Here is a 243,793-nt window from a genome sequence, read left to right on the forward strand (position 1 = left end):
AACCGAGTTACAACATATATACATGGTTTACCACACTATGCCTCCCCACTTCTGGATATGATCATCTGACGCTCCTCAGACTCTGCAATTATTCCTGCCGGTTCAAAGGCAGCAAATTTACTTATTTAGAGATTCTGTGCAGGACAGGCTGTTCGAGGCGTGCCACCCAGCAGTCCCCTTATTTAACCCTGGCCTAATCACAGGGCAATTTACAATGATTAATTAACCTACCAACCGGTAGGTCTTTGGACTGTGAGAGAAAATCGGAACACCCGGAGGAAACCCATGCGATCACAGGGAGAACATACAATAGAGGGGAGTCTGCTTTCTGTGATGTGCTGAGCTGTGTCCACAACTCTCTGCAGTTTCTTGTGGTCACATGCAGAATGGTTGACGCACCAAGCTCGTGTGCATCCAGACAAGATGCCCTCTTTGGTGCTTCAATAAAAATTGACAGAGGTTGACAGGGACATGCAGAATTTATTCAGCCTCCAGAGGAAGTAGAGGAGCTGGTGAGCTTTCTTGATGTAACAGTGCGCATACATAGTTCCTGAACCCAACCTGCTATTTTGCATGCAATGCCCATCAAGCTCAAAATGGGCACTCAAATACCTAAAGATCATTGTTAACTGTAGACCGTACAGACCTCTGGTCAGGCTCATTCAACCAAGTCCACAAAGCCATAAACATGAGAGGACTCTGTAGATGCTGGATATCTAAGCAACACACATAAAATCCTGGCCTACTCAGCAGGCCAGGTGGCTTCTTTGGAAAAGAGTAAACAATCTATGTTTCAGGCCAAGACTCTTCATCAGGTTGACTGTTTACTCTTTTCCATAGATGCTGGCTGGCCTGCTGAGCTCCTCCAGCATTTTGTCTGTGTCACAAAGCTACTAGCAGGATTATGGCAGTTCCCCTGCAACTTGTGGAGATGTATTTAAAATGAACTTTTCAACTGTGTATGTAATCAAGTGCATTGCTTGCAACGCTTCGTTGCTCTTGTTAAGACAGTGACCCAACTATGAGCTTTCTGGCCCAAAATATTATCACACTCATTGCAAGAGACACCACAAAATGAAAGCAAATGTTTACCTTTAAAGCCATGTTGGCAGGGGAGGCATTTTAGACATATTTACACAGCAGCAGACCTGCAGGACAAAGCATTAAACACATTCCAATAGTCCAGTGATTAAGATTTAATGGATTTATGGTTATTAATTAGGGCAACTTGTTTGACTCTAACTACCCTCTGAAATGACCTTGCACCCCACTTTGCTGGACTATAACTGCCCCGCTGAAACAGAAAACAGATAAGAGTAGCAGGGACTCTATGACTAAAAGACAGAAATAACAGAAGTAGACCATTCAGCCCATCTAGTGCGATCTGCCATGGCTGATTTATTGTCCAGCTCAACCCCGTTCTCCTGGCTTGCCCCCCCACCCGTCCAGAACCTTTTACACTCTTCCTAATCAAGTACCCATCAAACTCCACTTCAAATGTACCCAATGACTTGGCCTCCACAGCTGTCTGTGACAATGAATTCCACAGATTCACCACACTCTGGCTAAAGAAATTCCTCCTCACCTCTGTTCTAAAGGGACACCTTTCTATTCTGAGGCTGTGCCCTCTCGTCCTAGGCTCACTCACTATTGGAATCATCTTCTCCATTTTCCCCTTTGTCTAGACTTTGAGTATGAAACATATTTGTTCTGTTTTAATGCGATCTCCCAGTTGTTCCATGGCCTATCAACTGAAGAGATCCCTTCAGAAACACCTGGGGTCTGGAGTTTAAAATGAGAAAGCCACCTCACAGACTAGTCAGGCAACAGCCTGCAGTATCTTATCTGACAGACCACACACCACACTCCTCTGTACCGCCAATACGAGAGCTTTCAGGCAGGAAGTACTTAAATTGATAGAGCTGGTATCTTTTATTCACAACAATATATAACATACCCAATTTTAAATGTGAAATTAGTTAAGCAACAAAACTAGATATCACATAGAAACTAATGTAACATACAGTATATATCTAGTTTTGAAAGGTACAGCATGAGAAGTGATGTAGCAATGAAAAAGAGGTTCAGAGTTTTGCAGCACAGACACCTTTCTAATCCATGCTCCTGTCAAGTTGTAATTGTACCCACCTTGACCACGTTGTTTGAAGCTCAATCCATTCCCTCTATCTGTCTATTATGCTGCTGGCGATTAGGGCAGCAATGGAAGTCCTCCATCTCTGGCGGGATTCAGGGCTTCCTTCATCATCTCTGTAGCTTTCTCTCGGTTTTCACCGTCAGTCACACAAATCCCAAGTGGAGATTTAGGAATACTATTGCACTCAGAAGTAGAAGGATTCTTCATTGCCATTTCTGTAACAATTTCTTGACTAGTCAGGGTTGTTAGCCTTGAGCTGAACCCCTGAACCTGGAGGACTGGTGGACCACTCCAAGTCTGGCCTCCATCCTTTGATCTGTTCGGCATGGGTGATCCTACCAACAGTCAAAGCATAAAGTCCTGACTCCAGCCAGCATAGCTCTCTGGGTTATTGAGGCACGCAACCCTCCAAGCCCAGCGACAAGGTTGTGGTCCACTTGGAGGCCATACCCTCCATGCTCTGTGCAAATCTTGCCCATCAGATCCCCTTAGAAGCTTTCCCCCTTATTACCTTGAGAAAAAGACTATTATCATCCTCTTTATCCACACTCATCACTTTATAAACATTTGTAAACTCATCCCTCAGCCTCCAGGGAAAACAGACCCAACTTTTCCAATCTCTCCTTATAACTCAATTCATCCGGACCTGGAAACATCCTTGTGAATCTTTCCACCACCCTCTCTAGCATAACACATTCTTGTTATAGTAACGCAACTAGAACTAGAATAAGCCCATCTGCAATCTCACCAACCTCTGGTAACATGATGTCCCAGCTCAAACTCAATGTCCTGGCTGATGAAGGCAAACTGATGCACACTTTCTTCACCACCCTGTCTACCTGTGTTGCCACTTTAAACTAGGTACTTGTACCCCTGGGTCTCTCTGTTCTGCAACATTCCCTAGGGCCCTGCCATTCACTGAGCAAGTCGTTTTCATTTGCCATTCCTTGTCCACTTTCCAAATTTATCTAGATCCTGTTGCAACTTTAGACAATAAACTTCACTGGCCGTCATAAACCATCCAGAACACCTTTTCCCAAAACATTCCAGTAGTTATCCCAGATGTACAATCTCTTAAAACCAACTTATTGATCAAAGCAACATGCACAAAATACTGGAGGAAATCAGCAGGCCAGGCAGTATATATGGAAAAGAGTAAATAAAGTTTTCTGGCAGAGCCCTTTCATCAGGACTCAGTTCTGAACTTCCTCAGGGTAGGCACTCCAGGAGGAGGCTTTGCAGTGTAGTAGTAATGCTATAATTTCTTGTCTTATTAGTCAAATCTTCTGTCACCTTCCTTCAAACATCCAACAGAAGTTCAGTGTTGGCTCCTTTCTCATTGTAATTGGTTATTGTTTCTACATAATCAACATCATAAAGGTACAAGTTATCTTGATGGTTCATTCTCATGAACGTTCTATGGATTCTCACCAAAGCCAGCACATCTTCTATGGATTCTCATCAAAGCCACACATAAGGGGCCCAAAACTGCAAACAATACTCCAAGTGCAGTCTGACCAATGCCTATAAACCCTTAGCCCACAAGTCAATCAGCAACGCAGGCAGAATCACTGAGCCACACTTAAACCTCCTTGTATCGATAGTCTTTCTTTTCATCAAATCAACTGTATTGGCTGAACGTTGTACATATTTGGGACGTGAAAGCAGCAAGAATAGATACCCTGAAATGCACTTGTTCTCTCCATGTTTTCTTGCTTTAAGCACTAACATTTAGGCTCCAAATTCAGAATAATACTTTACTGTACTCAACAAGCTCAGCATAAATTATACTAAATGCACCAGCTATCACACAGAGTTCTCCAAATGATCTGAATTCCCAATTTGTTCCGAACTGCAGGCTGATCGATGTTCACGAGCTAAGCTGACTAGGAACCAGTTCAGATGCCCCAGAAGAGCATAGAACCAATGGTTCCACTTAATATCAGACAATGTATACAATATACAACCTTAAATTCCTGTTCTTCACAGACACTCACAAAAACAGAAGAGTGCCTCACGGAATTAGTGACAGATAAAACGTCAGAACCCCAAAGCTCCCCACCGTCACTCCAACCTGCTACTGTGTACAAGCTTCAGCAAAGCATCGACCTTCCCCCTCCCTCACTTACTTCAGCATATAAGCATCAACACCCTCCACCCACCAAGCAAGCAATAGCAAAGCTCCAAGCAGGCAACTCATTGGGCTCAGCTAGATTTAAGTACGGACCTCAGATGGGGAAAAAAGGCAGTTGAGAAATTGTGCAGTTTCTCTCTCACACACATACAAAAAAAGGGCTATTTTAAAAACTATTCAACATTCCTTATTTATTATTCAACATACCTGCTGCCTACACGATCAGATCTACAACCAAGTTATTATATATGGCAGTAAAGCTGAAACAATTAATGCCTATTTAGTAATAAATTCATTCCTTTCTTTAAAAGATAAATTTCTTTGTAATTTATAATGGAATATTAACCTATTGTCTTTTTATACTGGAGGAAATCTTGAGTTAGAAAGTGATTTCAACAAAATAAAAGCATGTGAAACTACAGCAATTGAGTGTTAACAGAGAGCTACTTAGCACTTACAAAGACAGTCTCTGGACAAAACTACACAAAGTGGCATGGTATCTATCTGTACATGAAGACGGAGTTTTATTTTTGATGTCTGTATTAATTACAAGTATTTTATGTCATTTGAATTAAGCATTAATGCAGGCTTTCAAATGAAGCAATCACATTATAAAAGGCAGATTTATTTCATTATTTTCTCAAGCTACCAACTTATTTCAGCGTGGAAATGCTAAAAATTCAGCTACGAAGAATTCAGAGCTCAGAGGAAAAGGAGCAGTTGTGGAACTTTCTCCCGACACCTCTTACACTATTTGGCACACAAACGCATTTTGTTATAAAAACACACATAATTCAAAACTCTAGTTATACCCTCAGTGGCCACTTTATTAGGTACACTTGTATGTCTGCTTGTTAATGCAAATGATCTAATCAGCCAATCGTGGGACAGCAATGCAATGCATAAAAGCATGCAGACATGGTCAAGAGATTCACTTGTTGTTCAGATCAAATATCCGCATGGGAAAGAAATGTGATCTAAGCATCTTTGACTGTGGAATGTTTGTTGCTGCTAGACAGGATGCTACGCTGATCTCCTAGGACTGTTCATGCACGATGGTCTCTAGAGTTAATAGAGAATGGTGCAAAAAGCAGAAATAATCCAGTGATTGGCAGTTTTGTGGGAGAAAATGTGTGCATAATGAGAGGTCAGAGAAGAAAGGCCAGACTGCTTCAAGCTGACAGGAAGGCGACAGTAACTCGAATAACCACACATTACAGCAGCGGTGTGCAGCAAAGCATCTCTGAATGCACGACACGTTGAACCTTGGAGTGGATGGGCTACAGCAGCAGAAGGCCACACCAAGTTCCACTCTCGTAGCTAATAAAGTGGCCACTGACTGCATAGTTCTTTTGCTGGTATTTTGCATGAACCTATGTCCCACCCTATTCTGAACCTTCCCCAGTACAAGTTTCAGAAATACTCAACAGAATGGCATTATGAAGGCATGAAAGTCACAAAGCCATAAACATTCCAGTCTCCTATGAGTGCCTCAGTGACAATGATCTTACAACTAAAATCTGCTCTCATTAATAACTAGATTTAATAAGGTTTTTAAAAAATGTTAAATGTTCACTGGAACCTGCAATACCTTACACACTTTTGGGAAAGGAATGTAACGAAGAGATCCCAATCAATAATATACATCAATACACAACTATGACAGCAGCTCCTACTGGTAAGAAATATTAAAGTTTACATTTGTCTTAGGATCTCCACAACCAAAAATACCCAGGGAGCAAAACAGAAGTCTTATACTCTGAACATTAAAAATCCATCACACACCATGCTATTAAAAACAGTACCAAATAAAGTAATATAAAAAGTGATTAAGTAGTTTCCTTTTCTGTGAGTGAACAAGTACATTTCAGTAAAATGTATGATTACAATCCGCCCTTGATACTTCAAATGTTAAAATACAGACCATAAACCAATGCTGAGATGTTTGGCTTTCGCTTGTAAACCTACCCAACTTAACTCATTACACTTTATTTGTTAAAAATAGTTATAACAAATCATTAAAATGTCAATATTCAAGGCTGATTTCATCAGTACACACACTTAGCTTGGCTACTACCATAATAAACTCCATTTAACAGTGAGCACATTACTAAGATTTACCACAGTTACTGTTCACATGCATCATTCCATAAAATCCTCCATTTGGAATGCAGTTACAATGCCTCAGACTTGGAAATTATTACAAAAAGATTGGCACAATATGAATGCTCAGCAACATTTAACTTCAAGCCCATAATAATGTTTTTTTTCCCTTTTAATTTTTTATTAGTACTTGTCAGGTTGAGGGATGTCGGTGCTGTGATCTGGAACATTTTCTACTTTGGCACCCGTCTAACTCTAGAATCAAAGCTCAATTCGTCTTCCTTTACATTATCTTTGCCAAACAAAAACACAGCTCTCCATAAACCTTACTCCAAAGGCACTGAAGTGAACTCCAAGGGAATGGTCACTATAGGCTGGTTATTTAAAGAGGGGCCCACAATGATTTACCTCACATTTCGATTAAAATTATCCACAAAACCTGACTGTCAATAATAAAAGCTTTCTTCATTAATCCCAACACATTCCTCAAATAAAAAAAATCAATTCAGCTGAGCATACAAGGATCCTACTCGTTCATTCCATCTTCAACAGAGGATAATATGCTGATAATTAGATTCAAGCTGGTTTTATGCCATTTCTAGTACACAAGTATAAAGGAGAACAGAATAATTCCCACTCCGGATATGATGCAACACAAAAAAACATAATATGGAACACAATAAATATAAATACACAAGATAGCTATATCTTATAGTATATAGATTGATTGTATGTTCATAAAGTGATGCTAGGCACAGGAGTGTCTGTAGATAAGATAACTAACAGAAAATGATACTCTCCTCAGAAAGAAGATGCACAGATCAGCTTCCTAATCATGTATGATGTGATCCACGACCACGAGAACTTATATATGTTCACTCCCAGAAATTTTAAAGTGATTATAAAATTATAAAAATTAAAACAAAAATTTGCAACATGTAGTGAAATCAGTCATACACAAGATTTACTTCAATCCCTGAGTACAAAGCTTAAAGTAAATTTATTACTGAAGTATGTACATATACTATCCTGAGATTTGTGTTCTTGCAGGAACAAAGTAGTACAACAACATCAGTGAGAAAGCACACACATTGACTGACCAATGTCCCAAGACAACATGTGAAAATACAAAAAACTAAGTAAATACTGAGAATGCAGAGTCCTTGAAAGTGAACCCAGTTTGCAGAGATACAAGAAATAACATATGGTCCTTCTTGTCATTCAATGCTAATATGCACCTATATTCGGACCATAAGATATAGGACCAGAATCAGGCCATTTGGCCCATCGAGTCTGCTCCGCCATTTCATCATAGCTGATCCAATTTTCCTCTCAGCCCCACTTTACTGCCTTCTCCATCCTGTATTGTTTCATTCCCTGAATAATCAAGAATCTATCACTTTTTAAAAATATACAGTATCTCTGCTTTTGCACGTTTTTAAAAAATCTATTCAACATATGTAATTGATTTACTTGTTTATTTATTATGTTTAATTTTATTTATTATTTTTTTTTCTGTTAGATTATGCATTGTATTGAACTGCTGCTGCTAAGTTAACAAATTTTGCGTCACATGCTGGTGATAATAAACCCGATTCTGATTCTGAACTTTTGCCTTAAATATACAAAAAGACTTGGCCTCCACAGCTGCCTGTGGCAATGACTTTAGATGCTTCTGCATGATTATTATGAGTTACCTTTTCTCAAGAAAACGTTATTGCATTGACATAATTACAAAGAATTGTAAAGCACTGAAACAAGACCGTTGAGCCCACCTCATTCATGCCAATGGCCATCCAAGCTCACCCCTTTCGCAGGCATTAGGACCACATCCCTCTATCTCCTTCCTCTCCAAATGTCTCTGTAACATTGTAATTATTTCTGCCTCTGCAACCTTCTCTTGCTGCTCATGCCGTGTAACCATCACCTTGTGTTAGAAATTGTACCCCTCAGATCTCCTTCACACTCCTTTCCTCTCACCTCAATCCCGTACCCTCCAGTTTTAGACTTCCTGGTACTGGGAAAAAACACTTTTTGACCGTGTATTCCATCAATGCCTCCATAATGTGATAAACCATTGCAAGGGTACTGCTCTGCCTCCTACGATCCCATGAGAATAAACCCAAACTTTCCATACAATGTCGAGAAAACTTCACTCACCTCAACCATAAGCTCATTCCACAACGCACTGACTCACTTTCAAAGGCTCTTCAATTCATGTTCTCAGTATTATTCATATACATTTTAAAAAATTATTTGCACAATTTTTCTTCTTTCGCACATTGGTTGTTTGTCAGTCTTTATTTATTTAGTGAGACAGCACGGTGGAGGCCTTTCTGCCCCTTTGAACCATGCTGCCCCAGCAATCCAGCAAGCCTAAATCACCCTAATCTAACCATGGGACAGCTTAGTCATAGTCATACTTTATTGATCCCGGGGGAAATTGGTTTTCGTTACAGTTGCACCATAAATAATAAATAGTAATAGAACCATAAATAGTTAAATAGTAATATGTAAATTATGCCAGGAAATTATGAAATAAGTCCAGGACCAGCCTATTGGCTCAGGGTGTCTGACCCTCCAAGGGAGGAGTTGTAAAGTTTGATGGCCACAGGCAGGAATGACTTCCTATGACGCTCAGTGTTGCATCTCAGAGGAACGAGCCTCTGGCTGAATGTACTCCTGTGCCCAACCAGTCCATTATGTAGTGGATGGGAGACATTGTCCAAGATAGCATGCAACTTGGACAGCATCCTCTTTTTAGACACCACCGTGAGAGAGTCCAGTTCCATCCCCACAACATCACTGGCCTTACAGATGAGTTTGTTGATTCTGTTGGTTTCTGCTACCCTCAGTCTGCTGCCCCAGCACACAACAGCAAACATGATAGTACTGGCCACAAACTCGACCAGTTGAAGATTTGGTACATCTTTTGGACCGTGGTAGGAAACTGGAGCAGCTAGGGGAAACCCACACATTCCACGGGGAAGGACGTACAGATATTCCTTACAGAATGGCGCCAGATTGAACTCCTTAGTGCCCCGAGCTGTAATAACATCTCGTCCACCGCTACACTACCATGGCATCCATGTATAAACTATAATTTTTTTTTTATTTTCTTGTAAATGCCTGCAAGAAAATGAATCTCAAGGTAGCATATGGTGACACATGCTTACTTTGACAATAAATTTACTTTGAATTGTAACCCTTCATTCCAGGCAATGTCTCGGAGATTCTCTTCTGCACTCTATCTAATTGCTCCGATATCCTTCCTGCAGTGTGGTGATAATACTCCAGACACAATGTTTTGTACAACTGCAACATGCCATGGCCAATGAAGGCAAACATAACAATGACCATTTTTATTGCCTTATTCAGTGGTGTACCCCGAAGTCCCTCTACACATCAAAGCTCATAAGGTCTCTGCCAACTTATCTACATGTCCAAATGGAACTTGACCATCCATTTACCATGCACATCTGGATTACATTCCATCTGGCACCACTCTGCCCAATGTTCCAGCTGATCGGTGTTCTGTTGTATCCTTAGACAACCTTCTTTGTTATCTGTGGATTCCAGCAGTTCTTGTGTCATCTGCAAACTCGATCATCAGACCCCTACATTCTCATACAAGTCAATTACATAAATGTTATAAACGGCAAAAGTTCCGGCACTGATTCCTCAGGTATTACAGATCAATAGAAAAGCACCCACCCACCACTACCTTCTGCCTCCTCCTCCAGGGCAATTCTGGATCCAGTTTAAACACTATGAATCCCTTGTGTCTTACCCTTCTGGACCAATCTGCAATGTGGGACCTTGTCAACAGCCTTGCTCATGTCCATGCCAGTAATATTTATCACCCTGTCTTCAATCTCGTTTCTTTCCTCAAAAAAAAAAATTCGGGTCAGATGTGAGACACATTCCAGCCCACATCCTGGAAAATCTCTTCTGCAATCATTCTATTGCTACCACATGCTTCCTGAAACATGACATATCAACTCTGACACCTATAAAGTCAAACAGACCAAAAGCCTTTTGCACCAGCCTATCCACCAATTAACTGATGAGTCTGGAGAAGATAGTTCTTGTGTTAAACAATCCTTCGTGCTAAAACATATTCCTCAACTTCACCTTGATATGACTTAATTTTAAAACTTTATTTTGCCCTTCATTTCTTTAACAAATTCTTTGGCCCATACAGGCACAGAAACAGGCCCATCTTGTTCATGCTGAACTGGTCTTCTGCCTAGTCCCACCTAACCACACCCAGACCAGATACCTCAAAACCCTTCCTATCCATGTACCAATCCGAACTTCTCTTCAGTGTTACCATTAAATCTGCATAGAGCTGCACTGGTTCTGACAGGAACACGGTGCCACACAAAAAAACACTTCCAAATGACTCAGCATCAGTGAGCAATTGAAGCATATGGGACAGAGAAGTTTACCAGGGTGCTTCAATCGCCTTGGCTCCCCTATGAATTAATGAACTGGGCAGAGAGGAGGGAATTATCAGCCAGGGATTCAGCTCAATGTCCAGGAAGTGCTGATGTGCTGTGCTGCAGACACTTAAGTCTGATTTATACTTGTGCGTACTAGCTTACGCCACAGCCTATGCAAGTGGGCTACGCCGTTGTGAACATTTACACTTGTGCGTTGGTGTGTCTGCGTCGCTCTGCAATTCACCGCCAAAACGTTGGTTGGCGGTGGGGTTTCTGTGCCACTGTGTTGAAACTCAAACTTCAAACAATGGTGACTGAAACTGAAGGAGGGTGAATTTTTTGTGCTTGTCCGGCCAGTGAGAGACATGGACGAGGAAATGCATTTCAAATATTTTCGGATGTCGGCAGGTAGATTTGACGATTTGGTTCGTCGTCTCCAACCACTTATTTCGCATCAGTGTACGCACAGTATACTCAGAGACTGGCAATCACCATTCGAATTTTAGCTTCAGGTGGAAGTCAACAGGCTGTAGCAGCTAGCTACAAACTGGCGTCAAGCACAGGGTACTCCATAATTTCGGAGGTCTGTAAAGCTTTATGGAAAGCATTGCAGCCAGAGTTCCTTCCCTGCCCTTCAGTCGCCCGATGGGAAGCTACTGCAGTGTAGGAGGAAATGCGATGCTACCAAGCGGACTAATCACAGTTGTTGCAGTCTGCACTGGCGCGACATGTAGTTACATTTTTGGAGGTGTGCGTCAGGGTATGGCGTAGGGTACACGGCTACGCCGTACCTACGTCAATTTGACGCACAAGTATAAATTGGCCTTTAGTGAACAGTCACCGCCCATCTCAGGACTTCCAGCAACATGCGAGTCAGTGGCTCCAAGGTGGGAAATGGAAGTTACAGATGTTGAACAGAACACAGCCCACAATGTTGGGCTGAATTAATTAAGTTAGCAACACCAAATTCCTCATGCCTGCACATGGTCCACATCCCAAAGATTAAAAAGAACATCATTTTTCTGATCAAACACTCCACACTTCGCTGAAGCATTGCTTAAAACAACTCTCCTGAATCAGAGTCATTGATGTATTTGTCAACCCAGAGTCAAACAACCATCTCTTAGCTTAGCTTTACAGGTAAATCTTCAACCCGTGTGAATTAGGTACTGATGATTGCAATTACTTGTGATAAAGTGATTTGTGCTTCACTAAATCAGAAATAAAATTCCACTTACATTTTGAACATCTAACCGTTTAGATTCATGGAGCAGGACAGCATGGATACAGGCCCTTCAGCCCATCTAGTTCATGCTCACCACGTTAGTCTCGATTTCCTGTGTTCAGCCTATATCCCTCTGAGTTCTACCTCTCCGTTCACCCATCCAAGTGTTTGTTAAATAATACCATCTTACCCGCCTCAACCACTCAACCACTTCCCCCCGGAAGCTCATGGCACATACTCTCCACCCTGTGTGAGAAAAGTTGCCCCTTGGGCCCTTTTCAAATCTTTCCACTCTCACCTTAAACCTATCAACCCCACTAGCCTTGGATTCCCCTCCCCTGTGAAAAAGACTTTTGAGCCACCTTATTTCTCCCATAATTCCCTTAACCGCACCCCCCCCCCCAACAATTCTCCTCTGCTAAAGACCTTGCCAGGCCAACCTTTGTGCACAAGAACAAAGTTTTTTCCCTGCTGGTTTTAAAGATCTGAGTACTGACCCAATCACTGCGAGCAATGGCAGAGAGTCACTGAACCAAGCGAAGCCAAGGAGCTGATAAATGAAACTGAGGTGACGAGTGAACTGCAGCATCCCAAGTTAATGTCAATTCTTAAGATGATCATTTAATTTCATCAGAAGGTTGCCCTTCTGCCTGCTCACAGTGCTGATGTTTGGGGCTGGAGAAGAAGGAATATTAAAGTTATTCTGAAATTTTCATAAGCACTTTATTGGAAATAACCCTCTCCCTGATTCACATGAATGATATTTTGAATTTTATCATTTAAGGACTCTACAAATCATGTTCTCGATATTTATTGCTTATTTATTATTATTCTTTTTGCATTTGAACAGTTCGTGGTCTTTCATACACTGGTTGTTGCCCATCTCTGTCCTGTGGGGTTTTTCATTGATTTCTTCCCATTTACTGTGAACGCCCACAAGAAAATGAATCACAGGGCCGTATATGGTGACATACATGTACTCTGACCACAAATTTACTTCAAACTTTTGAATATTTCAATCAATTACCCCTAAAGTTAATATATTATGACTCTTCAGCTGAAGAGAAAGCGGGCTTCATCCCGTGTTCAGTGCCTGATATTCAGTCTGCACAAATACTCACAATATATTCAACCTAATTGCCCTCATCAAGTTGCTGTTTTAATCGATTTAGTGAGCAGGTTCTCTTGTCTCAGGGTTGTGCAAAGTAGAGACCAAGTAGGGAAACAGAGCAGATCGCAGGTTTCAAGATAAACTCTGTGTGAGGCAGTACTATTGCAAAGTCAGCAGCTCCAGATGCTAACTGCTCCTTTCTCCAACAACTCTACCTGGCCTGCTGAATATGTTCAGCAATTTCTATTTCAGTTCATTTTTAAGACAAATTATCTCATTATTAATTAATCAAAATAACATTAGAACAAATACAATGCAGTTTTCAAGGGAAATATAACCCAAAGCTGTGCGATTAGCGTGACTTCCAAAGCTTTTGAGGTAATTCTATTCAAGGACAGAGCCTTTTTGTTTGCTTGGTCAAGTGATTCGACTGCCAGCTTTTCAAAGCCTGAGAAGTAACCGAGCAGAAATGGGTCTAGCAACATCTTTTGAGCGACACCACAAGCCCGATTTCATTCGCAGCTCTCGGAGGTGGTTCTAAAAATCAGCAAAACTGAATGATGTGCCGACCGCTGTCTGAAACCAAACAGTGTATTTCCAACAGCAAAAACACGTCCAAGGCTGCAGAGATAGTGATCGCGGAGACCCTCCGCCTTCCAATCATATTTCAAGTACAACAGTAATTTCGTAATAGAGACGTTACGGACGAGATTAAATAAAAACAGGGAAGTTGAAACACTGACCGTGTTGAAGTGCCCTTCCTGACATCACACATACTGCATTTGAAAGCCTCTGCGCTGTTCCTGTACGTACAAACGCTACAATCCCAGTATCCCTCGTCCGTGGAAGGCTTCGGCTGCCTTTTGGGTCTGTTTTGGAAAACAAAAGAACGGAGAGGAATGCGGTGGGGGGGGGGAGAAGAAAGATACATAGGTACACGGGCTTATCCTGCGAACAGTTTGCCCTTTTCCTTTCCTCTCTCTGGCTGATCCCAACCCCCCCTCCCCTTTCATTCCCTCACTCCCTCCCCCGCCACTTCTCCTCCTCCTCCAAAAGACCTTCGCGGCAATCGGCGCCGATCAAAAGAAAGAGGGCCAGATCCTTTGAGCGAGACTGCATCTTCCTATGTCAATTTCCCACGCACGCACGCAAACTGGCTACAGTAACCAGCTCGTCCGCCATGGCTGCTACATTGTATCGAGTTGCCCGACATTCAGCTCCCATCCTACCGCCGCTCCGTCCCCGCAACGAAAACATTTAAAGGGAGCCCCGCTTCCCCTCTCCCTCCCTCCTCCCCCGAAGACGGTGAGGGAGCGGCGGGTCCGGAAAAAGTACTCTACCTGGTGGGACTCTTCTTGTCTCCCATAACAGCGTTAAGTCCTCCGGGTTTTGGTTTTATTATTTATTATTGAAACCAGTCCGAATGGCTCAGGGCTCCTCTGTTAGCGCCTGGATTTCCCCCTCCCACCCCCCCGCCGCCCCCAGCTGTCCGGTGACTCGCCTCACGTGGCGCGCCGGGGGCCAACCAGCTCGCGAGGATCCTGGTGAAACGGCCGCCCGCCGCACAAGGCGGTAGGTTTGCACGGCGTCCGTTTTCGCAACCGTGTCGCCGGCTTTAAACACACACACACACCACCCACCCCCGGCGCCGGGAACGGGGGCCAGCCGGCAGGGGTGAGGGCGAGGAACGGCGGCGGCGTGAGACCAGCCCCGCTCCTGTTAGCAGATCGCTTGGAACGGGCTGCTTTTTTTCTCTCCCCCCGTCGAGAAGGAAGCGGGGTCCCGCCAGCAGCTCGCACCTCCCCTCCTTCTAATGAAATGTAATGACATCAGCCGCCCGACGGCAGGATATCAGAGGGCGGCGGTGAATGAATGGGGCCGCGGGAACGGGTGCTACGCTGGCGGCTTGGGCCGCTGCGCCCTCGAACAAAGGCGCTGGAGAACTCTTTCGCAGTGGTTTCAGTAGTTTGGCAAACTTTGGGTCTGAATTTTACTTTTGAAGTAGGGTACCCGTTAAAAAGTTAACGTGCGTGGCAGCATCGGGCGGAGTGACGTTAACGTTATTCGTGCTTTCGGATCCACAGACGGTGGGAGGGTGTTGCAGGTACTGTATTCCCGAAATTTAGCCGCGAATGAAATGCTTTTGGCTGTTTTTGCATGTAGACCACGTGGTTTCTTATGCTGAGGTTTTGACTCCACCCCCAACTCCCGTCCCGATACAGAGGCGTGCGCTCTTAAAGCCCCGGTGTATTTGCCTAGTGGTGGCCAAGTGACGGTGCGCAGGGCTCAGATATGATTATTAATTCCAACGGCTGCCTTTGAACCCTCTAATCACGTCTTTCTGCGGGGCCCAGCAAGCAATTTAACGACTCCAGCCTGCACTATGTGTCCGCCCTTAAACCGGTATCCCCTCCCCACCACGTTACACCAGATGTTGCTGGAAGTCTCATCTGCTAACCTGAATTGTTAACTCTGCTTGATTTTCCACAGAAGTGGCCTGACTTTTCTGCTTCTGTAACTGGTGGAAGGTGTGCTGTCAAGTGGCACTCAGTGATGCCGTGTTTTAGTTTTCTAGGACTGTTTGACACTTATCTCATCAAACCCTTTTACTGCGGGCTCCCTGGTAAAACAGAGGTCAAGGGGCATCAAAAGGAAAACACTCTAGAGATCAGAGATACAAGTTTCCACAGTGGAGGATGGAAGAAGTTTTTGCAGAGTTCATCTGTTCCCAGGACATCCCTGAAGGGTTCCTCACATCTGTCCTTCAGGCCCAGTCATCTTCAGCTGCTTCATCATAGACCTCCCTTGCAGTGGGGATGACAATGTGTGTATAGTGCTCAGTTCCTCAGCTAACGAAGATGGCATACTTATGCTTACTTATACTTTAATGTCACCGAACAATTGATGCTAGAGCGTATAATCATCACAGCGATATTTGATTCTGCGCTTCCCGCTCCCTGGAGTACAAATTGATAGTAAATATTAAAAATTTAAATTATAAATCATAAATAGAAAAGGGAAAGTAAGGTAGTGCAAAAAAACTGAGAGGCAGGCCGGATATTTGGAGGGTACAGCCCAGATCTGGGTCAGTTTTATCACAGTTGGAAAGAAGCTGTTCCCAAATCTGGCCGTACGAGTCTTCAAGCTCCTGAGCCTTCTCCCGGAGGGAAGAGGGACATGCAGAAACCTCGGGTGTCATTAAGACACAGACTGATAAATGGCAGGGAACATTCTTACTGTGAAAGGACTAGACATTGATCAGTATGAGAGGGTTTAGTCCAGGGGTGGCGAATTTAGAGCATGCAAAAAAAAACTGTTGCTATGCAGCCTGCAGTGCTGCCCCTCAGTTCTCTGAACCAAGCCCCACCCACAATTTTAAAAAAAAAGATAAATAATGATTCTTGTGATCATGAAGATAGATTTTAGGGAGCTAGGTAGAAAGCTGAAAAGTAGAACCTCCAGGGTGGTAATCTCTGGATTGCTGCCTGTGCCATGTGCCAGTGAGGGTAAGAATAGGGTGACTTGGCAGGTAAATGTGAAGCTGAGGAACTGGTGCTGGGGGGGGGGGGGCAGGGTTTCAGATTTCTGGATCATTGGGAGCTCTTCTGGGGGAAGGTGTGACTGGTACAAAAGGTACGGGTTACACCTGAACCCTAGGGGGACCAATATCCTTGTGACCTTGTGAGCAGGTTTGCCGGAATTATTGGGGAGGGTTTAAATTCATTTGGCGGGGGTGGGTGGGAAACAGTGACAGGGCATTTGGTGTACAAGCAGAGGCAGTGTGTAGTGAGACTGTCAGGAAGGACAGGCAGATGACGGAAAAATTGCAGTCAGTGGGATGAGTTGTAGTGTAACAGGACAAAATCGAAAAGTATGATGAATACAGGACTGATGGTGTATCTGAATGCACGCAGTATGAGGAATAAGGTAGCACAGTTAGAAATTGGCAGGTATGACGTGGGCATCAATGAGTCACGGCTGAAAGGAGATTATAATTAGAAAGTTGACATCCAAGGATACACATTGTGCTTGGACTATTTCAGTTTGACATTGGGAGTGGTCTGAGGGCTTAAGCATAAACTGCCCAACAGCAGGGATAGACGGGGTCCTGGGTGGTGAAAGAGCAGTGAGTCTCTAATGATGTGGTGTGTGTCGAGTTTCTGCGAGCCTCATCGTGGGAGCTGCACTGACTGTGTGCAAGGACAGGGATGACATACAGAAGGGAAGTGGAGTTAGTTAACAGATGCATGGGCAATGTCATCTCCTAGTCCAGCCCAGTATGAGTTGCTGAGATGAGGGAGTTGAATGATGTTCCATCTTCTCCTGACTCAGGTTCTTCAGAGAGATTAGATCATTACAATAGGAAATTCCAAGTAAATTTATTGTCAAAGTGCATGTATGTTACCATGTTCTATCCTGAGATTAATTTTCTTGAAGGCATTTACAGGAAAGTAAAGAAATACAATAGAATTTACAAAAAACTATACATAAAGACTGACCAGTAATGTGCAAAAGAAGACAAACTGCAAATAAAAATAATACTGAGAACATGAGTTGTAAAGAGTCCTTGAAAGTGAGCCTGATGTTGTTTGGGTATTAACTGTTCCTGAACCTGGTGGTGTGGGACCTAAGACATCCATGCCTTCAGCTCAGTAGGGGTAGCGAGAACAGAGCATGGCCTGGATGATGGGTGTCCTTGACAATAGGTGTTGCTGTTTTGCATGCAGTATAAAGAATAAAAATAGATGATCTTCTAGTGCAGTTAGAGACTGGCAGGTATGACATTGTGGGCATCACTGAGTTGCAGCTGAAAGAAGATTATAGTTGGGAGCTGAACATCCAAGGATACATATTGTAATGAAAGGAAAAGCAAGAAGGCATGGGGGTGGCATGGCTGTGTTGGTAAAAGTGAAATCAAATCCTCTAAAAAGAGGTGATCAAGGATCAGAAGATATAGAATTGTTGTGGGTAGAGTTAAGGAACTGCAAGAGTTAAAAGACCTTTATGGGAGATACAAAATGCACGTCAAAAAGGCAATATTATGGTAGTCCTGGGGGATTTCAACATGCAGGGAAATTGGGGGAAATCATGTGGTGCTGGATCCCAAGACAGAATTTGTAGAATGCCTATGAGGTGGCTTTTTAGAACAGCTTTTAATTGAGCCCACCAGGGGATCAGCTATTCAGGATTGGGTGTTGTGTAATAAACTGGATTTGATTAGGGAGTTTAAGGTAATGGAACACTTAGGAGACAGTGATCATAATATGATAGAATTCACTTTGGAATTTGAGAAGGAGAAGCTAAGATCAGCTGTATCAGTATTACAGTGGAATAAATGAAATTACAGAGGCATGAGAGAGGAGCTGGCCAAAGATGATTGGAAGGGGACACCAGCAGCGAAGACAACAGAGCAGCAATGGCTGGAGTTTCCTGGGACAACTCGGAAGGTGCAAGATAGATACATCCCAAAGAAAAAGTAATATTTTTAAGGCAGGATAACGCAACCGTGGCTGAGAAGGGAAGTCAAAGCCAACATAAAGGTGAGAGCATATAATAGAGTAAAAATTAGTGGGAAGTTAGAAGATTGGAAAGCTTTTTATAAAAATGACAGAAAACAACTAAAAAAACCATATGGAGGGAACAGATGAATAGGAAGGTAAGCTAGCCAATAATATCAAAGAGAGTACCAAAAGATTTTTTTCGGATATATAAAGCATAAAAGAGAGGTGAGAGTGGATATTGGACCATTGGAAAATGGCACTGGAAAGATAGAAATGGGGGACAAGGAAATGGCAGATAAACCAAGTAAGTATTTTGTGTTCGTTTTCACTCTGGAAGACACCAGCAGTATGCCAGAAGTTTGACAGTTTCGGGCAGAAGTAAGTGTAGTTGCTATTTCTAGAGAGAAGGTTCTTGGGACACTGAAAGGTCTGAAGGTAGGTAAGTCACCTGGACCAGATAGACTATACCTCATGGTTCTGAAAGAGGTAGCAGAAGAGATTGTAGAGGCATTAGTTATGATCTTCCAAGAATCACTTGGTTCTGGAGGGCTGGGAAATTTCAGATGCCACTCCACTCTTTGAGAAGGGTGGTGGGGGGGGGGCGCAGGTAGAAGAAAGGAAATTAAGGATGAGGTTTTGTGGTGGTTGGAGACACATGATAAAATAGGCTAAAGTCAGCATGGTTTCCTTAAAGGGAAAATCTTGCCTGACAAATCTGTTGTAATTCTTTGAAGAAATAACAAGCAGAATAGACAAAGGAGAATAAGTGGTTATTGTGTACTGGGATTCTTAGAAGGCAGTTGACAAGGTGCCGCAGATAAGGCTGCATAGCAGGGTAAGTGCCCATGGTATTATAGGAAAGATACTAGCATGGATAGGGCATTGGCTGATTGGCGAGAGGCAAAGAGTGGGAAGAAAGAGAGCTTCTTCTGATTGGCTGCGGGTGACTAGTGGTATTCTGCAGGGATCAGTGTTGGGACCGCTTTTTAAGTTATATGTTAATGATTTGGATGATGCTTTCCTGGTGTCATGGATTCTTGATTACCTGACTGGTAGACCACAGTACGTGTGCTTGCAACACTGTGTGTCCGACAGAGTGATCAGCAGCACTGGAGCTCCACAGGGAACTCATAAGGCCAGTGATGTTGTGGGGATGGAACTGGACTCTCTCACGGTGGTGTCTGAAAAGAGGATGCTGTCCAAGTTGCATGCCATCTTGGATGATGTCTCCCATCCACTACATAATGTACTTGTTGGGCACAGGAGTACATTCAGCCAGAGACTCATTCCACCGAGATGCAACACAGAGCATCATAGGAAGTCATTCCTGCCTGTGGCCATCAAACTTTACAACTCCTCCCTTGGAGGGTCAGACACCCTGAGCCAATAGGCTGGTCCTGGACTTATTTCCTGGCATAATTTACATATTACTATTTAACTATTTATGGTTTTATTACTATTTATTATTTATGGTGCAACTGTAACGAAAACCAATTTCCCCCGGGATCAATAAAGTATGACTACGACTATGACTATGAATTGATGGTTTTGTAGACAAGCTTGCAGACGATACGAAGATAGATGCAGGAGCAGGAAGTGATAAGGATGAAGGGAGGCTGCAGAAGGGCTTAGACAGATTGGGAGAATGGGAAAGTAAGTGGCAGATGGCTGTGTACATACATCTACCGATGCCTCTGGACACATCTTCAGTGATGTTCCTGAAATCATCGGGTGTTTTGGGTCTTTCAACATTATACACCCTCCTCCGGGCTGATCAGACCCTGGAATACAGTGTTGGGAAGTGTATGGCTGTGCATTCTGGTAGAAGGAATAAAAGTGTTTTCTAAATGGAAAGAAAATTTAAAAATCTGAGGTGCAAAGGGATGTAGGAGTCTTTGTGTAGGATTCCCTGAAGGATAACTTGCAGGTTGAGTGGTGATGAGGAAGGGAAATGTAGCAGTAGCATTCATTTTGAGAGGATTAGAACAGATAAACAAAGGTATAATACTGAGGCTTTATAAGACACTGGTGAGGCCTACTTAGAGTGTTGAGGGCAGCTTTAGACCCCTTATCTAAGAAGGGATGTGCTGGCATTGGAGAGGGTTCAAAGGAGGTTCATAAGGATGATTCTGGGAATGAAAGGCTTATCATATGTGGAATGTTTAATAGCTCTGGGCCTGAACTTGCTAGAATTCAGAAGGATGAGGAGGGAATCCCATTGAAACCTATCAAATGTTGAATGGCCTATATAGAGTGGATGTGGAGAGCATGTTTCCTACGGTGGGGGAATGCAGGACCAGAGGGCATAGCCTCAGAATAGAGGGATGTTTATTTAGAATGGAAATAAGGAGGAATTTCTGTAGCCAGAGGGTGGTGAATCTGTGGAATTCATTGCCTCAGGTGACTGTGGAGGCCAGATGATTGGGTGTATACAAGTCAAAGGTTGATAGATTCTTGATAAGTCAGGGCACGAAAGGTTATGAGGAGAAAGCAGGAGATAGAGATTTTGAGAGTGAACTGGAGCAGCCATGATCAAATGGCAGAGAAACTCGAGGGGCTGAATGGCCTAATTCTGTTCCTTTGTCTTATGGTCTTATTATCTTTACTGCCAAATTAGATTAGATTCAAGTTTATTGTCATTGTGCCGAGTACAGATACAAAGCCAATGAAATGCAGTTAAAATCTAACCAGAAGTGCGAAGAATAGTGTTATTTACAGAATAACTGCGATTAAAAGTAAGTGCTACAGCACACAAAGGTAGAAGTACTGAGACAGTACAATACGGGTGCAATACTGCTTAGCGCTGTGATGTGAGGTTCAGCAGGGTCACAGCCTCAGGGAAGAAGCTCTTCCTGTGCCTGCTGGTGCGGGAGCGGAGGCTCCTGTAGTGCCTACCGGATGGGAGGAGAGTAAAAAGTCCATTGTTAGGGTGAGATGCATCCTTGATAATGCTTTTCGCCCTGCCCAGGCAGCGTTTATGGTAGTTGTTCTCAATGGTGGGCAATTGGGTGCCGATAATGCGCTGGGCAGTTTTCACCACACGCTGGAGTGCTTTGCGGTCCGATACGGGACAATTGCCATAGCACACTGAGATGCAGTTGGTGAGTATGCTGTCAATGGTACAGCAGTAAAAGTCCGTCAGTATCCTGGGACAGAGGTGAGCTTTCTTCATGCTCCACTGGAAATAAAGGTGGTATTGTGTTTTGAAATCCTCGCTGATTATGTGTTAACTAGGATGCCGTGCACAATCCTGATTTGATGGAGACAGCCGTGAGAGCACGGAGGAACACCTGGAGAAACTTCTGAATGCCCACTTCGCTGCCGCTGCTACTGTGCGATCGAGAATCCTCGGCTTTGCCTATTGCCTGTTGCCGGGGCCGGGGTCGAAACGCTCGGCAGAGATGGTGCTCGGTGTCAGAGGGCTGGTCGGAGACTCAGAGTTTTCGGACGGACTTGGAGTCGGACTGTGATCAGATGCTTCCGGGATGCTGCATCAGCAAGTTTGCGGCGCTGGAGGTTTACCGTCTGCATGAGATGATGGGACTTTCGAGAGACTTTTGAGACTTTTACTATGCCCGTGGTCTGTTCTTATCAAATTACGGTTTTGCTTTTTACTGTTGTAACTATATGTTATAATTATGTGGTTTTTGTCAGTTTTTCAGTCTTAATTGTCTTGTGTTTCTGTGATATCATTCTGGAAAAACATTGTATCATTTCTTAATGCATGCATTACTAAATGACAATAAAGGAGGACTGTGTGTCCTTATAATCTAATCTAATAACAGTACATAACAGTATTTGGACAAAAAACACTTGGGCCAAATGGCATTAGCTTTGCTCTGCTTTTTTTTTACCTTCTGTTGTTCGTGAGTGAACTCTGGATAGCCAGTGATAATAATGGTAGCAAATCGATGAATATTTATTTTTCAATTGTCTTTGAAAAATTAATATTCATTTTGAACAGGTTGTCTAAAATGCTTCATTTATTTCAATCTGTCTGTTATACTTTTATTAATAAAATGTATAGTGTGGAGTATAAAAGTTGCATTAATAACAATGAATTCACAAATAAAGAGTAGGGCGCAAGATAAGCGCATGGATGATAGAAAATGGAAGATTATGTAGGAGGGAAGGACGGATTGAATTTAGAGTGGGCTGCAGAGTCGGCACATTGTGGGCTACCAATAGCAGTGCCTGTACTGTGCTGTTAATCCTTTTTTCGTCAATGCCGTAATTATTGTTACTAATTTATCAATGATAATCTCTGCTCAAAATTACCATGGCATGTTGGGACTTATTTTTATTGCCAATTTGGGCACAAGCTTGCAAAGTTTGCCATCCCTGGTCTAGTCTATCTTAACGTTGCAATGCCATACTGAGCGAGCCCCGAAGCATTATAATCCGGAGAGTCATCTTTGTCCAGAAATTGTGGCTGCAGAAATGGGTATCGTGCAACACTGACTCAATTCTTTCCATTTGTAAAATAGGTCTGTAGTGATTCTAATGGATTTATTAAGTGTGCCTGCAAGAAAATTAATCTCGTGATTATATATGGTGACATATATGTGCCTTGATAGTAAATTTGCTTTGAACTTAGAAGGAATATTCCCCATTTGTCTGCATGAATACAACATTAGCTCCTGTCAGCGATTCAAGACAGTCACCCACTTGGTTGGCACCCCACCCTGAATGTACTATACATTCCCCCCACACTAGTGCACTGTGACACCACTGCGCGTGCCGTCTACAGAACACACTGTAGTTACTTGTCCAAGCTCTTCCAATAGTACATCCAAGCTTGCATCCTCTATTGCTAAGGACAAGGGGATCACCACCACCTGCAGGTTGCCCTCAAAGTATCAAACCCTTTGACTTGGAAATATATCACCGTCATTGTCCCTGTGTAAGAGTCCTGGGATTGCTACCAACAGCAGTGTGGAAGCACCTTCATCAGTAAGACTGTAGCCTTCATGCAAGCAGCCTACCCTCACCTACACTGTGCAATTAAGGGCATTGATGGCTTTGTAAACAGTGTCCTAATCCCCCCCCCGCAAAAAAAAATGTTTACTTATTTTCCCCTGTTTCAATTAGATCAAAATTCCAGAAGTTAGAAGTCCTTAACAGGTCAGGCAGCAGCTGTGGAGAGAAAATCAGACAAAATATTTCAGATTTATGACATAATACTTTTTTTTCTGCAGCTGACTTTTGGTATTGCCTGAACCAGCGCTGCAAGATCCCTCTGTGCAACAGTTGCTGATATTTCACTGTAATTATGGTTTTATTTCTGCCAAATGCACAGCCTCACATTTTTCTACCCCCGATTCCATCTGCCACTTTCCTGACCACTCACTTCACTTATCCATATCGCCTTGCAAACATTTTTCATCTTCCTCACATCTCTTGTCCCAATTTAGCTTGTATCATCACAGTCCTCCATCTGTCATTAATATAAAATGTGTAGAGTTGAGAGCTCAGTACTGATCAGACTCATTTTATTCCAAATCTCTGATCCTGTTTTCTGTGCTTCTGTTACCTTAACAGTGTGAACTTTTATCTTACGTAGTAATCCTTTATCTGTGCCCTTCTATATGTTCAATCCAGTGGTTCTCCCATATCTACCCTGATTAACTGCATCCTCAGAATACAACTGGATTTGTCCAACACTGGTAATAAAATTGATTCAAAAGGTAAAATGTTCAAAGAACACACTGGCTGATTTTTTTTTCTTTATCGAGTTGACACATAAAGGCCAAAAATTGTGTCACTACGTCACACTTGTCTGGATTAAATTCCATCTGCCTCCTTCCTGTCCAGATTAACGTCCTGCAGTATCTTTAGATAATCTTCTTTGCTATCTGTGACCACAATTTTTGTGTTGTTGGTAAGCTCACTATCAGAGTTTCTACAGGTTATTTATGTGTAGTATATTTCAAATGACAAAGGCCCCTCCACTGACCCCTGCAGTCTGCCAATTGTTCCACCCTTCTACTACCTACTGCCTCCTATTCAATAGGTACATTTAATGCCAGAAAAATGTATACAATGTACATCCTGAAATTATTTTTCTTTGCAAACATCCATAAAAAAAGAGTGCCCCAAAGAATGAATGACAGTTAAATGTTAGAATCCCAAAGCCCCCCCCACCAACTCCCCCCTCCCATGCACAAGCAGCAGCAAGGCAACGACCACCCCCCCCCCCCACCAGCAACAAAAATGTATCGACACCCTCCACTGAGCACTCAAGTGTGCAGCAAAGCATCAATAAAGACACAGGCTTGCAGTATGCCAAACATTACTCGTTCACCTGGTAATTTGGCATACCACAGTGTCTGTGTATGTGTGTGTCTCTCTCTCCCCCCTCCCCCTACCCCTCCCTCTCTCTCTCTCCCTCTCCCTCCCTCCCTCCCTCTCCCCCTCTCTCCCCCCCCTCAGTAGGGAAAAAAGAGATGTCCCCGTTTCACAGCGAGAGAGGAGACATAACAAAACAACTCGCAGATTTATGGTGTTAAAAGTCCGTTGCATCGCTTTTTCTGAGCTCTGTGCCACTGGGCACACCGCCAACAGCAATCAGATCCAGTTTGCCAACAATCCTCAGCTCTCTTGTGCCGTAACCTTCTGGACCAGCCTACTTGTGGGTCCTTAAGTTCATGTGAACCAGCATTGCTGTTCTGCTTGCCTCAATACTCAGAGTTACTCAGAATGGTCAGAGCCTCAGATATTGTAGATCTGCAAATGTCCTGGAGGTTTATCCACCCTACTGTGTTGCAATATCTTCAGCACTTCCTCCTTCCTGATACAGACGTGCTCCTGAACATCAGCATAGCCCTTCTTTAACTCACTGGCTTCCACATCCTTCTCCCAAGGAGATAATAATGAGAAGTATTCAGTGAGGGCCTCCTTCACATCTCTTGGCTTAAAATATGGATTGTCCCTTTGGTGCCTGAGGAGACCAACTCTCTGCTCTTAGATATTCCTCTTGTTTCTCGCAAAAAAGCTTTAGGATTCTCCTTAATCCTACTTACCAATGTCATTTCCTGGCACCGTTTTGTCTTCTTAGTTCTTTCCTAAGTTGTCTTTTGTACTATTTATTTATTTTACATTGTACTGCTGCTGGAAAAAAAAAACACAACATATATAGAACATAGAATAGTACAGCACAGTACAGGCCCTTCAGCCCACAATGTTGTGCTGACCCTCAAACCCTGCCTCCCATATAAGCCCCCACCTTAGATTCCTCCATATACCTGTCTAGTAGTCTCTTAAACCTCACTAGTGTATCTGCCTCCACCACTGACTCAGGCAGTGCATTCCACGCACCAACCACTCTCTGAGTAAAAAACCTTCCTCTAATATCCCCCTTGAACTTCCCACCCCTTGCCTTACAGCCATGTCCTCTTGTATTGAGCAGTGGTGCCCTGGGGAAGAGACGTTGGCTATCCACTCTATCTATTCCTCTTATTATCTTGTACACCTCTATCATGTCTCCTTTCATCCTCCTTCTCTCCAAAGAGTAAAGCCCTAGCTCCCTTAATCTCTGATCATAATGCATACTTTCTAAACCAGGCAGCATCCTGGTAAATCTCCTCTGTACCCTTTCCAATGCTTCCACATCCTTCTTATAGTGAGGTGACCAGAACTGGACACAATACTCCAAGTGTGGCCTAACCAGAGTTTTATAGAGCTGCATCATTACATCGCGACTCTTAAACTCTATCCCTTGACTTATGAAAGCTAACACCCCATAAGCTTTCTTAACTACCCTATCCACCTGTGAGTCAACTTTCAGGGATCTGTGGACATGTAACCTGAGATCCCTCTGCTCCTCCACACTACCAAGTATCCTGCCATTTATCAGCGATAATAAACCAGAGTCTGATTTCCATAAGACCATAAGAGATAGGGTCATAATTAGGCCATTTGGCCTATTGAGTCTGCTCTGGCATTTGATCATGGCTGATTTATTTTCCATCTCAACTCCATTTTCCTGCATTCTCCCCGTAACCTTTGATGCCCTTACTAATTGAACACCTATCAACCTCTGCTTTAACTATACCCAATAACTTGGCCTCCACACCATCTGTGGCAATGAATTCCACAGATTCACCACCCTCTGGCAAAAGAAATTCCTCCCTATCTCTGTTCCATTTCCTCTCATCTCTGAGGCTTCTTTCTTAAAGATCTCTAGAAGAAACAGGAGATGTTCAACAATCACAAATACTTAAAAAAAATAAAAGGCAATATGTTCAGGTGACAATATGCTGCACAAAAAGCATTTGTGGCATTAGTAGATAGGAATATATTTGGAAGGGGTCAAGTGTGGGAAATGTCGGGAGGGCGTAAAGGTTTCATCATGAAAATCGTAGAAATAAAAGAGTCAAAAGTTAGAAATGAGACTGGAAGTTTTTGCAGAAAAAAACATGCAGAAAATTCGGGTTTTATTGTAGTTAGAAGATTTGAAGTATTAACTCTACATACTCCTTGTGCTGCCTTTTATTTTTGAAAACTCTGAATAGTATTAATAACAATATTTATTGAGTATCTCCAAATATTAGATCCATGGGGCATTTTTTTCTTTTTTGCAGTACCTGGTGATCCCATTTGGCTTGTGGATAGTCAAAGACAATTTACAGTGGGAATTGATTGCAGGAAGTAACTGTGACATTTAGAAGCCTTTCGACAAAGATATTTACTAATACGATGGGTAAAAATGACGGGCAGAGTTTGATCAACAGATCGATCCCAAATTTGCCCCAGCGTCATATTGACCCATAACAATCTACCCTATAGCAATTCATTTTGGAAAATGGCATAAAAAAGAACATTTCTGTGATTCCCTTGGGCAATCATGAGCATTACAGAAGGTCCAATTAATTAAGGCCTACCTTAATTATTACTCCATTTATCAACGTGGTGCAATGTCACTCAACAAAGAATACGGTGAAGCTCTATTTTTGAAGCAGGCAGAGCTGAATCCATCTGTTTCCTGGGAAAAAGACTGCAACATACAGCAATCTCTTCCCTTGCTTTCCTTGGCATCCTGGGAGAGATCTCCTGAGGTCCTGTGGATTTATCCACCCTAATGTGTTACAATATTTGTAGCACTTCCTCCTTCCTGATACAGACAGAATGAGATCAGAATCAGGTTTAATATCACTGGTGTATGTCGCGAAGTTTGTTAACTTTGTGGCAGCAGTACAATGCAATACCTGAAAAATATAGGGAAAAACCTGAAGTACAGTAACTATATATATATATATTAAATAGTTTAGTAGCGCAAAAAAATAAATTTAAAAGTAGTGAGGTTTTGTTCATGGGTTCAATGTCCATTCAGAAATCAGATGGCAGAAGCTGTTTTTGAATCACTGAGTGTGTGCCTTCAGGCTTCTGGACCTCCTTCCTGATGGTAATAATGACAAGAGGGCATGTCCTGGGTGATGGGGGTCCTTGATGATGGAAGCTGCTTTTTTGAGGCACCGCTCCCTGAAGATGTCTTGGATACTACGAAGGTTAATACCCGTGATGGAACTGACTAATTTTACAGCCTTCTGCAGTTTGCTACTATCTTGTGGAGTAGCCCCTCCACCCCCAGTGTACCAGATGGTGATGTAAGCAGTCAGAATGCTCTCCAGGGTACATCTGTAGAACTTTTCAAGTGTTTTAGGTGACAAACCAAATCTTATCAAACTGGCTCCTGCGCATTAGTGTACTCAAAGATGTATAACTTCTTGTTTTTAGCAAGAGAGATCTAAGTTGATCACCTAAAAACCATTCTTCCGGCTCTCCTTTGTGCCTTTTTAGCATCCGTAATATAAGAAGGATAATAGGCCGATAAGAAGACAGTGCTTAAAATGAAACCTCTATAAAGCATCTCTAGATTTTCAGGATGATTCGCTCTATAAAACGCTCATTGCTTTCGCTACAGCATCTCTGCATCAATAATTAATCTTCTGTGACCTGTGCACAGCATTTGCATCCTATTCTCTGACAGACACTTTCTACAAATGATACGCATATTTTGTGTTGGTTGAAACTATGTGCAATATGCTATAATTTACTAGTGACAAGATGTTTTTACAAAAGATTACACTCCTCTGTTGTTTAAACTATTGACAAATGTTTATATAATCTTCAGCCTCAGTAATATATCTCCAATTATTATTGTTTGAGGAGATTTGGTATGTCACCAAAGACTAGCAAATTTCTACAGATGTACTGTGGAGAGCATTCGGACTGGTTGCATCACTCTCTGGTATGGACAAACCACTGCACAGGATTGTAAGAAGCTGCAGAAGTTTGTAGGCTCAGCCAGCTCCATCATGGGCACTAACCTCCCACCATTGAGGACCTCTTCAAAAGCGATGTCTCAGAAAGCTGGCATTCATCAGTAAGGACCTCCACCACCCGGGACATGCCCTCTTCCTGTTTACTCCTGTCAGTGAGGAGGAACAGGAGACTGCAGGCACACGCTGAACACTTCAGGAACAGCCTCCCCCCACCAGATTTCTGAACACACAATGAACCCATGAACTCTACTGCAAAACAACAAATTTCACAAATTCTATCAGTGATAATACACCCGAGTCTGACTCAATGTCACTCACTGTGGAGATTATACATGAAGGTTGACATTTTACCCAACAATGATCCTATCTGTGTACCTGCCCAACTGTCCTTTAAATGTGGTTATTGTATGTGCCTCAACGACTTCCTCATCAATTCATTCCATATATGTATCACCCTCTGGTTTCTATTAAATCTCTCCGCTTTGACCTTAAACCAAAGCTGCCTTATCTTGTTTCCCCATCCTTGGGAAGAGGATTGTGCATATTCACCCTATCTATGACCCTCATAAGGCCTCCACTGATTCTCTTACACTCCAATGAACAACTCCAGGACAATTCGCAGCTGATGATCACAACTTTTGGATTGCTGGAATGAAATTAATTTACAATCCGGCATATTGATACGATGACATTCTATCAAGACACCTTACCAAATGGATTCTAATAACCCTAGAATGAAATATGAATGAGATCAGCCTTACTGTTAACTGATTACCTAATAAAGTTTGTAAGACTTTCTTCTGCCTTGGAACAGTTACTAAAATGGCTTGCCCTGGTTCCTTGATTTGAAGTTCATATAATGAAATGTGGTGTAAGAAAATACTCTGAAGTTGTTTTTACCCAAGTGTTGGTGAAATGGTCAACACCAAGCTACGTCAGGAGATACCAGAGAAGATTACCAAATGACTGTCCCAAACACTGTTTTTTGAGGAGCACAATAGATATCAAGGGGAACTAGACTGATTGAGGAAGGGAATATCAGAACTTCGGACTCATTCAGTAAAGAATGGCCACAAAAACCTCAAAAGTCAAGAACTGAAGGAGAAATGACCAAGTGAGAAAAGGAATCGAAATCCTTTACAACATGGTGAGTACCGAGAATCTAAGCTGCACAGCCAGGGAGAATGGTGGAGGCAGTTTCTAAACAGCTGGATAAATACTGAAAAAAAAACTGCAGAGTTGCTGGATTGCTCTTCCATCAAGAGGATTCAACTCTGGGCCAAATGGTCTCCTTATGCAGTAACCTCTCAGGAACTGATATTCTGCCATGTGCAAGAAGCTAGAACTGGACTACTGGAGGTTGTTTACAGAGACTGCACTGCTGGAGGTGGTTTACAGTGACTGCACTGCTGGAGGTGGTTTACAGTGACCGCACTGCTGGAGGTGGTTTACAGAGACTGCACTGCTGGAAGTGGTTTACAGAGACTGCACTGCTGGAGGTGGTTTACAGAGACTGCACTGCTGGAGGTGGTTTACAGAGACTGCACTGCTGGAGGTGGTTTACAGTGACTGCACTGCTGGAGGGGGTGGTTTACAGTGACTGCACTGCTGGAGGGGGTTTACAGTGACTGCACTGCTGGAGGGGGTTTACAGTGACTGCACTGCTGGAGGTGGTTTACAGAGACCGCACTGCGGGAGGTAGTTTACAGAGACTGCACTGCTGGAGGTGGTTTACAGAGACTGCACTGCTGGAGGGGGTGGTTTACAGTGACTGCACTGCTGGAGGGGGTTTACAGTGACTGCACTGCTGGAGGGGGTTTACAGTGACTGCACTGCTGGAGGTGGTTTACAGAGACTGCACTGCGGGAGGTAGTTTACAGAGACTGCACTGCTGGAGGGGGTAGTTTACAGTGACTGCACTGCTGGAGGGGGTGGTTTACAGTGACTGCACTGCTGGAGGGGGTGGTTTACAGAGACTGCACTGCTGGAGGGGGTGGTTTACAGAGACTGCAACGCTGGAGGGGGTTTACAGTGACTGCACTGCCGGAGGGGGTTTTCAGAGACCGCACTGCCGGAGGTGGTTTACAGTGACTGCACTGCGGGAGGCGTTTTACAGAGACTGCACTGCCAGATGTGGTTTACAGAGACCGCACTGCTGGAGGTGGTTTACAGTGACTGCACTGCCGGAGGGGGTTTACAGAGACCGCACTGCCGGAGGTGGTTTACAGTGACTGCACTGCTGGAGGTGGTTTACAGAGACCGCACTGCTGGAGGTGGTTTACAGTGACTGCACTGCTGGAGGTGGTTTACAGTGACTGCACTGCGGGAGGCGTTTTACAGAGACTGCACGGCCGGATGTGGTTTACAGAGACCGCACTGCTGGAGGTGGTTTACAGTGACTGCACTGCCGGAGGGGGTTTACAGAGACCGCACTGCTGGAGGGGGTTTACAGTGACTGCACTGCCGGAGGGGGTTTACAGAGACTGCAACACTGGAGGTGGTTTACAGTGACTGCACTGCTGGAGGTGGTTTACAGTGACCGCACTGCTGGAGGGGGTTTACAGTGACTGCACTGCTGGAGGTGGTTTACAGAGACTGCACTGCTGGAGGTGGTTTACTGTGACTGTGCTGCTGGAGGTGGTTTACAGTGACTGCACTGCTGGAGGGGGTTTACAGAGACTGCGCTGCCGGAGGGGGTTTACAGAGACCGCGCTGCCGGAGGTGGTTTACAGTGACCGCACTGCCGGAGGTGGTTTACAGTGACCGCACTGCCGGAGGTGGTTTACAGTGACTGCACTGCCGGAGGTGGTTTACAGAGACTGCACTGCTGGAGGTGGTTTCCAGTGACTGCAACGCTGGAGGGGGTTTACAGTGACTGCACTTCCGGAGGTGGTTTCCAGTGACTGCACTGCTGGGGGTGGTTTACAGAGACTGCACTGCCGGAGGTGGTTTACAGACTGCACTGCCGGAGGTGGTTCACAGCGACTGCAACGCTGGAGGTGGTTCACAGTGACTGCACTGCTGGAGGTGGTTTCCAGTGACTGCACTGCTGGGGGTGGTTTACAGGGACTGCACTGCTGGGGGTGGTTTACAGTGACTGCACTGCTGGGGGTGGTTTACAGAGACTGCACTGCTGGAGGTGGTTTACAGTGACTGCACTGCTGGAGGTGGTTTACAGAGACCGCACTGCGGGAGGTGGTTTACAGAGACCGCACTGCGGGAGGGGGTGGTTTACAGTGACTGCACTGCGGGAGGTGGTTTACAGAGACCGCACTGCGGGAGGTGGTTTACAGTGACTGCACTGCTGGAGGTGGTTTACAGAGACTGCACTGCTGGAGGGGGTTTACAGAGACTGCACTGCTGGAAGTGGTTTACAGTGACTGCACTGCCGGAGGTGGTTTACAGAGACTGCACTGCTGGAGGTGGTTTACAGAGACTGCAACGCTGGAGGTGGTTTACAGTGACTGCACTGCTGGAGGGGGTGGTTTACAGTGACTGCAACGTTGGAGGTGGTTTACAGTGACTGCACTGCTGGAGGTGGTTTACAGTGACTGCAACGCTGGAGGTGGTTTACAGTGACTGCACTGCTGGAGGTGGTTTACAGAGACTGCACTGCGGGAGGTGGTTTACAGTGACTGCACTGCTGGAAGTGGTTTACAGCGACTGCAACGCTGGAGGTGGTTTACAGAGACTGCAACGCTGGAGGTGGTTTACAGTGACTGCACTGCTGGAGGTGGTTTTCAGAGAGTGCACTGATGGAGGTGGTTTACAGTGACTGCACTGCTGGGGGTGGTTTACAGAGACCGCACTGCCGGAGGTGGTTTACCGAGACCGCAGTGCCGGAGGTGGTTTACAGAGACCGCACTGCCGGAGGTGGTTTACAGTGACCGCACTGCGGGAGGTGGTTTACAGTGACCACACTGCTGGAGGTGGTTTACAGAGAGTGCACTGCGCGAGGTGGTTTACAGAGACCGCACTGCGGGAGGTGGTTTACAGTGACCGCACTGCCGGAGGTGGTTTACAGTGACCGCACTGCGGGAGGTGGTTTACAGTGACCACACTGCTGGAGGTGGTTTACAGAGAGTGCACTGCGCGAGGTGGTTTACAGAGACCGCACTGCGGGAGGTGGTTTACAGTGACCGCACTGCCGGAGGTGGTTTACAGTGACGCACTGCTGGAGGTGGTTTACAGAGACTGCACTGCTGGAGGTGGTTTACAGTGACCGCACTGCTGGAGGTGGTTTACAGAGACTGTACTGCTGGAGGTGGTTTACAGAGACTGCACTGCGGGAGGTGGTTTACAGAGACTGCACTGCGGGAGGTGGTTCACAGTGACTGCACTGCTGGAGGTGGTTACTGCTGGAGGTGGTTTACAGTCGGATGGAGACAGAGAGGCATGTAAGGATGACCTTTGAAATGTATATGGATTGGACAAGGGATTTAACAAAACTAACATGTAAGAACAGTAGCAATTAAGGGCTGTTAGAAGAGTATTACAATAAAAGTGGAAGCAGAGGCATGGTTAAGGATTTCAGTTGGACATGAGATGAAACAAAGTCAAAATTAACAAAGTTATCGTGGAAGAAATAAAGGATCCTGCGAGGTGGAAGAGGCAGTGGTCAGGAGCCTATTTCTGGCTGAAGCAAACACAATACTGTATCAAAATTGTGAATTATCTGCTTGGCCTTTAGGGAAGTTCAAAGTAAATATTATTGAAGAGCATATGTGTTCTGCAGCCCTGAGATTCATTTTCTTGCATTATAATGGAATAATAACGATAACAGAATTGATGAAAGACCACATCAACTTAGGCGTTGAACCTGTGTGCAAAAGAAAACAAACTGCAAATACGTGAGAAAGAAATAATAATAGCAAATAAATAAGTAATAAATATCGAGAACATGAGATGAAGAATCCTTGAAAGTGAGTCCAGAGGTTGTGGGAACATTTCAATAATGGGGAAAGTGAAGTTATCCCCACTGGTTCAAGAGCCAGATGGTTGAGAGTAATAACTGTTTCTGACCCTGGTGCTGTGAGTCTTGAGGCTCCTGCACCTTCTTCCTGAAGGCAGCGGTGAGAAGAGAACATGACCTGGGTGGTGGGGATCCCTGATGAGGGATGCTGCCTTCCTATGATAACACTTCGTGTAGATGTGCTCAATGGGCGGGAGGGCTTTACCTGGGATGGACTAGGCCATATCAAAGGCATTGTTGTTTTCATACCAGGCCATGAAGCAGCCAGTCAATTTACTCTACGTCACACATATATAGAAGTTTGTTGAAGTTTTAAATGTCGTGCTAAATCTCCCCAAGCTCCTAAGGAAATAGAGTTGCTGCCGTGCTCTCTTTGTAATTGAAGGAGGAGCTTCGGAGAATTAATGGCATCTAATGGTGACTCCTTTGCTCGCATCTTCAGAAACAGCTCTATTTCTCTATCTAATATCTCTATTTTTCCCTTTTCAGGGTTGTTTTGAAGACCCTGATCTGGAGTTATACGCTGACTACGGTTCTTTGTGAGAATGGAACCCGCTCTCGGGGTTTCACGACTGGCCATTATTCGGCACGCCAAGGACGCAGCCTAAGAGCTTCATTCGCCTTCGGAGGTCCCAGATTTCGTGGCTCTGGAGACGGTGGGGGCGGAGGGGGATCGGGGTTCGGTGTCTGGGCAGGAGATCGTTATGTCTTTGGAGTCGGAAGATCTAAGGTTGTGTGCCCAGAGACCTGAGATCTTTGGGCACAGAGCTCGGAAAAAGCAACAGACTTTTAACATCATAAACCAATGAGTTATTTGTTATGTCTCCCCTGTCGCTGTGAAACGGAGACACCTTTTTCTCCCTTGTTAGAGCCTGTGGTATGTGGAATACTGAGTGAACGAGTAGTCTATGGAGTACTGTAAGTCTGTGTCTTTGCTGCATGCTTGAGTGCTCGGTGGTGGGTGCTGATGGTTTTTTTTACTGATGGGAGGAGGGAGGGTCATTGCTTGCTCCCGCTTACGCGCGGGGTGGGGGGGACTGAGAGCCGGGAGGGACTTTAGGGTTCTAACATTTATCTGTCATTCATTCTTTGAGGGCACTTCTCTTTTGTGGATGGTTGCAAAGAAAAAGCATCTCAGGAGGTATATTGTATACACTTCTCTGACATTAAATGTACCTTTGAAGCTTAATTGCAGTTACATGCTGGGCCCAGGACAGGTCCTCTGAAATGATAACACTGAGGAAGTTAAAGATGCTGACTCTCTTCAGTCCTGATGAGGACTGGCTCGTGGACCTCTGGTTTCCTCCTCCTGAAGTCAATGATCAGCTCCTCGTTCTGGCTGACACTGAGTATACAACCCTGAGATTTGTCTTCCCCACAGACAACCATGAAACAAAGAAAACCATGGAACCCGTTCAAAGAAAAACATCAAACCCCCACGTGCAAAAAAACAGATCGCACAATGGGCAACAAGAACCCCCACCCGCCCATGTGTGAAAAACAAATCGCGCAAACACCAGCAAGAAAGAACGTGGAAAAACACTGAATACAAAATTAAGAGTGCAATTGAACTACAGTCCAATCCACAAACTGCAGGCCCACAACTTTGGCACCATCCTCCGACAGCATCGAGGGAGAGAGACAATTCGAACACAGGGACCTTCCCTCAGGATCAGTGAGGGAGAGAGAGACGGTCACACGCAGACACCTTCCTCCTGCAGCAGTGAGTGAGAGGCTGGTAGACGGCACTAAGCACTCGCTCACCTTCCGCACTGGCTTTGATGTTTTAATCTTCCTTGAAGCTTTGATCAGTGAGGGCTGGAGTTGATCATTGGCTTGCGTTCCATCTCTAAGCTGCTTGGCCTTGAGGCTGCTTGCCTCCGGGAACCTCGTCAGAGACAGCAAAGTACCAGGTTGCTCAATCAGCATGAAAACATACCATCAAACTGTAGATCACAGGCTCCAACAGTACCAGAACCAAAAGAAGATGTAAAAAGAAATGAAAAGAACGGTTTTGTGGACCATCTGGAAGATGTCACCTGAGGTAGCGTTGTTTGTTGGCGCCATCTTCACCCTGCTGTAGGAAAGATGCCACTAAGCTGGAAAGTGTGCAGAAAAGATTTGCGAGGATGTTAGCAGAACTTGAGGAACTGAATTATAAAAACAGGTTCTGTAAGTTAGGACTTTATTTGTTGGAGTGTAGGAGAATCAGGGTTGATCTTGTGTATAAAATCATGAGGGGCATACTGTCTTTTTCCCAGGGTTGGGGAAACAAAAACTGGAAGGCACAGGTTTAAGGCCAAACAGGGGAAACGTAATAAAAACCTGAGGGTACATATATGGACTGAACTGCCAGAGGAAGTGGTCAAAGCACATACAATAACAGCATTTAAAAGACAGTTGGACAGGTACATGGACAGGAAAGATTTGGAGAGACATGGGCTAAATGCAGGCAAATGCTCATCCTGGTCAGTATGGACTAGTTTAAACAAAGAACCTAGTTTCGATGCCATATGAGTCTAATAAGATTGAATGTCAAAGAAAAATGGTCCAACCCCCTTGGAGGAAATGGTTGAAAGGTAAACTGCTGTAGAATATCCTATGCCAGTATCCAAAAATTTTAAAAAAAGCTGGAGATATGAACTAAAAGCAGAGATGTTTTTTGCTTAAAATGCTAGGAACAATTTGTGTCTCTTGCTACAGGTACTGCCTGGCCTCCTTGGTTAATATTTCGGGTCTAGGGCTCTTCATCGGAACTGTGAAAACACGTTAATTTTAAGTTGTTGAGAGAGTGGGAGTGTGGAATGAATCTAGCAAAAGGTATCTCTGATAGGTTGGGAGCTGGGTTACCAAAGCATTTCCAATAACTCCGGTGGTTTGGTCAATAGGTTAATGAGGACAATTAGGGAAAACATACCGAGGGACGTGCTAAAGGTATGAAAAGTTGACTGGAGATGTTGTTGAATGTGGATTTGAAAGGAGATGTGCTGGGAATGCCCATCAGATCAGGCAGCGTCCATGGAGGGAGAAAATTTAAGATTACATCACAAATGGATAATTTTACAGCAAACCTGGCCAGTTCTAATACAAACAGAAATTTCTGGATATTTGATAGAGGTCCAAGGGTTATAATGAAAGATGAGGTGATCCAACGAGGTCTAAGTTTATAGGGGAACAGTGCAGGAAGCCGCAGACAGAGAGTTGGAGTAGGAGTGGGATGAAGAATTAAAATGGCAGTGAACAGGAAGGTTAGGGTCCTCACTGCAGCCTGAATGGAAACACTCTGCAATTAGTGTTTGGTTTCTTTAATGCTGAATATTGAAAAGTTATGGGCACTGAATACAGTACACTGAAATGGAAGAAGTGCAAATGATACACTGCTTCACCTACAACAACTGTTTGTGTGCCTGATGGTGGAAAAAGAAGAGGGTGTTGAATCTCTGTGGTTGTAATGGGAAGTGCTGTGAGGAGAGTGGTTGGTAGACATAGAATAGTATACCAGGGCGTCACAGAGGGTATGTCCCTGAAGAAAATGGTGAAGTAATAGAAAGCAGAGAGGTTCCATAAATGGATCTTTAAATGGCAAAATGTAATATGTGTGGTTAACAGAGATGGGCCTCAACTTGTTTATACAAATGGAGGCACTGAAGGTATGTTGGTTCTATTTGCTGAGGTGTCAAAGGTGGACAGGAAAGTAAGTCTTGTAGAGGGCATGAGAAGTCTACATGGAAAATATAGATGAGCTAAGATGACAGCAAAGGCCAAGAAAGTGAAGAAATGTGATAAAGTGTGAATTTTCTTTCCTTTTGGAAAGTAAACATGAAGCCATGTTGTATAAACAGAGAGAAATTGCAGAGGGATTTAAGTGTCCTATTGTATGATTGGTTAAAGCCTGGTATGAAGTTAGGTCAGATAATTAGCAAATCTATGTTATTAGATGTAACGTTATTGCTTTTTACAAGGGGAACTGAACACAGAAGTAGGGAGGTTATGTCACAGTTATATAGAGGTTTTATTTGATTACATCTGGAGTTTTGTGCAGAATCTTGGTTTCTTAATTAAAGGAAGGGTGTTCTTTCATTGGAAACAGTTCAGAAAAGTTTTACCTGATCATTCCTGGAATGCTCAGTGTTAGAGAGTCAGTCATACAGTAGAGGAACAGCCCTTTGGACTACCCTTTCCAAGATGACCAACAATGAACTAGCCATACCAATCCTATTTGCCAGCACTTAGTAATGCAGAATAAAGAGTAAAAGCTATCAAAAAATTACAGTACAGGTGACAATAAAGTGGAAGATCATGGGGAAGTAGATTGTGAGGCCAATAGTCCTTATTGTACACAAGGTATGTTCACGAGTCTGATAACAATGGGTTTGAAACTGTCCTTGCGCTTGGTGTAGGTACTTAGTGAATAGAGCTGAGAAGTATTCATTCAAAATCCCTCTATGTCCTCTACCTCCATACATAATCTCTTTTCTAAGGAGGGCAGCAGACACAGGGAGGGGGATTGCAGAGTTCTGGAACAAATGACCAAAATATCACAAACAAGAGAAAATCTGCAGATGCTGGAGGAACTCAGTGTGCCAGGCAGCAACTATGGAAAAGATTTTGTTGTTTTCTTTCCCGCTTCATCACCCGTCCTGATGAAGGGTCTCAGCCTGAAATATCGACTGTACTCTTTTCCATAGATGCTGCCTGGCCTGCTGGGTTCCTCCAACATTTTGTGTGTGTTTATTGTATGGCTTGGTAGGGCTTAGAGGTGGATAAATCCCCAGGGCCTGATGATGTGTCCCAGGTGTTTATAGAGGAAAGGGAAGAGAATGATGGGGTTTTGATAGAAATACAAAGCATCTCTGGCCACAGAAGAAGATCCAGGAGACTGGAGAACAATGAATGTAGCTCCTTTATTTAAGAAAGGCCAAAGAGAATAAACCAGGTTGTCTAGCCAGAAAGTTATTGGAAAAAAATCTGCATGGCAGGATTTCCTTGCACTTGGAGAGATAGGGATTGTTAAGGGATAGTTTTTATAAATAGTAGTCGTGGCTGACCATGTTAACTGAAGTTTGAAGAAATGACTTCATACATTGGTGAAGATAGCACCATTGGTATAGTCCACATGGAGGTTAGTAAGGCTTTTGACAAGGATTCAATTTGGAGACTGGTTCAAAGGTCAAAAGCCTGTAAGATCCAGGGTAACTTGGAAACTTGGTTGTGAAATTTGGAAACAAAGTGCTGGAGGAACTCAGTGGGTCATTGTGTAGGCAGAAGGATAGTTAATGGTTTGGTTTGAATCTCAACATCAGGACAGGATCTGTCCTTGACCTGAAATGCTGACCACAGCTCTGCCTCCACAGATGCTGCATGGTTTCCTGGTTTCCTTCAGCAGTATTTTCCGCTCCAGGTTCCAGCAACTATAGTCATTTTTATCTCTGGATCTGAAATTAGCTTGGAGGTAGGAGGTAAGAGGCAAAGTGAGACAGTTGACTTTTTTCAATTGGAAGCCTGAGACTAGCAGAGTATCTCAGGGATTGGTGCTTGAACACTTATTGTTATGTAATTACCTGGATACCAATTTAGGAGGTGTGATCAGTAAGTTTGCCGATGACACAAAGATGTTGATAGTCTTAAACAACAGAATTAATATTGATCAGTTAGAAAGATGGGCAGGGAAATGCTAGAAGGAGCTTAATTCTAAAAAAGAGAGGTCATTCACTTTAGAACTACAATTGAGGCTAGGATGTACACATGATTAGTAGGATAATAGGAAATACCAAGGAACAGAGGTATCATTTAAATATTGGTTAGGCTCAGATGACATACCGTGAGCAGTGCTGGTCACTACATTACAGGAAGAATGTAATTACTATGGGGGAGGCAGCCTGAACAATGGTGTAAAGGTAAAACGATAATGTAACAACGTGTAAGTGTTTTTGACATTGTTAAAATATCACTGATTTAATTTACACACATAAAGGTTGCTGGTGAACGCAGCAGGCCAGGCAGCATCTCTAGGAAGAGGGACAGTCGACGTTTCGGGCCGAGACCCTTCATCAGGACTAACTGAAAGAAGAGCTAGTAAGAGATTTGAAAGTGGGAGGGGGAGGGGAGATCCGAAATGATAGGAGAAGACAGGAGGGGGAGGGATGGAGCCAAGAGCTGGACAGGTGATCGGCAAAAGGAATATGAGAGGATCATGGGACAGGAGGCCTAGGGAGAAAGGAAAGGGGGAGGGGGGAAAAACCCAGAGGATGGGCAAGGGGTGTAGTGCGGGGGACAGAGGGAGAAAAAGGAGAGAAAGAAAAAGAATGTGTGTATAAAAATAAATAATGGATGGGGTACGAGGGGGAGGTGGGGCATTAGCTCAAGTTTGAGAAGTCAATGTTCATGCCATCAGACACCTGCTGCGTTCACCAGCAACTTTTATGTGTGTTGCTTGAAATTCCAGCATCTGCAGATTTCCTCGTGCTTACTGACTTAATTTGGTTACTTATGATCTAAAAGCATTATGTATCTGGAAAAAATGTTTCAGGTATATGTAGCTCTACATTTTCATTTGGGTTAATTCATCTCAACTCAAACCTGGCTGTTATTCTTGGATGAATTTGGGCTTAAATAACAAAACCAGATCCACTGATTAATGTAACTGTTACAAACTTCAGAATGCTAGCAAGACATTCAAAGGATGCTGGAAAATACAATCTTACTAGACCAACATATATAGACTCTACACAAATGTAAATTTACTCACAAACATTACTCAAAAGCATAATGTTCTTTCCACTAGTAAATAACATTATGTTTCCTTAGATTCAAATACACTCTTCAACAAATCAAATTAATTATTTTTTGCATTTGGTACCAAAAACCATACGCGGGCCAAACTTCATTACTAGAGCTATCAGTAGTGAGAACTAGATTAATGATATCCTGAGAATTTCCTTGAAATGGCAAAGTTAACATACTTTTACATCTAGACAGGCAACGATCAACGAATGGCCTTATGAGTTCAAAGTTCGAAGTAAATTTATTATCAAAATATGTATGTTACTATCTTGAGGTTCATTTTCTTGCAGACATTTACAGGTAAAAATCAATACAATAGAATTCTATGAAAAACTATACAAAGACTGACAAATGACCAACGTACAAAAGAAGTCAAACTGTCCAAATAAAAATAATACTGAGAACATAGGTAGTAAAGAGTCCTTGAAAGTGAGTCTGTAGGTTAAAGAATCAGATGAGAGTAGTGGTGAATGAAGTTATCCATGTTGGTTCAGGAGCATGGTTGTAGTGTTCCTGAACATGATGGTATGGGATCTAAGGCTTCTGTACCTCCTGCCTGATGGTAGTGGGAAGAAGAGAGCGTGGCCTGGATGGCGGGGGATGGCGGGGACTGATGCTGCTTTCTTGTGGCAGAGTTCCATGTACTGTTAATGTACTCAATAATGGATTAATTATCTTTTACCACTTCATTCCTGTTGAGTGTATCCATAACTGATCAGAACTAAACATCCTTCTGGTAAGAAGATGCATTTGTAAATATTTTATCACACTTTTAGAGCTTTCCTGACCCCACATCAGGGAAAACCAACAAGACATCAAATGTAGTCAAGGAAACTAACCTGACAATGCAGAAACCCCAGTGGAAGCATTTATCAGGTGGCACCAAAACGTAAAATAGACAAATGGCTGGTTTGCTGGCTCTTAGTGTAGGATGTGATGTCTGGCAGATGAGCCCTGTTGCTGTGCATTGCACTGGGGAATCTGCATCACTGATTTATATCAGTCGGACTTAGCGTGGCTCAGACCTCCCAGTGATCTGGGCAGAAATAACTAGCCTTTAGCTCAGGAGTAAAATATTGGTTCATTTCAATTTTATTTAATTTTCTTAGTATTTTAATACGATTATTTAATTACAGATTTTTTTTTTAGATGCCTCTGAATACAACTGGCAATAACCAGTCAAACTGCAGTGCCTGAGTTTATTCACCACTGAAGCTTAGTTGTGCGTCACTGGAGTAATCCTGGGCCAGTTTGATTCACTCTTTGCACCTAGCCCAAGCAAGTAGGACTGAGTAAGCAGTGTCCAAGCAACAGACCATTTCAGCTTGATTCTGCCCCAGAAAAACAAGCAACCACTTCCTTATTCTGGATATTAAGGATGCCCATCTCCTGGGAGACAGCTCCACAATCAGGAGAATAGAAGTTGATGTCGATCTTTTGCAGTTCCATCAAAGTAATTCCAAACGCAAAGTAGGCAGCATGCAAGCACGCTTTAACATTCAGTCAAACTAGGTGAAACCTCCCTTGAACACCGATCAAAAAGATGACAAGGTGAGTATCGTGACAATTAAGAGGGAGTGGAAAAAAACAAATCAATAGAAAATTCCTCAAAATTATAAAAAGTTGACTTGTACTCAAGGCACTGGACCGAATGAAGAAGGCTTCCTACCTTCATCTGCCTATCACCCCTCTTTACATGGATCCATCCCACCCCTGCATCTTTTTAATTGTGTATCTATCCATGCACGACTGGTCTTGACCTGAAGCGCCAACTATTCACTTCTGTCTTAGAGTTGCTGCCTGACCTGCTGAGCTCCCCCAGCCTCTTGTTTTTTTTAAAATGCTTTACATCATAGCATCTGCAGTCAATTGGACCTAATTGTGCTCACCTTTGCCTATTTGTCGCATTAAGGATTGTTGGGTATTAGATACTGGGATATCTGGTTTTCTCCTCCACACTGGGCTCATCATGAAGTGTTGAAAAGAGGGGCACCGAGGCTGGTCCCTCCCCACTGGTATGTCATTCAGCATGGGCAAATCAGCAATTGCACTTCTCTTGCAAAGGCTCATTCTGGAAGAAGTAAAATGATTGTATTTTTATACTTCATGTGGGTTGATATTTTAATTCATTTATTTGAGTGTAATCACATTTTAACTTAGCTATTTATTTGAAGCAGTTACATATATTTAGGAGTTTTTAAAGCATCTCTACCAGAGAATTTTACAAAAACTTGCAGACTTATCAGTGTCAAAGACTTTTCAAGGCCATAAGGGCAACCAGGGGTTCATTGCAATGCACTAGTTGAGGTTGCCTCACTTCTCTGAACCTGCCTCTTGGGATACTTCTTGGGTTCAGAAGGTCAGTTTCTTCCTCCTTTGCATCCCAGAACACAAGGCTTGAGGGTCAGAGGGGATAGGGGCATGGAGAAGAACTCCATTGTCATTGTGTCTGGGCAGTAGATAATATTCAAGTTTGGATAAATAAAAGGAGTAATCTTGAAAGACAGTCACTGTAGACCCAAAGTTCACAAGCTGTGAAAAGAATATTAATTTTGTGTGTTTTTAATTAATGTATAGGAATCCTTTTTGGCTTCTACATATTTGACTGCTGTGTGAGGAGCACTGATTTGTTGATCACACATCATTCTACAGAACAATTTGCATTAGTTTTGACAGAGATTTTTGTTTTTAAATAGCATTCACAGTGTGGAAGAGCTGACAGCTTACTTGCTGAATTACATAATAAATCAGAGATTTTGCCCAGAGCAAAATGGCAGCTGGCAATTCAGAGATATGACTTAAATAATAATTCAGTGCTTCTATTCAGAAGTCTGTTCTCCACAGAAATGAAACTAAATATATGTATAATGGTTTAAAATGCAGTACGAAACAGGCTGTCAAATCAGATTTACAAATGCCAATATGTCACTGCATGAACAAATAGTAAAACCTTTTTTATTAATTTATGGTAACATAAAAACATTGCTGGCAACTAAATATTGCACTAGAAAACTGGTCAGGATTGATGGGAAAATGAATGCTGCTCAATATAAAGAGACCTTGGATAAAAACTCTGGGATAGCCTCTGCCAGAAAGTGTAAATTGGAAATACCCAGAGCATCCACACTCACCCCATCTTCCCACCACATTAACCGTGATAGAGTTCCTCTTGTCCTTACCTACACCCCATGAGCCTCTACATCCAACACATCATTCTCCGCAGCTTCCACCATCGCCAAAGGGATCCTACCACTAAACATATCTTCACCTCCCTCCCCTCTCTGCTTTCCATGAGGACCGCTCCCTCCACGATTTCCTTGACCATTTCTTCCTTCCTGCTAATCTCTCTCCCGGCACTTATCCCTGCAAGCAGCCTAAGCATTACACCTGCCCATTCACTTCCGCCCTCACCTCCATTCAAGGCCCCAAACAGTCCCTTGAGGTGAGGCAACACTTGGCCTGCAAGTCTGCTGGGATCATCTGTTGTGTCTGGTGCTCTCAGTACAGCCTCCTCTACATTGGTGAGACCCAACATACATTGGGGGACCACAGTGTTGAGCACCTTTGCTCCATCCACCAAAAGTGCAACTTCCCGGTAGCCAAACATCTTAATTCTGATTCCCATTCTGGCACGTTGGTCCATAGCCTCCTCTTGTGTCAAGCTGAGGCCACACTCAGGGTGGAGGAGCAACACCTTCTGTCTGGGTAGTCTCCAACCTGATGGCATGAATATCAATTTCTCCTTCTGGTAAAAAAAAATTCCACCTCCCCCTTCCCTCTTCTGTTACACACTCTTGCCTCTTCTTATCTGCCTTTCACCTCCCCCCGGGTCCTCTTCTTCCCTTTCCTCTATGGTCCACTCTTCTCTCCTATTAGATCCCTTCTTCTCCTGCTGCTTACCTTTCCAGCCCACCCGGCTTCACCTATCACTTTCTAGCTATTCTCCTTCCCCTTCCCCCACCATTTTGTTCTGGCATCTTCCCACTTCTTTTCCAGTCCTGAAGAAGTGTCTCGGCCCAAAACATCGACTTACTTATTTCCATATATGCTGCCTGAACTGCTGAGTTCCTCCAGGCGGACAATGGCCCAAAGCACACCGCCAGAGCAACCGTGGAGTGGCTTCAAATGAAGAAAATTGATGTTCTTGAGTGGCCCAGTCAGAGTCCTGACCTTAACCTGATCAAACATCTCTGTCAAGGTCTCAAGAATGCTGTCCACCACTGCTCCCCAACTAACCTGATATAGCTCGAGTAATTTAGCCAGGAGGAATGGGCAAATTTTGCTCTATCTTGTGCAAAGCTAATGGAGACTTATCCAAGAAGACTACTGGCTGTAAAAGCTGCGCGAGGTGGTTCAACTAAGTACTGAGCAAAAGGGGATGAATACTTTTGAACTGCTAACATTTCAATTTTTGAATTTTTTAGTTTGTTATAGAAACATAGAAAACATTCAGCACAATACAGGCCCTTCAGCCCACAAAGCTGTGCTGAACATGTCCCTACCTTAGAACTACCTGGGCTTTACCCATAGCCCTCTATTTTTCTAAGCTCCATGTAGCCATCCAGGAGTCTCTTAAAAGACCCCATCGCTTCTGCCTCCACCACTGCCGTCGGCAGCCCATTCCACACACTCACCACTCTCTGCGTTAAATACTTACCCCTGCCATCTCCTCTGTACCTGCTTCCAAGCACCTTAAAACTATGCACTCTCGTGCTAGCCAATTCAGCCCTGGGGAAAAGTCTTTGACTATCCACATGATCAATGCCTCTCATTATATATAGCTGTGTGGAACGAGCTTCCAGCAGAAGTGGTTGAGGCAGGTTCGGTGTTGTCATTTAAAGTTAAATTGGACTGCTATATGGGCAGGAAAGGAATGGAGGGTTATGGGCTGAGTGCAGGTCGGTGGGACTAGGTGAGAGTAAGAGTTCGGCACAGACTAGAAGGGCCGAGATGGCCTGTTTCCTTGCTGTAATTGTTATATTTGTTTATATATATAATCTCGTACATCTCTATCAGGTCACCTCTCATCCTCTATCAAAGTTGCTAGTGAACGCAGCAGGCCAGGCAGCATCTCTAGGAAGAGGTACATTCAATGTTTCGAGCTGAGACCCTTTGTCAGGACGAAGGGTCTCGGCCGGAAACGTCGACCGTACCTCTTCCTAGAGATGCTGCCTGGCCTGCTGCGTTCACCAGCAACTTTGAGGTGTGTTGCTTGAATTCCCAGCATCTGCAGAATTCCTCGTGTTTACCTCTCATCCTCCGTTGCTCCAAGAAGAAAAGGACGAGTTCCCTCAACCTATTCTCATAAGGCATGCTCCCCAATCCAGGCAACATCCTTGTAAATCTCCTCTGCACCCTTTCTATGGTTTTCATGTTCTTCCTGTAGTGAGGGGACCAGAACTGAGCACAGTACTCCAAGTGGGGTCTGGCCAGTGTCCTATATAGCTGCAACATTACCTCTCAGCTCCTAAACTCAATCCCACGATTGATGAGGACCAATGCACCGTATGCCTTCTTAACCATAGAGTCAACCTGCGTAGCAGCTTTGAGTGTCCTATGGACTCGAACCCCAAGATCCCTCTGATCCTCTACACTGCCAAGAGTCTTACCATTATTGCTATATTCTGCCATCATATTTGACCTACCAAAATGAACCACCTCGCACTTATCTGGGTTGAACTCCATCTGCCACTTCTCAGGCCAGTTTTACATCCTATCAATGTCCCGTTGTAATCTCGGACAGCCCTCCACACTATCCACAACACCTCCAACCTTTGTGTCATCAGCAAATTTACTAACCCATCCCTCCACTTCCTCATCCAGGTCATTTATAAAAATCATAAAGAGTAAGGGTCCCAGAACAGATCCCTGAGGCACACCACTGGTCACCGGCCTGCATGCAGAATATGACCCATCTACAACCACTCTTTGCCTTCCGTGGGCAAGCCAGTTCTGGATCCATAAAGCAACGTCCCCTTAGATCCCATGCCTCCTTACTTTCTCAATAAGCCTTGCATGGGATACCTTATAAAATGGCTTGCTAAAATTCATATACACTACATCTACTGCTCTACCTTCATTGACGTGTTTAGTCACATCTTCAAAAAACTCAATCAGACTCGTAAGGCACGACCTGCCTTTGACAAAGCTATGCTGACTATTCCTAATCATATTATGCCTCTCTAAATGTTCATAAATCCTGCCTCTCAGGATCTTCTCCATCAGCTTACCAACCACTGAAGTAAGACTCACTGGCCTATAACTTTCTGGGCTATCCCTACTCCCTTTCTTGAATAAGGGAACAACATCTGCAACCCTCCAATCCTCCAGAACCTCTCCCATCCTCATTGATGATGTGAGGATCATTGCCAGAGGCTCAGCAATCTCCTCCCTTGCTTCCCATTGTAGCCTTGGGTATATCCCATCCGGTCCCAGAGACATCCAACTTGATGCTTTCCAAGAGCTCCAGCACATCCTCTTTCTTAATATTTACATTCTCAAGCTTTTCAGTCCACTACAAGTCATCCCTACAATCGCCAAGATCCTTTTCCGTAGTGAATACTGAAGCAAAGTATTTATTAAGTACCTCAGCTATCTCCTCCGGTTCCATACACACTTTTCCACTGTCACACTTGATTGGTCCTATTCTCTCACGTCTTATCCTCTTGCTCTTCACATACTTGTAGAGTGCTTTGAGGTTTTCCTTAATCCTGTCCGCCAAGGCCTTCTCATGGCCCCTTCTGGCTCTCCTAATTTCATTCTTAAGGTCCTTCCTGCTAGCGTTATAATCTTCTAGATTCTTATCATTACCTAGTTCTTGAACCTTTTGTAAGCTCTTCTTTTCTTCTTGACTAGATTTACAACAGCCTTTGTGCACCACGAATCTTGTACCCTACCATTCTTTGCATGTCTTATTGGCACGTACCTACTCAGAACCCCACACAAACATCCCCTGAACATTTGCCACATTTCTTCCATACGTTTCCCTGAGAACATCTGTTTCCAATATATACTTCCAAGTTCCTGCCTGATAGCCTCATATTTCCCCTTACTCCAATTAAACATTTCTCTAACTTGTTTGTTCCTACCCCTCTTCAATGCTATGGCAAAGAAGATAGAATCGTGATCATTATCTCCAAAATGCTCTCCCACCGAGAGACCTGACACCTGACCAGGTTCATTTCCCAATACCAGATCAAGTACAGCCTCTTCTCTTGAAGGCTTATCTACATATTGTGTCAAGAAACCTTCCTGAACACACCTAACAAACTTAACCCCATCTAAGCCCCTCACTCTAGGGAGATGCCAATCAGTATTTTGGAAATTAAAATCTCCCACAATAATCCTGTTATTATTACTCCTTTCCAGAATCTGTCTCCCTATCTGCTGCTCGATGTCTCTGTTACTATTGGGTGGTCTATAAAACACACCCAGTAGAGTTAATGACCCCTTCCTGTTCCTAACTTCCACCCACAGAGACTCTGTAGACAACCCCTCCATGACTTCCTCCTTTTCTGCAGCTGTGACACTATCTCTGATCAACAGTGCCACACCTCCCTCCCTATCCTTTCTGAAACATCTAAAGCCTGGCACTTGAGTAGCCATTCCTGCCCCTGCACCATCCAAGTCTCTGTAATGGCCACAACATCATAGCTCCAAGTGCTGATCCACGCTCTAAGTTCATCCGCTTTATTGTTGATACTCCTTGCATTAAAATAGACACATCTCAAACTATTGGACTGAGCGCGTCCCTTCTCTATCACCTGCCTATCCTCCCTTTCCCACTGTCTCCAAGCTTTCTTGTGAGCCAACCTCCCTTTCCTCCATCACTTCAGTTCAGTTCCCACACTCCCCACCCCCAGCAATTCTCGTTTAAACTCTTCCCAATAGCCTTAGCAAATCTTCCTGCCAGGATATTGGTCCCCCTCGGATTCAAGTGCAACCCATCCTTTTTATACAGGTCACACCTGCCCCAGAAGAGGTCCCAATTCCCTGCCCCCTGCTCCAATCCCTCAGCCATGCATTTATCCTCCACCTCATTCTATTCCTATAGTCACTGTCATGTGGCACAGGCACAGCTTTGCAATTTTCTGTTTTTGGGCTCTGTGAAAAAAAGGTGCATGTGATTCACAAATAAAAATTCTCAGTTAATTTGATCAACATCGCTGGTTGTAATACTCACTTATGTGAACAAGTTATTGGGATTGAATACTTTTTCAAGGCACTGTATACAGTGCATTCATGTTAACTGGGCCATTCGGCCAAATCAACTGCAATAAATCTGAGGCTATGCCGATGTCAAAATTGTGTTATTCAAATTCAGTATCTCAGTTTAATTTCAGATGGGTGCCAGTTGGAATGAAGTATCTAGGGGTCAAACTCAGTCAGAATTTGGATGAAATAATTACTTTAAGTTATGATCCATTATTGAGTAGGATAAGAAATAATCTGGATAAGTTGGGGGGGCACTGAGACTGTCACTCTGGGGTAAAGTCAATGGAGTTAAAATGGTCGTAGCACCTCAGTTTAACTATCTTTCTATGATGCTTTCTTTAACTATTTCAGATTTGATTTACAAGCCACTCATTTTAATTCCACATCCCATTCCCATTCTGATATGTCTATCCACGGCCTCCTCTACTGTAAAGATGAAGCCACACTCAGGTTGGAGGAACAACACCTTATATTCCGTCTGGGTAGCCTCCAACCTGATAGCATGAACATTGACTTCTCAAACTTCTGCTAATGCCCCACCTCCTCCTCGTACCCCATCCGCTATTTATTTATATACACATATTCTTTTTTTCTCTCTCTCCTTTTTCTCCCTCTGTCCCCCTCACTATACCCCTTGCCATCCTCTGTTCCCCCCCCCCTTTTCTTTCTCCCTAGGCCTCCTGTCCCATGATCTTCTCATATCCCTTTTGCGAATCACCTGTCCAGCTCTTGGCTCCATCCCTTCCGCTCCTGTCTTCTCCTATCATTTTGGATCTCCCCCTCCCACTTTCAAATTTCTTACTAGCTCTTCTTTCAGTTAGTCCTGATGGCCCGAAACGTCGACTGTACCTCTTCCTAGAGATGCTGCTTGGCCTGCTGCATTCACCAGCAACTTTTATGTGTGTTGCAACAAAATTATCAGTGATTTTCTATGGGATAAGAAGAAGCCCAGAAATAAAATAAGTAAGATGTGTATGTCCAGGAACATGGGTGGGTTCAGTCTACCAGACTTCGGGGCATATAAATTATCCTTTGAAATGACCAAATTAGCTAAACATTGGGCTGATGTTGATTTAGATTGGCTAATTATAGAACGGAGCCTGGCTGCATCACATTCTCCCCTTAACATCCTCTCACAACATGTGGAAAACAAGACTAATCTAAATCCTATACTATTTCACTCAAGGAGTGTGTGGAGTACAATTCATAAAGCTTGTAGAATGTCACATATAAATCAGTTATACTCCTCGCTCTGGAATAACCGAGATATGCATTGGGAAAAGAATGGTGCACTGGAAAGAATGGAAGATTAAATGTGTAAATACAGTAGGTGATCTGTATGAGAATGGAATTTTTATCTCATATATGGATTTGCAGAGGAAATATAACTTTGTAGATAAAGGGAATTTTTGGAAGTATTTACAAATAAGACATTGCGTTAGTGGCATATTCAAGAACGGTGACCCACAAAGAAACCCTTTAACTGAATTCTTTACATTACCACAGGAAGTTCATAAAGCATCAGTGTTTTATAAAATGTTCAAGCACTCTGTGGGTAAATCGTGTAACAATCTCAAAGCAGGATGGCAGAAGGATCTTGGAAGTGATACGTATTGAAGATAATAAGTGGTCAAATATTTTATCAAATGTGGGTAGATATATTAGGGAAGTGAGAGTGAAATTTATTCAGTATAAGATAGTACACAGATTACTGGACTACCAACTAGACTCTACAAAATGGGGATTATTGATAATAATTTCTGCTGGAAATGTAAAAATGAGGTGGGCACATATTTTCACATGATTTGGGAGTGTTTCATGGTTCATCTATTTTGCTGTAAAGTTCTTGATTTGTTGGGGAATTGGTTGGGTTCCACACTACCCTTGTGCCCACGGCTTTGTCTCTTGGGTGATAGGACAATGATACCTAATGTAAACAATGACAAATTTACTATTTTAAAGGTGGGTCTCATCACAGCTGCAAGAATTATATTGCAAAACTGGAAAAAAAATGTCCCACTGTGAAGGAATGGGCTGAGGAAATGATTACGATTTCATCATATGAACATATGTTGAGAAGAATTAACAGTGACGGAAAAGTGCAAGATGTGTGGGACCAGTTTTGGTTGTACGTTAATTTAAACTTAATTTAGAACTTATTTCTGTTTCTAAGTTTTATTTGTTTTCCTGTCATGGGATGGCTGTGTAAATATGCTTTACTGTATCTACTCTGTGATCTGCTGTGCTGCTTTGTAAAATAAGAATAAATAATAATAAAAATTTGAATTACAAAAATAAATATTTTGACTTTATACAGGAAGGCATTGAAGGCAGTCCATTATCTGCATTAGGTGTCTCTGTACTGATTTTGTTCAGTCAATCAAAAGAACAGGGGAGTGTCCAATGGATGAATTCCTCCATCGATAACTATCAGGACATAATACACAGTTTTATAATACTGTATCAGTATTGATACTGTTATAATTTGTTATTTATTTTATTTAAATGCTTAATTTAAATGGTAGTTACCTATTTAAATGATTGTTTTTATTTATGCCTACATTCTATTTTATTTATGGGCTACTGCACAGGATCGAAGTTAGTTGCAGAAAGTTGTATAATTAATCATCTGCATCATAGAAACATAGAAAATAGGTGCAGGAGTAGGCCATTCGGCCCTTCGAGCCTGCACCGCCATTTACTATGATCATGGCTGATCATCCAACTCAGAACCCCGCCCCAGCCTTCCCTCCATACCCCCTGATCCCCATAGCCACAAGGGCCATATCTAACTCCCTCTTAAATATAGCCAATAAACTGGCCTCAACTGTTTCCTGTGGCAGAGAATTCCACAGATTCACCACTCTCTGTGTGAAGAAGTGAATAATCATGGGGTATTATCCTCCATGGTATCCAAGACGGCTTCAAGGAATGGTGACTCAGGAAGGCGGTGTACATCATTACGGACCTCCAGCACCCAGAACAAGCCCTCTTCTCATTGTTACCACCAGGAAGGAAGTACAAGAGCAAGGAACAGTTCTTCTCCTCTGCTATCTGATTTCTAAATGGACATTGAACCCATAATCACTACCTCACTTTTTTTTTAAACCTATTTTAATTTAATTTAATATACATATATAATTACAGTCATTCAGTTTTTTTCTATATTTATTTTGTACTGCATTGTACTGCTGCTGCAAAGTGAACAAATTTCACGACATATGGTGGGGATGAAATTACAGGGAATGGAGTATTGCAACGTGTGCAGGACCAGGGGTTACAATCCAAGTACAAAGGTAAGCCAAAAACACAAGAGAGTGCAGATGATGGAATCTCTGGAGAAACATCTTCTCCCAGTGAACCAGTGGAAACCTTTGCAATGAAAAGTAGTGAAAGAAAATTAAAAGTCACACACAACAGAAAAAAAAATTATAATGACAAAGAATACGGAAAGAAGATGCCAAACAAAAATGACAAAGCGTAGCCACAAAATTAAATGATCACAGAATATAAAACAGAAACTACTAACATATGGTAGAGACATACACATCAAAAGAATGATAGCTTGATGATAGTAAACAATGGAATATACTTTATTAAACTGCATATTGGGAGAAATATGAAGAAATGTTCAAAACTTTATTGATTGGGCCCACTGCCTTCCTCAGGCTGTACATATCTGGTGTGGGCATGGTCTTGCTGGCTTGAATTGTCCAGGATTACGCAAGTGTGCCCTGTGTGACAGCAGACTACTGGTTAGAATTGTTGTGTAATTTCAGCAAACCAGAGTTCCACTGTTATGAACAAGCTGTAGTAAGTTTGGTACTTCAATGTTTGACAATATATTCAGAGGTTCAGTGCTCATTTCAATTTAGAAGCAACTTAGTTTTCTTGGTATGTGACAAGAAGACCATAATGGTGGATCTAAGATTAATTGAAATCAAAAAGATATGGATGCTATCCATGCATTTTAGAATTAGGCAAGACACTGCACAGAAGGTATTACATAAATAAAAATTAAATGGAGAAGGGAACCTTAGAGGAATGGCAAGCAACTTGAATGCCATTTTTAAAAGGGTCTTGAATAAGAAAATTTTCCTAACATCCTGAAGGCTTTGTGTGTCAATGCAAGGAGCATTCGTAATAAGGTGGATGAATTGAAAGTGCAGATTGTTATTAATGATTATGATATAGTTGGGATCACAGAGACATGGCTCCAGGGTGACCAGGGATGGGAGCTCAACGTTCAAGAAAATTCAATATTCAGGAGGGATAGACATGAAGGAAGGGGAGGTGGGGTGGCGTTGCTGGTTAAAGAAGAGATTAACACAATAGAAAGGAAAGCCATAAGCTGGGAAGATGTGGAATCGATATGGGTAGAGCTGCGTAACACTAAGGGGCAGAAGACGCCGGTGGGAGTTGTGTATAGGCCACCTAACAGTAGTAGTGAGGTCAGAGATGGCATTAAACAGGAAATTAGAAATGTATGCAATAAAGGAACAGCAGTTATAATAGGTGACTTCAATCTACATGTAGATTGGGCGAACCAAATTGGTAAAGGTGCTGAGGAAGAATATTTCTTGGAATGTATGCGGGATAGTTTTTTGAACCAACATGTCGAGGAACCAACTAGAGAGCAGGCTATTCTGGACTGGGTTTTGAGCAATGAGGAAGGGTTAATTAGCAATCTTGTCGTGAGAGGCCCCTTGGGTAAGAGTGACCATAATATGGTGGAATTCTTCATTAAGATGGAGAGTGACATAGTTAATTCAGAAACAAAGGTTCTGAACTTAAAGAGGGGTAACTTTGAAGGTATGAGACATGAATTAGCTAAGATAGACTGGCAAATGACACTTAAAGGATTGACGGTGGATTTGTAATGGCAAGCATTTAAAGGTTGCATGGATGAACTACAACAATTGTTCATCCCAGTTTGGCAAAAGAATAAATCAAGGAAGGTAGTGCACCCGTGGCTGACAAGAGAAATTAGGGATAGTATCAATTCCAAAGAAGAAGCATACAAATTAGCCAGAAAAAGTGGCTCACCTGAGGACTGGGAGAAATTCAGAGTTCAGCAGAGGAGGACAAAGGGCTTAATTAGGAAGGGGAAAAAAGATTATGAGAGAAAACTGGCAGGGAACATAAAAACTGACTGTAAAAGCTTTTATAGATATGTAAAAAGGAAAAGACTGGTAAAGACAAATGTAGGTCCCCTGCAGACAGAAACAGGTGAATTGATTATGGGGAGCAAGGACATGGCAGACCAATTGAATAATTACTTTGGTTCTGTCTTCACTAAGGAGGACATAAATAATCTTCCAGAAATAGTAGGGGACAGAGGGTCCAGTGAGATGGAGGAACTGAGCGAAATGCATGTTAGTAGGGAAGTGGTGTTAGGTAAATTGAAGGGATTGAAGGCAGATAAATCCTCAGGGCCAGATGGTCTGCATCCTAGAGTGCTTAAGGAAGTAGCCCAAGAAATAGTGGATGAGATTCTGGACTAGTTCCTGAGGATTGGAGGGTGGCTAATGTAACTCCACTTTTTAAAAAAGGAGGGAGAGAGAAACTGGGGAATTATAGACCGGTTAGCCTAACGTCGGTGGTGGGGAAACTGCTGGAGTCAGTTATCAAGGATGTGATAACAGCACATTTGGAAAGCGGTGAAATGATCGGACAAAGTCAGCATGGATTTGTGAAAGGAAAATCATGTCTGACGAATCTCATAGAATTTTTTGAGGATGTAACTAGTAGAGTGGATAGGGGAGAACCAGTGGATGTGGTATATTTGGATTTTCAAAAGGCTTTTGACAAGGTCCCACACAGGAGATTAGTGTGCAAACTTAAAGCACACGGTATTGGGGGTAAGGTATTGGTGTGGGTGGAGAATTGGTTAGCAGACCGGAAGCAAAGAGTGGGAATAAATGGGACCTTTTCAGAATGGCAGGCAGTGACTAGTGGGGTACCGCAAGGCTCAGTGCTGGGACCCCAGTTGTTTACAATATATATTAATGACTTGGATGAGGGAATTAAATGCAGCATCTCCAAGTTTGCGGATGACACGAAGCTGGGTGGCAGTGTTAGCTGTGAGGAGGATGCTAAGAGGATGCAGGGTGACTTGGATAGGTTGGGTGAGTGGGCAAATTCATGGCAGATGCAATTTAATGTGGATAAATGTGAAGTTGTCCACTTTGGTGGCAAAAATAGGAAAACAGATTATTATCTGAATGGTGGCCGATTAGGAAAAGGGGAGGTGCAACGAGACCTGGGTGTCATTATACACCAGTCATTGAAAGTGGGTATGCAGGTACAGCAGGCGGTGAAAAAGGTGAATGGTATGCTGGCATTTATAGCGAGAGGATTCGAGTACAGGAGCAGGGAGGTACTACTGCAGTTGTACAAGGCCTTGGTGATACCACACCTGGAGTATTGTGTGCAGTTTTGGTCCCCTAATCTGAGGAAAGACATCCTTGCCATAGAGGGACTACAAAGAAGGTTCACCAGATTGATTCCTGGGATGGCAGGACTTTCATATGAAGAAAGACTGGATGAACTGGGCTTGTACTCGTTGGAATTTAGAAGATTGAGGGGGGATCTGATTGAAACGTATAAGATCCTAAAGGGATTGGACAGGCTAAATGCAGGAAGATTGTTCCCAATGTTGGGGAAGTCCAGAACGAGGGGTCACAGTTTGAGGATAGAGGGGAAGCCTTTTAGGACCGAGATTAGGAAAAACTTCTTCACACAGAGAGTGGTGAATCTGTGGAATTCTCTGCCACAGGAAACAGTTGAGGCCAGTTCATTGGCTATATTTAAGAGGGAGTTAGATATGGCCCTTGTGGCTACGGGGGTCAGGGGGTATGGAGGGAAGGCTGGGGCGGGGTTCTGAGTTGGATGATCAGCCATGATCATAATAAATGGCGGTACAGGCTCGAAGGGCCGAATGGCCTACTCCTGCACCTATTTTCTATGTTTCTATCTGGGGCAGAAAAAAATGCAGTCTTCACTTAAATGCAAAAACTTTCAAGAAAATAGCACAATTTCAGATTTCAGAGGGGCAGATCACACTTAATAAATGTACAGATAACACTCTGTACAATATTTTATTTTAAAAAGCCATTGATAGAGAGAACACATTTGACACATGATGAAGGTCAGAATACATGGAAAGGATAGGAAAAAGACTTGATAAAACAGAAAAGGGGATTAGGGATTAAAGGTTGTTAAACTAGCTGAAGATGTAAAGTGATCTTCCACATGCATTAGTGTTGTCCCACCACTGTTCATAAACAACAAAGTTTAAACTTGTGAAACAGAAAACACCATGTCAAAATTTGCCGACTATTTCAAACAGAGGTGTTGGGTGGTTTAGAGTACAAGAGTTCTGCACCAAAACAGAAAGATATTGATAAACCTGATTAAACTTTGACTTTTTATTCCTCTCCATAGATGCTTCTGAATTCCTCCAGCATTTTGTGTGGTTACTCTGGATATCCAACATCTGCAAGATCTGTTGTGTTTATGATAAACTTGCAGAATGCCTTTGTGAACTTCACAAAGCTAAGTGAGAGGTGGTACATTTAGGCAGGAAGAAACAGAAAATTACTTTTAAATGTTTAAACGATCGATAAGCATGGGGTAGGGTGTGGGCTGGTTACTGGTTCAGAAATCATTTGAAACAGTGAAGCACAAAGACTATGAAATGAAGGCACTGATGCTTGTTACTAGTGGGATACAATTGAAATTATATTAGAACAGATCTGAGTTTCATTTTTATGGAAAAATGACTGGAGAAGATGCAATTCACATCTTTTAAGAGACTTTTGGATAGGTACATGGAGCTTAGAAAAATAGAGGGCTATTGGTAAGCCTACTAATTTCTAAGGTAGGGACATGTTCGGCACAACTTTGTGGGCCGAAGGACCTGTATTGTGCTGTAGCATTTCTATGTTTCTATGATGCCACCACATCAAAACTAAACCTAAAAAAAAAACAACATATTGAAGGTGTCACCTCTACAAAAAAAGGAAAAGAGGCGATCTGATGTTACAATTGAGTTTGATAGAGGTAAATTTAGGGATCTATTTTAATTTTCAGGAGAGATCAGAACTAAAGAACAAGAATATAATTGATCTAAACAATGCTTAGAAGTAGAAATTGCTGCCTTAAAATGTATATGAATGGAGAAGGAAAAAAAACAAAAAAGTAAACTATTGTAAGAACTCAGTAGGACGAGCAGCATCTCATGAGGCAAAGTGATGATTAATATTTTGGATCAGGCCCTACGTCAGAAGGGACAAGGCAGCCAGTATATAGAAGTGAGAAAGAGGGGTGAGACATGACATAAGAATAAGTAGGCAAATGGAGCTAAGTGAGTGAAGGATTGGGGTTAGGTAATAGGTAGGTAAGAGAAGGCAAATGGAACCAGGTGGTGGAGAGTGATGACTCCAGGCCAGGAGTTTCCAAGCTTTTTTATGCCATGGACCAATACCATTAAGCATGGGTCCGTGGGCCCCAGGCTGGAGACCCCTGCTCTAGGATGTGCTAAATTACATGTGGAGTAGGGAACGTAGGGAGTGAACAAAGGGAGAAAGCTATATGGATTGGTGTGAGTAAGCAAGGAACATAGGTGAATGGATTACTTGAAATCTGAAAATCTAATTTTCAAAACATTGGGTTGTAGGCTAGCCAAATGGTATAATATGTGTTGTTCATCTGGTTTGTGTTTGGCCTCACAGTGGTAGTGGAGAAAGCCAAGGACAGACAGATTGGTATGGGAATGGGAAAGAAAGCTGAAATGACATGCAACCAGAGGCGATGTGTGGGAAAGACATGGCTGGTAGTGGGATCCCAATGGAGCTGGCAGAGGTGGTGAAATATGATATGCTGGATGTGGAGGCAGATGGGATGAAAGGGTGAGAATCAAGGAAACTCTCTCCATCTCTGTTCAGAGTCAGCATAGGAGAGTACAAGAACATTTGTATGGTACTGGAAGAAACATATGTGAAAGTCTTGTCAACTACGGCAGAGGGAAAGCCATATTTTCCTGTGAAGGAGCATTGATCTCATGGGTCAGATGGCAGCTTCTGTCAATATTATGTATATCCAAGATACTTGGGTATAGCCAGATCATGAAGATTGATGTCAGGCTTCTTCAATCTTTTCTACTCTAAATGAGGGACAAAAGAGGCACTTAATACTGTATGTGGGTAAAAGATGATGAGAGAATTACTGTCCAATTCCTTATCCAAATTCTGACCAGCCACAGCAATCTGGACATTGTCCACGACTCATTCATAAACAGCAGGTAGTTCAGTAAAACAGGAAACAAAATGCTCAAAACACACCATTTTAGGATTTTATCCACAAGTGCACAATGTTTTTCAAGTACTCATGCGTCTTGCATATAAATATGATAAATGTATTCACACACTCAACAAAGACATCTTCTATTCATTTTTAATTCATGAATTAGATAAAGTATCTAGGAACTTGCTACATCAGCTGATTTATTGGGCACACATACTTGGGCTCATCTGGAGTAAAATTAAAATCGTCCGGTTCAGAACACCAGGTGAAGACGAGAACAGAAGCTTTAAAAAGTCAGTGGAATTTAGGGTAGGTGCTGAAAGCAGTTGAGGAGATCAAGTTCAGAGCCCATCTGCTGTGAGGATAAAGGTGTGAGTTGGACCTTGAAGACAAATACATAGTTAAGTTCAAGAATATCAAATAGTAAATTTTGTATCTTATTGGTCCTTGCTAAATACATAATAAAAATTATGAAAAGATAGATGTCATTAGTCACAGTTGCATGAGAAAATGTATTACTTAAAATGACCAATAGATAAAATGATGGAAGGTCATTTACCAATTCCTTATTTATTCATTATCAAAAATACTCATTGATCTTCCAATTCAATGTTCTTGGGAACCTGCATGGTGCACTGTTTAACAATGACAGAATCATTATGTTAAGTAGCTTGTGATTTTGTGCTTCTGAGATGTTAAAATGCACAACAGATCATAGTAGGAATCTTGTGAAGTTGAAATTACTAATATAATTAATTAGTATACATATTTAGCTTCAGATAAAATGGCTGTTGTAGGTAAAGTAACAACAAACATTTTGTTTTGAAAAATTAAGCCCTCGAAATTAATATAGGAAAAAACAGTAAATAAAAAATATGCAGGTAAGAGCTGGGATTTTAGAGGCAACCTATTATGAGGGCGTGCAAGGTCAATACACAGTTAATCAACACCACAGTTGAGACTATAAGACTCAATTGCTCTCAGACAGAGATTAGAATTTAATGACCAATGGAGATCAAATACATATACATTCCAGAACAAGACAGAATAAACTTTCTTTTGCAATTCTAGTTAAAATTAAAGGTCCAAAGCTTTACAGATAGATAGAGAGGGAGAGAGATTGTGTGTGTGTGTGTGTGTGTGTGTTTGTATATGTATGTATGTATATTGTGACGGGGTCCTGAATTACCCCTATGAACTGTGCTTTTGAAAAAAGAGAGAGCGAGATTTAACATTGACATCTTGTTTTTAAGAGAGGGAGAGAGGCGAAGACTGCTCACAGCATGTTTACATTTCTACAAGGACGCTGCCTGCTTGGAAATTCTTTCAGACAAGAGAAGGGAGGACCTGTTTGAGTGACAGTTGGTATTCAGCACGGTGAGATAAATAGAAGGTCAGATGATAAACGGATACACATGGTTTTGGACACTGAATGAGCTTTGTTGTGCCCATAGGATCGATCAGTGGCTCTCGCAGTGTGAAAAGGGAGTGACCGGTGGGGAGTTGTTTGTGTGTCCAACCCTTGCCTGGGTTTATAATTCCACTATAGAATGGTCCCCTTTGTTGTGGTCACAGTCGGTGACTTCTAAAGGAATTCGGAGGACAACGGGAAGATCGATGGCGTCAGCTCACCTGAAGACTCAAATCTCTCCCTTTCTCCCTCTCCGTCACTACTCAACTCAATACCACGAACTGAACTGAACTTCACTCATCATCGTAAGACTATTTACCCCTAGGCTTGAAGAAGCTTGATTTTCATATATTTCCACACTTATATATACATATTCATTGCTGACCTGTTTTATATATCTGCATTTATATTACTGTATTGCATAGTTACTAATAAATACCATTAGTTACTAGCAATACTGGACTCCAAAGTGTTTTCCATTTCTGCTGGTTCTTTAAGCTGTCAAGGGGTATGTGACAATATATATACACACACATATATCTATCTGCAAAGAAAGGAAAAACATTCTATACCCTGAGATTTGGAATTCACCATGTGGATTTTTAATAAAAATTTATAATAAGCTCAGACATTAGAGTTAATAATAACAACTACACACCAGAGTTGAACTATTCACATAATTTATATCGGAAGTAGATTTGAAGATGCTTTTAACCATCCCATTTATATATCGACAATGAAACAAACAAAATCTTTAGCTAATATACCATCTTCGAGCAAAAATATTTTTCTGCAGTCTTTAAAAAAAAGTCTAAGCAACTGCCATTTTGAACGTTGAATTCATTCCAGCTTTTATTCTGAAGTCAGAATAGTGCATCTGAAACAACTGTATTTCATTCACACAGGAAGAATTTGGTCAAGTGTTTTCTTTGAGGGAATACACGACGATTTTGAATTAGACAGCAACAAAGGTTTCCATGATTGTGATCTTCACAATAAGATTGAACTCATGAAAGTGGAATATTAAAGTTTGGGTACCATATGCAAAAATGTGCTGGGAAGTGCTGCAATAAGGAAGCTGTTGGTAAACTTCATAATAATCCTTCCACTATAAATGTCGGAAGCATTAAAACGAAAAATAAAATCACATATTCCAAAAGGTATTAAAATATTCAGTCCATCTGTAATGGTTGCGAGCATCCATGAAACCTTGAATTCTAGTTTAATTAACCTGGACCATTTAAATGTCCTTTCTCTATTTAAATACATGTTGAAAAACAATCTAGTCACTCAGCTCCTCTTCATCGCTGAAGTATGCACTTTTTTTAATCCGTGGGCGCTTCGACAGTTCAGATGTTGAACATTCATTTGCATCATCAGCTGTCTGTTTACGTCTAAGTTCTTCTTCCTCAATCTTTGCTTGCTGTTGAGAACAAGTATAAATTATTAAGATAATGACATTATTCACTAATTTTGCAATTTTGCATGACACAGTTATGTTCTAATTCAAGAAAACTATATTGCAAGCAGAGAACAAATTATTACATCCTTATCTCACAGTAAACAAACATCAATTAAAAAATGGCCAAAATTTCTACCCAAGAACCATAGCAACTTTGTAAAAGTGAATGATTGAACTGGATTGTCCAGGGACCAGCTCTGTGAATGGATTTTCCAATGCTTGAAACCTGCCTGAACTTAATTTTGCAACAGCTAATGAGCTGATCCACTGTATCTAACAGTAAGGTTCTGACAGCAGATCTCAAGTCCCACCTCTCATTAGAAGCTGTTATGAAGAGATTAAAATCAATAAAAGGGGATTTAAATAATTTAAAAGTATATTAATTTAAAATTCTAAGCAAACAATTGAAAACAAATTAATAAGTCATACACAATTTTTCCAGAGGCCAGATTAAGAATGTGGGGGAGGCATACAAGCTAGGTGGAAAAAGTAAATGGCTGTTATGTTCATCTTGTAAAAGCCCTTCATAATCTTATTTGGATTGCAACCCTTTCTCTCTTTTAAACTCCAAGACAGTATATAAAAAACTTTTCCTCAAAAGACAGCAGCCCAAATTGTTGGTTCAATAAACCTCCTCTGAAATGCTTCCATTGCATGAACATCCATTCTCAAATAAGGAAACTAATAAACTGCACAAGATCTCAGCTGAGATCTCACCAATGCCTAATAGGAATAAATCAGCATTAAACAATAACTTTCTCAATGCAGGAAAAGGACTTGGTTTATTTAAAGTGGAAGTGGGAAAAGAGCTTTGGGACCTGTAAGGTATCAGCAGTGGTGGGGGGGGGGGGGCGGGGGGGGAGAGAAGTATGGTGAGGTTCACACGATAATAAGGAAGAAGAGAGGGAAAGGCACAAGAAACAAAGACACGAGAGGCAGGAGCAGCGCGAGAGATGAATGAATGAAAAGATCTCTCTATTTGTTCCTGTCCTAAATCTTAGCCAACTGTGACTTAGTGATAGAGAAGGAGCCAGATGACGACCTTAACTCAACAGACTGTGGCTAAGTTCAATTCATATTTTAACAGAACTTCAGTTAACATTTAATTTCCTTATCAATCTTTTATAAAGAACAAACCACTACATAAGTAGGATTGTATTAGCTTTGCGGCATACAACATTGTATTTTCGCTACAACTATCTTTGGAAATACACCCAATTAATCTTGCATCATAGCACTATGGGAATCAATACTGCATCTTGAACAAAAAGAGATCAATAACAATATAATTCAATTACAAACAGTGGCAGAACAATTGTGCTCCAAGAGCTTTTATAGCAAGCTGAAAAATGTAAACGTACTCACTAAAAATGGAAAAAAAAATGTTTACAAACAAATTTTAGGAGCCAATGCACATTTTCTAATTTGAGTGAATTCTCGAATGTAATACCTGGACAGCAATAGCTTGGCTTAAGCTATCAAGAGCAGGATCTTCCCCCTCATCTTCACTTTCTTCCTCTTCTTCCTCTTCACTGAAATGTAGAAATATCCTTTGAGGCTGTCATCTTTAAACCAGTTTTTTTTTTCAGAAGCAGGTTAATAATGTGAAATACGTACATTTCTTCCGGTTCACTGATTTTTTTCTTTTTCTTCTTCTCTTTCTTTTTGGGGGGCTCTCGGTCTCCAAGCATATTTTTTGGACAAGCGTAGCTCAAATGACCATATTCCTGTAATTAGAAAAGTCTAAATTTCAAGAGTCATGGCAACCACTTGACTCTATAGACCCTACAGTTCAATACTTAGTGAAGAAAACTTGGCTTCTGTCTTTCTTTGTTCAATCTTTTTATTGATTTTAAAAAAAGTGTATACAAACAGGAGGAGAATAACTCTGGTATGTATTTCAATAACAGTATGTACAGAATGTAAAATAAACAATATCAGAATCACACAATGTTGATCTACAAAGTATAAATTTGATATAGAATGTATAATACAGAAAAAAAGAATGTAATTCATTTTCCTCTTATCAATTTATGAAGAAAGGAAAGACCATTAGAAATTTTACTATTAAAAAAAAGAAAAAAAACACTATTCTAAACAGAAAAATAAGGACTGGGCAGTCCATCCTGAGAGAAAAACCAAGAGAAGAGAGACTCTCTGATCAAATCCAAGGTTCTGAAAAAATAGCTGGAAGAGAATCAGTACAAAAATCAGATCATATGAAAATAATGAATAAAGGGTTGTCAGATTTCTTCAAATTTAAAGGATGTATCCAATATCCGACTTATTTTCTCTACACTTAAACAGGACATGATAGAGGAAAGCCAATAAAAGGCAGTAGGAGGGTTAGGGTCCTTCCACTTAAGTAAAATGGCTTTCCTAGCCAATAAGGTTGAAAAGGCTATCATTCGCTGAGCGGAAGCAGGAGTATATCCTGCTTCCGATAGAATAATCCCGAAAATAGCTGCAGATAAGTTTGGTTGTAAAGCCAGATCCAGCACCTTTGATAAGGTTTTAAAAACATCTTTCCAAAGATTCTCCAACTTTATGCAAGACCAAAACATGTGAGTTAAAGAGGCCACATCTATCACAAACAGGATTAATATTGGGAAAAATACGGGCTAATTTATCCCTTGACATATGTGCCTGATGCACTACCCTGAACTGTATTAAGGAATGACAGGCACAAATCGTTGAAGTATTTACCAGATGAAAAATTTTACTCTATTGATGATCTGAAAGTAATTCTTGAAATTCCAATTCCCAGGCAGCTTTAATTTTATCATTAGATATCATTCGTAAATTCAATAACCATTTATAAATTGTAGCTATTAATCCTTTTTGGAGTGGTTTAACCTGGAAGAGGGTATCTATTATATTAGATGGATAAGTGGAGGGATAATTTGGAAGCAAAGTACGTAAAAAATTCCTAATTTTTAAATAGCTAAAGAAAATGTACATTGGAGGCTTATTACTTCTCATTGCCACAAGATCAAAGCTACATTGCATAATTCTCTGCACAATGGCAACTCATTTCGGTTATAAACAGATTTTACTGCTAATATTTTAGATATTTGAGATAGCTAAATTAAAAAGTACAGTACATTTTAATACATAGTGTCTTATGGTCTAATTAAATTTGCTACTTTTGTTGAGACTCTAGTTGATCTGGTAAATAAGAATGCCTATCTCTCTACAAAAGGAAGATACTATAAGAGTGTAGCTGTTGAGGGAAGATCAGGATCAAGCACAATATATGTAAATCATAATGAATATGCGGGGGGGGGGGGTCAATCAGCTAAAATTTTACATTAATTTACCCTCCAACCCAAAGCCCAAACCTTTCCATGATTTGTTTTCAACGTTCAAATGATTGAACTAATCACAAGAAAAGCTAACCAGAAATGTTCAAATGATCCAAGCTGAAACATTAAAAAGTGAAAAACTTGCTATATGTCTCATTCAATAGTTACCAAGCAAAACCAAAAGTACTTTATTCTGATGAAAACACTCAAAGGGCGACAAATTTAGAGGGGAAAAATTTGATGGAAGATGCAAGTAGTCCAGGCTGGAATAGGTTAGGTGTTCACATTGTGCATGAAAATAAGGCAGCAGTTTTCAGGTGCAGTTCTAATTTGCTCAGTTTCTCCTGACCTTTACTTTACTAGTACCTGGGTGTTAACTGGCATTAAGACACATTAAAAGGTACATATTTGCAATTTTATCTACTATTTATGTACCGAACAGACATTAAGATCTACACATTTAAGTGCAGATGAATATTCAAGTTCTGTGATGATTCTCAATTACTCCTGAACAACATCAATGGATGTGTATTTTTAAGTGGATTCTCAATTGTAAAGAATTCAATTATCTTCAAACTCTATTTTTTAGCTTTCATTATATTACATCAAATAGTTAACATATCCTCATTTAAACAATAAAAAACATTCATTGTGACTTCACCTGCTTGAAGTGATGCAGATCTCCTACATAGATATACTGTAAAATGTGAATCAAAAGCCCACAATAAGTCTGTTGGACTCTGCTGCATAAAAGTTGGGGCCCATACATTTGTTAGAACAGGACACTATAGCTACTTCATGTCACATTTGGTTTCTGTGCCTTTCTCTCTGCCCCTCTGTGGAACCACACAATCCTCCACTCACAATTATAAACATTGAAACAAAAACTTTATTATTGTGCCTTTCCTTAATTTTATCATTGACAAAATTGATCCCCCTACACACACACACACACACACACACACACACACTCACACCCACCCCCAGAGCAGTTGCCCAGGAGATTGGAACACCAGGATTTATGTTTGAAACAAATTCTTAAACTGACAAATAGAAATAACATTATGATTATTGCCATCATGAGCAGAATTAGTAAACTTAATTTTTAAAAAAATTAATTATTGAGATATAATGTGGAATGGGCACACCTGGCCCTTTGCTCTGCTCAGCATTCCCCCAATTTAATCCTAGCCTAATCATGGGACAATTTAAAATGACTAATTAAACTACCAACTACGGACCATCTGGAGGAAGCCCATGTGGTCACGGGGAGAATGTCAAAACTCCTTACAGACAGCAGCGGGACTCGAGGGTGGATTTTTTTTCCCCCCAATTCAAGAAAATTTTAAAATGTTCTCCAAAAGTAAAACTATTTACCATCAAGAAATGCTATGTTATCGCTTCATTCTCTTATTACTTGTTTATCACAATCCAAATATGCTTGCCCTTTGAATTTTTGATGGCAAGTACCCTTGGACTACTTGGCATGGACAGAGATCATGCACAGTTGCTGCACTACAAGATGTACATTATTTATTTTATCTCTAAATTTCAGAGTGAAGCTGGAACTGTTTTTGCTTTAGGAACAGATTATTATGCTAGCAATCGGTTTGGGTTTTGGGTTTCTCAGTAGGATTGTGCCTGTAAGATGGATTTATCAATCATTTAATAAAAGCTTTTAATTGAAGTAATTTTTTTATAATGACAAATTTAGGTAATTTAATTGCTTTTATCAAAGGCTTTTTCTGGTGATATGTCAGGAATAATAACACTTATTGCACATTTTTCATTTAATAAACTTTGTACTTACTCCACATTCATAACATCTGGATTTGTCAGTATAATTGCGCCTTCTGATGAATTCAGATGCTCTGCCATTGTCAACTGCAATACTTGCCTTCACTGTTCTACCAAACAACTGCAGTCCAACAATAGAAAAAGCAACATTTGGAGAGTTGAAGACAAGAAAATTATTGTTCATTGAAAATTAAATGAAAAAAGAATTGATTGATAACTCACTTGCTTGTTGTTCAGTGCCCTGGTACAGTTATGTGCTGATTCTCTATCGAGGAACAGGACAAATGCCACACCTTTACTTTTCCTGGAATCCTTGTCCCTCAATACTGTAACCCTGCACAATAAACAGTAGTTGTCAACCTGCATAAAATTTAAAACGCCTGCCTCTAAATTTGACGATTCTTCGCGGGGGCTATATAAATAGTGAAAATGTTTCACAGTGGGCACAAGCAAAACTAACATTTAACTACATTCCTGGAAGGCCTAAGTGGCAATGTTAAGTCATTTTATTTTGAAGTATTTCAGAGAAAAGAATTCAACCTTTGTTAGGTAAGAAGTTACCATAAGAGAGGTTTAGAGGGTTATAGGCCAAACACGGGCAGATGGGACAGGTTCGCTGGGCAACACAGTCGGCATGGACAAGTTGAGCTGAAGAGCCTATTTCCATGCTATATGACTCTATGTTCCAAGATTTGTATGTACCGACAAGGAAAATGTCAATTGCCTTCACAGTGGGTGCAGGTTTGTGAAATACAGTTAAGGTAGCTCTGCTGAGCAAGTGCTCTGTATTTTGTCAAGCACAAAATCTGCAGCCACAGAACACTGGTGGCGAAGGAATGAGGTTTAGGATGGTGGATGAGTTATACAGAGTAATTTGTCCAACATTCTGTCAGGCTTCAAATTATTAAGGCACATTTATCTTGACAAGTGGAGGGTTTCCATCACGTTCCCGTCATGTCTTGTAGAAAGCTGAAAAAAGGTGGAGTGCCAGGAGATGAGTCACTCACTGCACTACACCCAGCTTCTGACCTGCTCTTAATGCTGTCCCATTTGTGTGGCTTGTCAAGTTGACCAGGTCTCTTTTCTGGTCAATAACAAATCCCAGGATGCAGCCAGCAGGGGACTTGTCAAGGGAGGTGACAAAACCTCTGTTTAAATGGTGATGGATAATTAAACAGCCAACAGGAGGTGGTGGATCCAACAGCTTCCACCTACTGACGGGACGGTACAAGGACCAAAGACACAGCTGAAGCATTCACAACTGCTATCAGCCAAAAGTAGATTTGACTTCCTAATGTCCCCACCATTAGTTTAGCCAATTTGATTCAGTACTTGTGACTGAGAAATGTCTGAGCACAGAACACAGCAAAAGCTATAGGACCATGCATTAATTTGAACAAGCTTTCCTAAACAGCTGGCATTAAACCACCAATGGGGAAAACTGTCCAAATATTCCCTGTAAACAAAAAGACATAAGTTCAATCAAACTTCTGAATCATCGGGATGATCGAATGTGTCAACAACTGTGCTCCTGAGTAGCGCTTACCAATACTTCGCATGTTTTTTTGCTAGTACTATACAGTTAGCAACATCAAATGTTAGACAGCTCTTAATCTATTGTGGCAGGTATAGCACAAGCACACCCTTTACCTCAGGAGAGCTGTATTAATATGACATAGAGTATATTTAATTCATAAATCTACAACTACTAACTTCTGTGCAGATTTAAAATCTCATCTGTTATGTATATTTAACTTCTCACAAGGTGGACCCAGTAATTTCACATACTGTGCAGGAGAATTATTCAGCTGAGAGGAGATCAAAAGTGCTTCATGGTCTCTCCTCTCTCTTACCACAGTATCAGGCCAAGAGTTTGGCAGAATATCCTTGTTAGTTCTTCATCTGCTATTTTAGGTATGAAGTTGATTTAATACCGTCATAAATACAATGGACAGTATTACTTCTCCATAGCCCCAGGAAGCTGCTCAATCATCCTAATGTTCTTGTGGACTCCAGCTCCAAAAGTTTCACCTACCATGTTTCCTGTTGGATAACCAGAGTTGTGATTTTCTGCAGATGCTGTCATGAGGACATAACAGCTTGAAATAGTTTGCATTCGAATTGGCAAGGTCATCAATATGTAATGTTAACCCATCTTTCCCTCCACAGATGTTTCCTGTGCTGCTGAATATTTTCAATATTCTCTTTTACTTTGGATTCCCAGCAACCTTGTTGTTATATTTCCAGCATTGTTTCTTTTCTGTGCTCAGTTCTCATTCATCTTCTATTTACACATCCAGACAGATGGGTTGCAAATTAACAAGCCTCTCTCAGCCGCACCATTCAATCTCACTGTCTCCCTCCATGCAAACATCTTTTGTTCACTGCACCCTCCTCCTTTTCTTACAGCTTCTCCATTTCTGTTAAAGCTACTCTTATGAGATTTTCCACTCTGGTGCCTCTGAGATGCCTTCTTCCTTAACCTCAGCCATAATTGGCAGGGCTCTCAACCTCAACAACTCTAACGTCCTGAATTTCTGTTCTCAAATCCTCCCCTTCCACTCAGAACAATGATGGGGTTTGCCCTAGACCATCACTTCCACTTCATTAGCCTTCGCAGTCACTGAATTATCCTGCATATTTTCAAGACACCACCAAAAGAATTCCATCACCAGATATGCGATGCAGAGTTTTGACCTGAAATATTGACAATTCCTTTTGATGGAGACAAGGAAGATTTGTTTCCCCTTCAGAGAGTCTAGGATCTTTAGAAAACTCAGCCTTAGAGATCAGTGGAAGCTACAATCACCAATTTATTTTCAAGGCCAAGAGCTACAGATTGTTCACCTACTAAGGAGCCAAGGAATATGGGATCAGGCTGGAAAGTGGCAATAAGGAAAAATTTAGATCAGCCATGATTTTATAGAAAGGTGGAGCAGGCTCAAGAGACCATATGCCAACTTCTGCTTCTATTTCTTATTTCACGTTCTCATCCAAAAGTACATTTGCCTGAGAATATAGGTTGAAGCTTCACTTTTGACACTGCATTGCTGCGTAATAGATTGCTTTACAGTTTATTCAAAATTAGAAAAGAATTGTGGACTAAATCCTCAATAACCTGGATAACACATTCACTCAAATACAAACAGAAGCTTATGTAGGGTGTAGATTATTTGGCTAATCAAATCATGACACGCAAGAAAAAGTCTTTTTTAATTAATATAACACTTTAAACAACCCCACAGTATTTGACAGATAGAGTACTCTAGATGATAGAACTTGCGATGCATTTTAGGTTAACAGTGGTAATTAAAAAAAAGTGTAAGAAAGTCCAATGCCCTTTTGCCAAGTCATACCATTTAACAACTGAAAGGAAACCACAATCCAAACTCAAGTCAACTGATACATGATAGTGGTGTCAGAGAACAGCCCAGTGCATAAGTGTTGCCACATTGGTTCCAAGTCCATGGACCAAAAGTTCAATGGAACATAATCTGTTTCCTACGTTGCCAAAAAGTCTCAGCCTGTTCACCCTCGTAGCTCTTTCTGTGCACCATCCATGACTTGCCTTCTCTGGACTAGGGACAGAATTCTCCCAGTGGTTTATGGGAATGCTGAACTCTATGTTAGATTTCATCACTATATTAAACACAATAAAAACAAAACCAAACAGACCACTGGGCACCAACCTCAGCAACAGATTCAGATTTGGCAAAGCTGGGCTCAACCAGGTCAACCACATGGTCCTTTCTGGCAGAACAAATCAAGTAGTAGTCATGCCAATTATATATCAAACATACTGATATATTTTGTTTCAATGAAATGGCACTGAAATGGGGCAGTCACACATATTTGAAGTGGAAATGGTACTGGGATTCTTCAGCTTTGTGGACTGTGGACTGAAGGCTCATGCTGCAGATCTAACACTGACAAGTGATCCTCCTTCTGATTAACAGCAACAACTATTCATCAGCTGACAACTCAGCATTCCTACATGGCCACACCCAAGATGCAGGCAGCAGATAGATGGGTGACCACTGCGCAATCAGAGGAAGCAGGATTGCCCAGTGGCCATTCCATTTGAATACTCCAAGGCCTATTAGGGAAGGGTGAAGTGAGGCAGCGCAATCGTGATAAGGGACTTGCTAGTTAGGGGAACAGTCATAAGATTCTGTGGCCACAAAAGAGATGTCAAGATGATGTGTAGCCTCCTAGGAGCCAGGGTCATGTATACCTTGGAGTGGCTGTAGAACATTCTCAAGGGAGAAGGGAACCAGGCAAATGTCATGGTGCACCAACAACTTTGGTAGAATTGGGGATGTGATCCTGTGCAGTGAGTATACAGACTGGGCTGAAAATCAGGACCTCAAAAGATAGTAATCTCTGAATTACTCCATATGTCAAGTGCAGGAATAGAAGGATGGAACAAATGAATTTGTTGCTGAGGAGTTGGTGCAGGTGCAGGGACAGGATTTCAGGTTCTTGCATCATTGGAACCTCTTCCTGATCAGGTACATAAGGGACATGTTGCACCTTAACTGGAGTAGAACTATTATTCTGGTCAGGAGGTTTGCTTGTGCTTCTCAGGTGGGTTTAAACTAATTTAGTAGGGGGATGGGAATGAGGTCAGAAAATGGAAGGATTAAGAGGAAGCTTCTGCTGTAAGGAAGGACAGGCTGAAGCAAGGTAAGGAACACAATGCGAAAGATGGATTGACGTGTGTCTATTTTGATGCTAAGAGTATTAAGGGTAAGGGTGATGAACTTACAGCTGGATCAGTACATGGAACTATGTTGTTTTTTTCATTCTAGAGACTTGGTTGAGACAGGAACAGGATTGGATGCTTAATGTTCCAGGGAGTCAAAATTTTGGAAAAAGATAGGATAAGGGAAGGAGGGGGGGTGTGGTGGCAGGAGTTGCTCTATTATATGGGACAAAATACTGCACATCTGCCCTCAGAGGGGACATAATGGAGGACTCATCTACTGAGTCATATGGGTAGAGAGACATGCTGCAGCCTTCAATTCTGCTCACCACATTTTAGGAACAATGTGAAGCCTTTGGAGGTTGTGTAGGAAAGGTTATGCAGGATACTGCCTGGATTAGAACCAGGTTAGATACTGCCAGGCACTATTAGCAGAGGCTGAAATGAAACCTGATAGAAGTTAGTATGGTTCTGAGAGTCACATATTTGTGTACGCAGCTGATATCTTTTTGCCAGAGTTGAAATGGCTAATACTAGAGGGCATGCATTTAAGGTGAAAGAGGATAAGTTCAAAGGAAATATGTGGATCAAGTTTTCTCCCCCTCCCACCCACACAAACAAAATGGAGCAAACATGATAGAGGCATTTACGAGGCTCTTAGGTAAGCACATGAATATGTACAGGATAGAGGAATATGGACTATGTTTAAGGAGGATTAGTTTAATTACAAGATTAATTAGTTCACATTGTGGATCTGAAAAGCCCTTGGAAGCAAACAAGGAAACAAGGTCAAAACAAACATTTTGGCAGGGAGACTTCTGTGTCCATCACCAAGACTACCTCTGTATTATTGCTGCTGACCAAAGCCCAAAGGACATTATTAGATCAAGCCAAGAACCAACACAAGGGATCTGACTACTTCATCTCATTCTCATCAATCTAACTGTGATGGGTGCATCTGTGAATGATAGTGTCAGAAGTAGTCAGCCTTACTCTTGAAGGATTCAAATCTTTACAATGAATACAGCCACTGTTGTATTTTGAAACTCTATCATTGTGTGAAATCAGATTCTAACAGCTCAAAACTGGACATCTTGATGGGTTGTGGGCAGCATAGTTCTTTTCCAACACAATGTTACCTCTTGGCCCAGCACATTCTTCATTCTACAATTACCATCAAATCTGGAAACTAATACCCCATGGGCAAAGACATTTTCTCAGTGCAAATTTTATTTCCTTTTTATGGAGCCTTAGAATGAAATCAACTTTGTCTCCCCAAATGTTATAATCTAATTTTTCATAAAGCCATCAATGATGAACACCTGCAGGCTACATGCAAATCGGCAGTGGTCTGCTAACGATAGCAGCCTACACTGGTTATGTGCCACTTTTGAGAAAGTTAGCAATATGGGTTCACGATATACAGTAGATTCTGGTTAACTGGGACACATTGGGGCTAGTACATGTTGGCCTAAATAAGTAGTTGGTCCAATTAAGCAGTTTGGTTAATTAACTGAAGCTTCATGAAATATTTAAAAAGGTATAAAAAAGAAACTGAGTAACAAATTATGTAAATAAATTAAATACAAGACAAATTAGAACACTAATACTACAACACTACAATAAAACTGTGTATTAGTTCCTCATAGCTTTCGACGGAGGAACTCATCCAGTGTATGCTGGCATTTTCTTTGATTGTAAATGAAAAAAATCAGCGCAGACACTTAGTGTAGATAATGGATCGCTTTCATACAATGCTTTCGATGATGCTTCCTCCAAATCCTCATTTTCATTGTAACATTCAAAATGATTGTCGATACCAAATTCTTCATAGTTCCTAACTTTAAAATAGTGAAATAATTTCATTTTCACTCCTGGCATTTCTGACATCTCCAAGCTTAAGTGCCTGAAACTGCAGTGAGCAAAACAGTTTCCAATTGTCTTACTGCTCATTTCTCACAAACTATCAGTGACAAAAAAAATTACTGCTCTTTGAACTCAAACACATACCTGACACTATTTATAAACTCTTTGCCCCAAGCATGGCGTAATGTCTAATGGCCACACAAGTGCATGTGACAGATGCTAGTTAGAAACTTTCAGCAACAGTCTCCTGTCCCAATTAAGTGGCATAGTGTCCCAAATAAAAGAAGGGAATCCTGGCTATTTTCTTGATTAGTTTTTGTTCTTTAAGAGTTGTCCCAAATAAGCAGCTGCCCTGATTAATCAGTAGCCCAAGTAACTGGAATCTACTGTATTTGTGGTGAATCTGCCCAAATAGATATAAAGATTGGTATAGTATTTTTGGGTTATACATTTATCCCAATGAAACAATGAATAAAACCTTTAGACATCACATTTAACAAAAGTTTGAAATTTAGGTTATTCTGGAGGATCGCTCAAAGTGTTGAGTGGATTTGGTGAGATCAAGAATAGCTTTCGGGCTGGGCATCCCAAGTGTTTTGTGGTGCTGGGGTTGATAGACTGGAAGCCCAAGTGTCGGGAACAGAGGCGAGGGTCGGGCTGATGTTCACTAGCTCTCCCATGAATATTCATTCCTTTCTCCACAGCACCTAGGCTGTGAACTGATCTGGCTGCTGTGCGTTTTTGCCCTGCTGGTGTGATGAACTGGGACTGAGGTTAGGGTCTACTCCAGCTGTTCTGGGAGCAGATCTAGGAACTCATTCTGGTTTGGAATGCTGCTGGTTTGCTTCTATTGTTTACGTGATCTGTGTTCCCCCCCCCCCCTTTCTCTGCGCAGTGGTTTTTAGCATTTTTGAAAAAATTGGGTTATTTGGGTTTCTTGCTTTGTGGCTGCCCGTAAGCAAACACATCTTAAGGTGTATAATTTGTACATTCTTTGACAATAAATGTGCTTCAATTCTTGGATCTTTAAAAACAAAAAAAAAAACAAATTCCAGCATTTTTTCAGTTTTATTTTAGATTTGAATCAGAGTCAGGTTTATATTCACCAGCATGTGCCATGAAATTTGTTAACTTAGCAGCAGCAGCAGTTCAATGCAATACATAATAAAGAAGAATAAAAATAATAAGTAAATCAATTATAGTATACATATAATGAATAGATTAAAAATCATGCAAAAACAAATAATATATATTAAAAAGTGAGGTAGTGTTCATGGAATCAATGTCTATCTAGGAATCAGATGGCAGAGGGGAAGAAGCTGTTCCTGAATCGCTGAGTGTGTGCCTTCAGGCCTCTGTATTTCCTACCTGATGGCAGCAGTGATAAAAGGGCATGCCCTGGGTGCTGGAGGTCCTTAATAATGGCCACTGCCTTTCTGAGACACCGCTCCTTGAAGATGTCCTGGGTATTCTGTAGGCCAGTACCCAAAATGGAGCCGACTAAACTTATAATCCTCTGCAGCTTCTTCTTTCGGTCCTGCGCAGTAGCCTCCCCATACCAAATAGTGATGCAGCCTGTCAGAATGCTCTCCACGGTACATTTACAGAAGTTTTTGAGTGTTTTTGTTGATGTACCAAATCTCTTCAAACTCCTAATGAAGTATAGATGCTGTCTTGCCTTCTTTGTAGCTACATTGATATACTGGGACCAGGTTAGGTCCTCAGCGATCTTGACACCTTGGAACTTAAAACTCCTCACTCTCTCCACTTCTGATCCCTCTATGAGGGTTGGTATGTGTTCCTTTGTGTTACCCTTCCTGAAGTACACAATCAGCTCTTTTGTCTTACGGACTTTGAGTGCACGGTTGTTGCTGCAACACCACTCCACTAGTTGACATATCTCACTTCTGTACTCTGAGCACATTTTCTTTTTTAATTCTTAGTTACTTCAAATGTTTGTTATTTTATGTTCTTAGTTAACATATATGCCTCTACCAGGCTTTCAAAGAACAAGTTGTAATGCTCCTTGCCCATCGTGAACCTCGTGAAAAATATTATTCCTCAGTTACTGTAAAGTCTCCCACTTCAAATTTATGTTTCCTACTTACTGAAATCTCTGTTAAGGAAAACATGTCTTTTCTGCTCATTGCTGTAAGGTGACTCAATTTTAGATAGAGGAATTGAATTTTTCTTCAGCCTTCTAAACGATCATTCTTCATAAATAAATTTTTCAACCTTGGCAACCTTTATTGTCCTTTTCTGTGAATTCTCTGAAGGGCTATCATGTTCTCTCCCACGTGGTGACCAGAACTGCATCCAGGAGGCTAACTGTGCCCATTGAACTTAATATAACTATTGTATCATGTCCTCCATGAAATTAGTCAATGCCTTGGCCAAAAAAAAAGGCAAGTAATACGAGTAGTATGAAGATGTCCCTGGACATGCACTCATACGTTTCTCTACTCTTCTGCACTTCTCAATATCCTATTGTGCATTTCTTTCCTTGTCTGTTGTCCTTGCATATATCACGCCAGCCTAATTGGTCAATTATTCTGTTAATATTGATAAAATTTGTAAACTTCTTAATGATGACTGATACAGAAATTCAAGCCATTGATGTATACTGCAAACGGCAAGGGATTCATTGAATTAATTAATTGTTGTCATGAAGCAGAAGGGCTTCCAGTACTGACATTTCATTAGCTTTGTTTAGTACTGGAATGTCATACTTAAAATTGGAACAACTGAAAGTATGCTAAATGTGCATTTGCAATGATTTATACTGAGTATAGTACTCAGGATAACAATAAACACCAGAGATTCTGCAGATGCTGTAAATTCAGAGCAACACACACAAAATGCCGGAAGAACTTAGCAGGTCAAGCAGCGTCTATGGAGGGGAATAAACAGTCTGTGTTTCAGGCCAGCATTTTCTGTGCGTTATTCAGGATAGTAACTTTGTATCTAAAGGTATGAACATCAGATTCCACTTAAATAACAGAAACTAATTTCCAAATGTCAGATCGCTCTCTTATTAGTTAATTTCAGTTCAAAATGCCAGGAAATACATTTTCTGAATGTCAACGCCAAGCTTACAAACTGAAATTTTCAGAATTTTGGTATTTGCAAATTTCTTTTGATCTTTAATTGAAAACTAAAACTTATTGCATAAGAATTTCAACAAAAATAGGTTCACTTACTTTACAACTGTACCATACTTGGAAAAAATCTGAAAGGAAAGGAGTCATGAATTAAAATTGGATACACAGAGCATTTGCTGAAGATGGCGCTGGAGAGTGGTGAGTCATTGCAAGCTGCTCCCTGCAAATCCACTCATAACTTCTATTATAATCAATGCGCTTTATAAAATCTAAATTTGCTGTCTCTGAGAATTGTTGTTTTACCTTATTCTACCTCAGTGTACCCTGTAATAATTTGATCTGCAAAAACAGTATACAAGATATGCTTTTCATGGTATCCTGGGACATGAGACAATAATAAATCAATACTAACCAAAAGTTGTGTACAGTTGTGCAGGTCTAATAATGATGCTAATGAAGAATTAAAGCATTTTTTCATGATGGTCACAGTTTTCATCTGATTGGAACAAGTAAAGCATACAAATGTAATTTTTGGCACCCTGGCAACTATAAACACACAATTCACAGGAAAATTGGGGAACAATAATAAATGCCAATCCAGTTAATGGCCAAGAACATGCAGGAAATTCTGAATAAATGTAAACTTCATTGTGTAGCAACGCCCCTTTAGGAGTCTCATCTGGTCACAACTTAATAAATTAAACAAAGGCTCTAAACCCCTGTGTGTAATCATCTTATGTCAAGTCACATCAATACAAAACAATTTTGATCAATGAAAACCACTTAAATAACACAGTTGTATAAGGCCTGCTCTCTGTCGGCTTCACTGATTCAGAATAGCCCAGCGATTATTACCAGAGAGCAATGAATGGACTTCAGGCTAGAGCAACTTCAAATTCAGTTCTTTTTTTCTCCCATGACTGAATAATCTACTCTCATGTGAACAAATTTGTGTATGTCTAATGTCTTTCATGACCTCAGGATAATCGAAAGTAAAATACAATGAGGTTCTACAGTAGTGTTGACTCTTCTGTAATATAGGAAATGCAGCAATGTGCACAGACCAAACTTCTCTTACTAGTAATGTAATACAGAACAGGAAATCTTTTTTACTAATCCTGATTGAGACACAAGAATTGGTTTAAATTCTCCTAATTTTTCCTGTAGAAATGTTATGTGTTCTTAATGGGAAATTATCGAGACATCCTAATTGAAAGACCATGACTTGAATAATGAAGTGCTTTTTCAGTATCACATTTGGATTCATCCTCGAGTTTGTACTCATATTTCAGAGTGGAAAAAAATCCATAAGGCGCTCTCAGATTCTTAGCAGATATCCCATTTGACAACTGCAGTCCCTCATAAATACATGTTTAGAAATGACAGAAAACTGGCAACTGTTATCCCTTTGTGTCGCAGTTCTTGCTCCTCATTATTTCTCCAACTGCTGCACCACTGACTGCACAGCAACAATAAAAGCTGAACCAAAGCAAACAGATAGATAGAAGCATGAACCAAACAAATCTACTGCCAGTAGGACTTCTATGCCAAATCAAAACATGAATATTCAATCTTGGATGATGTATTCCGGGATGTTAGATATGGGATGAATTTGAACTGACTATTTCTTACATCCTTCACATATATGCGTAAAAATCTTTACGTTACATCTCCATCTAAATGTTCAATGTACAATCATAGTAATTTATAATAAATAGAACGGTCAATGTAATACAGAAATACACTGAAATCAGCGTGAGTTAATCAGTCTAATAGCCTGATGTAAGAAGCTGTCCTGGAGCCTGTTTGTCCTAGCTTTTATGCTGTGGTATCGATTTCTGCTCGGTAGCAGCTGGAATGATTATGGTTGGGGTGACTTGGGTCCCCAATGATCTTTCGGGCCCTTTTTAAGACACCTGCCTTTGTAAATGTCCTGAATCATGGGAAGTTCACAACTACAGATGCGCTGGGCTGTCCACACCACTCTCTGGAGAATCCTGTGATTAAGGGAGGTACAGTTCCTATACCAGGCAGTGATGTAGCCAGTTAAGATGCTCTCAATTGTGCCCCTGCAGAAAGTTCTTATAATTGCCGGAAGGTGGTAAGAGTGGGCTCCCTCACCTCCACCCCTCTGACTCTCAACACAGGAGCCCCTCAGGGTTGTGTCCCAAGTCTGATGTAGGCTTCAGGTGAAAAAAATACAAAACACGGGGAAGAATTGATTCAAAGTGCATTGACAGAGTCATCTTTTATAAATTCCTATATGTACATTACAATGCAAACTGATTAAATAGCAGCTAAATGGACTCAGGCTTGGTTGAAAAAACAGATTCTCTTGGGGCGCTAGATGGAGGAGGTTGCATTTTGGCTTTGCTCCGTTCATTTTTCAATCATTTTACTACTCTCTTACCATCTATATCAAAGTGTTTGTAACACTTTTATATGCTTGAATTTTGATTTTTAAATCGATGGAAATGACCACCAGAGGAAAAAAGGCATTAGTTGAAGGCAAGGAAGCTGGTAATGAAAAAGGAAAGAAAGAAAGGTGTTTTTGAACAGCCTAAACTTACTTTGGAGGCTATCTCAAAGCTCCTGGATGATAAATGCAATAAAAGGTTTGCTACTTTGGAAGTATTGTTAAAGGAGATCAAAGGTAGATTGGCAGTACTTAAGTGGAAGAGCGAAAAACAACAACAAATTTCCAAACTCATTGAAACTGGGAGACAGAGAGATACCAGACTGGATCTACTGGAAAAAAAATTAACTTTGACCACTCAAACACCGGAACAGTATAAAGTCAAGACTATTGACTTGGAGAGTCGTAGTCGGAGACAGAATTTGCGAATAATAGGACTCAGTGAAGACGCTGAGAGCAGTGACCTTACTAAATTTTTTTCTCGATTTTTTAAATGGAGGTGTTCGGTTCTGATGTTTTCTCTTCTCCCCCTATACTCAATCGCGCCCACCGGTCTTTAAGAGTTAAACCCGCTAAGGAGTTGAAACCCCAACCTGTGATACTGCGATTTCATTATGTGCATACTAAGGAACATTTGATTCGAATTGCTTGTTGGAAAGGGGTTATTGTGCATGGAGATCTCAAGTTTCATCTGGTTGAAGACTACAGTTCTGAGGTAATGCAAGAACGATCGCTTTTTAAACCGGTGATGTCCGAGTTATATCAAAGAAATTTCCAACCAGCTCTATTTCCAGCTCGCCTAAGGATTGTTCTGCCTGGTAAATCGCGTAAATGGTTTAAATCCATGGACGAAGCACATCAATTTCTTGAGGATCAAAGTTCGAGCTCAGCTGCCTAATAAACTTACTGGTTTTTCTTGTCTGTATTCATTTGTTTATAAGTTAATAACCAGTTCATAGATTTGGACTTTTAAAGTTTGAAGAATTTTGCCCTTGGTTTGATAATGCTCGTACTTTGTTTTGGAGTATGGATATTTATCATGCTTTTATGTTAAAGTTCCTTTTTCTTTCTTTCCCTTTATTATTTTATTCTATTATTTTCAATTGTTTGTTTTTGAAAATAATTAAGAATCTGATTTGGTGATTGATTTTCTTTCTTGAAATATTAATAAGATTGAATTCTGTTTCACTTTCCAAGATCTTGCCTTTCAAAATGTTTTGCAAATGGCTGTTTTTTTTTAAAACATTTGTTTGGTGTTTTTTTTTAAAATGGCATTCTCTTTTCAATGTTTTGACTGTGGGTGGTGTTTTGCATTCCTTTTTCATTGGAGACTTGCCTTCAAGAGAGATGGGGGTAGGGAAGTGTCTAGCTTTCTGGCTGTCTATTGACCAGTTTTCGGGCTTTCTTTTGTGGGGGGGTGGGACTATTTTTAGTTTAGTTTTTATTTTCCCTCTGGGCTGATCTGAAACTACAAATATGTCTGAATTGTCTTAACTTCCGGTTCCTCTTTAAACCTTTTTCCCTTTTCCTGATTCATGAGTTTCCTATGCAGTAAGGTTAACCTTTACATACCACATGGTTTATTCAAGTACAATGGATAATATTATTAACTTTGTTTCATGGAATACGAATGGTTTGAATCATCCGATTAAACGGAAGAAGATTTCTGAAGATTTCTAAAGATTTTCATAGATTGAATGCTCAGATTATCTTTGCCAGGAGACTCATGTAAGGAAGGAGGATAATCAGCATTTTCTTTAGGTTTTGGAAAAGCCAACTATTTCACACTAATTCACAGGCTATGGTGAAAGGACTCTCTATTTTTATAGATTCCTCGATTTCATTTGTTCATTATAAAACAACTTCCGACCCGAATGGTACTTTACTTTATAACTAAAAAGTTGTTATGGTTAATACCTACGCACCAAATATCGATTATCCTGAATTCTTTAAGCATTTATTTGCATCACTTCCTAATTTAAATGAATATACGTTAATACTGGTTGGAGATTTTAACTGTTGCCTGAATCCCTCGATGGGCAGGTCTGCGCCCAGTCAGGTACTTCCAAACAAATCCGCTATTTTTATCAATTCCTTTTTAGAATTTTAGAAGTTTGGAGGCTTTTACATGGTAATGATAAAGAGTTCTCATTCTTTTCTCATGTATATCATAATTACACCAGAATTGATTACTTTTCCCATTGACCCTCGATTAGTTTCATCTGTTACTGCCTGTGAGTACGATGCAATTGCCGTCTCTGATCATGCGCCCCTGAAACTATCAATTAAATTAACTGATGTAACTTTTAGTGCTAGACAATGGCGGTTCAATTCTACTCTGCTTCAGGACTTAAATTTTTTTTTAACTTTATTAAAGAACAGATTGTCTTTTTCTTCTCAACTAATTTTATGGAAGAAATTTCCAGTGGGATATTATGGGGCACTTTTAAAGTATATATCCATGGGCAAATTATTTCATATTCTGCTGGATTGAGAAAACGAATTAATAACGAAATACATACATTGGTTGATAAGATTGAAGAAATTGATAAAAAATATTCTGTTGCTCCTAATTTGGAACTTTACAAAAAGAGAGTTGAACTTCAGATGCAACACAGTTATTAACATCCCCAATTGAAAATCAATTACTTAAATCTAAGAGTCAAATTTATATACATGGTGATAAACCAGGTAAATTACTGGCCAACCAATTGAAAGCTGCTTTGGCTAAATGTCAGATTATTGAAGTTCGTAAATGGGATGGTACTTTGACGATTGATCACGATGAAATCAATAAATCTTTTCAAGAATTCTATTCCTCTTTATACCAATCAGAATTTCCTGATGATTCTACCATAATGCATGAATTTCTAAGAAAATTGAATATTCTGAAATTACCATTTAATGAATATTTAACATTAGATGCATCCATTACGGAAGAAATAAAGCAATTTCTTTGATGAAGCACTGGTAAAGCACCCGGTCTGGATGGATATACAGTAGAATTTTAAATATCTTTTTCAAGTCTACTTTCTCCTTGGTTATGTAGAATTTTTAAGGATGCCTTATTTGTAGGTACATTACCATGATCTTTTTATGAAGAATCTATTTCTTTAATTCCTAAAAAAGATAAAGACCCCACTGACTGTGCACCATATAGATCTATATCCTTGTTAAATATGGACTCCAAAATTTTTTCCAAAATAGTAGAAATTAGATTGGAAAATGTATTGCCACAAATTGTTTCTGACAACCAGACAGGATTTATTAAAAATCGTTATTCGTATTTTAATGTTAGGAGGTTGATGAACATTGTATATAATTTATCTAAAACTCCAGAATGTGTTATTTAACTTGACGCCGAGAAGGCGTTTAATAGAGTTGAATGGGAATATTTATTTAACATCCTTCAGAAATTTAATTTTAGCCCAAAATTCATATCTTGGATTAAAATGATATATCATATACTTTTGGCTTCTGTACTTACTAACAATCAGAGATCCCCCTTTTTTAGGCCTTCTTGAGGTACTAGACAGGGCTGTCCTTTAAGCTCTTTACTATTTGATATTGCCTTGGAACACTTGGCAATCGCTTTTCATGATTCACCCAGTATATTTGGTATTATTTGTGGGAATGAGACGCATAATTTATTATATGCAGATGATCTGTTACTATACATCTCTAATCCAGAGAAATCCATCCCTGCAGTAATATTATTACCTGCTCAGTTTAGTAGCTTTTCTGGTTATAAATTGAATCTTAATAAGGGTGAGCTTTTTCCATTAAGTATGCAAGTTCCAATCTATAGACAATTACCATTTACTCTGCCGTTGATCTCGCCGGCTCCAACACCTCAGGGCATATTCAAAACCCGGACTCCAGCAACGACCATGGACACATTCAAAGCAATTGCGCAACCACCAACTGTGACTCCAGCCTTGAACTCCAGGCCGGGTCTTTATGTGCTGCTGTTGTGACTCCCATCTCCCCTTCCCCCACCACCAGTCCGCAGCCCCGTCTCCCTCAGATCCCACCGTCAGCTCCTGGGCCCTCAGAGGCTCCATCTTCCTCTCACCCCAACCCTCCCCTCTCCATTGACAACAACCTCCCTCCCCCCTCTGATCCCAGCTCTCATCCATGCCGGATCCTTACCATCCCCTCCGACCTTCAACTGTCGGAGGCAGAGTGCTCTGTCCTCAGTATGGGCCTCACCTTTGTCCCCCTTCGCCCACACCTCAGCGAGTTTCGTGTTCGCCATGATGCGGAACTTTTCTTCCGCCGTCTCCGTCTCCGAGCCTACTTCTTTGGCAAGGACTCTTCCACCCCCACCGATGACCCCTTCTCCCGTCTTCAACCCTCCTCTTCTTCATGGACACCCCGCTCTGGTCCTCTTTATTGCTAACTGCCGACGGGACATCAACCGTCTCGACTTCACCGCACCTTGTCCCCATTCCAACCTCACTCCTTCGGAACGCTCTGCTCTCCACTCCCTCCGCACTAATCCTAACCTTATTATTAAACCCACCGATAAGGGGGGTGCTGTTGTAGTCTGGCATACTGACCCCTACCTTGCTGAGGCACAGCGACAACTCGTGGATACCTCCTCTTATTTACCCCTCGATCATGACCCCAGTAAGGAGCACCAGGCCACAGTCTCCCACACCATCACCAACTTTATCCGCTTAGGGGATCTCCCATCCACTGCCACCAACCTTATAGTTCCCACACCTCGCACTTCCCGTTTCTACCTCTTACCCAAGATCCACAAATCGGCCTGTCCTGGCAGACCTATTGTCTCAGCTTGCTCCTGCCCCACCGAACTCATTTCTGCATACCTTGACATGGTTTTATCCCCCCTTGTTCAATCCCTTCCTACCTATGTTCGTGACACTTCTCACGCTCTTAAACTTTTCGATGATTTTAAGTTCCCTGGCCCCCACCGCTTTATTTTCACCATGGATGTCCAGTCCCTATATACTTCCATCCCCCATCAGCAAGGTCTCAAAGCTCTACGCTTCTTTTTGGATTCCAGACCTAATCAGTTCCCCTCTACCACCACTCTGCTCCGTGTAGCGGAATTAGTCCTTACTCTTAATAATTTCTCCTTTGGCTCCTCCCACTTCCTCCAAACTAAAGGTGTAGCTATGGGCACCCGTATGGGTCCTAGCTATGCCTGCCTTTTTGTTGGCTTTCTGGAACAACCTATGTTCCGTGCCTATTCTGGTATCTGTCCCCCACTTTTCCTTCGCTACATCGACGACTGCATTGGCGCTGCTTCCTGCACACATGCAGAGCTCGTTGACTTCATTAACTTTGCCTCCAACTTTCACCCTGCCCTCAAGTTTACCTGGTCCATTTCCGACACCTCCCTCCCCTTTCTAGATCTTTCTGTCTCTGTCTCTGGAGACAGCTTATCCACTGATGTCTACTATAAGCCTACTGACTCTCACAGCTATCTGGACTATTCCTCTTCTCACCCTGTCTCTTGCAAAAACGCCATCCCCTTCTCGCAATTCCTCCGTCTCCGCCGCATCTGCTCTCAGGATGAGGCTTTTCATTCTAGGACAAGGGAAAAAGAAAGGGCGTCCCTTCCTCCACTATCAACTCTGCTCTTAAACGCATCTCCCTCATTTCACGTACATCTGCTCTCACTCCATCCTCTCGCCACCCCACTAGGAATAGGGTTCCCCTGGTCCTCACCTACCACCCCACCAGCCTCCGGGTCCAACATATTATTCTCAGTAACTTCTGCCACCTCCAACGGGATCCCACCACTAAGCACATCTTTCCCTCCCCTCCCTCTCTCTGCATTCCGCAGGGATCGCTCCCTACGCAACTCCCTTGTCCATTCGTCCCCCCCATCCCTCCCCACTGATCTCCCTCCTGGCACTTATCCGTGTAAGTGGAACAAGTGCTACACATGCCCTTACACTTCCTCCTTTACCACCATTCAGGGCCCCAAACAGTCCTTCCAGGTGAGGCAACACTTCACCTGTGAGTCAACTGGGGTGATATACTGCGTCTGGTGCTCCCGATGTGGCCTTTTATATATTGGCGAGACCCGATGCAGACTGGGAGACCGCTTTGCTGAACACCTACGCTCTGTTCGCCAGAGAAAGCAGGATCTCCCAGTGGCCACACATTTTAATTCCACATCCCATTCCCATTCTGACATGTCTATCCACGGCCTCCTCTACTGTAAAGATGAAGCCACTCTCAGGTTGGAGGAACAACACCTTATATTCCGTCTGGGTAGCCTCCAAACCTGATGGCATGAACATCGACTTCTCTAACTTCCGCTAATGCCCCACCTCCCCCTCGTACCCCATCTGTTACTTATTTTTATGCACACATTCTTTCTCTCACTCTCCTTTTTCTCCCTCTGTCACTCTGAATATATCCCTTGCCCATCCTCTGGCCGCCCCCCCTACCTCCTTGTCTTTCTTCCCGGACCTCCTGTCCCATGATCCTCTCGTATCCCTTTTGCCTATCACCTGTCCAGCTCTTGGCTCCATCCCTCCCCCTCCTGTCTTCTCCTATCATTTTGGATCTCCCCCTCCCACTTTCAAATCCCTTACTCACTCTTCCTTCAGTTAGTCCTGACGAAGGGTCTCGGCCTGAAACGTCAACTGCACCTCTTCCTAGAGATGCTGCCTGGCCTGCTGCGTTCACCAGCAACTTTTATGTGTGTTGCTTGAATTTCCAGCATCTGCAGAATTCCTGTTGTTTACAATTACCATTTAGACTGGTTACTCATTAATTTACTTATTTGGGTGTTAAAATTACTAGGAAGCACAAGGATCTATTTAAAATTAACTTTTTACCCTTAATTGAACAACTGCTTACTAAATGGTCCTCATTGTCTCCATCATTGATTGGTCGAATCAATGCTATTAAGATGATTATTTTACCTAAATTTCTGTATCTATTTCAGGCGGTACCAATCTTCATCTCTAAATCCTTTTTTGATATTATTGATGCTAAAATTTCTTCATATATATGGCAGAATAAAAATCCTAGATCAAGTAAGAAGTATTTACAGAAATCAAAAAAGGATGGCGGTTTGGCATCGCCGAACTTTAGGTTCCATTATCGGGCAATTAATATTCCATATGTTCTGGACCCAACATTTGGATGAAATTCAATGTCCATGATGGATGAACCTCGAGTGTGAGTCTGTACAGGGGTTCTCATTGGTTTCTATTTTAGGGGCTTTCCTTCCCTTTGCACTTACTAAACTGAACAAACAAATGATTAATCCAATAATTAAACATACAATATGAATATGGTTTCAATTTCGTAAATTTTTTGGATTGAATAAATTTATCCTGTCAAATCCTATTATATCCAATTTTTTCTTCCAACCATCCAGAACTGATCAAGCTTTTCTTTTATGGAAAACAAAAGGGAATAATATGTTTTCGTGATTTATTCATGGATAATTGTCTCATGTCCTTTGAACAGTTGTCTAATAAATATAACTTGCCTAGGTCACATTTTTTTCCAGATATTTACAGATCAGAAACTTCTTGAAGGTTATTTTACCTACTTTTCCGATATCACATCAAACTGAAATTACAGAAAATTTTTTAGGTTTAAACCCCTATCAGAAGAGTTTAACAGCAATTGTTTATGATTTAATTACGAAAATACCTTTAGGTATGTCTGATAAAATTAAGAATGAATGGGAAAGAGAACTTTAGGTATCTTTACCTATATAAAAATGGGAGAAAATTCTCCAACTAGTTAACACTTCTTCAATGTGTGCTAGACACGCTTTGATACAATTTGAGGTGGCTTATAGGGCCCATATGTCTAAGGATAAGTTAGCTCGTTTTTATGATCATATAAATCCTGTCTGTGACAGATGTAATTCTGAGGTAGCTTCCTTGATGCATATGTTCTGGTCTTGCTCTCCTTTGGAAAAAATATTGGAAAGACATTTTTGATATTATTTCAGTAGTTTTACGTATTGATTTACAATCTCATCCTATTACTGCAATTTTTGGATTACCAATGATAGACTTTAGTCACTTATCTCCTTCAGCTTGTCGTTTGATTGCATTTGTTACATTAATAGCCAGAAGATCCATTTTATTTAAATGGAAAGATTCTAATCCCCCTACAACATTTCAATGGTTTGCCCCAACTATAACATGTTTAAATTTGGAAAGAATTAGGAGTGGTACCACTGATCCTTCGGTTAAATTTGAAGAAACTTGGAGGCCATTTATTCAACGTTCTCATATGATGTAAGTTGACCTTTTCCAAATCCTTTTTAATAACTTTTTGTTTTTGTATAGAGGAGCAGAGTTAATGACAAATAATAATCTTAACCGATGAAATATGGCAGCCCAGTTTTTGTATTGTTTTGCTTTTTTTAGTGTAGAGGGTAAAACTTTTTTCTGAATCTTTTTCATGTTCAGTTATTAAGAAATTGGGAGGTTTAAATTAAATATGTTACTCAGAGTCTGTGTCTGTACATGTTAACTGTTATTAATGTAATCCTGATCTCTTTGTATCATTATCATTGTTATGTTTATCAATTTGAAACTCAATAAAAAAGATAGAAAAAAAAAGAAAGAAAAAAACAATATGAAATAAGAGCAGAACTAAACCGATCATTTGCTGAGTGGCAGGCTAGGATCACTGGAAAGGTTCAGTGATCAGTGTTTGAGATTTGCTAAAGTCCTTCCCAGCTTTCATTCTTGAGAACTGCTCGTAACCCATACAGTTCACAAACCAGAAATATGGCCACCCAGAAATGTATATAACTAAATGCATGGGCCAAACAAAGGGGGTGTATGATTAAACCAGGGCATTCACTCAGCTATTCAGTCATTACTGCAAACTGAGTTCTCAAACAGCAGAAGATACCTGCAGTTCTGCAGCAACTGGCAAAATAATACTGCTACAGGCACAGGGCCTTGGTGATCTGCAATCTGGAGTTACATGTGCAGCTTTGGTCTCCTTATTTAAGGAAAGATGTTCCTACCATTGAAGAAGTGCAAAAAATGTTAACTAAGCTGATGCTATAATAAATGTATGAGAAGAGATTGGGGTTTATTGGGTCAACAGTCTCTACAGTTTAAAAGGATGAAAGGGGATCTTGTAGAAACTCATGAAATTCTAAATGTGATACGAGAAGGATAGTCTGATGTCTGAAGTCCAAGATCTGGGATGACAGTCTCTGGATAAGCCAAGTGTCATTCTCAAACTTAGAAATGATTAGAAAGTTCAGAGAGTTTATTTTACCTGGAGTACGGTTAACCTACAGAGTTTTCTACCACAGAAGGCAATGGAGACCAAGTCACTAAATATATGGTGCCTTGAAAAAGTATTCAACCACACAACTATTTTTACATTGTCTCATTTTCTAAATTTAAAATATATTGAAGGAATTTTGAGCTAATCTACAAAACATTGTGTATCATGTCAAATCAACAAAAAATTCCAAAACCTGTCAACAATATACTAAAAATTGAAAAACAAAGTTGTGAGGCTGAAAATGTATTGATTCCCTTCGTAATTACTATATTAACTGTAATAATTTTTTGTATAAAATTGGCAGATCACCTACTCTCAATGAATTCATAAGAATAAATACCTCCCTCTCTAAAGTCCAACAGTACGGCAGATTTTCAACAGACAAATGAAGACAAAAGAGTATTCAAGACGAGGCATGGAAATGATAATAGGGAAGCACAAATCTGGGAAGGGTGCAAGGCCATCTCAAAGGCAGTGAACATACCACGGAGCTCAGTGCAGTCCACTGTAAAAAGTGGAAAAAATATGAAACCACAGCCACACTGCCCAAGTCAAGCCGCCTCTCTAAACGTAGTTGCTGGAGAAGAATGGCTACTGTGACACCAACAGTCACTCTGAGTGACTGCAACTGGAGATGAAGAACATGGCTCCACAATTTCTAAAACCTTGCAAAAAAAAAAAAAGTCCTTTATGGAAGTATGGCAAAAAAGTGGCTGAAAAAAAATCATATCCTTGCCCGTAAATACTTTGCAAAGTGTGCCATTTAGAAGATACTGTAAAGAGGGTATTGTAGTCTGATGAGACCGAAGTGGAACATTTTGGCCTCACCACTAAGCAGTATATGGGGTGCAAATCTAAAACTCTGCGGGGGGGGGGGTCAACCAGGTAACATCATCCCTACTGTAAAGTATGGTGGAGGTAGCATCATGCCATGGGGATACTTTTCAGCAGCAGGCACCGGAAATCTGGTCAGGTTTGATGGGAAGATTAATGCTGCTAAGTACACAGAGATCCTAGATAAAAACCTGTTAGCCTTTGCTGGAAAACCTACAGTGGGAAGGAAGTTTGTCTTTCAGCAGGACAATGAACCAAAGCACACTGCCAGAGCAACCATGGATTGGCTTCAAATTAAGAAAATTGATGTCCTTGAGTGACCCAGACAGAATGCTGATCTTAACCCAATTGAATATCTCTGGCAAGACCTCAAGATTGCACTCCTCAACTAACCTGGCACAGCTTGTGCAATTTTGCAAGGAGGAATAGGCAAATATTGCTCCATCACTTTGTGCAAATCGACTAAGAGAACTTTACAGAAAGACTACTGGCTGTAATAGCTGTGAGATTATTTAACCTAGTACTGAGCAAAGGGGAATGAATACTTTTGAACTGCTGACATTTCAGTTTTAATTGTTAGTTTTTCACGCTTTACAATTTTCCCTGTTTTTTGGGCTCTGCTGTGAAAAAAAGGAGTATGTGATTCACAAATAAAAATTCTCAGTTAAATTAATCAAAATTCCTGGTTGTAGTAATGATTTATGTGAACAAAGGAATGGGGGGGGGGAATATTTTTTCAAGGCTTGCATTCAAATTGGAGAGAATTCTTAATGTTAAGGAGACCTAAACAAATGGGAGGAAGGTGGAACAGGTTACTGAAGTAGATGATTAGCCATGATATTGGTGAAGGTCTGGAGGGCCAATGATTTACCCCTCATTTTTTTTTACATTTCAACTTCTGACTCTGGTAGCAATTGAGCAACTCCACTGGAAATAGTTTGAATTATAGCAGGATATCTTCCATATGCTAACTTCTATGAGAAATGTGTTTCTAGCTCTTTATATCTGGCTAGAAAGCCATTGCAATAGTGAAGTATATTCACTGGTCCAGCTACTTCTGTCATTTTAAGCAGGTTGTTTATGAAAATAATCATTCCGTTTATCAAAAAAAAGCTTAAGTGCTGATGACTTCCATTTCTACCACTGGCATGCAATCTAATTGAAGTGATGCAAACTTGGCCTCAGATTCAGGATAGCATGTTCAAGCACTTGCTATTGTTTCTTAATTATTATTATTTTTTTTTTAACAAACATTTGATACAGAAAATTCATTATCACAAAATTAAGATTCCTAACCCTTAATCTTAATTTTGTTTTAAATACAGGCATTCCTTGACGAAAGTCCTGAAATTTATTGTTTTGTGGGAATAGAACAGTGCTATATATACAGTTGAAGTCAGAAGTTTACATACACCTTAGTCAAATACATTTAAACTCAGTTTTTCACAATTCCTGACATTTAATACTAGAAAGCGCTCCCTGTCTTAGGTCAGTTAGGATCACTACTTTATTTTAAGAATGTGAAATGTCAGAATAATAGTAGAGAGAATGATATATTTCAGATTTCTTTCATCACTTTCCCAGTGGGTCAGAAGTTTACATACACTTTTTTAGTATTTGGTAACATTGCCTTTAAATTGTTTAACTTGAGTCAAATGTTTTGGGTGGTCTTCCACAGGCTTCTCACAGTAAGTTGCTGGACTTCTGTTCTATTCCTCCAGACAGAACTGGTGTAACTGAGTCAGGTTTGTAGGCCTCCTTGCTCGCACACGCTTTTTCAGTTCTGCCCACAAATTTTCTATCGGATTGAGGCCAGAAAATGATGTCATGTCTGGCTCATCCTTGGGAGCAATCTCCAAACTCCTGAAGGTACCACATTCATCTGTACAAACAACAGTACGCAAGTATAAACACCATGGGACCATGCAGCCGTCATACTGCTCAGGAAGGAGACGCATTCTGTCTCCTAGAGATGAACGTACTTTGGCGCGAAAAGTGCAAATCAATCCCAGAACAACAGCAAAGGACCTTGTGAAGATGCTGGAGGAAACAGGTAGACAAGTATCTATAGCCACAGTAAAACGAGTCCTATATCATCATAACCTGAAAGGCTGCTCAGCAAGTGAAGCCACTGCTCCAAAACCACCATAAATAAGCCAGGCTACAGTTTGCAAATGCACATGGGGACAAAGATCTTACTTTTTGGAGAAATGTCCTCTGGTCTGATGAAACAAAAATTGAACTGCTTGGCCATAATGACCATCGTTATGTTTGGAGGAAAAAGGGTGAGGCTTGCAAGCCGAAGAACACCATCCCAACCGTGAAGCATGGGGGTGGCAGCATCATGTTGTGGGGGTGCTTTGCTGCAGGAAGGACTGGTGCACTTCACAAAATAGATGGCATCATGAGGAAGGAAAATTATGTGGATATATTGAAGCAACATTTCAAGACATCAGCCAGGAAGTTAAAGCTCAGTTACAAATGGGCCTTCCAAATGGACAATGACCCCAAGCATACCTCCAAAGTTGTGGCAAAATTGCTTAAGGACAACAAAGTCAAGGTATTGGAGTGGCCATCACAAAGCCCTGACCTCAAGCCGATAGAAAATTTGTGGGCAGAACTGAAAAAGTGTGTGCGAGCAAGGAGGTCTATAAACCTGACTCAGTTACACCAGTTCTGTCTGGAGGAATGGAACAAAATTCCAGCTACTTGCTGTGAAAAGCTTGTGGAAGGCTACCCAAAATGTCTGACCCAAGTTAAACAATTTAAAGGCAATGTTACCAAATAATAACAAAGTGTATGTAAACTTCTGACCCACTGGGAAAGTGACGGAAGAAAGAAATGCTGAAATAAATCATTCTCTCTACTATTATTCTGACATTTCACATTCTTAAAATAAAGTAGTGATCCTAACTAACCTCAGACAGGGAACGTTTTCTAGGACTAAATGTCAGGAATTGTGAAAAACTGAGTTTAAATGTATTTAGCTAAGGTGTATGTAAACTTCTGACTTCAACTGTATGTAAAAGTCAGTAATCAAATAATCTGACTGGGATACAGTGAAAACTGTAATACAGCAATTTATATAGAGTACTACAAATTAGCAATTCATCATAGAACGAAATAGATTTTTAATACTAAAGTGCACATGCTGGAAAACTTCTCTCTCCACAAATGCTACTTAAGCCATGTTTTTCCAGTATTTTGTTTTTATTGCCTGCAAGTAGTTCAGCAAAGCACAGTTGCAGTAGAGTGCCTTCAGCCCATTCCTATTTAAATCAAAATGACAATATAGTTTTAAAATAAGAGTTATCTGAACTATTTGATGGTTATGTTCACTGAAATATACAAATCTCTTTAGCCTGGTTTTTTAAAAAATGTTCCCAGACCACATATCATCTGATATGGTTTCAAGTCAGAATTCTGATCAACATGTAAATTGTGCTGATGCACTTTGGTGAAAGTTTGTTTATGTTCAGAGCTTAAGTCAAATATGAATAAGAGAAGTAGGTATATTACCCAAAATATTAGACATGATCCGATTCTAGATATTTTTGATTAGTATTTCTGCCACTGAACAATATTCTCTTCACCACTAGTGCATGATGATTGCACAAAGTATTACAGGATTTAAGTAGTATAATTCTTTTGGTACTTAAGAAAATATTCCTGAAATGAAGATTTCAGTATACAACAACACTTCCCAATACATCCATTCAGCAGTAATAACAGGTTTTACCTTGTGCAAATCACTGTTTGTCAGTGAAAATGGCAAATTTGATACATATACTGTGCTTTTGCTTGGTGCCAGACCCCCACTCATTTTCTTTTCATTTGAAATTCTTTCTTGACTTGCAACTATAAGAGATAGAAACATCACAACAGAAGATATAAATTTGATTATGTTTGATCTAATGGCAGTAGCTACACAATACAAAAGAAATGTTCAAGTGCATGCATCTATAAATACAAAGCTTAATATAATTAGAAGTTAATGAAGTTTTTTTTATATTAATAGTACCGAAAACAATGAAAACCATCAGCAGACATGCAAAACTTGCACAATAATGAGGCAAAGTTTAGGACTGGAGCTCATACAGAAATCATCTTTGTTTATTGAATGTAGAAATGAAATATTTTCAAATAGAAATAAATTTGTATCACAAAATTGTATTAACTAGATTTTATGGATAAAACTATCATTCTTATTTCCTTGTTCTCTCATCTGAATTAAAAATGATCAAAAGTCACAAACAGTTTGAACTACAGCATTAGTAAAGATAAAACTTCTGCACAAACATTTCACGTTCTTGATATTTCACTGTAGCACAATGAAGTAAATTGTCAATATTTTGGATTACCCTCAAAATCTTACTTTCATTCATAAGGTTAAGAATAACCAGAATATTAGCTTTCTGAATTGTGACTTGTTAGGCTTAAAATGGTTAAAAAAAAAGTTTGAGTGATTGAGCAGAATAGAGCGAATTGCTCTGAGATCTGATAGAGACTGAACAGGCCTTTTTCTATCATTAGCAAAACTAGCAAAGTAGGTGCATCAAGCACATTACATCTCTGCTTTCCAAACCAAACAAAAAATTAACAAGAAACTGATCACTGTCAGTACAAGCAACATTTATTCAAGAGCTTGAGTGGCAGTTCTCAACCATACACTTTCAGAAAACAATCTAAAGTTTAGTCAAGAAATTCTCTACTCTTCTGCCTTAAACTCTTTTCAATATATGAAAATTAAAGTATCCTATTAAATCAAAGACATTTTTGTTGCAAGTCTTCCTAATCACTAAATTATTGGAAACAAGAGAAAACCTGTAGATGCTTAAAATCTAAGCAACACACACAAAATGCTGGAGGAACTCAGCAGACCAGGCAGCATCTATGGAAAAAGAGTATAATCGACATTTCAGGCTGAGACCCTTCCGCAGGAATTATTGGGATAGCTTTGATTTACTGTCAGTTATCACATTTCAAATAGATTTTCTTTCACTTCAGTTAAAAACCCTTTTAAGATATTCCTTGATCCAATGTAAGGCACTTCACATTTCTCTGCACTAAACTTGATTTGCAGGTAAATTTCCAAATATCTACATCTATCCTGTAGTTGAACTTCTTTTCAATAAGATTTTGATACAATTTTGTACATTATGCACATCAATCAATCTCACAAAGTACAAGATATAACAGTGAGTACAGTAGCAGCATGGACAGAAAATTGGCTACATGTCATGAATCAAATAAAAGCTTTACAAAAATCAGCATAGAGAAGTAGAGAGTGTGTCTACCAGAGTTTACCACTTCTATTAATATACATTATTGAATCAAGTTCAAGTTTATTGTCATTCAACCATACACATGTACACAGCAAAATGAAACAACATTTCCCTGGGATCAAGATGCAACACACAGCACGGAAATTACATATAGCATAATAATATTAACAGATAATAAAAAGAATCAATTCTAACAATGGTTTCAAATTTTCAGATAACACAGAATTTTAAATCAAATGAACTACAAGGAGGATAGTAATACTCATACAGCATAAAAACAGGCCATTCAGCCCAGCACATCCATGCCATCCAGTGCTTTGATCATGAGGGCAGTACAGTAGATATGGTTTACATGGACCTCAACAAGGCCTGTGACAAGGTCTTCCTTGTTCAAAATGTTAGGGGCCATGGGATCCAGAGCAATTAGATGATTTTAATGCTCATCTAGACACTTCTTAAACACTGTCATTGCCTCTGCCTCTACAAATTTCTCCAGCAGTGTATTCTAGTGCACACCATTCCCTAGGGGGAAAAAGTCCCTCTCAGTTTCCTGTAAATCAGTTTATCCTCACCAGCATTGTCACATCATTAAGAAGGCATATGGTGTATTGGCCTTAAATCAATCGTGGGATGAGTTGAAGAGCCGAGAGATAATGTTGCAGCTATTTAGGACCCTGGTCAGACCCCACTTGGAGTACTGTGCTCAATTCTTGTCGCCTCACTACAGGAAGGATGTAGAAACCATAGAAAGGATGCAGAGGAGACTTACAAGGATGTTGCCTGGATTGGGGAGCATGCCTTATGAGAATAGGTTGAGCACTCGGCCTTTTCTCCTTGGAGCGACGGAGGATGAGAGGTGACCTGATAGAGATGTACAAGATAATGAGAGGCGTTGATCCTGTCGATAGTCTGAAGCTTTTCCCCTGGGCTTAAATGGCTAGCACAACAGGGCATAGTTTCAAGGCGCTTGGAAGTAAGTATAAAGGAGATACCGGGGTAAGTTTTTTATGCAGAGAGTGGGCTGCTGGCGGCAGCAGAAGCGATAAGGTCTTTTAAGAGACTCCTGGATGGCGACATGGAGCTTAGAAAAATAGAGGGCTATGGGTAAAGCTACCTAGTTCGAAGGGAGGGACAAGTTCGGCACAGCTTTGTGGGCCAAAGGACCTGTACTGTGCTGTAGGTTTTCTATGTTTCTATCTTTCCTATAATGTAGTATCAGAATTGTACATTATTATAATCACATGAAGCAAACCTTCCTGTTATTGTACTTAGTGCCTCGACTACTGAAGGACAACTTCTTATATGCCTTTTTAACCATGCTATCTACCTATTAGAGTGGCAGGTGGAGATACGTCTCTACCAAAGGAGGTGCAAGGTGCTCCTTCCCTTCGTTAGCCTGCAGGTCACCCTTGGGAAAGGTGTAGCACCTGCTTAGCACCCTCCATCAGAGTCATATGAAGTCATGTGACAGATGGTCATAAGAGCAGCTGGCACATATTACAAGTCCTGGATATGTGACCACTGATGCCAGATAATCTCTGAAGGATATTGAAAATGGCTGGGGTCTCGCATCCTGTAAAGACCCTGCCAAGAAGACGGCAATGGCAAACCACTCTACAGAAAGAATTGCTAAGAACAGTCATGGTCAGGGCAATGACCACCCACATCATATGACATGGCACATAATGATAATGATCTAGCTATGCTGCCACCTTCAAGGATCATTGGACTTGTACATTAAGATCTCTCTGTTCCTCAATACTCCTTTGGACAATAACATGCATGGTCCAAGTCCTAAAATGCATCACCTCACAGTTCCTAGATTAAACTCCAACTGCTATTTCTCAGCCCATTTTAACTATTGATACCACCTTGCAGCCCAAACCCACCCTTCCCACTCTAATTCCACCAAAATCCATCAAAACTGCAAAGCGGTAAAAGTTATCGATCATGCCTTTAACATCCACATCTGTTACAAACAAGGATCCCAGTGCCAATCTGTGAGAAACACCATTAAGCAGAGGCATTCAATCACAAAAACAGCACTCTATTATCACACTCTGCTTCCAATTGCCAAACCATTATTGATCCAATTTACCAATTTGCCCTAGATCCCATGGCCCCTAATGTTTTGAACCAGTCTCCCAATCAAGACCTTGTCACAGGCCTTAATGAAGTCCGTGTGAACCACATCTACTGCACTACCTTCATCAATACACCATGTTACCAATTCAGAAAATTCAATCAGATTGATTAGACAAGACATACCTTTTACTTCCATGCTGGTTGGTCCCTACCTTTCCAAGTGATCAGTAATCCTGTCCCTCAATATATTTTTATCCAGTAATTTCCCTACTACTGATGTTAAACTCAAAGCAAACAACAGGAATTCTGCAGATGCTGGAAATTCAAGCAACACACATAAAAGTTGCTGGTGAACGCAGCAGGCCAGGCAGCATCTCTAGGAAGAGGTGCAGTCGACATTTCAGGCTGAGACCCTTCGTCAGGACTAACTGAAGGAAGAGTGAGTAAGGGATTTGAAAGTTGGAGGGGGAGGGGGAGATCCAAAATTATAGGAGAAGACAGGAGGGGGAGGGATGGAGCCAAGAGCTGGACAGGTGATAGGCAAAAGGGATACGAGAGGATCATGGGACAGGAGGTCCGGGAAGAAAGACAAGGAGGTGGGGGAGAGGAACCCAGAGGATGGGCAAGGGGTATATTCAGAGGGACAGAGGGAGAAAAAGGAGAGTGAGAGAAAGTAAGTGTGTATAAAAATAAGTAACAGATGGGGTACGAGGGGGAGGTGGGGCATTAGAGGAAGTTAGAGAAGTCGATGTTATGCCATCAGGTTGGCATTAGCGGAAGTTAGAGAAGTCGATGTTCATGCCATCAGGTTGGCATTAGCAGAAGGTAGAGAAGTCCAGACCTAATCAGTTCCCTTCTACCACCACTCTGCTCCATCTAGTGGAATTAGTCCTTACTATTAATAATTTCTCCTTTGGCTCCTCCCACTTCCTCCAAACTAACGGTGTAGCTATGGGCACCCGTATGGGTCCTAGCTATGCCTGTCTTTTTGTTGGGTTTGTGAAACAATCTATGTTCCGTGCCTATTCTGGTATCTGTCCCCAACTTTTCCTTCGCTACATCGACGACTGCATTGGCGCTGCTTCCTGCACGCATGCAGAGCTCGTTGACTTTGTCAACTTTGCCTCCAACTTTCACCGTGCCCTCAAGTTTACCTGGTCCATTTCCGACACCTCCCTCCCCTTTCTAGATCTTTCTGTCTCTGTCTCTGGAGACAGCTTATCCACTGATGTCTACTATAAGCCTACTGACTCTCACAGCTATCTGGACTATTCCTCTTCTTACCCTGTCTCTTGCAAAAACGCCATCCCCTTCTCGCAATTCCTCCATCTCTGCCTCATCTGCTCTCAGGATGAGGCTTTTCATTCTAGGACGAGGGAGAGAGATGTCCTCCTTTTTTAAAGAAAGGGGCTTTCCTTCCTCCACTATCAACTCTGCTCTTAAACGCATCTCCCCCATTTCACGTACATCTGCTCTCACTCCATCCTCCCGCCACCCCACTAGGAATAGGGTTCCCCTGGTCCTCACCTACCACCCCACCAGCCTCCGGGTCCAACATATTATTCTCCGTAACTTCCGCCACCTCCAACAGGATCCCACCACTAAGCACATCTTCCCCCCCCCCCCTGCATTCCGCAGGGATCGCTCCCTACGCGACTCCCTTGTCCATTCGTCCCCCCCATCCCTCTCCACTGATCTCCCTCCTGGCACTTATCCGTGTAAGTGGAACAAGTGCTACACATGCCCTTACACTTCCTCCCTTACCACCATCCAGGGCCCCAAACAGTCCTTCCAGGTGAGGCAACACTTCACCTGTGAGTCATCTGGGGTGATATACTGCGTCCAGTGCTCCCGATGTGGCCTTTTATATATTGGCGAGACCCGACGCAGACTGGGAGACCGCTTTGCTGAACACCTACGCTCTGTCCGCCAGAGAAAGCAGGATCTCCCAGTGGCCACACATTTTAATTCCACATCCCATTCCCATTCTGACATGTCTATCCACGGCCTCCTCTACTGTAAAGATGAAGCCACACTCAGGTTGGAGGAACAACACCTTATATTCTGTCTGGGTAGCCTCCAACCTGATGACATGAACATCGACTTCTCTAACTTCCGCTAATGCCCCACCTCCCCCTCGTACCCCATCTGTTACTTATTTTTATACACACATTCTTTCTCTCACTCTCCTTTTTCTCCCTCTGTCCCTCTGAATATACCCCTTGCTCATTCTCTGGGTCCCCCCCCCTTGTCTTTCTTCCCGGACCTCCTGTCCCATGATCCTCTCGTATCCCTTTTGCCTATCACCTGTCCAGCTCTTGGCTCCATCCCTCCCGCTCCTGTCTTCTCCTATCATTTTGGATCTCCCCCTCCAACTTTCAAATCTCTTACTCACTCTTCCTTCAGTTAGCCCTGACGAAGGGTCTCGGTCTGAAACGTCGACTGCACCTCTTCCTAGAGATGCTGCCTGGCCTGCTGCGTTCACCAGCAACTTTTATGTGTGTTGCTTAAACTCAAAGCAGTTCTGTTATACAATGCTTTTCCCTGCTATTCTTCTTAAAAGGGGAACCATGTGATCTGATATTGTGGCCAAATTAAAAAATCTCAGTTCTCTTCCCTTTGCATCCTAGTGACAGATCAATAAGGTCTACAAGCTGGTCAAATGAATGAATGCATAGCAGAGCATATAATGCTGAAAACGGTGAACATTTTATTTGGAAGAATTTCTACAGACAGAATTCTAAATGGGATAAGTTCCAGTGATAAATCTTCAAGTGACAAAGCAGTTTGGGAAACCATGTTAAGAAGAAAGTATATGGGACCCCAGAGTACTTGAGCAAAAGTCATAAAATACTGTTTTGACTTCACACAAATTGTTATAATCACAAGGAAAGAATTGTGTTCCAACTGAAATGCTTAGAACTCATGTAGAAGACACTTACATGCATGATTCTAGACACAAGAAACTTCAGCTGCATGAACAGACTGAAAGAAGTGACAAAGTCTTAAATGAGTACTTTGCATCAGTATTTACCAAGAATATGGAGGACAGCAAAATCAATGTGGAACCCACTAAAAAACTAGTACATTTTGAGATAAAGCAAGAGGTGGTATTCAGTCTCTTGGAGCAATAAGGTGGTTAAGTCCCCAAGGCTTGATGTGATATACTCAGGTTACTGAGAGACAACAGATGAGATTGCTGGGGACTTGACTTAGACCATCTTGTCCCCTCTAGCCACACTGGAGGTCCTGATGTACTGCCAAATAGTTAATATAGTTCCTTTGTTCTAAAAGCAAAATAGGCATAATCCTACAAACTATACACCAGTGAGTCTCATGTCAGTGGTAGGAAAGCTATTGAAGCTGAGCCTTAGCAACAGGATTTATCAGCATTTCAAAAACCATGACCTTAGTGTGGGGCAGGTCATATCTTAATAGTTTTGAGCTTTTCGGGATGACAAAGATGATCAATAAATGTAGCAGCAATGGACATTGTAAACTGATACATTGGTTTATTGTTGCCACATTTACCAAGACTTGTCTTGCATAATGTTCACACAGATCAATTCATGACAACAGTACATTGAGACAGTAAAAGATAAAACAATGTCAGCACAGAATAAAGTGTTAACTTTGCAGAGAAAGGGCAGTGCAGGAAGACATAGCAATGTAGACCATGGCATCAAGATTCCATTTATCACACTAAGGAACCATTGAATCAGGGCAGAAGCTGTCCTAGTGCGTGGTGACGTGCTTTCAGGCCTTTTTTAAAACCTTCTGCCCAGTGGGAAAGCGAAGAGAATGCCTGGGGTGGATCGGGTCTTTGACTATGCAATCCCTTCTAAGGCTATGCTTCTCCAAATGCTCAAATTATGTCCTTAAGAATCCTTTCTAATAGCTTGCCCACCACTAATGTAAGAATCACTGGTCTATAATTCCCAAGGTTATCCCTATTACCTTCCTTGAACAACAGACTAACATTTGCCATTATCTACCTGGAAAAGTGGATTTATGGATCTTGGGTAGGAAATAGAAACGGGAGGTGTGGGGTGTGGAACCATGAGGTTGGTGGTGGGAATGGGAGATCCCCAGTTTATAATGTTGGTGATGGTGTGGGAGACACTGGCCTGGTGTTCCTTAATGTGGTCCTCTTCACGGGGTAAGTAAAAGGTGTCTGAGAGTGACACTGGGCCTCAGCAAGGTAGAGTTCAGTAAGCCAGACTGCAAACGCACCTCCTGTGTCTACCTGCCAGCCAAGATCCACAAACCCACTTGTCCAGGTAGACCTATTGTTTCAGCTTGTTCCTGCCCCTCTGAACTCATATCTGCATACTTCTACTCTGTTTTATCCCCCCTTTGTTCAGTCCCTTCATACCTACTCTGTGACACTTCACACACTCTGAATCTTTTCAATGACTTCAGGTTCCCTGGCCCCCATCATCTTATTTTCACTATGGATGCCCAGTCCCTATACACCTCCATCCCCCACCAGGAAGGCCTCAAGGCTCTTGTTTTTCCTTTCTGGACACCAGACTTAACCAGTTCCCCTCCACCACCACTCTTCTCCATCTCACAGAACTTGTCCTCACTCTCAATAATAACTCCCTTGGTTGATATTAGTCCCTAGGCCTGAGTCGACATAGTAGTAGTAGTAGGTTCCTCTCACTTCCTTCAAACAAAAGCTACTGCCATGGGCACTGCATGGGTCCAAGTTATGCCTGCCTGTTTGTCGGCTATGTGGAACAGTCTATGTTCCAAGCCTACACTGGTGACTGTCCCACACTTTTCCTAGGCTACATCAACAACTGCATTGGTGTTGTTTCCTTCACCCATGCTGAACTCATTGACTTTATCCACTTTGCCTCCAGCTTCCACTCTGCCCTCAAAGTTACCTGGTCCATTTTTGATACCTTCCTCCAGTTTCTGGATCTCACCATCTCTATCTCCAGAAACAGTTTATCCACTGGTGTCTATTATAAACACAGGCTCTCACAGCTACCTAGATTATACCTCTTCCCACCCTGTTATTTGTAAAAATGCCATCCCCTTCTCTAAATTTCTCCATCTCCACCGCATCTGCTCTCAGGATGGGACTTTTCATTCTAGAACGAAGGAGATGTCATCCTTTTTCAAAGAAAGGGGCTTCCCTTCCTCCACCATCAATGCTGCCCTCAACCACATCTTTTCCAATTCATGCACATCTGTTCTTACCCCATCCTCCTGCCACATTACCAGGGATAGGGTTCCACCTGTTCACACCTACCACCCCACCAGCCTCCATGTCCAGCACATAATTCTCCAAAACTTCCGCCATCTCCAATGGGATCCCACCACCAAGCACATCGCCCCCCCACCCCAACCACTTCCTGCAGGGATCGCTCCTTATGCAACTCCCTTGTTCATTCGTCCTTCCCCACTGATCTCCCTCCTGGCATTTATCCTTGCAAGCAGAACAAGTATACACCTGCCCCTACACCTCCTCCCTCACTACCATTCAGGGCTCCAAACAGTCCTTCTGGTAGGGCCAGGGAAATGGCATTGGTCACAGACCTTTTTTGGTGGTAGGTGAACTGCAGTGGTTTGTGGTTGTCTGTCTGAGAGACTGAGGTTAACATAAGCCATGACAAGTTTCTTGAAGCACTCATGAAGATAGTCGTCATTAAGGCACATTACGTTGTTTTTCTTAGGTATTGGGATGATTGTGGTCTTCTCAAAGCAGGTGGAAATTTCAGATTGAAGCAGGGAGAGGTTAAAACTATCTGCAAATAACCCCACCAGCTGATCTGCGTAGGACTAAAGGATGTGGCCAGGAACCTTATCCCAGCTAAAGGTAGGATGTCTATGTAGATTTTAGTGGGTATTCAACAAGGTCTCTCACAGGAAACTCATCCACAAGCATAAGATGCAGAGGATCCACGGTGACTTGCCTGTTTTGATTCAGAACTGACTTGACGAGAAATCTGAAGGTCGTGGACAATGGGTTTTATTGTGGATGGAGGTCTTTGACTAGTGGTGTACTGGAAGTATCTGTACTGGGTCCTTCTGATCAACATAAATGACTTGGATGAAAACATAGGTAAGTTAGTAAGTTTGCAAATGACACAAAGGTTGTCAAGGTATACAGGTGAAGAAATGACACAGAGTTTAATCTGGACTAGTGTAAGGTGATGCACTTCTGGAGCTCAACTGGAAGAACACAGCTAATAGCAATGTCAATGAATAGAGGAATCTTGAAATCCAATTTAATAACTCCCTGAAAATAGCAGTACAATTTAATAGCGTTGTAAAGAAGGCTTATGGCATGCTTGCCTTTATTAGTTGATGCACTGAGTTCAAAAGTAGGAAATTATTACATCTTTATAACACTGGTTAATTTGATTTACATTTGATGCCCAATAAGAATAGTGCTGTCTTTCAACATTACTTTTTGAAATCCCCCTCAGAACTTAAAAGGTTTTTAAGCACTCAGTCATTTGCTATCTTGTTTTATGCCCAATCGATACCCTTCATTCCTTGCTCAACAAATTGGAAGCAACATTTAAACAGAACCTTTCAAACTTGATTGGATTCAACACCAAAACCAAAGCTGTATCTCACTTCTATTTGGCAAGAGAGGGTTCATGTTTGCCACCTATCCCCTGCAATCCACATCACTCAGCTGTGAGATTCCCTGCCATGGTTTAAATTAGGCTATTGTATTTTCACACAAAAAAAATAGAACTGGATGAATCAAATCGCATACAAGCAATTCATGTTCCATTTGTGAGGAACTTGCAAAATGAAAGCTACCAGCTTCATAGAAAAATCTAAATGAACTATTCAAGCACACCCAATCAACATCATAGAAATCTCATCAACCGCACACGATTATCCACTCCCACTATATTTGAAAAACAAAATACAGTAAAAACATCAGGTCTGCAGCATCTGTGAAAATAGAAGCAAAGTTGATTTCAAAGTGAAGACATCAGAACCAGGAAAGTAAGAAAATGTGTAAATTTTAAGCTGTAGAGGAGATGGAACATGGACATTGTGCAAGGGCAGAGAATGGCTAAAATGAAGGGAATATTCTTGTAAGTAGGGTTTGGGTTACTCAAGAGAATCCTTTTAATGCAATGCAGTTACAGCAGCAAACAAAATGACATGTAAAGCTGAGAAGTGCAAGTTGGAGGTGTTGCTGAAACCCAAAACCAAAGGAGAATGGTGGAAAGGCAGCATCTGGGTTAATAATACAGATGGTTAACTTTACAGCGAACTAGCAAGTTCTGACACAAACAAGAGTTATCTTAAAACATTGAGTTCAAAATTGAGTAGTGATAACTACAACGCGACTACAGAGCTAAACTTTAAATTGGGTTCCATAGTCCTGAAGTTGGAATGTACCAGTTATGAATTGCCCACAACAGCGAGCCTGCCTCTGAGTGCTTATGTTAGATAAGCTGGTGTAAGTGTGACAGGGGGCCTTGAAACAGAGCTAATAATCATATGTGAATCAACTGCCTGGATCTAGACTGTCCCATTTCCCTTGTTGTATACGATGGAAGATGCCAAGTCTATCTCTTTTGTTGCACAGCTCACACAGCCCAGAGATTTAGCTGTGTGAACAAACTCAAAGGACAATAACCATCAAAAACACACCTCCTATTGGATGCATGTACTTTTGCATATCCAGACTTAAACATCTAAAGTTCAGAGTATTGTGTTTAGTTCTAGTTTTCCCATTCCAGGAAGGATACGGAAGCTTTGGAGAGGGGATAGAAAAGATTTACCAGGATGCTGCCTGAATTAGAATATTAGCAGGGGAATACAGTGTTGGGAAGTGTACAGTCATGCACCTTGTTAGAAGAAATTAAAGGGTGACTATTTTCTAAATGGAGAGAAAATACATAAAAACTGAGGTGCAAAGGAACTTGTGAGTCCTTGTGAAAGATTCCCTAAAGGTTAATTTGCAGGTTGCGTTATTTCAAGAGGACTAGAATATTAAAACAAGGATGTAGTGTTGAGTATTGGTGAGGCCTCACAGTTTTATGCACCTCATCTTAGAAAAGATATGCTGAAACTGCAGAGGGTTCAAAGAAGGTTCACGAAAGTGATTCTAGGATTGAATGGCTTGTCATATGATGAGCATTTGATGGCTCTGGGTCTGTATTTGCTGGAATTCAGAAGAATGAGGGGTGACCTCATTGAAAACTATCGAATGGTGAAAGGCCTTGATAGAGCTGATGTTTCCTATAGTGGGAGAGTCCAAGACCAGAGGACGCAACCTCAGAATAGAAGGGCGTCCTTTTAGAATGAGCTGAGGAGGAACTTATTGAGCCAGAGAATGGTGAATCTGTGGAATTTTTTGCCACAGGCAGCTGTAAATGCCAAGTCTTTATGTATATTTAAGGCAGAGGTTGATAGATTCTTGATTGGTAAGGTCATGAGGGGATAAGGGGAGAAGCCAGGAGATTGGGGCTGAAAGGAAAATTGGATCAGCCATGATGAAATGATGGAGCAGAATCAATGGGACAAATGGCCTAATCTGCTCCTATATCTTATGGTCTTATTAGCTATAAGGAGGGGTTGAACAGATTGTGTTCTCGAGAGTGTCTGAGGTGGAGGAGAGACTTTACAAAAGTTCATGAAACGAGTGACAACCTCTTTGCCTTGTCAATTACTTTAAGTATGCGACCTTCTTTCATGAAACTAAATTGTTAGTCAATTGGACATTAACTGTCTTTAATGAACCTATGCCTTTTATAAACTATTTATGCCATCTCCAACCTTAAAATACCTTTCTCATGACTAGACTTACTGACTTGTAGTTGTGTTGGCTTTTCCATTTTAAAGAGTGTTTAACGTATCAGGAATATTCCAGTCCTCCATGTCTTTAGCGAAACCACTAGTTGGAGCGTACAATATTTTGTTGTTGCTTCTTTTAAACCTTGGGGTCATTAAGCTTAATTTTATGCATCCATCTGAATATTTTGTGGGTTTCCTCTAAAGTTCCAAAAATGTGTAGGTTGGGAATTTAGTTGGCCACCATAAATTGACACTCGTTGAAATAACTGAGTGGAAGAATGGGGGGGGGGGGTAAAATTTATCAGAGGCAAGCAGAATAAAATGGGAGAAGTGGAGATTAACCTGAACTGCGGTTGAAAGTTCAGCGAACCATAAACACAAGAGATTCTGCGGTTCCCCACACCCCCCGTTTCTACCTCCTACTCAAGATCCACAAACCTGCCTGTCCTGGCAGACCTATTGTCTCAGCTTGCTCCTGCCCCACCGAACTCATTTCTGCATACCTTGACACGGTTTTATCCCCCCTTGTTCAATCCCTTCCTATCTATGTTCGTGACACTTCTCACGCTCTTAAACTTTTTGATGATTTTAAGTTCCTTGGCCCCCACTGCTTTATTTTCACCATGGATGTCCAGTCCCTATATACTTCCATCCCCCATCAGGAAGGTCTCAAAGCTCTCCGCTTCTTTTTGGATTCCAGACCTAACCAGTTCCCCTCTACCACCACTCTGCTCCATCTAGCAGAATTAGTCCTTACTCTTAATAATTTCTCCTTTGACTCCTCCCACTTCCTTCAAACTAAAGGTGTAGCTATGGGCACCCGTATGGGTCCTAGCTATGCCTGCCTTTTTGTTGGCTTTCTGGAACAATCTATGTTCTGTGCCTATTCTGGTATCTGTCCCCCACTTTTCCTTCGCTACATCGACGACTGCATTGGCACTGCTTCCTGCACGCATGCTGAGCTCGTTGACTTCATTAACTTTGCCTCCAACTTTCACCCTGCCCTCAAGTTTACCTGGTCCATTTCCGACACCTCCCTCCCCTTTCTAGATCTTTCTGTCTCTATCTCTGGAGACAGCTTATCTACTGATGTCTACTATAAGCCTACTGACTCTCACAGCTATCTGGACTATTCCTCTTCTCACCCTCTCTCTTGCAAAAACGCCATCCACTTCTCGCAATTCCTCCGTCTCCGCCGCATCTGCTCTCAGGATGAGGATTTTCATTCTAGGACGAGGGACATGTCCTCCTTTTTTAAAGAAAAGGGGCTTCCCTTCCTCCACCATCAACTCTGCTCTCAAATGCATCTCCCCCATTTCACGAACATCTGCTCTCACTCCATCCTCTCGCCACCCCACTAGGAATAGAGTTCCCCTTGTCCTCACCTACCACCCCACTAGCATCCGGGTCCAACATATTATTCTCAGTAACTTCCGCCACCTCCAACGGGATCCCACCACTAAGCACATCTTTCCCTCCTCCCCACCGCTTTCCGCAGGGATCGCTCCCTACGCGACTCCCTTATTCATTCGTCCCCCCATCCTTCCCCACTGATCTCCCTCCTGGCACTTATCCTTGTAAGCGGAACAAGTGCTACACATGCCCTTACACTTCCTCCCTTACCACCATTCAGGGCCCCAGACAGTCCTTCCAGGTGAGGCGACACTTCACCTGAGAGTCAGCTGGGGTGATATACTGCGTCAGGTGCTCCCGATGTGGCCTTCTATATATTGGCGAGACCCGACGCAGACTGGGAGATCGTTCCGCTGAACACCTACGCTCTGTCCAAGAAAGCAGGATCTCCCAGTGTCCACACATTTTAATTCCACATCCCATTCCCATTCTGATATGTCTATCCACGGCCTCCTCTACTGTAAAGATGAAGCCACATTCAGGTTGGAGGAACAACACCTTATATTCCGTCTGGGTAGCCTCCAACCTGATGGCATGAACATTGACTTCTCAAACTTCCGCTAATGCCCCACCTCCCCCTCGTACCCCATCTGTTATTTATTTATATACACACATTCATTCTTTCTTTCTCTCTCTCTCCTTTTTCTCCCTCTGTCCCTCTCACTATACCCCTTGCCCATCCTCTGGGTCCCCCCCCCTTTTCTTTCTCCCTGGGCCTCCTGTCCCGTGATCCTCTCATATCCCTTTTGCCAATCACCTGTCCAGCTCTTGGCTCCATCCCTCCCCCTCCTGTCTTCTCCTATCATTTTGGATCTCTCCCCTCCCCCTCTCAAATCTCTTACTAGCTCTTCTTTCAGATAGTTCTGACGAAGGGTCTCGGCCTGAAACATCGACTGTACCTCTTCCTAGAGATGCTGCCTGGCCTGCTGCGTTCACCAGCAACTTTGATGTGTGTTGCTTGACATTCCAGCATCTGCAGAATTTCTCGTGTTTGAGATTCTGCAGTTGCTGGAAAACCAAAGTAAGACATAAAATGCTGGTGGAACTCAGGTCAGGCAGCTTTTCGGAAATGAATAAACAGTTGGCGTTTTGGGCCGAAACCCTTCTTCAGGATGGTTGCTGGGGTCCCTGCGGGCCTAACCTACTATGAGCCTCTGCTTTATAAAGCATTTTCTCCAGATTCCTGTGCAGTTATAAATCTGGCATAAAGATCATGCAACCTATTCTCTGTCACACATGTCCATCAACATCCCTGTGATTCTTTCTGTTATTAAGCAGTGTTTCACAATGATCGACTAGCCTACTCATAGTTTTGGAACATGAGCACAATTAGAACAAACAGGAAATCCATATGTTCTTGGAGGGAAAATGCAAACTCTACCCCAGTGATGCGATACCTGAGCTCAGACTGAACACAGGGCCCTAAAACTGAGCGAAAGTAACACCAATTGCTACACCATTGCGCCATCCTACCAATCTGTCCTGTAATACAAATAGCATAATAGCAAATATAATTACTGTACACCATGAATCCATTTTCCCAGTGTCAACTTCTGACTCAATAAATATATGACGATAACTTAATCTTTATGTTGCTAGATTACCTAAAATGCTGGAAAAAGCAAGACGTGAAGCATACACAAAGGGAGAGAAACAGGATTAACGTTTCAGGTTGGTACTCTATCAGAACTATATTGATTTTAAAATCTCTTTCTCTCCCTCGAGACGATGCTCCACCTGCTGAATATCTCCAGTATTTTCTGCTTTTTATTTCATAATTTGTTCTTTTGACATGTAATATTTTGACTTCCCTTTTAAATTGCATGTCAATATCCCGACTTGGATAATACATATATATTCTGAGGAGTTTTTTCCCCTCTTAAAGAGGTATGCATTTTTTAAAGTCTCTTCCCCCCTTTCCTTATCAGCCTCACTCGGAATGGAAGGATATCGAGCAAATCAGCAAGGTATTCTACAGAGAGGTACAAACTTCAGACTCTTTACCTGATCCCCAACGTCCTTCGGCTCTCTTCCGACATTAACTGACTCCACACATCGCCAGCGCCACCAGACCCATCAGAACTGCTCGGCCACCATGTTGCTATGAGTTTCCCGCCCCGCCCCACCCCGCGAGATTTGACGTTGGCTTGGTAACCGCGTCAGGAATGAAGGGGGGCGTGTGCTCGGATAACTTCAAAGGATCTATGAAGTGCCGTTTATATTCTCACACCTATATTTAAATGCACTATATTTAAACACACACCGCGTCAGAGCGATTTAATTTTCCATGTTCTAACTTCAGCCAAGGACAACATTTCAGCCGGAGCTATCACACCGAAGCCAGTGCCACCAATCTTCTAGGAACGGGGATTAAACAACACAGTACAGGCTCAAAATGATTCACTACTCCAAGATCAATCAAACACACAACCACCACAGAGCACCGCATTTTCCCTTCACCCAAAAGAAAAGGCTGACGGAAAACCGAAACTGCGCCCCTCAGTCCGTCCCGCCTTCTCCCACAGCGAGAGAGATGATTGGTCAGACGCTCAGAGTGGGCGGGGTTACGACATCTCGCGAGGTTTCGGTCAGAGTCTCCCCGCTCCGGGTCGCTCGCCGTGCGGGGCCCGCGGAACACGGGGAATCGTTTCGAAAGGAGATTCGCGCAACAGCTCCGGCTGCCCGGAACCCTCCTTTCTCTATGCAAGGTACGGGGGGCGGGTTGGGGTGGGGAAGGAGTGTGGTTTCCCTAGCAACGGGCGGACTGAGCTCATGTGGCGGTCGGTGAATCGTGAGGCCCTGTAAAATGTCTGGCCACCGTGCAGGGCTGCTGGAGGCGATTTGGCGCTCTGGTTGGACCGGGTGATTCCGTTTGCCGCCTTGTTCCTTGGATGCGGTGCGGTGCTTGGGGGAGAAGGGTGATGGTGACGGCGATTTAGGTAAAGGGTCCGTTCCTGGACAGAGTGTTGGTGTCTGGGTGTCCCTGGATTATTGTTTCGAGGCCGTGTTTCGCCTTGTTCGGGTTGTCATCCAGTGTTTATACCAGTGCAATAATTAAAGGTAGGCTTGCACTCGATCACTGGTGCCCCGTGCTCCTTCTTTTCCCCATTCCATGTTTCCTTCTAACGTGTTCCGACTGTTACAAACCACGTCAAGTTTATTGTCATATTGTCATATGCCTGCAGCAGCACCGAGAGTTATCAAACTCTTTGTAAGTGAGGCATTCGAAGCAGGGAAGTAAAGTTTGACACTGCCGGCAGTTAATGCTCAGCTGTCTGGAAGATCACTGGACAAGGTGCAAAGTGGAAAGAAGACAGCACGTTACGGATCTTGAAAACAGTCGGGACGTTAACGAATAAAATTGGATTGACGGAAAATTGAAATACTTGGCTCAGTCAATAAGCTGCTGGAGGATTTCAGCATCGTTGTGGAGGCGGAAGGGTCATCAACGTTTTGGGTCACGATCCTACATCATGACTGAGAATTGGGAAGGAAGATGGTTGTTTTAGCATGGCTGAGGAATTATTTGACAGAACAAGTGTGGATTCAATATTCAGGTTTATTGTCATTCGTTAACACACGTTAACACAAATTATTGTTATGATGCAGCATGAGAGCACAATAAATATAAGTACACAAGATTAGTTCATATATAGTGATTGTACATACAGAGACATTAGGTTCAGGAATATCTGAACGTAAGGTGACTGATAGGGAATGATAAAGCAGCTGTGGGACGGGTTAGTGGATGGAGGTGGGGAACGTAACTGTTTTTGATTCTGGTGATCTTGGCAAGGATGCTGCCCTGATGGGAACCGAATTAAATAGGACTATTTATTAACTTTGATCCTTTGGGAGATCTGTCTGGCTGTTGGCCCTCCCTAGGAATTCTGTTTGTATCTTAAGTTTGATTAGATTGGCAGGGCAGGTAGTGTTGCAAGGTCTGAGTGTTCTTGTAGCTGTGATCTCTGGAAAAAGAAAGGACTGCTAATTCTTTGGAGGGTCATGCGTGCTTTCTGTTATGAATTCTAGAGTATTGTTTGAAGGCAAATTAACGGGTGGTCTTGCTCCCCAGTGGTACAAGATGCTGTCAACCACTGGGGATGGGTTGAAGATGGCCAGTGAACCTACCTAGGATAAATCAGTGCTAGTGAGGGTTGGGTTGTGACTTTGTTTACTTGTGCTAATTGATTTTTGTGTTGAGGTACAATGTTTTCATCTATGAAATCATTATTGTGAATTTGACTTAAGAGAGTAAGATTGCCAGCTACTTGTAGACCATTTAGTAGTGGAGGTTTGTGATTTCCAGTGTAGTTGACCTGAGAGGATTGGTTAAGGGAATCACGTGAACTTTTCTTTACAGTCTTGTCTATGCTTTAAGTTAAATTTAGACATCCCTGTATTGTGTTTGTAACTTATCTCATATAATGGTGATATTACGTGGTGTATGTTTGTGCTGAATTTGTTTTTAACTGAATTTTCATAGGTATTGGATATGTAAAGCAATGCAAATCCCATAACTTGGATGTGAAAGCAAAATAGTAAGACTTTTAATTGAGATATAAACTTCAAAGTGGAAGTTGGACAAAATAGGCAAAATAAGTAGAAAAACTCGACAAGATAGATGAAATAAGTAAAAGAAAACACAATATTTAATGTTAAGTGTGCTAACTGGCTAGTGTGTTTTAGGAATATGCCCAAATTCAAGGAATGGCTGGGTGGAGCGTGTGTCCGAAGAATAACTGAAGGGAAGGTTACAATAGTTTGCTTGATGGCTTTCTGAATTGTGGGATTAGTAGGTTGGGTGATATAATCCTTTGCAATTTCCATAGTATTGCAATTTAATAAAGATAAATTAATAATGTTCAACAGTCAACTTTCCAGTTTGCATTATATGAGAATTCAGCATAATCTTCCAGCAATAAAAATGAAACATGAAATAACGTTTGTGAATCATTCAATTCGTGCCACTCATGACCTATTTCTTTTTGCAGATAAGTATCGCATAGAAGAGGATATGTGGTCCGAGTCACGTTCACAGTATGGTGGGTCCGAGTCGCGATCACATTATGGTGAAATTCAGCGAGGCCGTTTACAATCTGGAAGACCACGCAGCGCAGTATGTTTAATTATGATTAGGCTGCCTTTTTCACCTATCTATTTTAGGCAAGGCTGTGCTAATTATTAAGATTTAGTAAATATTGATGCAAGTATTTCACCTGAGGCATCAATTAAGTCATAGTAAATTCATATGTGATAATTTGGCACATTGTGCACATGCTAGTTGAAAGAGTACTTCCTAGTCTCATCCCACCTGGGACTTTGCAAGTACCCTTCTAAATTCGATGAGGGCTTCTACTTTTACCACCTTTTTGGGCAGTAAAAATCCTTTCAATGAAAGTGTTTTCCTTATTTACCCTTTTAATCCTTCTACCAGTGGATTTAAACCTATGCTCATTATGTGTCTGCTGAGGGAAATGGGTCCTCTTTCATTATTCTTTCTCGAGTCCTCATTATTTTAGTTGCGAGGGGATACTAATTTAAGTCTTCCATCCATCATACTCTTAAAAACTCAACTGCAGGAAACTTGTCCACATCTACTCTTCCTTTCTTGCATTTCCCAAGATGCATATCTGATACTTGTTTGGATTATGCCCCATTTGCTTGTATATGTATTATACTTTCTGCATCCGGATCATCCACATTGTCTTCTGGTGTAAAGCTTTTCTCCTCACTGTCATGGACAATGTTAGTAAAGGGAGATTGCTGACCTTGACCCTAGATGACTATTCTTACTGACAACTGTTTTGTCACTGAAAAGCTCTTGGCCGTGTGTTACCTCGTGCTTCATTCTTGGATATTCACACTTTTCCCAGTTGTATCACTGTCTTAAATTGGCCATCTTCTGATTCAGGAGTCAGCATGTTCTCGTATAACCATGTTCTCAGAACAGTTAGAGAAAGACAATAAATACCAGCCTTGTCAATGATGCTCACTTTCAGATGCTGTTACTTTTTTTGAAAACGATATTAAAGGAAAGCTGCCTTGAGTTTTATAATACTTGGCTAATAAATTATTATTATTATAGGTGCTGTTGATTTCAAGGGTAATCTTATTTTTGCTAATTCTGCCCCCTGCGTGGCACTTGATAGAGGTGTACGAGATGGTAAGATGTATAGATCGAGTAGATAATCAGAGCTTTTTTTTCCCAGGGTGGAAATGGCTAATATGAGGGGGCATAGTTTTAAGGTGATTGGAGGAAAGTATAGGGGGTATGTCAGAGGTAATTTCTTTACATAGAGAGTGGTGGGTGTGTGGAATATGCTGCCATGGGTGGTGGTAGAGGCAAATACATTAGGGCCATTTAAGAAACTCTTAGATTGGTACATAGATGATAGGAAAATGGAGGGCTATGTAGGAGGGAAGGGATAGATTGATTTTAAAGTAAGTTAAAAGGTCGGCATAACATTATGGGCCTGTAATTTTCTTTGTTCTAATATGAACCTCTCCAGATCATTGTACGCTTAAAGGTTATATTCTTAAGGTATAACATAATTCTTCTTTGAAAATTAATTGGTGGTGCTGTTTCCTGTTGCCGAATTATACTTCGAGAAGAAGAAACTGGAATTGGAAGTGTCTAGTGAGCAAATCCTTTGCATACATCATGAATAGAATGCAAGAAGGGCCAAGATCTAAGGGATGGAAATGGACAAGAGATTGAAGTTTTAGGTGTTTAATTGATAAAAGTGAAAATTTATTACTAGAATCAAAAGTCATTTTATTTCTTGTAGGAGTATCTAAGTTTGAATGTGAGCAATTTGATACTAATTGAGTTGCAGAGAAATCATTAACAAGTTGAGTGTTAATGAATCCATAGTGTTCACTCATTCTGGTAGTTTTTGTCTATGTGAGAGAAATGCTGGTTTGTTTCCAGCATGCTTACTCTTTCTCTTCTCCCACTACCCTAGTCCCTCTCCCCTAACTTCTAGATTCAGCATTGCCTGACTTTATAGTTTATTTACTGAAAAGGGAAGACCAAGGTTTATCATTAGGTTAGATAAATCCTTAACATGCCTATCCAGCTGGAACATAGATGATTGTATCTTGCAACCTCCCTCTTAGCTTGGGAGCCTCCTGTGTTCAGGTTCCAGGAATAATTTTTTGAAAGAGTTTGCACTGCCCTTTCCAGAGCCATGGTAACATTAATATTTCCGCCTGGCACCAGATTGCAACCAAAAGTGCAGGGAAATGTTTAAAAAGAACTCTATTCCCAATAAGCCATAAACGTTTAACACTCTTTTCAATTTATCTGGTTATATATCTATTCAATATTACTTGTGTAAATAGACTGATGGTTTTTCAGAAATTAGTCACCAATGACCTGATTGACCATTCTGTATATAGTGAGGAAGGTTGTCTAAGTCTGTGGTGGGATGTAGAACAGTTGGTTGGAACATTGGTGCATGGAATTTAGTCTTGACACGTGTGAGGCAATACATTTTGGGAAGGAGGATATGTATAGTAAACGGTAGGGCACTAACGAACATTGTTGATCAAAGATCTAGGGTCTAAGTCTATTGTCCTCCCAAAGTAGAGCAATGAACATAGAAAATTTCAGCATATTACAGGCTCTTCAGCCACCAATGTGCTGACCTTGCAACCTACTCTAGAGAGTGCCTAGAATTTCCCTAGCGCAGAGCCCTCTATTCTTCTAAGCTCTATGTACCTATCTAAGAGGCTCTTAAAAGATCCTATTTTTCCACCACTGCCACCAGCAGTGTGTTCCATGCATCCACCACTCTGTGTGGAAAAACTTATCCCTGACTTCCCATGGTACCTATTTCCAAGCACCTTAAAATTATGCCCCCTCGTGTTAGCTATTTCAGACCTGGGAAAAGGCCTCTGGCTATCCACACGATCTAGGTTGATATTTAAAGTTTTAGGCTGAGAAGGAGTTTTACAGGAGATCTAGGGAAGATTTTCATACAGGGAATGGTTGATACGTGGAACATACTGCTAGAGGAGTTTGTAGAATCAGACACAATCACTAGGTTTGAGACATTTAAATATACGAGGCATAGAAGGATAGAGTCCTAATACAGACAACTGGAATGGGTGATTATGAACAAAAAGTGTTGGAATTGATGTGGTTGGAAGTGTCCATTTCTGTGCTATGCTATTCTGACTCCATGCAGAATAACAAAGATCTTTTTTCAATCTGTATTATGTACTTGACTTGAGGATTGTTTGGTAGAGAAAATAAAACAGAAATCTGTTTCTAAAACCAAGATTTTGCAGGTGCTGAAAGGGTCTTGGCCTGAAATGCCAACATTTATTCCTCTCCATAGATGTTGCCTGACACGTTAAGTTCTGCCTGCATCTTGTGAGAAATCTGTTTCTGATTGCTGACCAGTAACTGAGCAGGAATTGATGCAGCACCATCCTCTGTGGAATAGTTTGCCAGCAGTAAATATTATTTTAAATCTTTATTCATCCCATTTATTCATAGCAAAGCTGTTTAATTAATCACTCTTTATGAGATATTGAAATATCTTTAATAAAAAAGACACAACTTAAGAATATTTTGGTATTCTGGCAGGATTTTCACAGAACAGTGCAAATAATGCAGAGGAGGCCAGATTATGACCGAGGAGGAGGTGCCATCAGCCGCGATTATAGTTGTTATGCTCATTCTGAAGATTATCGAGGATATTCTGACGTTCGTGAATTTGGACATGGTCGAGTATTTGGTCCGCCCCTCAAAACTGGCTCATGGGTAAAGATAACCTTTTTTCAAACAAATAAAAATCTGTGCTTAAAATGAAAGAATATTAAGTCTATGGTTTATGGTATCTAGAATATTAGTAATATGAAATGAGATCCTTTTGACCCCTTGTGTCTATATTGCCTATTGAAGAGCCACCCAGCTGAATACCATAGTCCTGTACAAGCTGTACCCTGACTTTTACTATTCCATGTTAGTTTTTTACACCTTACTTTGACTGCATACCCTTTAGTATTTATACAACCCATTCAGCATGTAGTCCTGCCTGCTCTGATCACCTGGACATCTAACATTCCCCTTCGCCAGTTAGGTTATAATTTAGTATTGGACGAGCCCTCCAGCAAATCCCAACCAAATGCAGCAGTGATGCTGACTCTTATCAATAACATACCTCCCCCACCCTTTAACTTCTTTCTGTATTGTTTCTAAAATGTCAAAACCATGGCACATTAAGCATCCAGTCCTGTTCCGCTCTCAGCCTTGCCTTAATCACTTTCACTTCCCTGGCCCTGATTGCCTCATTTTCATTATGGATGCCCAGTCCCTATACTCCTATCCCTCGCTATATGTGATTAGAATTACAAATGTAGTTCCAATCACAATCCTAAGTGTTTTGTTTTATACACACACAAATGTTTCCACAGTTGACTGTGCTTACATGAAGACCAGAATACAGAAGACAGTTACCAGGGCCCACTATTCAAGATTATTGTGCCTGATTTATGCTAGCCTCAACTCCTGTGCCAATTCCTCGATCCTGTGCAAATATCCACAAGAACACAACAAAATAGGAGCAGTATGTTCCTGTCCCTGAAATCTTGGAGAGCATGGTTCATTGGATAGCACTTCTGTAAAATGATAATTCATTGTTCTAATGGTAGAACTCCCTATTATTATAACTTGCCTTTTCTCAACTATTAGACCTGATTAATTTTCTTCATTGCTCTATTCCTATCCCTTATCTTTGTTTATGTTTGTGTTTACCCCTTGAAAAAGAAGGGAACTGTTGTTGATTTAGTTTATCATTGTCGCATATACCAATTCAGTTCGACATCCCATTCTCATTCTGACATGTTGATCCATGGCCTCCCCTACTGCCACGATGAGGCCCCTTTCATATTGGAGGAGCAACACGTCATAATCCATCTGGGTAGCTGCCAATCTGATGGCATTAATGTCAATTTCTCTAATTTCTGGTAATTTCTCTTTTTCCATTACCCATTCTGGCTCCCCTCTTGCTCCTTCTCTTCTCACCTGCTCATCACCTCCCTCTGGTGGCCCTCTCACTTCTCCCTTGGTTCACGAGTTTAGCAGGACTGAGAGGGGTGTAGTCACTCCAGTGTGATTGTGATGTAGACCCTCCAATAACTATGGGGACATTGAGGAACAACTAGACAGGAAAATTAGAGAAAAGTGCCAAAACAAAGAGGACATTTTTTGTGGAGCTGCAGGAAATGGGCAAGGTCCTTAATGAACATTTCTCCTCTGTTTTCATGTGGAAAAAGACATGAAGACTTCTGAACTTGGGAAGATAGATGGGGAGGTCTTGCGGATAGTCCACATTACAATAAAGGAGATGCTGGATTTCTTGGAATTTATTAAGGTAGACAGATCTCTAGGGCTTGGGCAGGTATATCCAAAAACCCTTTGGAAACCCTAGGAAAGAAATTGTGAGAGTCTGACTGTGAGCCATGGGTGAGATACCGTTAGACTGGAGGGTTGTGAATGTTGTGCCTTTATTTAAAAAGGGCAGCAAAGAAAAACCTGAGAACTATAGATTAGTAAGTCTGACATCTGTGAATACTACAGGCAATTTTGAGGGAAAAGATATTTGGAAAGTCTGTTTGATTAGGGGTAGTCAACATAGTTTTGTGCATAAAAGTCATGTCTTGTGACTTGCTTGAGGTTTTGATGATGTGACCAAGAAAAAGCAGGGTGGTAGATGTGGTGTATGTTGACTTCAGTAAGGTTCCATGTGGTGTACTGCTCTGAAATGTTAGATGGCATAAAATCCAGGGAAAGCTGGCTAATTGGATAAATACAGTAGTTGGCTTGATAGTGGAAAGCAGAGGGTGATGGTGGGTTATGAAGTAGGCTATCAACGATTGCAGGGGGATCTTGATCAGCTAAGTAAGTGAGCTGAGTTATTTAATTCAGTTAGGTGTGAGAAAGATAAATCCAAGTAGAATTTTCACAGTGAATGGCAAGGCCCTGAGGAGTGTTGTAGAACAGAGGGACCTTGGTGCATAAGTACATGATTCACTGAAAGTGGGGTCACAGGTAGACAGATAGTAAAGGAGGCTTTTGGCACACTTGACTTCATAAGTCACGGCATTGAGTATAAAAGTTGGGATGTACAGGATATTGGTAAGGTTGCACTTGGAGTGTCGTGTTCAGTTTTGGTTGCACTACCACAGGAAAAGTTATTTAACTGGCGAAAGATCTACGAGGATGTCACCAACATGAGGGACTGAGTTATAGGAACAGGTTAGACAGGCTAGGGTGTTATTTCTTGGAGATTAGAAGATAGGTGACTTAATAGAGGTGTAGAAAATCATGAGGGGCATATATAGTGTAGATACACTCTCTTTTTCCCAAAGTTGTGGAATCAAGAACTAGAGGGCATAGGTTTAATGTAAGATTTAATATGAGCTGAGGGACAATTTTTTTTTACACAGAAGATGATAAGCATGTCGAATGAGTTGCCAAAGGAAGTGTTTGAGGCAGATAAAATAACAGCTTTTAAAAAGCAGTTGGACAGGAACATAAATTGGAAGTCTTGGGTTATGGGGACAAATGCTAGCAAATGGGACTAGCTTGGATTGGGCATCTTGGTTGGCATGGAACAGTTGCAGCATAGGACTGGTTTCTGTGCGGTATGATTCTAAGAACTATTCGTAATTTTAGTACTTTGGTGTTATCCCTCTAACTAAGGAGGATTTGAAAAATTTTAGCAGATCTTCCAGCTAGACCTTAACAATTTCAGGGGAATCCTGTCTGTTTAGGTACCTTATGTGCAAGATTAGTTACTGGTTATTCATTTTTATCTTGTGCAGTATCACAGGAGTTCCTTTACTTATAATAGTCGAGCATTCTGCTGCCTCAATGAGATCTCCATTTTGGTTCCTGACCTGACCTGTTTTGCCACTCTCCTGACTAGTCATTTGCAATTTATAGGTTTGTAGAAGATGGTTGCTGATCTATTCTCTTACTATCTTGTTGCCTTTTGTTTGTCTTTTCACTTGTTTGTGCCTGAAATTGGGAAATAGTTCCTCCCTTTATGATTATGCATATATCTGTCATTCCATTCCTTTTTATATTTCATCTTGCTCTCTTATTGTTCCTTCTCCAGAAACTCTGGCTTTGGCTTTCATCTGTTTCCGTAGTGAGAGACTATAGTTGGATTGATCACAGTTCCGAAATCCAATTTGCCTAATTCTAGTTGGAGATCCTCTCCAGTAGTTTCCCTACTATTAATATGAAGCTCACTTATGTATATTGCTAGATTATCTCTATTGTCCTAAGATGAACAAAATTGTGTTCTCTTCAGTTCTCTGAACCTCACTTGTAGCTAGAGGGGATGGAGAGATCTCTGTCAAAATCCCAGCAATGGCCTCTATTGCTTCACTCAGTAACATGAGATATATTCCATTAGCCCTGGGAGAATTATCCACCTTAATGTTCTTCAATAGACTCAGCACCACTTTCTTGATAATATTTTGTGTGGAATATTAACATATTCCACACTAATCTCACTGTCTTCCATGTCCTTCACCTTACTCTACCTACAGGCATAAATTCCCTCCTTTGTTTTTGATTGACCGCCCTCTCCTGAGTTACCATTTTGTTTTTAATATGTATAAAACAAGTTTTGTTTTTTTTCCCTCTTAATCCTACTTGCCAAGTACATTTCATATTCCTCATTAGCCTTCCTGATTCTGTTTTGAATTCTTTCTTGCTTTCTTTGTATTTCTTTAGCTTCCTAAACCTTGTGTATATATTTTTTTCTCCCTTTGACTACAGTTACAGCATCTCTCATCATCTGAGGTTCCTGAACCTTCCCATATTTGCCTTACTCATCAGAACATACTGGTTCTGACTTCTGATCAGCTAGTCTTTAAATGACTCCCATATGTCAAATGGACCCAGTGACAACTGCTCCCAACTACTCCCCTAATTTAGCATTTTCCTTTGCGATCTAGACTTGTCCTTTTCCATAAATATCTTAAAACTTAAGGAGTTATTCCCAAAATACTTTGCTACTGACCTTGCATTCACCTGGTCAGGCTCATTTCCCAATATAAAGTTCAGTATGGCACCTTCCCTGTTGGACTACCTGCATACTGTTTCAAGAATCTTTGTTGGATCCTACTAACAGATTTTGCCCATCTAAATCTCTTGTACCAAGGAAGATCCAGTCAATATTGGGGAAATTAAAGTTGTCCACTGTTTTGCTTTTACATTTTATCCGTAATCTGCTTGCGTATCTATTCTTCTATTTCCTGCTGGATACTTGGAGATTTATAGTATCATGCCATCATAGTGATGGCATATTTATTATTTCTATCCATATGCCTCAGTAAATAAGCCCTCCAGTTGTCTTATCTGATTGCAGTTGATCAGTAATGCATCTCTGCCACTTCTATTATTCCTCTAGCACACCTGGTACATCGAAACCTTAGAATGTCTGTAATAGCCACAGCATCATAGTCTGTGTACTAATCCCAGCTCTAAGTTCATGTACCTCACTGTAATACTCTCTGTATTGAAATAAACACACTCCCACGCATCTCCTTTCTTGGCACTTATCCCTGCGAGAGGGGCAAGTGGTACATCTGACCCGACATCTCCTCCCTCACTACCATTCAGGGCCCCAAACAGTCCTTCCAGGTGAGGAAGCTCTTCACCTGTGAGTCTTTTGGGGGTCAGTTACTATATCCCACGCTCCTGGTGTGGCCTTCTCTACATTGGTGTAGATCGGGGGAATATCTTGTTGAGCATCTTCACTTCTTCTGTCACAAAAGGGTGCTGTGGTAGCTTAGCAGTTAGAGTGACGTTGTTACAGTCCAAAGAGCACCAATTGGTAGGTTAATTGGCTATTGTAAAATGTTCCATGATTTTGCTAGGGTTGAATTGGGAGTTGCTGGGGTGGTGCGGCTTAAAGGACCAGTAGGGCTTATTCCGTACTGTTTCTCTAAATCCGGGGTGGCCAACCTTTTACATTCCATGTGTCAATTTTTTCACGCACGAGTTCAGATGCGCCATACAACTCTTGTACCCCCACAATCCTTGTAAAAATATGTTAATATAGAACTTGTGCATGAAAAAATCGCATTTGAACTTGTGCGTGAAAAAATTGACGCATGGAATGTAAAAGGTTGGCCACCCCTGCTCTAAGTAAATAAAACGCCACCCATTTCAATTTAATTTTCTATTTCCTTTTCAAAATGTCTGTCCGTGGCCTCCTCTCCTGTCGCTCTTGGGTTAGAGAGCAACACCTCATATTCTGTTTGGTTAGCCTCCAACCTGATGACGTGAACATAAATTTCTATAGCTTACTGTTATTTCTTCCCCCTTTCCCTTTTCTTTCTTTTCATTCTCTCCTTGCCTCCCTCTGATGTTCCTCCTCCTTCCCTTTTTCCCATGGTGCACCGTACTCTACTGTTGTTTTTTTCCTTTAACCATTTATTTCTTCTATCATCCTGCTGGCTTGTGTTCCTTCCCCTCTCCCCTCCTCGTTCTGGCTTCTTCCCTCTCCCTAATGAAGAGTTGCAGCCCAAAATGTCAAATGTTTATTCCTCTCCATGGATGCTGCCTGATCTGCTGAGTTGCCTCAGCATTTTGTATGTGCTGCTTTTACCTTCAGAAGTGGTGAATGCTATATCTATTATTTACAAATATTCTTTAGATTTAGCAAAAGGTTCGTTATTATTGACCCATGGCACTACTGGTGTTTCTGCTCTGCAGGAAAGTGAACATCTTTTGCCTATCCCTCTAGATTGAGAATCTTTCCATTGATGAATCACATTACCTCATAACAAGACTTAGTCAATGAATAATGTTAGCAATGAGTGAGACGTACTGGATCATCTCATTTATAGTCTTGCTGTGGCCCAAGAAACGTATTTTCACTGGAATCACCTAATGATTCTTTAATATCTGAGTCAAATTTATTGTATAATGAATCCTAGAGGCACTTTCCTATGTAGATGTCTGTTTAGTGTTGCAATGTCCAATGCCAATTGTCTGCTAATAAGATGCTCAAGAGATTCCTTTTCTCAAGTTTATTCTTTCTGTAAATATAAAAGTGATCAGTTAAGACAACCAATCTACTTACTGAATACAGCAGTAAAACAGTAAATGGTATGTTGACATGTGTAAAGATCTAGACGAAGTCCTTTGCAATTACCCTTGCTAGTTGAAGCACCAGGCTATGTCACTGAGCCCCATCCCAAGCAGATCAGAGGGAAAACTGCAAACTGATCAAGTTCGTGTGACAGTATTACTCTTTTCCATCTCACTTTTCTAACACCTCCATGTATCCCATTTAACCTGTTGCTCTCTCAGCAGTACAAGACCGAACAGCTCTTTCTACAACAATGGCTCGCCCTTTAAGATCGAACCCTTGGGATACCTGCTGCATGGTTCAATGAATGCAGTCATAGAAAATACCATGATCTGGGTTGCTTTGCTTGTAATATTACCAAGGTGAAATGCAATGTTGTATTAGAATCTTAATCTAAAACATTAACTCATTGACCTGATCCTACTGCATCAGGAAAATTGCACATGTGAAAGACTGGTTGTTTAATAACTGGGAACAGAAACTTTTTTTTAACCAAAAGCTGTATTTATAAACATTTTTCTTCTATTGAAGACCCTGTGGTTCTATTTTAGAGATAGTAGTTTCATTATTTTTGAGTTATTAATGTATAACGGAGGGTGGTTATGCTTCTGGGCTTAAAAAAACATGATCAGACATTTTAAAATCAATGGCATTGAACCATAATATGTAAGTGGTCCCACCGCCCACTAATATATTCTTGATGGTTCTTCACGAGTTATGCATAAAATGATTGGCCATTCAGCTGCTGAATTTGAGGACTAAGTACCTGTCAGTTAATAGCATTTTTTCCTTATGCAACCTCTGGGAGAGAGAAAGCAAATGTTTTGTTTGCTTGCAATCATTGTTTTTTAAAAAAAAGGCTTCTGAACATTTCCAAATGTGGCCCTGCTGCCATAAAACATTTAAATTTGTGTTCTTAAATTAAAGGATAAATTGTGGACCTTGGTGTTTCTGCATGTTTGTTGCACCGTCAGTTTATTAATTCTTACCGTCTAATTTTAGGCCTGTATTGAGAAACTGCAAGTTTTGTTTTACTCTTTTCTCTTACCTGTTTAATGGCATAGGCCGAATATTTTTAAAATCTGTCCCTAGGTGTACTCAACCAGACTGACAGGCTGGAAGGCTGCCAGGTGGTAAGCCTGTTGTACCAAATCGTAGTGTTCTCATGATAGAGGAAAGAGAAACTGATTGGAATTTCACAGATAGTTGGTGGATTAGCCTAATTATGATAGAGAATAATGAAAGGCTGAGATATTCCATATATTTCAAAAAATATGAACCATTTATAAATATTCAGTAGAAAGAAATGGGTAATTATTATTTAAGAGATGGTCACACAAGTGATATGTCACTGGGCTGAGGAAGATGTCAGATTACCAAAGTGGTTTGCTGGTAGAGTCTGACTGTCTGATGAAGGCTCTGATGTTGTGAGGAAGCTTACCATCTGCTGGGTGGAAGAAAAACAATCTTGGGGCCGTGGTATCATAGAAATATTTCAGTGAGAAATCATCTATCTGTGAGTGTGATGGTTTGGACTCTGGCTTGAAAATCTTGACGTTGTTTTGTTGAAAGTACTTTTTTTGGGATGTTCTACGTGTACCCAGCTGGTATCACTCCAGAACTTTTACTTTAAGTCTGGTGTAGAATTCTAGATTTTTTTAAAAAATTATTTTTTCTTCATAATATTTATTCAGGGTGATGAAAATTCCAGATGGCCCAGAGATGAATATTCAGGAAGTAGGCAAGCTGATTACAGGTAGGTCAATTAAAGCAGTCAACAGCAGAGGAATACTTTGCTGCTTTGACTGTAAATGTCAGTACTTGTTTCTGTAAGCATAAAATTGGTTTTGTAAGGTTCTCTTTGACAATTTGATAGCTGTGGAAATTTTTGTGAACAAAATATGCACTTTGTTGAAAATAAAATATCATTTTGTTAGTAAGTGGGGAAAAACAGGTATTTCTGATGGTAACTCTTAGAAATCTAAAAAGTATTCAAGATCACTGAACAGCACCTAAATACTACAAATAACTGAAAAAAGGCACTGTTTCTAAAATTTTCAGTTGCTGATTGTTTTTGACTTTGTTTTCTTGGATAAGATGGGTGTCATGAATGAAATTGTACAAATAACTGAGTAATTCTGTGAATTTCCTGTGTTAACGTTGAGCTGCTGGTTGACTGAAACATCACATTTACCGCACATTTTCAACTTGAACTTGTTTTGTCACAGTACTTGGAGGAAACCCATGGGGACATCGCATAAACTCTTTACAGATGGCATGAGAATTGAACTCCAAACTCCGTTGCCCCTAGCTGTAATAGTGTCTCACTAACTGCTACACGACCATGGTGCCCCTTATATGTTACATGGTAGTCTAATTGTGTTTTTTAGATCTGTTCCAAATATTGACCAAAATCCTGTTCTTTAAATATATGAACATTTGGATGCCAGTAACTGGATGTTAATGGGTGATTTTTGTCCCACATGTCAATGAAATTGCCCTTCAATGGGGATGATGTGCAATTAGAATATACTAACAGCAGTAGATACTTACCATATATGTGTTTTATCACCTAGGCTTCGTCTCACTATTATAAACCCTTAATACTCTAAACATAAGAGCCCAACGTGGTCTTTTGCTGTTTAATTCAATTGAAACTGTTCTCCATTTGTTTTCCCTGTAAATTGTTGATACATTTTTTGGAATTATGAAAGCAGGTCATTTTATAAAATCTCTGTTCAATCTTCCTTTAATTTTATTTCGAGGTTCAAAGTAAAATTTATTATCAGAGTACATACATGTCACCACATACAATCCTGATATTCTTTTTTTCCCTCTATGGGCATACTTAGCAAACCTATAGAACAGTAATGGTAGACAGGATCTGTAAACTGTAAACAAATTGTGCAAATGCAGATAATAAATAAATAGCAATACATAACAAGCATGAAGTAACAAGATAAAAGTGTCCTTAAGTAAATGTTGTTATCCCCCTTTGTTCAAGAGCCTGATGGTTGAGATGTAGTAACTGTTCTTGAACCTATTGGTGCAAGTCCTCAGGTACTTGAACCCTCCACCTGATGGCTCAGCAAGAAAAGAGCATGTCCTGAGTGGTGAGGATTTTTGATGATGGTTGCTGCTTTTCTACGGTGGTTGGTGGGGGTTTTACCCATAATGTGCTGGGCCAAATCCACTACCTTCTGAAGGATTTTCCACTCAAGGTCATTGGTGTTTCCATCCCAGGCTGTAATGCAGCCAGTCAGCACACTTTCCACCACACATCTATAGAAGTTTGCAAAGGTTTTTGATGACATGCTGTATCTCCTCAGACTCCAGAGGAAGTAGAGGTGCTGTCGTGCTTTCTTCGCAGTTATATGATGGGTCCGGGACAGGTCCTCTGAGATGGTGACACCCAGGTCTGTTACTGACCCTCTCTACCTTTGATCTTCTGATGATTACTGGCTCATGGACCTCTGGTTTCCCAGAGGTAGGAAAAGCCTACATTATCTTTTTTAGATTATGAGGAAACTCAGTCTTTGTTTATTGTCATTTAGAAATGCATGCATTAAAAAATGATACAACGTTCCTCCAGATTGATATCACAAAAAAACACAGGGCAAACCAAGACTAAAACTGACAAAACCACATAATTATAACATATAGTTACAACAGTGCAAAACAATACCATAATTTGATGAAGAACAGACCATGGGCACAGTTAAAAAAAAAGTCTCAAAGTCCTGATAGACTCATCATCCCACACAGGCAGCAGAAGGGAAGAACTGTCCCCGCCATGAACCTCCAAGCGCCGCCAACTTGCCGATGCAGCACCAGGAAGCACCCAACCACAGCCGACACTGAGTCCATCCGAAAATTTCAAACCTCTGACACCGAGCACCATCTTTGCCGAGTGCTTCGACTGCGCCCCGGCTGCCGAGCGACAAGCAAAGCAGAGGACTTGGGCCTTCCCCTCCGCCGGAGATTCTGGACCACACAGTAGCAGCAGCAGCGAAGCAGGCATTTCAGAAGTTTCACCAGATGTTCCTCTGTGATCTCACGTCCGCCTCCATCAAATCAGGATTGTGCATGGCACCCTCCTTGACAAATAACAGACATCACTACCGGAGTGGCTGCTGCGAGCTGCATTGCGCCGCCATCTTTTCTCCCCATTTAACTGAATTGCCTGACCCCTGGTATTATTTCATTAACTGTTGGGTCTAACTTTTATTAAGTGAATCTAAGAATCTGGAGATTTGGAAATTCAATGCAGAGCAGCCTTGAAAGGGGGCATGCTATCTTTTCCTATTCCTTGTTTTCTTAGAACCATTTGACAATTGTCAGAGCATTAACTATATGGTGGCTTTTTTGTGTCACAATTGTCAGCTTCATGAGGGCTTTAGTAAGATTCAGCACGTGATACTTTGTAAAATTAGAGGATGGCTCTTAGAGGATGGGGTAATCTAGTGGAATAGATGGTTGATTGGTTAAAGAAAATTTTGATTTGAATGAGGTCAAGCTGCTGAGGATACCAAATTATTCAAATCTGTAATTTATTCTTCAGGGACTCGAGGCCAGGCTTTGAACAGGCAAGAATATAGCAAATAGAAGAAAGTATAGATAAAACGTTGTTCCAGATTCCAGTGTCTGAAGCTTCTTGTGTCTCCATTATAATCATTTTCTTTAATTTAATGCATTCTTTAACATCCTCTTGATTTCCGCATTTGGACTATGCCTGTTAGTTTTTGTCATAAAGGAATGTCTGCTATTGCTGGTTTACAATCATGACTTTTAATGCAGTTTGCCATTGCCAGCTTTCACCTCATGCCTCTGAAATTTGCTTTATTCAGGTTTAAGACCTGGTTTTGGATTGAAATAAAGCACTACCGATCTCTGTTAAATTTTTTTTGATCTTACCCCTTAACTGCCAGATTAACATTACTGTACAATAGTAGAACAGTTTCCTCATTGTAAGCACAAGAGACCTCGTAGACGCTGGAAATCTTGAACACACACTAAGTGCTGGAGGAACTCAGCAGGTCAGGCAGCACCTATGGTAATAAATGATTTTCTCATTAGTTCTTCAACATCCAGTTTGAGAAAACTTTTATATTATCCTTAAATTTATCCTCTACACCATTACTCTTTCTTTGGAGGATGCAGAAAGTACCAAGTGTTTCCTTATCTGGATATCTTATTGCCCAATGATTGCCTCTTTTATTAATATTATACAGCATGTTGGCCACACTGGTTTTTTTCCCTGTATCTAAGCAAGTATGACGTGTTGCACTTTGGGAGAACAAATCAGGGTACGACTTGCACAGTGAGCTGTAGAACAGAGAGGACTGGGATTACAGATCCATCGTTCCTTGAAAGTGACATCATATGTAGATAGGATCATAAAGAGCACTTTCGGCACATTGGCCTTCATAAATCAAGTATTGAGTACAGAAGTTGGGTTGTTGTGTTGAAGTTGTATAAGACATCGTTGAGGCCTAATTGGGAGTATTGTGTGTAGTTCTGGTCACCTACCTAGAGGAAGGATATTAATAATGTTGAAAACATGCAGAGAAAATTTACAAGGTTATTGCCAGGCCTTTATGACCTGAGTTTATAGGGAAAGGTTGAATAGGTTACAAATTTATTCTCCAGGACGTAGGAGAATGATGTGAGATTTGAAAGACGTATACAAAATTGTAAGGGCTATAGATGGGGTAAATGCAAGCAGGCTTTTTCAACTAAGGTTTGGGTGAGACTAGAACTAGAGGTCATGGGTTAAGAGTGAAAGTGATAGGGAAGTGTTAGGGATCTCCTACGTCCTGGAGAATAAATTTGTAACCTATTCAACCTTTCCCTATAACTCAGGTCATAAAGGCCTGGCAATAACCTTGTAAATTTTCTCTGCATGTTTTCAATAGTGATGAAACATCAGCAGGTCCTTCTTCACTTGGGGTGCTGAGACTGTGGAACGAGCTGCTGGAAGAAGTGGTGGATACAGATTTGATTTCAACATCTAAGAGGAATTTAGATGTTTGAGATGTGGAGTGCTCTGGTCCAGGTGCAGTTCGATGGGAGTAGACAGATTAATTGTTTGACATGGACTAAATGGGCCAAAGGGCCTATTTCTGTGCTGTGGTGTTCTATGACTATGTTCTAAAACATAGAGTCAATCGAAAAGACATTCACTGGGCAAATTCCTGGGGTGATAGGATTGTCCTGTCAAGAGGAAAAAAAAGCACTTTGGTTCTGTATCCTCAGAATCATTCAGATTTAATATCACTGGCATATGTGGTGAAATTTGTTGTGTTGTGACAGCAGTATATTGCAATACATAAGCGGATCTGGGGCTCAGTCTGGTTTGCTTTTACTGATTGCACAATGTGTTTTCTCTCTCTGCACAGTGAATTTTGTATTTTTTAAAATTAAGTCATTCAATTTTTTTTCTTTGTGACTGCCTAGAAGCAGTCAAATTTCAAGGTGTATAATTTATACATTCTTTGTTAATATGCTTTGAATCTTTGAATATTATTGCAAAAAGAGAGAAAAATGTATTTAAAATAGTGAGCTAGTGTAGATGTAATCAATAAACATCATCTTGATGTAGGTATTGGTGTTGTCCAGGTGAGCCAAGGCCAAGTGGCTCATGGACCTCTGGTTTCCTCCTCCTGGACTCAATAATCAACTCCTTGTTCTTGCTGACATTGCGTATGAGGTTGTTGTTATGCCACCACTCAGCCAGATTTTCAATTTGTCACGCACCTGGGCTGATGGAGATTGTGCAAGCAATGTTTTTGCCAATCTGAACTTACTGAGGTCTGCAAGTGAGGAAATCAAGGATCTAATTTCCACAAGGAGGTATTGAGGCCAAAGACTTGAAGCTAACTTATTAGTTTGGAGGCGATGATGGTATTGAATGCAAAGCAATAGTTGATAAAGAACGTAAACATGAGGAATTCTGCAGATGCTGGAAATTCAAGCAACACACATCAAAGTTGCTGGTGAACGCAGCAGGCCAGGCAGCATCTCTAGGAAGAGGTACAGTCGACGTTTTGGGCCGAGACCCTTCGTTAGGTTAGTCCTAACAACTTGGATCTGCAAATTGGAGCAGATCCAAGTCACTTCTCAGGCAGGGATTGATGTGTTTCATCACCAGCCTCTCAAAACACTCATCACTGTGGATGTAAGTGGCACCAGACTCCAGTCGTTGAGCCAGGTTACCACATTCGCCTTAGGCAGTGGTATAATTGAAGCCTGCTTAAAGGTACTTCAGATCACTGAGGCGAGAGGTTAAATATCTCAGTGAACACTCTTGCCAGTTGATCAGCACGGGTCTTTGGTACGAGCTTTTCGAGGGTTCAACCTCCTGAAGGCTGCTCGCACGATGTCCTCAGAGACTGAAATCACAGGATTATCAGGGGCTGTGGGAGTTTGTGATGGTTCCTCCATGTTTTGATGGTCAAAACGAACATGGAAGGCATTGAGCTGATCTGGAAGCGAAGCCCTGTGTTGCTTATGTGGCTTGATTAGATTTAGATTTAGATTATGAGGACACTCAGTCTTCGTTTACTGTCATTTAGAAATGCATGCATTAAAAAATGATACAATATTCCTCCAGAAAGATATCACAGAAACACAGGACAAACCAAGACTAAACTGACAAAGCCATGAAATTGTAACATATAGTTACAACAGTGCAAAGCAATACCGTAATTTGATGAAGAGCAGACCATGGGCACGGTAAAAATGTCTCAAGTCCCGATAGCCCCATCATCTCACGCAGACGGTAGAAGGGAGAAACTCTCGCTGCCATGAACCTCCAGCGCCGCAAACTTGCTGATGCAGCACCAGGAAGCACCCAACCACAGCCGACACTGAGTCCATCCGAAAATTTCAAACCTCTGACACCGAGCACCATCTTTGCCGAGCGCTTCAACCGCGCCCCAGCCACCGAGCGACAAGCAAAGCCGAGGACTCGGGGCCTTCCCCTCCGGAGATTCTGGATCACACAGTAGTAGCAGCAGCAGCGAAACAGGCATTTCAGAAGTTTCGCCAGATGTTCCTCCGTGCTCTCACGTCTGTATCCATCAAATCAGGATTGTGCACGGCACCCTACTTGACAGATAACAGATATTCATCACCAGAGTGGCCGCTGCGCGCTGTGTCGCGCCGCCATCTTCTCCTCTCCTCTTAAACTTTGTAAGAGGTGATGGCACTCAAGCCCTTTCACAACTTTTGGGCATCCTTCATTGATTAACTGTAGTCTGGAATTGCCACTTTGCCCAGGAGATGGCTTTCTGGGGATTGTACCTGGACCTTTTGTAAATTTCTTGGTCACCAGACTTAAATGCCTCTGATCTGGCCCTCTGCAAATTGTGGATCTCATGTTTCATCCAGAGCTTCTGGTTGGGAAAGACTTTGAATGGCTTTGTGGAGACACACTTGTCTACAACTGTTTTAATAAAGTCCGTGACAACCATGGTGTATTCATTCAGATCTACAGATGAGTTCTTGAACACAACCCAGTCCATTGACTTGAAGCAATCCTGTACTTGCTCTTCTGCTTCCCAAAGCAACCACTTTGTTGTCCTAATCTCTGGAGCTTTGCTGTCTACCCTCTGCCTATAGATAGGTAGGAGAAGGACAGCCAAGTGATCAGATTTATATTTCTTACTGCAACTTATGTAATTTTTATGTATTGTACTGTACTGCTGCAAAACAACAAAGTTCATGATATGCAGTATATCGATTATTATAAATGTGATTCTGAAAACTATTTAAAATAGAGTAGTCTAATCACAAACGAGAAAATCTGCAGAATCTGCAAATTTAAGCAACACACGCATCGTGATGAAAGGTCTCAGCCCGAAATGTTGATAATACTCTTTTCTATAGATGCAGACTGGCCTGCTGAGTTCCTCTAGCATTTTGTGCTTAAAATAGCTTAGATCACTTTTTAAAAGATTGGGAGATTGATGGATGTAGGGATTGGCACAGACCCTGAGGTAGATCAACTGTGATCATATTTAATGACAGGGCAGATTTGAGAAAAAGAGAGACACCATATTAGCAAACTGATTACTGCTATTCACTGGCTGTTGACTTTGGTTCTAGAGATACTTTGGGCAGATGCATGACAGATGCAGTTTAATGTGGATAAATGTGAGGTTATCCACTTCGGTGGTATGAACAGGAAGGCAGATTATTATCTAAATGGAGTCAAGTTAGGAAAAGGGGAAGTTCAACAAGATCTAGGTGTTCTTGTACATCAGTCACTGAAAGCAAGCATGCAAGTACAGCAGGCAGTGAAGAAAGCTAATGGCATGCTGGCCTTCATAACAAGGGGAATTGAGTATAAGAGCAAAGAGGTCCTTCTGCAGCTGTACAGGGCCCTGGTGAGACCACACCTGGAGTACTGTGTGCAGTTTTGGTCTCCAGATTTGAGGAAGGACATTCTTGCTATTGAGGGAGTGCAGGATAGATTCACAAGGTTAATTCCCAGGATGGTGGGACTGTCATATGTCGAAAGATTGGAGCGACTGGGCTTGCATACTCTGGAATTTAGAAGGCTGAGAGGGGATCTGATTGAAACATATAAGATAATTAAGGGATTGGACACGCTAAAAGGAAAGATGTTCCCGATGTTGGGGGAGTCCAGAACCAGAGGCCACAGTTTAAGAATAAGGGGTAGGCCATTTAGAATGGAGTTGAGGAAAAACTTTTTCACCCAGAGTGGTGGATATGTGGAATACTCTGCCCCAGAAGGCAGTGGAGGCCAAGTCTCTGGATGCTTTCAAGAAAGAGATGGATAGAGCGCTTAATTGACAAATTGACATATTTCGACAATAAACTGGACTGGTCAAAGAACACTGAGGCTATCTACAAGAAGGGTCAGAGCCGTCTCTATTTCCTGAGGAGACTGAGGTCCTTTAATAGCTGCCGGACGATGCTGAGGATTTTCTACGAGTCTGTGGTGGCCAGTGCGATCATGTTTGCTGTTGTGTGCTGGGACACCAGGCTGAGGGTAGCAGACACCAACAGAATCAACAAACTCATTCGTAAGGCCAGTGATGTTGTGGGGATGGAACTGGACTCTCTGACGGTGGTGTCTGAAAAGAGGATGCTGTCCAAGTTGCATGCCATACATAATGTACTGGGTGGACACAGGAGTACATTCAGCCAGAGACTCATTCCACCGAGATGCAACACAGAGCGTCATAGGAGGTCATTCCTGCCTGTGGCCATCAAACTTTGTAACTCCTCCCTTGGAGGGTCAGACACCCTGACCCAATAGGCTGGTCCTGGACTTATTTCCTGGCATAATTTACATATTACTATTTAACTATTTATGGTTTTATTACTATTTATGGTTTTATTACTATTTATTATTTATGGTGCAACTGTAACGAAAACCATTTTCCGCCGGGATCAATAAAGTATGACTATGACTGTAAGATAGCGGAATCAAAGGTTGTGGGGATAAGGTAGGAACTGGATACTGATCATGGATGATCAGCCACGATCACAGTGAATGGCGGTGCTGGCTCGAAGGGCCGAATGGCCTACTCCTGCACCTATTGTCTATTGTTTACTTTCTACTTTCTGTTGTTCCTGTCAAGATGGCACCTGCAACAATGCTCCTTCAATCAGCATTTTCTGGATAGATCATGAAACCATGTATTTCACTTCTTTTACGTATTTTATGTTTGTTTTTTGTTTTGTATGTAATTATGGAATTGTTGGAGCCTATGATTTGCAGTTGGGAGATGGTTTGAGTGTTTCAGTGCTCTGCAGTCTTCAAGGGGATTCCGGGAGGCAGAGGCAGCATGCGGGAGCCTCATGGCGAGAAGGTTGTGAGCCAATGTTTGACTCTATTTTGCCAATTAAAGTTTCCAGTGTTCGCCAATTAAAGCGACGAGGGAGATTGAAACACCAGCTACCTGCCGGTGAAATCGCTCTGCTACAGAGGGGGAGACTGCCTTTTTATCGCTGCTGGAGATCACTCTGCTATGGGAAAGGAGAGTGTTGCCCAGGTTTTCTGTGTTTTTGATATGGACTTGGACTGTGAACTTTCTATGCTTTTTATATTCTGTGTTTTTCGCCCAATCTTTCTCATTTCTTTGTGTGTGGGGGAGGGGGATTTGGGTGTCGATATGTCTGTTCTGTTTTTGTTTGTTTTTTGTGCAAGGAGGAGGAATTTCAGGGTTGATCATGCTGCTGTTCTTTCTTGGTTTCGTGGCTATCTGGAGAAGAAAAAATTCAGAGTTATATACTTTGATAATAAATGAACCTTTGAACTTTAGTTGTGCATGTGGTTTCTTTTAAGTAGAATTAACCTAACTGGAAAAGGAAAAGGACCATGAAACTTTGAATGCTTCTACATTTTCCTTTCTTCAAGTGTCTATTTGGGGAACTTTTTCCTCAAAAACGTCCACTAAATAGGTTTGATTGTTCATATTTTATGGAAATATATTTTATGGACTAATGTAATTTGAACAGAATGGGTAAGATTGCAATGCAGTCTGGCAAAATATGTAGTGCATCTGGTGAAGGCAAATAAGACACAACTAACTGTTTTTGGAGGAATAGCACGCACAACCGTAGATCTCTGAAGCTCATAAGAGAAGATAAAGTGTTTGAAAATGATAAATGGGACTCGCTCTTTCATTTCAGCTATTAAGTTGGTGTTCCATGTCCTTTCTGTTGTGTTGTGTTGGCAAATTAGAGGATTATATTGTTACAGCTCACAAGCTTCCTTCCATCACTGCTTCTGCATTAATGATAAATTCCATTAAGTTGTAACTTTTCAGATCTGCAGTTTTTCATATTCTAAAGCATAAAAATGTGAAGTTACTTTGAGCATAACGATTATACTTTTCTTCACACTGGCCTGTTTTGCATTCGCTTTGGAGCTCCCAACTCCTCTTCCTTCATTCCGTAAATCTTGATCACTTTTTATAACTTGAGTTGAGATATTAGTTACATTAGGACAGATGTGATATTTCAACATTAGTACCATCTTCCACCAGTCATCAAGTTTATACACAAAATGTTATTTTCAATTGCATTAAATTTTGCATTAAATTATTGTAAGTGCTGTTGCAAATTATATCTGTGTACAAAATAGCAATTGCAATGTCTTATTACTTGGTTGGATATTTGTTTACAAAATGCAAATTATGTAAACCGTACAAACGTTTTTTCAAGGGATGGCGTCAGGGGCAGATACATTAGGGACATGTAAGAGGCTGTTAGTCTCTTACACATGGATGAAAGAAAAATGGAGGGCTCTGTGGAAGGGAAGTGTTAGATTGATCTTGGGGTAGATGATAAGGTCAGCACAACATTGTAGGTCAAAGGGCACTGTGCTGTACAGTTCTGTGTTCCAAGTCAGTATTTTTAAACTGTCTACTGTTTTAATAATAGTCATTTATTTTGGCCAGGGTGGGGAAAGAACCTTCAGACACACAGTTATAAATTAATATATCATGCATATAATCCTCTTAACAGAGGCATTATAAATGAATAAAATAGATTTTTTGCATGTCATAAATGCCAATGAATACAAAGTTTGGCTTTTTAATTTACCGTTAGTGATGTTAACTTTGTGTGTATTTGAGATAAGCTAATTTCTTAAAATAGTATCACTAGGTTTGCCCTATGTTTATTCACTTCAGCACAGATAAGATCTGTTTCAGTAGTAATCCTGTTTTATTCATTGACAAACTGGCATTTATTGACATTGCAGTTGCTATTTTGTACACAGATATAATTTGCATCAGCACTTACAATAATTTAATGCAATTGAAAATAACGTTTTGTGTATAAACTTGATGACTAGTGGAAGATGGTACTAACTAGCTCACCATAATCATAATGATCTAGAGAACCCTAGAACTGTTGAGGCCCTCCTTGTGAAGGTAATCCCACCATGCTGCTTTGGTCAGGATTGAGACTGATAGGTGATGATCCACCCAAGTCAGGTATATGCAGACAAACATTAGGTGGTTGTGTTCCATTATACCTGCCCGCTGTGCTTAATTGTAAAGGTAGCATGAGTTAGAGAGATTATTGGAAAATCTGTTTGCACCATAGTTATGTCTTCATGTGTGATTGAAGAACTGAATGCTTACAATGATCGACTGCTTAACCTGCATCATGTTTGGGTATTTTTACAGTTGCACTTCCCCAGATAAGTGGCTGGTAAAAATAAATTGTGAAGAGAAAGCTCACCAAGGTTGGTTCCGGAGATTGAGTTGCCTGGGGCCAAGCTTGCTGGAACTATATATAGCTAGGGCCTAAGACATTTACACAGTACGGTATTTGTTAATGTGAAATGGAGAGCGAGTTTGTAAATCTGTTAGGAACGGCTAGGGTGGTGTGCTGTGGGAGGGGTATGGGACAGGTGGCAGTAAAGTCGTACCAGGGACACGGGGGGGGGGGGGGTGTGGTGCACGTGTTTAGACACACCTAGTTTTGAGACATCAGGCAAGGTTATTTGATTCCAAACAATTGGTTTATCGATCATTACGGGACGCCCCTCTTTACAGTTACAGATCATTACAGTTACTTCTCACTCCTTACCCTTTTCCCAAACATGGCTCTCCTCTCCCTACCTCCTTCCCACTCTCGGTCCACAATAGAGACCCATATCGGAATCGGGTTTCTCGGCACTCACATATGTCATGCAATTTTTTTTGCGACAGGAGTACAATGCAATACATAAAGTTACTACACTACTGTGCAAAAGTCTTAGGTAACCTAGCTATATATACGTGCCTAAGAATTTTGCACAGTATTATATGTTTAAGATGGATGTGAGGGTGGGCTAGGTGGGCCAGATGTTCTACTCCTGTTTCTATTTTCTTAACGTCCTTGTATGTCTGGTGTTTGGAGAGTCAGGAGGTGATCCACTCAGTGAAAAGTGCCCACAAATTTATGTAATCAATGGGATTAATTTATTTTTTCAGTGGGGTTCCTTAGGTTGTTGATATGGCAGATGTCTCTGATATGGCTATTTAACACCATAGCAAATGAATGGCATACAAGTTTGTGTCACCTGAAAAGGAGATGCTAGTTGTATCCCATTTTACAGCACTCAGTCCATGTCTCTGCAAGTCATGCCTTTTCAGTTACGTGTCTAGATACTGTCTTATGTGTCATGTTTTTTTGGCTCTGCCATCCTGAGATAATGGTACATGGTGTCAAGTAGATATTACCTTATGATTAACATCACCACCTATGAAAGCATAAAATCGAAGAACTTTCCTACTTATCTATTTAAGTTTAAAGCTGCTGCATGCATGGAAGCCACTTGGTTTAATTTGCTTCTGAGGACATTTATTTCTGCACCCAATTCCTCAACATTTGTGTTTCTTTAGAATCTGGTGTTAAGACTCACATCTGAAAAAATTGCTATGTGGACAAATTATTAAGAATGTTTGGAAGTAAAGGAGGTTTTGAGATGTGTAGAATTTTAAAAGTGGCCACGGCAATAGTTGATGTTTTGATTTTAATTTTTTAAAGCTGTGAATGTCATTCCTTTATTCAAAGTGGGAGCAGAGCAGAAACTGTGAAACTAGAGACCACAGTCTTGATATCAGTCATAAGAAAAATGTTGGAAGCTGCTATTAAAATCATTATGGCAGGGCACTTAGTCATAGTCATAATCATACTTATTGATCCCGGGGGAAATTGGTTTTCGTTACAGTTGCACCATAAATAATAGTAATAAAACCATAAATAGTAATAGAACCATAAATAGTTAAATAGTAATATGTAAATTATGCCAGGAAATAAGTCCAGGACCAGCCTATTGGCTCAGGGTGTCTGACCCTCCAAGGGAGGAGTTACAAAGTTTGATGGCCACAGGCAGGAATGACCTCCTGTGACGTTCTGTGTTGCATCTCGGTGGAATGAGTCTCTGGCTGAATGTACTCCTGTGTCCACCCAGTACATTATGTATGACATGCAACTTGGACAGCATCCTCTTTTCAGACACCACCGTCAGAGAGTCCAGTTCCATCCCCACAACATCACTGGCCTTAGGAATGAGTTTGTTGATTCTGTTGGTGTCTGCTACCCTCAGCCTGGTGTCCCAGCACACAACAGCAAACATGATAGCACTGGCCACCACAGACTCGTAGAACATCCTCAGCATCGTCTGGCAGATGTTAAAGGACCTCAGTCTCCTCAGGAAATAGAGACGGCTCTGACCCTTCTTGTAGACAGCCTCAGTGTTCTTAGACCAGTCCAGTTTATTGTCAATTCGTATCCCCAGGTATTTGTAATCCTCCACCATGTCCACACTGACCCCCTGGATGGAAACAGGGGTCACCGGTACCTTAACTCTCCTCAGGTCTACCACCAGCTCCTTAGTCTTTTTCACATTAAGCTGCAGATAATTCTACTCACACCATGTGACAAAGTTTCCTACCGTAGCCCTGTACTTGGATAGATACATGGCAAACAGGAAGAGTCATGATTTTAAAAAGGGAAATCACATTGACCCTACTAGTTGTAGTTCTTTGAAGAAGTCATGTATGTGGCTGTAGCAGAACCAGCAGGCAATTGAATAGATGCTGTGGCAAAGGTTCTTGTGAAAAATAAAATGTCATGTTTTAGCATGTAACCAGCTGATGTGGGTTGAAGATTGGGGAAATAAGTAGGCATAAATGGGTCTTCATTGGCGAGATGTAATATGTTACAACCAACAACCACAGCAATTAGTGCTGAGACTAATATTTTATCCTTGATCTAACAGACTTAATTAGCAAATCTTCAGTATTTTGATTATATAGTGCTAGTTATAAGTCGGCTATAGTAGGTGATGTGTGTGGGCAAAGATCCAGAAAATTGAATTTAATGTGGGGGAAGTGATTTTTTTTCCTGTCAAACTGAAAAGGTTAAGAAGCTTCGCACAAAATGCTGGAGGAACTCAGCAGGTCAGGCAGCATCTATGGAAGAGTACAGTCGATGTTTTGGGCCGAGACCCTTCTTCAGGACTGAAGCTTGTCTCTAAAATTGATGCAAAGTCATCTGGATGTTCTTGATTCACAAAAGGAAAGTAGACTAAGTGAGAAGGTTATTCTGGTTTATCATGAGGAATATAGGATACAGAAGGAGGGAGGTTCTGCTACAATTACATGGATAGTATCTTGGTGACATCACCTTTATAGTAACTGTAGTGTTGGTCTCAATGTATTGGAGAAATTTTACTAGACTATGGCTAGAAAGGCATAGTTGCCTTATGAAAAGAGTTGGGTTGGCTAGACCTGTATTTGCTGGAGTACAGAAGAGATGAAGGGAACTTGATTGAAACATGTGTTTCTGAAAAAAGTCGCCCTCTTAGGATAAAACAAAAGTTTGGTTCTCTGTCTTTGGAATGTACTTTGGAGGGTGATGGATGCATTCTTTGAATGTTTTTATGGCAAGTCAGATAGAAAGTTAGGGGGCAGGTAAAAGGTCACTGTGGTTGTGATGTGAATGTTTATCAGAAATTACAATCCGACTGGCTGTGATTTTATGTGGTTACAGAGTAGGCTCAATCAAGCTGAGTGAGGTTTTCCTGTTCCTTGTCACATGTTCATTTTACAAATATAAAACCTTCATATGTATTCTTTGTTGCTTTCTCTGTTTAAGTAAAAAAGCTCAAACAGCAATTTCCAGTTGATTTAAAGAGAAATTATAGATGTCAGATTCCCTGTTGAAACTCTGAGATCAAAGAGTTCCTGGATGTATTCCTGTCTATTTTGCACAGTGGGACCCACAAGCTTTCCTAACTTGACTTGACTTGGCCTCCATCCTAGAGATGAAATAGCAGGATTTATGAAGAAGTTATTTTCACAAGATACCACCACTGGGGAGTGGTGACAATCTAGTCACCACCCCCCAGATGCATTTCCAGGAAAAGAAGCAATCAAGCATTAGAGAGAGTTGAGTTGATGTACATAAATGCATCTCAGTCCCCTTTTTAAAGTTTAACATTCTGTCTTCTATTTCTTTAATGAGTATTGGACAGATCCTATCAATTCTTATTTCTGTTATACTTCCTGGTATTACAGTGCTCTGTTATGAAAAGTCACAAAAAGGAAATAAAAAATGACAAAGTGCTTGAACATTTGCAATATTATACCTTAATATAATATTAAACAGAAGAAAACAATATTGGCTATAAATTCACTTGTAATGACTTGTTTTTGCACTGGTGCACGTGATTATTTTTTTTAATTTCCCTGGAGTAAAGCAGAAAAGTGACCATATCTGGGTTTTTTACACTGGTCATTCAACATGTTTCATTCCAGATATTTTACCAGAATATTTTGGAGTACTCGGCCTTGTGTCACTGATTTTTTTTTTTCATGATAGGACTATTTGAAATAACTGCACTTTTTTTTGAAATAAGGAATTTTGATTTGGAACATTGTGGGACATCGGAGGGCAAATTTTCCCAATTTTCTTTTTGCATTCTAAGGATAAATAGGTTTTCTTAACGCACCATTGGATGTGTATTGTTTGATATGTTCTTTATTTGCACCCTTCTGCCTCGCATCCCAAGAAAATCCTGTTTGTCCATCCTAGCTCTGATCTCCCAAAACTCTGTTGACATGTCCATCTACGGCTGAAATTTGGATCCTCCAAGACCAGTAGCCTTATAATCTTCCATTCTCTGATATTTTAGAATACCAGTGGAGACTTTGATCTCTAGGATCCTTTCCTGCCCCATCATTGCTTGTCTTTGGACCTTTTTCCTTGGATGCAGTCCCGGCCCCTTCTGACTGATCCAAGACTGAGATCCTCTTCTCTCCTGAGCACAGCAGGACAGGCTATCTCAGGAGTTTCTCCCATCCCTCCCAAACCATGTTCTGTTCCCAGTTTCTGCAAATCCAGCTTTTGTTAGTGCAATTGAAGGAATTTATAGTGTTAATACTATATTTAATTTTTAATTTAGAACATAGATCAGTACATGGAATTTTAAATTTGCATAATATAGGATTATTTTCTGCTTGTAACTTCAGCTTTTTTGTTGAGAGCTAATCACATTAATGAGCTTTCTGTATGTGAATTTTAGAAATATTTTAATATCGATTTTAAAGAAAATATTCTGAGAGCTTTTCTTGATGTGCTTTAAAATAATTGGCTGCATCTTTTGGAGCTGAAATGTAACTAAGTATTGCTGCCTTTCCAATTGGAGGTTTGGCATTCCAACTTGGGTGCCAATCTTGTAAATTGATGGACTTCAGTGATGGAGACCATAGCTCAGTGTGCCTGTCAATATTTGTTCACTACAAGCCCACCCTTGTTGAGGTCAAATTTTCTTGTGTTGTCTGAATATATGAATGGGAGAGCAGTTTCCCCTGTTGGCCCATGTGAAAGTTTATTTTACCAAAGATTTCGACAAGTGTCACTGACTTGGAAAAGGATCTGAATCCTGCAGATTTATGATATTACTGCATTCACCATTTTAGCTGTTTCCAGCAAAGGCTTCAATTTCACTTGGAGGTAAAACAGTTGATCACTTGCTGTTGGGGTACACAAACAGCAATCTGGTCTGCGGTCTAGAAGTTAGTGTAATTGGCTGGGGCTTGTGAATTGAGCCTTGTTTTCTTCATGTCAACATTTGTAAAGAGCAGAAATAATACACAAGTTTTGGGTGATTGAAACAAAAGTTCATTCTTAAAGGTGAGTGCCTGCTGCCTGTAAAACAGAATGCCACACTATATTTCACCATAGTACAACGAAGGGTTTTGAATTGCCAGCACCTGTGACAGCTTTGAAACTTGGTAAACTGCTGGCTGTCAAAGCAATTGCATTTATCCCATTCCTCTGCTTATTTCCCCTGCAACATATTCTCTCAAATTAAGACTTCCATCATTTTCTTCCCAACAGTAGACTTGGTAAGTTTTGCAGTAGCTCACTAACCTAACAATTGGTGTGTGTTTGGCGTGCAGGAAATTAGAGCACCCACCAGAAACCCATTTAGTCAGAAAGAAGTGGTGCAAACTCCACATGAACAGTGCTAGAGGTATCAGCATATCTGCAGCTGATTGTGAAGGCCATCAATTAAGAATTGATATCCTCTTCGAAGATTATTTTGCACTGGTAGAAGTCAAGTCCAAGGGTTCTAGCACATGCTTTTATTTTTCAAGTTGCTTGTGGTTACTCTGTAAAATGTAGGACCCGAATTCACCATTGGAGGGCACTGAGAACCTGGAAAATAAACTGGATTGCACGTGTAAAGCCTTTGATACTGATCCAAGGTTTAGTGCAACTTAATTTGCTTCACTTCAAATGTGTGTTAATTATATAAATCTATGAAACTGAAATGAACGGTGGCTTTATTTTGATATATTTATGTATTATGATAAATGCGTTTCGGTTACCTGTCCACCATAATCCCTTTGAAAAATTTTAGGAAGCCTCTGTGGCAGCCCATGCTATTCTGTGAGGCTGTATCGGTTGAAATGGCCAAAAGCAATTTGATAATCTCCATCCCCTGCAATTTGCTAAAGATGCTCACTTTTTTGGTTCAATCAGACATTAGCTACTCAGTGCTTGCATGTATCTTTTCTCAGTTACTTTGTTTAGCTGTAGCTAGCATACATATACAGGGTTTCCCCCACCATCTGAAGGTAGAGTGCTCCTATGAAACGGTTCATAAGCTGGAATGTCATAAAGCGAAGAGGCAATTACCATTTATTTATATGGGAAAAATTTGTGAGCGTTCGCAAATCCAAAAAATAACCTACCAAATCATGTCAAATAACACATAAAACCTAAAATAACAGTAACATATAGTAAAAACAGGAATGATATGATAAATACGCAGCCTATATAAAGTAGAAATACTTTTCCACAATCATTGCTGCACTGTTCTCTGTAGCGAAAATCTCACACAAGCGCTCTCAGCAGAAACACTCTCTCCAGTAACCTTTAAGCTGTGAAACTGCCAAATCATACCAAATAACGCATAAAAATGCACAGCCTGTATAAAGTATAAATAATATATGTACAGTGTGGTATCACTTACCGGAATTGGGAAAACAGCGCCGAGCACACTGATGATGGTGTGTTAGGCTGAGTCGTCGGAGGTTGGGGTGGTACAATGGTCCCCAACCTCCGGGCAGTGAACCGATACTGATCCGCGGAGAATGCAGCAGTACAGCGGTAGCCGGGATGCACCCAACACATCTTTAAGAAAAAAGCCAAAATAAACAAGCTAATTAATTAGGTGCTGCGCAGCACGTAAATGTTGGCCCAGATCAGAGGCGACACAATCAGCAATCAGCCGGGCGGCACCTAATTAATTAGCTTGTTTATTTCGGCTTTTTTCTTAAAGATGTGTTGGGTGCGTCCCGGCTACCGCTGGACCCCTGCGTGCTACGCGGCAATGTATCGGAACGCAGCCCAGGGGTTGGGGTGGTGGGACACTGGGGTATCACCTCATCGTCTGTTTCCATCAGGGCAGGCAGGTCATCTTCACGTTCAGCTCCTGGACAACATCACTTTTGGTCTGTTCGCTACTGCATACGGTTTCGATTGTTATCCTTTCCTCTTCCAATTGCATCAGCTCTTCATCTATCAGTTCTTGGTCATGGGATGCCAAAACCTCTTCAACATCATCTTCGTCAACTTCCACAAGCCAAACTCACTTTGTCCTTACTTTGTTCACCACGATCAAAATGCTTAAGGGTGTAACACCCTTATGAGCTCTTTTAGGCTTTTTCGATACCGTAGAACTCATCTTGCTAACGGCTGCTCACAGGCACATGTTTAAGCAATGCCAGCTAGAATGCAGTTCCGGGGGAGGAGCTTGGCTGCTCGGGGCGCGCGCTACTTTTTTCACACGCTGCCTTTTTTCATAACGGTGAAAACACCTGTTTAGCGAAAATAGGGAACTAATGTAGGTCTTTCGTAAAAGCGAACGTTTGAAAAGCGGGGGAACCTGTTCTTGTAACCACTGTAGTACGGATGGAACCCTGAGTAGATTGGGATATCCTGCTTAGATTATGTAGAAACATAGAAAATAACATGAATAGTCCAATTGGTCCTTTTGATTCTCTTCCCTCATTCAATATAGCATTGATTTCAATTTTTTTCTCAAAATTAAAAGCTATTACTTCAAGGTATTTACCCTTTGTTTCAGCATAGGTTGATTTTTTTTTTCTCTTTCTATTGAGTTTGTAGACCATTAGTTCTGAAATATGAAGCAAAGTTCGCATCTGACATTAAGGGTATATAAGAAGTGACCAGATTTATTTCTGAGATGTCCTGTAATGAGAGATTGTCTTGGATTGAGTTATAATTACTGAAAGAATGAGAATTGAACTCATCAAATTAAACTCCTTTAGGATCTTGCCCACATCTTCTTCCTCTGAGTACATGTTTCCATTGTTTCTTAGTATGTATAGAATGCCTTGGGATTCTCTTTAATCCAATAAGGCAATGACTTTTCATTGTCTCGCCTGTCTCTGTTAATTCCCTTGTGTTCTTTTCAGGTTAAAGTTCAAGTTTATTGTCATCTTAACTGTACATATGAAACAATATTCCTCCGAACCACAGTGCACCCACAGTACGTATATCACACACAGCACACAACAGAAAATATTACCATAAATAAGTTGATAAAATATAGTTCAAAATGTATGTATATTATGCAGCACAGGTAAACAGTAAACAGCTCTGTCCTAGTGACGATACCTCGGTGGTAGCAGGGTACTTATTTGTCTCAAGGCCTAGGGGAGAGAGCTCTTACCCAGTCTGGCAGTTGTAGTTCTGATGCTCTTGTACCTCCTTCCTGACAGTAGTGGGTCAAAGAGATTGTGGGATGGGTGATAAGGGCCCTCAACAATGCTTTGGGCCCTTCATATACAATACTCCTGGTAAATGTCACAAATAGGGTGGAGGGAGACCCCAATGATCCTCTTGGCAGTTTTCACTTTTGTCTGCAGGGTCTTGCAGTCTGATGCCTTGCAGCTTCCGAAACACACAATAATGATGCAGCCAGACAGGATGTTCCTGTAGAAAGTTGTTAGAATGGCGGTGGGAGTCTTGTATGCCTCAATCTTCTGGAATGCGAAACTCCATTTGGAAAGGCAGCAAATGCTCACAGTTATAGGTCAGCTCCAAAAGATACAGTCAATTATTTTAAAGCATGCCAGGAAGAGCTCTCAGAATATTTTCTTTGGAAAGTTGTGGGTCCAGGTTAGACTGTCCATTATATGCCCACCAAGGAACTTCATGCTCGCCATTCTCTCCACAGCAGAGGCATTGATGTGCAATGGAGAATGATTGACCTGTGCTTTCCTTATGTCCACAATCATCTCTTTTGTCTTGTTCACTTTGAGGCTCGTGTTATTCTCACACCATTTGATCGACCTCTCCAGCTTCTAGCTTCTTTATAATCCTTGGGTCCTCTGTTTGACTTTAACTTCCTAAACTTTACGTGTGTTCCCTTTTTCTCTGACTAAATTCACCACTTCTCTCGCCATCCAAGACTCCCTTACCTTGTCATTCTTGTCCTTTCTTCATTACTGGAACACAGGTCCTATAGTCTGTGCAATCGGTTTTTAGATATCCTCCACATGTCAGCTGCAGACATGTCCAAAAACAAATGTTTCCTATCAATTCTTCCTAGTTCCTGCCCAATACTCTTGCAATTTGCCCTGCTCCCAATTTAATATTGTCCAGCAAGGTCCATAGTTACCCTTATTTAAATTTAGAGAAGTCATTCAAGTTTATTTTGAACTCCCATTTCCCAACGAAAGGTTAGTTACCTGGCCAGGATCATTTCCCAGTATCAGATGCAGCATGTCCCCTCCTGTAGTTGGACAGCCTACATAGTGATTTAAGAAATCATTTGATTCACCGCCTGCCCTGTCTAAACATTTTGCTCTAAGGAAGTCCATATCAATGCTGAGAAACATGGTTACCCATGAAAACAACTATTGTTTTTGCTCCTTTCCCTTCTGGTTGCTGTGGGGTATTATCCCATCAGAGTGATTGCATCTTTTTTATTGTTCCCTCTACACATTTGAGTTCTACCTTGCTCAGTGGATAAGCCTTCCATTACATCCCTATCTTAGTGTAGCTGTGATATTGTCACTAGTCAATTGTAATTCTCCTAACTTCCTCCTCCTTTTACCTCTCTTTGTCTTTTAAAATATTGAAACCCTGGAACATTAAGCATCCAGTCTTCTCACTATCTCAACCAAATCTCTGTTATGGCCACATCATCATAATTCCATTTACTGATATATGACAACAAACAAGAGGAATTCTGCAGATGCTGGAAATTCAAGCAACACACATCAAAGTTGCTGGTGAACGCAGAAGGCCAGGCAGCATCTCTAGGAAGAGGGACAGTCAACGTTTCAGGCTGAGACCCTTCGTCAGGACTGGTTTTTCTGTAGTGTAAAGAGTAGCCAGGCTTACTTTATTTCTCCTGGTACAGCAATCCTGACATATCGGATCTACTCTGAGACTTCACTGCATTCTTTGTTTTTTTTTAAAAAAAAGGGTGTTTTCTTTAAATAAATAGACAAAAATATAGACAGTACTCTGGGTTGAGGTCTCACAAAAGTCCCCATGTCATTTATGTATTACTCTGCCATTGCTGACATTTGTCAGACTTGCCCTTTCAGCTTAATTTTGCAATCTAAAATTGTTAATAGTGGGAACTTTAACATTGTGTGCTTTCCACAGATTATAAGCTATCAGTTTGAAGGTTGAAATGAACAACAGTTTCTAAACCAGGTAGTGAAAGTCGGAATAAAGGAATTCAGTTTCAAATTGGGTAGAGATACAAAATAAAAAGTAAAAAATAAAGATTGGATTTACAAGAGATAATGTTTTAAAAAGGCATTAAAAGATATTTTGTAAAGTCAGTAATTTATTTTTGAAGTAATGATACCCCTTGTCTGTAGAAGCTAGTTTTCAATGCCAGAAGTTGTTCTGCTATGAAGACTTATCACACTTCTTTAAAATCGAAGAGTAGATTGAAATTGTCAAACCATGAATAGGTGAATGAGAGTCGAGTCAAATCAAATGCAGACTGAGAAATAAAGCTAGGGAATGAGTGGATTATGAGTGAGAGACAACTGGGACAAAAGCAAAAGTAGTTTTAAAAATATTATATACCTCTGCAGAGGATAATTTATTGCTGGCAGAATTGAGACCCCACACCTCAATTTAGGGACAGATTGACTTTATTAACAATGAAGAAAACAGCAGCTACAGTCTCTTGGCCTGTCATTCGCCTCCATTTAGTTAAGTGCTTTGGGTACGGATTCACTTCACTTTTCTGTCTGTCTGTCTGTATCTTGTTTTACGGTGGTTGGCATCCAGCTTAATGGTGCATTACCGCCACCCTCTGCTCCAGAATGTGCACTAGACATACATTCTAAATGCCTTCACCCGATCTCACACACACACACACACACACAAACCTACACTTCATCCTCCCATCTTTGACCATCCTAGTATCCTATTACTGTTTATTCGTCATATTCTATAAAAAACCCCTGTACCCCTTAAAAACGCTAAAAGTACCCGGACTTGTGCTCTCTCACCCATGCCCAGCAACCCTTTTAATGTGAATTCCTGCATCCCCAACTCCCTTAATTTATTTCTCATCATCTCTCTCTGTATCCCATACTTCCTGCAACACAAAACTACATGTTCTACTGACTCCTCTTCCTGACATTCCTCACACAATCCTGTCTGGTGTTTCCCTATCATTTTCAATGTTTTGTTTAATGCACAAACCCACTAGCTACAGACCAATTGCATTAACATCAAGTATATGTAAGATAATGGAAAGGATGATAACAGAAAGGTTATCATATGAGCTTGAGAAAAGGGGAATGCTGGCAAGTTATCAGAGTGGTTTTAGAAAGGGAAGGAATTCCATGGACTCAGTGATTATGTTAGAGACTGAAATAAGGACCAGGCAAATAGAGAGTCAGTAGTGGCAGTGTTCTTTGACATTGAAAAGGCCTATGATATGATGTGGAAGGAAGGATTATTAATTAAACTGCACAAGATGGGGGTTGGTGGGAGAGTTTTTAATTGGATTAAAGATTTTTTGTTTGGTAGAAAAATTCAAGTTCGGATTGGATCAGAATTATCAAATCAGTACATAGTGGAAAATGGCACACCTCAAGGTAGTGTGATTAGCCCGTTACTTTTCATGATTATGATCAATGATGTCTTCACAAAGGTACCAGTGGATATAGGTGGGTCACTGTTTGCGGATGATGGGGCCTTGTGGAAAAGAGGCAGGAACATGGACCATATAATCAGGAAACTACAAGAAGCAATTGATGAAGTGGTGGAGTGGGGTTATGATTGGAGATGTAGTTTTTCAGTAGATAAAACTCAAACTGTATTTTTTACCAGGAAAAGGGTTGAGGTAGGGAAGAAGTTAACGATGTATGGGGTTGAATTAGAAACGGTTGCATCATTTAAATTTCTGGAAGTTATATTTGATTCACGATTAACATGGGCAGACCATATCAGGAAAGTTGAGGAGAAATGTAAACAAGTAATAAATGTGATGAGATGTTTGACTGGTAGGAAATAGGGAGCAAGTTGTTCAGCTTTGAAGAGAATGTATGTGGCTTTAGTGAGATCTGTATTGGATTATGGAAATATAGTATATGGATCAGCAGCTAGTTCTCTTATAAGGAAACTGGATGTGATTCAGGCTCAGGCCTTGAGAGTGTGCAGTGGGGCTTTTAAAACGTCACCAGTGTCAGCCCTACAGGTAGAAACTAAGAAGGCCTTTGGAACTAAGAAGGATGCAACTGATGGCAAACTACTGGGCTAACTTGCAGGGGCACAATGATTCTCACCCTACTAAAGGAGTGTTGCAGGAGTGCTGGGAAAATGGGAGGTTTCAGAGGGATACCTTTAGTCGGGTAGGGAATGATATCGCGAAAGAATGTGGAGTATTTGATCTGAGGATAAGTCCTTCAGTAGTTTATCCGGTTGTAGCTCCATGGAAGCTTGTATGGCCTGACATAGACTGGCATTTGTTAGAGGTAAAAAGGAAAGAAAGATATAAAACAGATTTGGTAAATGCATTTAACTGTCATGTGATGGAAAAGTATAGTGATTATACTCACATTTATACGGATGGTGCAAAGGAACCTGAAACAGGAGTGACAGGGTTTCGGGTGGTAATACCAGCAAAAGAAATTGGAATCAGCAGAAGAACATCTAATAAGTTAGGGGTGTTTACAGTGGAGATGCTGGCAGTGTTGGTTGCGTTGCAATGGGTGCAGAAAGCCAGACAAGCCAAAGCAATGATATGTTCAGATTCATCCTCAGTTCTAGCAAGTTTAAGGTCTTTTCACACAAACAGTCGGCAAGATGTACTTTATGAAGTCCTTCAGTTAGTTACAAGAATTGCAAATCAGGGAGGTCAGGTAAAATTTCTATGGGTTCCAGCACATGTAGGGGTGAAGGGGAATGAGAGGGTGGATGAGTTGGCAAAGAGGGTGTTAAAGAAAGAAACTGTGGAAATGCACATTAGTATCAGTAAAGCAGAGGTTAAGTGTGTAATCTGGGAAAAAGTCAACCGAATGTGACAAGAAAGATGGGACAGGGAGGGGAAAGGGAGGCATTTATATCAAATACAAAAGAGTGTTGCAGTTACTAGGGTAGGTAATGGAAACAGAAGAGAGGAAATTGTGTGGACTTCACTTTTCTTCACAACATTTGTGAATATAAATTAATTACCTAACAATTCAAATCATCTTGCGGCTTATAAACATTCCTTCTTAAGCTGCTTGTCACTTATTGCTGGTATCAAGATGTAACGTGAAGCACATGCAAGCTGGTCTTCATTTAATTTTATGAGAACCCATTACTCTAAATGAGAGTACCTTCAACAACAGTTCCAATTTCATAGTCATCTGAATGGCCTTCAGAAGTAAACTGTTGATTTAGTACAGTTCGTGAATTGAATCAGTCTTGTCTAGTGAATTGAATTATTGCATAAGAGCTTCCTGCTGGTAGCAGCTTGCTTCTGATGCATTATCGTTAAGTTTAAACATGGGTATTAGAGTTCAAAGGTTAGTATCCCAGCCATTAGTATGCTGCCCATCCTTCAGAGCCTTTTGTCCACTGAGCGCGTGCGCGATGTTCGGGCTGGACATGCACTTCTCTGCCCCTGCGTACTTGATTCACTGTTTACTGACTTTGACTCAAGCTTTCCCAGTAAAGCCATTTCTGGTGACTGACAAACAAGAGAAATTCTGCAGATGCTGGAAATCCAAGCAACTTGCACAAAATGCTGGAGGAACTCAGCAGGCCAGGCACCATCTGTGGAAAAAAAGTACAGTCGACGTTTTGGGCCGAAACCCTTCCCCCATGGACGTGCTGAACCTGCTGAGTTCCTCCAGAAATAAATAGTATTCACTTTTTTAGTAAAATTAATTATTGCCAGTCTATTCATATTACTAGTATTTTCTGGATATTACAAATCTTTTATAGAAAGTACAGTCGGCCCTCCTTATCTATGGGGGATTGGTTCCGGGACCCCCCCCCCCCCCCCCGCAGATACCAAAAAATGCGGATGCTCAAGTCCATTATATAAAATGGCGTAGTATTTGCATATAACCTACGCACATCCTCCCGTATACTTTAAATCATCTCTAGATTACTTATAATACCTAATACAATGTAAATGCTATGTAAAATAGTTGTTATACTGCATTGTTTAGGGAATAATGACAAGAAAAAATGCTCAAACGACGAGTGCTGGAGAGAGAACTTCCAGGTTTTCCCGATCCGCGGTTGGTTGAATCCGTGCATGCAGAACCCGCGGATAAGGAGGGCTGACTGTAAACAGTTTTGAGAATTTATTTATTTGAACTGTATTTCTTATCATGGCAATCAAGGAATCAAGGCAAGGATATGTGCTGATGGTGGTTACAGGTAGCATGCGGAAATTGTAATTTTAAAAGTTCTCTCCATAGTCATCAACTTCAACAGCAAATGTGAGAAATGTGTCACTCAGACCATTTAATTATTTGTGTCTGTTAGTTACCCTTGTGTTATTATTGCTCACCTTTCTCTAGTATCCTTTCTATTTTTTCTCTTCCCACAACCCAAAGTCCACTAAACTGATGACAGTCTTCTTTTCAACATTTTGTTGGTTAGCTGATAAGTGTTAAATCACTTTCCTCAAGCTTTGGCCATTCCTCTTGAAATCTTGTGTCATCAGTTCTGCTAAATTAATTACCCCTTGACATCATTCTTGCAAGTTATTTCCAATGTCCCTTTCTGATCCAAAGTCCTTTTATGTGCTGTTACCTCTCAAATCTTTAGCTTCCTTTCTTTTCCATTAATTTTCCATCCTGTTAGAGTGCCAGAATTGTCTGTGCCATGGTAAATTGCTGTGATAGCTGCCTTTGAACAGATTCTGAGTGATTGTAATATAAATACCTCTTGTAACACACACAAAATGCTAGAGGAACTCAGCAGGCCAGGCAGCATCTATGGAAAAGAGTAAATAGTCGACATTTCGGGCCAAGACCTTTCATCGGAACTGGGAAAAAAAGATGAGAAGTTTGAGCAAGAAAGTGGGAGGAGGGAAGGAAGAAGGACAAGGTGGTAGGTGATAGGTAAAACCGTGAGGGGGGTGATGAGGTAAAGAGCTGGGAAATTGATTGGTGAAAGAGGTAAAGGGCTAGAGAAGGGGGAATCTGATAAGAGAGGGTAGAAGGCCACAGAAGAAAGGGAAGGAGGAGGAACACCAGAGGGAGGTGATAGGCAGGTAAGGAGATGAGGTGAAAGAGGGAAATTGGAATGGTGAAGGTGGGAGACTCTTTGACCATGTGTCTATAATCTCTGCTGTCCTCTGACTCTTCGACTGTGTTCTCACCCAAGCCTGCTACCACGACCATGTACTTCCGTAATTGCCCTCACACCTTCACCATTCCCATTCCTGTTTTTCGCCCTGTAACCTTATCTCCTTACCTACTCACCACCTCTTTTGCTCCTCCCCTTCCTTTCTTCCATGGTCTTCTACCCGCTCCGATCAGATTCCCCCTTCTCCGCCCCTTTATCTCGTTCACTAATCAACTTCCCAGCTCTTTACTTCATCCCTCCCCCTCTCCCGGTTTCACCTATCACCTACTGCCTTGTACTTCTTACTCCCTCCACCTTCTTGCTCGAGCTTCTCACCTTTTTTCCCAGTTCTGATGAAGGGTCTTGGCCCAAAGCGTCGACTGTACTTTTTTCCATAGATACTGCCTGGCCTGCTGAGTTCCTCCAGTATTTTGTGTGCGTTGTTGGATTTCCAGCATCTGCAGATTTTCTCTTGTTTGTTGTTGGACTACTACACTGCAAAGTCTCTTCCAGGGATGCCTACCCAGAAGAAGTTTAAATATCCCCTTTAACAAGAGTTCAATGAAATCTTTTCTCATTGCTCTCCCTCTGTGATCTCTGCTGTCCTCCCAGTCCCGATGAAGGGTCTCGGCCTGAAATGTCGACTGTTTACTCTTTTTTTTAGATGCTGCCTGGCCAGCTGAGTTCCTCCAGCATTTTGTCTGTGTTGCTTGGATCTGCAGATATTCTCTCGTTTGTGATACAGAAGTATTGTCAGTTTACGTGATTATGGTAAACACGTCAAGTTCAACCTAACTGTCATCAGTCTGGATCTGTTCGAATGACACTTGGTGTTTACTGTACAGGAATTTCTTCATCTGCATGTTAGAGTCTAAAACTATTTTCTGTACCCTGGTTGTCAAGTGAATCTATCTGTTTGGTACTTGTCTGAAATTATACCAAACTGATCTCAGTCTTTTGTGTTATATTTGATGAGGATAGGAGCTGTAAATTGCAAATCTGAGATAACCAACTTTGTTTATTTCCACCTCTTTTTCTTTTTCTGAGTCTGTTTCTTGTTGACTTTGCTGATAGCTGTTAGAATCTCTGCTTTTCTGTGTAGTAGATGACTACTTCTTTCTCTTACAGAAACATCTGCATGATGCTAAACTCTTAATTTCACTTTGTAAACTTGAGGTCATCTGAAACTACTGCTCATGTTCTTTCTCTCATCCATAAACCCATGTTGGCTTCTTACAGGTAAACATATTCACTTGCTCTCATTTTTTTCAGAGCTTTTGATGTCTTGTTCTTTATTTTGGCTGTATCCTCATTTAGGCTTCTTGCTATTTGAGTGATCTGACTATCTCTGGTTCAGGCCTCTTGCTCATTGTTGAACTTTATTGTTTCAACTGCCAAACCCTTGATTCTGGAATTCCTCTCAGATCTTTGCCACTCTTCTTCCCTTCCCACCTTCAACACAGTACTTAAAATTTATCAACTAATCACTTTTTATGGCTTGTTGCCACATCTGTTTCAAGTGCTTTGGGACTTCTTTGCAGAACCACTGCTTATAAATACAAGCTGATGTTATTTGATTGTGTTTGCAAATTTTATCATGTTGTGAGGACAACAGGGAGTGGCAGTTACCAATTTAAGTTAATTTAGTAGCCTTTTTAAGATGCTGCTGTCCCTCATGATGTTATCTTTTTGCCCTTTTTCAGGTGTTTGAATATGTAATTTTTTCTACTGTTGATTAAAAATAAATGTCTAGAGGTTTTTTGTTAAATTTTTTTCAAGAGATAGGATCTGGTAATTATGTCTTTTTAAGTGTGTGATTGAAATTTGGCGTTTTGCATTGGAAGTATGAAAATAATTTATTTTATGTATGCTTTGGCTTTTCCACCCTTTGACCCAGGAGACAGCTTTTGTTTTAGGGGAGGTGAAATGCTATTTCTGGATTTACAACCTTGTTAGCAAGGATGTTTCAATAGTATTTCTGAATGTAATAGCTGAACTGAATCTGCAAACCAACATTCAAAACATCAAGAGATGTAGTACAGATGAGTTCAAAGTCAATTTATTATCTAAGTACATATATGTCACCATATATATGAATGAAACTTTGTCACATGGTGTGAGCAGAATTATCTGCAGCTTAATGTGAAAAAGACTAAGGAGCTGGTGGTACACCTGAGGAGAGCTAAGGTACCGGTGATCCCTGTTTCCATCCAGGGGGTCAGTGTGGACATGGTGGAGGATTACAAATACCTGGGGATACGAATTGACAATAAACTGGACTGGTCAAAGAACACTGAGGCTGTCTACAAGAAGGGTCAGAGCCGTCTCTATTTCCTGAGGAGACTGAGGTCCTTTAACATCTGCCGGACAATGCTGAGGATGTTCTACGAGTCTGTGGTGGCCAGTGCTATCATGTTTGCTGTCGTGTGCTGGGGCAGCAGGCTGAGGGTAGCAGACACCAACAGAATCAACAAACTCATTTGTAAGGCCAATGATGTTGTGGGATGGAACTGGACTCTATGACGGCGGTGTCTGAAAAGAGGATGCTGTCTAAGTTGCATGCCATCTTGGTCAATGTCTCCCACCCACTACATAATATACTGGGTGGACACAGGAGTACATTCAGCCAGAGACTCATTCCACCAAGATGCAGCACAGAGAGTCATAGGAAGTCATTCCTGCCTGTGGCCATCAAACTTTACAACTCCTCCCTTGGAGGGTCAGACACTCGGAGCCAATAGGCTGGTCCCAGACTTATTTCATAATTGACTGGCATAATTTACATATTACTATTTAACTATTTAAGGTTCTATTCCTGTTTATTATTTATGGAGCAACTGTAATGAAAGCCAATTTCCCCCAGGATTAATAAAGTATGACTATGACTACATACAGCTCTGAGATTCATTTACTTGTAGGCATACTCAGTAAATCCAATAACCATAATGAAATATTATACCCAACAACCAGTGTGCAAAACAACGAACTGCAAGTACAAAAGAACAACATGTAATATTAGTGATCAATAAATATTGAGAAGATGAGATGAAAAGTTCTTGAAAGTGAGACTGTAGGTTATGGGAACAGTTCAATGATGGGGCGAGTGAAGTTATCCCCTCTTGTTCAAGATCCTGATGGTTGAGGGGTAATAACTGTTCCTGAACTTGGTGGTGGGAGTCCTGAAGCTCCTGTACTTTTCTGATGGCAACAGCAAGAAAAGAGCATAAGCTAGGTGGTGGGGGTCCTTGATGATGGATGCTGCTTTCCTGTGACAACACTCTGTAGATGTGCTCAGTGGTGGGGAGGTCTTTACCCATGATGGACTGGGCCGTATCCACTACCTTTTTTTTAGGATTTTACATTCAATGGCATTGGAGTTTCCGTAGTAGATCATGATGCAACTAGTCAATATACTCTCCACCACACACCTATAGAAGATTGTCAAAGTTTTAGATGTCATGCCGAATATTCACAAACTATCGTGCTTTCTTTGTAATTGCTCTTATGTGATGGGCCCAGGAAAGGTCATGTCTGTGAAGTAATAGTTTTATACCCATCTTTCCAGATGATAGAAACATAGAAAATAGGTGCAGGAGTAGGCCATTCGGCCCTTCGAGCCTGCACCGCCATTTATTATGATCATGGCTGATCATCCAACTCAGAACCCCGCCCCAGCCTCCCCTCCATACCCCCTGGTCCCCGTAGCCACAAGGGCCATATCTAACTCCCTCTTAAATATAGCCAGTGTACTGGCCTCAACTGCTTCCTGTGGCAGAGAATTCCACAGATTCACCACTCTCTGAGTGAAGAAGTTTTTCCTAATCTCGGTCCTAAAAGGCTTCCCCTTTAACCTCAAACTGTGACCCCTTGTTCTGTACTTCCCCAACATCGGGAACAATCTTCCTGCATCTAGCCTGTCCAATCCCTTTAGGATTTTATACGTTTCAATCAGATCCCCCCTCAATCTTCTAAATTCCAACGAGTACAAGCCCAGTTCATCCAGTCTTTCTTCATATGAAAGTCCTGCCATCCCAGGAATCAATCTGGTGAACCTTCTTTGTACTCCCTCTATGGCAAGGATGTCTTTCCTCAGATTAGGGGACCAAAACTGCACACAATACTCCAGGTGTGGTCTCACCAAGGCCTTGTACAACTGCAGTAGTACCTCCCTGCTCCTGTACTCAAATCCTCTCGCTATAAATGCCAGCATACCATTCGCCTTTTTCACCGCCTGCTGTACCTGCATGCCCACTTTCAATGACGGGTGTACAATGACACCCAGGTCTCGTTGCACCTCCCCTTTTCCTAATCGGCCACCATTCAGATAATAATCTGTTTTCCTGTTTTTGCTACCAAAGTGGATAACTTCACATTTATCCACATTAAATTGCATCTGCCATGAATTTGCCCACTCACCCACCTATCCAAGTCACTCTGCATCCTCTTAGCATCCTTCTCACAGCTAACACTGCCACCCAGCTTCGTGTCATCCGCAAACTTGGAGATGCTGCATTTAATTCCCTCATCCAAGTCATTAATACATATTGTAAACAATTGGGGTCCCAGCACTGAGCCTTGCGGTACCCCACTAGTCACCGCCTGCCATTCTGAAAAGGTCCCGTTTATTCCCACTCTTTGCTTCCTGTCTGCTAACCAATTCTCCATCCACATCAATACCTTACCCCCAATACCATGTGCTTTAAATTTGCACACTAATCTCCTGTGTGGGACCTTGTCAAAAGCCTTTTGAAAATCCAAATATACCACATCCACTGGTTCCCCCCTATCCACTCTACTAGTTACATCCTCAAAAAATTCAATGAGATTCGTCAGACATGATTTTCCCTTCACAAATCCATGTTGACTTTGTCCGATGATTTCACCGCTTTCCAAATGTGCTGTTATCACATCTTTGATAACTGACTCCAGCAGTTTCCCCACCACCGACGTTAGGCTAACCGGTCTATAATTCCCCGGTTTCTCTCTCCCTCCTTTTTTTAAAAGTGGGGTTACATTAGCCACCCTCCAATCCTCAGGAACTAGTCCAGAATCTAACGAGTTTTGAAAAATTATCACTAATGCATCCACTATTTCTTGAGCTACTTCCTTAAGCACTCTAGGATGCAGACCATCTGGCCCTGGGGATTTATCTGCCTTCAATCCCTTCAATTTACCTAACACCACTTCCCTACTAACATGTATTTCGCTCAGTTCCTCCATCTCACTGGACCCTCTGTCCCCTACTATTTCTGGAAGATTATTTATGTCCTCCTTAGTGAAAACTGAACCAAAGTAATTATTCAATTGGTCTGCCATGTCCTTGCTCCCCATAATCAATTCACCTGTTTCTGTCTGCAGGGGACCTACATTTGTCTTTACCAGTCTTTTCCTTTTTACATATCTATAAAAGCTTTTACAGTCAGTTTTTATGTTCCCTGCCAGTTTTCTCTCATAATCTTTTTTCCCCTTCCTAATTAAGCCCTTTGTCCTCCTCTGCTGAACTCTGAATTTCTCCCAGTCCTCAGGTGAGCCACTTTTTCTGGCTAATTTATATGCTTCTTCTTTGGAATTGATACTATCCCTAATTTCTCTTGTCAGCCACGGGTGCACTACCTTCCTTGATTTATTCTTTTGCCAAACTGGGATGAACAATTGTTGTAGTTCATCCATGCAACCTTTAAATGCTTGCCATTGCATATCCACCGTCAATTCTTTAAGTGTCATTTGCCAGTCTATCTTAGCTAATTCATGTCTCATACCTTCAAAGTTACCCCTCTTTAAGTTCAGAACCTTTGTTTCTGAATTAACTATGTCACTCTCCATCTTAATGAAGAATTCCACCATATTATGGTCGCTCTTACCCAAAGGGCCTCTCACGACAAGATTGCTAATTAACCCCTCCTCGTTGCTCAAAACCCAGTCCAGAATAGCCTGCTCTCTAGTTGGTTCCTCGACATGATGGTGTAACTGCAAGCTAAAGTGCATTAATTCAATTCAGAAAGAGCCCTGTGCACTTCTGTGAGTAAAACTACAGCTACCCACAACATAGACCAACAAAACTGAAGTCATGAAACAGTTTGCTAGCTTTTAGATCTCTTGTGACAACTGTGGTTGATCTATGCCATGCTTATTAGATGAAGTGTCTCTGTCTGAAATGTTGATTGTTTATTCCTTTCCATAAATGTTACTATTTATCAGGTTGTGTACCTCATCATTAAGATGGTCACTAAGCCTCTGTATGATCAGAAGGGACTTTTTCTTTTTTGGCTTGAATAGATGCCATCAGGTTCAGTGAGCAAGTGACCTTGAAAGTATTGTTGTTTTTCTAAGGATGCAGGTAAAATACAAAAGGTATTATTCTCTTCCTATTGCGAACTTGGACCTCCATACCAATCATAGTACAGCACAGAAACAGGTCTTTCAGCCCATAATGCTCTGCAAACTAATTAAATGCCCAACTGAACTAATCCTTTTGGCCTACATGATATCCCTATCCCTTGATCATATGCCTATTTAAGAGCCTGTTAAATACCTCCATCAAATTGCCTTTACCACCACTCCTGGTAGCATATTTCAGGCACTCACCACTGCATTTAAAAACAAAAATAAACTTGTCCCTCTCATCTCCTTTGAACTTTCCCTCTCATCTGAAGTGCAAGCCTTCTAGTGTTAGATATTTCGACCCTGGGAAAACAATGCCAGCTGTATACTCTGTCTCTCTCATAATCTTTTAAATTTCCTCGGGCTGTACTGCTTCAGAGGAAACAACTGTAGCTTTTCCAGCCTCTCCTTGTAGCAAATCTCTAATCTAGACAGCATCCTGGTAAACCTCTTCTGTACCCTCTCCAAGTCCTCCACATCTTTCCTACTTATCTGGCAACCAGAATTGAATGTAATACTCACTGCCTAATCAGAATTTTATAAAGCTGCGAAATAACTAATTTTTTTGAACTCAATGCTTCAACTAATAAGGCAGGTATGGCAAATGCTTTCTTTTTCCACTCTATCAACTTGTGCATCTACTATTAGGGAGCTTTGGACTTAGACTCCAAGATCTCTTGGTATATCAACATTGTTAAGGAACCTGCCCTTAACTCTGTAGTGTGCCTTTGTATTGTTCTCCCAAAGTACAACACTTCAATTAGGGTGGATTGAACTCCATCTGCCATTTTTCTGCCCATATCTGCAACTGATTTATTTCTGCGTATCCTTTGGCAAGCTTCTACATGACCCAAGAGCCGACAATCTTTGTATTGTCTGTGACTTATTAACCCACTCATCCACTTTTTCATCTAAATTATCTATATATACTACAAGTAGCAGAGATCCCTGTGAAACACCACTAGTCATGGACCTTCAACCAGAATAAGTCCCATCGATCATTATCTTCTGTCCTCTATGGGCAAGCCAATTGTGAATCCAAAAGGCTAAGTCAGTGTGTATGCCATGCATCGTAATCTTCTAGACGAATCTACCATGAAGGATCTTTTCAAGCACCTTACTAAAATCCATGTGGCAACATCTATAGTTCTACTTTCATCATCTCCTGATATAATTTGCTCCACAGAAAACCATGCCAGCTATCACTAATTGTGCTATTGTTTTCCAAATGTTCATAAATCCTATCGTTAACATTCCTCTCCAGTAACTTCCCTATCAGTGATGTGAGCCTCACTGGTCTATAATTTCCAGGATTGACCTCTGTGGTCAGAGAGGACTGAAAGCTATTGGTCAAGGTCCCAGCAATATCATCTCTTGCCTCTCACAATAACTTGGGGTATTTTGTATCAGGATCTGGGAACATCCAGCTTAATGTTTTTAAAGAGACCCCCTACACTAGCTCTTTTGTTATGTCAATGCCCTAGCATATTAGCATGCTCCATGTGATTTCACTATCTTCCATTTCCTTCTCCATTCCATTTGATGTTAAAGGAAAATATTCAGCCCATTGAGTTCATGCTACTCCCATCAATCATTTATTTCTCAGTCTGTCTGTCAACACCCTATTGATTGATTCTCCAGCCAAGCATCTGCACAAGGAGGATATGCATCCCCCACGCCCAGAGTCAATGACTAGCTCTTGATTTGCTGACATTGAGGGAAAGGTTGTTGTTATGACACCATGTTGCTAAGCTGTCGATCTTCTTTCTGTACTTCAACTCGTTATTTGAGCAATGGCCCACTATGGTGGTATAGTCTGCAAACTTGTAGATGGAGTTAGAGCAGAATCTGACCACACAATCGTGAGTGCATAGGGAACAGAATAGTTGATTGAGGATGCAACCTTTTGGAAAATCAGTGTTGAGAATAGTTGTGACAGAGGTGTTGCTGCCTAGCCGTACTGATTGCAGTCTGTTGGTAAGGAAGTTGATCCAGTTACAGAGGGAGACGTTGACTTCCAGGTCTCAGAGTTTGGTAATCGGACTTTAGACGAGACAGCACAGAAGCCGATTTCCACCTTACCATTGTGCACTCATCTCGATACTAATCGCATTTCCTAAAACCTGGTTTCTTACTCCTGTGTTTTGATTATTCAAGTGCTCATTTAAAAACTTAAATGTTGTGGGAACCTGTACCACAAAATTAGTGAGCTGAGCCCTACAGCACCATTTGATCACACACTTTCAATCACCAAAGTAACCTTCAAGGGGCACATCCTTCTGATTATATCATTACTTCACTTTGCAAAAGTGAGAAAGATTGGCTGGTTGAGTTGTGTCACAACAGTTGTGAGTTGTGTCGCACTCAACATCAGTAAGACTAAGGAATTGATGGTGGACTTCAGGAAATGGAAGTCAAAAGAACACACACCAGTCCTCATTGAGGAGTCAGCGGTGGAAAGGCTGAGCAGTTTCAAGCTCCTGGGTGTCAAAATCTTCGAAGATCTATCCTGGGTCCAACATATTGATGCAATTATGAAGAAAGCATGTCAGTGGCTTTATTTCATGAGGATTTGAGGAGATTAGGTATGTCACTAAAGATTCTAGCGTACTTATACAGATACACCGAGGAGAGCATTCTAACTGGTTACATTATGGTATGGATAGGTCACTGCACAGGGTTGGAAAAAGCTGTAGAGTTGCAAATTTAGCCAGCGCTGGCCTCCCGAGCATCAAAGACATCTTCAAAAAGCAAGGCCTCGAAAAGGCAGCGTCCATTATTAAAGACACTCATCACCTCAGATGTGCTTTCTTCTTAATGCTTGCTATCATCAGAGAGGAGGTACAGGAGCCTGGAGACACACACTTAACGTTTAAGGAACAGCTGCTCCGCAATCAGATTTCTAAACAGACAACCCATGGACACTGTCTCACTATTTTTGCTATATTTTGCACTAATTTAATATACAGTTGCAAGAAAAAATTTGAATCCTATGCAATTACCTGTTTTTCTGCATTAATTACTCAGAATGTAATCTGATCTTCATTTAAGTCACAATAATAGACAAACACTATCTGCCTAAACTAATAACACATAAACAATTGTACTTTTTTTGTCTTTATTGGACACATTGTTTAATCATTTACAGTTCAATCTGGAAAAAGTCTGTGAACCCTTGTATTTAATAACTGGTAGAACCTCCTTTAGCAGTAATAACCTCCACCAAATGTTTCCTGTAGCTGCTAATCAGACTTGCACGGTGGCGAGAGGAATTTTAAACCATTCCTCATGAAACTATTTCAGTTTATCAATATTTCTGGGATACCTTGCACGAACAGCCCTCTTCAGGTCATGCCACAGCATCTCAATTGGGTTAAGGTCTGGACTTTGACTTGGCCATCCCAAAACATGAATTTTCTTCTTTTAAAACCATTTTGTTGTATATTTACTTTTGTGTTTCAGATCATTTTCTTGTTGCATCATTCAATTTTTATTGAGCTTCAGGTGACATCTAACTTCTATTAAGCATTCAAGCTACCCTGACGTTCTGCTGTAAAATGTCTTAATACAATTTTGAAGTCATTATTCCCTCAACGATTGCAAGCCGTCCAGGTCCTGCGGCAGCAAAGCAGCTCCAAACTATGATTCTCTTTCCACCATGCTTCACAATTGGGATAAGGTTTTGGTGTTGGTGCCCAAATGTAGTGGTGTGCATTTCTGCCAAAAAGTTTAACTTCTGTCTCCTCTGCCCACAGAACATTGTCCCAGAAGCATTGTAGAATGTCCAGGTGGTCTTTTGCAAACTTGAGACTTGCAGCAATGTTTTTTGTAGAGCAGTGGTTTCTTCCGTGGTGTCCTTCTATGAACACCATTCTTGTTCAGTGTTTTTCTTATAGTGGACACATGAACAGAGACTTTAGCAAGTTGTAGAGATTTCTGCAGATCTTTTGCTGTTACCCTTGGGTTCTCTTTCACCTCCTTCAGCATTGCACGTTGTGCTTTTGGTGTGATCTTTGCAGGATGCCCACTCCTAGGGAGAGTAGCAACAGTACTGAAATTCCTCTATTTGTAGAAAATTTCTTTTACGGTGGACTGATTATTTATATTTGTGTGTGTGTATGTATTTGTGGGTATATATCTTTTATACTGTATATCAAATGTATGTCATTGTCTACCTTTTCTCATCATTTAGTTTCACCAGTCCGGAAATATCTTTGTTACTGAGCTGCAATTTAAAAAAGGGTTTGAATACAGAGGTGAAGAGATATGTGAAGTGCATTTAAGTCCTAGTTTGGAATGGTGTGGTCTTTTTGATCATTGTGCCAAGAGAAGAATATTGGAGTCTTGAATTTCACAATCAGAAGCAGCTTTATTATCACTGACATATGTTGTGAATTGTTTTTTGGCAGCAGTAAAGTGCAAGACATAAAATATGCTATAAATCCTAAGAAATATATATATATATATATATATATACACACACACACATACATACATGCACACACACACACACACACACACACACACACACACACACACACACACACACACTAAATAAGTGGTGTAAAAGTAATAATGTAGTGTTCATGGATTCATTGTCTCTTCCGAAATCTGATAGCTAAAACGTTCAGGCTCCTTTATCTCCTCTTTGGTAGCAGCAATAAGAAAATGGCAAATCCTGGGTGGTGGGGTCCTTCATGATGGATACTGAGTTTTTGAGGCATCACTTTTTGAAGGTGTTCTTTTGACGATTTGGGCAAGTATACATTTACTAGATTGCTTCCTGAAAAAGTACATTACTGTACATATACTCTTACAAATTTAAAGACATAGGTGATCTCCTTGGTAGGTACAAGTTTGAAAGAAGATTTTTGTTTGATAGATTCCAGGAGGTTGTCTCCTCAAAACAGGTGTGTCTAGAACTACCTTAGAGAGCTAAAGTTCTTTGTATTTTCAGAGCTGGATGGTAGAATTTGAGATAGAAAGGAAATGAGGATTGGGTGGGAGCATTCTGTTTCTTGAATTCTTGTTAGTGATGTATGTGTTTGTGCACCCAAGTTGTGAGAGTTATGCTTTATCATGACATTGTAAGTTGTGCTAGGTTCCCGATGTCGCCTTGATAAATTTCGTCAATGTGTTCCAGCATTGCATCCCACTGTAGGGCAAATCAGTCTGGAATGCCACTTAAAAGGTGATGAGGTGGCATCACTTATGTAGCTTATTTCACTTCATTTTGTCTGCAAGGATATTGATATTGTGACTTGTCATTGGAGACCTGACATCAGCTAATATGGGAGAATGCGTACAATTGAAGGATTTATAGTTGAGACTGTAACAGTTTGTCATTTATGGTAGCATGTGGGTCCCTTCACATGTACTGTAATTTTCACGGTTGGTAATCTCTGACAGTGCCTCTGAGAAGCAATAGAATGAATAGGAGCAGTAATATGTAGGAGTATTTCAATTTGCAGTTGTCCAAAACCCAAATACTGCAGTTAAAATGAAAATAAAAGTGCTGGAAGTGCTCAGCAGCTTTGTACTGCAAATAGAAAAGCAGAGTTAACATTGCAAGCTGATAACTTTATCAGACTGGATGAATGACATCAGCCCTAAAACTTTCATTCTCCGCATACTGCCTGACATGCTCAGTATTTGCAGTGTCTTGTTTTATATCTGGTTATCTTCAAAATAGTGGCATGTATATTTATATTTATCAATTATCAATAGTTGCTGGTAACTGTTTACCAAATTCTGCGATCTTTAGTATTTTCCCTAATGGAGATATGTCAATAGTACACGTTTTTAGCATGGCCACTTTTGAGACAGAGCTACTGAAGTATTTAGCAAACCACAAACAAAATAATTTACTATATTGATGAATTTAATTAAACCAATTGATCATTTATGCCATAACAAAATATTAATCAAAATATTTAATTTCTAAATTGATTAATAAAAATAGAAATGCACAGTAGTAAATTTGAGCTGGTATAGAGCTGTACCTTCAACTAAGGTTGAAAAGAAATGTTAACAAGTTTAAAGAGATTTAAAGTAAATCATAATTATTAACTCACGCCTGGACAATGTTAAGCATTAAGAGGAAGATGGAAGTGGGGAGAGGGGAGGGAAGAGAAATTTCAATGCAAATTACTCACAATTTCCCCCTCCTGCAAGTCCTCATTGATTGTAATTGCATAACTGTTATAATGTCAGTTTTAGGTATGAAGTGTTTTCCCTTATAATGTGTTCATATTCTTGCCTTCAGCAACATTTCTTTCTTATTTTATGTTAAAGAACAACAAATGTAACAGCATATGTCAGTAATAATAAACCTGAAGAACATGACTTATGTTTATCAGAGCTTAAATCAGAAAGTAATGTTACGGTTTTTAAGACACTGCCAAGGGAAACTTAACCCACTTTCTGAGCACGGGGGCCCCCCAGGGCTGTGTGCTCAGTCCACTGCTGTTCACTCTGCTGACCCACGACTGTGCTGCAACACACTGCTCGAACCACATTATCAAGTTTGCCGATGACACGTCCGTGGTGGGTCTCATCGGCAAGAACGATGAGTCAGCATACAGAGAAGAGGTGCAGTGGCTAACGGACTGGTGCGGAGCCAACAACCTGTCCCTGAATGTGAACAAAACAAAAGAGATGGTTGTTGACTTCAGGAGGACAGGAATGATCACTCTCCACTGAACATCGACGACTCCTCCGTAGAGATCGTTAAGAGCACCAAATTTCTTGGTGTTCACCTGGTGGAGAATCTCACCTGGTCCCTCAACACCAGCTCTATAGCAATGAAGGCCCAGCAGTGTCTCTACTTTCTGCGAAGGCTGAGAAAAGTCCATCTCCCACCCCCCGCCCCATCCTCTCCACATTCTACAGAGGTTGTATTGAGAGCATCCTGAGCAGCTGCATCACTGCCTGGTTCGGAAATTGCACCATCTTGGATCGCAAGACCCTGCAGTGGATAGTGAGGTCAGCTGAGAAGATCATCGGGGTCTCTCTTCCCGCCATTACAGACATTTACACCACACACTGCATCCGTAAAGCAAACAGCATTATGAAGGACCCCACACACTCCTCATACAAATTCTTCTCCCTCCTGCCATCTGGCAAAAAGCACCAAAGTACTCGGGCTCTCACGACCAGACTATGTAACAGTTTCTTCCCCCAAGCTATCGGATTCCTCAATACCCAGAGCCTGGACTGACACCAACCTACTGACCTCTACTGTGCATATTGTCTTATTTATTATTTATTGTAATGCCTGCACTGTTTTGTGCACTTTATGCAGTCCTGGGTAGGTCTGTAGTCTAGTGTAGTTTTGTGTTGTTTTACGTAGTTCAGTGTAGTTTTTGTATTGTTCATGTAGCACCATGGTGCTGAAAAATGTCGCGTTTTTACTGTGTACTGTACCAGCAGTTATGGTTGAAATGACAATAAAAAGTGACTTGACTTAAATTTCTAAGAGGGAAAGTGGCTGAAATCTGCCATTTTACATAAGGAGATTTTTAGCGTCAGGTTATTAGCATTTTTAATATAGCTCATTAATGCCAGTTTTTTTCATAATTATTTATGATGTGCAGAACACAAGGGACAAATGCATGATTGATAACATAAACAACATTTGATCATAAAATACAGGTATTCTAAATGCATTAATTATATGCTATTCTGTTAATAAAATTATATAAACAGAGGGGGAAAAAAATCAAAAATCTTATAAATATAAATAGAGCTATAAATCTCTGAAATAATATTATCTAATTTGAGTGTAGAGTTCAAAATAAAATACAGGACATGTTTATAAAAATGCACTACATTCTTCAGAATTGCTGTTGATCCTGCTTATAGTGGAGGTATTAGAGAAGATATCAAGAAGTACTATATACATTGGGTGGGGGGGGAGGGGAACTGTGGAGAACCTTTGTAAGAGTTTATGTCCAAATTAGCAATAATCTTCTGAAAATCCTGTCGTGTGCCATGGTAATTTTGAGCTGAGATTATCAATGATTCACAAATTAGTAACAATAATTATGGACTTCTTTAAGGAAAATGGATGAGTTTTGGTGCTTATTATCTTTACAGAAGCCCTTGGAATTTTCCTTTGCCTTGTCTGCTAGAGCGACGTCATGCCTGCTTTTAGTTCTCCTGATTTCCTTAAGTCCTGATGAAGGGTCTCTACCTGAAATGTTGACTGTTTATTCATTTCCATGGATGCTGCCTGACCTGTTAAGTTTTTTCCAGTATTTTGTATGTTACTGAACATTACCAAGCTAACCAATTCTTTACATATTTCGTTACCCCTACAAAATCAAGCAACAATGGCTAGCCTAGTTGATGATGTAACATCAGCACTCTCATCAAGACAAATGAAAAGAAAATTACATGATCTATCATCTTTTATCAGTTCTGCTATGTTTGTTCCAATTATTAATATTTTATCTTTTATTGTTTTTTGATCACTAGGCAAATCTTTAATGTACTGAATACTTCTTTCCTTTTCTGGAAAAACTGTCAAAAAGAAAAGGTGCATACTCTAGCTACGACATGTTCTCCATCACCGAGAGTTTTTCCATGTTGGGCAATAATATTTGAAACCTCAAATCTAGCGGCAACTAAGTTGGAGCTACCTGAAATAAATGTCATCAAAACATTTGACTTTTTTTTAATTGTTGATTTCTGAAGAAATATGTTCGGTTTGTTCTTGCTCACTTTATCTCAGTCATGTATGAAGAGTTTCATAAAAATTGAAAATCTCTGCTGCTTCTGTCATTTGTATATTTTGTGTCTTTGGTGTATGTATTATTCAGATCAGACTAAAATATTTAAATACTACTTTCAAATACACCATTTAATTTTTTTTAAATTATCAACTTTTGAATTATCATTAAACTCTGGCAATACAGTTTTCCTAATAAAAATTATCAGAAAAAAATCCATGGAGGCATTAAACTCGTACAGTATTTACCATTATTATCACTGAATATCCAGCATTCACTCACAAACAACATAGGAAGAAATATAAGCAGAGTGAAGCCAATGCCAATAGGTCCAACTTTTTACTATACAAATACTCATATGTTCAGTGGGTCTTCAAGGATTTCAGAATGTATTACCCAACATCACATGTTTCTGTAACCGGAGTGAGATGTTCCCTGCGAAAACCTCTCACTGCTCACAGGTTCTAAAAAAAAATCACTCATTGCTTCATTTGGCAATAAAGATGGTCACCATGTGTCTTTTTATTATGGTAGGTTTAAAGAATCAAGGAGCTGCACTGCATGCCATAAGTTTGCCACACTTGAGAGAAAGTTTCAAAATATTCAACAGAGCAAGTTACTGACAGCTTTGTCTTCTATATTACTGAGATATAGTATAGATTTTGGGGGATTGTAATGAAGTTTAAACAGATTCTAAATTTGGAAGAATTCTGTTCTCTTTACTTCATGTATGCAATCTTAGTTTTGCAAAAAGAGGATCCAAAGCTTGGGCCTTCCCTATTGAGACATTCATTGTTTCTGAGGAAATTCTGATATGCTTTCCTCCATGATGCTACATGGAAGTTTATTCTGTAATATGTTTGGCATTTGTATATGAAAGATTTACTTGCTGCCCGTTAGGCTGCTGACGCTTAGGGCAGCAATGAAGGTGCTCCATTTCTGGCCACGTTCAGGGCTTCCTTCATTGTGTCAGTAGCTTCCTCGTGGTTTTCACTACTGTCAGTCATGCAAGGTGTAGAAGGATTGTTCAGTGCTGTTTCGGTAACAATTTTGTTTTACCAGCCTGGGTTGTTAGCCCTGAGCTGGACCCCAGCAAGAGCCAAAGCATAAAATGCTGACTCCAGCCAACATAGCTTTTTGGGTCATTGAGGCATGCAAGCCCCCAAACCACAACAAGGTTGTAGTCCTCTTGGAGGTATATGAAAAATAACTTTCTATTATAATTAAGTTGTCTTTAAGAATTTTGCTATATTTCCTGGTTCTATGTCTACAGTTTATTTTTAGTAATTAATAAATTAAGGGTGACAAAATGGTGCAGATAGAGGAGCGGGTATTTACCAGCTGCAGTGACCTGAGGTCAATCATCACCTTGGGGTGCTCTCTCTGGAGATTGCATATTCTCCCTGTGACTGCATGGATTTCTTCTGATTGCTGTTGTTTCTTCCCACATCCCAAAAACCTGGATGTTGGTTGGTAAATTGTTCTTCATGTAATGTTGAGTTGTAGAATCTGGGGGGAGTTAATGGGAATAAGAAAAAATGCAGTTAATGTAGGATTAGTGTAAATGGTTAATAATTGGTTTGGGACTACTAAACCAAAAGGCCAGTTTCTGTGCTATATCTCCCTATGAGTCTATGTTCCAAGTTGATAGTTGTTCAGTATTTTATTTGTCAAATTTGTCTGCACTTCAAAGAATCATTCTGGTATCGCCCTGGTAAATGTAACTCTGGCATCACTTTATGTTAGCAAAAATATTTGACCATAAAGTGCTGTGGATACTGCTGAAGTACTATTATAATTTGTGCATTAAATTTCTTTTGTCACCTTTCTGTCTTTTTGCCTCCTTTATGCACATGTTCCATGATTTCTGATTCACTACATTCTTCCCACCCTCTATTTCCCTTAATATTTCAGTTAACAGAAACCTAACAATCAGAAATATAAAATTAGCTATGGGTATCACTTTGATTGCTATTTGCAGAAAGGCAGTCCAAACTACTTTCTGCATGTGTTGTTCTGCATTTGTTTCCTAACATGAGGTTTACCTCAGATTTTTGAACCATTCCCCTTTGTTGTGGGCTCCCCTCAAATTAACTTCTTGCTGATCCAGGATCTCAACCCAAAATGTTGGGTTATATATTTTGCTTTCACAGATGTTGCTTAAGCTCCTGAATTCTTTAAGCATTCTCATTTTGTTTCAGATTCTAGCATCTGAATATTTTTTGCCTTGATTTCTTTCTACTCATTCGATGAGTTCTCCTTATTCTTAAACACTGTTAAATCATCCTGTGATCTTCAAAGCTATTGGAGGCACACACGATATGTACAAGTAATCCTTTGTTTTGAAAACCAAGCTTCATCCTGGTAAATTAGTCCTCCACATTCTTCTAGACTGTCTCTTCAGGGGTAGTAATTACTTCTCAGAGTACTCTGAAGTATTTTGTGACTTCAGGGTTTTGTGTCACTGAAATAGCTCATGCTTCATGTACCATTGTGTTCTCATTATAAGAGAATTTAGATAAGCAATTGCTAAGTGAAAACCGTCGTGGAAACAGGATGGACAGGAACAAGTAATATTCACTTGGAAACTGCACGTTGACACTGTTGTAGATATAGAGTACTACAGTACAGAAATAGGCCCTTTATCCCAACTCTTGGTCTAGCCAGAGTTATACACCAGGGGTCCCCAACCTTTTTTGCACCACGGACCGGTTTAATATTGACAATATTCTTGACCGTGGGGGTGGGGGGGTGGTGTTCAAGTAGGGTTAAACTCACCTCAACATGTCTTTTACAGTTAGGGTTGCCAGCTTTCTCACTCCCAAATAAGGGACAAAAGTAGCAGTCAAATACGGGACACTTGGGAAAGACTACCGTGACCATGAAGCCTTGCGCGGGTACCTGTGTGCACACATGTGACGTGCTTACGTGCCGATTTTTTTCCACAGGTCAGTTTTGGCTTAATCTTCCCGACTACACTGTACATACATTATTTCTATTTTATATAGGCTGTGTATTTATCATATCATTCCTGCTTTTACTATATGTTGGTGTTATTTTAGGTTTTATGTGTTATATGGTATGATTTGGTACGTTACTTTTTGGGTCTGAGAACACTCAAAAATTTTTCGCAAATAAATTAATGGTAATTGCTTCTTTGCTTCATGCCATTTCAGCACGTAAGGTTTCATAGGAACGCTCTATCTTAGTGGGGGAAATACGGGACAAGGGCGGTCCTGCATGGGACAAACCAATTTAGCCCAATATACGGGATGTCCTGGTAAATACGGGACAGTTGGCAACACTATGTTCAAGTTCAACAGTGCGTGACAGGGAATGAGGAAATGTGCAGCTGACTCATATTGTTTCCTCACGGCCCGGTAGCACAAGCTCTGCGGCCCAGTGGTTGGGGACCACTGTTATACACCATTTCCTTGCATCTATTGAACTCAGTTCCCTAATGAAGGCCAACACATCATATGCCTTCTTAACCACTCTGTCAATTTCCACTGCAACTTTGAGGGATCTATGGACTTGGACTCCAAAATCTTTTTCTCCACACTGCTTAGAGTAGTGCCCTTAAGTTTGTCATCTGCCTTCAAGTTCAACCTTCTGAAATATATTACTTCACACTTTTCAGGATTGAACTCCACCTGCCACTTCTTAACCCAGCTCTTCATCCTGTCTCTGTCTCATTTTAACTTATGACAACCCTTTACAGTATACGCACTACAGTAGTGTAGTGGTTAGTGCGATGCTGTTACAGCTCAGGGCATTCTGGAGTTCAGAGTTCAATTCCAGCGATGTCTGTAAGGAGTTGCAACACACATCAAAGTTGCTGGTGAACGCAGCTGCAACTTTGATGTGTGTTGCTTGAATTTCCAGCATCTGCAGAATTCCTCGTGTTTACGTCTGTAAGGAGTTTGTGTGTTCTCCCCATGAACCATGTGGGTTTCCTCTGGATGCTCCAGTTTCCTCCCACAGTCCAAAGACATACCAAATAGTAGGTTAATTGGTCAATGTAAATCGTCCTGTGATTAGTCTAGTGTTAAATAGTGTGTTGCTGGCGGGAGTGTGGCTTGATGGGCCAGAAGGGCCTGTTCCCCACTGAACCTCAAAATAAATGAATAAATAAATAGATAGACAAATGCCACCAACCTTCAGGTTACTTGCAAATTTGCTAATGTACCTTTGCACTTCCTCATCTAAGTCATATAAAAATCCAAAGTGCAGTGGTCCCAGAACAGATCCCTACAGAACACCATTAGTCACTGAATATGTTACATCTACAACCAACGTCTACCTTCTATGGGCTAGCTGATTTCAAATCCATGCTAACAAGTTTCCATGGATTCCGTGCCTCATGACATTCTAGATGAGCCTTCCATGGGGAACCTTGTCAGACTCCTTACTAAAATCCATATACACCACATTCACTCTACCTTCATCAGTTTATTTTGTCACTTCGTCAAAAAATTAAATCAGGCTCATGAGGCATTACCTACCCTTCATAAAGCTCTGCTGACTAACCCTAATAAGACTATGCTTCTCCAAATGCTTGTAAATCCTGTCTCAAAGTGCTCACCAGCAAAAGGCTCACTGGTCTATAATTCTCAAGATTGTCCCCATTACCTTTTCTGCGAACAAAGGAACAATATTTATCATGCTCTCGTCTTTTAGTTCTACTTCTGTGGCCAGTGTGGACAGATTGTCAACACCCCAACAATCTCTTCCCTTGCTTCTCCTAGTAACCTGGGATATATTCCATCCGTCCTTGGGGACTTGCCTATCCCAATAATTTTTCAGAAGCTCCAACACTGCCTCTTTCATAACCCTGATGTGCTCAATCACATTAGCCTGTTGTATGCTGACTTCACATTTTTCACTGGTGAAAATTGAAGCAGAGTATTCATTAAGGACCTCACCTACTTCCCCTGACTTGAGGCACATTTCTCCCTTTATCCTGAGTGGTCCTACATTCACTCTAGTCATCCTCTGTACTTCACATACATGCAGAATACCTTGGGGATATTCCTTGCTCCTATTTCCAAAGGCCTTCTCATGTCCCTTACTCTCTTTCCTAAGCTCCTTCCTGCCTACCTTGTGACTCTCAAGATCCTTGTCTAATTTTTGCTTCCTAAATCTTAAGTATGCTTTCTTCTTCCTTTTGACTGAATGTTCCACCTCACTTGTCAGCCATAGTTCCTTCATCTGACCATCCTTTCCCTGCATCAAAGGGATAAACCCATCCCGAAGCCCATGCAGGTGCTCCTTAACAGCCTTCCCATTTCCACTGTGCATTTCCCTCAGAACATTTCCCATTTTATATGCTCACAAGTTCCTGCCTAATACCATTGTAATTGGCCCTCCCTCAATTAAATACCTTCTCCTATAGTCTGCTTCTATCCTTGTCCATGGTTATGCTAAGGACCAGGGAGGTGTGGTCATTACTCTGAAATACTCACCCCTGGAGAGGTCTATCACCTTCATTGCCTAGTGCTAGATCGTGTAGGCCTGATCTCTAGTGGGTCTGTCCATGTACTGTGTAAAGAATCCGTCCTGGACACACCTAACAAATTTTGCCCCATCTAAACATTTTGCACTCTGGAGGTGCCGATCAATATTCAGTAAGTTGAAGTTGCCCATCAAAAATATGCTAACTTAATTGCTCCTTGGTGTCTCATTGACACTGACTGAGGAGCTATTGGTGGTGGTGGGGAGAGGGGGTTGTCTAATGAAAATTCTCAGTAGAGTGATTGCTCCCTTCCTGTTTCTGACTTTCACCCACACTGACTCAATATGACATCCCCCCTTTCTGCAGCTGTGATATGTGGCTAAAGATTTGATTTGAAGAAAGCATAAGCATTTTTGGAAACAATACCAATTGTCATGAATTTTCAGACAGTAAATGACAGTATCTGTACTTCAATACTGTAGAGCTTTGGCAGAAACATCAGGGCGATTGGCAAGTAGTTATATATAAGCAATGTAACATTCAGAGAATACTTAATATTATTTTAAAAGGTCTATCCTGAAAGATTTACTTACATTGGATATTCTCAAAATAATGTGAATATATGTCTTTTAGTTTCTGGTCTTTAAATAAAAGTAAGATGGGAGTTGTAAAGAATAATAACAGTGACAAAGTCTTCTAAGAGAGATATTTGGTATTCTAACAGGTATAACTCAAGAAGAAACACCTACTATTCCTCCCAATTTGCAAGAGAGCGTTCACCTCATAAAAGGGAAGTTTCTTTCTACAGAGAAGAATCGCCTCATAACCGCTCTGGATCAAGCACGAGCAGCAGAAGCTATTCCCCAGAAAAGGGCAAGCAGCCACCATCCTACCAGTCCCAATTCAGTAGAAGTAAGTATAATTAGAAAGAAGGATCACTTTCATTTGCAAAGAAAGTACTTTTAAATGAACTAGTGTTAGGCTTGTTGAATGATTTAAAAGTAAATGGAAGGCGAGTAAAATAATAAAACAGTTGCTTATGAAATAAAGTGCTATTTATGTTATTAATTTCCAGTCATTCCACATTGCACCCCACACTCTTGAAGTTATATTTTAATTTACTTCTATTTTTGAAAAATTGTTTACTTGCTATGTGGTTTCCTTGTATCTCTGGTGACTAACGCTCAGCAGTAATGAAAGCTTGGAAAACAGTGTAAGTGCTGGGCAATTATTGCTAAATGAGAAGCATTTTACTGGGGAAAGCTCTTATCAATGTAAACTGCATAAGCATTGACTTTCATACTAAGTTGCATAAGTCAGTTTCTTCCATTGCATAACATTCAGAAAATGTTGCTTTTGGTTGTTGCTCTCTTAGTCCAGATTTATGTCACCAGGTTGTCAGGCTAGTTTTTGACTTGGCCCCAAAGGAAATGGTGAGGAGAATTGCAAGGTATTGTCAGTGCCCTACTGGATATCAGTCGAAACCCTTATTTTCACTTGGCAGCCCTGATGTGTGTCTTTTAAAACATTAGTGTCTTGACTTCGGCAGAAATGCTTTCACAGAGCAAAGGCTGATCTTCAGAAACTAACAATCTTATCTTTTTGTTTCAGAAGTGGTGTTACAATGGTAAGCTAATGGGACTAATACTCCACAGAACTGATCAACCATCATCCTGTGTCTTTCTGTTCCCCTATAATCTTCTTCTCCAGCTATCTATCACCCACACACACTCGTCCCACCGGTTTTCCTCACACCTCCCTCTCTTTATTCTGTGCCCCACTGACCTCGCTTATCAAATCCAGCATGTATCACCTCTCCGTTTCTGATACCATTCCTGCCCTCAGCTCTCTATCAACACCCTCCTCACCCAGGTCCACCTATTACTTGCCAGCTCTTACCTCACCCTTCCCTTCACCTTTTTATGCTGGCTATCTCCCTCCTCTTTCTTTCCAGTCCAGATGAAGGGTCTTGACTCAAAAGATCAACTGTCCATTTCTGTCTGTCAATGCTGAATTCCTCGGGCATAGTTTTTGTGTTGCTTCAAGTTCCAGTGCATTCTCTTCTGTCTCATAGCATCTGTCTATTGTTGTTGTCCTGTCATTATATTTTGTAAACAGTTTCCATTTTTATGAAATTTTTATTGTTTAAGACAGTCAATTTCTCTATAATTGATTTATTTCTTCATGATATTTCATGGCACTTCGCTTTTTGTGTTGAAATGGCAAATTGATTTTGGGACATTTTTACATAATTTATTGACACACAAGTGATAATTTTACAAAATCAAAAGCTTCATTGTCAGAGGGTTAAATAAGTCTTGGGAAGAGACAAGACAAAGTAAAAGATGTTTACTGTACTGTAATTCCTGGTCAGTTCATGTCTATCCTAATTTCTTCTCAAAATTCCACCATAATTTTAAGAGATCTTGTTGTCTTCTTTTCTGTATTTTCACATTTCTCCTAAGTACAATTTACTTTTTACTTGTCTATAGAAGTTCTTACAATCTACCTTTATGCTTATTGCTAATCTACCCTTGAATTCTGCTTTCCCTTTCCTTGTCAATGTCCTGTTGCCGAATTCTTAAATTTTCCCATTGCTCAGGCTCATTGCTTTGTTTTGTAATGTTTATCAGCCTTTCCCTTTCCTTCTATATTTGTTTTTAACAGCCAAAGCTAGGGTATTGTCTTGAGAGGATATTAAACTATATTGTAAACAAAGTACTAATTCTTTAGAAATTAATCATTGCTGGTTTACTGTCAAACTTTTAACATGATTTCCCAATGTACCATACCTAACACATGCCTAATGCTTCGTCGTACTTGGATTTAAGATTTTTTTTCATAATGGGAAGTAATCAGTAGCTTTTCTATTACATGGTTGCATGGTTATTGTACATTTTTCCTTTGCAAAATGTGTGACTTGTCTTTTCCTGAGGCTGGGAAAATTGTATCATCCACAAATTTAATTGGAATCCACCATTCAGACATGAAGTAGACAAATTACTTGAAGTATCATAGGGGATGAGGATTGGCAATGTGTTGGGAATTTGGGAGAATATTAACTTGGGGTATGCCGTAGAATTGAATGGGATGCGCAGGCACGGTCAGTTTGTTTGGGGGGTGGGCAATTGGGAGATAATAGGGTGTTTTGGTTGGGAATGGGAGGGGGTTGATGGTTGGGATGAACAGCAAATGGGCAAGGGAAAATCATTGGATTTGATTGTGATGGGAGGGGAAATTGGGTCTGAATCTAACTGAAAATTACAAGTGACCTGGAGATTGACAGGTTATGCAGCAGAGATGCAAAAGGTATGGTAGGTGTGTTTATGAATGTAAATAATTCATTTGGTACCCCTTTCGAGCTTTCTATTTCAGGACTATGTTGTGATGACTGGGGTGTCCTGGGAGTACCTCATAACTAGTGGGTCAGGACCTTGTGATGCAAGTTCAAAATGCCAGAATGAGGAATGTTACCATCCTGAGATGGAAATTGCATTTTAAGGATGATTGATACCAAAAAGTAACTGAATGAATTTTATAAGTGACATGTAATGACTCTGAAATGGTCATTGTTGTGCTTCAATACAGAAATAATTGAATTTCCTATTTGCATAACATTGAAAAGAATCACAGTGTGCAATTGAATTTTTGCCAACAATATCATAGAAATGTGAGTGTATAGGTCAATTGAAGCTGCTCTTTTGTGTTTTGAAAAATTATGGTTGATGTTATGTAGGTTCCTTGGAATCACAAGAACATTGATATTTATCTTCATTCTTTCATGGAAATCCATTAATCATTCTTTCAACTTGAACAGCTATAATAAGCATGATCTAAATTTTATAGATGTTTCATCGTTCAGCATTCACTGGCACATGGAAAATGGAATTTTCAATTTTGCTGGTGTTCTGTTGTTTTTTTTTAGGAGATGTAAGAACAAAGTGGTAATTTGTCTAGAATTTCAAAAGGGTTTTGATAAGGTACTCCTTTATAATGAATCAAATTGTAGAATGTGGAGTTGACATAAATGGCAGAATGAATTGCTGGCTGGTTTCAGGGCAAAAAATAGAAAGAGAAAGTAAATGTTGGCTGTTGTTGGTGGAAGAATTGTAGACAAGTTCTCTCTGGGTTGGTGTTGCTAATCAAGATTTGCGTCAGTATCTGAGATTCTAGAATCAAAGACAATACTTTTATATTTTCTGATGATACCTAGTTTAGGAAGGTAGGATGGTGAATCAAGTTCACCATAGCTAAATGAAAAGATGTACGTTTTGATTGGAAGAAAACAGAGGTCACATTGTGTGGATGGTTAGAGATCGGGTCGTAGCGGTGGGTGAAAATAAAAGAAGCTGAGACTAGATACACACCAATCACTGGAAGTTGTGTCTTTGTTTAGCAGTAACTCATGTACAATAGTGTATTTCTAGAAGCATAGAACTGAAGAGACTTTGTACAAACCATAGTTTAATCATACAAAATGGAGATGACAGTTGTGGGACATGACTATACAGTATGGATGGGATACAGAAAAGATTTTCTGAGAATGATGTTGAAAAGAATGTTGAGGATGGGTCTCTTTTCTCTTTAAAAAGGAATCTGAAAGTGGACCTGATAGAGATAATTAAAATGATAAAAATATTGATCAATTGATTACAGAGAAAATGTTTCTACATGGGGGAGAACATAGCTAGAAACCATTATTTTAGCAGAAAAATCCGTGTGTTGAGAATATTCAACTTAGTACCAGCTAGGGAATGGTTGACATGAATAGTATAGATGCATTTTTTTGGGGGGGGGTGGGGGGAGCTAAACAAGTATGAGAAAGATGGAAATAAAGGATTACAATAAAACATTTACTAAAGAAACTTGGAAGGATGCATTAGTAAAGTGCCAAAAGTTGTTAAGTTTATTTTTCTGTTTTAACAAATCCTTTTTCTATGTCCTTAAATTGCACTTGTAAACCAAACAAATAGAGAACAATTTAAACATTTTAATCTGTTGTATCATTTGGTTTTCAATATTTGTAGCTTTCCATCATATGATAGATTAATTGGTCTTTGTAAATTGTCCAGTGATTAAGCTGCGGTTAAATTGAGGTTTGCTGGGTGGCGCGGCTCAAAGGGCCAGGAGGGCCCACTCTGCGCGGTATCTCAATAAATATTCATTATGAATTTCATAAGCAGTTGACTGAATTTCTGTTTTACCATGAGAAGATTTTTTTTTGTTAGTGACAGCTGGACATCTCAAATTCAAGTTCAATTGCAACAGAAATGATTTCCATGAAGTATACTGCATTTTCTTCCATTCAATTATATCATTGAATCATAGAAAATTTACATCAGAGAAATAGGCAGATCAATCTGTCACAATAATAAAAATGCCAATATGTATCCCTGTTATAAAAGAGCTATTGGTCCTAATATCCCTTAATTAGCTCTTTGTTCGTAATCTAGTAGATGTGGCATAAAATGCTTCATGTTTAAATAAGTTTAGTCCTGATAAAGGGTCTGGGCCCAAAGAGTTGACTGTTTATTCCTTTCCATAGATGTTATTTGACCTGCTGAGTTCCTCCAGTGGTTTGTGTAATTCTGTAAGTTTAAGTACTATTTAAACGTGATGAGGGTTTCCGTTCCAACCAATGTTGTAGGTCTCTAAACCTTCAGGTACCACTGTTTGTCTAAAACACTCTTTGAAATTTCTCATGATTTTATCTTTTGCCTCAAATTTATGTTTTGTAGTTACTAACCTTTGATAAGAGAAACCTGTCCTCTCTTCATTTTATCTGGATCTCCCAAGCATTCCAGCTTACCTGACATTTTCTGGTAACTACATCTCTAGCGAAATCCTCTTTAATCTTCTCGTCTGATATTGTTGTGCTCTTCCTTTAGCCTTCATTCTGCTTTCCTCCATAACTTCTCTCCCCCCACCCCTGCCTCTTTCCCCCTCCCCCTCAGTTCCATTGGCCCTCATCCCCTCATCATTGTGTTCTACGTATAAACTACCAGCATCTGTTCCACTGACCTCCACCCCTTATGCTGCTGTATACTGGCAACTTATCCTCTTCCTTCTTAGTTTGTTGAAAGTTCCTGACCTAAAACGTTACGTTTTGTAACTTCAAAACATTAAACTAATTGAAAGGAAAACACAGGTGTCCAAAACGTGAGTTCAACTTCACTTTAAGCAAGGTGTGCACGTATCAGATGGTAGCATGATGATGTATGCAATTCACTTATTAATACATATAACCCGCAGTGAATTAAATTAATAATTCTTAATTGACCAATATACACATCTATGCACACAAGGTTATTCAAACATTACCTAAATATTAAATACACAAACTCCTCCCTGCTCATCTATGAACAACTCAATAGAGAATGCATCTCGACTATAAACATAGTATATCATATAGTACAATAACTATATCCAGACATCCACAGCATAGTAAGATTTTAAATTATCCTATTCAGGCCTAAAGATTTAATTGCCGTGGAGGATTTCTTACTCTTGTGGGATGATGTCTTTCCTGACAAGGGGAATCATTCTGCTTGGCAGGTGAGACTTGTGGCTGTGAAAACAGTCTCAGGTTCTGAAACCTCCTTCGTTGTTGTTGTAGGATTAATTGAGGCTGCAGGAAGTGGTTCTGACAGCTCTGGACACCTTTCTACTTCCTTTTTCTAGTTTATACATCTTGATCTTGTGAAGATGCATTTAATTCACTGGCATTATTTCTTTCTATTGCTCCTTTTACGATCCGATGTCTCCTCTTGGTTTCCTCATCCAGCTGGGCTTTGGTCTTTGCATCTACTTTTAAAAGCAGCTTTTTGCCTCCCACTTGAAGTCCATGCAATAACCTTAATGCACGCAGAGTAAACTCTGCTTCTTTATACTCACACAAGTAGAATGCTTGCAATTTTCCTGAAGTATCTTGAACTCTCTTTCATCTTCAGACCAAACTACATTTCATAAGTAACTGCCTGATTAAACTATCAGAAGCTTTCTCAGATATGTTGTAGTTGGACCACTGCTTTTGTCACTTTCACGCTTTCTCTGAGTAGCATAGTCCTTCCTTGGTCCAATATGCTTTTGAACCAGAGGCACAGAGGTTTGCAAGAACACAAGCTTGTCCTCTGTTGGGCAATGAATGATTCATGGTGTTTGGCATGGAGACAGTTGTGGCATCGTCCAGTACCTTTTTAATTCGCTTTCAGTTGACTATTGCAGGGGATGTGGCATGCAAATGATGGATGGCTCCCCAATCAATTTGTATTTGTCTCAGCCAATTACGCCCCCACAATGCTGGTCTTCCTGTTTTTATCACATACAAACTCAATTTGGCTTGTTGGTTGTTATATTTCACTGTTACGAATGTCATTCCCGCAGAAGTTATCTTTTCTCCAGTATAGGTTCTTAGTTGGAAATCTGCAGGCTTCAGTTTAGTGTCTTTGAAATGCCGTTCAAACTCATTTTGTGGACTGACTGAAACAACTGAACCAGTGTCTAATTCCGTTTTGGGTGTAAGCCATATTGATTGTCTATTTTTACTTTTCACACTATAAATCTCAAGGCTACACAGTCCTGTGTCACTCTCATCATTATCAGATTTTTCATCAACAGCATGAAGATTAGTGCTCTTTTTGAAACTGCAGCTTGACTTTTCAACTTTTTCTCTTCCCTGAGCGGTCCATTTGTTTCTGTCTGCCGGATATGCTGTTTGTCTGTGTCCTACTTTGGTGGATTTTCTGCAAGTTTCACCTTTAAACCTGCATTTATTTGGTGTATATGAGACCCTGGCACAATGGTAGCACAGTTTGTTCAGCCAGGCTGGTTTCTGTTTAGATGCTGCAATTTTGTTCACACTCACTTTCATTCCTGACTACAACTCAATTGCATCTCTACGGTTTCCATTGAAACAGTGATTTCCACTGCTCTTTTAAATGTAAGCTGTGCTTCAGATAGAAGCTGTTTTTGAATGCTTTCTTGAAAGATTCCACAAACTTAAAGGATCTTTCAGTGCATCATTAAGCCCATTACTGAATGGATAATGCTCAGACAATTCCTTAAATTTAGCCATGTACGCTGAAATGGACTCCCTTCTTTTTGATTCCACTTATGAAAGCTAATGTGTTCTGCAGTCGACAATGGCTTTGGTTCTAAATGTTCCTGAATTATTTTGACAATATCAGCAAAGCTTATTTCTGTTGTTTGGTTGGAGCAGTTAAATTTCAAAGCAAACTGAACGACTTTTAAACCCAATGCACTCAGCAAAATTTGTACTTGTTTCTCATTGGCTATTTCATTTGCTTCAGTGTACTGTTGAATCAGCATACTTGAGCCACTTACTGGTTGAGCAATTAAGTGTGTCATTCTTTGAACCCCTAAATTCTTCCACTTCTGACTTTTTTTTTAAAGTCAACTGCTTTTGCACTTTCTGGGCTGTGTCTTTTTCTCTCACCGTTCCTCGCTGCGATTTTTTTTGGGTTAGTTCAACTGTCTTGCTACGCTTCAACAGATCAATGGCCATCTCAGGTTCATTTTAAAAATACCTCGTCGCCGATGTTGTTTTGTAACTTCAAAATATTAAACTAATTCAAAGGAAGATGCAAGAGTAAGAAATGTGAGTCCAACTCATGTTTATTTTAAGTGAAGTGGGCACTAATCACATGGTAGAGTGATGATGTATGCAATTCACATATTATGAAGTATTTAAGCAAACAAGAATGCTTAATCAACATCATCCACAGACCCTGTTTGGTTCTTACAGCAGTCTTAATTTTTGTTTCACTTTCCAGCACCTGCAGTCTTTTTCTTCCAAAAACAAAGTATTTTTTGAATGCCATTAATGTTGAGTGGAACCTGTGTGCTATATTCACAAATCACAAAAAATTAACATGGAATATAGAACAGTACAGGCCCTTTGGCCACAATGTTGTGCCGACCTTTTAGCACTTCCCTCCTGCATACCTCTCTACTTTTATTTCATCCATGTGCCTATCATCTAAGAGTATCTTAAATGCCCCTAATCTGTCTCTACTATCACCCCATACATCCATCACTCTGCAAAAAAACCTACCTTTAACATCCTCCCCCCCCCATACATTCCTGCAATCACTGTAAAATTATGCCCCCTCATGTTAACCATTTCCACCCTGAGGAAAAAGTTACTGGCTGTCCAATCTATTGGTGCCTCTTATCATCTTATACATCTTTAATCAAATCACCTCTCATCCTCCATTCCATAGAGAAAAGCCCTAGCCCACTCAATCTTTCCTCATAATACATACTGTCTAATCCAGGCAGCATCCTGGTAAATTTCCTCTGCATCATCACTAAAATTTTCACGTCCTCCCCATAATGAGGTGACCAGAACAGAACACAACTCTCCAAATGTGGTCTAACTAGGGAATTATACGCTTCATCATCATTCATTATATGTGTATCATACGATATAGGCGATCATGGTCTTTCTGTGGCCATGATTATTCTCGGCAGATTTTTCTACCGAGGTGGTTGCCATTGCCTTTCTCTGGGCTGTGTCTTTACAAGACAGGTAACCTCAGCTATTATCAATACTCTTCAGAGATTGTCTGCCAGGACTTGTGATGTGCACCAGCTGCTCGTATGACCATCCACCACCTGCTCCCACAGCTCATGTGACCCTGATCAGGGGACTAAGTAGGTGCTACCACTTGCAGGCTAGTGGAGGGAAAGGGTGCCTTCCACCTCCTTTGGTAGAGACGTAACTCCATACTGCAACCCGTTCATATACTTAGTAGCCACTAATGGCCAGTAACCCATGATTATTTGAGTTCCTGTCAGCTTGAATCAGTGTGGTCATTCTCTTCTGACCTCCCTCATTAGCAAGGTGTTTTCACCCACAGAACTGCCGTTCGCTGGATTTTTTTTAGGGTTATAACAGTGGTGTGCAGAAGAGCATCTCTGAATGCACAACACATCGAACCTTGAAGTAACACACATCAAAGTTGCTGGTGAACGCAGCAGGCCAGGCAGCATCTCTAGGAAGAGGTACGGTCGACGTTTCAGGCTGAGACCCTTCGTCAGGACGGGTCTCGGCCTGAAACGTTGACAGTACCTCTTCCTAGAGATGCTGCCTGGCCTGCTGCATTCACTAGCACAGTTTGATGTGTGTTGCTTGAATTTCCAGCATCTGCAGAATTCCTCTTGTTTGCGAACCTTAAAGTAGATTGGCTGTAACAGCAGAAGACCAAAAACATACACTCAGAGGCCACAGGAGATACCTAATAAAGTGGCCACTGAGTGTATTCTGAACTGTAAAGCATTGGGGAGTGTAATGGAACAGAGGGACTTAGGAGTACAAGTACATAGTCCACTGCTAACAGTGTAACAATTAGACAGGATTGTGAAAAAGGCATTTATCACACTGGCTTTCATCAGTCGGGGCATTCAGTGTAAGAGTTGGGACATTATATTACAGTTATATATTATATTACATAAGTTGTTGAGGCTGCGTCGAATGTGTATGGTATTGAAAGATATGGTTAAACTAGAAAGGCTGCAGAAAAGAATTATGAGGATGTTGCCAGGGCTAGAAGGCAGAATTGTAGATTGGCCACACCAGGTTTTTTATTCACCGAATGTAGGAGAATGAGGGGGAGCCCTAAGAAAGATTTAAAATTATGAGAAGCATTAATCAGTATGACCTAAAATTTGATCAGTTTTTCAGGTAAGTCCTAAAACTAGATAGAGAACCCAATTTAATAAATAACACAAAAACATTATACTTCATTTATTTATTGAGAAAAATGATCCAATATTACATGTATTTGTTGGAAAAAGTATTTGAGCCTCTAGGGTAATGCCTTCTACAAAAGTTATTTGGAGTCTGGTGTTCCAGTCAATTAGATGACATTGGAGGTATGGGTTGTAGAGGTGCTCTGTCCTATTTATAAAAAAGAGACATACAAAGTCAGGTTACTGACAGAGCCTGCTCTTCTCAAGAAAGATCTGTTTATATGTATCAAGCCTCGATCAAAACAACTTTCAGAGAACCTTAGAAGAAGAACTGTAGAGATGCATGAAGCTGGAAAAGGCTACAAAAGCATTTCTAAAGATCTGCATGTTTATCGATCCACAGTAAGAGAAATTGTCTGCAATTGGAGGAAACTCAGTAATGTTGCTACTCTCTCTACGAGCAGGCATCCTGCAAAGATCACACCAAGAGCACAATGCGTAATGCTGAAGAAATTGAAAAAGAACCCAAGGATAACAGCAAGAGACCTGTAAAAAACCCCTAGAACTTGCTAAAGTTTCTGTTCATGTGTCCACTTTTAGAAAAACACTGAACAAGAACAGTGTTAATGGAAGGATACCATGGAGGAAAGCGCTGCTCTCCAAAAAAAGATCATTACATGTCTCAAGTTTGCAAAACACCACCTGAATGTTCTACAGTGTTTCTGGGACAATGTTCCCAGTAGTTGAACTTTATGTCAGAAATACACATTGCAATGTTTGGAGAAAAAAAGGTACTGCACACCAACATCAAAGCCTCATCCCAACTGTGAAGCATGGTGAAAGGAGCATCATGGTTTGGAGCTGCTTTGCTGTTTCAGGGCCTGGGCAGCGTGCAATCACTGAGGGAACAATGAAGTTAAAATTGTATCAAGGTATTTTACAGGAGAATGTCAGGGTAGCATTCTATCACGTGAAGCTTAATAGAAGTTGGATAAAGCAACAAGACAATGATCCAACAGACAAGAGTAAATCAACAACAGAATGGTTTAAAAAGAAGAAAATTTGTGTTTTGGAATGACCGAGTCAAAGTCCTAGCCTTAATCCTGTAGAAATATTGTGGAGGGACCTGTAGCAAGCAGTTCCCGCAAAGAAGCCCACCAACATCCCAGAGTTGAAGCAGTTTTGTAAGCAGGAATGGCCTAAACTTACTCCTAGCTGATGTGCAGGACTGATCGACAGTTTCCGGAACCATTTGGTTGAAGTTATTGCTGTAAAAGGGGGTCACTCCAGTTACTGAAAGCAAAGGTTCACCCATTTTTCCAACAAATAAATGTAGAATTGAATCATTTTTCTCAATAAGTAAATGAACACATACAATGTTTTTGTGTTATTTATTAAATTTGTTTCCCTTTATCTAGTTTTCGGACTTGCGTGAAGATCTGATCACAATTTCAGGTCATTTTTATGCAGAAATTAGAGAAAATTCTACAGGGTTCACAAACTTTCTAGCACTGCTGTATCTGTGCTGTATTGCTCTGAGTCTGTTTAGAGCAAATGTGGTAAGATTTCAAAAGATTTCAAAAAGCTTTATTGTCATTCTAACCGTACATCAGCTCTGCAGGGCAGAATGAGACAGCGTTTCTCAGGAGCAGTGCAATCATAACATAACAAACTCAACACTAAATAATAAACATAACAATAAATAGTAAAACACAACAGCCACATGTCAGTTAAAATCAAGTTATAAGTGTCCAGTGCAAGTTAAAAATGTCCAAAGCAGAGTCAGGTGGAGCAGCTATTTAGCAGTCTGACTGCCTGTGGGAGGAAGCTGTTTAGTAGCCTTGTGGTTTTAGTTTTGATGCTCCTGTAACGTTTGCCTGATGGCAGAAGAACGAACAGTTCATGGAGAGGGTGTGAGGGGTCTTTAATGATGTACCGTGTCTTCTGGAGGCATCGACTCTGAAAGAGGTCTTGGACAGAAGGTAGGGAGACCCCAATAACCTTCTCTGCTCCCCTAACCACCCCCTGCAAGGCTTTTTTGTCGACAGCACTGCAGCTGGAGTACCAGGTTGTGATGCAAAAGGTCAGCACCCTCTCAACCACGCCTCTGTAGAATGTAGTTAAGATGTTAGTGGGGAGTGATGCTTGTTTAAGCTTCCTCAGAAAATGCAATTTCTGCTGGGCCCGTTTCACAATCCCAGTGGTGTTCCTGGACCAGGTGAGATTGTCCGAGATCTGCACCCCAAGGAACTTGATGTTTTCCACTCTCTCCACTGTGGAGCTGCTGATGCTGAGGGGTGTGTGCTCAGGCTGAGACCGTCTGAAATCAACGATCATCTCCTTGGTTTTGGTGACATTAAGCATCAAGTTGTTATCCCTGCACCAGCTCTCTAGGTGTTTGACCTCCTCCCTGTACATAGTTTCATCATTTTTGCTGATGAGCCCCACCACTGTGGTATCATCAGCAAAGTTAATGATCAGGTTCTCCTTGAATCTGGCTGCACAGTCATGTGTTAGCAGTGTAAACAGCAATGGGCTAAGCACACAGCCTTGTGGGGATCCAGTGCTCAGTGTGATGGAGTCAGAGATGTTCCTGCCAACACAGACTGACTGTGGTCTCTCTGTCAAGAAATCCAGAATCCACCGACACATGGCAGTGCTAAGGCCAAGCGGCAACAGTTTCTCCACTAGTCTCTGTGGGATGATGGTATTGAACGCTGAACTGAAATCAATGTACAGGATTCTGGCATGTGTCCAAGTGAGAGAGAACTGTGTGCCGTGTGGTGGATATTGCGTCGTCCGTAGAGCGATTTGGACGATAAGCAAACTGTAGAGGATCCAGTGATGAGGGGAGGCTGGCTGTGATATGAGGCTTGACAAGCCGTTCAAAACATTTCATCACTATGGGGGTCAGGGCAACGGGACGGTAATCATTCAGACAGGCTACAACTGATTTCTTTGCTACAGGAATGATTGTGGAGGTTTTGAAGCATCTGGGGACAATAGCTTGACTAAGGGAGATGTTGAAAATGTTTGTCAGGACATCTGCTAATACATCAGCACATTCCTAGAGCACACGTCCAGGGATGTTTTCGGGACCTCCCGCTTTTCGTGGGTTGACCCTGGCAAGGGTCCTCTGTGTTTGCTCTGGATCAATGATAAGAAGATGGAATTCAGAAAGCTGCGAAAGTCACTAACGTTACTCAAGTCAGAAATTGATAGAATTTTAGATTATAACCTTGATGTAAAAGATCAGGTAAGATCTGTCTGCATAACAGCAGACACGAGAGGCCGAATAGCCTGTTTCCTATTATGTTGTTTTACTTTGTTTCTTCATCATATGCTGTATTAATAGTTAATGTGTTGTTGATTTTAGGCCTTTCTATAGTAGTATCAATATTAAAACACTGTCATGTAAGAAATGGTTGTTAATAAGCCTGTACATTTTTAACATGATAGTAATTGTTAATCTAAATTTTATAATGTTATGACGTTAATCATGAGTCAACAGGTCTGGTGTCTGTATTCTTGTTGTAACCCTGTGGCTGTGGAAGCAAGCTTAATCACAAAGCCGGCACTCTGTACACTAAGATTTTATTCCATGTGCATCTACAGTTCTCTGCCTATAATTGTTCTAAGATAGGTGTTATGTGATACTGCTTAACAATGTAGCAATCTTAAATCAATAGTCCCCTTTTACTGAAAATGCCAAATGTGCTAACGGACAAACTTGTACTCAGGACACCATTATGGGCAAGACATGGTGTGCAGAAAATCTTACGTGATTTTATTTTTTAACATAAGTAAAATTTTATGAATTGATGCTTATTCAGTCTAGTTGCCTTTAACGGTTTCTCGAAATTCAGGTTCAAGTTTAAATTTATTGTCATTCACCCATACGCATGAATACAGCTAAATGAAACATCATTCCTCTGGGGCCAAGCTAAAAAACACAGTACACATAGTCACTGAACAGCACATACAGTCACCAAGTAATATCAGAACAAACTCTTGAGTGGCATGGCCCGAAGACTGACAGGTTCAGAAAGTGCGAGACGCACATTTATGTAAGGTAGTATAATGTTACTGGCATTATTATAATAAAACAAGCATTTGGTATAAACATGTGAAACAGCAGCAATAAAAGGTGAAAAGTGACCAGTGGAGGATGGTATTCAGACACAGTTTACATGTGTGTTTTGGTGGCTGCAGGGCATTAAGGAGTCTCACAGCCTGGGGAAAGAAGCTCTGACCCAGCCTGATGGTTTTAGTTCTTATGCAGCATACCTTCTACCTGATAACGGGAGGTCAAACAGATTGTGGAAAGGATGGAGGGGTCTTTGACGGTGCTGGAGGCACTGCATATGTAGCGCTTCTGATATGTTCTAAATGGGGTTGGGGGCGAGAGAGATACCAGTGATGTTTTCACAGAAATACACAGCCTCAATCATAGTGGCAAAAACTCAAGGTAGGTAATAAGGCCTATACTTCACCGTTAAAAACTCTACCAGCAGTGAACAGTGGGTCTTACCAGAGGTCATGGTATTCCTATCTGCTTGAAAAGAGTTTAGTCCCTCTAGCTGCATGGCATTTCCTCCCATTCAATATGGGGTACTCTGTGTTGCATCAAAAAGAGAGGATACTCAAATGTTTGCCCTGTTGCGGTGACCTTTGGCTCCATCCTGTGGAAAAGCACAGAACTACAGTTGCCATAAATTTGAAAGAAAATCCTGGAAATAGCAAGTCAAGCAGCATCTTTGGAATGAGGAACAGTTATGAGTTTTATGTCCACTACCTTCTTTTGATAAAATTAGAAAAATTACCTTCTGTGAGGTACGATACACTGTTCAAACAATTTAAACACTGGTCCAGATTGGAGGCGAGAGGCGATCTCGCTCACTCTCGGCGATCTTCCCTCCTCTCTCCAGGCTGCAGAGCCCTTCGCTGTTCTGTTGTTGGGTCAGTTTAAATGCTGACTGCCCCGGCTGCTCCTAATATGGTGAACTGATAAGTGAGACTTTGGGCCTATTCTGGGGTTTGGATCTGAGGTCTCAATTTTGGCTTGGACTGTTATTGCTCACTTCAATTGTTTGCATGTTTTTTTTTCCTTTCTCTTGAGTGTTGATCTTTTATTTTTATTCTTTATTTTAAATTGGGTTCTTTCGGGTTTTTTGCTTTGTAGCTTTGTAAGGAAATCTCAAGGTTGTATTTATACATTATTTGATAATAAATGAATCTTGAAACTTGAAATTGCATGTGTTTCATTTTGGAGAGAAGGTCGTGATTGGCTGCCGACTGAGAGATTGTAAATGACTGAAATGGTGGTTGTTGGGAGATTTTTTAAATTGGTGTGGATCTGTTCGGAGATCAAAGAAACGTACTGTACAGAAACAGGTCCTTTTGGCCTACCTTGTCTATGCTAAACATAATGCTAATTCCATTAAACCCTTATCCTGCATTTGGCACATATCTCTCTGCCTCTTCTTCCAAGTTTATATCCAAATGCCTTTTAAGTGCTGTAATTGTATCTGCCTCCAGCATTTCCTCTGTCAGCTCATTCTAGACACCCCCCCACTCGCTCTGTGTAGAAAAACATACCCTTCAGATCTCTTTTAATTTCTTTCCTTTCAGTTTAAACTGTGGTCACTAGTTCTAGACTGTCTTGTCTATCCTGTACTTTTTGTCCCTATTTAAGAGTCTCTTGAATGACTCTATCATATTCATCTCCAGCAATCCTGGCGGCACATTCCAGGCACCTACCGCTCTGTGCAAAAAAAAAATGCCCGCATTTCTCATTTGAACTTGCCCCTCACAACTTAAATTAATGTACCTCTGTCCTCTGGTATTAGACATTTCAACACTGGGGAAAAGATACAGGCTGTTTACTTTATAAACTTGTGTCAGATCTTACCTCAGCCTCTACCACTTCAGAGTAAGTAACCTGACTCTGTCCAATCTCTACTTGTAGTTCAGGCTCTCTAAATCAGGCAACATCCTAGATAACCTTTTTTTACACACTCTCAAAGCCTCAGCATCCTTCCTGCACTGAAAAAGGTTCCAGTTAGAGTGAGTAGAAGGGTCAGAAGATGATTGCTTTATCTGCAGGGAAAGTTGCCAAGCTTTTGACTAGCCAGTTCTTAACGATGAAGTTCACTGTGTAAAGATGGCATTCTCCTTTCTGTGTTCCCTCTCGAGACTGTCTTGTTCATTGAATTGGTTATCTCCTGCTTGGCATGTCTTGTTCAGTGCAACAATATTGTCGTTAACACATTTGTGTTCTCAAGCTATGATAGCAGAACAGCATTTAGGTCTATTACTGATGGTTTACTTCATGGGATTCCTGGTGTTCCAGGTCCAAGCTTCATACTTTGCAGTGGGCATTCTCTGTGCATGGTTTCTTCTGACGTGAAGAGCTGTGAGACAGCAGATATCTATTGCACAACCTTCACAGAACAAGATCTAGACCCAGTGACCACTTGACAGGAGATTAGACTCTGTTGCATGGGTATTGATGCTCATAAATCTACAAATGATGCACAATTTAGTAATGAACAGAATAGTGAGGATGGTGAGACTAGACTGCAAGATGGTGGAATGGATAGACTATGGCACATAGAATTTATCATTGACGTTTTGAAGGATGTGAAGATCCAAGGGAATGTGTGGAAAAGATCTAATGAAATGATTTCTCGAGAATCAGAGATTTCAGTAATATATTCACTGGAGAAACAGCTTCTAGTGCGAAGGTGATTGATGGAAGTGTTCAAAGTCATCAGTTATTTAGATAAAATGAATAAGGAGAAACCATTTCCAGAGGTGTAAGGTACACAAAAATATCAGAGCATTTCCTCCAACAAGACTCTTCTCATTGATACCGTCAAGGATGAAGGACAGGAACCTGAAGACCATATTCAATGTTTCAGGTACAGCTTCTTTCTTCCACCATCAGATTTCTGAATGAACACTGAACCTATGAACACTACCTCAGTATTTTTCTCTCTTTTTTGCACTACTTAATTTTCTTTTCTCTATATTTAATTTCTGATATATATATATATATATATAGATAGTAATTTATAGCTTTTATTATTATATGGATTGTACTGTGCCTGCAAAACAATAAACTTCATTACATATGCCAGTGATATTAAACGTGATTCTGATTCTGAAGTGCTAGACAATTAAACCTCATCTTTTCCAGGTCATCGTGGTTCAATTGCTGTTGGTCAATTAATTTCCTCTTTTGTTATCAAGTGTTATGTTTTGTGACTTCAAAACATTAAATTAATTCAAAGGAAGGTATGTGAGTCTTTTATAAATCACTGTGGAGGATTTCTTACTCTTGTGGGATAACATCTTTCCTGACAATAGGGATCACTTTGTTTGGCAGGTGAAACTTGTGGCTGTGAATAAATCTCAGGATCTGGGGCCTCCTTCATGTTGACTCTGAGACTCCAGGAAGTGGTTCTGATGGGTGGTAGCCACCTTTCTTCTTCCTTTTCCTTCTTCTAGTTTGTGCATCTTGATCTTGGGAAGGTGCTTTTAATTCACTCAAGTATCATCTTCCATTCCTTCCACTGCTTCCTTTATGATCTGATCTCTCCTCTTGGTTTCCTCATCCACAACATTACCTGATAAATCCTCTGTTTTTGTATCTCTATTAACTCCTTTCTTTTTGGCCTTCCATTCATCTAGCTGGGCTTTGATCTTTGCATCGTCTTTTACAAACAGCTTTTTGTCACCCACTTGAAGTTAATGCAATAATCTTAATGCACACAGTGTAGATTCTGCTTCTTGATATTCACAGAAGCTGAATGCTTGCAACTTTCCTGAAGCTCCTTGTACTCTGCTCCAACTTAAAAACCAAGCCACATTTCGCAAGTAACTGCTGGATTAACATATCAGATGCTTTCTCAGATACGTTGCCTTCAAAAACTGTTAGTAGACTACTGCTTTCGTCACCTATGTTTCCTTTGAGCAGCATGGTTCTTCGTTGGTCCAAATGTTTTTCAACCAGAGGCTGGCACCAAAACCTAGTTGTCTTTTGTTGGACAATGAATGATTCATAGTGTTTGGCGTGGAGACGGTTATGGCCTCATCCAGTATCTTTCCTGATTTGCTTTCTTATGGCTTCATTGTAGGGGATGTGGCATGCAAATTGTAAATGGATCTTCAGTCAATCCCTTCCCCACAATGCTGGTCCTCCTGTTTTTACCACATATAAGCCCAATGTGGCTCAGGGCTGCATACTGAGTCCCCGCCTTTACTCCCTGTATACCCATGATTGTATCGCCACCCACAGCTCCAATCTGCTAATTAAATTTGTCAACAACATTGCATTGATTGACCTTATCTCAAACAATAACGAGGTGGCCTACAGGGAAGTAGTTCTCTCTCTGACACAGTGGTGTCAAGAAAACAACCTCTCCCTCAGTGTCACAAAACCAAAGGAACTGGTTGTAGATTACAGGAGGAATGGAGACTGGCTAACCCCTATTGACATCAGTGGATTTGGGGTTGAGAGGGTAAACAGCTTCAAGTTTGTTGGCATCCACATCACTGAGAACCTCACGTGGTCTGTACACAGTGCCTCTTTCACCTCAGATGGTTGATGAAGTTTGGTATGGGCCCCCAAATCCTAAGACCTTTCTACAGGGGCACAATTGAGAGCATCCTGACTGGCTGCATCACTGCCTCGTATGGGAACTGTACCTCCTTAATCACAGTACTCTGCAGAGAGTGGTGAACTTCCCATGATTCAGGACATTTACAAGGACAGGAGTGTAAAAAGGGCCCGTAGGATCATTGGGGACCCAAGCCATCCCAACCACAATCTATTCCAGCTGCTGCCATCTGGGAAGTGGTACCGCAGCATAAAAGTCAGAACCAACGGGCTCCGGGACAGTTTCCTCCACCAGGCCATCAGACTGATGAATTCACACTGATTTGAGTATACTTTATTTTACATTGTTCTATTTATTATAAATTATAAATTACTATGATTGCACATTTAGATGGAGACATAACGTTAAGATTTTTTACTCGTATATGAAGGAATTAAAAAATAAAATCAATTTAATTCAATTCAATTCAATTCAATAGTTGTTGTATCTCACTGTTATGAATGTCATTCCCACAGGAGTTATCTTTTCTCCAGTATAAGTTCTTAGTTGGATATCTGCAGGTGTCAGTTCAGTATCTTTGAAATGCTGTTCAGACTCATTTTGTGGAATGACTGAAACAGTGAAACCAGTGTTTAGTTCCATTTTAATTAAATTTCCATTCACTTCTGGTGTAAGCCATATTGCTTGTCTATTGGTTTTCACCCTGTAAATCTCAAGGCTACATAGTCCTGTGTCACTCTTGTCATTATCAAATTTAATCAACAGCACATAGATTAGTGCTCTTTTTGAAACAGCAACTTGACTTTTTAAGCTTTTTCTCTTCACTGTGCAGCCCATTTATTTTTGCCTGCTTGACATGCTCTTTGTATGTATCCTACTTTGTTGCATGTTCTGCAAATTTTGCCTTTAAAACTGCACTTGTTTGGTGTATGTGAGCCCTTGCCACAACGGTAACACAATTTGTTCACCCAGGATGGTTTCTCTTTAGATGCTGCAATTTTGTTCAAGCTCACTTCATTCCTCACTGCAGCTCAATTCCTTTTCTGTCTGCAGTTTCCAGCAATTTCCACTGCTTTTTTAAATGTAAGCTGTACTTCTGTTGGGAGCTGTTTTTGAATGCTTTCTTTTAAGATTCCATAAACTAAACAATCTCTTGGTGTTTCATTAAGCCCATCACTGAACTGTCATTGTTCAGAAAATCTCTTTAATTTAGCCATGTATGCTGATATAGGCTCCCCTTCTTTTTGATTCCACTTGTGAAACCTGAAGCCTTCAGCAGTCAGCAATGACTTCGGTTCTTTCTAAGTGTTCCTGTGTCACTTTGACAATATCAGCAAAGCTCATTTCTGCTGGATTAGTTGGAGCATGTTAAGTTGTATACCTTTAAACCCAATGGACTTGGAAAAATTGGTACTCATTTCTCATTGGCTTCTTACTTGCTTTAAAATATTGCTGAATTAACTCAGTATACATATTCCAATTATCTTTTGTGTAATCAAACATGATAATTTTTCTGACATAGCCCGTCATTACTGATTTTTTTTCATGATTATTGTCACCTGATACTCATCCTTTAGTCCTTTCCTGACTTTTTTTTAAACTCGATCATGTCTTCCCTTCCAAAGGACATGTGCTGCGCTGCTTTTTTTAAGACCTTGACTGTCTCTGTATGTGCTGGGCTGCGCTTTTTTTTACTTGCCGTTCCTCTTGCTGTGATTTTTTTAGTGTAAATGTCTCAATGTGCTTCAACAGTTTGGTAGCTGTCTCACGTTTATTTTTTTAAAATACCTCAGCACCAGTGTTATGTTTTGTAACTTCAAAACATAATGATTCAAAGGAAGACATGAGGGTCCAAAATACGGGTCTAACTTTGTGTTTACGTGCGAGGCATGCGTGTATAACATGGTAGTGTGATGACGTATGCAATTCATGTAATACATGTGACGCGTAATGAATTAATTAAATGAACAAGGATGCTTAATTGATCTATATATACAAGATTATTGATTCTGATTGTTCAAATATTACTAGAATATTAAATACACAACATGAATTATTTTTTTTAAATGAGGCTGCTGTATGACTAATAAGAATGAAACTTAATATTAGACTGCTTGTAACTCTCAATTCAAATTCTAGTATTGTAATCTTCCTACATATTGAGAACCAAATACCAATGGAAAAGGAAATTTCAAGTATCAGAGCCTTTTTTGCACTTGTTGCTTTCTAATAATTTAGTGAAGTTTTAATAATTGACTTCTGGGTTATGATGCTTAATTAAGTAGTTAGAATTTTAATGATTTAGTTCCTTTCTAATGTTTCCATTATGTTTGACTGTCAAAATCTATTGCATCTGCTTTTTTTTTTCAGATATAATTTAAAAATAGCCTCGGGTTTTTGGCCTGCAGCTAAATAACTTTATTCATTGTTGCTAATCAAAAGATTGAGCAGACACTAGAGAGATGAGTTTTTTGAAGCTCATTCTGACTTGCCTTTCAAATTATCACCAGCAATGAGAGAATTAGATACAGGCACAGTTGCATAGTCATTAAGAAGGCTGACCAGTTGCTCAGGGCTGGAGAATTCTCAGGCAGGAAACCAGATATTTAAAAAGCATCAACGATCATTTTCCATTTAACTGTTTACAAAAATTGAAGGATGTATATCTGGGTTAAGGTGGAATCTGGAATACCATAAATATTCCAAAAAATATACTGTAAGAAGAGGGAGTTTTAGTTCTTGAATGGTGCGAGTAATACATCACATATTTGTTTTACAATGTCAGCTGGAATATGGCATTAATATTTCAGTTCTAGTACTCCAACAGAACACCTGAGGCATAGGCTATCATTAAAAGGCTCATCCATACTTATGTGCTTAACTGTTTATATGAGACCAACAGAAGGTGCCATTGGTGTTGTTCATAATGATGGAAATGTTACTGTCATTTTCACCACAACTCGTAGGCCAAACATTTCCAGTGCAAGAAGTGCATTTCATTTCACTTACGGACCAATTATTGTGGCTATTTTTATTTCTTGTTACTCTTGTATGCAATTTGAAAGCAATGATAATATATATTTGTGCTTCCAGAAGTGAAAACTTTATCACATGATCTTATTGAATACAACCAAGCCTTTATATATTGTTGCAGATATCAATACTGAAACAAAGTAGCATGCCTGAAGTTACCTCTATCAGGATAAGTAATAGTTTTAATAAAGCGGACTCAATAAATAAACTTAAACCAACATATGCTTAAAGACTTGATCTACAATTCAACATTTAATGTTGCTCTTGTCCGGTTCATTAGTGAGATCTCCATCAGAGGAGCTGCGTAGCCCCGGGTCATTGCACGGTCCAGACCCTCATACTGCGGCATCACCTGTTGCAGGCACCCAGGGGAGAAGGCACCGGAAGCGGTGTGAGAGAAAACAGAAGCGCGGTAAGCGCGCTGGAGTCCGTCTTAAGTTAAAGATTGCTGCTCGCGGGCTGGCTGTCCCGTCAGTACCGCTCTCCAATGAACACTCCTTGGAAAATAAACAGCAATTGACCCAGAGCGAGACGATGAACTGCAGTACACATAGTCGTACAGAAACTTGTCTCCAGAACAACATCCCAGACACAGCCATCCAGCTAGAGGGACTCGCCAATTTTCGTGCGGATAGGAATACCGCAACGTCTGGTAAGACCCGTGGGGTGTGGGATTGTGCATTTACTTTAACAAAACCTGGTGTGTTAATGCTACACTAGTTGCAGCCCACTGTTCCCCACTGGTGGAGTTTTTAATGGTGAAGAGTAGGCCCTACTGTCTACCAAGAGAGTTCACTGCCACTGTGATTTTGGCTGTGTATATTTACACCCCCACCCCACCCCGTGCAAAATGCTGGGAAGCACTGCGTGAACTGTACGGCACCATTCAGTGACCTTTGGACTGCACAACCTGACTTTTTTTTATTGTAACTGGGGACGACAACCACACAAACCTTAAAAAAGTCCTACCTAAATTTTTTCAACATGTTGACTGTGCTACCAAAGGAGGGAACATATTGGACTTGATTTACACCAACATTCGTGGTTGCCCCCCCCCCACCCATCCCACTTCCACCTTAGATACTCTTGATCATATATGTTATGTGAATTGCTGCATACAGACCACTGCTAAAACGCGCCAAACCAGTGCACAAAGAAATCGGTGTTTGGCCAAAAAGAGCCATGTTACAGGACTGTTCTGTCCCTAAACTGGAACATGTTCAGGGAAGCAGCTACTTATGGTGATCAACATCGATGAATTTGTAGGATCTGCAACCGGCTACATGGCAAAGAGCACCAAAGACATCATTGTCATTAAACCCATCACCATTCAGGCAAATCAGAAGTCATGGCTGACAGCAGAGGTCTGGGAACTTCTGAAAGAATGAGATGCTGCCTTCAGTTTGGGCATGAGATCACTCTCAAGACAAGAGCTGTGCTTTTTCTGTGCCATCAGGAAGGCAAAACAGGACAATACACAAAAAAATCTATAACCATATCTGTGATTCTAGAGACAGTCAGGATGGACATGGGCATTCAAGCCATAACTGACAATAAGACCACCCTGTGCACCATTGACAGTGACGCCTCTTCCTGGCAGGCTGAATGCCCCATATACATGTTTTGATGCCCGAAGTGGTGTGTCGGTGAGAAAGGCCACTCCTTCCCTCGAGGAGCAGCCACTGTCTGCCACGGCCGATGTGAAGAAGATCTTAGCAAGGGTCAACCCATGCAAAGCTGCAGGGTCTGACAACATACCTGGCTGTGTGCTGAGAGACTGTGTAGCTCAGCTAGCAGATGTTCTCACTGATACCTTGAACATGTCCCTGGATGAGACCACTGTCCCTACAAGCTTAAGGCCACCACCATCCCAGTGCCCAAGAAGCTGAATGTATCCTGTCTCAATGACTACTGTCCTGTGGCACTGACCTCAATAATAATGAAGTGCTTCAAGCTGCTGGTCATGGACTCCATTAAATCCAGCCTTTCCACCGCGTTGTGTCCCGACCAGTTTGCATATTGCCCAAATCGGTCCACCGACGACGCCATAGCTTCCGTCCTTTATACAGACTTGTCCCACCTGGACAATGGTGTGTCCCGTGTCAGAATGTTGTTCGTTGACTTCAGTTCTGCTTTCAATACGACCATTCCCAAGAAGCTGGAAGGAAAACTGTCCATGTTGGGCCTCAGTACCTTCCCCTGTAGCTGGACCTTGGACTTGGTGATGAAGAGACCACAGACAGTCCATACTGGCAGGAACATCTCTGGCTCTGTAATGTTGAGCACTGGTGTCTCCTCTCTCCCCCTCTCCAGGGCTGGTGCTCATCCCACTGTTCATATTTCTAACACATGACTGTACTGCCAAGTCATTAAGTTTGCTGATGATACAATGCTTGGCCTCTTCAGCACCAGTGATGAAATACCGTACAGGGAGGAGGTAGAGCAGCTTGTGGAGTGGTATAAATACAACAATGCAAGTGTCAATGTGGACAAGATAAAAGAGATGATTGTAGACTTCAGGAAGTAGAGGCTGACCACTGCCTACTACCCATCAATGGCTTCGCCATGAAGAGAATCAGGAGCTCCAAGTTTCTTGGCGTGCACATTACTGCTGATTTCACCTCGTCCTTCAACACCAACTCTTTAGCCAAGAGAACACAGTAGCACCTCCACTTTCTGAGGAGATTGAGCCAAGCCATGTTCTACCCTGCCCACCCCCCATTCTCACTACGTTCTTCTGGAGATCATCAAGAATGTACTGACTAAGTGCATCACTGTCTGAAAATTGAAATACATCAGATCACAAGACTGCAACGGATAGAGCAGATTGCTGAAAACATCGGGGTCACTCTCCTGCCCCCATTCAGGACATATATCAGAAGTGCTGCATATGCCGTGCCTCCAACATTGTCAAATACTCCTCCCATCCTTCCCACAATCTCTTTGACCTCCTGTTGTCAAGCAGAAGGTACTGCAGCATAAGAGCCAGAACTGTCAGGATGAGTAACAGCTTCTTCCCCCAGGCTGTTAGACTTCTTAACGCCCTGCTGCCAAACAAGCACACATATACACCCTGACTGAATGCCCTACCATTCCCCCCAACTCACAGGTACAAAGGCATCCTCCAATGGTCACTTTTCTTCTTTTATTGCTGCTGTTTCACATATTTATGCTACTGCTTGTTTTCTTATAATAGTGTCAGTAACAATATATTGTCTTACATAAACATGCACTTTGCATTTTATGTCAACCTGTCAATCTTCATGCCATGCCTCTCAGGGACTTGTGCTATTATTATTTTGCCACTGTATGTGCTGGATCAGAACTATATCTGCTACTTGTGACTATATGTACTGTGCTTTTCATCTTGGCCCCAGAGGAACAATGTTTCGTTTAGCTGTATACATGTGTATGGTTGAATGACAGTAAACTTGAAGTTGAACTTGATTTGTATTCCCAGATAAGGAAAGATCTGTTTGTGCATTGATCCCTTCAAGAGATGCATCTCCATCTATTTCAATACCACCAACCTCTTCAAAGGTAAACACATCTTTATGGTTATATTTACAACATTCAGCAATCACCATGAAAGAATGTGCTATGATATAATTAATGTAATTTATGGAATATCTATCAAATAAACTAATCTATATAAAGTAAAGAATGTCCTAATTACTTAGTAAGTACAATACTGCAAATTATGTCAACAAGAAATAATGAAAAAGTATTTCGCTTCAATGACCATAAGGTGGTGTTTACATAACTGTAAGATTAAAAAGTGTACCTGGAAATTTATTATAATGTAGCAATATATTTGGAAATTTTTTTGTCTATCATGGGGACTGAATTTGTCCTGCTTGTCTTTCAATAACTCCTCTTCTTTAATCCCACCACCTGAACATTGCTGCCAGGACAAAAAAAACGATGTTTAACCCTGCAGGAGATTGCTTACATTCTGAATAGTTTTGTGGCTATTAGATTGGCTTCTTTCCTAAATAATATATTTTTGAACTGCCTCCCTTCAAATAGAAAGGGCTTAATTGTTTGCAGTTTGGAGGAAACTTATTGACTTTATTTTATATTGAATTTATAGATTTACTAATTATAAGTCTACATTATTCATTTGGCAGTAAGTGAGCAGCTAGTATTGTTGACTTGTGCAGAGCAAAATCCTTTTGGCGCATGATTTATTTATTTCTTGGTGCAGAGTGTGGGAACAGAGAATGCCAAATACAACTGAAATTAGAGCTTGAAAAGTAATGTGCTGCTTCGTTTCATTAGAGTGCAAACTTTGAAAAAGGCAGCAAAACATCTGATAATTTGAATGAAGAGATTGTGAATGAATGGAGTTCTGAACAGCAGCAGATTCCTGAACTTGAAATAACTGAGCACAATAAGGGTGTAAGTATTCCAATTAACAGTTTCTATCACAGAATTTAAACACATTTGAATGCCAACTAATTTTCATAACTTTCTATCCCATTTCTTGATTTTTTTTTTAAGAATGTTTTCTTCACTCCTTGTATTTTGCATTCTTTCGGCCTCTCAAATTAGGTACTTGTTTTCCAGGACGTCTTTATCATCAAGATCTGTACAATCATGCTATTCTGTGATTTTATTTTCTAGTTTAAACTCATATTATTTGGTCCAAAACTATAAATTATTTTAAATTCTAGCAACTACTTTACATTCATCCACAAAATCTCTTTCTGATGGTTGAATCTATCTGTAATCTAATCCAACTTGTACCATGTACAAATTAATCTCAAATCTACCGTTAACTGTTAATCTCTGCATTGTCATTTAATAAAAAACCAACACAAAATTCTGTGGCATGATTTGTAGGTGTCTTTTTAACTGTATATTTGAATTTCTTTTGTTTTTGCTTTCCTTAATCCCTGCTGTCAGCACTCTTGTCAATTGAAATATTATATGATGTACATCTAATCACTGTTGGTTTTTACCTGTGTATTATTTAAATGTTGCTTGAATTTTAAATCCCTTCTATTTTTTTAAACTGATCCTTATTTACAAGAACAAGTAAACTGTACATAAAGCAATTGCTGCCTGACAGCAGTATCTCCCATTGTTATTTATCCGGAAGCACTGCAGCACAGTGCTTATGGCACCAATACACACGTGCACACATAGCTGAGAGCTGAAGCAGTATCACCAGTCTCCAAAGGTCACTCATAGCTAATGCATCTGTACATTTTATGTGCCTCCCAATAGCTCAATAAGCACACCAAGTAGGCTGAGTTTCATAAACTCACTAATTAATTCATTTGAGTTGCTTTCAATGTTTTAATTTATTGGGTTAACTGAAGGGGGATTTAATTTCCAGCTAATACATGTTCTTCATACAGTTTGTCATTCACAGTTAAAATATAAAGGGACTATGTTACATATTGCTGTTTTGATTTTAGGATGCTGTTCAAATGTTATTGCCAGAAAACTTGGATGATCCAGAGATGAGCACACCAGGACCCATTGACAATATAGACCTGGCTCAAACAGATCATCGCACTAGAACAATTGCTGAAAAAGCCAAGGAGATTGAAGAGGTTAGCATCTTTAATTTTAAGTCAAAACTTCCATTGTTGTTTCATCAACTTGAATACCGGCAAGATAAATTAATATTTGCATTAATACCTTGCCATGTTTTAATGAGTATGTGCTCTACTCCTCCTCTCTTTCCTCCAAATATCAAGTCTCTCACTAAAGTTAATGAACTGCATCGGCCATAATTCTATGTCCCATCATCTCTTTCTCTGTGCCATTTGTTTAATTGTATATCTGAGCAGTTACTATGAATACATTGTCAGGATGAATAAGTGCAATAAATTGAATCAAATCTTATTCTTGATTCACTGGACAGTTGACACTTGAAGAATCATCTTTAAGTACAATCTGCAAAATGTCCATCAGATAGAGAGTGCATAGGAGATAAAAATACAGATCCTCAATAAATTATCATGTTATGAAGACAGATAAAAGCATTTGTTCACAGACTTAGAGAAAACAATAATCAATATGATAGCTACGGTATGCAAAATGGAAAAGATGATAAAGCTAGTTTATTACAGAGATCAAGATGATGCAGATCCTCCCCAGTTTACGAGCACTTGACTTATGTACAGCCCGTACATATGTTAAAGAGATCAACGGAATGGATTTACTGGATGCTGCGGGGCTGCAGAGGGTTTTCTGCTGTGTGTGAACTCAGTTGACAACTACAGGTTTCCCTCACCATCCAAAGGTAGAGCGTTCCTATGAAACGGTTCGTAAGAAGGAATGTCGTAAAGTGAAGAAGCAATTACCATTTATTTATATGGGAAAAATTTTTGAGCGTTCGCAGACCCAAAAACTAACCTACCAAATCATGCCAAATAACACATAAACCCTAAAATAACAGTAACATATAGCAAAAGCAGGAATGATATGATAAATACACAGCCTGTATAAAGTTGAAATACTTTTCTATAATCATTGCCGCACTGTCCACTGTTGCGAAAATCTCACGCAAGTGCTCTTGGCAGAAACACTCTCTCCAGTAACCTTTAAGCTATGAAGCTGCCAAATCATACCAAATAACACATTAAAAAATACACAGCCAATATAAAGTAGAAATAATGTATGTACAGTGTAGTATCACTTACTGGAATCGGGAAGACAGCGCCGAGCACACATATGATGGTGTGTTAGGCTGAGTCATCGGAAGTTGGGGTGATGCAGTGTCCCCAACCTCCGGGCCATGGACCGATACCGATCCGCGAAGCATGCAGTGGTGCAGCCGTAGCCAGGACGCACCCAGCACATCTTTAAGAAAAAAGCTGAAATAAACAAGCTCATTAATTAGGTGCCGCCGGGCACGTAAATGTCAGCCCAGATCAGAGGCGACACAATTGGCAGTCGCCTCTGATCTGGGCGGACATTTACATGCCAGGCGGCACCTAATTAATTAGCTTATTTATTTTGGCTTTTTTTCTTAAAGATGTGCTGGGTGCGTCCCGGCTACCGCTGCACCACTGCATGCTTCGTGGCAATGTATCGGTCCAGGGCACTGGGATGTCATCTCATCGTTGTCTGTTTCCATCAGGGTAGGCAGGTCATCTTCTTCTATGTCTGCCTGCCTCGATGTCGAAGGTTGAGGTTCGTTGTCTGCTGTGGCTGATGTGGAAGGCTTGGAAAACGACAGTATGCTTAACTGCTTAGCTTTGCACATTTTTCTATCATACAGTTCTCTGTAAGCGCTCAAACCATCCTGCAAATATGCCCTAAACCTACGTACCCTTTCAAAATTAAAGTCGTACTTTTCTGCAATCATTGCAGCAAAAATCTCACGCAGTTGCTTCACATTCAGTTCCTGGATGACTTCACTTTCGGTCCGTTCGCTACTGCATTCGGTTTCGATTGTTATCCTTTCCTCTTCCAATTGCATCAGCTCTTCATCTATCAGTTCTTGGTCATGGGATGCCAAAACCTCTTCAACATCATCTTCGTCAACTTCCACGAGCCAAACTCACTTTGTCCTTATTTCGTTCACCACGATCGAAATGCTTAATTATGTCTAGTTTTACATTAAGTGTAACACCCTTATGAGCTCTTTTAGGCTTTTCTGATACCCTAGAACTCATCTTGCAAACGGATACTCAAAATAAATCGAGATAAAGCACAGACGCTCACAGGCACGTGTTTAAGCGATGCCAGCTAGAACGCAGTTCCAGGGGAGGAGCTTGGCTGCTCAGGGCACGTGCTGCCTTTTCTCATAACAGTGAAAACACCTTCTGTTAGCGAAAACAGGTAACTAATGTAGGTCTTTCATAACAGCGAGGTTTCGTAAAGCGAACGTTCGAAAAGCGGGGGACACCTGTATATATCCAGCTTGTGAACTGTCGGGTTACAACAGTTCACAGGAACAGAATGCTGTCCACGTAACTGTGGGAGAACTGTAGGAGTTAGTGACCTAAATTTAAATTAGTGCAAGTACGTTTGAATGCCCAGTCTTTGGAACAGTGAGGAGAAAATTTAGAATCATTTGAAATATACCTTTATGGCAGAGGTGAGGACAACAAATAAGAGTTTCAATTTGAAAACTGGCCTTTTCTTAATTTTCCTTGCTTCCATTTATTACTGGAAGGCACAGCCATACAACATTTAATATGGTGCTTTACAGCTCCAGGAACCCAGATGTGATACTGACCATGATACTGACTCTGTTGGTGGAGTTTATAAATTCTCTAATGGACTGAATGGCTTTCTGCTATGTATTCCAACTTCCTGACAATTAACCATCTACTATAAATTGATTTCTTACTGTCACATGTACCTTGGTACAGTGAAAAGCTGTATCTTGTATGTCATCCACAGAGATAATTTTATCACAGCAGTGTACTGAGGGTAGTGCAAGGGAAAACTAACAGAATGCAGAATAAACTGTTACAGTTACAGAGAAAGTGCAGTGAGAGCAAAGAATAAGATGCAAAGCCATGATGAGGTAGATTGTGAGGTCAAGAGTTCATCTTTTTGTGCAAAGGACTATCTTTTAAAAGTGGGACAGAAGCTGTCCTTGATCTTTGTGGTCTGTGCTTTCAGGTTTTTGTATCTTTTGCCCATTGGAAAGAGGGAAAAAGAGAGAATGTTCAGGGTGGATGGAGCCTTTGTGTTGACTGCTTTCCTAAGGCAGTGAGAAGTGTACACAGCATCTTTGGAGGGGAGACTGGTTTCCATGATGAGCTGACAGCATCCACAATTCTCTGGCAGTAGCCATATCAAACCATGTACATCCTGATAAAAATGTTTTCAGTGGTGAATGTATAAAAACTGATAAGGGTCAATGGGATCTGCTGAATTCCTATGGAATATTTATGGAATTCCTCTGGAAAAGTTATTGGTTGGAAGCCATTAAGGCATGTTACCTTGTTTTCTATGGTACTGGGATGATAATGATTTTCTTAAAGCAGAAACTGCATGGATGCATTGGCATAACTAGTAACAGTTAAATTCCAATACTTTTCCTCAGAAGTTACTGAGGCCCTCCGTTAGTCAACATTGACCATGGATGTTGCATCCCAGACATCTACATGATATGCAAGCCAGGGCAGTACAATATGGAGGGCATACTGTTGCCTGTGCAGCAGGCTCTCCATGCAGCTTATGAATCCAAAGGAATGGCAGAGTCCTTTACAGTTTGGCATCAGTGGAGTCGTAGGAGTTGCCAGTCACCGTTGAACGCAACATAGGACTACACTAGGAACTCCAGCTCTGGATTTTTCCTTGGGGTTTACTCCCAAAGCTTCCCCATGAGCAGATATAGCCATAGGCAAGCAGAGGTTTAGGATCATAGTTTCCCTTCTAGATGAGCTGCCAACCACGGTTGACGAGGCCCATCTGCCCAAAGCGACTGGTTTTAAGGCACCAGTAACCCACCTTTGCCCCTTGTCTTGCCAGTAGAACGGTTCTGCCACACCTGACGGCCTTCAGCTGGACTTGGTTGTCAGAGACTATTCGAGGTGCATGCCATTGGGAGCATTGTGAGCTTATCCCCACTACCACCCCCGGCTATAACAACCTTAAGGAACTTCAGAAGTTATCTCTTAAGGGAAATAAACAGTTGAAATTTTGGGCCGAGACCCTTCATCAGGAGTGGAAAGGAAGAGAGAAGAATAAGAAGGTGGGGGGAGCACAAGCTAGCAGGTAATAGGTGAAATGAGATAAGGAGGAAGATGTGGGGGGGGGGAGAATGAAGTAAGAAGCTGGGAGGTGACAGGAGTAAGAGGTAAAGGGCTGAAAAAGAAGGAATCTGATAGGAGTGGAGCTTGGAAGAAAGGGAAGGAGGAGGGGCATCAGAGGGAAGCAATGGGCAGGGAAAGGGAGTGTGTGAGGGGGGGAATAGAAAAAGAGAGAAGGGGAAAAATTACCGGAAGTTCAAGAAATCAATGTTCATGCCATTAGGTTGGAGGTTGCCCAGGCGGAATATGAGGTATTGCTCTTTTGAGCAGAGAAGGCCAGGGGACAACATGTCAGAATGGGAAATCAAACTGAAATGAGTTATAAAGGGAAATCCTACTTTCACTTTGTCCACCCATTACCTCCCTTTGGCTCCCGGCCCCCCTCCCCACCTCCTCTTTCCTCTGTGGTTTCTACTAAAGTGTCAACTGTTTATTCTTCTCTATATATGCTGTCTAACCAGCTGAGTTCCTGCAGCACTTTGTGTGTGTGTGTGTGTGTGTGTGTGTGTGTGTGTGTATGTGTGTGTGTTACTAGATTTTGAACTACTTTCTAAGTGCAAAACTATATGATTAGCTTTGTTTAAAAAAAAATTTCTAGGTGTTCTTATGGTTCTGTGTCACCATCCCTAGAATATCCTGATATAATGTTCCTAAATTATGACGCATGATAGATTTAATTTCTGTTTGATCTTCTCATTAGCAGCATAGACAAGATGATTAACTCAGCAGAGCAGAAATTGAACTTGTCTGATATTAATTTCAATAAAGGATTATTTAAAAAAGGCAGAGGAAAAGCAGTTTGTATTCTGTATCATCTAAACATAACTCCAGGATGTCAGAATTGAGTTTAGATGGGGGAGGGGGGGTAATTTGTGTTTCAAACTCTCAGCATGATATCCCGTACCAACAGCTAAAAATATTTTATCCAGTGAAAGGCTCAAATAGTTTGCCGTGCTAATTTATTTCCTCCTGTAAATAAATTCCTTAGAGAAATTTAAAATAGATTTCAATGTATTAATTATATTGTAAATCCATGCAATTTGCATTTCCTTTGTATGGATCTGTTTGCTGCTAGATATCACATACTGAATAGCAAATCAGCTATAAAGACTGTTAGGAATGAAGCGATAATACTGAAGGACTTCTTAGATGTGCAGCCAAATTAAATTTCCCATACTTTCATCAATTTATAATTAATTTTTTTAAAACGTTTGAAATAAGGAGGATGTTCCATGGTTACATTAGCATATCTTGATTACCTTTTAGAGCAAAATGTATATGGAAATATGCTTAAGAACAGCAAGCAGACTTGCATATGAAGAGTGAAGATTGAATTTTTGAAAATAGACTCAATATAGTTAAACTGACCTTTGGTTTTAGTATTTTTAAGAGCATTTCATTTAATGCCTCAAATTATTTCTGGCAATTTTACTCTATGACATATATCCTAAACTGAATACCTAAGAATCACTGCACATTGTAATTTGTGTGATTTGTTCATGTCAGTAATTTCTCAAGAATGTTGTTTACTGTTCTACGGGACAAAGCAGTTCTGCAAAAAAAAATTATTCATGTAAAATTCAGTATTGATCTTGAAAAGCTCATCAGGAATACTTCACTAACACTTTAATGTTAAGTTATAAAATTTTAACAAAGCTATAAAAGCGTTATATATTACTCAGAATGGGCTACATTGGACAGAATTGATTATTTTTATCTGTTGGTAGGTTCCAAATATTGTGAACTTAATCCAATGTTTTGCAATCTCTCGATACTATGGTATTTTGTTTTCCCTTTCTTCATGGAGCTTAAAAATAAACATTGAAGCACTGTTTAACAATTTCCAGTTGACCAATGTATTGACATAAATATAAAAGCTCTTAATTTTTTGTAATTTCAACTTTATTACTTTAGATTAACTATGCAAGAGCTTAACCATTAATATCAATTTCTGTTTTGGCACATTCATTGTTATAAACGAGCATGTAACTTAGAAGGCTTTGTATTGTTTTAAAGAAAAATTATAGCAAGCCATTGTACTGCATAGCCCTTAATTATGGTGCAGATCTCCAGTGGTTCGCTCATTGTTTATCTCAGATTTGGACCACAGTTTATGCTTAGCTTTCTAACAACTACACTGAGTTGTAACAAATATAGGAATCTGCAGTTATTTTAAAATGGATGAGAGCAATTAGAGTTATAGTTATTTGTGAATGAAATTGTCTTGGTCGATAAATTTCATTCTTTGAAAGAAGGTATTTAATCTGACAGATATATGGTTGATATAAGTTTTTTTTTATTTTAACTTGTACCACTTCGTATTGAATATTTAGGGAAAGATTGTGCTGTGGAACATACAATGCTCTGCATAATATACTTGACTATGAAGTAAGGCAAGGTCCCCTTGAAGTTCTGAGGTGGGATTACTGGAAATTTTGAATGTTTATATCATGCCATAGTTGGAAGGCTGGTAATGTTGTTTCCATCAGAGAACTATCAGAGTACGGAAATATGAAAATGTCCACTTTGGAAAGAAAACTTTTTTTTTAAAAACTCATTTCTACACTGTGAGAGCTTGCAAAGCTGTGAGATGCATACCTATCCTGTTGTCCTCTTATGTGCATGTTGATACACCTTGATGCTCTTCAAGGCTGCCAGCACTTTCTCTTTTCCATAATATGTACAGTTTACTTAAGTCCTCACCCATCTCCACACATAGATCACCGTACTGAGCCTTAGGGAGACCTAATCTTTCCCTAGCTGCCCTGGGGACCAAGGCTGTTCTGTCAACACAGTGGGTGACCAAGACTGTCCAGGTGACACAATGCATTTAAAGGTATCAAGTGAAAGGTTGAGTGAGGGTAGTTAGAGAGAAAATGTACATGCTCTGACTATGAGACACTTTTTTTGGGAGTGTAAATATACAGTATAAATATAGATATGATTTGATTTCTACTTCACATTCCATCCTTTATTCATATTGAAGCATAAAGATACAGTTGAAAACTACCACACAAAACTGCCAATCAGATTTTTGCATTGTATGTCTGAAGTGCAGGCGTTAATTACAGTGTCATGAAATGTGTGTTTGTACTCCTGCAGGATATGATTAACTTCTCTAATTGCTGTATTTAAGTGAGTTTAACAGTAGGATAATCTCTCTAAATATAATACTTGGCTGGAACTTGTCCAATAAAGCTGCCTGTATTCTTAAAATCTCAGATAGGTTTGTAAGAACTAGAGGAAATAATGGATCACTGCTAACTTTAGCACCAACAGTACATTTAAGAAGTTGAAGTATTGATGTCAAGTATAACCGAGAAAACGTACCCGACTCAGTTCTGTTCAGTAAAGCAATGCTTTGGAAACTTATTCTCTCGTCATTGAGTAAAAACACTGAAAATAAATTTAACCTGGACAGCTAAAAAGTTGCACTAATTTTTGGTCATCTTAGCATTCTGTCAGAAATTTGTCCTGATTTTTTTTCCATCAGAATGTTTGTTTGAGTTTGAAACTTGACTCCAGTGTGCAGTTAGCTCTACTTAAAATCAGCAATTGTGTAGGCCTATTTTGTTTGCTTTCAGCATGACTTTCAAACTCAGTGGTCTGAAAAAGGACAGTCTTTATGTATTCATGGAACAACTAGCGTATTTAATACTGCTTCTTGTGAAACTATTTTTCAAAAGGATCGCTTGCATTCAAATTGCATTTCTTTTCAGAAATGAGGTACCCTATGGCCTCACTGCTTTCTACACATCGCACATATTGAAGAATTAGCACTTTCAGTCATATACCTAGATTTGACACTCGTTTCCATTGTTCATTTATCAACCCTTATTATTACTTTGGAGTGTAGCTTTCAGATTTAGCACAAGCAACAATGAGAACTACATGGAAAGATGCATAGGAAGGCTCATCACTGAAGATTTATTCACCTATGGTGTACAGGGACCAAATCAGCAATTTCCCTAATTGTAAATATATCTATTTAAACATTGGATCCTGATCCTGTCAGCAAACAACTTCACACCATTGCTGTTGAAGATTTCAGTTATGTATTCTGAACAAGGGAAACGTCACGGTCTTACTAAAACAACGCACACAAAATGCTGGAGGAACTCAGTAGGTCAGGCAGCATCTATGAAAATGAATAAACAGTTGATGTTTCAGGCTGAGACCCGTCTTCAGAACTGGAAAGGAAAGGGGAGGATGCTAGAATAAAAAGGTAGGGGGAGGGGAAGGAGGATAGCTAGAAGGTGATAGGTGAACCCAGGTGGGTTGGAAAGGTAAAGAAAGGGCTGGAGAGAAAGGAATCTGATAGGAGAGGAGAGTGGACCATGGGAGAAAGGGGAGAATTTCCCAGTTGGCCACTGGGAAACTCTGCTTTTGGTGGATGGAGTGGAGCTACTCATAAAGCAGTCACCCCATTTATGACAGATCTCACCAATGTAGAGGAGGCTACATTGGGAACACTGACAACCCCAGCAGATTCACAGGTGAAGTGTTGCCTCACCTGAAAGGACTGTTTGGGGCCCTGAATGGAGGTGAGGGAGGTATTTTGGCTGCCTGCAGGGGTAAATGCCAGGTGGGAGGTTAGTGGCGAAGGATGAATGGACAGGTGAATCATGGAGAAAGCGATCCCTGCAGAGAGCCTGGATAAATCCCACACTAGAAGATCATGATGTTGTGATGTCTCATGCTGCAGTATTTTAGCATTCCCAAATTGGAGGAAATGAATTTATAGGCTTTTACCAAACTAGATTATGAAGCAGTTCCAAATGCACCTAATTGTCAGGTCTGTATAATGAGTTCTGGGAGGCTATGTGCTCAGTACTTCTGGGAAATTTGCATTGTGTTGCCTAAAATTGTTCAGCTCATTCCAGTTAGATTGTGACATTACACTTATTTTCTCCCGCTGAAGGCTCGTTCAAACTTGCATCAAGCCTTGTCTGACACAGGATGTCCAAGGATGATTTTGCCCATCTCGATTAAATTTCAGTTGATAATGTACAGTATACAGGCATTTCACGGAAGCACCTGTCAAGGTTTGGAAAGCTCTTGGAAAATTGTTATCCCACAATCATGCATTATGGTACACGAACCTGAGTTTTGTTGGTTGGATTCTAACCAATACTACTAAAAATGGATTAAATTATGTAACAGATCACAACTATTCCCATTCTCATTGCCAGATCTGCCATTGTTACCTTGACTCAATTATTCATGCATTCTTGTTAAGTTCTTCTCACTATAAAAATGTCATTCCAAAATTATGCTAAGTTGCACCAATCTGTAACCTGGACTTGCAGATGAACAATGTCAACCTGTCTGTTTCCCTCCATAAATGCTGCCTCATCCACTGAGTTCCTCCAGCACCTACTGTGTTGTTTTATGAACACAGGTTAGCCAACAAGATTGTACTATCTAGGAGATGTAACTAGCAGATCTAACGTGGCTGTGAGATTGATTTGGATGAAGGGATTAAATGCATTATATATGCAAGTTAGCTAATGGTACAGCGAAGGGTAGCAAAATTCATTATATGAAGGTTGCACTGTGGCTTCAGTGATATAAGTGGATGACAACTTGGTGTGTGGGAATATAATGTGAAAATCTGAAACCATCCACTTTGCTAGAAAAGATGTAAGGATGTAAATAATAGTAGTAATAGTAAAGATTAAAAGGTATTGAAAGGGCCTGGTGTCCTTGCAAATGAATCAGGATACAACAAGCAATTGGGAAGGCAAACAATAGGCTGGCTTTTATTGCAAGAGGATTTGATTACTAAAAATTCCTTGTACAATTTTTTAATTGGTGTCCTGGTCAGGTTGCATTTGGAATATCATGCACAGCTCTGGTCTCCTTACATTCACGATGCTTATGATGGAGATATAGGCACCCGTTAGTCTCGTGAGACCATGGAAGGTGCTTCGGAAGGTGCTTCGGAAGGTTTCCAGGGCGCAGGCCTGGGCAAGATTGTATGGAAAACCGGCAGTTGCCCATGCTGCAAGTCTTCCCTCTCCACGCCACCGATATTGTCCAAGGGAAGGGCACTAGAGCCGATACAGCGTGGCACCGGTGTTGTCGCAGAGCAATGTGTGGTTAAGTGCTTTGCTCAAGGACACAACACACTGCCTCAGCTGAGGCTGGAACTAGCGACCTTCAGATCACTAGACCGACGCCTTATCCACTTGGCCACGCGCCAACACTCTCTCTATGGTGGAGAGAGTACATTAAAGATCACTGGATTGCTATAATATTATGATGCACCCAGGTGATCAGCTTGCCAATGCTTTTTATAGTGCAGAATGGTCACTTGGTAACGATGAAAGATAATCACCAGTTCCAATCGAATCATGTCCCATCAAGCTGGTGTGATCGGAACAGGAGGATGTTATAATGTGACAATGGAAAAAGCTACATCTTCTTTAAGAAGAATTTATTTTTTCTGCTACCTTCCCATCTACTTTTAAAACTATAATAAGGTGAATGGATATTTCAGGAGCACCGAATGAAATCTGACATTCTTTTGCACCATGAGTGGTAGAGTGAGAATTTTAAGTAACAACTGAAAACAGTGATAGAAGTAAACTGGAAGTTCCCTTCAAAAGAATAAGAAGTTCAGAGTGGGAAAGTGATTTTAAAATACTGATTAGATTGCTTAACTTTAAAAAATTATTAATTTGTTGGCCGTTATACTCCAGCAAGCCTTTCCAATGGTTCAGCAGATCTGTCTTTTAATAAAACATATCATAAAGGTTACCAAAATACTGATATGTCCAATCTATCTTATGTAGACATTAGACTTGTGATATATTGACCATTCTTTCAGGATGGCTCCTCAAGTTTGCACGTCCAAGTTGCATTCAAATGACTGAGCATATATTATACCACTGAGTCTATTGGGGGGAGAAAAACAAATTGAAAATAAACGCAAGCTAACGAAGCCAAAGAAAATTGAATAAAACTGTTCCTCAGGACTTGATCCTAATGTTTTAGTTGGCTATGAAACGTAAGATTAAAAGGCAAATATACACAGATTGTGAGGTGGGAAACCAATTGGCAGTTGAGAGCATTTTTATTTGGCACTAGATAACTTTTATATGATAGAACTGATTTGGATAATTACACAGTATAAAAATATATCATCTTTAATTTTAGTGCTTGATGGTTCAGGAGCACAAAAGGGAGTTGATTTCACTAAAACACCTAAGGTGATGAAGTTTTGATACTAACTGCCTAAAGTTCAAAGAGGCAAAATTCTTACTCCATTTAAAGAAAACAACTTAAATGTCTATTAAGTGCCATTACCTACAGTGTGTTTAGTCTGAACAGCTTTTTCTCAGCTAGCACGGAGAGAATTAGACAAATTAAATTTCTATGATAATTAAGGCTGGTAGTTAAGTGTAGCCCCAAGGAGTTCTGGAATGATCAAGGTACTGTACCATTTTCTGAGTGAACCCTTTAAATTGTTTAGGTGTTCACAGACTCCATCTTTTAAAAGAGGTAGGAATTTTCCCTATGTTTTGGCCATGATTCATTTCTCAACTAGAAAAGGCGTCATTTATTTTAATCACATTATGTTCGATGTAATTGGATGTAATGTGTGTTTACATAATAGCAATTAGAGTTAAAAATTAATTAGAACCATTGACTAACTTATCCATATCCCTCATGACTTTATATACATCTACATACTCATCCCTTTGTGTTCTTCCTTCTAGGGAAAAACAATTCTCAGCCTATCCAGTCTCTTATAACTCAAACCCTCCAGTCCCAACAACATTCTTGTGCATCTTTTCTGCACCTTCTCTAACTTAATCATATCTTTCCTACTTCTAGGCAAAGAACTGCTGTGTCAGCCAAAATAAAATTCCTTTAACAGTGCCTTGACTTGTATAAGGTTAGGAACTTTAATAAATATCAGTGATGTTTTCTCGTTATTTTTGTTAATACATTCATTTCTGAGCATACTTTTGCTTTTTCTGACTGTCAGACAATCAAAACATCATACAGGATCCCAAATGACAACCTCACACCGGTTCTGGCTCCAGCAATGCCAGAAATCTTAATGTTCCAAAACTGGATACATAGGTCATTGGAAAACATTGGGTAAATTTCTATTGTTTGAAAACTTAAGAAATATAATTCAGCTTGTGAAGCAGTGAATAGTTCAAATTCAACACTGAGATGCCGGGTAGATGCAAAACCTGGATTTTATTGTAGCTAGGAATACAAAATTCATGCAGATGTCCACCTGAAAACTGTTTTTGTAAGTAAATACTATTAACTTGTTTGTGGACAAGTTGAAAAAAAGACTATTGATAAGTGGCCTTTGTGCTATTATATACATGACTAAAAATCATGTTTTTGCATGGCTAAATTAAGATTTTTTGGAATAAATGGTCTCAGAAGTGAATCTGATCTAGCTCTATTATTCCCATATCCCTGCCAAAAAGTTATGCAACACTGATTTACAATTATTGAATATGTCAAAAAGTATTAACTATGTTAACTTTTCTCCTTTTTAAAAAGCTAATAACAAAGTAGGCTTGTATTGTCATTGTTGAGATTTGTAAACTAACCCTCTGATGTGTAAGGCTGGGATACAGTATGTGAAGGCCAATAGAGGTTTCTGGCAGGGAGACACTGGTGTTTGTTTGCAAACATAGAATGGTACAGCACAGGAAAAGGCCCTTCAGCTTTCAGTGTTGTGCAAACTAAATAGTAATTAAATGCCTAACTAAACTAATTTCTCAATTTTTTTTCCACATTCGTGTGCCTGTTGAGAGCCTGTTATTGCCTCTACATCCACCTCAGTAGTGCATTCCAAGCACCCACCACTTGTATTAAACAAAAATTGCCCCCTCCATATTTATTTTGAATTTACCCTTCGTACCTTAAATACATGCCTTCAAGTATTAGACATTTTGACCCTGAGGAAAAAATTCTGACTATCTATCCCCTTCATCATCTTATAAACTTCTATCAGGTCTCCCCTCAATCCAATTTTGTCCAATCTCCTCATAGTAAATGCCCTCTTATCCAGGCAGCATAATGGTAAGCCTCTTATCGCCTACGCCAAAATCTCCACACCCTTCCTACAATGGGGTGATCAGAATTCAGTGAATGAGAGGCAAAGTTCGAAAGACAACAGGATCAAGGGAAGCAAGCAATGGGTGTTGGCCTATGGCAGCACAGGGAAAATTCCAAGTATTGAGAGCTGAAATGAAGAGGTGGAATCTGCAGTTGTGAAATATTTCAGCCAATTATCAAAACAATCTAAATGTAATTGAGTACAAGAATTGGGATGTCATGCTACGTTGTACAAGGCATTGGTGAGAACAGACCTGGAATGTTGTGTGGTGTTCTGGTTGTCTAGTTGTAGCAAAAGTATGGATTAAGCAAGAGAGGGTGCAATAAGATTCACAAAGATCCTCCCAACTGTTTTCTCTGACCTTATGTAAAAGTGCGTAAAATCATGGGGATGAGGTAAAAGGTCACAGTCTTTTTTCTGAAGAGTAAGGGCACAGGTTTAAGCTGAGAGGGCAAAGATTTAAAGAGGACCTCAGGAACAAGTTTTTCCACGCAGAGGGTCGTGGTAACATGAAATGAGCTGCCAGAAGGAGTGGTACAAAGAAACAGGTACAATTTCAATGTTTAAGACACTGAACCAGGCACATGGACAGGAACGGTTTAGAGTGATATGGGCCAAACACAGGCAAATGAGACTAGCTGAGGTAGGCAGCTCGATCAGCATGGATGAGTTAGACCAAATGGCCAAATTCCATTCTGTATAACTCTGTGAATATGACACTATCATAAGCTTGCAGCTTCAGAGGCCGAGGTTAATCCTGACATTGGATATGCTGTTTGTTTTGAGTTTATACATTCTCCTTCTGTTACAAAAGATGAGCAAGTTAGGATAATTGGCTGCTATAAATATTCTGTAGTATGTAGTTGAGTGGGAGGATCTATGATTTATTTATTTGTTGTGTATGTGTGTGTTTATTTATTTTTAAATTATTGTGTATCTGCATCCATCTATTTATTTATTATTTATCTATCTATATATCTCTGCCTGGAGATACAGCGGAATAGGCCCTTCGAGCCACACCTCCCAGCAATCCCCAACAATCCTGATCTAACCCTAACCTAATCATGAGACAATTTACAATGAACAGTTACTAACCTGACACATCTTTGGAGAAAACCAGGAGGTTCAGAGAAAACCCACACATTCCACAGTGCGGGCGTACAAAGACTCCTTACAAAGGACATTGGGATTGAACTCTGATCTGCGACACCCCAAGCTGGTTAGCATCATGTTAACCACTTCATAATCTGAGAGGAGTTGATGAAAATATAGAGAGATTTTAAAAAAAAGATCAGAGTAAAAGTACATTTATTATCAAAGTACGTGTATGTTACCATACACCATCTTGAGATTCATTGACGTGCAGGTTTTTACAGGAAAATAAAGAAATACAACAGAATTTCTAAAAACGGATACATAAATAAAGACTGACAAACAACCAAAAAGAAGACAGACTGTGCAAATAAAAATATAATTAATACTGAGCACATGGGTAGTAGAGTCCTTGAAAGTGAGTCTATCAGTTGTAGAATGAATTCAGAGTTGTGAGTGAAGTTATCCACTTGGATAATGGGGGGAAGGCTGGAAAATGGGGTTCAGAGGGATAATCACCCATGATGGAATGGCAGATCAGACATGATGGGCTGAATGGCCTAATTCTGCTCCAATGGTTTCTGCTGTTATAAAAGTTATAAAATCGCTGACCAGACACTTGGAGTTTGTCATAACCATTAACTTAGCTGATCATTGTTGCGCCAGGCTTTGCTGAGGCCAGCCTCATTTAGTGAACACACTTTTATAACAGATTATCAGTTTCCTGAGGGACTGACATCTGCACGTCCAAAGACAGGTTACTGCCCTGGCTACAGGCTTCAGAATTTGAACTCTACATTCCTGCATGTGTTAGCAGCTGCCTGCCATGTTCCATTCAGATTCATGAGGTCATTGAATCTGCAGATAGCATATCACCCACAGCACAGATGTCACTTCGATAGGACAAGCTACATCTAACTGTTATAAAACTTAATTTCCAACACCAGCATCTGCAGTTTCAGAAGTCGTTTAGAGACTGCGTACATCATAACAATCTCAGAACTAGTGATGGAAAGTTAAAAGTACATGTGTATTATTGGGCTTTTTTTTAGCAATACTGAATAGAGCTGTAGTTTTGACATTCAAGAGGTCAACTGCATCATGTGTGAATACCCTCCTTCAGCTAACCAGTCTTATTGATTATCATTATGTAGGAAACAAAGTAGTAACATTGATTGCACTCCAATAGAGATTCTTTAAGCTAATTCCTAGAATGAGAAAGTTGCCCAACCATAAGCAGCTGAAGTGGGTGTATCAGTACTCTTCAGAGTTGAGAGCATTGAGAAATTTACAGCAGCGTATTGAGCTGTTTCTATAAGTGGGAGAGTGTGGAACAAGGGGACATAGTTAAAAGATACCAGGATAGATATTTACAATTGAAATGCATAGAAATTTCCAGTGGCCTGAAGTACATTTAGAGCAAACTGATCATAAGCCATTTTGTTTCTAAACTGTCCCCTCATTTGAACCTCAGGATATTATTCTCTTCACTTTCTCTGCTCTCCTTGTACAGTGACCTCTGGTACACTTAGTGTAGCCAGTAGCTTAGCGGTTGGCATAGTGCTTTACAGCGCTAGCTGTAAGATCGGAGTTTAATTACCGCCACTGTCTGTATGAAGTTTGTATGCTTTTCCTGTGACTGTGTGAGTTTCCACTGGGTGTTCTGATTTTCACCCACATTCCAAAGACATAGTGTTAGTGAGTTGTGGATATGCCATGTTGCAGTGGGAAGCATGGTGGCATTTGCGGCTTGCTCAGCGCAATCCTCGCTGATTTGATTTGACACAAACAACACATTTCACAGTATGTTTTGATATTCACTCAATGGCCACTTCATTACAACCTCCTATACTTAATAAAGTGGCCACTGACAGTATGTTCATGGTCTTTTGCTGCTATGGCACATCTACTTCAAGGTTCAACGTGGTGTGTATTCAGAGATGCTCTTCTGCACACCACTGTTGTAACACGTAGTTATTTGAGTTACTCTCACCTTCCTGTCAGCTTGAACCAGTCTGGCCATTCTCCTCTGACCTCTCTCATTAACAAGGCATTTCCCCCCACAGAACTGCCTCTCACTGGATGCTTTTTGGTTTTTGCACCATTCTCTGTAAACTCACGAAAACTGTTGTGTGTGAAGGTCCCAGATGATCAGCTGTTTTCAAGCCCCCCTGTCTGGCACCAACAATCATTCCACAGTCAGTGTTGCTTAGATCACATTTCTTCCCCATTCTGATATTTGGTCTGAACAACTGAAACTCTTGATCATGCCTGCATGCTTTTATGCATTGAGTTGCTGCCACATGATTGGCTGATTAGCTATTTGCAATAACGAGCTGGCATACAGATGTACCTAATAAGGTGACAACTGAGTGCACAAGTGACAAATAAAGTTAATCTCTAATCTCTTCCCAAGGGAACTCTCTTACTTCGTTAGTATTTATGTCAGTAATTACAGTGTAAAATGTCTGGCAGATATCTAACACCGCTAGTGCCCTCTTGACCTTTACTCCTGTTACCAGCTCTTGAAACTGCTATTCAGCGTTTTTCAGTGGACTAGAGTGACGTCAACTGTTACTCAAGCTCAAAGCCCTGAGCTCAAGCTCCTTAAGCTAACCTTTCCCCCTCTATTTGGAACCACCTGGAGCTTCTTCAGCCACTGGATGTATATTTCTCAAGTCTGAAGTGCCCTGTCATGCATCAATTAATTAAATTAACTTGCCAAATTAAACTAAATTCCAGAATAGTACTGTCTTCTAGCGTGCTGATATCCCTCATCTGATTATAGAAACAACTACTCATGGAGTTAAACTCTGCTTCCCATCTATTCATAGACACTCGCACAAGTAAGGAAGAGATCAGCACCTCATGAAATATCACCATTCTCATACCTCTGTCTGTTTTCTGTACTCTTCTTTCAGAATGTGGCATACAGTTCCAGAGCAGATTATCTTAATGGGGAAGTTCATTACCTGGGTGGACTTCTCCCCCTCTTCACAATAAATTTATGTTTCCACAGATGCTGTCTGATACGCTGTGTGCTTCCAATATTTTCTGTTGGATTCCAATGAGGCAGTGTAGGGTTCTGAAATGCTGTATATCAGAGAAGCCAATGGACATAATGAGTAAATTACTCTTTCTTCAGATTGTTGAAAGTTAATGTGAACACCACATGCAGTTGGTTACAGGGCCCTGATCATCTAAAACTAAAAAGAAATGTAAAAATACATAACCAAAGAAACAAAATATATATAAAAAAGTAAAGTAACTGCATTTTGAGAATGCTGCCCAGTGCCATTTGTCAGAAACAAGCTTCATTCTAGTACTGAGCTTTTTCCTAGTGAGAAAGATTTGAGTTGAAAGAAAACACAGACTAGTCTTAGGCATGTCATCCTGGAAAAGCAACATTTGACAGATGATCTTATGCAAACATAAGGTGTCTTAAATAGAGCAACCTTTTCTGGAATGTCATTTTTATTTAAATTATAGAAATAACAGGGTTCAAGGTAATAATATTTATCACTATTTTACCATTTACTATTGTATTTTATGGAAAGAATATGATACTAAAAATAGAATTTTAATACATGGATTCTTACACAGTCTCGTTGTCCTCTAAACATTTTCATCTCAAGCACGTGTTTTACTTGTGGATTATTTCTTTTGTTTTACAATTGCAATGATGGTAACACCTTCCTGTGTGGCCTGTGCATTCAATATTATAATTATGCCTATACTGTAACTGCAAAATTAACCTAAGCAAATTAAATCTGTTCCAGTTCATCTGTGCCCTTCCTGTTACGGGTGGGACAAGAAGTCTTCCATGACAGAGATTGAGTTTTAGGATACGAGTTTGTTATTTTAGTCTTTTTTTTTATATAAGTAAGGCAAACAATAGCTCTAAAAGCTATTTTTACCCCAGTGTGGAAAAGTCAGATTTATTAAAAGCTAAATGAAACCATGTCGCCTTTATCTTTTTCTATTAATCTTAAAAATTTTGGCTGTTGTGATTTAGTTGGAAATGAATAAATGAATAAGCATTCTGCTCTTCTGCACATCTGCTTTGTAACAGACTATTGAAACAAGACCACACACAAAGTCTTCTCTTATGACCAGCATGATGCTTTATTACATAATAGATTGGTTAGATTGTTTCTAAATGCACTCTGAAAAATGATATCTTCCTGCTGTACTCAGATGTTTGTAGTCTTGTCTGCTGGTTTTTAACAAAAGCACGTTGACCCAGAACATTGAACATCCCTTTGCCTAAACATGTGCTGCTTGACCCCGAAATTCCTCTAGCAGTTTGAAGCTCCAGATTTCAGCATTGGCAGTCTCTTGTGTTGATTCTTTCTCCTATTTGTGTTGCTGCTGAATCATGTTTGCCCATCTTTTTCAGAATCATCTTCGTTCTTTGATGGTTCCTTGTGGTGGAGGATGATTTATTTCCATTACAGTGTGTGGTTTCTGAACTTATAGAATCATAGAATCATAGAGTAGTACAGCATATTAAAGGCCCTTCGGCCCACAATGTTGTGCCGACCCTCAAACCCTGCCTCCCATATAAGCCCCCACCTTAAATTCCTCCATATACCTGTCTAGTAGTCTCTTAAACTTCACTAGTGTATCTGCCTCCACCACTGACTCAGGCAGTGCATTCCATGCACCAACCACTCTCTGAGTAAAAAACCTTCCTCTAATATCCCCCTTGAACTTCCCACCCCTTACCTTAGAGCCATGTCCTCTTGTATTGAGCAGTGGTGCCCTGGGGAAGAGGCGCTGGCTATCCACTCTATCTATTCCTCTTATTATCTTGTACACCTCTATCATGTTTCCTCTCATCCTCCTTCTCTCCAAAGAGTAAAGCCCTAGCTCCCTTAATCTCTGATCATAATGCATACTCTCTAAACCAGGCAGCATCCTGGTAAATCTCCTCTGTACCCTTTCCAATGCTTCCACATCCTTCCTATAGTGAGGCGACCAGAACTGGACATGGTACTCCAAGTGTGGCCTCACCAGAGTTTTATAGAGCTGCATCATTACATCGCGACTCTTAAACTCTATCCCTTGACTTATGAAAGCTAACACCCCATAAGCTTTCTTAACTACCCTATCTACCTGTAAGGCAACTTTCAAGGATCTTTGGACATGTACCCCCAGATCCCTCTGCTCCTCCACACTACCAAGTATCCTGCCATTTACTTTGTACTCTGCCTTGGAGTCTGTCCTTCCAAAGTGTACCACCTCACATTTCTCCGGTTTGAACTCCATCTGCCACTTCTCAGCCCACTTCTGCATCCTATCAATGTCTCTCTGCAATCTTCGACAATCCTCTACACTATCTACAACACCACCAACCTTTGTGTCATCTGCAAACTTGCTAACTTACCCTTCTACCCCAACATCCAGGTCGTTAATAAAAATCACGAAAAGTAGAGGTCCCAGAACAGATCCTTGTGGGACACCACTAGTCACAATCCTCCAATCTGAATGTACTCCCTCCACCATGACCCTCTGCCTTCTGCAGGCAAGCCAATTCTGAATCCACCTGGCGAAACTTCCCTGGATCCCATGCTTTCCAACTTTCTGTATAAGCCTACCGTGTGGAACCTTGTCAAATGCCTTACTAAAATCCATATAGATCACATCCACTGCACTACCCTCATCTATGTGCCTGGTCACCTCCTCAAAGAACTCTATCAGGCTTGTTAGACATGATCTGCCCTTCACAAAGCCATGCTGACTGTCCCTGATCAGACCATGATTCTCTAAATGCCCATAGATCCTATCTCTAAGAATCTTTTCCAACAGCTTTCCCATCACAGACGTAAGGCTCACTGGTCTATAATTACCCGGACTATCCCTACCACCTTTTTTGAACAAGGGGACAACATTCGCCTCCCTCCAATCCTCCGGTACCATTCCCGTGGACAACGAGGACGTAAAGATCCTAGCTAGAGGCTCAGCAATCTCTTCCCTCACCTCGTGGAGCAGCCTGGGGAATATTCCGTCAGGTCCTGGGGACTTACCCGACCTAATGTATTTTAACAACTCCAACACCTCCTCTCCCTTAATATCAACATGCACCAGAACATCAACCTCACTCATATTGTCCTCACCATCATCAAGTTCCCTCTCATTGGTGAATACCGAAGAGAAGTATTCATTGAGGACCTCACTCACTTCCACAGCCTCCAGGCACATCTTCCCACCTTTATCTCTAATCGGTCCTACCTTCACTCATGTCGTCCTTTTTTTCTTCGCATAATTGAAGAATGCCTTGGGGTTTTCCTTTACCCTACTCGCCAAGGCCTTCTCATGCCCCCTTCTTGCTCTTCTCAGCCCCTTCTTAAGCTCCTTTCTTGCTTCCCTATATTCCTCAATAGACCCATCTGATCCTTGCTTCCTAAACCTCATGTATGCTGCCTTCTTCCACCTGACTAGATTTTCCACCTCACTTGTCACCCATGGTTCCTTCACCCCACCATCCTTTATCTTCCTCACCGGGACAAATTTATCCCTTACATCCTGCAAGAGATCTCTAAACATCGACCGCATGTCCATAGTACATTTCCCTGCAAAAACATCATCCCAATTCACACCAGCAAGTTCTAGCCTTATAGCCTCATAATTTGCCCTTCCCCAATTAAAAATTTTCCAGTCCTCTCTGATTCTATCCTTTTCCATGATAATGCTAAAGGCCAGGGAGCGGTGGTCACTGTCCCCCAGATGCTCACCCACTGAGAGATCTGTGACCTGACCCGGTTCATTACCTAGTACTAGATCTAGTATGGCATTCCCCCTGGTCGGCTTGTCCATGTACTGTGACTAGAATCCGTCCTGGACACACTTAACAAACTCTGCCCCATCTAAACCCTTGGAAATAACTTGCGGGAACTGCAGATGCTTATTCTATAAATGGTACAGGAGGTGGCTCATTTAGCCAGTAGAATGGATGCCTTGTAAGGTGGTGAAACTTCAGTGCTCAGCCTCAGTTTGGCATACTGCAACTAGACTACTGAGGTTCTTGTAGAGTCCCTGTTGAAGAGGTTGAAGAGTTTCCCATTAGATGTGAAGATTAATTCCATCCCAGAAAGGAATGTGTTGAAGGTGAGGTGCAATATTGCAATGAGAAAAACTGAGACTGTTATCGGGGCATGATTCAGCCATATTTGACACGGGGCTTCATTGAGGTCGGTTCTGTTGAAGGTCCATTGATTAGTATCATGGCCTGTATGCCACCATAGAGCAAACAAAAATGAAGAGAAATATCTGTGGCAGACTAATTTAAGGAGGAAGCTCCATAGTACTTTCTGTTTGACATACTCAACGGCTTTGGAGCAGTTTAAAAAAAAGGGCATGTGTAGTGGCTGATGTTTCCCTGTGCATTTTCCTTGGAGTTAGTAATACCTAATAACATGTCCATTTTACTTTCTGCATGTGGTTGAAGAAGCTTATTACTGGTTAAGAATATTTGATGGACTGAGGTAAATCTATTGCATTTAAGTGTATGTGAATGCTTAAAGATTTATTAATTTTAATAGTGTTGAAATATCTTCGAATATTTTGAATCGTTTGATTCATTGTTTTTATTTATCCTGTTTATTTGGCCCCTCAAAATCGTATATGGCTTTCCTGTTCTGTTTGGAATTTATTCACAGCACATTAATGAGAACGTACTTTGTAAATAGAAGCAAAAAAAGAACTGTCTGAACCACTTTTAACCTTTTACTTAGGACATTATTTTCTCTGAGTGTCACATTCTTCTCCCACATCCCAAAGGCATGAAGATTGGTAAATAAATTGACTTCTGTAAATTTCTAGTGGAATGAAAAAATGTGATAGGATCTTGGGGAAACTGAGTTGTGGGAGAATGAAATGCTATTAATGTAGGATTACTATAAGTGAGTATCTGATGGTCAGCATGGACTCAGCAGAATACAGTGCCTATTTCTGTGATGTATAGCTGTGATGTCATGTGATGCTGAAAATGAACATATACTGCTCGCAGTCAAACGTGGATGTTGCTGGCATGTGATAAATGTCCCCTCGCTTCAATTAACTTACTGCCAAACAAGCGACTTAATAAAGTATGTGTAAAATAATTGACAAGTATAGGCTGCCTCATTCGTCAGGTTGTTGTTCATGGACTTTAGCTCGGCATTTAACATGATCATCCCTCAAAGGCTGGTGGGTAAACTGTCCTCATTGGGACTCAACACCCCTCTCTGTAACTGGATTTTGGATTTCTTGACAGAAAGACCCCAGTCAGTTTGAGTTGGCAGCAGCAACTTGGACTCCATCAAGCTGAGCACTGGTACCACCCCCCCCCACCGCCCAGGGCTGTGTGCTTAGCCCACTGCTGTTCACACTGCTGACTCACAACTGCACTGCCAGATCCCGCTCAAACCATATCATCATTTGCTGATGATATAACAGTGGGTGGCTTCATCGGCATCAATGGTGAGTCAGCATACAGAGAGGAGGTAGAGAGGTGTGTCAGATGGTGTGAGAACAACAACCTGAGTCTCAATATGGACAAGACAAAAAAGATGACTGTGGACTTCAGGAAAGCACAGGCTGACCATTTTCCATTGTACATCAATGGCTCTGCTATGGTGAGAGTGAAGAGCACAAAGTTCCTTGGTGTACACATAACAGACTATCTAACCTGGACCCACAACACCACCTCATTAGTCAAGAAGGCACAGTAGCACCTACACTTTCTGAGAAGATTGAGGCGTGTAAGGCTCCTTGTCCCCATTCTAGCAGCTTTCAACAGGAGCACTGTCGAGAGTGTCCTTTCTGTCTGGATCATTGTGTGTTATGGAAGCTGCAAGGCAACGGACTGCAAGACCCTACAGAGCATACTGAAAACCACCTGAAGTATCACCAGGGTATCCTTCTTTCCCCTCCCCCCATCCTTTCGTGCCATTTAGTTGTTGTGTATGAGTGTTGTATATGAAGGGCCTAAAGCATTGCTGTTGATCCCTACCATCCATCCCCACAAATCTCTTTGACCCACTACTATCAGGAAGGAGGTATAGAAACATTAGAACTAGGACTGTCAGACTGGGTAAAAGCTTCTTCAACCAGGCTGCGAGACTAATGAATACCCTGCTACCAAGGTCTCATCACTAGAACAGCGAGCTGCTTACTGTTTGCATTCAGTTTGAACTATATTATACTAACTTATTTGTGGTAATAGTTTGTTTTATGAGCTGTGTGTGATTCACGTTATTCATGGTCCGGGGGAATGTTTTATTTGGTTGTATATATGTACAGTCAGATGACAATAAACTTGAATTTGAACTTAAACGTATTGAATTGAGGGCCTTGACTGATTTCACTATCGCTGCATTCTAAGAACTAAATGAAAGATAGTTTCTGACATCAACACACTTGAAAAAAACTATTTGACCAAGTTAGTATCATCAATCAGAGATGCCTCCAATGGTTCTGTAATTTGTATTAGGTGGCCAGTTGTTATAATTAAAAGGTCTGTCCATGTGACTAATTTGTAGGTGCTTCAAAGTCATTGGTGTGACCTAAGCATAAAAATTTCCAGCTGTTTGCTAGGGAGGTCTTGAAAATACATAAAAAGTGTTATAGCAAGTTGAGAGAAAATATATACTGATAGGCCTTATGGAGGACTGAGTGAATCTGGGAATCAAAGAGCTTAGAAAGAAAGGGAAGTGTATCAAGCTTCACGAGGTCGTGTTTTGTGAACCTCATAAATTGGTCTTGTCTATTGACCTGTGCCATTGATTGCAATTGCTGTGTTGTATTTCAGCAAGTGACTGTTTACATTATCTTTCAGGGGATATAGTTACCTTGCTAAGATTTTTGTTTCAATATAAAGTGGTTCTGATTGTACATCCATAATAAATGGGAGTATAATCTTGCAAAGCAGCAAGCTCCAAAATCTCAAAGTATATTGCATTAATTTGGCAACTTACCTACGTTTCTTTTTGCTGATAAATACTCCTTCTTTAAACATAATTCAAATAATCCACTTATGTGAAATTGGTCTCTTCAGAAACTAGAACATTATTTATTTAATCTATAATTCATTTTGAAAGGCACTTGAGGTTCATCCAGGGTGTCTTGTTCAGTTCACACAGAGAAAGTAATACCTTGGTAGTAAAAGCAATATTCAAACATTTTATGAAAGGCGAAAGAGATGGTTGTGCTATGAATGGCTTCTATAACAAAGCAAAAGTTCTCATTCACTCGGTGCCCCACCCAAATGACAATTATCCATTACAATAGAGTGCACTTTGGTGTGTGGAAGCAGCATGTTTGAGTGCTGAGACAAGCCACTTAATCAGATCTGTCCAACTGAATGTCACTGGATGAATTATTGGAATAGGAATGAGAACCCAGGAGAACATATGTCACTATGGGCCGCCACAGTCTGCCTTAGCTGAGCCCAGTTGGCAAAGCTGCTTTAACAATTTGAAACTCTCCTGGTCTTCTTCAGCTGGCACTTGCAGATCTGTTGTCCATTAGAGAGCTTTAGTGTTTTATTTTGTTTCTGTTGACTTTATTACAACAAAAAAATTGGAAAGATCTGTAACAGATGGTAGACTGACAACATCAGTTCACTAACGTGTGCCAAATGTGCAAATTCACTGTGTCACTTCATATCTAATGCCTATGAAGCTACCAATGTGGGTATTAGCATGCAGATAAGTAACCTGTTTCTTTCTCAAAGCTTAACATCTAGATGATTTTCAGTCACATCCTAACTTAAGTAGTTTGATTTGTATTCTTTTATGTAGTATTTCTTTTTGTAAATGGTTATTTTGTAAAATTGAACAATTTACATAATGGTATGGATAATAGCTGTAAGCCATTCATTTTATGCTGCTTCAGTTTAAGGTATTGATTAAATCTTTCCCATTGAATATCTAGTGATCTGAAGGTCGCTAGTTCGAGCCTTGGCTGAGGCAGCGTGTGTGTCCTTGAGCAAGGCACTTAACCACACATTGCTCTGCAATGACACCGGTGTCAAGTTGTATGGGTCCTAATGCCCTTCCCTTGGACAACATCGGTGGCATGGAGAGGGGAGACTTGCAGCATGGTCAACTGCTGGTCTTCCATAAAATCTTGCCCAGGCCTGCGCCCTGGAAACTTTCCAAGGCGCAAATCCATGGTCTCATGAGACTAACGAATGCCTATTTTTTTAAAATGTATAATATTGTTTCAATATATATGATCTGTGAAATTATTTATAGTTCTGGTTTATGGGTGGCATTGACAGATTATATAATTATTTCAATTACTTTGAAATCTCTTGGTAAAACTAAAGAAAAGCAAACCACATGGAGTTGGATGGGACAGTTTCTTTGAATCCAGTTCTTTGGCATCATAGAATCTGACTGATTCCGCTCCGAAAATTTTCCCTGTTTTGCTCTTTCTCCCAATCGTGTTCACTGCCTTTTCCCCTATCCCTAGTAATACTTCTTAAGTTGAGAGAGAAATTGCCTTTAAATTCACGAGAGAGCATAGGCCATCAACTTTTTGCTGTTGATGTTTCTGTAGCAGGCAATTTCTTTTTTACGGGGTTAAGTTACTAGCTTGACGCACAACCCAGCACGGATGGAAAGTGTGCATGGTAGCCGGCTGGATTCGAACTTGGGACCTTCTGCCCAAAGTCCAGCGCTGATGCCACTACGCCACCAGCTGGCAAACTTCTTAAGTTGACCAGTCTCTAAAAGAACAAATTAAAGTGATTATTATTGTGTGAATAATGTGTTTAGGTGTAATATGATCCAGATCTTTTTAATCCTTCAGATATTGGTATCCATGGAACATTCTTGACATAATGGAAAAAACAAAAAGTATTAAATCTGCAAGTAGAAAAACATTGATTTCCAGATATTATGATCTATGTAAAGCATTTAAGGTTAAAAAAATCTAGAAGTCAACTGGTGGGGTTATTTTGAGATAAATTCACAATAATTCATAGCATTAAAATACCTCAGAGCCAAAGTTTAACTTGTGCGTGGATAATTGTATCATTGTTGGAGAAAGGTACAGTGGTCCGAGATGATACCAGGCATTATGATAAAAGATTAGAATAACTAGGGGTATATTATGGGAGGATTTAATGAATGTGTTAAAAATAATAAAAGGAAAGCAAAACAGGTAAACACAGATCTTTTGATGTACCAAAATTATAGGTTCTGATGTGTTTAAATTATCAATAATAATTATTGCCATCGTTATTGCTATTATTTTCTTCGAGGATCTGATTTTAACAAGTAATTTCTTCTACTCTGAGCTAATACAGTGCTGTAGTCAGAGTGGTTATATAAAGATGTAGGAAAAGCATCATTAAAGTGCTGAGGAACAACTCACTACTGAATTATTGTTGGTAGGGGGAAGAAAGTTTCACTAAGTGTGAAACTAGACAACTGATGAGGAAAACTGATCAATGGAGATATTATTTGAGCTTTGGATATTAAGAGAATGTTAAGGGGAGAGGGTGAGGGAATGACAAGCCAGGAAGAGAGATGTCAAGAAAGCAAAAATAAACAGATGTAGAGACAATAAATAATCATAATTGAAGCATGCAGTGAGTGAAAGGAAAATAAATATACTTGAAGGCAATAGACAACTGAACAGTGAGAGACAGACACAAAAGTAAGTTTTACTTTTGTCTTTGAACAGCCTATTGGTATTTTTTATGTTGTGTACTGCTGATGGATAGGTAAATAAAGATTCATGTCAAGGCCTTGGAAAATGTAAACCATTTATGATCGTGAGGACTCTCAGTCCCCGGTTTATTGTCATTTAGAAATGCATGCATTAAAAAATGATACAGTGTTCTTCCAGAGTGATATCACAGAAACACAAGACAAACCAAGACTAAAACTGACAAAACCACATAATTATAACATATAGTTACAACAGTGCAAAGCAATTCCGTAATTTGATAAAGAGCAGACCATGGGCACGGTAAAAAAAAATTCTCAAAGTTCTGATAGCGAGCGGACTCTGAGTCCATCTGAAAACTTAAAGCCTCCGACCAGCCCTCCGACACCGAACACTGAGCACCATCCTCTGCTGAGCGCTTCGACCCCGCCCCAGGTGCCGAGCAACAAGCAAAGCCGAGGACTCGGGGCCTTCCCCTCTGGAGATTCTGGATCACACAGTAGCAGTAGCAGTGAAGCAGGCATTTCAGAAGTTTCATCAGATGTTCCTCCGTGCTCTCACAGCTGTCTCCATCAAATCAGGATTGTGCACGGCACCCTACTTGACAGATAATAGATATCACCACCGGAGTGGCCGCTGCGAGCTGTGTTGCGCCTCCATCTTCTCCTCCTGCTTCTCGTATTTCAGAAACCACCTCCCTATGACGACATAAATGTTGAAGTTGACAGCAACACAAACAAATAGGAGCAGGGCCAAGCCACCTGGCTCCACAAGCTTGTTCAGCCATTCATTATTAGATTAGATTAGATTCAACTTTATTGTCATTGTGCCGAGTACAGATACAAAGCCAATGAAATGCAGTTAGCATGTGACCAGAAATGCAAAGAATAGTATTATTTACAAAATAACTGCTAATAAAAAGTAAGTGCTGCAGCACACAAATATAAAAGTACTGAGAGAGAACAATATGGGTGCAATACTGTTTAGCGCTGTGATGTGAGGTTCAGCAGGGTCACAGCCTCAGGGAAGAAACTCTTCCTGTGCCTGCTGGTGCGGGAGCAGAGGCTCCTGTAGCGCCTACCGGATGGGAGGAGAGTAAAAAAATCCATGGTTAGGGTAAGATGCATCCTTCCTTGATAATGTTTTTTGCCCTGCCCAGGCAGCGTTTATGATAGATGTTCTCAATGGTGGGCAATTGGGTGCCGATAATCCGCTGGGCAGTTTTCACTGCACGCTGGAGTGCTTTGCGGTCTGATACGGGACAATTGCCATACCACACTGAGATGCAGTTGGTGAGTATGCTCTCAATGGTACAGCGGTAAAAGTCCGTCAGTATCCTGGGACAGAGGTGAACTTTCTTCATGCTCCACTGGAAATAAAGGCGCTGTTGCACCTTTTTGACCAGGATGGAGGAGTTCAGGGACTGGGTGAAATCCTTGGAAATGTGGACACCAAGGAATTTGAAGCTTGATACATGCTCCACTACAGCTCCATTGATGTAGATGGGGACGTGAGTGTGGCTGCTAGCATGCCTGAAGTCCACAATGATCTCCTTGGTCTTCTGGGTGTTAAGGGCCAGATTGTTGTTGGCACACCATGTGGCCTGGTGCTGGACCTCGTCCCTGTAGGCCATCTTGTCATCCCCTCTGATCAGGCTAATCTCCGTGGTGTCGTCTGCGAACTTGATTATGGAGTTAGAACTATGTACAGGAACGTTGTCGTAGGGGAAAAGGGTGTACAGAAGAGGGCTCAGCACACAGCCTTGAGGCACGCCGGTATTCAGGGTGAGAGTAGAGGAGGAGAGGTTGTCTAACTTAACTGATTGGGATCTGTTAGTCAGAAAGTCCAAGGTTCAGTTGCAGAGGGATGAGCTGATACCAAACTGCCGAAGTTTGGCGATCAGCTTGGAGGGGATCACAGTATTGAATACCGAACTAAAGTCAATGAACAGCATTCTGACGTAAGAGTTGGGGCTGTCCAAGTGGGTCAGGGCAAAGTGAAGTGCCATGGAGATGGCGTCCTCTGTTGACCTGTTGGTGTGATAAGCAAATTGATGGGGGTCCAGGGTAGTGGGCAGACAGGATTTCAGATGTGACAGAACCAGTCTCTCCAAAGCACTTTGCAATGATGGGGGTGAGTGCAACTGGGCGGAAGTCATTCAGGCCCGTGGCAGTGGAATGCTTCGACACTGGCACGAAGGTGTCGATCTTGAAGCTTGTGGGGACAACTGCCTGGGACAGGGACAGATTGAAAATGTCCGTGAAGACCCCGGCCAACTGCCCTGCACAGACTCTGAGCACACGGCCAGGTATTCCATCCGGACAGCTGCCTTCCGTATATTCACCCTGCTGTGGGTGGCGCAAACATCGGCGGTGGAAAGTGAGAGAGGCAGTTCACCAGGTGGGACATCTGCTTTGGAGGGTGACCTCCTTGTTCTTCGGTCAAAGTGAGCGTAGAGGTAATTGAGCTCATCAGGGAGGGAAGCAGAGCTGGAAGGGGGCACAGCACTAGGTGGTTTGAGGTCTGTAATGACCTGTATGCCATGCCACATGCACCAGGGGTCCGAGGAGTTGAAATGCTCCTCGAATCTCTGTTTGTATATGTGTTTAGCCTGAGAGATTCCCTTCCTCAGGTTGGCCCAGGCTGAGCTGTAAGCCTCCCGGTCTCCAGACCTAAAGGCTGAATCCCTGGCTTTGAGCAGGAGGCGAACTTCTCTGTTCATCCATGGTTTCTGATTGGGGAAAACTTTTATTTGTTTTTGTGATGTCATTCTATCTACACACTTGTTGATGTGCTCAAGGACAGAGTTGGTGTATAAGTCAATGTTAATCTGAGAGTCTGTGGTGGCATGGGCAGCAAACGCACTCCAGTCTGTGTGCTGGAATTAGTGCTGAAGAGCAGAGTCAGCACCCTCCAGCCAGATCTTAATAGTCTTCATTGTGGGTTTCACATGTTTAATGACCGGGCTATACTTGGGAAGCAGAAACAATGAAAGATGGTTGGACTGTCCCAGGTGGGGGTGGGGGAGGGTAGTGGCTTTGTAAGTGTCAGCCACATTTGTGTAGACATGATCTAAGGTTTTATTTCCCCTTGTGGTGCATGATACATTTTGGTAAAATCTTGGAAGCACGGTACGTAGGTTACAAATGATAAAGTCCCCAGCGACAATAAAGGCTCCATCTGGATGCAGAGTCTGCAGCTTGTACACCAGACTTGCAAAATAAATAACGTGCTGTATTTTGAATACTGTTAGGGAAAGGGATTTCTAGGCAGTCAATCGAAAAGGCTTAAGGATGTTCTCCTCGTCTCCTTGAAGCAATGCAGCATCCCTACTGATTCCTTGGAATCTTTGGCTCATAATCACTCAGAATGGTGAAGTAATATTGAGAAGTTTGAGCCCATGCATTGTTAACTGTGAAAGGGTCCATGCCATCTCACAAACTACTCACCATTCCTGTACCTCCTGCCCCATTTGTGGAAGTGATATTAATATTTTAAACATCTAACAGAGTACAGAATAAAGATCGTGGTGTGTACAAACTTAACATTGAAGCTGAAATAACATATTTCAACTTCATATTGTTATGTTATTTTTACCTCCTTAAAGCAGAGAGTTTAAAAATAATTATCTGAAGGAATGACAATTCATATTTTTGTTTCATGGCCAGCGAATGTGAGCAATAATAATAGTTCAGTATGCCCTTTAGATACAGGAATCTCAGGTTCCACATGACCAGGTTCAGGAATAGTTATTACTCTTCAGCCATCAGTCTCTTGAACCAGCATGGATAACTTCACCCACCTCAACTCTGCACTGATTCCACAACCTATGGACCCATGTTTGTTCAGCCCCTCATTATAGCACATGCGCTATAATCCAGGCAGCACCCTGGTACTCTCCCCTGCACCCTGTCCAAAGCCTCGGCATTCTTCTTATAATGGGGTGACCAGAAATGTGTGCAGTACCTCAGATCTGGCCTAACTAGAGTTTTATAAAACTGCAACATAACCTCCTGATTTTTTAACTCAACCACACTATCAACCTGTGGAGCCACTTTTTGATAGCTATGAACTTCAACCCCAAGATCCCTCTGCAACATTGTTAAGGATCTTTAACAGTGTACTGTTTCTTTATATTTGACCTACCAAGGTGCAACACTTCACATTTAGCTGGGTTAAACTCCATCTGCCATTTCTTTCCCCATATATGCAACTAATCTATATCCCACTGTATTCTTTTCCAATCTTCTATGTTATCCACAACCCCGACAAACTTTGTAACATCCACAAACTTACTAACCCACCCATCTACATTTTCATTCAGATCAGTTATATATATCACAAACAGCAGAGGTCCTAGTACAGATCCCTGCAGAACAGCACTGCTCACAGACCTCCAGCTGGAATAAGTTATTTTGATCTGTCTTCACTGGGCAAGCCAGTTCTGAATCCAAATGGCTAATTCACCATGAATCCCATGCACCTTAATCTTGTGGATGAGCTTCCCATGAGAGACCTTGTCAAATGCCTTACTAAAATCCAGATAGACAGCATTCACAGCTCTACCTTCATCAATCACTCTCGTTACCTGGTGAAAATCTCAATAACGTTTATGTTTAAGTCAATCATATACTAATCTCATTCTTTCTTTGGCACAGTCTGCTACAATAAAGCAGCATCCGTCATCCCACCATCCAAAGCCATGCTTTTTTCTTGTTACTACCATCATGAAGACGATGCAGGAGCCTTGGGTCCCCCACCAGCAGGTCCAGGAATAGCTGTTACCCCTCGCCCATCACTCTCCTAGACTCTGAACTAACTCCACAACTTGTGGACTCACTTTCAAGGACTCTACAGCTCAGTATTATTTATTTACTTTTTTTTGTTTTTGCATAGATTGTCTTCTTTTGCACATTGGTTGTTTGTTGGTCTTTGTGTGTAGTTTTTCATTCATTTGATTGTATTTCTTTGCTCCCAGCAAGAAAATGAATCATGGGGTAGTATATGATGACATATACATACTTTAAACTCTGAACAAAGTGCAGTATTTTAATGATTTACAGTAAGAATAGTTCTTATATTATTAAATACCATCTGACATTACTCTGTTCAACCTCCCAGTAGATAAATATTGTTCTGTGAGATATAATCAAATTTTTTTTTTGAAATCTGTAAATCACACAGAAAATCCAAATAAGGAAAATGCATTTGGAAAGGAAGAGAAAGGTGTTTACCTTTCTCTATCACTCCCTGAATGCATTTCAATCTTCATATCCTGAGGTTTTGTAATTTACTGACACCCTAAAATGCTTCCACCTTTAAGAATGTAATTTCTCCTACATGAAACAAATAGTGTCATTTTATTAGCTTCTGCATTCTTTATACGTTTTGTGTTGATCATGCTTTCAAATGCAACAATGCTAAAACTACTTTGTACGTTTGTAAACTGAGAATTTTTAAATGATGCACCGTAAGTTTATAAAAACTGCGTTCACAGAAGAATCCAATTTGCAGACATAGTTATTTTAGAATCACTTAAAGGCAGCTGAAAGTTCTTGTGAAAGTAAACTTAAAATAATCTAAATTTTCAGAATATCTGCTCTTGATTCTCTTTAAAAATAATGTTGGAATGCTTTCCAGTGCCTTTAAGAAAAAAGTCTTAAATGATTTCCACAGCAGATGCCAGCTTTGCTGGCAGATAAACTGTGAGCTTGTTTTAATTATATTTTAGCTGTTGATTCTGGTAGGCCACAGTATGATTAGTTAATTTAAGTTTAAAGCTTGTGGTTTGATTGGCAAATAACAGCAAATAGGCTGTTATTCCAGAATAAATTCACTCCACTCCAGTGACTAATAAAACATTTGTGTTTTGAAAGGAAAGAAATATCTATAACAAGAAGCAAGGGCGTTTTTGTGGTGGCAATGGGCTAGGTATTTTATGACGAATAGCAGTAATCAAGGCAAATTTAACTTGCATGAATATTAAAGCAAGAGACTCTGGAAAGCAGTGTAATAGATTTTTGTGAGTTGTAACCAAGCAAACACAACAGTGATTTACGCAAGGGATGTTTGAGATGAAAGGTTAGCCAAGAAGAAAACTACAATTGTTTAGTTCTTTAATTTCACGACTTTAAAGAAAACAACTTTTGTAAATACAATGTCTAACAGAGTTTGTTAACTGTATTTTTTTTATTGTATCCTAATTAATTGCTTATTTTCCCTGAAACTCATTTATTCTTCAGGAAATGCAAAGGTCATGATTTTAAACAAAGTATAGTGACTATTTGCACTGCCACTGGACAAGAACACACAACAATTCGAGTACTGTTCACCAGGGAAAACTGAGTACTGTTTGCTAGTGAAGCAGTCCTGATAATGCAGTGTGTGTGGTCTAAGATTAAAGATTACTTTTTACCTAAAAACACAAGAGATGCAGGAATATTGAGCAAAAAAAAAACAAACTGCTGGAGAAACTTAGCAGGACAGGCAGCATCTGTGGAGTCAAATAGACAAATGAAGTCCTTATGAAGGATTTCGACCTGAGTTGTCCACTATCCATTTCCATCAAAAAATGCTATCTGTCCCAGAGATTTTCTAGCAGTTTGACTTTTGCTTTCTACTTGTTACTTGACGGTTCATGATATTACAGTATCCATTTGAGTTAAAACACACCAACATTATTGTTAACCTATACTTGTAATTTTACTCCATAAACTGATGAATAAATGTGTTCGTTTTTGATTTTCTATGTAATTTAGATTCCACATTTGAACCCGTTATTCTTTTGCTATCATCTAGGTTGGGCCTTTATCTGAGCAAACTCTAAATAATTTTGCAAGTTTTCTGATTTGTCAGAAAAGCTGTGCAACTGTTTTACTAACTGGATGTACTCTCATGTTGTGCTGTAATTTTGATCTGAAACAAAACAATAAACATTTTATTAAGTAGTGTCCTAGATTATAAATACAGTAGATTCAATAACTGGAAAAATGAATAAATGAAAGGCCAAAGCAACATATCACTGACAACTGAGGGATCTCACAAAGGAAGGAGATGGACAGATAAATATAGTGAAATAGTCATTTAAATTGGTAGACTGGTTTATTTTTGACACATGTACCAAGGTACAATGAAAAGATTTGTTTTGCTTGCCTTTCATACAGATCATTTTACATCGGTCCATTGAGGTGATACAAAGAAAAACACTCACAGAATTCAAAATAAAATGTTACAGAGAACGTGCAGTGCAGACAGACAAAGAGTGCAAGGGCCATGAGGTAGATTGTGGGGTCTAGTCTATCTTATACTGAGGCACTTGTAATCTTATGACAGTGGAATAGAAGCTGTCCTTGAGCCTGGTGGTAAGTGCTTTAAGGCTTTTGAATTTTCAGCCTGAAGGGAGAGGAGGTGAAGAGAGAATGTCTAGATTGGGTGGAGTCTTTGATTATGTTGGCTACTTTTCAGAGGTAGCAAGAGAACTGTAGATAATCAGTGGAAGGGATCCTGTTTTCCATGATGTGCTGAGCTGTGTCCACAACTCATAATTTCTTGCGGTTTCCATACCAAGCAGTGATGCATCGGGAGAGGATGCATCTATAGTGCACCTGTAAAAATTGGTGAGGATCTAAGGGGCTTGGCCTTCGAAGGAGTAGAGCTGCCTTCTCGGCCATAATGTCTAAATAGCTGGAACCAGACAGGCTATTAGTGATGTTCGCTCCCCCCAACCTCAGCAGCACTGATATAGTGCACCACTCCTTTTCCTGAAGCTCTTTTGTTTTACCCACACTGAAAGGTTGGTGTTATGATACCATGTCAGTAAGCACGTTACCTCCTTGTACTTTGACGCGTAGTTATTTGAGATGCAGCCCGCTGCAGTGGTGTCATCTGCAATCTTGTAGATGGAGTAAAGCAGATCTGGCCATGCAGTTGTGAGTGTACAGGGAGTAAAGAATCAGTCTGAGGACACACGGCATTGTGTGGCAGCAGCGTTGAGGATAATCGTGATGGAGGTATTGCTGCCTGTCTTTACTGATAGGTGAGGAAGTTGAAGGAGGTGTTGAATCTGAGGAAGAAGAGTTTCCAAGAACATCCCCATCCTCAATGATGACAGGGAACACCAACCATTATCTAGCATAGCCAAAGGTGGCAAATGGATATCTAAGATCTTCATCATCACAGAACATAATTTGATCCATGGTGGGATATGAAGAAATGGCTGAGAGGACTGGATACAGGAGAAACTTAAGAGACTAGGCAGTATTCCAGCTGTAGGACTAAAGACCTGCTCACCAGAGATAGCTGCACCACTCCTCTAGCCAATTTATTCCAGTACTATATCAATACTGACATCTACCCGATGATGTGGAAAATTACTCAGAGGCACTCTTTTTGTAAATCTAATTAAGCTAATTACCGGCCAGCTCGTCTACCCTTAAACATCAGCAATGCGGTGCAAGCTGTTGACAACAGTGCTATTAAGCAGCACTTTCATACAGATTGATACACACAAAATGCTGGAGGAACTCAGTGGGTGAAACAGCATTAACTGAAATGAGCAAGCAGTCAATGTTTCTGGTCTAGGCCCTTTATCAGGACTGGAAAAGGAGGAGGAAGGTGCTGGAGTAAGAAGGTGGGGGAGGGGGGAGGAGGACGAGGTAGAGGGTGCTAGGTTAAGCCAGGTGGGTGGGGAGGGGCTTGAAGTAAGAAACTGGGTGATAGGTGGAAAAGATAAATGGCTGGAGAAGAAGGAATCTGATAGGAGACGAGAGTGGACCATGGGAGAAAGAGAATATGGAGGAGCACCAGGGGGAGGTGATAGGGAGGTAAGCAATAGAGGTGAAAGGCTAGACTGGGGAATAAAAGAAAATAGAAAGGCGGGGGAATAACCAGAAGGAGAATCTGACATGCATGACCTTGTTAGAGGCTACCTGGAAAGAATATGAGGTGTTGCTCCTCCACCCTGAGAGTGGCCTTGTAGCGGCAGAAGAGGAGGCCATGGACTGACTTGTTGGAATGGGGATAGGAAATAAAATGTTTGGCTACTGGGTAATTCAGCTTTTTGCTGATGGACTGGAGGTGCTCAACAAAGTGGTCCTCCAATTTACAATGGATCTTACTGATGTTGAGGAGGCCGCATCAGGAGCACTGAATACAGTAATGCTGGGTTTTTGGTGTAATCATGGGTATTCATGTATATTTGAATGACAATTAAACTTGAAACTGGAATAGATTATCCCAACAGATTCACAGATGAAATGTTGCCACACCTGAAAGGACTGTTTAGGTTCTGAATGGAGGTGAGGGAGAAGGTGGATGGGCAGGTGTAGCATTTCTGTCACTTGCAGGGATATGTGCCAGGAGGGAGATTGGTGGGAAGCCACGAAAGGACAAGGAAATCCAGGAAGAAGCAGCCTTTGTGAAGAGTGGGGTTGGGGGGAGAGATTGGAGGTAAGGATGTGTCTGGAAATGGCAGAAGTTGTGGAGAATGATCTATTGGATGCGGAGGGCCGGGGGTCCACACAGATTACCTGTTGAACATTGCTTGTTTAGGGTTATACTATGACCACTCATTCCCTAAACTACATCTCAGCCTTGGTCCAAGCAAGGACCAAAGATCTAAATACCAGGGGGCAACAGAAAGTGACTGTCCTTGATATGAAGACAGTATTTAACCATGATTGATGTTAAAATAGTGCATAATGAAGAAGGTTGTCAAATTTTATAGACCAGCTAGGCAGAGAAATGGCAGGTGGACTTTAATCCATACAAGTGTGAGGCACTACAGTTTGGGAGGATAAAATTAAGAGGAAAGTACGCTATAAATGTCAGGGCCTTTAAGGGCATTGATGTACAGAGGATCTTGGTGCAGTCCATTAGCTCCCTGAAAGTGGTAACACATGGAGATGGTGGTAAAAAAAGGCTTCATTTTATCAGAGCTTTGAATATAAATGTTGGAAATCACGTTGCAGCTGTATAAAACTTCAGCCAGGCCACACTTGGAGTATTGTGTGCATTTTTTGTTCCATGTTGCAGAAATGGTGTGGAGGCTTTGGAGAGGGTGCGGAAGGGATTCACAAGGGCATTGCCTGGGTTAGAGGCTATGAGGAGAGCTTAGATAAAATTGGTTTATTTTCACTTGAGTGTCAGAAGCTGAAGGAGCAATCTGGTAGAGGTTTATAAAATTTTAAGAGGCATAGGCAGCATAGATAGTCTTTTTCCCGGGGTGGAAATTCAAATACCAGATGGCATAGTTTTAAGGTGAGAGGGAGAAAGTTTAAGGAAGATGTATGAGGTGAGTTTTTTTGCACAGAGGGTGGTAAATGTTTGGAATGTATTGCCTGGGAAAGTGGTAGAAGCAGAATTACAGCCATTTAGACAGGCACATGAAAAGGTAGGGAACAGAGGATATAGACCATATACAGATAGGTGGGATTAGTTTTGTTTGATGTCATGGTCAATACTGATATGGTGGGCTGAAGGGCATGTCCCAAAGCCCACCAGTAAAACTGAGATCAATGAGAAAGAAACAAAGGGAAAATGCATCAGTGGTTGGAGTCATCCTTTTATAAAGGGACGTGGTTTGTTTGATGAAGGTAAATCATCACAGCTCCAGGCATCTCTGCTGGAGTTTCTCGGAGCAATGTATTGGACCTGGCCACCTATAAATGCTTCATTAATGACTACTCTTATCAAATGTCATAAGATGTTTGCAGAAGACTGCACAATACTCATTCCTCAGCGAATGAAGCAGACTGTGTACGTGCCGTTTGAGTGTGGACTGATAAATGACAATTAACAGACATACCACATATGACCATCTCCGACGAGTCTGACCACTAATCCCTGACATCCAGTGATAGCCTTGCTTTATTCCACCACCATCAATATCCAGGGATGTCACCACTGAGCAGAAATTCATCCAGACCAGCAACGTCAAACTGTAATGCAAAAATAGGTTGAATGCTTCGTATCCTGTGGCAAGTGACACATTTCACTGACACCCATCAGCATAGATCAGGAGTATGATAGAATTGTTGGATTATGGTCTAAATTGCTACTTAAATTGTTAATCTTCTTGTTCTGTAACTTCCTTATGCTTCCTGTCATTTTTATATAATCACCTACTCTGAAGGTGTGACAGAGCTGGTTGGCGATGCTAATTCTCCCACTAACCTTGCCCCTTTGCCTGGTTAGTTACTCTTCCTTGTTCTGTCGCTGGTCTAGTTTCCCGTGTAGCTTACACACTTTGCCCTCCTGTTCTGCAGTTCTTGGGAATTCACTGTTTACACACCCCAACAGTAAAACAATCGCTAGTTTGGCTAATCCAAACAACCCGTTCAGTTAACATGCTCTATTGGTTTTATAACTCAAAAAAATAAGGATTCTTGACACAGGCATTCCAAACAGTTTCAGTTATTTTCAGTCGCAGTGTTACGTCAGTTTATAAACAGCAGAACAGCCCCAAAACACCTGAGGGAGAGTTTGGGGTGTTCTAAAATAATGGCTGGGTTAGTGGGAGCCAGAACACTACACCCTATGCAGGCAGTTTTAAATCCTCAGTTTGGCTTTGCTGAGAGGTGTGGAGGTTGGATTTGACGTTGACTAGTTATATTGGAAAGTTCACAACAAAGTGTGTTGTGGAGAAAGCCTCTATATATTTGTAAATTTTTGTACATGTTTGCTCTCATTTGTCTATTTGTAAATACATATTTTTCTTAACAACTTTTGCTCTTTTTTTGTCATCTGGCACTAAATAAAACCCCTTGCACTAATATACTATTGCGGCTTACCATCTGTTTATTTTCAACGGGTCGGGCATGCCTACCCACACCTGATAGCAAGGTGTGACAGTAAGTTTTCAGTGGATTTTCAGTCATTTGTTGTATAGCTGGTTCTATATCTCTGTAGTTTCTTTGTGAGCCTGATAGGTCATGGCAGCCTAAATCAAGACTTCTTATCAGGGAGAACTCCCTTATCTAATCAGCTTCAACTAGTTCGCAATATAGAGAACACAAGGTCCAGCCCTTTGTTACTTGCTGTTGTTACTTGCCTCGCTGGTACAAGCTGACACTATCTGTACTTCGATGAACATCTACTAAAACAGCTGCAAACTGAAGATTTGCACCACAGTCTTGACTTCCAAAGAACCTTCTGAACAATATCATCTCCAGATCCAAGGGAATTCTCCTTATTTGCTTAGATGAATGCTGTGCTAACAACTTGAAAGCAGCATGACTCCATCCAGGACAAAGCAGCCTGATTCACTGGCACCTCATCGTACCCCAAACATCTATTACCTTCACTCCACTATTGGCACACAAAGTGGTTGCTGTGGCTAAACTATAAATTGTAATGTATTTACTTGCCTATCCTACTCCAACAGTACTTCCCAAACCCATGGCCTCTACTACCAAGAAGGGTGAGGACAGAAACCATATGTGGACACGAGTACATGCAGGTTCTCCAGGTTACACAATTGAAAATGTATTGCCAATTCTTTGTTATCTCTGGGTCTAATTCCTGTAAATTTTCTATCCACTGTTATAGTATATTCACCAGAAGGGCTGGAGTGCTTCAAGGGGCCTCTCTACCAATTTTCTCAAGGCAATTAGAAATGGGCAATAAATGCTGGCCTCGGCAGTGCATAAAGATTCTGAAAGTTATTTTAAAAATGGTTGTAAACTGTTAATATACAGTAGTCAGAGACAGTTCTTAGACTACTCTATTTCTAGTGTTCTGAGCAACAATGTAAATATACCTGGAATGTACTTTAAAGTACTGCAGAAAGGTTAGCTGATAATGCATTTGAGACCATAAGACATAGGATCAGAATTAGCCAATTTGGTCCATCGAGACTGATTTATTTTCCTTCTCAATGCCATTCTCCTGCCTTCTCCCTCATAACCTTTGACTCCCTAACTAATAAAGAACCTATCAACCTCCGCTTTAAACATACCCAACAACTTGGCCTTCACAGCCTTCTATGGCAATGAATTCCACATCTGGCAAGGATTTCATAAAGAGTGTCGACAATGCCCTCTTCACAGGTCAGCTTAGTTCTGACTTCGGTGCCTGCACAATTAAATGAACATCATTGAAAGGTTGGCAGTCAGATATCAATATTTGATTTACCATTTCTTAGAGACACTCAACAACAAGTCCAACAGTAAAGCACTGAGTTGAACTGACTGCACTTTATTTGAATAGGGTCACCAATCTTAATTAAAAAGATATTTTCAGTTAATACCTAATTTTAAAGATAATTTGGGGTAAATTTATTTTTAGTGTTTTTGATTAGTTACATCCTTAGAATTGCTTTACATGTCCCTGATTATTGGAGATGTTTAAGAACAGTTAAAAAAGCCATTGGAGCTATGAGCTTCATGCAGTAGCTAATCATTAATGCCAGGTTATTACCACAGAGCCACAAAAGGCAAGTGCAGCTCCAAGAAAAGTGTAGAGAGCGTGTGTAGGCAGCAGATCAGATTGATGAATGATCATCACACTGAAATGTTTACTCTGTTTCTCTTCCTAAAGTGTGCCTTAATAATTGCTTGAATTTTAAAAGGCATTGCAGCCTTAGGGGAGCTTTCGTATGTTTTTGAATTCTTTAAAATAAGCATTTACTCTGCAAGATATAGAGTATTAATGTGAAAGTATGTATAAATTTATAGCACACCCATTTTTTATTGCAAATGTAGTTCCAAAATTTACTAAATTGTGTTGCATCAAAGTATTAAAATCAACTTTGCTAATAATTTATTTGTTTACTTTCAGGTTTATAGGCAAGATTGTGAAACTTTTGGCATGGTTGTTCAAATGCTCATTAACAAAGATCCATCATTGGAAAACACAGTACAATTTGCACTAAGAGAAAACTTGCGTGAGATAGAAGATCGTTGCACTGAGGAGCTCAAAAGGTTCATCACCCAGTATGATTCTGCTCCTGGAGACAATACAGCAAATTTATAATTCCAAGACTTGGGTGCTTGATAAATCGCCTGCTTTTGTTCCAACTCCATTTTATACGAACTATAATCAACAAGCTTATACTGGTGTACATGGAGTCCATCTGCCATTGAATATATTGCATTCCTTAAGCTGAAACGCTAGATATGTTTAATAAGTTTTATGGGTGGTGAAACAAATCTATACTGACGTCAGTAATATGTTCCTTATATAATATTATCATAATTGGAGTGTATTTCTGAAATCAATATGGGTTGGATTCAAAAATAGAATATTTTGGTGTATGTAAAACATGTTATATAATTCCAATGGAAAAACATAAAGGAATATCACAAGTTTGGTTTCTACAATAGGATCTCATCGTTTATGTAATTTTGTCTCTAGCACCTTAGTTTAGATTAATAAAAAAAAAGATTTGACTTTATTTAAAAGTTAGAAACTTTTTTGTTGTTTCTATGGTTGTGTACTGAAATGTAAAAAAGAGAGGAAAAAATACTAGTTCTCTTGATGACATACAGTATCGGATAACACACTGCCCAGTTTACTTATAAGCTGTAAAAGGCTGGAAGAACAGTGGAAAAATTACATTTGGCTTCGGTACCTTGAGCAACAGAGAAACAAACCAGGATTCCCAGTTCTGAATTGTACACTTATGATCCAATGTGTGTAAATGCCTGATAGATCAGATTAGATCAAGGATACAAGTGATATGTCACATGTGCTAACAGGGAATGTACATGAAGAATGGACCCTGGTGCAGGGGGTATGAGGGCAGTTTGTATTGACAAAAAAGCACTGAGAGAAGTCACCAGTTAAGTGGAAAAAAGTCCACAATAAGAAAGGCTTTGTAAGTTCAGGTCCTAGAATATTACTTTAAGTGAATTTTTATACTCATGCTCACTATTCCCAATCTACTTATATTTTGGATATGTCTGCATCAATTAGAAATATGATCAACAAACAGACAAGGTACTGGCCACATTATACCAAATAAACAGTGTTAAGAGGGGAAGTGCACCATTAGGGATAATCTAATGCTGTACTATGGAGAAAATGTACATAACTGAGAAGACATTAGAAATTGCATCAATCTACTGCAGCCTAATATTTTCATTAGCAGTGTTAAGTTTGGATTTCTGTGTAGTAAATGCTTTTACTGAAATTAATGAAATGGATATATTAAAACATTGAAGTAAAATAGTTCTGGTTTTACTTTTGAGAAGCGGTAAGAAGACTAAACTTGATTCAGTGATGACAGGAGGCGTACATTTCCTAACAAATTATTGTTAAAGCCAGACCATTCCTTCTGTTTACATGCTGCAGGGAACAAAGCATTGTAATGCCGATGTAAAGGTATGTTCATGTAGTTTAATGGTGCAAATTTTGTCTTTGTCTGAGCAATTTATGTCTGGATCAAATGTCTTTGTTGGAATGAAAAACTGTTTTTCCCCAAATGTAGAAATCCTTTGCAATATGAACGTTAGCAGTCATAGCTGAAGGAATGACGTCCAGCACACATTACAGACCATAATGTGGCAGATGACAGGATGGTTGATATGGAAAAAAATTCCTCTTCTAAACTTTGGTTTACAATGCATTTGGTATAAAATAAAGTTGGTCTATACCTGTTTTTCTAATTTGTTTGTGAAACAATAAGAGAAGGCAGTGAGCAGAAATTACAAGATATGTTTGGTTTTGTATGCAATAATTTTTAATTTTGGAATTGGGTTATTATTGTCACATGTACCGAGGCACAGTGGAAAAATTTGCTGTGCGTATTGTCTGCACAGATCATTTCATTATCACAGCGCAAGGTAAAACAATAACAATGCAGAATGAAGTGTTTCAGTGCAGAGAAAATGCAGTGCCAGTAGAGAGTAAGGGGCAAGGCCATAACGAGGTAGTTTGTGAGGTCAAGAGTCCATTTTAATTGTACTAGAGAACCATTCAATAGTCCTGTAAAGTAGTAGAAACTGTCCTTGAGCCTGGTGGTACATGCTTTTAGGTTTTTGTATCTTCTGCCTGATGGCTGGGGGGAGTGGAGAAAAAAAAAAGTCGGAGAATCCTTTCAGCTAATTGAAAAGCTCTAAAATGGTGTCTTGTAGTGTTTCCTTCAAGGTTTATTTCATTGATGAAGCTTTGAGTTGGTTTTTGTTGCATAACATTCAAGGCTGCTATAGCATCCATATAAGACCATAAGACCTAGGAGAAGAATTTGGTCTATAGGCCCATTGAATATGCTCCACTATTCTATCATGGCTGATTTATTATCCCTCCCAACCTCATTCTGCTGCCTTCCCTGTTACTAATTAAGAACCTATCAACCTCTGTTTTAAATTTACCCAATCACTTGGCCTCCACAGCTGTCTGTGGTAATGAATTCCACAGATTCACCACCCACTGGCTAAAGAAATTCCTCATCTCTGTTCTAAAAAGACGTAATTCTATTCTAAGGCCTCTGGTCCTAGAGTCAAGCACTACTAGCGATAGCTTATCTACGTTCACTCAATCCAAGCCTTTCAATATTCAATAGGTTTCAGTGAGATTCACTTCAAAGTTCTAAACTCCAACAAGTACAAACCAAAAGCCATCAAATGCTCCTTGTAAATTAGCTCTTTCATGTGAGCTAAGACATGAGAGAATAGGACCAATCAAGTGTGACAGTGGAAAAGTGTGTATGGAACCGGAGGAGACAGTGGAGGTACGTAATGAATACTTTGTTTCAGTACTACGGAAAAGGACCTTGGCAATTGTAGGGATAACTTACAGCAGACTAAAAAGTTTGAGCCTATAGACGTTGAGAAAGAGGATGTGCTGAAGCTTTTGGAAAGCATCAAGTTGGATAAATCACTGGGACCGGATGAGATGTACCCCAGGATACTGTTGCGAGGTAAGGGAGGAGATTGCTGAGCCTCTGGCAATAATCTTTTCATCATCAATGGGGATGAGAGAGGTTCTGGAGGATTGGAGGGTTGCAGATGTTGTTCCCTTATTCAAGAAGGGGAATAGAGATAGCCCAGGAAATTATAAACCAGTGAGTCTTACTTCAGTAGTTGGTAAGTTGATAGAGAAGGTCCAGAGAGGCAGGGTATATGAACATTTGGAGAGGCATAATATGATTAGGAATAGTCAGCATGGCTTTGTCAAAGGCAGGTCGTGCCTTATGAGCCTGATTGAATTTTCCAAGGATGTGATTAAACACATTGATGAAGGTAGAGCAGTAAATGTAGTGTATATGGAACTCAGCAAGGCACTTGTTAAGGTACCCCATACAAGGCTTATTGAGAAAGTAAGGAGGCATGGGATCCAAGGGAGCCTTGCTTTGTGGATCCAGAATTGGCTTGCCCACAGAAGGCAAAGAGTGGTTATAGACAGGTCATATTCTGCATGGAGGTTGGTGACCAGTGGTGTGCCTCAGGGATCTGTTCTGGGACCCCTTCTCTTCGTGATTTTTATAAATGATATGGGTGAGGAAGTGAAGGGATGGGTTAGTAAATTTGTTGATGACACAAAGGTTGGGGGTGTTGTGGATAGTGTGGAAGGCTGTCAGTGGTTACAGTAGGATGCAACTGGGCTGAGAAGTGACAGATGGAGTTCAACCCAGATAAGTGTGAGGTGGTTCATTTTGGTAGGTCAAATATAATGGCAGAATATAGTATTAATGGTAAGACTCTTGGTAGTGTGGAGGATCAGAGGAACCTTGGGGTCCATGTTCATAGGACACAAAGCTGCTGCGCAGATTGACTCTGTGGTTAAGAGGGCATGTGGTGCATTGGCCTTCATCAACCATGGGCTTGAGTTCGAGAGGTAATGTTACAGCTATATAGGAGCCTGGTCAGACCCCTCTTGGAGTACTGTGCTCAGTTCTGGTCACCTCACTATAGGAAGGATGTGGAAACCATAGAAAGGGTGCAGAGGAGATTTAGAGAAGTGTTGCCTGGATTGGGGAGCATGCCTTATGAGAATAGGTTGAGTGAACTTGGCCTTTTCTCCTTGGAGCGATGGAGAATGAGAGGTGACCTGATAGAGGTGTATAAGATGCTGAGAGGCATTGATCATGTGGATAGTCAGAGGCTTTTTCCCAGGGCTGAAATGGCTAACACGAGAGGGGGCACAGTTTTAAGGTGCTTGGAAGTAAGTACACAGGGGATGTCGGGTAATTGTACACAGAGAGCGGTGAGTGTGTGGATTAGGTTGCCGGTGACTGTGGTGGAGGTGGATACAATAGGGTCTTTTAAGAGACTTCTGGATAGGTACATGGAGCTTGGAAAAATAGAGGGCTGTGGGTAACCCTAGGTAATTTCTAAAGTAAGTACATGTTTGGCACAGCATTGTGGGCCGAAGAGTCTGTATTGTGCT

The 243,793-nt window shown here is 40.7% G+C and overlaps 3 protein-coding genes across 4 annotated transcripts in view; 1 reads left to right on the plus strand and 2 right to left on the minus strand.

Annotated features, from left to right (window-relative positions):
- Positions 1-15,268, minus strand: part of yaf2 (YY1 associated factor 2) — a 144,991-nt gene extending 129,723 nt beyond the window's left edge. Inside the window, exons 1-2 of one of the 2 annotated variants that reach the window (XM_072268104.1) lie at positions 14,514-15,268; positions 13,917-14,042 (exon numbers count right to left, since the gene is read on the minus strand). In XM_072268104.1, coding sequence (XP_072124205.1) covers positions 13,917-14,042; positions 14,514-14,539 — 152 coding nt within the window. In that variant the 5' untranslated portion in view covers positions 14,540-15,268. Of the gene's footprint in view, positions 1-13,916; positions 14,043-14,513 lie in introns of those variants that run through there. The other variant, XM_072268105.1, reaches the window with a different exon arrangement.
- A 45,200-nt stretch (positions 15,269-60,468) lies between these two features.
- Positions 60,469-108,440, minus strand: zcrb1 (zinc finger CCHC-type and RNA binding motif 1). Its single transcript, XM_072268107.1, has 8 exons — positions 107,968-108,440; positions 92,136-92,254; positions 75,979-76,007; positions 66,430-66,541; positions 66,221-66,328; positions 62,723-62,832; positions 62,556-62,637; positions 60,469-61,066 (listed from the first exon to the last, which is right to left on the minus strand). Exons 2-8 carry the CDS (start codon positions 92,217-92,219, stop codon positions 60,926-60,928), a joined length of 666 nt encoding a protein of 221 aa, XP_072124208.1. The 5' UTR covers positions 92,220-92,254; positions 107,968-108,440; the 3' UTR covers positions 60,469-60,925.
- A 111-nt stretch (positions 108,441-108,551) lies between these two features.
- On the plus strand, positions 108,552-241,046 carry pphln1 (periphilin 1). The gene is made up of 10 exons (XM_072268108.1): positions 108,552-108,671; positions 110,958-111,082; positions 114,563-114,739; positions 122,789-122,850; positions 171,238-171,425; positions 193,164-193,535; positions 196,344-196,423; positions 197,165-197,284; positions 198,310-198,447; positions 239,243-241,046. The coding sequence occupies exons 1-10, from the start codon at positions 108,665-108,667 to the stop codon at positions 239,435-239,437; spliced, it is 1,464 nt and encodes a 487-aa protein (XP_072124209.1). The 5' UTR covers positions 108,552-108,664; the 3' UTR covers positions 239,438-241,046.
- Positions 241,047-243,793: the final 2,747 nt, after the last annotated feature.

Source organism: Mobula birostris, chromosome 9 (genome assembly GCF_030028105.1).
Source record: "Mobula birostris isolate sMobBir1 chromosome 9, sMobBir1.hap1, whole genome shotgun sequence".
NCBI lineage: Eukaryota > Metazoa > Chordata > Chondrichthyes > Myliobatiformes > Myliobatidae > Mobula > Mobula birostris.

Coding starts and splice junctions, on each gene's coding strand:
- zcrb1 (XM_072268107.1), bottom strand. CDS start 92,219: ATGAGTGGGGGTCTGGCACCAAGCAAAAGCACAGTATATGTATCAAAT. Junction 76,008..92,135: donor CAAACAGTGATTTGCACAAG/GTAAAACCTGTT, acceptor CTTTCCTTTCAG/ATTTTTTCCAAGTATGGTAC. Junction 62,833..66,220: donor CCAGATGTTATGAATGTGGA/GTAAGTACAAAG, acceptor TTCTAATTACAG/GAATATGGTCATTTGAGCTA.
- pphln1 (XM_072268108.1), top strand. Junction 122,851..171,237: donor AGTAGGCAAGCTGATTACAG/GTAGGTCAATTA, acceptor GTATTCTAACAG/GTATAACTCAAGAAGAAACA. Junction 197,285..198,309: donor TAACTGAGCACAATAAGGGT/GTAAGTATTCCA, acceptor TTTTGATTTTAG/GATGCTGTTCAAATGTTATT.